The sequence below is a fragment of the Vidua chalybeata genome, chromosome 3 (genome assembly GCF_026979565.1).
Source record: "Vidua chalybeata isolate OUT-0048 chromosome 3, bVidCha1 merged haplotype, whole genome shotgun sequence".
NCBI classification, from domain to species: Eukaryota; Metazoa; Chordata; class Aves; order Passeriformes; family Viduidae; genus Vidua; species Vidua chalybeata.
Window position 1 is genome coordinate 27,649,159 of NC_071532.1, and position 288,358 is coordinate 27,937,516.

The 288,358-nt window shown below is 39.2% G+C and overlaps 1 protein-coding gene and 1 long non-coding RNA gene across 5 annotated transcripts; both read left to right on the forward strand.

Moving 5' to 3' along the window:
- The first annotated feature begins 19,120 nt into the window (after positions 1 to 19,120).
- Positions 19,121 to 45,798, forward strand: LOC128786059 (uncharacterized). The gene is made up of 3 exons (XR_008430166.1): positions 19,121 to 19,341; positions 26,478 to 26,610; positions 45,721 to 45,798. It is a non-coding gene; the product is annotated as an uncharacterized LOC128786059 (long non-coding RNA).
- Positions 45,799 to 78,456: 32,658 nt separating this feature from the next.
- On the forward strand, positions 78,457 to 224,802 carry EML4 (EMAP like 4). 4 transcript variants are annotated; one of them, XM_053938095.1, is made up of 24 exons: positions 78,457 to 78,686; positions 155,765 to 155,947; positions 166,322 to 166,451; positions 171,466 to 171,639; positions 173,749 to 173,868; positions 176,905 to 176,930; positions 177,373 to 177,405; positions 188,438 to 188,561; positions 193,323 to 193,472; positions 194,933 to 195,002; positions 196,248 to 196,358; positions 198,740 to 198,835; positions 201,023 to 201,157; positions 201,377 to 201,512; positions 203,290 to 203,441; positions 204,973 to 205,098; positions 205,218 to 205,349; positions 205,942 to 206,009; positions 209,875 to 209,963; positions 211,120 to 211,217; positions 215,226 to 215,313; positions 216,550 to 216,648; positions 221,371 to 221,501; positions 221,969 to 224,802. In XM_053938095.1, exons 1-24 carry the CDS (start codon positions 78,662 to 78,664, stop codon positions 222,431 to 222,433), a joined length of 2,961 nt encoding a protein of 986 aa, XP_053794070.1. In that variant the 5' UTR covers positions 78,457 to 78,661; the 3' UTR covers positions 222,434 to 224,802. The 4 variants fall into 4 exon arrangements, with proteins under 4 accessions (XP_053794070.1, XP_053794069.1, XP_053794072.1 ...); XM_053938094.1 differs by lacking the exon at positions 78,457 to 78,686 and adding an exon at positions 137,835 to 137,976; XM_053938097.1 differs by lacking the exons at positions 78,457 to 78,686; positions 171,466 to 171,639 and adding an exon at positions 137,836 to 137,976.
- Positions 224,803 to 288,358: the final 63,556 nt, after the last annotated feature.

Genomic DNA, 288,358 nt, shown 5'->3' on the forward strand with positions numbered 1-288,358 from the left:
TCAACACTTCACAAGAAAACAAGAAATTTCAGTGTTTATCCAAAGCAACTCATTTAACATCCCCTGAAGTCAAAGTCTCACACTTCAACTCAAAAGCCCATATACCCTAATTCGTATCTGCATCTCTAATTAGCAAAAAAAGCCCATTGAAAACTAAGTCTAAATAACACTTTGGAAAGGCAGGCACTAAAGTACATCTTTAAATGCTCCTTCAAATCATGGCTACGATAAGAAACCATAAGAATCACAGGAAACATAATAATATCTCTAAGTAAATATGATAATAACTCTAAAATAATATAATTTACAATTTTACAATTTGGAGAAATAGGGCACAATCATTTTAAGTGTTATATATTATCAAATCCAGAAAACTCTCTTCTCCCAGCAGTAGCCCAACAGTACAGTATATTTATAATGTCTGGTTTATAGATCTGATTCTGCAACAGAGCTACTGCACAGCTGCCCACATCACAGAGTGGTTACAAATGACCTTACCAAGCACAGCTCCCCTGTCAACTTGCCAGCACTTGCTGGATTTTTCTGTGGGCCCAAACCCATCCTGTCACTGTGATACTCCTCCCATTTACTTTAACAGTGTTGGAACACATCCAGGATCAGAGAAAAAGTTCAAGCAGAAGCAGGCCTTAAGTTTGCAATACATTTCATTAATATTTCCTTTGAAAAACAAACCCTCATGAAAATACAGAAAAAGTTCTTTTGATATGGTCTGAACGTCAATAGAATAACTTCATTGCTTCCTTTTGAAAATGTGGCTTGGTGAGCTTTTTTAGGCTGTACTTACTCAAACAGTCCAGGTAGAGGGGAGTGAGCAGTTTGTTATACTATTTTCCGGGGTTTACTTTCCTTCCCACTTTCCTTTTATTAATACTCACAGTTGTACCCATTACTCTGAAGCAGTTAAAAGTGGGTGCATCCCTCTGCTTCTTTTGGAAGTGAACTCAAGCCCTTGGAGCACAAACCAGCATAGACACTGAAAGCCCCAAGCACACAAAAAACCCCTGTTTCCTGATTGAGGGATAGTTGCTCACTTTGACAGTTGTAGAGGTCATTTTGGACACTTTGTATTTTCTCTTTGCATTTTGTACCACTTGTACAGAAGAGCATATGAGAAGCCACAGGTGTGGCGCAGTCCTTTTGCAGCCAAGCAACAGGGACCACTCAAAGGGATGTCTTCACCACACCTGACAGAAGAGGTCACATCCCCAAGGTGATGAATTCAAGGTCCCTTGTCACACTGTAGGCTCTTATGAGATTGAAAAGGCTCTTATGAGATTGAAAACCTGTTCCAAGAGGGCTCTTCCATAATTAAAATCTGCAAAACCAATACCACTGAGAGAGGCGGTAAATGACTCCTTTTTTGTCAGAAGAGCTGAGTGTAAAACAAAACACAGGTTTTTAGCAGCTAGAGCGACTGCTGCTGGTGTGTATAACCATGTGAAGGGCACCACACTGATTTGCAAGACCATCTTGAATTAATTTATACCTTAGGGCATTCATTGCTCATAGCACCTGTGATTACTTTGGAGGGGTAACCACACTATTCAAGTCACACACACTTAACTTGGAGCATTCAATTGACTGTTCTTCAGACCATGAAACTCCCTTGAGGATAGCCTGCATAAAAGACATCTGCTAGGAGGGCAATGGGAGGTATGAACCAGGCCAGAGTTCTTCTGTGCCAAGAACATCAGATGCCAAAATCATATTGCATTGTCTGAATAAACCGGGACCTAAATGATTGCACAAGATAATTTTCTCTAAATAAATCTCATCTTTCCCATTAACAAGTCAATGTAGGCTTTTGAATAACAAGTCTCTACATGCATTTACTGTTCTAAATTTGCTGCACTTCATTAAAAATGTTGAGGAAGCATAATCCTCTTTTTTCCTCTCCCAATTTTCTCTCCAGTTGCTGTCAATCCTTACAGATTCTTGGCAGCTGGCTCCTATCCATACAAGCACCAAGTACAGCTAAGCTAACTGAAAGGTTGCCTTAAAATGAGAGAACAGCGGAAATCATAGAAAAACCTATTTTGACTTTCTGTGTTTCAAAGAGCTTTGGCTTAGTTTGAAAGAGATGTAAATTCTTGGTTTATTTTAAAAGTAACAATGTTTTAATTTGTTTCTCTTCCAAGCATGTGGCCAAACAAATACCATTAGTAGCACCAGGATCCCCATGGCTGTTCCACAAACTGAGGCATACCTAGTACTCTCCTTCAGGAGTGGGATCTCATGACTTTTATACCATCTTCCTACGACTTTACTGCTATAGGTAGCAATGAGAAAAGTTAACCTGATCCAAGGATGGCTTTTGTGCAGTGTCCTTCTGAAAGCTGCCATTGCTGAAGGAAGCTGAGGATAGTCCTGGGGAAGAGAAGACCACTCTGGGCTCAAGTCAGCATGTCCAGACCTCCAGTTGCCCACCATTCCCTCATTTCCTCTCTGCCTCCAAGTGCCCAGGTGCTCTGCTGCTTCCCATCCTTGCTCTCAGCCTGGTGTGCTGCTTCTTGTTGTGTTGTGCTGCTGCAAAAGTCCAAGGGATCTTAAAGCCTGATATAAGTCAAACTTTGCTGCCTGTTTGATGGGCAGTTTGCCACATATCTTCAAAACATTTCCATCTGTCAGAGATCCAAATGTCATCAATTCTAGAAAAGTGTTGGTGTGTCTGTCCTCAGGCAGGCTGGTGAAAAGCATCTAATCAACATTAGTCTGCTTTCTTGCTGGTCTAGCAGCAGCCAGAGAAGGCTCTGCAGAAATTGATCACCAGGTGATCCTGTGCAACTTGAAGCAAATTTAGGTATTGCCTTTTGCTATGTGGAAAAACTGGAACATTCAACCTAATTAATCATTCAGGAAAAAAAAGTTCTAGTGCCAGAAAGTCTTCTGATGGAAAGCAAAGAATTCATACTGAATAAAATTGAGATGTTTCTAAGAAGAATGGAAACACAGTTTCAAACAGGACAAAAAATGTTTGGACAGGATGAGACCAGCTTGATATTTTTTTACTTGCCCTAGCAAATAATTCAGTGAAAACCACTGAGAGAACCCTTTAGATGTACGTGCAACTTTTATAACAATTGCCACATCAGGAAACAGTTTATTGGTGCAGAATATCACTGTGATAGAAAATAAACTCTGTTTTTCACTACTAACCAGTATAGGATTTTTAGATGTTTCATTTATTCAGTTATTCATTCTCCCTGAACAGTACCATTATGGTTAACCTTTTTACCCAATTTGTCTTTTTTCCTGTATTCCTGAATTCTCCTGTGTTGCAGAATAAGAGTTATCAACCAGATTTGGATACTGGTTGTTTATAGGATTGGGATAATTGTGGAAGAAAAAGTTCTTTAGTTAAAATGACAACATTTGAAGAAGGTCCTGGAGATACATGAGCTGCTGCTATTACTCTGGAGCAGTATGGACCTGTCCCTTCCCAGTCGTTTTCTTGCTGTTTTCAGTAAGGGTGCAACTTGGACACTGCTTGGCACATGTTATGGCAGCAGACCCCTGAGGAAGAGGATTGTTATGACATGTGACGGCAAGGATGTGCTTGCCGGATCCTGGTGGACATCTGCAGGCTGGAAAATGCCTTCGTCTTCAGCAAGCTGCTCTGATGCTACCTGGAACTGCAAAAGGAGAGATCCTGCCTCGCTCTCTTCTGTTAGAAAAAGTTCATACACAGAGATGGGAATTGGACTGTAACATTCAGAAATCCTTAAGAGTGGTTGATTCTTCATTTTCTCATCTAGTGCAATAATTATTCTTGAACATATAGACCAGCCCTACTGCAAATGTTAATTCTTAAAAAATGACCATTTTATTTCAGCTAATTCTTTGTATAGACAGCTTATTGTAATAATACCGGTGCTATTGTTTTAACTTGACTATGGCCACACACCCTGAACAAAACATTGTGGTACTGTTTTCATAAGCTCTCCTTTTCACAGCCAAAAACATTAGCCCTGGTTTGCACTCATAGCTATGTAGAGCAGAGAGAAGGAAAACCCTGCCAGGAATCTGCCTGTATTAGCTCCAAATTTATTTGTATGCCTTGTAAAGCTAAGGATCATTTGAAGACTATCTCCAAACTCTCAGGAGAGAGGAAAGTGCCTGGTGGCCTGAAAATATAGCCTCAGGAAAATGATAGGAATTTTTTGATGTACTTTGTAAACACACGTACATTGTGCTCAGTTTGCAAACACGCAACTCCATACTCTGTTTTTTTGAACCATGGTATTGGTTTATACTGGAATAAAGCTAAGCAAAATTTTCTATATGGGCTAAAGGTTCTCACAGAATCTGCTTTAAACCTCACAATACAATTCCAGTGTGTCTGGCAGAATGATAGGGGTCTTGTTGGCTGCAACACTGTGAGAATAAGAAAAAATTAATTCAGCACCATCCTGATGATGGCAAGGATAAATCTTTATAAAAACAACTGTAAGAGCCACTGGATAAAGTGTAACTGGCTGTAACCTCATCCAGAAGAATGTCACATTACTACAACCAGAAAATAAAGATAATTTTGTTTCCAGTTCTTCTGTGTGTCACAAAATTATTAAAGACATATTGCTTACATTGAAAGGACAATATCCCTAAAAAACTGAGAAAAAGTCAAGTCTTTTACAGCAGGGTATTTACCACTCACATCAGAATTGTTTCTACCTTCCAGTGGAAAGCTCTGGGGCAGAGATGTCCTTGCCAGGCAATCACAAAACAATTGCTTCAGGGACTAAATACTTCCATTAAAAACATTTCTTGTCCTACAGCAATCTTGTTGCTCATAAATGCCATGTACTGCCAACATAACTGGAACTAACATAAAAGGCACCTCTGTGTCTCAGGAGAGCTTTTTGGACAAAGTGCTGCATGTGTTCTGTGCCCAGTTTGGTCAATGAAGAATGGAAAAGCCTCATGGCTTGAAAATCTCAATGCTGAAGACTCTTTCTCTGGACAAACTGTGCTTTTTCTATTAGATTTCCACCACCCTGCCCCTGTACTGCCATGGCACCTCCTACATCAGGGGAAGTAATGTCACCAGGAACAAGCTCTCCTGGATAACAAGTGGAGGGATTTATTTCCTTCCTACTCTCTGCAGAGTTATATGACATTAACTGTATCAGAAAACTAAGCTTCTTGAAAAACCTGCACCAACTGCATAAGCAATGGCCTTCCTAAGCTGTTTTATGTTTCTCCTGTAGGAATATTACTATATTGCTATAGATGGAAGTCTCCAAACTCTGCATCTGCCATTTTGCTGTAAATAGGACACACTGATACTCCCAGTTAAGACAACTTCCTCTAATCTTAATGGATTTGTGAGTGCCAACATTCCTACTTCATTCATGCCCTCTTATCAGTTCATGTCATTGTGTTTTGCTCGGCACTTGAGAAGCTCTAAAGAGCAGATTCAGAGTCGACTCTTTTAACCTTGTGCACTTTCTTCCTCTCTGAACTGCCAAAATGGAGATCTGGAAAGTGAATTGATATTTCTGTGCATTTAAAACCAAAGCACACAGAGGAAACAATTTCTGGGGGATTGGTAATAGACAAAAAGTATCTGAAAGAATGCAGTGGAACCTCTCCTGTCTTAAATTTTTCCACTCGCCCAGTGTCCTTACCATAGATTACTTGATGGAACAAAGCTCAATCCTGCATACTAGATAACAAATCACTTGCAGATATCCTTTAGTTCATGCAGTGCTTCAACATCCACTGGACATCCCTCCCAGGAATATATTTAAGGACTGTTCGCCTCAAGTCCACACCATGTTCTCACCCTTTTGTCTTTCATCACTTTGTCTTCTCTTTAAAAAAAACTTCATGAATACTGTGAAGGATTTTCCAAATGTGTGTTTTCATTTCTCTCTCTCCCTTCCTCCAGAAGTTGTGCCTTTTGTCTTCAGAGAAGATTTAAATTGGAAGAAATGGTAGTTTTCCTGCCAAATTCTGCCAACAGCTTCAGAAGGGGGATTGGCCTCACTAGCATTGGAAATGGTGTGAGGATGAAGCAGAGCAGAGCAATGCTGTACGAAAGTCAAGGCTTCCTTGCTTTTCTGCCTTTTGCCACCATTGTCAGCAACTACACTGGGAGCACTGCAGCTCCAGGAAGAGAAATGGGGCATTTGCAGGGAGGGTTTCAACACCTCGTAGTGGTCTCTACTTTGTAGCTTGTTTCCTTATTTGTTCACCTCTCTACAATAGCAGATGATTGTAAATAGGCATCAAACCAGCTTCACCAGAGCTCACCCATCACCACCAGGTCACTGCTTATCTTTGTCCCTTGTCTCGAATTTGGCTGCTTGCTGCTGCCACTACTCCACCTGGTTGAGTCTGAGTGTTGCTGAAACCTCCTTAATGTCTGTTTGATTTCATATCTCTCACACTCTCAAAAACTGTCGCCTTGCTTATTTTATCTCCAGGTCTGATTTAGCTGATGCACCATTTGCTGTTCAGTAACTTCTGCAAGTGTCCTAGAGCAGAATGCATGTAGCTGGAACAAACTTGGAGGACAAAAAGATCAAAAATCTTTCATGGCTGCAATTTCAGCTTTTGCCAAAACTTGGGTGGTGAGCCGTGAAAAGGGGCTTTTCTTCCTAAGAAGATAGACCAGATGCAGACATCCTAGAAAGGAACTGCCTTCAATGAATTCAGGTTAATTGAGGGAAAGTGGAAGATAATTGCTGATGAACAGCTAAGGACAAAACCAGAAAAGAATTGATTTAAAGAGAATTTTTAAAATTACTTGATCATAAAGAAAAATACCATGAAAAATCTGTAATTTGCTGTTTTTCACTGATAGGCCACATGCCTATGAAACACATGAATTTCTGTTTTGGCCATCTTTATGAAACTCTCAGGCTTTTCAGATGGGTTCTTTCACCTGTAGAATCATTTCCAGGTCATTACAGGGTAAGGTGTGTGTGCTGTACAATGTGTTCTAAGAAATACTTGACAATTGCTTTGGCTTCATTTGCAAGACAAAAAAGGGTGCAAAAATCTTTGTTCACTGAAGTTAAAATCCAGAAAGCTACCGATCTCTTCATGCACAAAGAACCTTTGTGTGCTTTTACTCAAAATGACTTATTTCAGATAAAATGGAAGCATATGAGAAAGAGCAAACCTCAGAGGCCCCAAGAGGGAGTTCGTTTCACACATTTCTTTTGGAATAAGCTGTCTGAGCTCTTTGCACAGCACACCAAACAAGCTGACTCCATGTTTCATTAAAAGGGTCAATGTAGACAAAGCAAAAGCTGAGCAATGATGAACAAAGCCCCACTGTGTAAGGTATATCTTTCATACTAAAGGAGATAAGAGACATTTCCCCAAAGAGGTCACAGTCACAGAAGATGTATAGCTACAGAAGTCTCCTTGCAGCATAAAGCATCAGATGTTTTTCCAACAAAAATAAGCATTTTTTCTCAAAAACCATCTTGTCTACCCAGATGTGGTGTTTAAAAAAAAAAAGAAAAAAGGAATGTAATCCAGATCTTATGGAAGAAAATTCTCTACAGTGTTCATCGGGCAAAAAAAATTCCATTACAGCAGTTCTGGTATCTGTACATCATCTCTGGCATGTTCTCCTCCTCATTCTTTATGTTGATTCTGCAGTAATGCCCTTATTCTGTCATTTTGTACGATACGTTTTTCTTTTTACAGCTTTGAACAATGTGTTCTCATACAAAATGTTCTTATGGTTGTACTGCATAGGCTATGAAATATTAAGTATTCTCTTTTCAGATCAAGTGTTTGCATACTTGATTTATCAATCCTGATAAATAGATAGATAGATAGATAGATAGACAGATAGATAGATAGATAGATAGATAGAAACATGATCTTTAATAGCTATCACTAAAAAAGCAATTTTAAAATACTAGCTTCAAAGTGGAGAAATAAAAAACTAAGGCTTGGAGAGCAACATAATTTAATCTATGTTTTTTATTATTATTTTATTATCTTATGCTCTGGGACTGGAGGGACATATTTCAAGGGACTTCTCAGTATAGAAGCAGTAATTCAAAATGTCACCATAGAAAAGAATGCTGCAAAAATCACAGACATTTTATTTTCTGGATTAGAATTCAAAGGAAATATCTAGTATCTGTAGACTGCAGAGGCATTGGCTAAGGCTTGAGCTCTCTCAGGTAAAACAACTTGCTTAAAAAAAAAGTAATTGGCATGAATCTAAACTTTATAAAAATATCCATCCAGAATTTAATGCAAGAATTCCACATGAATTCAACTTCAGACAATGGAAAATTTTCTAAAAAGTCCAAGGTACCTGAAAATCAGTTCTATGTGCAACATGGCCTCAGCAATTCCAAAGTGGCCTATATTTCCATGGGGTTTTACATCCTGGAAAAGTCCAGAAAAGTTTTAGAAATTATGAGACATTCTTGACTCTATGTCTCAAGGACTGCACTGGCAGTGTTATTGAGCATTTTATTTAGTCTGTCTTAAGAAACCCCGGATGAAGCCTGCCCATTTATGTAGTGAAATACATAGGAAAACTCCTCAAGACAAAGCAAAAATATCTCATCTTGTTCAATAACTAGAAAGAATACAAAACTCAGAATATAACAGCCCATATGAAAATTTGCATATCACAATAAATAAACTAATGCTGCAATGGAATTTCTTCATTAAATTAAATTATATTAAATTTAAATTAATTTATCTAAATGGATAAAACCTGGAGGTGTTGGTACTCTCTTTGCTGAGTATGAAGGCTGGAAGCCTAATTTGATACTGTTGAGGTGGCTTTTAGGTCCCTCTCCAACATTTCAAAGCCTTGGTAGAGTAGTTTATTCAAGTCAGCTAAAAACCAGCACCCAAAGAAGCTGCCAATCATTACAAAAAATTCAAGCTGTGGTACAGCCAACTGCAAATGCTGGGTGCAGAGATTTCATGTGGACCATTAGCTAAAAAGTTTACAGTATTTCCATTAAGCCAGAAAAAAAAAAATATTAACTTTGATTTTCTGAAAATGTTTCTTGGAAAACTTGTTTTGAGTGTAGTTTTGAGATGACTAGACCATGGAAATTATTTTGAATGACAGCAGTACTATACTCACCAATATCATGATTGAAAAGCAGTCAGCAATTGCACTGGTCACAAGACAGCTCATTCTGGAAATACACCAAATCACAACCTGAACCTTATTCAATTTTGAAATGTAGAACATCAATTTGAAATTTTTGTACATCAGCAGATGTGATCAACCTCAGATGACTATTGACTGCAGAACCTCATGGAAAGCCTGTTCTGTGCTCTCAAACAGGAATACTTAAAAAAAAAAGAAGGTCAAAACATCTTCTCAGTTGGAGGTTTGGTTTTCCAATTTAAAAACTTTCCAGAGTAGTATTCCCAAGGCTAGCGCCAGCCATTCTGAATCACAGCCTCAAGCCTAAGGCTGTGTTAGGCTCTGGCTACAAAATGCCTTGGAAACTTCTCTTCAACATTGAGTAGACACAGTGCTGTGAAAGCCAGACCTCCTTCCCCCTCATAACCCCCTTTGCTGTCTCTTTCTGTCTCTGTTCATTAGAGATTGCATGTGTTTAACCATCTGATGAATCATACCTTTTATCCAGTATCAGATCTAGAGGTTACTGGGATCCTGCCTGCAACTAATGACTAAAAGGGTATTTTGTAAAACTGAAGAGGGCCTCATGTGGCAGAGTCACAGAGTCTGGAGCATTAGCAGGTACTGAGCACAAGGGCTATCTTTTGCTCTATAAAAGGTTCTGGCTCATGCATATGCACACCAATACTACAGATATTATTTTGTTTCTTCTCCCTTTTTTGGGGGGGAAACTCCTGTCACTTTACAGCCATGCAAGCTGCAACAAGGCTCTGCTCACATAATAATCCAGCTGCATCCCACTATGACAGTATTCCAAAAATCTAAGACCTCAAAACTTCAAGAGTCCTTGCCAGATTTTCCCTCACCCTTCCTGGGTTAGCACCGCAGCCAGTAAAAGCCACATTGAAATTACCTTTTAAACATGCCCTTAGGCAAAGAGCTAAAGCAAAGGTTTGGCAAAGATCATCCTGTTCTTAATGCTCTAATGCCATATTATTACTACTCACTGAAAAGCTTAATGCATTTAAACTCAGCTCTCATGCCAAAATACACTGACGCTATTTAAGAGTTTGCCATATAATTTGAACTGATTGCATATTTATTGTTGGAGCAGTCTCAGACCATAAAGCCTCCTGGTTTTCTCAGAAGCACTTATCCCTCTCAAGCTCTGATAGTCTCCTCCTACACAATTGTTCACAGCAGACTTCAGGGAATTCTTTTTTTTAATAGAAAATATTTCTATTTCTCCTGCCTTCCATTACTAAAGTTTTAAATCTGGGATTTAGGGATTTTCTGCTAAAAAAGTAACAACAATTTGCTGCAGCAAAAGATCTCAGATTCTCCTGTATCAACACACTTTACCCTGGCATACCCTGAGGAGAAAAAGTGCCTGAACAACTGCATTTTGGATGTGTCTATACATGCACTGAGAAAAGATGATCCCCTTTCCTTGTGGAAGCTGTTAAAACCAGTGTGAGCAGCAACAAATATGTTCTAGGTGAAATGAACAGGGCTAATGCCTTTATTAATGTTCAGCTCTTTATTAAAAAGATCAGCTGGGCAGGGGGCTCCACGCAGACCTTGCCCCCGCAGTTGTAGCTTTCCCAGGCAGCCAAAAGGAAGGAGGTGTGCAGAGTCTGTCACTGGAGTCCCGAGCAGCAGCTGTCCTTTTTTCTTTCCTTGTGGCACACCGGTGGCCCGAGGATAAGGAGGTGTGGCGTGCAGAGTCTATTGCTGAAGTCCAGAACAACACCTGTCCCCGCTCCTTCCATGGTGGCAGCACCAGGGTGCTCTATCGCCCTGCTTCTCAGAGCCTAATATAGTCTGTTCCTTCTTAGGTGACGGCGACGGTTAAAAGTCAATCAGGGGATGTGATTCCCTCTTCCTCAGCTAGGGCATTTGTCTAGACTCCTCTACTGTGTTCAGTTTTTGATTTTTATTCCTTTTTATCTCCTAAAAATACTCCCATGATCCTAAGGGGTTTTTATTTGCATGTTAGTCCCAGAATGGCAGCGTGGAGGAGTGGAAGACCGGTTATCTCCAGGTAGTTTAGAGAAAACAAACAGAGCAATTAGCTAATTAGCATTTCAATATCGGTACTGAGCTAGAGTTAGTAGTTTTTTGTGTTGCCATGGGAACTAGGAAGGCCCTGCCCGCGTCTCTGGGGAACACGTGGGCACATTACACTAGGGATACTTCTTTAATTCCTGATGCCATTTTAAATTTGAAGGGTAGATACTGAGAAACTGGGAAACTGTCAATGGCCAGTCATTCTTTCAAAAAGAAATCCACAACCCAGACATCTAAAATAGGAAGGTGCATACTCAAAAACATGCAACAGAAGTCTTGGTATCTGTGTGAATTTTTTTTTTACCCTATCAATTAAATTCCTCCTTGCCTGCATTTTGATACATGCTTTTAACTTCTGGCAAATTCACAGTTGGTAGCAGGGTGTATTCACAGAAAGATGCACTTCTTGCAGCAATTGTAATACATTAAATGCCAAAAAATACCAGCTATACCCTCAAATTACACTTGGGTAATTTATTCAGTGACAGGAGCTCCTACCAAACCATTCAGTTGATCCAGTCTCTCACAAAAGTGCTCCTCTCCCTTAGTTTTTCCTTTTACTTTCTGATATCCCTGCATATACTCGACAACATGCAGGAATTGCTAACTACTGGATGTCTTTTCCCCATCTGCTTTCAGGAAACGCTTCCTTTTACTAAATTATGAGCTCATCTTCTTGAAATACCCAAAAGTAACCTGACTTGAAATAACATCAAAACACACCAGAGCCTTTATCATGGAGATGAAGATAACTCTGCTATGGTACAGACAGAGCTGTTCAATACTATATCTTCTCTGCCTGCTCGGAAAAGCCCCCTTTGGAAGTGTGTTGAGGGAGAGAGAGATATGGGCTGGGCTGCAGTCAGCGAGAGCAGAGCAGGTCTCAAGTGTCCCCAGTGAGTTCCTGCAGAGGTAACTGGCAGCAGGGAGAAGTGCGCTTTGTTACACTACGGCTCTCCAGCTGGCCTCCATGCAGGAAGGCCAAAACAAGCATTTGACCCTCTGTGTGTTTAACAGGATCTGGGCCAGGAAAGGAAGAAAAGACCCCACACACAGTCCACAAATTTATCAAGTATCTTTCCAGAAGTTAGAAACAGTGAGTCTTTCTTGGGTGACAGCTGTGCCTATGTTGTAAATCATCTCTTCCACAGCTAAAGATGGTACAGAATTTGCATTTCTTTTTCTTTTTCCTTTCAGGCTTCTAGTTCTGTACCTTGCAAATGGCCAGTTCACAAGCAGCTGCGGAGTCACCAAATCAGGCCTTACTAACTGAGATGAATTTTCCATCAAGCATCATGTCCCTTTTGCAAAAGTAAGATTATGAAAAAGTTAAACACGGAGGCCTTTAATTTCTTAGGATATCCTACTGATGACAAACTAAAATACTTCTGCAGGCTAAACGGGAGGTACTTATTTGAAGAGGATAGTGCTACTGAGGACATGGGAGGCATGAAAAGAAACAAGACAGAAACCAAAACATACTGAATCATGCTGGTCAATTAAAGACTACAGCACTGTCACCCAAATGGAGTGCAGCAGGAATCCATGAAACTCTCAGCTTTCACCACATCCAAACAGGGGTATTTCACAATGAAGGCTTCTGTAGGCATCTGCAGTGAATCTGGAGCCACCCACATATCAAGTATTTTGTTTGTTTTAAACTGACATGCTCCTTTCCTGGACTGATAAATGAACAGGAGATGGAAGTGAAAGGGAATAAATAAATCTCACATATAGAAATAAATACATTTTCATCTTCATAACATCAGGAAAAGAGTTCTTGCCAAACTCCGAAAAGTGAGACAGCAACTGTGTGTTGTTTTATCATCTGAAGCTCATGGAGATGACTTTCATTGGAAAAATAAATCAATTTTGTCACAGAGTCTCTTTCAGCTTGATTTCTTGGCACTCTACCAGCCAATACAAATTCACTTAAAATATCAATGCTTGAAAGTCAGGGCCAAGAGCTACAAGAACAGCCAAGAGATAGTGTTTCTTTAACATCTGGAAGTAAAGAACTATACATTTTCTTAAATGGCTTTTATCAAACAGAACTGTGAAGAGGGACTTGTGTCCCTCTTTGCACCCAGACATCCCACTCTGCTGAATGCCTCTAGTATTGTTTTGCTTCTTCACATGCTGGGAATCTCAGCATCTCCACTGCCTGGAAGAAATTTTTGCTAACTCCTTAGTAAGTCAGCTTTGGTCATAGTGGAAAAATGTCATCCAAACAACAACAGCTCTCTGTGGATGAATCCTTACTCATCTCTCTGGATTTTACAGCAGAAGCTGCTGCTGCCTGGCCTGGCTAACTCAGCCTGGGTAAATGTTTTGCTGTGATCTCAAAAAATTCAGTAAGTTCCTTAAAAGAGAGAGAAAGTTACATTGAACAAGTATGTTAATACATCTGCTTTTAAATTGGCACAGTCTGAAGAAAAGACCTAGTCCATTTTCATGAGACTCTGATGATGACCTTATCATCATTACTAGTCCATTTTCTGCATTCAATATGATTAATAAATTCCTCCCTTAGTGATTACCAATTCAGATTCTATTTTTTAAGTTTCTTTTTCCTTTGACAGATTTGTCATGAAAAGCAAGTCATATCAACCTTTCCCTGAGGAGATTTTCATTCCTCTTTCTTTACCTCCAGACCATTCCATACAGTGTTTTGAGTTTCAGTGAATCATAAGAAAATGAAGGATGGGATCTGCCATCTGGAAATGATTATGAAAACCTATTGTACTGCATAAATATGCTTATTTTTTTCCTTGCTAATTCTAACACAAAGCAGTGATACTGAAACAGATGCCAGACTAAACAGTGGAGAAAACAATGCAAACATGAACTTTGCCACCAGCAACTTCAGTATTCAGCTTGATCATAAAGGAAAGCACAAGCTGGAGTGCATGAATATTCTGAAGTGGGTGAAATGGTCTTCTAGGGAAAGTAAAGTGAAGTTTAGGTAGGGTTTTTAGGTTTTTGGTTTTTTGTGTTTTTTTTTTTTTTTTTTTTTTTTGGTTTTTTTTTTTTTTTTGTTAACATCAGCAACATTTGATATCATTGGGAACTAGCTGGACTTAAGCTGCTGAAGTGCAAAATCACAGCAGAAAGGTTTAGTTTCCCAAAAAACTCTAGGAAAACATGCATCTCTAGCACAGAGGAAGTCAGAAGGAAATCAGCTACAAAGAATGTCTGCTCTATTTCCTCTGAGACAAAGGTATTTCTATCTCCAGAAAAGGCAAAACAATCACAGATTGCCTTGGGCCCCAGCTCTCTCAGCCAGCTCTTTTTTGGGTTTTGTAATATATTTGTTGTTGTTGCGAGTTGAGTGATCTGGCATTACAATCAGTCTCCTTTTAAAAGGATTTATTTGTTGTCCAAAAAATCACTGATTCTACATTTAGCTGGGAAATACAGCATTAGATTGCTTGACCTTATTGAATAATTCTTTTGTGTCCTACAAATTCAAATAACATTTTGCATATATTGTCTGGGTCATTTATTCTTGATTCAATCAAAACAAAGTCACCAAAATGGTCGACAGCCTTCTAAAGCCAATGACACAGCAGACCAAAGCACAGACCAGGGCTCACAGTGTTCAGTACAAAGAGGTACCCACCTGGAAGACTTTATAGTCATTGCATGCAAGTGGGAGTGCACAAAGAGGGGTGGGGAGAGAAAAGCTAAAGATCTGCTCTGGGTACAATCAGCTCACCAGGTAGGCATGTAAAAGCACAAGGCTTTTAAGTACTCCAATTTGACATCTGATTTTTGTTCACACTAGGTAAACCTTCACCTTGCTGTTTCTCTTACAGGTACAGAGGTGATATTACTGGTACAGAGGTGTAGGCACAGCTGGCAGGCAGAAGGTTGGATTTGCACTTCTAATTTTCCCTTCATCCTTTTTCCTCAGCCTCCCTCTCCATCTCCAGACTCCTGCCACTGTCCTTACCCTTCTCAGCCCTGTAACCCTATGGGACCTGATGATGCCCTAAAAGTGCGATGAGCCCTAGTAAAATAAGTTTACCATTATTTATTAACTGTGTCTGTGCTTCTAGCTGTGGCACACCTCATTTTTTACACTGGTAATACTTCCATCACAACACCTTTGTCACCTTAGTGACAAAGCAGGGCAAAAAGAGGAAGATCAAGCAATAAGCTCCTGTCCTGTTCCATATCTGATCCCCAGTGGCAGGATGCACTGTAAGCAGCAAACACAAGACCCTCTCCTACTCATCTATGCATGGCTGCTGCACAGAATCTCTTGTGCCTCTGTCCCATGGAAGAGCCCATATACACAAGGTCTTTAGATTTTGTCCATGGTTTTCACATAATCAGAAGGTGGACTTGCAATTCTATTCATTACATTTACTTTTATGGAGAGATTGAGGAGTATTAATGACTGGTAGGTATAGAGTACTGCAAGTGAGCTGACATAAGAGCAATCTACAGATTATATATTAGGGTATAGCCTATCTGGATATTCAAATATTGATGTTAATCACATGCACATTACAAATATCAGGTAGCTGCTGACCTTGTAAATCAGAAAAATTTTGCCACAGCTTATTTATCACTCAAAATCACTAAGATGTGATGTTATTCAATTTGATCTTCTATGTTTCACTGAAATGTGAGAATGAGACAATTCTCTGAAACAGTATAAAAAGTAGCACATATGAAAGCATTAAAAGACTATGAAAGTACAACTTTTCTGTCTTGCTCCACTGACTTTTATCAATGCAGCAGAGAGCATTTAAAGTTTGGAAATTCATATGAAAAGAGAGAACTCTGGTAAGCAGGCAAAACAGCTCAGGAAATTGGTTAGCTGGGAGTGGCCACACATTGAAATTGCACAAGCTGTATCCCAAAGTGTTTGTGTTAGCCATGGCCAAATGTGGCCTCAAGTCACTGGCCCAAACTGCCTGGAGGTCTGAGTGCTTGGCAGGGCACAGTTCAGGGTCAAACTCGTCCCCATGTGAGGTTTGAATTTTCCTGACTGATACAACAGAGTTGATTTGCCTGAGGGCAAGCTGAAACATGAGCCAATAAAAGGAAATGAGGATGGTGGGAGAGCCTGGACTCAAGCCATGAACTAACGTACAATTAGGCACAAATAGCATCACGTCGCAAAGCACTGCTGAAACCAACAAGTCAGCTCTGGCTGGAACCACCATCCAGTCCAGTGTTATCAGGCAGCTATCTGGGCAGGCATTTAACTGGAATCACATTATCATCTGATTTCTATGCTGCAGAAGGGAGGGGGTTGATTGCCCTTCTTTTGCAAATCTTCAGATATGACTAAGACCCAGATGCCCTTCTTTTGCAAATCTTCAGATATGACTAAGACCCAGAAATGCACAGATTCTCAAACGTCTCACCCTTAACATACTGACCCAAACCAGCAGGAAGAGCTTGGAGATAAATCACTCCACCTAGTCTGTCAAATACTCCCATGTGCTGCTTTCATTGATCTGATCAAAGAGAGGAGTTCAAGTGGGAATTTTCAACAGCAGAGTGCTCAAAATATATGTTTAGCAATTGCTACTTAGCCTCTTAGGATTTTCAGCAAAGTCCTGCAACAGGTCAACTGCCCAAACTTTTGCATAAATGCCTTTCTATTCCTGATGGCTTGTGGTTATGAATTCTGCTACCGGCATCCAGGTGCCTGAACCCCTATCTGGTTAATGTTTTGGAGCTAGGGAATATCTGGAGCTTCTACCTCAAAGGAATGAGCAAACTTTCAAACAAGAGCAAGCTAAGTATATGACCTTGAATAAGAAGGATGAATGGGCTTGAACAGACTTACAGCCAAGTAAGTGCCACAGCTGAATGGGAAACAGGTTGGTGAGGAGAAAGACCAACATAAACTGGACAACGTGTGAAACAAGAGGAACACATGTGGATGAGTAAGGAGGGCAAAACAGAAAGCACAACATAGAGAAGGAAATTAAATCTGGACCAGAGACGGTCAATATATTCCCAGAACACCACTGACAAGACAAAACCTAACCTCAGAAAGAGCAGGGAAAATCTGCAGGAAAAGGTTGTTTAGCAGGAGTGGGGTAAAACAAGCAAACAAGCAAATTAAAACTTTAAAGCTTGACACTGTTGAGCAGGACGGGAACAGAGAACTCTAGATCAGAAGGCTAAGAAAATGAACTCTCTCCTTATTTCAAATGTACCGCTCTATATATAGAGAACATTGAGAAGACTAATTTCATTGGTCTTAGACTAAAACATGTGTCACCATTGGTGTGCAGTGAATGACGCACAGTAGCAGAACATATCTATAAACAATGTGAATAACAAGATAGATTAGAGAATTATTTACATTCTTTCCCAACTGTTTCCCAGGCTCTTGCCTGGTTAGAAAACCTTTCTATTTCTCTCTGACTGAGCTGAGAATACCCACAAAAGCTTATACAGCAAATTGTAGTCTATGAACTGTAGGACAAACCTTGTATCTGAATGCTGCTAGCACTTGAACACTATCCCACAAAACCAAACAGAACAGCTCCCCTAGATCAGACAGCAATAGAAATCTCCTCCTGACACCGAAACCACAGTTTGTTGGTTCTGTTTAGTCCTAAAAAGCCCTTGCTGAGCATATCAAACATCTGCATTGAGCTATTTCAGGCAATGAAGCATAGTCCAAAGTCTGTGGTCCCTTAGGAACAACTCTTTGTCTGCAAGCTTCTCAATCAGACACCTGCAGGGCTCTCTGACGTAGCAGTCCAAGCCCAGGCAGGAAGCTTTTATCCTACATATTGGCTTTTAAACATGCAAGATTTATAATTCAAGGCCAAAAAACTACTACCAGCCTAGTCATAGCCAATTCTACAACAAAGCTCAGCATCTGGTAAACAAATTCCAGCTTCCTAATGGTATTTGATAATGCTAGTGGCACCACACATTCCTCTCTGTATACTCACTGCTTAGCGGAGTAATTTCAAAAGCATTCTGATAAATTGGAGAGGCTGCAAATGTGATTTGAGTGCTGGAGAAAGCACAAGTGGGACTTGGCAAATTCAATCTGTGCGTGTTATCAAAAAAGTAGAGGATGAGTTGACCGTCACATAAAAACTTTCAGAAAAGACAAAAACAGGGATACAAGGGCTCTTCACTTTGAGGACAGAATGATTGAGACCTGTGTGCAGCCACAGGAGCCAGACAAAAAATCAAATTATATTGCAGGAGCACATTTTAATTGTGACAGTGATAAACTACTGTGGTGAAACTTCAAAGGATGTGGTGAGTTCCCAAACTCTTGATACTTGTCATATGAAGGGTAGATGCTTTTCTGGGGAAGATTATTTCAGTAAGCAAATTAGAAGCGCAGTGCAGATCTCAGCCAAACTCTGCAGCCTTTGCTATGCAAAAAATGAGGCAAGATTGTCTGATGGTCCCTCAAAAATCTGTCTGCGGATTTATGCACCCCTTTGCTCAGTTCTGTGCGCGGACAGGAGGAGAACTCCAGCGCTGCTGCCAAGAGCCTCGGCCCCAAAACCCCACGGCTCTCACTCTGCACCCAGGGCAGTGTCGGCCACCCCAGCCCTGCCCGCAGCCCTTCCCGCGGCTCCGTGAGGACTCGTGGCTCCGTGAGGACGCACGGTCGCCCAGCCGATCTCCAGCCGCTAATCCTCTCCCCCGAGGGGGCTCACTGGGCGACATATGTGGCAAATACACACGTAAACGCCCCCACGCTGACCTCCAATACACGGGTGCAAACCCGTGGGGAGGTGGCTGCGAGCGCAGGTCCCCGGCTCTGTCCCGCTCTGTCAGAGGCGACTTCGCCCCTCAGCGCCCTCGGGGCAGCGGTGGGGCCGCGCGGCCGCCAGGGGGCAGCGCCGCGCCGCTCGCGCCGGGCCCGCGCCGCCTGAGGCGCCGAAAGCCGGGACTTTTCACCCAAAACAGAAGCAGCGCGGGGCCGCAGGACGCTGCGATGTGTCTCCGGTCACACCCCAGCCGTGGCATTTGGAAGGGATGCCATGGAGCTCAGGGAGCATTTGCCGTTGCCTTGTCTTTGCTCGCATAGGCGAGGAAAGTCTCCCCATGAGGGGAGCAGCTGTGACGCACGCCCGGATTTATGTTCGCAGGGAATATCCGTGGGGAAACACAAGTTGTAAATGTCTAATTCTTCGGCTTAGTAACGGGTATGTTTTCGGAATTTACTATCCTTGTAAACTTGGAGGATTTGGAGCTTTCGTAAAACAACTGTGCGGTGAGCCAGACCTGCTGTCTGTGTCACGCCGAATTTATGTGCTAAGCGTCATTTCTGACCCCATAAATGCCAGCTCCAAAGTGCTTGCAGAACTTGCTATACAACAGCGGTTTTGCTCTGCTCACTCTGAACCCAGAAAATGTGCAATTTTACTATAACATGAAATTTAGCCTTTATGTTTAGCACACGCTGATAATTGTGGCAGAAATACAGTGGCGATGGCAGAAATATCCATCAGCTTCCAAAGCACTCAGCGGATTTCCAGAATTTGTACTTGATACATGGCAACACTTTAAGGCACACTGGCATGACACAATAGGGGTGGAAACATCCTAATTGCTCAGGAGATGAAGTATGGCCTCTCTTTCCTCCCATGCTGTGACTTTTGTGTTTATTAAGAACAAACTACCAGGAAATTAATTTTAAATTTAAAATTATTATGCACTCAATGCCTATTGCATAAAAGCGCAATCATTAGGATTTCTCACTGTTCCCGGTTAGCCAAAGTGAGCTGCATTTGCCATTGTCACTTTTCCTGAGCAGTCCATATCCACACCTTCCTCCTGGCTCTTTTTCCTTCATTGATAAAAAGCAGCAGGAGAATTGACTCAATTATTTTATCTTAGGATTCCTTCTTCTTTTCAAATACATTTTTTTTTCACAAAATTTGGACCCAGATTTTGAGGGAATAAAGAACAAGAAGAGTTTTTGCTTCTTACTTCATTTTCTTGTATTATACCACTAAAGTTTAATATCTTTTCGTGTAAGTTTATAATCACCAAAATAGTTCCTTTTAATGAATATTTTCTGATAGATGACAAGATAAGTTCCCTATGCTTGAAAGGGAAATGACAACAAATAATTACTTTTAGAAGCTAAATCAACAGGAAAGAGCTATACTTCAACATCGTGTGTATATATTTTTTTAGATTTGTTGGTTATTGTTTCCTGTGACTGCAGTTTATCAGGAATGAAGGGCTACATGCAATCTTTTCTAAATGAGAGTCTTCATTAGCTTTTCTTGTATTGTTTGTAGAGCTAATGTCACAAATGAGCAAATCAAAAATCTCGCTCATTTCAAACAACCTGAAGGTTCCTTCAGCTATTGCTGCTACCTACTCAACTGCCCCTTTGATATTGAAACAGTTAAAAATGTCTGCAATCTCTTGACTGGGCCAACTTGCTCCCTAGTGCAATTCCACAGAGTATATCAGCGATGAATTTAGCACCATTTCGTCAGCATTATAAAAGCTGTATTCAGTCATTAGCCGGCTGATAAATTATTCAGGAGATTTTCTTCCATGTGGCTCATTAGGGATAAAGAAAATCCTTTTGCAATCAGTCATTGTCTCGTCTTTATTTTTGGTACAAGTCTAAGCACACGCACCACATTAGCAAGTGATTAATGTCACTGGCAGGCAGTGGCCAATGGGTTATGGCTCCCTGTGTCCATGAGGAGGTGCAGCTGGAGCCCGTCCCACATCCCGCTCCTAGCACAAGAAGCTTGGGGCTGGCAGTGGCAGCCTGGTGTGGGCTCCTGCTCCCAGGGAAGTTCCATCCCACATCAGCCGTGGGATAGCCCCACGATGCCCCGCTGCAAGTGCCTCTGGCTGCTCGCTCCTCACTGGTGTGCTCTGCAAAGCTGCCAAAGTGCTGATTAATGCTGCTCCTGATGGGGAGCTCTGGGGAACACACAGGTCTGCAGCAGCAAAACCTCACATGCCAAAAGAGATAACTTTCTGTAACTACTGACAGAGGCCAAGACTAAAGATGTGCAGTGAAAACAAAAGTGAAGCTTTTTTTTCCTATTACAGAATTTGGGAGGTAGACACTGAGCACAGCACACGCAGTTTTGTTAATGGTGAGGAGTATGTGTGTCATTACCACAGACAGGTGGGTTTGAGCTCAGGTGCCAAAGCTCCACATTGCTGATTCTCCTGCTTCCCAAGCCCTACAAATACCCATATTCTGTCAGCACCAGCTTCTGCTTGCAGTGTCCAACACAAACAGACATGACCTGAGCCCACAGCTCGTTGAAATATCCAAATGCTTTGCAGCTTTCACAGCTGGATGATTATGCCCATTTCCTTACTATTCATGATCTAATAATAGTCAGTGAACACAGGGAGAGAAGTGGAGACTGTTTTCCCCATTCCTCCCTCTCCAACCATCAGTTCTTGAAGGACTGCAACAACTAGCTAAATAGTGGGAAATCTCAGCTAAAATCTCTCTCCCACCAGCTCTTTAAGAACAGGACATCGAACGTCAATCTTGCCTCTCCTTGTCATCAACTGTGTGGTGAACTGGTGCTGAATTCTTTGCTGAATTGTTTTCATTTGTTTGTTTTGTTTGCTTGTAAATGTCTTTAAAATACAAACCAGAAAATGGGGAGGGATTGAGGTCTCCCAGCTGAATGTCCTGGATATGGGGTTATGTGCTCATTGCCTTTCAAAGTAAATAGTTAATTGTACTGAGGATCTACCATCAGGTACTACCATGAGTATCTGAGATCGGATAAGCAGCCAAGAGGGAGTGAATTTTTCATAATAGCCCAAGAGCAATGCAATTAAGGTGATTAAAGGCATTTTTCAATTTAATATTAAAAAAAACCCAGACAAACAGGATTATATTAACTGTATACACAGTTTTATTTGGATCATTTAAAACAGGCCTGCCACATAAATTAATGTTGAATTTGTAAAATAGAATAATACAATTTATCTTTTTCTGAGTTCTCTTGCTTCATGATGTATAAAAAGGAATGGAAAGTTTTCCATCTGCATATCAGGGATATCAAGAAACTTATCTGCAGAAAATGGAAAAAAATCAAAACTATTTCTGAGTTCAGAAGTGCAGAAACTTGTAGGTGAAACATTCACATCCACCTGATATTTCAGAATTGTTATACAATGTGGGGAGGAATTACAGAAGTTTCTAGCAGGCATAGAGGGAATTATGAACTGTACTAAAACTGTCTCCATAGAATGTCACTAGTTTTATCCCTATTTGAGTTGTGTAATTCTTTTCATATATTCACACCACAACATAAATGGCTGTCCCATTCTCTCTTCTAGGGAAAGAGCAAGCAAACCCAACAGTCAGGATATGTCTGTCATACCAGTTTGGGCTCATTGCACGAGGGCCCAAAAGATAATAATGCCCAGCTCTGCAGCATAATACTCACTGCTCTGTCATGAGGGTGAAATTAATTCACATTAGGAGATAGAGTTGCACACTCATAAAGCCAATAACCTTGCCAAAGCTTTGATGCATTATGTAAAAACTCAGTATCAGTTTTCACTCCCCTTCACTTCTGCCTCTCTTAAAAATTTCCCCACTCAGATCTGTTATTTCCAATCCAATCCAACACAAATTCTTTGCAATATAAGCACAGAGGTCCGTCCTTTCGAAAACCAGATGAAATTTAAATTAGCTTCATATATTTGCTTATTTAAAGCAGCATGACAGCAGGGATAACCGAGCTCCACCTTGATGGTATAATAAACTTGAACTCAGTGTTATGTGCAAGGGGATTGATTTATGCTGTTGACAGATTCTAGGCTCCAACAATGAATGTGTTAGAGGGGATGTAAATGCAAATGGCCACATGGTTTCCTGAAGACATGAGTGCTCCTCGTGGTCTTATACTAATCACTTCCACATTTAGCTCTTATTTTTGTCTCTATAAGCTCCCTGTTTTTCCCAGGAAGGTTATGACCATCTACACTGAATGCATTTATTCACCAAATCAAAGGTTTTGGAATAATAGGCATTGATTTTGAAAAAATTAAACACACACACAAACCAAACCCTTTCTGCCCCCCACTCCCCACAAAAAAGCAAAAAAAAAAAAAATTTCACTTTCAGAAGTATCCCTTGAAGGTACCTTTTAATATTTCTAATATTTGTTGGACCACAACCCTGACTACATAAAAACTGACATAGAGTAAAAATCAGTATAAGAAATGTCAACCTGCATTTCCTATGTTGATAGAGATAAATGTATACTCTTTTTTTCACCACCTCCAAAAACTTCAATCAGAAACACACATCTGTGATGACAGCCTTAATTTTTGCTAAAAGGTAGTGTTGGTTTTCCCTGGTTTTAGCAGCCTTTTTCATGCTCCCATTCTTGAAAGCGATGGAGCAGCCTTTAGTGCCTCCTCTCAGACTGCCTTTCAGTATATGAGTGTTTTGCTGGTGGCTTGCAATGAAACAGAAAGTCCCGGGGATGTTGTTACCTTTCCCCAGAATTTTTGCCTTGCTCAAATCAAAACATAAAATTTGAGCTATAGAAAACTACTAAAAGAAGTCGGAAAAGGAGAACTCCTGACATCTCAGCACTGTAACTGCCCATTGAAAAATTATTCCATTCTTATCAAGATAATGCACCTTTGGCCATGCTGCCAGCATGGTGGGAAACACTCTGCACCTCGAGCTCCTGAGCAGAGCCTCCACAGCCCTGTCCCAAAGCACTTCCCACCACAGCACCCAGCTCCTTCCCAAAGGCCATCTGCTGCCTGCAGGCATTGGCGTGCTTGGCCTTTTGAGGAAGGAAATGACCTTGCTTCAGAGGGGGCACAGTCGCAGCCAAAACCGCAGCTGCAGTTCTGCAGAGGAACCACTGAGACCTCAGCTGATTCTTACCTTTTATCTTCCTGATTCTTGCACTAAAGGAAACAGAAGCTACACAAATTTAGAGAGATATCTCAGCTGGTATGAAGTAATTCTTTGAGTTCAAGCCTCTCACACAGCTCCCAATGACCTAAAGAAAATTAAAAACACAAAGGGCTTGACCTTGTATGAAACCGGTATATTGCTTTGTGAGGAAAAGGAAGCAATGGAAGGACAGACAGAACTGACAGACAGAGCTGTCCATCCACCTCCACCCTGGCAGGCAGCAAGTACACACACCTGCTAGCTGATACCAGTCAGCAAGAGGTGCCCACAATTTCCAGCATAAAGTTATTTCCTTGGTTGTTTGTATACTGGCAACCTAATAGTTCAACCCATCCTCTTCCCCTGTACTCTGAAGGAAGCAAATGCAAGTGAAAGACTCAGTTTTTCTGTGGAATCAATGGTCAAATCACTCATGGTTTTCCATGCTCTGCTCAGTAGCAATTTGTCAAAGTATAAACATCCTGGGCTCTGTTTGCCCTTGATCTTGAAACTGTTGGCCTTATTTTCATTTTCAAAGGGATTTACTGCCAGAATTCCAGAAAATGGAGCCTTAGGCTAAAACCAAAAAGGTCACAATATTCACAATACCCTTGATAACACTGAGAGCACTGCATATCTTGCAATAGCCTGGCAGTCTCTGCTGAGCTATGGTGTAAAGACTCACAGAAGAAAAGATTTGGTTTAGCAACACCCAGATTACAAAAAAGCCAATCTTTCAAAGCAAAACAGGAAGCCACATCTGTGTGCTAGTTACCTGACTCATGGCAATGGAACCATTGGTAAAGTGCTGTTCAACATCCAGTTGGTGAAGGCCTTCTTACAAAAAAAAAAAAAAAAAACAAACAAACAAACAACCAAAAAAAAAAAAAAAAACCAAACCAAAACCAAGCAAAATAAAACAAAACAAAACAACAAAAAAAAAACTACCAAAAAAAAACCCAAAAAAAACCCCCCACCAAAACCAATGACCCATAAGATCACTGCTATGTTTTTTATTCTTTTTGCATTATGTCTTGTTTTTATTATTCAGGACAGATTTACTTTCAAAGACTTTTATATGCTATGGGGAAGTCTATTAAATCATTACTCTGCACTTCCTTGTTCTTACATTTAACCTTTTATAAACTTGAAATATCATGGTGTTCTCAAAGCAGGCTTTATCTCTGTTTTAGAGAAAAGTTAAAAAAGCAGGTCACTGCAGTCAAGGCCAGGAGTTAATGTCTGAGTCATGATTCTGACCGTGGACCTCAGCCTGTCATTCAACCATAGTCAGGGATGCTCCGTGGTGCACATCATGGCAGGGCAGCATTTTGAGCTTCAGCCTGAAGTTGCAGGGAAGGTACAGTTCTCTACACAATATGCAGAAAGGTTTTAGAAAACCAACAGTTAAAGTAAAGTCAAAGTTATAGCCAAAACAGAGAGCAAAACGGCAGTTTCATTATTCTCATCTGTTTCTAAAAAAAATATCAACCTGGTGCTGGTGTATAACACAAGTTTAATCACCTTAATAATGCCCAAAGAATGCATAGCTTGGCCAGGTTTAGAATTTAAGGGACTGTTGTTTGTGCAAGCTCTGCTCAGAAGTGTTTTGCTGTCAAAAGTTGGAAAACATCCCACAGACTGAAAGCTCAGACACTGTGTTCATTTGCCCAGAGCACAGTCTTGGATACTCTTTGTGTGTCCCACCTTTTTGAAGCAGCATATGCATCATTCTGCAAGGAAAGCAAAGAAGAGTCACAGAGGGCTCAGAGCTGGACAGTATCAGATGGGCAAGAAGTCAGCATCTGAACGATTGGATCACAGTCACTGTACTGGAGTAATTAGGTTGAAATAGCCAGTGGTGCTGCTGTCCTACTGGGAGTTCTTTATAACAGACAAGAGAGATGAATAAAATACTTTACTCTAGATTATTTTTGCTCTAGCATTGCCTATTGCAACAACCTGATCCACACTCAAAACTGCCTGCAGCTATTGTCAGTATTGCAGAGTATCTCAAAATAGTGAATGCTTTGTATTGAGAAATTTTGCATAGTTTAATAACTCTTTTGCTAGAAAAAAGATAAACCTCAATTCACCTGCATTCACCTTGAATCACAATCCTCTGAACTCTCTCTGAATTTTAGCATAATGGTGGGAGAGACCAAGATTCTCATCCTTAACTGTAGGTGGCATTCTTCATCTGTTCTTCTAAGTTATTACTGAAGGAATTTCAATATTGCTGAGACAAATGAGTTATTTTCATGTTCCCTTGATTAATGTTATCAGTCTTCTCCTATGTTTAATTAAATAGTACCTTTAATTGGAAGGAATGCAAGTTCATAAAATATAAAGTTACATAACTATGTTACTTGGAAAGATTAAAACAACTTTCTGCTGTTCTTGCCCTAGAAACTGAGGAAATGACATGTCTTTGAGTGATTTGGACTGTTTCCAGATAAATTCTTCCACCGTGTGCTATGAAGAAGAAAAAACTGTAAGAACTAAAGGCCTAGAGACCATTTTCAATTACCTTGCAGCAATAGTGAGTAAATCCAACCACATTTTGAATTTTCAGTGCTATCTCTAGAGAAATCTCAAATAATTTCCTTTAGTAGGTGGATTTTGGCTTGCCCAAAATTTCTCATGCGTACTTGGTTATCTGAGACAACTCTGCACTCTTCTAACAACTTTAGAAAGGTTACAAGGGAAAAAAAAAGAGAGAGAATTTTATTTTTCTTAAATTTAGTAAAAAAATGTAGCAAGCTTAAAAAAGAAAACTAACCATGTTTTGCTAGAACCAAACTGAACCACAAGGAAGCAAGTTATCTGTGAGTATCCCATGCAGCTCTGAGTACATTTTGGTCTCTAAGATTTTCCAGCCCTGATCCTTCTTCTGATGTAATTCCATCAGTGGTATCAGATTATGTACATCCTTCATGATGCAGGCAAACATCCACAGAGGAGTAGACTTAAGGACACAGGATTCATATGCTCTTGTGACCTGGGAGAGGAGACAGCTTCTAATCCTGGGAATAAATCTTCCAAATAGAAATGCAATTCAATTAAATTATTCATTTCCCTTCTCATCTTAATCAAAGATTAAGCTATGAGAAATACGCACTTGTGCCAGATAACTGAAAACAGATGGCTGAAATTTGTTTAGCTCACCAGAGAAATTGGTAGGTCAAAGACATCAAGTCCCTTATATAGTAGGCTTTCTTTTATATAAAAGAACTCAGTTTAGGGGTGACTCTTTTGATATTTACATTTTTATTTCTCTTGTGACGGCAAGGTGCAGTCAAAATTGTTAAATGATCTGTTATCCACATGGATGAGGGGGTTACAGGAAACATTTCACAGGGATGTATTAATTTTTTCACTTTTTTTTTGTGTGTGAATAGTGTTATCAAAATATTAATTTCAGCCTTCTTTATGACTGAGTCCAACCCAAGTATTTCAGTCTTATTGAAGGGGAAACAGTCAGATAAACCTAAGTAAAATATTCTGGAAAGTTTAATTTTTTTTATGGCAGTTTGGGGGCCAATTCAAACAAAATAAAACATTGAATTCAGCAACAGAATTAATATTAGTTTTGATCAGTTCTAAATATTATCACTTTCTACAGCACTGATCAACAAACTTGAAGGAATACGAATTCTTTGGCTCTTATGAAAGTTGAGCTGGATGATAGTGCTGTTAAAGGTCTTCTGTAAAAAATTAGTAATTGAAAGATAAAAATGATTTAGCAAAGCCCTCTCCAGGAGCTGTGCCTAGTATGTGACTTCACTTTACCTTGTATAGATTTTCTTAACACAGTGAAGGGACACTAAGTAAACTGTACTTATTTCTTTGCTCTGTCTCTCATTTTCACAGCTTGGGTCAATGTGCCTTCACTGATAAGGGACAATGAAGAAACTGGGATGAGTCTTGTCTCTCCCATTCATAGTCTTGCTGGGTTCAGCCTTAAGCTTATAGGAGCAGAAATACAGATCAGTCACCATAAGAAAACTGGGAAAAACCTGTATTATTCCTGAACATAACACTTAGATACACATTTTTCTTTATAACTAGAAAGGTAACACTGTTCTTGTTTATAGTTTATTATTATTAGACATGCACAGAATGCTGTATTAGAATTGAGGAAAAAGGCAGTAATTAATTGGTTTTTGTGTTGGTTCATCTGTTAAGTAACTTTATAAAAACTTAAGACATCTGTCCACTGGGGTCCAGCCTCAGTGGATGTCACATGAAGAACTGCATCCCCAGGCACCAGGTGAAGGCTGGACTGCAGCCTGTGGGAAATACTATGGGAGTGCGGTGTATGTGTAATGACTAAAGAAGGCAGGCTTAGATTTGCTGCTGATTATCACAAAAATGGCAAAATATTTCAGAGAGTTCACTAATATCAATAGGATTTTAGAATATTTAGCTCTGATTGGTGGATAGAAAATGCATTACTAAAGCTGGTTCTGTACTCTGGTAATCCATTACAGTGCAAAATCCTGACCATTTTCAAAGCTCCAAACTGCAACATGGTCCTTAAAGAAGTCAAATAAAAAATAGAATTATGCAGCTCAATCTGTCTAAGCTCATGGATGATTTAAATCTCAGTCTTTCTTACCTGGGTTTTGTAAAGTGTCATCAGAACAAATTCTTGAGTTAGGGGCTTTTCTTTTTCAAATTGGACCAATGTAAATGAGGTCTTTAGCCACATGGCTAATAAAGATGAACAGCCATATTCTGTGAGGAAACACACCACAGTTATATAAAGTCATCCTCTTGTGTGTTTTACAGTTCCCTGTATATTCTCAGATCTGGAAAATATGCTTCACAGTGACAGTTTAACTAGAGTACTGTGAGCTGAAGTATGTAACAGGTTTCTGGGCTTCATTTCAGAAAGAAAAAAACCCCAAGTTTGGTTTTTGTACACATAAGCCATTTTGGTATTGGCTCAATCTTGCAACTCAAGTCTGTTTCAGATACCTGCGGCTTTGCACAGATCTTTAGAGTAAAGCAGCATGTCAGTGACTCCCTCAGCAGCACACCACCATGCAGAGACAGCATATTTAAAATATGCATTCATAAAGTCACATTCTATAGTGCAATGTTTTTATCACTTCAGTGAAGATACACCTGATGTGGTACTCCAGATGAAGTCATCTACATTACAATTCTACTGCAAATCTGAGGTTAGCAGCATTGCAGCCACGTTGGCTGTCTGGGATCATAAGCATTAGTATCTTTAATTAATAGGCAACTTTGCAACTATTTGGAGTCTACTCTGATTTATTTAAAACAGTGCCAGTGTCTTTCCTGTGAACTATTACAAGGGCAAACATGAACAAGTCCAAGGCAAAATCCATTCTTACTGGGTATAGTTAAATCCCACCTCAGTCATATCCCTTGACTGTGGTGATAGATTCCCCAGGCTACTCACATTGTTGTAAAATCTCTCAATTTTGCCCTCAGTAGAATGGAGAAGAGATGGCCATGGATCCTCTACAACAGCCTGGGAACTGAGCCAACAGATCAGGGCAACACAGAACCTCATGCTGTGTGATGTGACATGTGATCCATCTGACTGTGGGAATTAGTTCAGAAATCCCTTTTTTCAAGTTTAGTAAAAGTATTTGGCTAAAGTAAAGATCACCATATAATCTGGAGACAAACAATCAAAGAAGTAATAGTCACCACATTGTGGATTTAATAATGCAAAGTTTCAGGTGACCCACCTGGATCATATCTTTGCAAATCTTGCAGTGATTTTTCTACGTCAAATCCATTCAGTGTTTTGAAACAGTGCCTTGGAAAAGAAAGTTCATGATTCTTATATCATGTGAACTCAGTGTAGGCATATTTTCTAATACCATAAGAACAGATAGTGCACTTTCCCACTCCCCTAGAAACTGAGTTAATGCAGAATGACTAATGTATCTGTTTGGACTGTCAAAATATTCATTGTAAACTTGATGCATAATTTAGCCTAAGTACATCACAGCAAAGGATACAGTCCAAGGAACACAATTTCTTTTCCCTTGATTAATAAAGGCTGAAATCAGGCTTAAGAGCATTCTGTGCTCTCTCAAGGTCAAGAAAAAGATGCAATACTTAAAAGTATTTCATTCTGAGGCATTAATCAGTACTTTAACTCACCCCACATTGCTCAATAATTTGCTTTAAAAACTTCCATGTGCTTCCATGTGCCTTCCAAGGGCTTCATCTACCCTTCCCCTCTCTCTGCCCAATGTATTGTTTCCCTATCAGGGTGGACAGTGCAGACCCCAGGGCTGCCCAGGTAGTCTTCGTGCCATGATCAGTGGTAGTTTGACAGAGCTCTTGGAACAAAGCATGCACTTCAGTCTTCTATAAAGTGTCTGCTTCATGGGAAATATTGTGCAGACCTCTGACAGAGACTACAGCAAACTCTCAAATTTATTTGCCTTTTATGTATGATTTCTTGAGTTTGGAAATTGCCACCAGATAATGCAAGCTGACTTTATAAGGGTGATATAAAACATAGGGAAAGGTCAGGTTTTGCAGGAACTGCAAGGTCAGGTTCTTTAGGAGCTATGTGCAGCATCAGCAAACGTTTTCCTTACAGCTTTCTTCCCAGCAATTTATTTCCAAAATAAACTGCAGTGATTGTGCCAGTACTAAAACAATCATTCCCCTGACTCACCAGTGCTAATAAACTTTCTGACACACAAAAAACAGGGGATGTTCAGACAACACCAGGTCTTCTTCTGTCATAACACTGGTGAATAACAGTAAAGAGAAAGAAAATATTTGTGAAGAAAAATTACCAAAGCAATGAGCACCACTTGAGACTAACCCAACTGACATGGGAAAAAAAAGTTGGATCAAGGAACAGTCCCCATGAATGGCTCATGGGGACACAGTGCTGAACCCAACAGCCCTGGCGAGAAGGTGAAAGCCCACTTGGCACCCTTGAAAACTTACCCCTGTGACACAGCTCAGTGGTGAACAGGAAACCTGCAAAATTCAGAATTTTTTACCTTCCTAATGCTGTTTTGGGTTATTAGCCACTTTACAGAAATGACAAATGTTCTGACAGTTATAACATGGTTCAACAAGATCTCCTGTATGTTTGTTTTCCACAGTATCTTATATAAAATTTATTAGTAAGTCTGAAGAACTTGGCTATAAATAATTTAAAATTGTTTGTTCAAATGACAACACACTGAAAGTATATTTTCTCTCCTGTGGAAAAAAAAATTCTTTGAGTGGTTTCTATAATATGCAGCACTGAATATCTTCATTAATGAAACCCCAAGGGATGTAGAATAGAGCCCATAACACAAGAAAAATTGGAAGGCCCAGAAGCCTGTTATTTTGCAATAATTACTATGAAATCACAAGCATTCATTGCAGCGTGTTCATTAGCAGCATTTCTATTTTATCATCACTGAAATACTCTAATATATGCTGGTCAGCTCAGAGATGTGAGCTTGATACAGGAGGGAACTGTACTTTTAAAGGGTGGGAGGTGCTCATAGATCTATCTCAGGAGTCAGTTTGAACATATCAGGCTAATATTGCTGTTTAGCTTGGACCCTAATGACAAACATGAATGTCAGCTTCAGGTTTGTCAACATCATAAAATCAAGTATTTCAAGTACTCCAAATGGCCTGTGTATTTCAGGTGCCTTCTGTTCATCAATAAAAGGATTAAAGAAGTTAAAAATTGAGTAGTTGTTTTCATTGCATTTATGAATTTGAAATACCAACTGACAACAGCTCCAGTATCTTTTTGCTGCTCCTTCAGGATGTATCAATCAGCCTAAAAGGAAATGATAACCACAGTTTTGTGGTTAGAATAACAAATAGCTGTAAATAAGAAATAGTAAGAAAAAGAAATGTGCATAAAAGCCCATTAATTTTACATTGTAACACTTCATTCTTATTTCCAATACCCCTCTATTCAATTCCATAGTTATCTAATTACGTACGATTAAATAAAAAGTAAACTAGAGGCAGATAGCTATTACTTGAACAAAAGATATAACTTTTTTTGGTGAAAAAATTATAAGGATTGACATCAGCAAAATACTATGACCAAGGTAAGAAGAGGAAACTAAAATGCTCCTCAAAAGTAAATGAAGCTTTAGTGAAAGTATGCAGTGGAAAAGAATATGGGAAAGAAAAGTTCAGGAAAAATGCAGTAAAGGGATATGGATAAAACAAATGGGAAAGAAAAAATAAACAAGGAAATTGCTGGTTAAAAAAAAAAAACAGAGCTTGAAATATCATATTCCCCCTTCATTGAAAACAAATCTACTGTCTATTTCTTTTATATGCAGAAGGGTAAACACTGGCTGAAACATGCTGGCTTCCAAAAGCATTGCCAACATAAATACTGCCAGGAAACACAAGCTGTCCCTTGCATTTGCCCTGCAGTCAATTCTGTTGTTCTGACTTCCACAGGCACAAAACTCTGTGCAGGTTGTTGGTTAATGCTACACCTGAACAACGGGCATTAACCCATACGCTGCTGGGGCAGGCTCGGGGTGTGTGCAGGGCTGCTCAGCATAGAGAGGAGTACGTGAGCTGTGAGGTCTCTGTGGTGCCCTGTGGGGCAGCAGCCACAAACCCACAGGCTCCTGCTTGTCTGCTCGTTAAGCTGTTCAAACAGGGTATCCTTCAAACTTGGAATTTCACCTCAGAAATGCAGAAAACCTACAACTGCATTATATTTTACACCAGTGTCTCCACAGCTAAGGAGAGTCTCTTGGCTGCACACTCAAGAGCTGGAAAATTCTCACAAATCTTCATTAGCTGCCTGCCTTGTTTCCCCAGAATCCATCCATCACATGTGTGATCACATCACGCGATGTGATCCATGATCACATACAAATTGTCTGTGATCAAGTTTCCCTACTGATAAGTGTGTGATAAAATACTAGAGTATGAGAACCACAGAAAAATTTGAGGACTTTAAACAGATCTTTCTCAGATCAGTTAGAAGTGAAAGGGTTGCCAGATGTGATGGACTACGTGGAAAACCTGCCCACTGGGGCACAGCTGCTAGCATCTGCTGAGGGTGGACATAGAATCATAGAACTGTTAAGGCTGGAAAAGATCATTGAGTCTAACCCTTAACCCAGCACTGCCAAGTCCATCATTAAACTATGTCCCTAGGTGCAACATCTACATGTCATTTAAATAACTCCAGGGATGGTTACTCATCTTCTGCCCTGGGTAGCCGTTTCCAATACCTCACTACCCTTTTGGTGAAGAATTTTTTCCCAATATCCAATCTAAACTTGCCCTAGTTCAACTTGAGTGTGTTTCCTCTTGTCCTGTTTCTTGTCACTTGGGAGTAGAAACCACATCAGCTTTTCTGAAGGCTTTTCTGGCTCTGTCAATATCCTTTTGCTTGGTGACTTCAGTTCCTTGCTAAGGGAGCAGGCAGGGTGGTGAACAAGCAGTTCTCATGGTTCAGAGATTCTGCATAGGGTCCACAATATATGTCTGGCATTCCACATCCCTGTTCTTCCTGGGGCTGGAATTGCTTGTTGCTGACATCAGTTTATTTGCCCTCACCTTGATATACCAGTGAAATCATGGCTTTGTAGCCAAAGAAGAACCAGCTTGAGATCAGGTCCTCAAGCAAACCTTCCTGAGGCTGGGATGTGCTCAGTGCCAGCAGTTTGTCTGTCTGCTCATGGACCCATGAGCCAGTTCATGCTTACCAGTACTATTGGGACAAAATTAGGCAAATACAAGGTTGTTTTAAGTTTAAACTACTACTGAGCCTGGATAAAAGCCACATTCCTTTTCCTTTTCTGAAGAATTGCTATGGGTCTTTTATACCCTTAAGACAATCAGAATTATAGTTATTTGTGGAGGAAAATAGGAAATGCTTTTATATCATGCTTCCATTCATTTAAAGAAAACTTTACATGTCATGGCTTTGACTTGAATATTCTTTCTTTGATGTAGGAAAGAAAGGTAACATCATACTTGAAATCTTTTCATGGATGAATGTAATATATACTGAATCTGTGTCAGAAGCAAACATTCCTATCCTTCTTTCTTGCCTCACCAATTAATTTTGCATGAAATGACAACATTTGCCTTATTAAAATTTCTGTGCTTGTGGAACAACTAAAAGTGTGAATGACTTTTACAACTGAAAGTGTGAGCTAAAAATGAACAAATCTTGACTTGATTGCTGTCTCCTGTATAATTGAAAAGGTAATGTATGAAGGTAGCCACTGAACCAAAAATATGCAATGATCCATGGAGCACTCAAAACTATTTCTCCCATAGTCTAGAATCTGGAAATTTGTCCAAACAAGGAAACACTTAGATACAGCACGCACACAGGTAGCAAGCAGAGTTGTGAAGAGCTGTTAAGGTTCACATAGTGCTCAGTATTTTCTTACTCAGGAAGCAATGTTCAGCCATCTCAGCTCTTGAAATGAGGTAGCAAATTTCTGTTGACAACTGTGAATGCACTTGCAACTCAGATTTCCCTGAACTCCAGGTCTTGACGCCACAAGACTGATTTCCTATGTCACCAGTACGTAAAGTCATTATTTGATGTTAAATGTAAAAAGGCAAAATGCAAAAAATGCAATTAAGTAGCATAAATGTATCAATAAAAACCAGAAGACCTATCTTGAGAGAGGACTGGCCAGCCTGTTACAAAGTAAAAATATTGACAGTGTTTCTCAGTGGTAGAATCACTTTATTTATTTTCTCATATCTCATATCTTGATAATGAACAACAGACTAAAAGGACAACATTTTTAAAACGATCCAATGCTAATGTTTTGAACATATTGAACTTCTGAATATTCAAATTAAAATGCATACATGCATTGCAAACATATATGTTTTAAGTGTAAAAATAGAGTGCAAAAATGATCCATGACACACTGTACAACCTTTTGGCAATTTTAAAAGGGAAATCAAGATCTCTGATGTTTTTCCATTTATTTGAAACTAAACAAACAAGACTTCAAGAAATTTTGTTCTGTTTACTGGTTTGCTATTGTTTTCTTTTATTACCTTTGTTTTCTTTCACTACATTCTCATTTAATTTGTTCATAGGTAAGCATTATACATTTATTTTATTTTTTTAAAAGTCAGTCAAGATCATAAAAAAATAAGATTAGTGGAAAAGAAATACAGGCTGTTTTAAGTCAGAAACTCAAGAAAGTTAGAGTAATGGTCCCCAGGTAGCAAATTCCAGATCTTTCTGCCTGCCCTCTGTGTTAGTTGCTACTTCTTTCTCCTTTCCAAGCAGTCTGACAACAGGAATTTACAACAGTGAAAATGCAAAGTAAATACTACTGAGAGTGCTTGACAAAAAAAAAAAAAACCAAGCTGTGTCTCAAATGGAAAGCTTAAAAAGTTATTTTTTAATGGCAGAGATTTTGCAAAAAAAAAAAAAGTTTGCTCTTATAAGCCAATGATTCAGTAGCATTTTTGAGATCAGGAAATCCTTTCTCTACAATGGATACTTTGTCACGCCAAAAGACGGATCTAAAATTGCATTGTGACTCATTCATAAGGTATTCCAACATTTTTATTTTCTTCAAATGTCTGGAGTTTGAATCATCCAAATCTCCATTAAAAACAACCAAAAAAAAAAAAAAAAAACAACCTCAAAAAACAGGCAGCAAGCAAGCACTCTCTCCTTTCAGCTGGGATGTTTTGAGCAGAGGCTATGCCTTCCTTCAGCCAGTGTGGCCATGTGTAGCTCCCAAAGTTTGGTAACAGCACTCAGTGGTGTTTGCAGTATCCTGGGGGCTCAGGGGCTGCTCACCAACTTGTCTCTACAGATTTTTACTTCTAATAGAGCTTTTCAAAGAACAAAAGTACTTTGGCTGGGGTAAGGTATGTGTACATCATTATGACTTTGTACAAGCTATGTACTGCTGAAATTAATCTGTTTAGACAAGTTCCTCATCTGATTCACAGCTTAAGTAACATACCCTGAAAAGATTTTAATGAGGTTTATTAATTTCCTGTTTTGGTTCTATTCAAGTATTGCTGATGTAAAATTTTTTAGATTAACACAGGAACAGCAAAGATCTTAATCACTAACATTCATGAAACTCTACAAATTGCTTTCAAAAGAGATTTTATTCTCTGGTATGCTATGTATTCATGAAAGCATCAATAATGAGTTCAAAGGGGGCTGAAAGAATAAATGCACAGATATTTTAAGTCAATGTTCACTTGTGAAATCTTAGTAGCAATCTGTGAGAATTTTTGGTTTTATTCCTGACAAAACCTACCATGGTTATTTTGTTCCTCCTTTTGGTTGTCTGTTGCTCTGTTCACTGCTGGGCACTTTTCATTTGTGCAAAATAGAAAATGGACCCATACATGGAGAAAGTTCATTTTGATATCTTCTACGTTTTTCTTCTATGTGGGAGCGATCAGGTCTTGATAATAAATTTAAGAATTACTGGATACAATTAATTTAAACTTTATGTGACAAGTACTACACAGTGTAAAGGATTAAAAATCTTGCTTTTTTAATCAAGTGCAAACCATACTACGCCATTTGTTAACCAAGAACAAGTGCATCACATCACATGAAACAACTACTCAGCTCACACAGTTTAAACCAAACCAGTATTGAAATGGTTGATAGAGTGACTAATGGCCAGGGTTAACCCGTGATCACAGATTCAGGATCAATATTCTTTTAATAAAACAGATACACCCCAGTATCAGGAATTTAGGAAATGTTAATAAACACCTGAATATTTCTAAACACATTTCTAGCACAGTTGTAGCTACTGCTGTTTCCATCCCAAGGTCCCACCACCAGACGCAAATCTTCATGCTTCTTAGATCATCCACCTCTCCAAAAACTTATTGTAACTACTCGTAATAAAGAACTGTGAAATATCCAGGTTTTTGCTTACCAGCCAAGCAAATTAACGAAGTTCTTACAATTTATCCACTTAGCTGTCACTGAAATGAAAGAAAACACCTCAAATTTAAGACACTGATCTTGCAGACTCCTACGAGCCCCTATAGGACTGCTTAATTTTACCCGCAAGGAGAAGTTCTATTTTGGCATGGACACACAGAGAATAATGAGAAAAAAGCAAACTTATGCATGTTTGCTAGATCAGTACTCCATGGCTTAAAAGTTGGTATATTGAAAGGTCTTCAACAATTTAATGTGTTGAATTACCTTGACTTTATTTTAATGACAGTTCAATTTTAGTCTTTTCATTGCAACAGCGATGCTACAAACAAGCAGCAGCTGCTTGCTACAAGCCTTAAAAAGTATTTAAAAGTATCTAGAATTACACCATGAGGTTTTATTGTTATTTTTCAAAAAATAGCATGAATATTTGATTAGTCCGTTCACAAATTTTAATTAATACACACTCAAAGTTCCCTCATTCATAATGAGAGAATCTAAGAAAAATCCAGGTGCTTGCACAGCTTGGGAGCTGGTATTTTCAAACTATTCAGAGGCACGAAAGAGCATACCTGTGATTCCAAGCCTTGGCTTTACAAGATTTTCAAGCCCTCAACCTTAGAAAGCCTTATGAATAAAAAGTGCAGGCTCTCCACACCCTCAATACCTGCTTCTGACTCTTGCAAACAGTCTAATGCTGTGAAAATTAGCATGCACAATTGTTGGTTAATTGAAGAGATATGCCATGGCCCCTATACCATGCACCTGTCTGCATTTCCACAAGTGTATCTGTCTGCAGCACAATTTTGGAAGTGTTAAATATCTAATCCCATATTTTGCAATCTAAAATTAGAAAGAGAGTTTTTTTTTTCCCCAATTATAATGGGCCTTAAAAAAATTTAATTTCTACAGAGCAGTTCTACTGCATTCACCATCACCTTGATCATTACAGAAAAACATTGTACTGTTTTCCACATCAGGCTATTTATCCAGCAAAATTACCTTTTCTCATTTAGAGATATATGTGCAATATACTATTTCCAGCCTTAGTTCACCTCTGTTTGGAGCTGGAACAAATCTGTGTAAGAATTGCCAACTGGAAAAGTACTGGTGGGGCAACAGATTTGCCGAGGGCTGGATTACACCACGCAACCATAAAAACCCCAGGAGCATGTTTCAGCCACTCTTTCCAGAATAATTTGTCCTTATCTACTGTAGCACATCAAATTAAATATAAAGCTAGTTCAGTGGCAGCCTTTACTGACTGTCACCAGCAGCAGCAAGTGACATTTTAAGGTAGATCATTGTAGGTAGACCTTTTAAGGTAGATGATTGTGGGCAAAACCTAATCTTAGTCTCTCTCTCTGGAATGCCATTGACTTCAGTGGACAGGGGTTGAAAGATGGTTAGATCTGAACTGCCTTTTTTGGGAAAATAATTACATTTCAGAATATTAAATGGCAACATAGGTTGACACTTTTGACAGGCAGCATTTTTACTTTCAAAGGAAAATTACAGCCAGTGAAAATCACTACTGCTTGCCACTAATTTGCAGAGAAACTGGCCATTTCCACAGTATTATGTATTCAGCTGCCATTAGTTTAGGCGGATGTTTTCCTTGTGGTGCTTTTGCAGTCCATAGTGTTATGAAAACTTGTGCAGTAGTGGATTGAAGCTTGACTCATTGAATTGAACTGGAAACCACAAACTTCCCTGGAACAGAATATCCATGAAAATATCAATCCGTCTTACACAGCTTATGAATGGTTGTCACCGCACAATAAAACTGCTTTGAATAAAACCCAATTAACTTCCAAACACTCAAGCTGAAACTAACCATGAGGTCTAACAATAGTAGAGCCAATAAATAGAACCTACTGGGAAAGAGCTTAGGCTATCACAGCAAGCCATGCCACGTATTTTCCTCTCTACAAGCCTTGTGGATCCATGAAAGAGAAACATAACGTGATTAATTCCCCTCTGCAGTCCACCAGTCTCTAGGTACCAGATTTTCTGTGCCTGTTGGTTGCTAGCACAGGCTAGCACAGAAGTCCAGATTATCTCAGCTGTAACAACAGAAAAAGAACAATCCCACTTGAGGAAGGAAAGCTACAGTCTCTGCTGTCTCTGCTCATCCTCCCCTTGCCCTACCAGCTTAGTCACGAAAAGTTGAGTACTACCAGATTATGCAATGCAGAGGAATAATTTTGCATTCAAAGCAAAATATGCAATGAAAATACCCACAAAAACTTCAAGACTAACAAAGAATCCAGGAGTATTACTGCTAAAATGCTCCTCCAAAGGGGGACACGTGGCATTCTGCTGTTCTAAAATTAATTATAGATAGTACGAAGACACCCGTGGTATTGATGAGGAAGCTAAGTAAGAAACTCACCCTTTGTGCTATAGGAAATATTTAGTGCAGCACATTTACTTTTACTCTTCTGCTCCTAACAAGAGTGGTCTCTGTCCTGGAAGAAGGCTCTGTCCTGGAAGAAGGCACTGTCAGTTTCTTTGGCCAAAAGAAAGATGGCAGAAATTTCCTTAAGTACTGCAGATGTCACTGTGACCCCCGTGGACCTACCAATCCTCCCAGTTATAGGGCTACCCAAAATAGGATTCCCTAGGGATGATGGGGTCAGTGTCCTTCCATATCCAGCACAAAGCATGCCTTCTGAGCTCTGATACCAGCATAGGAAACTGGCAAGAGGAGTCTTGGTCTAGAGAGAGTAAGACAAGCAGAGAACAATGAAAAATTACAAGCAATTACTCATAAAACTGTATTTAGTCATTTATGGAATGAGACGATCATGGAAAAGTTACCTTTTACTGTACTCTGGTCATGCTTTTTGACAGACTCTTATTTTAGAAGTCTTGTCAGACCATTTCAGAAGTAGACATGGCATGAAGAGCAGCTCTGGCTCTTACCATCCCCCATGACCTCTGCCTGTGTAATTCAGTGGTGTTAGAAAGGTCCAGAGGCTGCTGACATCTTTGTATTCTCCCCCTGCCCCCCCCCCCCAACAGCCAGGAGTGCTTTCTTTTAAGGAAAGCAAAAAATACTCAGATGAACATGCTAAAGCCAGGAGAGAGAAACATGGCAAGCCTCAGTTATTTTCCAGTTGACCACCGCTTGTTCCTGGGGACTTTGGGTCATCCCAAACCAACAGAGTTTCAAATGGAGTCATCTCATTTTCAGATACAGGGCAAAAGGTTAACAAGGCACATATGAAGAGTACCTATGGCAATTCTTCAGAAACAGCCTCAGTTAGAAAAAAACCCATATTTTTTCACTCATTCTTTCTTTGCACTTTACTGTGTGTGCTAAAAACCTCTGTACTGAGGGCAAACATGTAATGCAATGTTATTCTTCAGCTCTGTTTCCTCCATGAATCTCAAAGCACTGTAGAAAGGAAGGGAAGTATTGCTATTCCTATTTGAAGTGGATGGTTCCTATTTCACAGATGTAGTTACCACACCACAGGTTCCCCTCAGACAGCAGAAATGCTTCCTCAGTGCAGCTCTAAGCATCAAGAGAATCATCCCAGTGATGCATTTGGACCAAGACACACAAGAGAGATGAATATATGGCTTGAAGCATTTTATTTCAAAGTCTATATCTCTAGAGGACACGTGAAGAGAAGAACTTTCTCACAGTGTTCTTTGGGTTTTATTGTATATAATGACTTTTTTTCCCATTCTGTTTAACCAGCATATCTTCCTTACAACTGGAAATTGTTAGAAAACAGCAGGAAAGTGGGACTGGGAGAGCAGGGGAAAACCAGAATGTTCACACACTGCTTTAAACACTTTCCAGATTTGAGGTTTCAAGGTGGAGGGAGAAAGAGGAGGGGCCTGTTTTTAAAAAAAACGTGAATTCTAAAGTCAAAATCTTTATATTTTTAAATGACAAAATTCAGCGGCGTTAAGTCAAAGCAGATGTTTTCTTTCAGTTTTGCATTTTTAAAATGGACATAAGTTTGGATATTGTCATGTCATAACAAGAATTTCTGTTTAAAAAGTGCTATAAATAAATTAATTTTCCTTTTTCTGGAATCTTTTTGAAGGAGGTGTCCCAAGGGAGGTCTTAGCAGGAAAAAAAAAAGGGGCATTCTGATCTCCTCTACTTCCTAACCTGACTTTACTCTGCTATGAAAACAGCTCATCTCATAATCTTTATTATACTCTACTCAGTCAAAGATGACCTAAGAAGGTGATAGAATATTCCCTCTTGGAAAATAGATGATGATATAATGTATTATGGGCAATGCAGACAGTACCTTTTATCACTTGTGAATTATGGAGAAACTATAGGATATCGTATAAAGTAGGATATAAAACTGAAGAAGGGGAGAATACATTTTTTATTTTGCAAAGCAGAAATGTGTATTTCTTATAAATTTATAGGTCTGAGTTGATTTTATTTTTATTATTCTTCCTGATACAGTTGTCATAATGTTTAACAAACTTTTTATGTTCCATGCTTGACATTTTACATCTTAGTTACAATTTTTTGAAAGATGGTATTATACTCACTTGAAAGAATATAAGAGCAGGCCATGCAACCATACATATGCAAAGGCACATGCCTCTGTATTTTCATTTTTAATCAATTTAATACAGCATGCTGTAATACAAAGGGTGGAAAAGAATTATAAAAGCACATTTTCTTAACTGTGTGCTATATTGAAAATGATACTTTGTGAATTATATAGTTGCCATATTTGCATGGAAATGAAAAATCTTTTTTAAATTTTGAAACTAAGCACCTGGCTTCTGCAATCCTTTGAAAGGATTCCTGTGCCACCACAGTGATATTTATGCAAATATGCCCTCTGAGATGAGCCTGAAAGACTGGGGAGCAGTTAAAGGGATTTTTGTACAACGGATAAGAATAATCTGAGAGGAAGAAAAATGCAGTTTCAAACCACAGAGCTAATGGTGTGGATCCTGTGCAGAGAGAAGGAGCAGGGTGGGAGAGAAGAGAATGTGTCTCAGGATTCAAGCTAAGAAATACTAGAATTGCTTTGTGAAAGGCAGAAATAGCTCTTGTGTCTATTTTCGTCTTTTGCAAAGTAAGTGTAAATAGCACAGTAATGCCTAGAGGGGTCAGATTTTTTAAAACACAAAAGACATGGATAAGACAATTTGTGTGCAGAAAGGAGAAGTGTGCTATCTGTCATCCAACTCCCTTTGAGAATCATGAGGTGAGCAACCCATTTTAACTTTAAAAATCAACTCTCACCTCCATGGGCAGAATAATATGAGACAGTGGCATTTCCTCATTAACATGTTCTTCCATAAACCTTCAAGCCATGATCATGTCCAAGAGCCATTAGGCAGAGAGCAGAGTGCAGTAAGGGCACCACAGTACAGCAGGACATCAATACACTAGTAAGTCTGCACCCTTTATTATACAGTGCAAGAAAATACCTCCATCATATCGAGTTCCTGCAGAGCTGGGCTGAGCCTGTGATTTCACAGCAAGAAGAAAGTCTGCAGTTTTCTGAAAGAGTGATTTTTGCTCCTTGTGTCTGGACCTCAGTCCCACACTGTCTGCAAGGCTGAGGCAACCTCATATTCACCCATGAATTACCAAGAATCAAACTTCAGCTTCTGGTGGGGTTCATTTACCCATGACAGCGTTTCCTGGAGGTGATGAAGTGGCTCTGGAAGTGGCTGAGCTGCAAAACCCAACTCCTCCAAGGAGCCAGCACTCTCTTTGGTCCCAGATAATCAGGGACGTGTCACCCACGGTGGGGAGGAAGACATAGAATGTATGGCAACTCCCTGTGCTCCCGGTCATCTCCAGCCCAGTCAGTGTGGAAATCCACTACAGAACAATGTTATGTCTACAATTAAATGCTCTAGCATCACTGTCCCTGTGGGGACTCTTGATTCAGCTTGCTGCCTGTGGGGCAAATAAATCCCATTTTACATTGGCAGCATGCATTAATGTGGGCAAGGTGGCTTTTGGGCTGAGACAAAGCAATGCACTTTTTGTGCTTGGAAAAAGGTCAAGGCACAGCAGCAGCTCTGGCCCAAAAAGCTCTCTCCTCTTTCTATTGGGATATTTTCTGTTCTCATGCAATTTTTTCAAATTATTCCAAGCAGCAGCTAAATGAAGTTATAGAAGCGGTTAATATAATCTACATGGAAAGATACATTCTTGAAAGAGTTTTCAGTGTAAGCAGACAAGAAGGGTGAGACAGTGAGACCAAGGAGAGCACATACCTCATTCAGCAGGGACCTGGGGAGAGTGGTACAGCTTTCTGAAGCAGAATTGGAATGTCACTCATTTCCCTAAACCCATGTGTCACAGTCCACTCTTCAGTGGCTCAGGAGTGACTCTTCAATTCACAATTTAGTTGCCATTTTTCAACTTAATTTTTATTGTTTGGGTCAAATTTTCTTCTCCTTAAGTGTGTGTTAAGATAAGTATTTCTGATTCATTAAACACAGTATGTTCATATGTGCACAGTGTGCTTCAGGACTGAAGCCTTATTTACTAATATTTACAGAACACTATTTACTCGTCTCTTGACAATCACAAAATTGTTGTTACTCAGAATGTTCCCTTTTCCCTCAGAGTCATCATTCTGAGTTCTTTTGTTTCTTTCTCCCAGGCTTGTTTGCATTCCCTTTACTTTCCAAACCCATTCTATTTCCTCTCAGGTGATTTACAAAGAAAGTCAGTGACCTTCCACTGTTCAACTATTGTATAAACTGTCTTGACAGAATTGTGGGCCTTAAGGAAGGGGGTAGGCGGCTCCTTAGTCAAGGATGCAACTTCCCCAGAACTTTGGTTTGGGCTGTACATTGTTTGCAGAGCTAAATGACATCCTTGCTCACCATTAGCTGCCCAAAAATTAAGCTGGCTGTACGACTACATTCTTGTCAATCCCTTTGTTTTGACATTAACCTCCATTTTACTGTAACTGGTTGATTGAAATATTTCTTGTATCATTTCATCATTACTCAGAGCTGAACAAGTATGGCCAATGACTAATGGCACATTTGTTGTGGGTCATGGATACCTGGTGATCTGCATGGCTGCATTGATTTCCCAACATTTACATTTCCCACTACATTCAGAAAACATTGTGCAGAAAGGGACCTTTGTAATACAGATTGAAAAAAAAAACAACCTTCTCTGAGGTTTTTGAGCATGTTTGCTTGCAGTGTGTTTGCAAGTAATCATGTCTATTATTCCTGTGCTTGTGCAGAGCTGTGTCTTGGCATCTGCATGCAGACTATATATATATATATATACAGATCAGATTTAAAGGGGCTCAGGACTGGACTAATTGTTACTTCCTGGCCTTAATTTAGCAAAGAAATTTATTGGCACAAATAGTCGTGAATTAAAACAAGCCAGAAGTGGCTCTAATAGAAGTCTGTATTAAATTGGTGTAATGCAAAATCTCAGCAGAAGCCCAGTTCCCTGAGGTACAGACATCTGATCAAGGAATGTTGGAACACTTGCATCCAGTAAACACAAATTCAGCTTCACATGTTTGTATGACATTGAATAACTGCAGAGAATTGATATTTTGTAACACCACTCCCCATCCTAAAATTCCTTGTGCTCCTGCTACAACACTCTCCCTAGAGGGGTTTCCATCAGCCAACAGAAGAAAACCTCTTCCCCAAAACATCCCATGAGGAGAAGGGATGCTGCTGTCTCTGTTGCTGAGGTTGTCCAGAGAGGAACTGATGGATTGTAGCCCCAACAAAGAAGCTTCTCCCCATCCCTGCTGGGTGAGCAAACTCAGCCACTGTCTGCTCCACATCTGGTTGTCTGCTCCAGCTTTTGGCACTGAGTCTCCACGGATATTTGCAGTCTGTTGAGGGTGTGATGAACATGTCAATATGATGGTCACACATGTCAGTTTTCATTTCATGTAGCATTGCCAAAGTATGTTTTTATTTAAAGTAAGGCTCTTTTGAAATTCCCTTTCATTCTTCTGTTATGTCTCACAGATTATTGAAACTCATTTTGGGAAGGCTGAAGTGGCCTTAAGAGGTTAACCTCCATTTTTCATGGGCTGCTCAGGGAATTTGCTACTCTTCCTCATGCTGAATGCAACAATAGGCAGATAGAAATGGCTTTCAATGTTAAGCTTTGCACATGCAAAAAAAAAAAAAAATTCCAGCAATGTTCACATTTTGCAGTGTTTATATGTAACTGCAGAATAGGCTTTCTCCCTTTTGGAAGGGGCTGGATCTGAACAGCATAAGAGCTGTCCCACAACAGGGGAGTATGCTTTAAGTGAAGACAGTAAACAACGAGGAAGGAAAAAAGCACAAATGAGGACACCCAGGAAAGTTAATTCTTATTTTTCTTTAAAACGGATTGGTTAAACTAAATTAAAATGTCACATAGATGCTTTTTCTATTCTGAAGGGATTAAGTAAATTAAGCCACAAAGGTGTGCTTAACAGTGTTCACAGAACTGTTTAGAGTTTAATTCAATTTAATTAATCAATTTCAGAATTCACTCTTTAATTAAATTCAAGCTCACTTTTTAAATATATGATCTGTTGACAAGCCCTAAATGAATATCCCTTCTAACAAGGGTTTTTTTTTTTGCTACCTTGAGAATGGGAAAAATAATTCTAGAACCCTGGAGTTGCTTAAGGGGAAGGAACATTACAAGGCACTAGTACAAGAGAGTGCTTGGCTTTGCTTTAAATTACAAGCCTTTCTATGACTTTTCCTTTAATTTTTCAGCGAGGTCTGTTGGACAACTGGATGACTACAGCTTCTAGGAAAAAGAAAAATAAACGGAGTGACTAATGACTAGTTCATTTATGGTACAGTATGGTATTTATGCTTATGGTTTGAACCCCCAACGTGTGGTATATGCAGGATGCACAAACACATTTGTGCATAGCAACCTTCCAAACTTGTTAAAAGGGAGATGTTGAATTGAAATCTTCACTTTACTGAATTGCTATTTATTGTCTGAGAAAGTTTGGGCAGCTAAGATATGATTCCACAAGGGGTTATTAGACATTATCTTGACCCAATGCAGTACTTCAGCACCAAGCTTAAGAGCTCTGCTGCACCTTTAAGCCAGAGGGCTCTCCAGCACCTTGGTTATGACATCCCATGTGAAAGCTGCTGGGTGAGGAACAGGAAAGTAAAGACATTCCAGTCCTCTAAGAGTTAAAAGCACAGCTGCAGCATTCCAGTAACAACATCCTGGAAACATCAGCTCCCATAAGAACACATTGACCACAAAAGTCTGTCAAACTTAAACACAGCAAATTGATTACTGCTACTTTTTTAAAAAGCCCTGTCTAGTGACAACACATTTATGAAGCAGATTTGTAGCTGCAGTTATGGCACGTATCAAGTGAATTTCCTCTCTGCAAGGGAAGAAGGATAGCAGCAGACAGTGTCCTCCAAAGGTCTTGGCCAGCCTTTTCTTTCAAGTCAGGAAGGGCACCAGCAGCCAACACCTTCCACAGTTATCCCAGCTTCAGTTCACAATCACCCTGAACACCATCCAGCCAGTTTTCCAGCTGGTTTACCAACGTAGCAGTACTGTAACTGTGTCACATTCAACACCCAAGCATGAGCTAAGACAGTGAACAATGTGGAATGGCCCATTCAGCCAAACTGTACATGACACCTGATCCAGGCTAATAACAAAACATAAATGGGCAGATCAGAGCCCAATTTACTTTTAAGCATCAGACCACCAAATCCCATGATCTCAGACAATGCTGTAGCACTTGTAGCCTAATGAGAAACCGTTTTTATCTTCCAGGACTATTAATTGGGTTGGTTGTCCTCAGCAGGAGGTGACTTGTGTGCCAGTGCAGAGATGTACAGGAGAGAACTTTGTTGCTTTGACCTGCCTTGGTAGGAATCTATGAGATGGGAAGCTGCCTCTTTCTGGGTGGTATTGATTTCAGCATATCACCCTACTGATTCTCCCATGGCACCTTGACAAAAATCAGATTTATCCAGATTCTGTCTGGCATTAAGTACTTCAAAAACACATACATATGCCAAGACCAGCCTGAGAAAAACTGTGTGTGATCTGAAGAATACATGTATTTTTCCTACTTTTGAGATCGTTTATCTCAACACTTTTCTCTTATTTTTAATGATTACAGCATCACAAGGCCATGATATTAACTGAGCACAAAACGTGGCATTTAAAGAGCAGAATTATGCAGCAGTTGAGACAAGGTCTGTAAGCAGAATAAATAAATTTTATTAGTCTTGCTGCTGTTACAGGAAGAAACAAATAAACTCTGGCCTTGTGTGTACTGAACATTTTCTAAACATCTTTTGTTTACATTTCCTTCTCTACAAACCATGCCCTTCTTATATCTTATGTAACAGAAGTAGGTTAAACAAACAACAGGTAAAAATGAGAGGAAGAAGTTGGTTCCATCAAAAATAAAACATACATATACATATACACATAGTTATAGATATATAGATATAGATATGGATTACAGATATAGATATTTCTCAAGTGTTAAGTAAGAGCCTGGATTGAAGCATGGTCTGTTTACTCCACCTTAGGTCTTAACATTTGAAATATGGCCCAGTCTATATTTTTAACTTATCACTTTGATTCTTCTGAAAACAAAGTAGCCAAAAAGCTGCTTGCCAGCCCTTCTATTTGTGCCAGGCATGGAGAAAGCACATCCTTTTCTGCTAGTTCTATTTTTCTCCAACACATCTTATGCTACCCTTTAAATGCTGGTAGATCTAGTCTCCAAAGCACTATAACTGTAGAAAAACAGAATTGCAATCACAAATGTGAAATATTTAGGTTCTTGATTTGAAGCAATTTGTAAGCAAGAATGATTTCTCAAATTCTGTTTCTGAAATACATGCAGGTGGAGATGTAAAAGGAAAGAAACTATACGAAAACTCACTGGTGATGGAATCTCACATTATTTCTTTCAACTTTGGCCAAACCTTTGCTTCTCCTAATACTAAGGAAACTTGTAAGATGCAACAAAATAATAGCAAGGAAATTCTTGCCTTGCAATTGTTTGTTTAAAACCCAGTTCAGCCATAACCTGTGGTAGGTGAAGAAGGCACAAGAGCTGCCCTTTCAAGAGTAAGGCACTAAATTCAAATACAGTGATCACTGAACTGTAACTTACAGCTTGATCTGAAACTTTCCACAAGCAAAACCACAGCGGGTGAATCAGAGTTTCCGCCAGGGTACCAGCATTGCCACCCTGTTCAGGTAGGGAAATGTCTAAACCTGGCAGGGGGCCAGAGCCTCGCCCCTCGCTGGCACTGGGGACACTGACATGGAAAAGGTGCCCACCAGCATGGTTGGTGACCCAGATCCTGGTCCCTCTGCTCATAGGTGGTCAGGCTTTGGGACACCACCGAATGAAAGATGGAGCCATGAGAAATGGCTCCAGATTTTCTGGAGATAAGATTGAGGGCTGACTCAGGGGGAAACATGCACCTACTTATTCTTGCAGCACCCGGGATTTTCCCTGAAAACTCCTATTCAAAAATGCACGTGGAGCTCCACCAATTTACGGGTGAGGAATCAAGAAAAACAAGTGTCATCACACAGAACAAGAAACGAGATCTGCTTGCTGGGCTTTCTGTCTTTCATTTACACTTCAGTTTTTACTCAGTCAAGCTACTGTAGATGTCAAAGAAAATTTTGCCTGTGAATCATCTGGTGCTGCTCTGAAGTACCTTGAAACCAAACTACAATTTCTCACTGACATAATCTTAGTCTGAGGTTTATGGGGTTGTCCTGCTAATGGCCATTGCCACAAACAGAGCCTCTGTGATATGTATCCATTCGCCTCAGTAGACTTCTTCCCCAGATTTGTAATTGTCTAGAGTCAGCTTCCTTCCATGTGTACTATGGAAGCTTTACATCACTAAATAGCCATTAGTGATAAATACTGAAAATGTTCTAAAAACTTTTTTATTAATGATGCTGTTCTTTTACATCTTCATGTGCAGGGGCAAATTACTAGATCTCTTTTTTGGTGCCTGATTCTGCTCTTGTTTACATTACTATTAATTTTTAACAGCTCTATTTACTTTGTCTATCTGTATTAGTATTTTATTGCTCACAGTAGAAATTGGAAGCCTTTTTTTTGACAGCTGGTGAGCCAAATTGTACTTTGTTACATGACTATGCACCAAAAACAAACACTTGTACCAATTCCTTGCATTTAGCGGATTCTCTTGCAGAAGTCTCTTTCACAATTTTCATTAATTTCATTAATCATTTTCAGTGATTCCAAAGTCGTATTTCCCCTTGCGTGAGATAACAAATCTCATTTCTATCAACTTGAAAGAGCCTTTCCTTGAGAAGATAAAGCATCAGAGCCCTTGTACACATTTGCAAGCTAATAAAACTGCACTGTGACACTATGCTGGATGCTTCTGAAACTGAGTGAAAGAGCTGAGTGTGGCATCAAATATTTTCTGGATGCTTTTGAGGCTGTTTCATTACAAATTCAAATTTTGTATTGTGGAGGACTGACACAAATAGATATCTGAGTGATAGGTTTTGCATGTGTTGGCTGGCCTGGCTTTTTGACAAGGTACTGATTATTTTTTCCACAAACAGACAGAAACACTCAGAGTAGAACTCTGTGCAAGCCCCTGCTGTGAAGAAGGTGAATGCTCTGGATTTAGATTTAATCAGATTCTGGTGCATGCTCACTCATGTAGCAATTTGTCTTTTTGCATTAGGAATAAAATATACAGCATGTCAGTTTAAAACATGCATTTTCCCTTCTGCTTCTGTTACTCTTTCACTGGCAGGCTGAGAGGTCCATATTCTGAAATAAGAGTTAGGGTATGTTTTCTTTTGGCAGGTCAGATTTCAAAGCTTTTCTCCTAATCATGTGAGATCTGAGTTTAGCTAAGCCTCATTCTCTTGAAAATGGGGCTACAAAGGGGGCATAAGAAAAACAGAAATTGTCTTCCAGTAGAAAGGAGTCAAGTACCCAGAGAGGGCATGGTATCTATTGAAAAGAGTTTTCATGCTATCACATACTCAGAGCCTATTTTTATTTGCAAAAATGATTGGCAATGAGATGGGTTTTGTCTTTCACCTTCCTTTTACTTTGAGACATTTCTGTTAAACCCAAGAGAAGTCAAGTCAGAAAGATCACTTGCTGCTGATGTAGGGTTTGGCAGTGCCAAGATCCTTGGTATTCACAGCAAGTTTCATGGCTATCCCTCTTCTGGAAGGGATGAGAGTACCAAACAACAGGACAGCATGGGGAAAATATTCCAGCTTTTCTTTCCACACCCAGCTTCTGAGGGGATGTGCTCCATCCTCAGCCTATTCACTGACCCTTCATTGGGCACGAAAAGGCTGAAAGTTTGTGAAGCTGAATTTGTAGAAACATCACAGATACAGAAGAGATGAGGTGGAGGAGAAGACCACCCTCTGAGTAATTCATTGACTCAGTCTCCTGATAACACCCAGCAAATCCATTATGCAATGCAATCTCTCACCCTGCAATTCTTCACTCCTGTTCTTTTGTGCTGTGTCCCATCAGTGCTACGTGCTCCTGGTCCTGCAATTTGGAGTTGCCTTCCCCCACAGCCTATTGAACAGCTCCAGCCTGTTGAACAACTTAGAACTAACACCACTTCTAGCTGCACTGAAAGCTGCTAAATTAATTTTTCAAACATCTGCCAGAGCATAACCCCCAGAGCATGGGGTTACTTCCCACTTTTGTCAGCATTCAGCCTTCTGGTCATATTCTCAGCTGCTCAGTCTCCATCCTTCTCTACGCAAACCTGCTTTTCATTTCCTGCCACTCAAATCCAGTCTCTCCAACCCCCTTTCTGAAAAGGAAAAAAAGAAAATAAAGCTATCAGATATATCCTTTCACAAATTCACAAAGAATAAACTTATCTACCAAGTATCAGGCACCAAAACTACCCACATCTAAGACATGCTTTTACTTGCGCACTGAGCAGCAATGTATAATATCTCAGACAAATTCAGAAAGAAGGGAGTTTTTCGCAACATCTGCACTTCCAGCTTTATACTCATTCTTTCCTTTTTTATCCCTGCATGGAAATTAGTATATACAATTTTTATATATTTTTATTGAAATAATTTATAAAGATCTAGAAGTTTACCTATATCAAATAATGTGATTCTTCTTTGTTCTACGACCACATCTATACTTAAGCAGACAAAAAAAGGGAGAAAATTTCCTAACAGCCACAGGGAAATGAAGAAAAGGATTGCCTATTAAACAGCACCAGCGCTGAAAACCAGTGACCTGATATTCACCTGGCTGCGCCACTTGACCAAACATATTTGCTTGGGGCTGAAATGCAGCCTGCAGGGCATGGGGCAGCTTTTACAAAGCAAATGGCAATGAAAAAGGTAGCAAGGCATTAGTCAGTGTTAAGTTTCCCTCACAAACCCATGAGCCCATGTAAACCACTACTAAAAGCAAGAGAGAAGTCTCCTGTGGCAACAAGTTGCTTTAGTAATAGACACCCAAATAATACTCATTGCAAGAGTGTCTCTCAATAGCAGATGGGTATCACTGTGGCTATGAGGAAGGCAAGGCTTCTAGGGGAAAACAAATTTGCTAGACTACTTGGTGTACTTGGAAGAAGTGAATAAGCTTTGAGGAACACAAACTCTTCTTCAAGGCACAGTCTGCAGCCAATTTCAGCCTTTCTTATCCCAGCCACTCTTCACTCTTCAGGACAGGCTCCCAGCTGGGCTATTGCTACACCTGTGTCCCCAGCCTTCGGCTGCTGGAGCTGTGACCTTGCTGTAGCAGTAAGCAACCTGGAGGCTGCAGCAGGAGGGGAGAAGCCATGGAGATGGGCAATGCTGGAATGACAAGGGGCTTCCCTGGCTCAGGAGCCCACAGCAAAGCCACGTCTTGTGGCTCTTCCCTGCTGTTACCTTCAGGACTTTCTCTAGGGCTCCTGGGGGACAGCTGTGCACAGTGGTCCTGCACACTGGGGAGTTTCCTGTGTGCCTCCTTCGAAGCAGAGGCAGAGAAAGCTCCACCCTCTCCCCGGCTCCCAGGGAAGCGCACACCTGACACTGTCCTAGTCCTAAGGGGCTGTCCCCTCCTCAGCATGCCATAACTTTTACCAGGTTCAACTCCTTCAGGGCCCTGCAGGCAGCACTTCAAGTCCCCGTCACACATGTGAAGTGGGGAATTTTTCTGTACAGCTGCAGGGAAATCCCGCATCGCAGGAAAGCCAGGTGGGCTGTGCTGGCTTGAGCCGTGCCACAGCCGGGGTGAGGAAAAGAATAAAACTTCCTTGAGAATAAAACCCCCTTCCTTTACTGCAGTGGAAGAGCTCCTGTCACTGTAGCAATGCACACGCCTTGTTTTTCAGGAGAGACGAGAGGTGGAGGACTTGTTTGAGGATGGCTGTGGGTGACAGACAGCCCAGGGCAGCTGCCACAGTGCCAGAAGGACGAAGCCTCACTCCCAGCAGCTCCCAGGGAACAAAGCTGCTGCTTTCCCAGCGTGCTAGGGAGGAGGCCATGCTGGTGAGCTTTCACACCACTGTCTGTGGGAGATTTTCTCAATGGGGAGCTGGCAGCTGCTTCCAGCAGCCCATGCATTGCTGTGCCTATGCCTTTGACAGTCCTAACGTTCTCTTAAATGCCTCCTTGGCTGAAATGCCAGGCTTGTGTTGCAAGTACCTTCCAAAGCCTTTCAGGTGTTCTTTTTCCTGCGTGCTGAATCTGTGAAGTGAAGCCTGTCCCAGCTTGCACACATCCCTGTGCTTCCCATCCTGAGGTCTGGCCTTACAGATAAGTTACATAATGCATAATGTTATCAGAAACTCATGCAGCAATTTCCCCAACATCCCAGTTCTTGGCACACATCAAAATTTTGGCTTTCTTTTTATTAAGTATAGTTCTAGTCCATATGGAAGTAGGATTATTGGAAAAGAAGTGCTGTCAGTCCAGAAAATAAAGGGCAACCAAAACCAGAATCCGTAGTTATTATTATAAAAAATACACAGTGTCAGATGGTCTCAAGATTTCTAAAGGCTTGGGGTTGGCAATAAAAAAAAAACAACCTGCCTCTCATTCCTTGAGTCTGGAGAGAGATGTATTTGCACTGCCAAAGCACAGCAATAGAGATTTCATTCTCATCCTGTTATCATCCATCATCACTCTGCCAGGCACAGACACACACAATTTCAAGCAGTCTGGGCCACATCCTTATTTAGGAAATAGTCTCAGCTTCTTTGTACTTTTGCTTGGTGCCTGCTCATGCCATGCACATTAACATAACAGCTGACAGAATTAATCAGCAGTAATAAAAGCATTTGCATGACTTGACCTGTATAATCTATTTGAGGACATCTCTCTTTTGCCTGTTCTTTCACTCACCCTCTGTGTTTATGTCTAGTTCACTTATTCCTACCCATCATCTGCAGATCAATTTAAACATGCTGCAGCACTTGGGTGATTACTGAGCTGCACAGCAGAAGTTACTTTTGGCAGTGACTACACAAAGCAGGTCAAAGATAGCTGCAAAGCTGGTTTTAGGCAGCCTTTTTTTTTGTTTTTCTTTCTCTTAATGAAGACCTGTATTGGAAAAATGTCACCAAAAATGTCCTCCCCTACCCCCAAGAATCCAATTAAGTTAAAAAAAAATTAAGAGGCAAAGCAAAAAAAAAAAAAAAAAAAAAAAAAAAAACCAAACCAACAAAACAAAAAGCAACAAAAAAACCCAAAAAAACCCCAAAAAACCCAAAACCAACTCCACCCAAACTTCAAAATAAAGCAAACAATAATAATAATAAAAAAAAAAACTAAAGAAGGGAAGGAAAAACTACTTCTTGGAAATGAGTACAAGATTTATTATGCATGATGGGAGATATCTCTCCTGTGTCCTGTTATGTTATTGTTGTTAATGAAGTATATTTAATACAATCAAAGAACACAAAAGGGAAATGTTCTGACTAGGGCAATGAAATTTTTTACAGATCTGTGGGCCTTCCTTACAAGAAGAAATGAAAATGCCTGATTTTATTACATTTGCAATGAAGTAAATGATGAAGACACAAGTAATTCTGTAAAGGACCATTCAGGAAGAAGCAAGGCAACAATTACTGTTTCAGCTTTAATGCAGGTAGAAAGATGGATTTCTGCTTGGATTGGTTGGATTGAGGCTAGTCAAGCAACAGGAAATGCCTTCTCATGAAGCTACACATATGCATATTTTACCCTGGGAATACTGGTTCATGTTACTTCCTGAGGGCTTACCCCAGGAGACTTGTATTGGTGGGATCATCTGAGGGGAGGTACTGCATGGCATCTCAGCTGACAAGCTGTGAGAACAGACCTCCAGCACTGGAGGGTTCTGGCTCTTCCTGCTCCTCTGGGTGCAGGTGACATCCAGGATATGCCAGGAGAATCTGATATTGTAACTGACATGGAAAAGGATTCCTTTCTGCCCCTACCTTCTCATGCACATGGTGTGACTATCTAACCTTTCTCAGGAAAGTTAAAAGTACAGGCAGATGCAATTCCCTGTGCTACTTTTAAATTTGGAAGCACGCAAACACACATGCAAGTAAGGCATGGCCCAGGAGACCTAGGCTGCTGCCAGGGTAACACTGCATATTTGAGGGGGTTCCTTGATTAGGCAATTACATAACTGCTCCCCTGAAACAGCCTAATGATTATAAGATACATTCTCCACCTGAGTCAGAAATGTATTTCCCTTCCTTCTCTCCACATTGTTGTGTTGATAGATCATACTTGCAAAATTTTTGCCTATAAAAGTATTGCAGATGAAAGCTCCAGCTATCTGAGACTGACAGAGAAACTGAAGGGGTTTTGAACAAACATATTCAGAGAGCATCACTTGCTTCAGTTCAATGTGAAAAGTGCTGGGAGTCTCAATGATTTACATCTAGTACATGGAAGAGGATAAGCTAGTTTTTCATAGGGTGGAAGGCAGAAAACAGCCATCAAGCCATGATCATGAAAGGGAAAAGAAGCCTCCAGTAGCATCAGTAGCACAGAGTATGTAGAGAGAAGCCTTGCCACTTGTTTAAAAACAAGTGCAAGAAAAAAGGAAGTTTATCATAAAACTATGCATAAGAAATTCATCTTACAACACATTGTAAAACCTTGAAAAGAGGAGCAAAAAAAAATTAGGGCCAGCAGAGATAAGAACAGTGAGATTTTTAACAGACTAAGAGTAAAAGGACTAAGTTGCATGTGTTGTAACAAATGGTCATATCAGTGCATATGTTGAAACAAATGGGTCAGCTTTGAGAAGATGGCCAAGTTTTTGACAGTAATGAACAAGGGAGCATGTCTTGTATTAGTGGCAAAGTTTGGACAACTTCTGTTCAAGAATTTTACAAGAACTGGCTGAGAACTTTTCTGAACTCCCTCCTTGAGTCACTTTTGGTTCTGGGTTTTTCTTTTTCTTCAGCAGCTGTTGGAATGTAGGAGAAAACCTGGGAAGAAAGATAAAAATCTTTTGGGATTGTGACAACATTTAAAACAGGTAGGTAAGGTGAAAGTTATTACATGGGCGCTTGTCTCTTAATCTTAAAGAACATATCCATATATCTCTCACCAGACTTAAGAGAGTGTATCTGTATTGCACAGTGCAGCTCTTGGCTGAGATAATATCTTAGTTTCAGGAACAATATAGCTGTATCAGTGCAGCCACTGCCCTATTTTAATTAGCCTGGGCATACCACTGTGCTGATGCAGCTGAACTATTCCCAGTTCTGGAGCTGGTTCAGTTGGAGTTATGGTATTGTAGCATATTTTGGTATTGCACCATAAAGACAGAAAGGATAGAATCCATATGTCTGGCCATGCAGTGTAGTGCTCAGGGAAGGAGTCATACTTGCACCAGTGAAGAAAACTTCCAGTTAGAAAAACAGGCAACAACACAATATCCTATCTCACTATCCTTCCAGCAGGGTAATTTGTAATTGTTTTCAGCAATTGTGCCCTTGCAGTGTTACAAACAGTGATATATGAGCATTCATGTGAAATATAGTTCAGAATTTGCCACTATATCGTGTACTACTTTGCACAAGATTTCTTAGTGCAGATGAAGTCAACAAGGCAGTGCCAGCCTTAGTGATTTATGCACACAGAAGAAAAAAAAAGAAAAGAAAAATTGAGAGAAAACTCTTGATTAGAAAGGTAAAGAAAAAGAAGGGGTACATAAGAAATCACCACATAATCTGGTATATGGTCTGTTGAAAAATAGAGGATGAGATCTCTCATCTGTATATAATTTTGTTTTTTTTCTTTTCTGTAGCTGAGTCTCTGCTGTGTCTCTTGGAGTCTTATCATATTTCTTCCACAGTAACTGCCATGGAAGCTATTATCCTAATTGTGCAGATAATTTGTGCAACCCACAAGCTAATACTTGGACTGGGCTTTCCCCACTGCCAACTTTTCTTTTTCCCCCCAACAGATTTTCTTCCTTGTTTAGTGCCACACTGCTCATCTTTTCCTCCCTGCTGTGAAAGTATGTTTCTTTTCTGCTCTTTCTAAAGCTCCTTTTGCCTGAGAAGATCTGGGCTCCTGCAGAACCATCCACAGGCTGCTCATAAAGGGGAAAACTGGCAGGTTCTGCTGCCTGCCTGGGGCAGTACCCTTCCGAGTTACCCCAGCAAAGCCCTGCTGGCTGAGAAGCATCGCTGGTTATTCCCGTAGGAGTGGATATATGGCTTCTAGTCCTCAAAGCCATCACTTCCTGCTCTAGTGTGTGCTTGTGATGCCTGGTAGATCAGCTCACCATGCTGTGGCTCAGGCTTTGGCATCACTGGGGCAGCTCTGTCTGTGTTGTGCTCAGGTGTCAGCTGGCACAGGGGAACCCCCTGGCTCTGCATGTGGATGGTCCCTTCATTTCAAAGGGCCTCAGTGCCCTGACTTGAATTTATTTAATTGCTTTTGTCAATAAAATGACAAGCAGATAAAATTCATGGGAGCACAGACTAGAAGTAAGCCCACCTGGGCACAACAATTGATCCTCCCTTCAAAATAGAACAGAGATTACAGACTCACATAATCTCCTCAACATCCAAGAACTTTCACCCCTAGTTACAAAACAAACCTTCAACATCCCTGAATATGCACCTAAAATCTTAAGAACAAAGAAGTGGGAAGAAAGAATGAGAAAGAAAAAATATTGTCTGTATCTATGGTTCCTGCAATGAAAGGAGAAGAGGGAGGTAAAGTAGTAAAGGAAGCCCAAGACTATTTCATGGTGGCAGCAAGGCTCTCTTTCCCAAGCTAACACCCAATCTGCTTTACCACGAGATTAAGGAAGAAAGAAATACAATCTACATGATTAGTTCCAGAATTTGCAGAGAGATGCTTAGCTCTGCTCTCATAGAAATACTTTTGTGTCTTTGTGTATGCTTTTAGAAGTCTTTGGCAAGCTCCCATCCCTACAATATATTGACTGCACACATATGTGTCATATTAGAAACTTATATTGTCCTTTACCTTCCTTCATCACGTCAGCAGTATCAACTTCTGGAATTAATTTATTAATTTGATGTCCTCCTTCTCCATTCTTATTGTAATAAACCAATCCTTCTCAGCTATTTTTGTAATATTTTGGGTGTAATATTTCTAACTGTTACAATTTGAAAGTTTTGTGTTTTGTGTTGGGTTGTGTTTGTTTTGGGTTTTTTTTTAATTCTGGTTTTTAGAGTCCTGTAGGTTTCATTTGAAAATTAATTTGCCCTCAGGATTACAGAGAAAAGTGGGAGCAAAATTGAAAACTTCCAACAATCCAAAGCAAATGGAAAGAATTGCACAGCTAGTGTTTTTCTATCTTGTGATTTTTAGGCCTGCGTAATGATTTTTGGACTTTTGAATGCATAGGGCTGGTGTCTGAGCTTCAGTCCCTGTTGAGCTGAGGGAACATGCTCTTCACATGCTGAAATTCTGGCACTTCCTAGGGAAGAAACCTTTTCTCCAGAGGTAGCTCTGCCTGTAGTTCAGGATGCTGTCCATGTAAAGAAAGGAACAAATGCTGGGCAACAGAAGATCCAGCTGAAGGAAGAGAAGTGTTCTCTTTTCCCCAGTAATTGTAGTTGGATTTTTGTTTATCAATTTTCTGCCTGTGGTTTTTCGTGCCCTCAACCATTACCTTCCTGCCTTTGCACATACCAGACCTGAGTTTTCACTTATTACACAGGGATAGTCCATTTCTGCAATTTGGATTTTAACCTCACTGGATCAAAAAGGAATTTACTCCTGATTTAAATCTTTACCAAGTAGGAACGAATTTGGTTTATGACAGTCTATGTTTCTTCTGAGTTTTTTGGGTTTTTTTTGATGTGTAAGGTCTCGTTACAGCTCTGTAGGCAGAGCCCAGGGTCTGTCAGCACAAACTGCTGGTTTATCTGTCCTGTGGACACCCCTGCACTGCCAAGTCTCAGCTCTAAGCCAGTTCCCAATACACACACTGTACTATGCAGCCCAGTACATATGCACAGTTGAAATAAAGTAAGTCTTTTCATGCATTCTCTGCACGTATTGTGTATCTCTGTTTCATACAGCTCTGGTAGAAGTTATTCCAAAAATGAAGGTGCTAAAAATATCAAGACCTCAGAACTGAAATAGTAATCACATACTACAGCTTTTTTTTTCCCCACGAGGTATATGTCCTTCTTATCAAGAAATGTTAATAAGACTCTATACACACCCACATTGCAAACTAAACAGCATCACACTTCTTTTTCATAATATATTTTTTAACAGCATGTACACAGACATTTGGCTAATAATCACTGGAAGCCATGGCACAACACTACCCCAGTTCTAGCATTTAGAACCAAAAAGAGTCTTTCTTTCTCTCTTTACTTTCATAAATTAAATACACAATATGCCCCTTTTGGAAAGTGCACACCACATTTCCAACATTTAGTCATAATGAAAACCAGAAGGCCATAGTCTGGCTGGTCTGGACTGTGTGTGTACTGCAGAGAGGAGGAATAAGGTCCATTTCCTCTGTTTATGTGTCTCTTGCAAATGAAATGATGTCTCTGCAATATGGTGGGGTTGAGAGGCTGCAGGGTCCATGTCCTGAGATTCAGCCCTGCAAGCCTGGGACTGTGCAGGGTCTCTGCTCATGCTTCAGTTCTCATGGGCATCAGAGATAGGGGGAAGAAAAAACAGGGAAAAAAACACCCACTTTTGTATGAGAAAAATCAGATTCTAAAAGCTCTGGGTTGGAGAAGTAGGAAGTCTCTCTCTCATCTCACATATATGTGTGTGTCATGAGCCTCAGGAGCACATTTTGGCACCAGAGCCAAGTGCTCCAGAGGCAATGGATATGATGGAGACAGTGATGGCAGAGATCTGGGACAGCCTCAACACAGCTGAGCAGTGAGTGGGCAGAGAAGTTCTGGAGAGCCCTGGCACTGTAGGGACTGAGGCAGAGGGGAGTCATGGGACCGTGGGCTCCTCACCAACCTCCCAACACCCCAGGTGCCTGGGCACCCCCGATGCAGCAGCACTTCCATAGGCAGCTAGGGGAATGTGGGTGAACTGCCTACAGTACAACTCACCCATGAAACAACAAGGAAGTGGCCGTTATGGCCCACAGAAAATTGGAAAGGAATATAGCACACTCTTAGCTAATACACCTAAAAGTCTGCTGAAGGGATTGGAAGCAGCCAAATACTTTTCTCCCTCTGTAAATACATATGATTTCCCTCTGTGCACGACACTGCTGGATAAGAACAGCCACACACTGTACCAAGATGTACTTTCCAAACAGTAATCTAATTTGCCTCATTTATATTCACATGCCTTTTGGATCTTCTTTCTGAAAACATCCATCTAAAAAGTCTCTTTGAAACTGCTTGTCTTGAAAGAAAAATGTTGTAGAAATTAATAAAAGGGATGATGTGGGGGTTTGTAACTCAAGAATTGCAGAGAATAGGGGGTAAGTCCCAGACAGGGATTGCTGGGCCAGGAGCCAGATGCCAGGCTGGCATTGCTAAAATGATACCAGAAGCGTGTGCTCGGGTGTCCCTCTTTCACTTGGGGTCTGTCTGTGCAGAAATCCACCTCCTGCACCTGCAGGAGGTGATGACAGCATGACTGTGTGGAAGACTGACTGAACCAGAAATAAACTCTGCTGCCTCTCAGGGAGACCAAGATCCCTTTTTGGCTGCAAATAACACCGTTAAAGAACATGACTGACAAGGGAAGAATCTCATGGTGAGGGAAGGATTTGTTGCCTCCTCTGTGTAACAAATGGAAAATTATAAGAAGAAGAGAGCACTAAATTCTGTTTGCAATCTACTTGGAGACAAGGAAAGTCAAAGGTAATGGGCAGTTGACAAGCAAAGCACAGGAAAAAGAAAACACTTTGTTGTGCTAAACGCATTACACAGCTTTCCAAGGGCTCACAGGAGAGAACACTAAAAACTCCAAAGGATGCCAGCATGAAGTGAGCAGGACTGAAGTTTACTTTTTAGAAAGTTCCTCAAATTCAAACATTAGACTTTACAAAATAATGAAAGGACAATTAAAAGACCACTAAAAGAAAGGAATAATTCCAAGAATTTTATCCATTTAATCAGAAAACACAAATTAATGGTGTGACTGTTTCATCCAGATCTAAATTCCAGATCACATTGTTTAAATAATAACTGCGGTTACTGTGCTAGCATAGAAATAGTTCTTGCAAATTATGTTCTTCATAGATAAATAGAACAATCCATACATTCACAGTCTATGAGGGAAATGAGAATTACATTGTGAGAATAAACACATAGCTTTGGTTTGGCACTATGTGCTGCTGAAATACACTCAGGTTTGTGTGCACCAGAGGTGGATCCAGATTCCAGTAATTTTTAATGCTACTTGAAGCTAACTGGCAAGGAAGATCTGATGGTGTTGTTGCCATCTATTTGCCTATTTGGAGTAAGCACAAGGGATCTATTGTTCAGCCACACTTCCTGCTGTGGTTTAGGAATAAAGCTCAGGTTGCTGTCAGGGTGGCTTGCAGGGAATCCATTGACATGATTAAGACATTACAATGGCAAAAGAGGAAAAGAAATTTTTATCTAACCATTATCTCCACAGCTTTTTCTGCCAGGTAACATCTTTTTCTGCCAGGTAACATTTTGTGTATGCCAGGTAACATTATCTGTTTCTCCTTTTATAACTTCTTAATCACAGATTGACCTGCCTTAATGTGAGAATAAGGATAACATCTATATTTAGGATGATTTGGAAGTCATCATATTTAAAAAGAAAACTTTGGGAATGGGAACTTTAGGAAAATTTTAAATAGTTATTATATGGCCAAGCAAATACTTGTTAGTACATCTAGGCAGAAGACTGTGAAAAATGTTTATGGAGATTTCATACTTATAGTTTGGCTACAAAGGGAAGATATGTACAGTAATGGAGAATGTGAGCACCAATTATCCAGCACTAACTCTCTGCCCAGACATCCCTAATGCATAATGGATATGACATACCTTATTCCACTTTTTAAAGTAAAAGTGGTAGCTTTCCTCTGAATACATAAATTCAAGACTTTGCCCTCCATAACAGATGGAAGGGGGGCGGGGGGAAGAAGAGGCAATTTGCAGAGAAATGCCTGTTTCTAAACTGCTATCATACTCTTATCCTAGATGAAAGCATGTGGTCACAGAAGTCCTCTTGTCCTGAGAAGGGTTCAGCATGATGCAGTGAAGAGAAAGGACTAAGGTGAATGTGAATGTAGGTAATGTGAACTGGTGCTCTGGAACACAGAGCTCTAGGATATAAAAGGGGGTAATTTTTTCAGAGAATAGTAAAACTTCAGAACTCCTTAATTCAATGCAGAATTCAGCCAGCAATAGTTTTCAGTGATCGGATGTGTTTTCTTCATGTACATTCTGTTCTAATTCAACCCTATTCCAAATAAAAAATTGTCCCACTAAAACCAAACGCTATGTGGTTTAGAAATACATAAATTCCTCTTTTGAAAGAAGATTGAAAAACCTGATTTGACAGCCAACACAGCACAGTTCATGTGTGCTAGACACATCCTTGCTTCTTGTTTTTTTAGTTTATTGCAGAATATGCTTATCTCAAACAATTACTGATAAACAATATTAAGCCACATTTTAATTGTTTCAAGAAAGGCTGGAAAAACACATTCATGGGTGGAGGGTGTGGTACCAGATTTGGTGTCTTTGCTTTTTTTCCTCTTACTATGCAAAATTGTTCTTTTCAAAAGGTGATGAAGAGCCACATGTATTTATTCCAAAAAAGATCCAGACTCAAGAGCTACACTCCTGCAGGCAGCCAGTAGTCCTTTCTCACACCAGATGTCCATGTCTTCCCTGGGAGTCCCTCAGGCAAGGCCATGGATGGTGTCCATATCAATCACGGACAATTCTTCCTCATAAGGCAATGTTGGTAGGGTGCAACTGATAAATAACAGGTGGTCAGTGCAAAGGAATGCAGGCACATAACAAAGGCTGTATAGGGTTAAAACACTGGGATTTTGCCTGCAGCTGTCCACAGTAAATATGCATAAGTTCATTTTTTGCTTAGTTATGGATTCATCCACCTGTTTTCCTAAGAGTGCCAGACATTTTGAACTCTAATTATTACCAGGTCCTATCCAAAGTCCATTTCAGTTAACACAAAAGAAGTCATCAGTGATCTCGGGAAGCAGGGATCAAGCCATATGGAACAGTTTCACTACCATATTTATATTACAGACTCTCATTTTTGACCTTACATTTGGTCTGTCTGCAAAAGACTTAAAAATTCTGTGCTGTTCTTATTTCCAGGTAGTTTTTGAAAGAAATTTGTGCTCCTGTTAAATTATTCCAATAGATATTGCTGCACAAAGTCAGTGGAGGGTTCAGACCTGTGGCACCAGTGAGCAGAGATGGATGTTGCTCTGCTGATGACTCCCAGATCAATTCAGCCTCCACACCTCCCCAAGCCAACTTTAAGGGTCTCTCCAGAGCTGATTCAGCTGCAGCACAACATTGCCCAAAAAGCAGATGAAGTGTTGCTGCCACAGAAATGAGTGTACTTCCTTCTCCAGACCACCTTTCTGCTCCCCAGTAACACTCCTGATGCGTCTTGCTTCCTACCTGTTCTCTTTCACTATGATCTTACCAATTTATGTCCGACAATTTTGTCTCTATTGCCTTGGTTCCCAGGGAAGGCCATAGAGTATCCTGCAGGCCTTCATCAGTAAATCCACAGGTTTATATTTCACAGCTCTCAGAAATAGAACCTTATCAAGAAAATACCTGAATACTCCAGAAAACGTCACATCATGATTTAACAAACAAAAAACCACCAAACCATAAAACAGCAACAGTAAAGAAGTACCTAGAGAATTCCACGGGCAGAACTGAACAGCTCTGTAGATAATCAGATGTACAAGCTATCAAGCATTACCAGTTTCCAGTTAGTTTTGGGATCCATTTTATAAATCTAGAATTGCATCACATAATATACTATTATTTAATAATACATGTAATTATGTAAGCCATTATATTGTGCAACCTGGCCTTCTCTATTCTCTATTTTCCTTCTTAGTGAAGTAATCAGTGAAGCAATTTCTTGAGCATGGCTATTCTGAATCATTATGCTTTATTTTATAACAAAACCTCTAGTTAATCAACATCAGGTAAATCTTTTTTTATTACTGTTTATTACATTGAAGATGTTGGCTACTCCTGAAACTGAGGCAGTAGAAATGTGGTTTGCATGCTCACTGACACCTCTCTGCACAGTTAGGTTCTGGTGTGAGTCACTTGGGATGGAGATGTTTGTCAGCCAGGTTTTGGGAGGTTCATGGACATGATTAAGTGACGCTGTCCCAAGAGGATGGTGCACACAAAACAAAACAAAATCAGTCTTCCAGTCTTGGCAAGTTAATAGAGGAATGTGGATATTCTCAGTTCAGTCAAAGAAAGAACAGAGATAATTTTGTCCCAGGCGGAGCCTGGGAAACTTAGAGAAAAATTAAAACAATTATTATCTGTCTTTCTGTAACTGTTGTTTATATATATGATTCTCCAGATTGTGCTATTCATAGCTCACCAATAGCGTGAAAGGTTTTTACTTTGAGATCAATCAAGTCTCACCTTAGTGAGTCACATTATAAAAAGACTTTCATTAAAGTCTTCTAATTTGCCTTCTGAAGACTGGAGTATTTTCTTTCCATCCCTGACTCAACAGCATCAGAGGAAGAGCTGGCCTAGAGTTTGTTCTTTAATATATCATTAGTTGTTATTTAAATTTCTTCATTACTTCTTTATACTTACATTAGCAGACTAAGCTAAAATATAGTAGTTTTCCTTTCTTCAATATTTTAATAGTAGTTTTAATAGTAGTTTTATAGTAGTTTTCTTTTCTTCAATATTTTAATAGTAGTTTTAATAGTAGTTTTATAGTAGTTTTCCTTTCTTCAATATTTTAATTTACATTAGGTGTTAGTTAGACCTACTTATGTGACCCGTCAGTAACCGTCAATGGCTTGGAAATGAAAAAAACCAAAACCAAATCTCCAAACCAATAATCAGGAAGATTATTTCCACAAATCAATTTGCTTTTTAAAGGCTGGAACACAACCTTTGAAATATCTGCTCTTAAAAATACACTGGTGAGCCAAGATATATTTCTTTGCTGCTTACCACTTTTCATGCAGCACAGTCATGATTGTTTGAAGAAGAAGAGATGGAATCCCCTCACTGGATCTGGGTGTGGAGTAGGGCTGCTTGCTGAGGGTACCCCAGGAGAGGCTGAGGAGATCAGCTCTTGGTCCAGGTTGGTGTTCTAACTGATCCCTGCTCTCTCTTGGTAAGTGCTCTGCAACCAAATCTTGGATCAGGTCTATTGTCTTGACAGAGGTATTTTTTTAAATTAGAAAGTGTGCTAATTTCAGCATAAAAACACTGTGCAGCAGTTTTAGCTTCTGAAAGCTGCTGCTGTTCTGTGGATGTCTAATTATTTGCTCTTTTTTTTTCAGACATCAGCATTTTAGAAAACCCTAGTATATGTATACCCTAGTTAGAGATTTTTACTGGAATGTATCGTATTAAAAGACAATATAATAGAATATTAAATATGAAAACACTAGGCTCAACACATTGTATATGTATCAAATACTTATTCTTGCTATAAACTATTAATACTGTGAAATTGATTACTAAATTATAAGTATTTTCCAAAGTCCTGAAAATAAGACATCCAATTACAAGAGAATCTTATGTAACAGTTAAAACAATTTTCATATCTCCAGGTGTAAAGAAAGCTCAAAAATCTAAGCTGAATGCAAACTGAACAGACCAAAAAGGGAATAAAACACACATATTTGTGAAAGACTTCTGCAAGCTGATTTTCTTCTGTGAGTAGAAGCCTGGTAATAGTTGATGAGACACCTGATTAAAACTAATAACTGCTAGCAAGCAAAAACTGAAATAAATCTTTGCACAAGTATGGAAGCTTTTACTGAACCCAAATGCCTTTTATCTTTTTCTGGTATGGCTGAGAAATTTTAAGAGTCATATTTTCCTTTTAAACTAATACTCAAAAATAAAAATACAATAGGACTTAAGAATAGAATCTCCTGGGAGTTGAATAATGATTTCATTGGAGATTGCTGCAGCAAGTCAGGCTGTACTTAGTACTGCTGAGAATTAAAAAGTAATTAGCAAAAACCAGGCAGAGATGCTTAACTGGATGAACTGCATTTCATCTGCACAGCTCATATGTGATGCAAAAAGACTGCCAAGACAAGATGAAGACAGACTTAAGACTTTGTATTTTCCTTAGATATACAAATACAGGCACACAAGATTAAAGCTACATTTTTAATAAAGTCCTATAGCTATAGTACATGATGCAAAATTGCACTCGACTTTAGGAGCCTGGCCCACATCATAAACTTTATGGATGAGAAGTTAGTAATTGATTTGGCTCTGTATTGGAGACAAAGCCTTATTTCTCAGAAGCATCAGTATAAGCTGTAAAGGGACTTGTGGTTTATGGGAAAAACATGCATTGAAGAAGGATACTGATTTTACCATAAGTGATCTGCTTCAGGAAGAAAGTTCTGCAAAGAAATATCCCCTCAACTCAATAAAAATATGAAACATTTCTTCATAGTAAGCCTGAACTTTTTTAGTTGGGATTACTCCATGCAATAAATATGGAAAGAATCACCCTTAAAAACCAACTGGTCTTACTCAGCATCACTAATAATTTATTTTCAAATCTAAAAACATATACGCAAAGAGAGCTTAACTTAGCAAACAAATTTTGAATTTTGCAGCAAATGATTTTCCTTGCAGATGAGCATCCAGAATATTTTCAGTGTAAGTGAGTATCAATAAAAAAGACTTCAAGGGTACTAAGCTAGAATTTATCCTTGTTTTTTATAATATTTCAAAAGTAATGATCTTAAGAACCTGGAATAGAATAAACTACATAGTACTAACACTAGAAAAACCAGTTTTGTTTTATCTAGTTAATGGTAGTAATGTTGCTGCAAATGTGGATGCCAGTATTTTAATGATACATATCTTTGATATATATCAATAAATTATATTTACATTATAAATGTTATAATTTAATATTTATTTTAACAGTATCTTCAAAGAGCTTTAAATTATTTGAATAAAATGGGGTAAATCTAGTTAAACTGAAAAATCCTGACTATTTTAGTACTGTTCTGTGTTTGATATTTCTGTGTGTCCTGAGGTATTATGAAAAGATTTTAATATTCAGAATATGAAGAAGTAAATCATTAAATATAATTTTTCTAGCAGATGAATTCACTGTTCACTAGTGTTGATACTTCATTGTTTTGCATCTGGTGCAGTCATTTAGAGATGTGCAGAGTCAGTGCAAAACATTACAAAATTAGAATCAAATTTTTCCAAATCCCTATATGAAGGTGCTCAAAATGTAAGGCAGGAAACTGGAAAGTCACTTCCAATGTCTTGTGGATCCCCTTTGGATACTGGGCTAAGTTCTAGCTTTATTCAACTAAATTATTCAGAACTGATCCTTTTTATTGTTAATTCACAGTCGAGGATGAGATAGATGGACCTGAACTCAAGAGTTCAGCCATGTACAGCATGGTTTCTTTGAACAAAATGTAACCAGTGGTAAACAGGGGCAGACTCTCAATTATTCTCCGTGGGGGTTTTTTTAGGCATTTGATGGAATTCTTACAAAAAGAGTCGGCTCTGTGTGGTTTGCTGGACAGAATACGCACAAAAATATTTTCAAAATAAATGCAGCTGGTTCTAATCCTCTGATAATTCAATCTACATGAATTCCTAGCTTTAATATGAACCAAACCATCTGTAAAATGTTAGTTACATTAGAAGACACAAATCTAGTTTTTGACCAGATCAGAGCCAATCAATAAGTCTTTCTTTCTTTGATCTTTGTATTTTCTGGAATAATGGCAAGAAACCAAACTAAAGTCACCACAAAATCAATCCAAGCCTTAATACACTCTTAAAACTACTAGGAAAAATTTTTGATGAGGGGCTTCACTGCTGGTGGAGTTTCTCTCCTTGAGACATACATTCCAGTTGTGATTCAAATTTTTCTGCTGAAATGAGAGGATAAACTGTACTTACCATCATACAGCAAGAAGTAGGAATCCTAAAAAGGTAATTTTCTTTTAAAATATATATATGGCCCTCCTTGGCTTATTTCAGATGAAATCCAGACCAAGTTTGTTTAAATAACCAGTAAAGACAATACAGGAACTAAATGCAGGAAGAATGCTGAGAAAAAATAAAACGCAGCCAAGTACACCGGAAGAATTTTATTCATATTGTATATTCATGTTACAGTCAATAATAACATTCATGTGCTTGTTCCATACTATTACACTCATGCTATAATGTGGTTTGAGTGACATTTACAGATAACAATTTGTGTTTAAAAAGCCCAGGGTTGTTTTATTAAAAGACAATGAATTTGCATGAGAAGTGACATTCTTTTTGTTACAGTCCCTTTATCAACCACGTAGTCTTCCTCCATTTGTGAGACACGTATTATTTAGCAGGATTTTCAGTACTCCACATTTATATAAGAGAGACATAGTGGAGTAGGAAAGAGCATGAATCACTGCTGCTGGAGTAGGGCAGTATTTTTGATTTTTCTTGTTTCAATTGTCCATGCAAGGGAGGGATGAGCAAATTATGAAACCAGTGTCTGCCCTCCAACTCCTCTCTGGACCTTGAGGAAAGACAGTAACACTCAAAATGCTCTCATGTCATTTTTTTGGCTACATACAAAGATGATTCAAATGCAGCTCTTCACTTTCTGCTGAAAACAGCATATTTTCAGCAGAATTCCTCCTATGTACATAAACCCATGAGGCACAGAAGTCAAGAAAAAGATTACAAACTTGAATCCGTGTCTGTTAAAGAGAGGCTTGTCTATTCCTCTAGTTGTCAGGCATAATTAATAAGTTTTCCTCCACATTTTTTTCCTCCCTGTTCCTGCAATCCTGCATTTTTCTTGCCATCTTATTAATGCTTATTAACTTTACGATACAGTTTTTGCAGTCCTCAAAATCAATCACTTTTTTTAGTGACGTGGAACTAGCTAGAGTAATTTAATAGCTCTTCCAAACACCTGCCATCACAATCAAACTTCTACTGCTTTATTTACCTGAAACCTTTATAGTCTATGTAGTGGTATTTTCATTTGAACTAGTAACTAAGTTCTACTACTAGGTCTACTACTCTACTACTACTACCTGATGGTAGATTACTACTACCTGATGCTTTTTGCCTTTCCCACTTATCTGATACTTTTACAGTCTCCTCTTAAACCAGAGGACCGGATGCTCATCCCCTTCTTCCATGCTGGTAAAAGATTTTGGCAGATTCCACTGTTTCATCTACTCTGCTGGTGTGGTGTGCCATGGAAATGGTTTTTTCACATTTCTATGGTCAGCGCAGGTAACTGGTACTGCCTGCTCTGAAGGCTGCTGGAAGGCTGACATAGGTAGGGAGGGATGTGACAAAAAGAACATTCAGTTCCGATCTCCTGGGCTTCAGAACATAACCTGAAGTACAAAATACAGTAGCAATCATACTGAAATTAGAAAAATAAGAGAGACTAGTCAATTCCACCATTCCTATGCTGCCACCTGTCCTCTCCCAGCAAGATTCTGGTCTGACAGACTTTGTAGAAAGAACACTTAAAGGAGATTTTGATCTTCATAAATTGTAAGAACTGGAGCTGCTCACAATGGCTTTCCACATGAAGAAAATGCTGGTGACATCTCTAAATCCTTAGATTTGGCAGAGGAAAATAGTATGTATAGCCAATATAATCTGTTTGGTGCATCTTTTATTCAAAACCAAAATGTCATTCTGTGTCATGCATACTCCAACCAAAGCATGCAGAGACACAGAATGAGAGAGGAAACCCTTAAAAAGCTTACACAGTCACAGAGAGCACTGGAACTTTGAGATCACTATGAAGCTATTAGAAATTTTACTGCTTTAATTTGAAACAAAGAACCTTCAGAATATCACAGATGTGAAGTGGGACTGGAGTGACTGCAGTCAACCGGGCAGGGCCATCTGAGCCAAACAACCTCTTCTATCTCACAGTCAAAGGGAAGATTGTAGAAGGATTGGCAGAGTAGAGAGGAAAGATTGGCAGAGTAGAGAGGAAAAAAAAACATTTAAAAACATTTAGAAATGTCCCCTGAAAAGGACTGAGTTGCCTGTTCTGAAATGTGATAAAGGAGTGTACAGAGCATGAAACACCATTCATAATGTTACAGGGATGATTAACTTGAGACATTTTTTCCAAATTTGACCCTGTACTGTCCCTGTTTTCCTCAGCTATGAAGTCCTAAAGGAAACTTGCCCTTCATAGTTCAAGGTTTATTTCCTTAAAACATGTTATACCTCTGAAAATATGGAGATGTAGAACCCAGTGCCCACGCTTGAATTTGAACTACCTGTGGAAATCCTACCTCTACTGGCTGCTGTTCAAAGGATGAATTTATGAGCACTTGGATATTAAATGAAACTTCTGTATTCAATGCCTGTCTCACAACTTCAACAATATTAGTTTTTGAATGGCATTTTTCTTCCTCTTATGAGAAGCATTGCCTTTGCCTGTGACACCATTTCTGCATCACATGATGCTCAGGAAGCAATTTTCTCATATCTTGTCTCCAGCCTAAAATATGCTTTATTTTAAACAAAACAAAAAGACCAAGTTTTTCTGGGAACTCACCTTTGCCTCCAGCACCATTTCCCAAGCATTACAAACCACATAAAAGGACAAAGGATACTTCAGTGCCAGTCCAGAGAGACCTGAGCCAAGAAATACCTTTCCAGGAGGAAGATCACAGACATTGAGATCACATGCCTGAAAGAAGGTAGATTTTTTAACTTATGTTTTCAGGACCAATTTGATGAGATATTAGCCAAGAAAACATTCAAAGCCTACCCACCCAAGTGAACAGGGCAAACCTTAGATTTGGATGCAGAGTCTGTGTTGCTGCCATCTGCTGTTTTTACGTGAAATGGAAAATTTCAACTTTTTCCCCTACCATATTTTTTCTATTTTTAAATGCAGTCATACAAGGAAGATTAGAGGGAGAGCTTTCTTTTTCAGAATTCTTGATCTAAAAATGCTAATTTACTAATTTGACCTGAGAAATTTTCCTTTAATTTTGTTTTGCTGCCTATTTCAGGGCTGGGTTGGGGGGGGGGGTTTGTTCCAGGTGGGTTTGTGGGTTTTTTTGTGGTTTTTTTTTTTTTGTGTGTGTGTGGGTTTTTTTTTTTTTTTTTTTTTTTTTTGTTTGTTTGTTTGTTTGTCTGTTTGTTTTAACATGAATTCCCATTTGGGATAAAGGAAAAGGTTGTCCACTTCTACAGAAAAGCAAAGAAAGCAGATTAATGGGGGAAATAATGTATTCATTTGGGTGTATTATATACTTTCTATGAGTAAATTTTAATAGGATAACTTGCATAAATGGAATGTAAATTTGTCTACAGCACAGCATGGATTTGGTGCTTTAAAAGCCAAAGTTCAACTGCTGATTTCATTAATTAGGAACTATAATTAGTAAATGTAGGGTAGGTAAAGGAAACGAAAACAAATGTGCTTCATTAACTGTTCTTCAGGCACAGGTAAATATGAGGTCATTCACTGCAACTGTGCACTGCATGCCTGAGACAGCCTCATTAGGAATAAAGTAATCTACTGCCTTTGACTACAGAATAGCTAACTCTCCTGGTTACATTGCTTAGGGATCCATGATGAGGAATCACAGTGCAAGGCAGGTTTGAAGTTTCCTCTTTGAGCCTTTACAATTGTAACCCACAGAAAGATCAATTATCACTGCTCCTATTCCAGTATGAGCCTGAATGACCTCGGAGGTCTTCTCAAAGCAGGAGATATTAAGATGAATGATTTTGATGACCATTAGGAAACCAAGATTAGAATTATACTTTCTTGATTAATTGTGATGATAATAATATTATCAATTCACAAAGACACAATCAGTTGCCTCATTAGACTTTGCAAGTGATACATCATTTCTGTATGACCATCTGAATCCTGTGTGTCCCTGAGCCTGGCAGAAGCTCCTTCCAACAGCTCTATCTTCTCCTGGGGCAGTAAAATATATGTCTGATACTGCAGATAGGAAATCTGCCCTCAATCCAAGTTATCTATAGATAGCTATTATTTCAAAATTAATATTTTTTGAATGGCAATAGAGTTTCTTTCCACTTTATTTCAGTTTAGCCCATGCTGACCTGTTTTTGGTCTTCACTCTCCAGTCTATGTCTTACACTAACATAGTTGTCTTGTTGGTGCCCTCAGCCTGCAACAGAGGATGATCACTGTGCTGCTCACTGAATTAGGGTGCTAACATTATCCTTTCTAAAGGAAAGCATCACACACCTACCCTGCTGGCAGGAGAGAGGATGGCTGTCACAAATGGAAATGGGAAAGAATCCCAAGCTCCCAAAGGGGACAAGGCCAAATTTAAGAGATAAACCTATTGCTGAGTATGACATAGCTGAAAGACAATAAGAGATTCCTTAAACTGGGCAGAGCAACAGGACAAAAGAAAAACAAAACCTCCTAAACCATGTCTGTTCATTTTTTATTATGGGGTGGGCTGCAGCCTGCCAGCCTGTTTTAAAATCAACACTTCACAGCAAGAAACTACACAGCAATGTATCATTTCTCTGCAGGCACTTCCTTCCCCTGACAAATGGTTCAGGAACAGTAATAGCTTAACCAGAACTGCACTGAGGGGCGACCAGCACTGAGGGAGGAGGATCTATAGGAAATAAATCTGTATTTATTTACAGACACATACACAGGCACACAGCTTATTGTGCAGAGCAGCTTCTTATTGTGGAAAATGAGCTGCATAAAATGCAAAGCTACAGGAGATGTTTTAACACTCAGGGGAAAAAAATAAATTCCACATGTTACGCTAATTTATTCTGTTCCCAAGGGGGATCTCCATAAACTTCTCAGTCGAAAAATCAGCTCCTCTTCCAGCAGTTTTAAGGCTTACTAGTTAGCACTCCTGTTAACATCACTAACCTGCTAGCCTTACATTTTCCTAATTTTTCTGAGAAAGGAGAACAGAAAAGGGATTGTTTAAGAGCTCATCATAGCGCTCCTGAGTACAAGCTGAAGCACATTTTTTCCTGAGGCAGAGAATAAACTGCACCCTAATATAAATGGCTGATACAAAGCCAATACACCAATTTATACCTCAGCTAAATCCTTAACTTAGCACTTATGTAAGACATTAGACTTTTATAGCACTTGGACCAAGGTAGGAATTCATGAGGAGCTCACTAATTTGAGAAAACAACTTGAGTGTGCTTTTCAGTATGACAAACCAGACCACTTATCCAATTAGGGAGAGATGAAGGAAGATAAATTCTATTTTGCTAGCTTTCTGAAATGTTTTTCAGATTTTCTCATTTAATACAAGCTTGATACAAAGCTGCAGAATAGAATTTTTAAGCTGCTCTTTAGTGAAAATGCTAAGCCTTTCCCCTCATGAGTAAAAAAAAAGTATTGTGCAAGCCGGGTTTTAACTATCTCTGCTCAAATTCTGCCAATTTTTAAATGCTTAGGAATCACACTGAATCTGCTCATTCCCCACCAGGGCTGGTAAATGAATTAGCACAAGAGCTTTGCTATTTTTCTCTTACTCAGTAGTCACATTTGTAGGAGACTCTTATTTTTTAAACACATTAATGTCATGACGGGAAATTTAGAATAAGCTAACAGAGATTTGTAGGTTCTACACCTGAACCAAAATGTGCATTTAATGAGCACCCCAGGAAATGATGCAGTCCTCGCCAAAGTGTCATTAAAGGCTTGGAACTGAAATTTTGGGATAATCAACACAAAGAAGCAACCTGTAAGATGGATTTTTCAGGACATGGATGCTTAGCATATCCTCAAAATAAAGCCATCTCTATTGAGTCTCCATTATGGGGATTCTCACAAATCATTACTATCTTTCAAAATTTTTTGGCTTTTTTGACTGACAGTAAATTGTATTCGTGCTATTAAATGAAGACATCTCCAAACATTTGGAAACAACTTTGCACATTGTGATGAAAATCTATTTGCAATCAAATGAAAAACTAAATGTGCAGAAGTGAAGCAAAGATTCATATATAGCAGCAAAAGTCAACTTCTGTGAGACTTTATGTTAATCAGCAAAGAAGTATAGAAATAAGTGTATGAAATAAGACTATGATCCATCCTTCTACTACAAAAACAAAAGTCTACCTAAACAGAACTTAGGCACTGGAAAGCCTTTGGCAAACTCTTAATATTTTTGTTTTGGAGGACAATTTCTGTTCTTCCTTTTAGAGAATGGGGGAAGACCTGGAGAAGCTGTTCTTCTGCGGAAGCACACACACAGCAATATTGAAAAGACTTGGCTTCTTAAATGCATTCTACAGAAGCTGCTTGGTGTCTTTAACAAAACAGATGAGGATAGACACAGCAGTTAATTCATCCTCATTTTAAAAATCCTTGGTCATACTTTTGTTAAACACATAATTAGAAGGCTTAATGGAAGTTCTCTTCGTTCTCCTCAAGTTCCTGACAAGACTCTTCCAGCCCATTCAGCATTACAGGTGCTGATTCATACCCCTGGGTAATTTAGAAGGACTGAACCCTAAGCTGCTTCTTGGGGGAGGCAAAATCCCAGCCCAGAAAGAAAATCTCCAGAGATTCTGTGATGAAGGTAAGAAAAATAACCTCTATAAATCAGGAAGAAGTAATTTAATTTTCCTCTAGGTCAGGTATCAAATCTTTTCCCTTACATCAGTGACCCCTGGGTACTTGAGACTTGGGAGAATTAACAATATCCCATGTCTTACAGCAAGCCAACAAAGTTGTTCTCAAAGTTGATCTTCAAAACAAGGCATCCTAAAGAAACCACCTATGTGCAAAGAACAACATCTCAAATGAGCATGGGGAGAAATCATACACTGATTACACCACCAGCTGTGGGGCACAGCCCTTGAAGGAAATAGGCTGATTTTCCCCATTGTGGGGCACAGCTGGTTACAAATAGCATCACCTCTTTTCCTTTTCCTACGTCTGCAGGTAGAACAGGAGAGAGGAAGGATCAGATTTCTGGGGCTGGATCAGACTTCAGGCTTCCTGACTGCTGGTCGCCATCTGGGCTTTTGCTACTCACCCTGAAGAGGTGCACCAGAAAAAGTGCAGGAAGGAGAAGATGAGTCCTGTGGGAAGTACATGTCTCTTTTGAAACAGTAAGATGAAATGGCTCAGGTTCAGACTCTCAACTTCATGTCCAAGAATCTCAGCAATTTCATTTTCAGTTGTTAATAATTTTTAGGTTTTCTCAGTGGAAAAATGCTTCAATGTAATTTACATTCAAGACACCAAAAGGTTATAAACAATTCCCAGGCTGAAGGCTGCCAAACGATGTCAATTCAAAAAACCACCAAGACAAACATAGGTATTCTTGCAAGAAATACTGTTCACAAACCTGCAATCCAAGGAAAATGTGCCATAGAAATGAAACAATGGGGAAAAGCAGCCTATTTCCTTTAAGGTCTGTGTAAATATCTCTGGAATGTGTTTAGCCTCCACTGTGTATTTCAGGGTGACCTCCTTCTGGGGTTTGCATTTTCCATAACTTCTCTCTGGTAAGAGGGAGACTTGGTGTGTACATCCAAGTCCCCAGCTAGGGTCTGTCAGCCTTGCCTGCTGCAGTCAGCAACACCAAACTGATTTAGTGCAGCTGAGGCACTGGCTCATTGCTCACCAGCTATTCTGAGAAGCAGAGCTCAGGCTTTGCCTGTCCCAGCACTGGTCCAGCTGCCTCCTGAACAAGCAGGAGTCAAAGGGGTTGGGCTGCAATGCAGGGGGAGGGAGAGCAGCAGAAAAGAATTTCAATCTCCCAAACTGTGAATCTGTCAAACTGATGTAAAAGTCCTGCTCTGTGGTATCCCATTTATCTTTCTCTATTTGCTATCTATATGTGCAATAAAGCACTGGCTGTTTAGCTGACTAGAAAGCTGAGATGGGATATTCCAAGTTTCCTCCAATCTTGAATAGCATTATCTTTCCTTAGCATCAAAACATAAACTAGAGGGAGACAATAACTGAGCTTGTTAAAACTTTGTAACAACTCTCTGGGTCATGTTTTTGAATCACTATCAACAAAGAAACAGAAGTTAAACCCTTTAAAGCACTATACAATTCCCCCCTCCTCCAAGTCAAACATTAGTATTATACTGGAGGTAAGAAATCACCTTTTCCTTAGGGTTTGCACCTGGAACAGTCATACTGTTAATCAGTTTACAGCTATGTTAAATAATTTGCCAGTACCTGTCTGAAACAGACACAAATAAGATAATATTTTTTCTGTAATTCTAAATTCTTCCACTCATCAGGCAACTAAAATTGTTAAAGATTACATACACGTGGCCATATATGTATTTGTTACAGATTTTTTTTTGCTGAAGTTCTGCTGGTGTATTATCTATACTGCAATTACACGTTATGTACACCACAATCTATAAATAAATTAATGCTTCAGTCAAAACCCCACCTAAATTTACGTAGCATACAGAACTTGGCTTAGACTGAAGAGTTTAACATAAGAATTTAAAAGCTGGAGTTTGCCATAGTTGTTAAGTTCTGCATTGTGTTTGCTCTTCAGAAATTCCTATATCAAGTCACATAGAAGTAAACTTCCCTTCCAATATCTCAGTTTTGTTCAGTTCCTTAACTTGGCAGCTTTACTTTTAAAATACTGGAACCAAATCTTGGGCTTTCAATGGTACTCCAGTACCATACTCATGTTCAATATAAGATTATGGAGAACTGGTTTTCTTTGCAGCTCTTTAACCTTTTTGTATACTTCTATGCAAGCTCTGCACAAACCAGCTAACCAAAGGTATTAATTCATGCTCCTAACCAATTTCAGTAGGATTAAACATCTAGACAAGGATCTATGATGCCATCTTCACATCTGAACCTCAGTTTCTAGTCTACAAAATAGAGGCAACACTTACAAACGTAAGGATGTTTGCAATACCTCACTCATGGATGTATCTGAAGGGTGGTTTTGAAGAGCTGAGGAAGGCAGCTGGGCTTGCTTTTCGTTTGGTTGGGGTTTTTTGTTTAACAAAACAGCACATCTGATGCACACAAATCCCATCTGAAGAATTTGCATCAGGCTCTGTCTCCAGGAAAGGGACTTTTTTCCTGAAGAAAACTGTGCACAGGTTCTGAATTCCCAGGGCACTTTTCCTTTCCTAGCTTGAGGAGATTTCTCTGTGTTCTCCCAATGCTCTGAGCATCTTGGAAACCTACCCTGAGGCAAGCAATAAACGAGGGGTGGGGAAGATAGGACTGGAGCTGTAGCGCCTGGCTCTTGCATTTGTTTGTAAAATGAAGCATTTTAAAGGGAATTTTGACTGGACTATACTGACTGCAGAGCTCATTTCTCATAGCTAGAAGCGCATGAAAGTAGCCTATATAAAGCCATTCTACAACATACTCCAAGTGCAGGTAAAGGAGCTCTAACACCTGATAGTAATTAAGACCAGACCTTGGAGGCTAATGGTGGCTCATTTATAGCAGATCGAAAATAGGGCATCTTTTTTGACAAGACCACAGGATGTATGATGGTGGATTATTAATGTAGTTGGCTGGCAGCTGCACTCAAATTCATTGCTGTGGCAGCTGTTTAGTAAAATTTGCTGGAAAATCCAGTGGAGATTAGGTTTTGATGAAAAATTTCAAGGTGCTTTTCTCTAATGTGAGCAAGCACAAACCTCCTGGGTTTATTGAATATTGCAGATCAGTAAGATAATGATGCTTTTGCCTAAGTGGATGGAAGCTGCTGGGAAACACGGGCTGCTCCCAGCCGGTTTGTGCTGCTCTCCAACTCCGAGTTCTCCCCAGTCCTGTTCAACAACATCCACAGCCTGTCATTAGAGGGCCCAGCTGCAAATGCCAGGGCCATGCTTGTGAGGCAATTACCCACGGCACTGTGTAGTTGCGGCACTCGCCTAGAGCGCATTACAGGGAAATACTTATAGCAAAACAGGATGTTGCAATGGGTACGGAGCTTTTCCTGACCAAGGAGAAAGTGCGTCACGCAACTTGATGATGTTGCTTAACATACGAAATCGCCTTGGTTGGGCGATTAGATAGTATGCAGCATGGCTGACTTGAATTTCTGGTCCTGCTTTCTCCTTTCCCCCGACATCAAGCACATGGCTGGAAGCTACAGGAGACGGTCAGGAACCCGGCCGACTGGGAGCAGCGGGTGTGACTGCTTATGCAGTCCCAGCTATAAGAAATGCGAGGGTAAAGAAATGACAGTTCCTCTGGCTTCACTTCGGTGAGGAAAAACTTCCCCAACTAGCGTGAACGAACATTTTGAGACTCACCTAACCAGATCTGTTTTGACTGCTGGTATGATTACATTAAGTCGCCCAATTAAACCCACCCACAGCCAGTCCAATAGATAGCACAAGCTTTTGAAGGTAAACCAAGGTGCTGCTCCCGGCCGACCCACGCCGGAGACGGCGCGCTGGCCCCGGGGCGCTGCCGCTCCCCGGACACAGCCCAGCCCATCCCATCCCATCCCGTCCCGTCCCGTCCGCTCCGCGCAGCCCCGCGCCCGCAGCGCTCAGGGCAGCGGCCGCCTCTCGCGCGGGAGCCGCGGCCCGAGGCGCCAGGCGCTGCCCGCCCGCCCGCCGGGGCTGCGGGGCCGGCCCGCCCGCAGGGGAAGCGGCGGCTGCCAGGGCGGGCGGAGTCGGAAGCACGACAGCACGGGGCGCTGGGGCGGCGCTGGTGGCGGGGGCGGGAGCAGCTCAGCACTCGCTGCCGTGCTGGGGTCGCGGTGGAGGGACGGAGCCGGGCAGCGCCGGCCCCGCAGCAGCACCAGAAGCAGCAGCGGCAGGAGGAGGAGGAGCCGCCGGAGCCGCCTCCCGCCGCCGAACGCGGGGAGCCGCCGGAGCCGCTCCCTGGGCGGCTTGCGAGCGCCGGGCTGCGGCGCCGCCGCTGCCTGCCGCCGCTCCGCGGGTGAATGAACCTGTCCCGGCCGACCACGACGGTGGCTTCGCCTCGGGGTCCGGCACTAGTCTTCCTCCGCACAAGATGGACGGTTTCGCCGGGAGTTTGGGTGAGTCGCTGCGGGACGGGACGGGACGGGACGAGGTGCGGGCAGCCCGCCGTGCGGCGGGGCCCGGGGCGCGCACCTGCGGCCGGCGGGGATGCCGGAGCTGCGGGCTGGGACTGCCCGGGACCGGCCGGGCCGGTGCGTGCGAACACCGCCCGCGGCGGGAGGGGAAGGGATGCCAGCGCGAAATCTGGTCAGCTTCAAACCATCTGTTGCGAGAGCTCCTGCTGCACTTGCCTTCTTTGTTCTTCCTTCGTCGTGGGTTTGCGCTTCCCCAGAGCTAGTTGCTTAGCTTTGGGCTGATGGTTTGGCTTAGGTTGTTTGGTTTTTTTTTAAATGTTACTTTGTTTTTTGCCTCTCCCTTTTGCTCCGGGGTGGGAGGGACGCCGTCGGTCCGGGCGCAGCGGGCCCGGTGCCGCGCCGGGAGCCGCGGGCAGCGCTGCCCTGTCCCGGCTCGGAGCGGCTCCAAGGGGAGCGCAGCACCCCTGGAAACTTGGGGGCGCCGGCGGCATCCGCGGGAATGTTAACGGGGACGTCGGCGCCTTCCCAGTGTCCGAGCATTCGTCCGTGTACCCGAGGAACCCTCCTGGCTGCCTGGGCGGCGGGTTCCTCTGCCGGAGCCGTGGCGTGATCGAAAATATTTACAGCTTGCTCGTGTAAATGTTGCCAGAAAACTGATAGGCTGCGCTGCCTCCAGTTTTATGAAGGCTGCGGCAAATTCCCACAAGTTTCTTGAAACAAAAATACTGCACCAGCCTAGTTTTTGACTTTTTTTGGGGACAGATTGCATATGCCACCAGGTTGTGCTAATTACAAGTGTGAACTGAACATGCATTCGAATGTAAGAACTGTAAGCCGTGTAAGTTTCCATCCTGCAGATTATAAAACCATTGGCTTTGCAATGCTGCCTACCTGCTGCTCTTGCCGTATTCAGTGCCGCTGCATCTATTGCAGGCGTTTCGTAATCCAACTCACTCCATCTTTTGTAGAATAATAAATCTGTGCCTCTTAAAATAAGATTAATTTATTTTTACGTCACTCCTGTAAAATCGGTAGTAACAGTGAATAGTTCTCAATTTTCTGGAAAACTTGACTCATTTAAATACTTCTGAGTGTGATCCTAACCTTTCAGGTTTTTGAAATGTCAACTCCAGCATTTTGGGCATCTCTCCAAACCAAACTGGTGCACCATAATTAACAGTATGCTTTGGTAGTTTGGCTCTTTGCCAGGTATACTGTCCTTGCTCAAGTAACTGCCATGGCCATTTTAGATGTGGTGATCAGAAAGTGACACATGGAGGAATTGTACGGGTTCTGTTCCCAGTTTTCTGAGGGAAGATTGTGCCTGTGGGTGACATATGCAAATGTGCCATGGTTAATATTTATGAACCTCTTAACCCAGCAGAAGAACTGATCACCATATCAAAGCACACCAATATTGCTTTTAACTCATGCAGTATTGGTCCCGAGAGGTCGATATTTAGAAATAACTGGCTTTTGTTGGAAGTAGGAAAAACTCAATTACTACGAAATAATAAAGCTTTGCTTTCTTGTGTGAGGTTTGCAGTGAACAGTGGCATGGTATCGTCGGGTGGCCCAGCACCTTGTGCTGGAGCCATGATGGGCTCATTGGGACATCCCATGTGTCTTATTAAGGAAGGGCTCCATCTGGACCTTTAATTTGTTTTACTGTTTGTTCAGGAAGGTGCTGTGAATTTAATGAGGATTAAGCGCAGCTCAGCCTTTTAAAATGTGTATTATGATATTCACTGCTAGTTGGCCTTTGATTTTGCTTTTGTGGCAAGCACTAATGTGCAGAGGTTTTCTAGACTTGGGCTAAGGGGAGGGCATTCCCAGAATCTTTTGCTTTGAAGTATGAAACTTTACGTGACTTTTTTGTTTCCAGGTTTGAATCATGCTGCTTAGTCCTCTTCTGTATTTATAATCACTTGTTGGCTGTTCTAGCTGCTAATGAGCACATAGTGTTCACAAAGATGTGTGAATTGTTCTGAGACCTTTTTTTTTTTTAAACGTTTCTAATTAAAATCTAATGGCTTGAATTTAATTAGCTGTCCGCTAAATGTCTTTTAGGAAGGCCATAAATTAGTGTAATTTCGAATGAAATGTAAAAATTAATTAAAATTATTGTTGGCAAAACTGTGCTGTCTATGTATGTGCATGCTCAACCAGTCAAGCAAGCTTATTAGAGAGCAAGTTGTCCTTTTAATGCCTCTTGTCATTATCTGTAAGGCAAAATGTTATTACAGATCGTGCCCTCTAGCACAGGCAGAAATACCTTCTTGCATGTCTCTTGCAGTTGAAAGTACTTTACGCAGCTGTTTTCTTTTGGCTTCCACACTGAAATTTTTATGAGAATAAACAGATGAAAGAAACCATTTTATATGTAATTTAGAAAATTGTTATGGTTATTGGCTTAGTGAGTGCTAACTCTACTTAAGAGTATACAATCACTGTATACAATAAAAAAATCTATATGTTATGAGTTAACTTGCACAGTTGAAGTAAGTATTGATTATTTTGATAAAACACAAAGTTATTTCCCGTTTGCTGTGACTTCAGTTCCTTTAGAATATCACAGTGATTATTGAATCCCATGTATTATCTCAAGTAGGACAGTCGTATCTCACATTTGGCATTACCAACATGATGGTTGTCAGAGGTCTCAATGGATTCTGGCCATCTGCTTCTTCAGATGCATCCCTCGAAGTCAAAGAATGTGCTTCTGAATGGGAACAAGAAGTCTGTGAACTTGGACTGGGCGCCTGGGCTCTTGCCTCGTGCCCTGGCTGAGACAGAAGCACAGCATGGGCGTCTGGCTCTGATGCTGCCAAGTTCCCCTGCCTCTCAGGGTCCTCATCAAAACAGTTTGTATCAGGGCAGAGAGAGCACTGCTGATTCTGCCAAAGGAGTCAAGCAGAGAGTTCTAGCAAAAAGAAAAAAAAAAAGCCCATGTGGGAAGTAGTGCAGCTAAGGCTGTCAGTAAGTGTTGCCCTGCTTCATCCCTGGCTCCTGTTTGTTCTGCACTGTTGCACTGCATCTCTTCCACTCTCCTGCAGGAGCTTGCAAGCCCCCGGGTGAGCTGGCTCAAGCACGCCCATCAGAGGGCTGCAGGACTGCAGAAGACTGACAGTTTTGCCAATAATAATTTTGATTTTTTGGTATCATCAGGGCTTATATTACTTTACTGCCGTGCTGCTCGCACCGGCTGTTTTGGTGGGTTTCTGCCTGAATTGGCTTGTTAGGGAATGGGAGAAGCGTGGCAGGTGGTGGGAGGGAAGCAGTGGGAGCCTTCAGCTGAGGGTGGGTGGGACCAGGTGGCGCTGTGCGTATCTGTCAGCTCCCAGAGTGACTTTGCCGGGTCGTGTCTAAGGTGTGAAATCTGCTAGATTTAGACTCAGGAAGAGCCAGCTGTGACAGGCTGCCTGGGGCTGGTGAGGAGTGAGTGCTCTTTGCTGGACAATTTTCCATTGCTTTTAGCAGCTGCATTGTTTTCCCTTCTGAGAAAGCTTCTGCTAATTGAACTCTGTAACAATAACTCCTGGTAAACAAAGATGTGGAAACATTCATCATATTATATTTTAAAAATCACTACAGCCTTTTCCAAGTTTGTCACCAGTGTGTGATAATAATGTGGAAGAGGAGAGCATTTCAAAAGGACTCTCTCCATTATTGGGGTCTGTGGCAGAATAGTAACTCATAAAAAAATGGAGAAGTCTCAACTTCTCATTTCAAGCCACGGTTTTTGTGCAGCTGTGCAGGATGCCCTGAAGGTTAGAAGGAGTCTTTCTGAAGGATTCTCTATGGTTGAAAGTATTTTCACAGAGAAATTAAAATTGCTCTTATCTTGAAGTCTCAGGCAAGCTGAATAATTTAGGATTTTTTTTAAAGATTCTTTGAGCCTGTGCATTTTGTTTTCAGAGGAATAGAAAGTAAAGCAGAGCTGAAATTACTAAGTGGAGACCAATGCTTTGCTCTGCTGTTGTTGTTACTGCAGGAAGAAGGAGACGTAATAAAAAAGATTCTTTTTTTTATCATTTTGTGTAGTATCTACATTTTGTTCTGTCACTGTCTGTGTATTGCTACTAACTGCAGTTTATATGCTAACCACTCACTGGAGGGGTGACATGGAGGTAAGTTCATATAATTTTGCCCCATTTCTTTTCCTGGGTATCGTGTAGAAGCTGACTGTCTCAGGTAGGTTCTGAGGCAGCGTTATGAGCATGTGCTGCTCCTCAGCCCTGCAGGAACCAGCAGTGTCTGTTGAACCTGTGGCTTTGCTAAAACCCAGTGAGGCTTCTCCAAAGCCCCCAATCTGTGGGGGGAAGAGCTGCTACAGGGCTCAGGCAGAGAGGATCTTGTGGTCGCTAGTGCCGTGAGCCTGGAAAGCGTGTGTGCATGATGATTCATCCCTGGCTGGGCTCACTACCGAGAAAAATGAGTGTGTGGGGTATTTGTCATTTATTTGGGCTAGAATATTAAGTTTTATCGTTGCCCGTCTAGACTGCAGAAGTGGCCGTGGTGCTGCAGTGCAATTGCTCATAGCAACAGCGAGCTCAGCCTAATTCACAGGGCTCTCTGCTTGTGGGATTGCTGTGTGCTATTGTCACTGTGCTGGTCTTCTTAAAAATAAAAACTTTGGCAGGACATCATTCTGCCCTGCCTGAGAAGGATGGCTGTGGCTGGTGCCAGGAGAGATTAAACTCCAGCAGCAAGGAGGGAACAGGCTGTTTGCTTTAGAAACTTGGTGGCGGCAGCTCACCTTTTGCTAAAGAGTTCTTTAGTTCATGTGCAGTGAGGAGGAACTCTTTGCTCTGTAGCCAGCTGAAAAGCAGAGGAGTGTGTGTTTAAAACCAATTCTATTTTGCACAGAGTAATTGGCAATATTTGCTCTTATTGTGAGTAGTATCTCAAACACAGGAGTCTGTTAGAACTCCTTCTCTTAGAATTTCTTTCTCCTTTAGAAAAGCTTTTAATGCTTGAGATGCTTAGAATAATTTCTAGCCTTACAGTGTGTTTTTCATATTCTGTAACTGAATACTTTTGATATGGCGGTAGAGTTTTCTGACAGGATCATCTCTTGCCTAAAGAACCTACTCTGAAAGGATTTTTTTCCTTCTATGCTTTGTATCATGAAGTATGTAAGAGGGAAAAATTGGTCAAGAGCAGTGTTCTTAGAAGTCCTTTGAAGCAGCATTTTGTTTTGTAAACATTATTATTATTATTATTGATTGTGATGTTAGTAAGTACAGGGTGATCTGCATGTCACTCCTTGCTCTTCAGAGCTGCTTCCCTTCTTGGTGTGGCTTGTATCAATTACTGAGGTTTATTTTTCCTGTCTCTCTTTAGGTCTTTGCTATACCTAATCCTTAATGAATGTGATCGTAAAGCCAAGAATGTTGTTTCAGTTTTACCCACGCATAATGTAATGGGAAGAGTGTTAGAGGATAATTAATTTTATAGCACATGGCATGTATGATGACAGTGCTCTTTGCTCTTGCTGTTGTTGAGCATTTCTAGTAGAGACATTCTTATGTTTAGGAGGTGAAAATCACCTGATAAACAACTTTTCATAAGTTTCACTAACTTCCTTTTCAGGAAATCTTTCTGCAGTTACTTATGAGCTCAGGTGGAACCACTGCTCACCTCCACTTTTCCTCTCTGTGAACAAGTGAGCACCAGGAGTTTAAAGAGGAATTACTTACCTCTTTTCTTCATCTGCTTGTTTAAATTGATGCAGAATTCTAGTTTCCTGGACTTTTCTTTAATTGAATGCTGAAGGATGGGTAACTGGACACCACATGGTGATGTGCAATTTTTTTCTGAAAGCTTGAGTGCTCTTCAGGAAGTACACATACGGGCATTCAGCTTGCAAAAGCTTGTTTCCATGGAGCAACTTGGAGTCTGAACTGATCATTGAGTCAATGAAAGTGGATGGGTGGTGCTGATGAAAGGGTGGGATGTGGAGAGCAACACCATCACCATTAAAAACCTGAGTTTATTGCTAAATCTTGGAACATACAAAAAGCTTTTTCTCTTCTCATTTTGCCTTTTCTTTCCTTCGTCCTTCCTGCTCCCTTTCTTATTTTTGTTTGGCTTTTTTTGCTCCATGATGCAAGTATTCATGTTACAAACCATCAGTGAGTGCTACAATAGTCTTAAGCTTTCTGCCCTAAGTCTTGTTACTGGGTTGAATGAGCTAGGGTTTTTTAATCAGTTTTTTGATTGTTTTGCCTCTCAGTGGGTTGCCTCTTTTGCTTGTCCTCAATAGTTTCAGCCTAACTTGTTTACTAAATATAGCTGTGTCTTGTTGTTCTTCAACTGCTGGTTTCTTGATCCCTTTCCTGACTCTTTAATGGCTGCACTGCTCTGCTTTGCATGACAGTGCTGTTGACAGGGAAGGACAGCTACCTTTTACCAAGTGTTTGGAGAATCCACCTTCTTTCTTTGGTTGGTGGTGTTCACTGCTTTTCTGCCCCATCTAGTGATGTGGCATGCATGCTCCTGTAGCTTCTTAAGCAAGATATTTTTGAGTGCAAATCTGTCTTGTTGTAGAAGTAGACTTACTTTTTTGTATCTAATACCTCTTCTTTCTGGAGCTGCTTGTACTTGTGAGTGACTCTTATGCATAATAAAAATGCAGTGTGAGGGGCAAGAGCAGGAACAACAGCTATGCACTGTAAATGGATGTGATATATTTTGTACAATTACATAGAATTTTCTATTAATTAAATTGAAGAAAAATACTCACTGTTGTCTGTCACCTGGTTCTCTCATTTTGCTGAAGCTCCACTCATAGCTGTAAAGGCAGTGTTCCAGCCTGGAATTGGTTCCCATTTCTCTGGCCGGTTTTGAGCCTAAAAAATACAGCAGGGGGAGGCTGAAACCAGACTGGTTTTTGTTTGATTGTATTTTGGATTTGTGTAAACAGTCTTAATGCATCAAGCTAAATTGGCAGGCTGTCATAATCCTCTGGGAAAACTGGGAGTTTGAAACCCAGTGGATAAATGAAAAAAAATGTTTCTAAGCCCCAGATTTGGCTCCCTAAAGGGATGTTGTAAATTAGTTAGATCTAGAAATGTGGTTTAGTTAAAGTAAATGAAAAAGCGTTTTCATGAGAACCTTATAATTTTAAAGACAAAAGAGTTGGGTTTCTCTATTCTGAGTTGAGACACAAAAGCAAGAAAATGGCTGTTGACAAGAAATTTATATTTGCTGTCCAAACAAAAAGGTAATGATTTCACCACTTTTTATGGTTTTTAATGAAATGATGACATAAGGATACTAGAAATTGTTTTAAAATGCTCAAATTAGTCAGTGGCTGAGGTAAGCAAGCCTGCACATTCATAACTAATTTAACAATCCCAAATATACATAAGATGAATGGTGGAACTCCTAGTTTCCTTCCAGTTTGCTATATGTTACTTGTTTTTCTCTTTTAAGAACAAAAGAAAAATGTTGGTTTTACATCAAAGTTCTGATGAGCTTTTGCCCATCACTGTAGAAAAGAGCAGCAGTAGGGTGGGCTCGAGTTTGTTTCTGTCCCCCTTTTTCTTGGTCACAAGCAGACCATGCCATTTCCTTAAGGTGTTTCCTGCTCAGTGTGCATTATATGGATCTTTTAGAACCCAAGATTTGCATTACAACTGGTAGGGTTTGGGAGTTGTTTGGATGCAATTTTATTGAATGGAATTTCAGAAGAGCCTTTCTAAAAATATGCTTTTCTGTGTTTCCAAAGAGAGGTGTGGATAGGAGGAACCTTCAGAGGTAAGAAACAGAAATTAAACTCTTTCAGCTGCAACATTCAGAGTCATGGCAATACTCATGTCTGCGTAGTATCACTTAGCTTCTTTAAACAAGAGCTCTAACAAGGGGGTAATTACAACTTTGTTTAACTATGAAATTCTGCATTGAACTGCTATCCCTTCCTCTCCCAGAGTGTGCTGTGCAAATGCCATCAGAGAGACCTGGCAGGAAACCAGTGGTTTGTGGGGCTGTGGTGCTTGCTTTCTGAATTCTAAACACATCCATTAAAACCATGAGGCAAGAGGGACAATAACAGGCAGTACAAACTCCATTTTTTTAAATGATTTTAATTTATTTTTTATGTTCTTTCATAGGATAAATATGAAGCACCACTGAATCCATCCGCATGTCTATTTTCGAAGCATTTAATGATGGCATTTTTCCATTAAAATTATATGACATATTGAAGAAAGATGACATGTTGGCAGTGCTGTTCTCCAAATCTGGATTTTTTTCTGTATTTCCCATAATCTGTGACTATAGTATTTTCTGAAAGATGCTTGGAGGGATGAAGTTTTGGTTATAAACAAAGAGTTGGGTGATTTTCAAAGGAGCTTTAAAAATAGAAATTGCTTCTCTTCCTCTTAAGCATAGAGAAAAGTGGGTCTTAGGCATAGTTGTAGAAAACAGTAAACAATTCAGATTCTTGTAAAACACTTTTTTTCCCCCTGAACACTTTATTTGGCTTATTAGTGGTTCATTAGAAATTATATTCCAGCATGGCACTATTCCTGTGCTGTTTGCTAGAATAACTAATTGGAATTGTTGGTACAAACTATAAATAGGAAGAAACAATTGCTGACCCCCAAGTGCTGTAGAGCTTTGGGTGGCATTTCCAAAGTCTATCCAGCATATTAGGCAGTAATGGTGTTACAAACTGATATACATTTTTAGGATTCAATTGGAAAATTATCAAAGTGTGGTGATAATTTCTGTGTGAGATTAACATCACACCTCAAGCTTTTGCCTGCTAGCTGGTTTAGGTGCAAAGAAAACAGATAGAAGTTGGCAGTCTTCAAATTTGTAAACTCTGAAGTTTAGAACCACCCAGCCAAGAACTGAAAACAATCCCACTTTATTCATGATGTGGACAAATACAGACTTGAAGTTAGTGTTTAATCACAGAATGGTTTGGCTTGGAAGGGACCTTAAAGATAATCTAGTTCCAACCCCCTGCTGTGGGCAGGGACACCTTCCATTTGACCAGGTTGGTCCAAGCCTCATCTAAAGACAAATTTGATTCTGAAATAGACTTCCATTTTTCATTTTCAGATGTTAATAGTTGTTAGTTATTTAAACTCTGGTGGGATTCAAGCTGTGAGCATCAGGTTGGTGGATGTTACCAATCTTTGATCTTAGTGTACTGCAGAATGGTTTATTACGGGTTACATGCCATGGTGGGCATTAACAAATGCAGGAAATATTTGGAGGAATCTTATATTGCTTTTTCATTGGGGTATTTTGTCAGTGAGCTGGTGTGGTATTGTGTGGGACTCTAATCTGGCATCCTACTTACTGAACTGGAGATAGAAGACCAGTTTTTCTTTATATCAAGTCATATGAGTTTTGGACAGATATTTGGTCATTCATTTTGTGTGTGTCTGCCAGGCTTGTGGCTCTGCTGCAGGAATGTTTGCATGTGTGTATAGTATTCTACTTGTAGAGAAATATGAAGTTAGGAGAGCATTTTATTTGACTTTTAGTAGTCAAATGTCGAAGTCATCCTCCACCTCAGAAACAAAGATTGTAAGCTGTTTACTAATGGATTAAGGGATTTGAAGCATTGTTAGAGTGGAGGTTTTATCTTGTTTCCCTCTCTGCCTGTCAGTTCAGTTACTGCCTAGCTAAATAATACAGGTTTTTGTGTAGAGATTCTTGCTAATGTGCTTTTAATTATCTGCATTTACTTAATTATTATTTTCAGTAGAAATTTCAATTTCCTGCTCCTATAGCTACAGTAGCTTTACCAGCAAAAGGGCTCTAATTTGGCTGCTGGTTTTTTGTGAATGAATGGCAACATTACTGTTTGTTTTCTATAGATAACAAAGGGGTGTTTTTTTTCCAAAGCTATAGGTAAAATGACAGGGAATTGCAGGAAAGTGAAAGAAAATTGACAAGAAAGCCTGCATAGAGTGTTTGCAGCCTAAATTGTATTTGTCAATTCATGCAGATTTGTGTTTGATAAGATCGCTTGCGTCTGCCTTTCAGCCTTTAATTGAAGTTAATTTAAACAGATAAAATTTTAATAGTCTTTATTTTAGTTTCCAGAACTAATTGGGACATTTCCAGACTCTGGTGTCTGCATATGTATATATATAGTAACACGCCCACTGACATCTCCTTACCCTCTCCCCTAGTTTTATTTAAAGGATTCAAAGTCTGGCCAGCTTTTCGGTGAAGGAACTTTTCACAATGTCAAATCCAAACCTGTCCTGATGCAATTTCCTGTGTTGTATCACTTGTTTTGTGGGAGACTGACCCCCACCTTGTATATAACATATCTCTTATGCCCTATCTGGACTTATTTTTTGTGTGTGTGATTAATGCACCTTTTGGTTTCCTGTCAGTATTATTGGATTTTGATTATCTTAGGCATTGCAGTATGTATTTTGGTTTTGAAAACCTTTAGGCTAACTTTGAAGTAGCTTTTTTTTTTTGCTCTTTGCCATGTTGCTTTTTACAGAATCTTTTGCATACAGCGTATGGGTTAAAACTCAAAATACCTTCAAAGTTAAACTAATTAGCAGGGAAATCTTTACTAGAAAAAAGTGACTTGCCTAAGATGAACAAGAAGCTGCATTTTGGCAAACAGCTCTTCCGTTCTATCATATGATCTTTGGGTATGTATTTTTAGAAGAAAAATGGGTAGGGTTGATGTCATCTAAGAGTTGCCACGTTGGCTCTTAACTTCATCAGCTTAACTACTCTGGGATGTTACCAACCCTTTTGTTGCAGTACTGGCGTAACAGCCTCGGGTACTAGCTCCTGCCTTTGATCTGCGTCTTTCTTTATTGAGGGGTGCAGAAACAGCCATTTCATAGTGATTTTCATCTGCCTCATCAGCTTTAATGTGTGTGTGTGCTAACATCCCCCTTCTCTGTCGTGCACAGTTCATGTTGTGTCCTATGTTCTCCTCCAAGCTGCACAAACAGGAGCTCCTTGAGCAGCTCCTTGAGCCAGCCATGTGCTGCCCATGGGCACTGTCACGCTGGGGAGCAGAGCCAGATCCCCACTGGGATTTGGGGTAACCTCTTTGGTTACCCCATGGCGTAGCCCATGGCAAGACCGTTGAGATGGAAACCATCTCTGCTTCTCTTTGCTGATTCCCCTGTAGATGTGGTCCTAAGTGATGCATAGGGAAGCTGTGTGGTGTGACAGCAGAGACTTCCATGTGGCTCTACAAAATAGGGGTAATGCTAATAATTACATATCACATACAGTTTTGATTTTCTGTGAGCAAGCAGTTTTGTAAAAGGGAAAGGAAACTGTCTGCCCCTGAAAGGAAGGCCTCTAATAAGAGACTTCAGGAGCCACCCTGGTGAACTCCGTGGGAGGTTTCATGGGGATGCTGACAAGCTGCAGCGGCTGGAGGGATGCTCTGCAAAGCAGCTTGTGTTTCTTCCTGTTGTGTTAGCCTGCTGTGACGTGTGCTCCTCATGATGAGTACCTAGATGGTCCAGTGCTTTGTAGAACCACCCATCCCCTCTCCATTACCTCTGTTGTGATTGTTTGGGGGGTTTTTAAACTTTTATTCCATGTGGAATATGATTTTGTGTTTTTCACTGAATGCCATTTAACTTCAACTTTTTGCTGGAAGGCTTGTGTACTATATGCTTGCCATGTTCACCATGCTTGCCATGGGCTACTTTTATGTCACATCACCCTTTTTCTAACCTGTGCTCCCCTGAGATGCTGACTTCTAGTGGTTTCAGCATTATAGAAGCAATTTTCTGTCTCTTGGAAACAGGTGTTAAAATAGGTTTTACCTCTTGTACTATGTGAACCATTTGTATTCGTGACATGGAAAACTCAATCACATTGGTGCTCTGATAACTTGATGTCTTTCTGGGCCGCTTCCAGGGATCTTGGAGCAGGAGGGTGCTGCTGCTTGTTGCACTAAACTAGCTGTTCAGTCCAACAAGATTCTGCTCCTTGGTTCTCTTCTTCAAGAACCATCCCTCTTATTTAGTAAGATAATGGCTGCCATATGGTTTTCTTCATTACCCTCTTCTCTTCTAATTTTTCATGTGTGCTTATGTACTAAAAGCTTCAGGGGACCATCATCCATGCTAGTAAAACACTGAAGGTAGGTAGAAACTACCTAGTGCGTTTAGAAACTTGTTAGAGCTACACTTTTTCAACGTACAGCAAATAATCATAAAGGCATTTTTATTAATTTTTTATACTCTGAGGTACATTCCACTTATTAGTTAATCATTATTGGTTTGATTGTTTTGTTTGACGTAACCCATTTTTCCAAGGACTTTTACTGTAGCAAGTATACATGTACAATGTGAAACTTAGAAGGAAGTGCCACATCAGATCACTGGAGATTCTCTGCTGCTTTTACAGTTAATTTTTATGTTTTGTGGTGTTAATGATTTCTTGCTGTGCACACTGTTTCACATGCAGAGTGTATTTTGTATCTGCTTTATTACTGAGAGTATTTTTTTGAACCCACATGGCATCAGTGTAATTTATAGGAAACTTATCTTTGGTTTTGTAATTGAATACACAGAGTTGTATTTAGGTGCTTTCTAGTGCTGCCTCTTTTATCGCTCTTAACAAGTGACTTGTAGCAGTCATGTAGAGTAGTTATAATTACCAAGAGGTACTGCAGCTCTTCTGTTATATATTGTGATTTTTTTTTTTGCCATATGTGGTGTTCTGCTCTCATTTTGCATTTCACTTTTCTACTCCCTTGTGAGTAAGCTGCGTATCGAGCAGTTCGTCTACTTTCTACCTACCATAAAACCCTGTCAGTTTTAGTTTTGAGGCAGTAATTTGTAGTCCTTTAGTAGATCAGTGTTCCTGTTGGTATAAAAACATTTCTAAAGGTATCAGCAAGAGCAAACCAGATGGAGTCAAGCTCTGGTGGTGTTCTCATTGCAGTCCCTGCTTGGAGGATGGACAATGCACTGCTGCCTGTGGGATTGTGCTTTGCTGTGTGTAAGATCATCAGCATGGTACCTTGCCTTGCTGGGGGAAGAGCTGGACCCATCCCATGGCTCAAATCACGTGGTGACGGAGCTGAGTTGGAGGACTGCAGGGGGCTGGTAAGAGACAGCTGTGGCAGTAGAGGACAGCAAGCTTCTGAGTGTGACTCTTCTATCTTGAGAAGCAAAGAATTTTGTCCTTTTTTTTTTAAGCTTGCTTTTATAACCCCTTTTCATATGAATACTGAGCACTGGCTGTATTTGAGGAAGTGTGAAGGGTGAGGAAAACAAAAGGTGAGCACTTGAAGCCCAAGTGATTTCTTGTATAAAATGTTTAGGATTAACTGTGTGCCCATCAACAGGATAATGAGTGTGTTTCTGCAGAAAATCAACTAATTCCTGATCTGAGTTTCCAGACTAGATGGTTTATCTCATGGTAATAGTTTTCTCACATGTCCAGGGTGACCGCAGTAACTCTATTCATGTAGTCATGTTGGAGAAACTCTTGAGTTTGGGTTGCTGAGTGTTGTAGGCTCAGCTTTGCTCTCCCCAAGGCGCCCAGGGGCAGGGGGCTGCAGCAGTGCGATGCCTGCCTTTGACTTTGGTGAGTCACTGTTGGTGGCTGTGTGGCAGGTTACTGGCAGGATCGATTTGTCGCTGTATCTCTGGAGGACGGAAGATGTGGGGAAGTGAGTGGGCAGATAGTGGTCTGAAAACTTGGTTTGGAAACTGTAAAGATAACACTGTGTAAAGAAATTAAAGAAGGTGCCTGGTGGTGTGTGCTGACCACGGCCAGCCTGTGGTCTGGTTTCCCTTTGCAAAGACCTGTCTGACCCCGTTGTGGAGCTCCTGGCTGCCAGCATGGTGGGTTGAGGTGGTTCACTGCACAGCCCAGAGGTGAAAATATCTCCTTGAAGTGTGGCTGCAGGACAGATGCTGTGAGGGAGGAAGAACAGCTCGGTGTGCTAGTAGAGCAGTGGGAGAGACTGTTGGATGCTGTTGAACATCCCAGTATTCTCCAAATCTCAGCCAATTTCTTCTCCCTCTGCTGCTTTCACTCTGCTTCTTCCTGTCCTTCTCCTGCCATTCTCAAAAACAGTGTGAAAAGAGAGAAAGGATTTTCTTTTTCAAAGCCTTCTGGGAAAGCCTGATGTTACACATCCACCTATGTCATTGTGTCTTCTTAAAAATTAAATGTAAATGAACATAGTATTGTTTTCTTAAGCAAACCAGCCCCAAACTTGATCTAATTATCCCATTTAATTGTCATTGTTTGTCTTGCTGTCCTTATTAAAGCAGTTATGCATATGTTCCAGATGAGAAAATGTGTTTTAATTTCATTTCACTGTTGCTGTATGCTAAATGAAAAAAAATAAGCCAACCTAATTCCTTTGGAATGTATATTTTATGGAAAACATATATTCCCTTAGAATGTAGATTTTATGGAAATATCTGAAATTAAGGAGTCAATAATTTTAACCTAATACTTCATTTATAAGACTTGATTTTGAGCTTCATATTCTAAAGCTAGTGTGTTGTAGAGCAGGTAATCATAGGAAAGGCAAATAAGTATCAGATTACAAAACTTTTCTACATTAAAAATATGACCATATGTGCCTCTGAATAGTTCCAGATGGAAGGCTGGGTTTAGAATTTGCTTTATATTACATTTCTTCAGAATTCTTTGCTTCTTTTTTTTTTTCTCTTGTTATGGTTGCGAATCCAGAGATATATTACAAGCAGAAAAAATAAAGAGTGCAAAATAATAGTTTATGCCAGCAGACTTTTAGGTTGGACATTATGAAAAAATTCTTCACAGAAGGGGTTGTAAAGCATTGGAATAGGTTGCCCAGGGGAGTGGTAGAGTCACCTTCCCTGGAAGTGTTCAAAAAACAGTATGGCACTTGAGGACATGGTTTAGTGGTGAACATGGTGGTGAGTTGATGGTCAGACTTGATGAGCTTAAAGGTCATTTCCAACCCTAAGGATTCTATTTCATTTGCTAGCGTGTAAATCCCATTCCCCAACTTGAGCTAACAGGGGCGTCAGGTTTGGATTGGTCATACAGACTTTTTCTTATGTTATTATGTAGTCCCTAAGTGATCCTATTCTAGAGTACAATTCTTTTTTTAATATGTATTTTAAGAAGCATATTCAGATGCTTATTGAGGGAGTTCCCAGAGTGAATGTGAAACCTTTCAAATAAAAAGGGAAGAACTTGAGAAAGTTACAAACCTCTGAAAACATGCAAAAATATTATAATAAAAGTGGTTTTGCTCTTGGCTCTGTTTGCTGACAGTAGTTTGCGGCATGGAATTCCTTTTGAAAGACACATACTCTTGAAGCTTGTCAATTTACTCTGTTTCATGACACTTTTAACAGTGTTACAAAAAGAACCTTAGACATAAGCTTGGTTCATTTTGTCAAAGGCAGTGGTTAAATATTTTGTCTCAGTAACTGCAGTTGCATTTTCATGGCAAAGTGAGAAAAATGTAATTTTGGGTTATAGTTAATGAAGTTGTAATTGTTTTTATGTGGGAGGTCACCTGGGGCTCCTTTCAGGAGTGGGTTGTAGTAATCCTCTTACCCTCCTGCCCTGGGCAACTTGATCATTCTTGATCCTCACGTGGAACACCTGAATCACAATTCTGGTCCTTATTAGTCCTGGCTTGTTTACTCTTTATGATAGAGCACTATCAAGTTCATTCAGGATGATCATTTCAATTCTAACTATTTGTGTCTATATATAGCAGTTTCCTTGCATATTTTTATTTACTAATTTCTCACACAATTTAAACAGTATTTCATAAGTCTCTATTGTAGGAAATAGTAACCATACCTATGTCAATAGATTCTTTATGTTTAATTTCACTCAAAACACCATGTGGGGTCCATGTGCAATGTGCTAATAACACAGATTATGAGCTTGGCATAAAAAGTGCCTGTTCCAAGTTGCTTTTTCATCTATATCCTCCTTGTTTTTATTTGTTTATTTCCCCACAATCAAATTTCAGGGCTTTAAAATAGGCTATGTACTGTTCCAGGCTGTTCTTCTGCCATATTTATTTAATGGCAGAGGAAAGTATAGGGTTTAGTTTTGGCCATGACAATCACAAAGTCAGAATATCTGGAAAACTTATTTCCATATCTGGAAACTTTATCCTTATTTTACTATTTCTTGGGGCTAAATATTGATTAAATTACTAATTATTCAGGAGTCATGTGAAATACAAAATGCTTCAGAGCCTTGTGGTTTTAAGCCTTTAGAAGCTTGCCTCAATGCCTTTCAATGGACCATATAATTAAAGAGGTGTTCTTCATGTGCTTTGCTGAGGTATTAACTGCTTGTGCCTACAAAATGGGGATTTTCTTTTTGTCATGCAGGCAAAGTGAGTTCTGTGGTATGTGCTTTTTACAATAAGTGCAAATGTGTGTATTTTTTTAAAAAATCAGATCAATTTCAATGATGTTTCAAGTATGTGCAGCTTAAGAGAAATCATCTTGATTTCTCAAAAAGAATCATCTTTGTTGAAAAGTGCAATTTGAGTAAAATAGTTTCTGGAGTACAGAACCTCCTGTACAATGCTATTTCTGAAATACTGCTAGGAAAGAGGCCAGGATTAGAAGGGGAGCAAAATTTAGCAATATGGAGGACTGGGATTGCTAATGGTAAGCTTTTTCTCATGCTTCTGTACAGTTTTTATGGTCTTTTAGAGAGGGATATTGTGACATTTCTCCTAGGTTCAAGTACTTCTGTGGTCATCTTTTCTGTGGTTTAGACTTCTTTTGGTTCAAATTCTATACTTGTAAATGATTTTATCACTTTTCTATGAAACCTTTGCCCTGGTCCTTTAGCATTTTAGATTAAAACTGTCTTTTGCAGCTAGAAACTCCCATTAACTGGCTTGTTTCTCACACAGAGTAAGTTTAAATGTATTCACAAGCCCTTGTGTATAAAGAGGAGGTTGTTTCCTTGCAGTTGCTTTAAGAAAACAGGGGAGTGAAGGAGCTTTTGCAATATCAGGCTTGTTTGCTCAGTTGCTGTTATAACAACCCCCTCAGAATTGCTACTTTGTAAATGACACCCTACCTACTATTAGTTATTCTTAATTCTAAAATTAATTCTATTTGGTGAGCATTTAACCGGGAAGACCTACCTTGACATGTAAGGCCAATTAGCTTACATGTTGTGGTTTCTTTGCATGCATTTTTTTATTTTTTAAAGAGCTGATGTAGCAGCAATAAGGCACCAGCTGACATTTCTTAATGTTTGTGATGATTCCTCTGCATTAGTGTTTCGGGAAGACACTGTCACCATACCCTCCAGCAGCTCCCTCTTCTCTGGGGACTCCTTTTCCTGGTATTTCCTATGGTCCCTGTGAGGTTCAGCCATTCAGAATTTGATTTGTTTTACCAGGTGACCAGTGAAAAACCCATGAGAAAAACTATTGGAAGGTGGCAAAACTTGCCTACCTGTGCCTTTGCAAAGGATGGAAGGCTGGGGTGGGGGGTGTGTGTGATATCTTGGAGTTAATTACAACAGAAATTGTATTTTGGAGCAGAAGTGTGTAGCTCACTCAATTACATCAGCACTGATTTTCTGTGTGGAGCATGAGGAAGGTGGTGTGGGGTGGGTGCATAATCAGCTTAAAACATGGCTGAATTGGTTATTCAGTCTTCCAGCAGGAATTGCCTTTGAGTAGAAATCAGGAATGAAGAGCACAGGCTCACCTGGAAGTGATTTGCTGCAAGTATGAAGATGTAAGATTTGAAAAAAGGAGAGGGATGCTGTAAGTGGGAGGTGTGCTTGCCTCCTCCAGCATGTCCTTTCACACAAGCTGGTGGTGTTTCCTCAGGTGAAATGTGGGCTGGCACAAAACAAGAGACAGCATTATATCTTGAAATAAACACTTAAATGTTTAATTAAAAGCAGATATGTGGGGGAGAGGATGCCTTAGGAGCACAGGCAATTGCAATAACCAAAATGTGTTGAAAGAGAAGGTGATGCATTGCATAAAAATCTAGAGGATTGTTGAGTGCTAAAGCTCAGTGCTACAGTTAAGTTATTCATAGAGAAGTTCCTCAGCATTACTCAAAAAACCATGTTATGGCTTTTGGCATGGATATCTTTATAAATGGATACATTCTGTATGCGTATATTTGAAGTCTTTAGTGTGAGTGAAGAAGAAAATGGTAGGTGAATGTTCTTGGTTCTGCAAAACATTGATGCTCTCTAATAAAACCACTAACTAAGGGTTGTAACTCTTTAAAAATTCTCTGTACAGGTGTTCTCTGGTTAAAATGCTTAAATAGAAATGTTTCAGGTTTCTGTTTCTGTGACTGGATAGGTAATGGTTTCTCCAGATCTTTTTGGTGGTTTAATCTGCTTTCTTTAATTGTCTAAATAAGCAAATATCAAGTGACATACAGATGGCTGTGGGTCAAGAAAGTGCAACTGTTTTGAAAAAAATTGTTTTCTTGTTATTTTTAGTAGACATGTCCAAACTTCTTATTTGTATAACCTTCCTAATTTAATGAACTCTAGTACCGATATTAGATGCAACTGCATGCTTTGCTCAAATGTCTCAATGGTTATTCAGTTTTTCTCTATTTTATAAATGAATTAGACAGATGTATCTATTTAAATCCTGTATTTCTGATGCTACACTATCTTGAGACATGGAGTCTCATTCTCTTGGACTGCATTTTTGTAAGTGACACTTGACAAGCCAGCAGACAGGAATTTAGAAACTGATAAGTGTTGGCATCTTTAGTTACTGATCGCATTCTGCCACACATGCCCTCACAATGGGTTTTTAGGTTTTTGTTTCCTCCTGTTGCATCTGTTCCTGCAGGGCTTATTCTTTGCTTGTTGGCTGATTTGCACACACATGTTACTTGAGTTATTTTTGTGTTGTATTTCTTCGCAATCAGGGAGCTAACAAAAACTGTTGCAGTGAATGTATATTTGCACGTAGCTTCAGCTATCAGTATAGGTTGCTTTGCTTTGCAAACTTAATGTTTGGGCCAGCAAAACAAGGAATCTTCTACTGAAATAGTTCCCCCTTCTTTTCCATTCTCTGTAGGTTTTTTTTTTCTTTCTTTTCCTTCTTTTCACATGTATAATTGCCTAAATTGTACTCAGTTCAACAACTACTTGTACAGCTTGTGCAGAAACTCTTACAATACAGGCTGTTTTCCTGTATAAATGTCAGAGATGCATTCTTAGTAATGGTTGAGTGCCTGCAGGATGTCTCAACCTCTATTTTTTTTCAATTATATATTTTAATTATATATTAGTGCATAAATTCTCCAGTATTTTAACTTCTGAAGTTATTTTCACCCAAGTCCATTCACCTCCGTCTTCATGATTTGCTTCTGGGCTTGTTTCAAAATGCCCACAACTTTAATCAACACGGAGAAAATTAATGTTTTTGGAGGTGTAGTGCTGGGTGGTCCTGTTTTTCTTTTTGTCTCCCTTCATTCTTCCCCACAGGCCATCAGTGAAAATTAAATTCTTCAAAATAGTAGTTTTTCAAATGAAAATAGACTTTTCAGTGGGTAGATTAGAAATGTTTTTGTGACTACAGGAAGAAGGAAGATCAGTGTGTGTGTGTAAGAGACAGCTTATTACTGGCTTTTATCTTCTTGTTGGGTTCTACTGGCACCTACGCTTTTCATCACTGTAGGTTCCTCTTGTTCACCTAAATTATGGCCAGGTTCCACCCATCACAGAAAATTTCAGTTAGACTTCTAAAGCTAATTTGAAGTTTAGACACACAGACACACAGTATCTTTATTTTTTATAATATATTTTTAAAATATATTTAGTGTATAATTTTAATATATTTAGTATAGAATTTTTAATATATTTAATATATCATTTATATATCATTTTAATATATTTAAAATATATTAAAATAATATATATTATATTTTTATAAATATTATCTTTATTATCTTAGCAAAAAAGTAATTTTTTCTTCTGTATGCTATGTGTGCAGAGTACACTGGTTTCACATTCTTCAGAGAGGAGGCAATTTCTGTCAGCTTCTGGCTTAAATGATCAGATATTGAAACAAGTAATCCCTTGCCATGTTCTTAATAGACTCTCTGTCAGGAGGACTGTCCATCAACGTAAATCAGTTATCACATCAGACTCTACTGAAGTTTTTTCAACGTATGCAACCAAAGCACAGCAGGCCAGATCCCCTCTCCTTGATGGGGTTCTGTTGATCAACATCAGCTGAATTTCTGACCTAACATGTGCAGTGGTCTCAATTCCCAAACACAGCCCTCCTGGCTCCGTGAGATGCCAGTGCCACATTTATATTGGATGAAAGTTTGTTGTATCAGCTGTGTTACAGAAAATCTGTTTTCCCCAGGCTGTTTGTTACAGACTGCTCATTGTGACTTTGGCTGGCTATCAGATGCTTCTATTTAAATAAACAAATTTCTTCTCCTAGTTTTTCTTTGAATTGTGACTCCAGAAAAGGTCCTAGTGGCAGTAAAACAGCAACCATAATATCTAAAAATTTCCTTACCTTTTGTCCCAGATGTTTTTTCCCCTTCATGCCAGATGAGTGCCAAAAGCATGTGTGCTACGTGTGTTGTTGCTCAAAGGTGAGCCACAGAAAGGTATGATCTGCTATATTTAAGGTAGAAGTCCTTACATACAGATATGTCAAAGCAACTGTGTCTTTGCATTTCTGGATTTTTTTTCCTTTTTTTCCCTGTTTTCCCATGAGCTTTGACGCAGCATTTTGGAGCATCTGCTGACAAGAGCATGTTAAAAGAGAGTAGAGTAGTATCTTCTATTCTTGCATTTTGGCTGGCAGTGTGTTTTGGCTTGCTGGTATATTACATTTGTAATCTTATACCATGCATGCTGTCCTAGAATAGATCATAGAATCACTGAAAAATGTAGGTTGGAACCACTGGAGGTCATCTGGTCCAACACCCTCCAGCTCCAGCAGTGATGGCTTCAAAAACAGATAGTTACTCAGGGTCTTGCTCCAGTTGAGTTTTGAATATCTAGGAAAAAAAAAAAAGTTACAACTCTAGGTACAAAGGAAAAAAAATGGGTTGAGGATATTTAAAAGCTAAAACAGGTGGCTGAGTTGCCCCTTCCTTTTGCACCTCTGAAGAGAGTGATTCACTTTTTTCTGTAGTCTGCACTCCCCCAGGTAGTGAGGAATTGAATTGGCGCCTACTTTGACTTTTCTCACACTATCTGGTCTTGAATGATGTGCTGCAGCCTCCTTGCCACTGACTCTCTCCAGCTGGCCCATCTCCTCTGTACTGGAAGACACCAAAGTGGATGTGTGTCCAGCTGCCACCCAGATGGGAATAATAATTTTCTGCCAATGTGTTGCCTGCAGTTCTGCTCAGACAGCCCAGTGTGTGGGCAGCCTTGGCTGCTGCAAGGGTCCCTTGCTGACCCCTCCCAGTTCCTTCTCCTGGATCTTCAGCTTCTTTGTGCTGGTCATCCCAGCCTGAATGGCTATGTGGGATTTTCCTGCACTGCTGCAAGACTGTGTTTGTCTTGCTGAGACTTCTGTCAGGCCAGTTTTCTAGTTTGTCTTCATGCTGGGCAGCAGTAGCCCTACACCCCACCATTTCAGTCCTCCCCATGGTTGATATCATGGATTCACAAAATTGTTCAGTTTGGAAAAGACCTCCGAGATCAAGTCCAGTCATTGATCCAGCACTGCCATGTCCATTAGTGCTGCATCTGTGTGGCATTTAAAATATCTTCAGGGGTGGTGACTCAACCCAGAAGTAATTTATGTAATGTGACCTGAATTTTCCCCTTAAACTGCATTAGGAGCGGGGTATTGATTACTCTTAAATAGGATGAGGGTGTTTCCATCCCATTGACCAGTTGAAGCAGGATTGACCTAGGTACTGACCCATGAGGGGGCACCATTGAGATCAGCCACCAGTAGGACCATTAGACCACAACCCCTGCATTTGAAGCCTGATGACCCAGCCAGTTTTTTATCCCATGCCTAAAAATAATCACATACCTTCTTCTCCCACCCAATCCCTACATTTGAGCAATGCAGATTTAATAAACAGGTGAGTGGAATGGAAATTGTTAATACTGTAAACTTCTAAAAGTGCATCATTTCATTTAAGAAGGAATTGGCAATTGTTGCAGAAAGCCAACAGTCCAGCAGGGGAATCTTTTCGTTTGTTTTTTTTCAACCAGTATAGATTTGTGAAAGTGCCACATTCAAAGTGATTTGAGCTGAAAAGAAACTAAAGGGAGAATTGCAATTGGCTTAATTTTTTCAGCACTAATTTACATTGTTTATTGCACTGAGTGTGTGTGGAGGCTGTTTATAGGAAAAGCAGCTGAGTTAGAGAGGTTTTAGGGAGAATGCATGGCAGTAAAACTGCAAAGTATCACAAGGGTTCAGCGTATTGGAACTATTTTTAGATCATTTGTGCTTTATAGTCTCTGAAATTTTAAAACTGTTAAATGTACAACTTTTTTGTGTCTTTTTTAGTTTTCTTTATGTTTTGTGAGACTCTTTTCTGGATGTGATGGCAAAGTACTGTTTGTTATTTAGAATTCATTTTGTAAACTGTTCTTGTTCTGAAAAGGAGCTTGTGTTTGGCTTGGATAAGCACAACCATCCTGAAACACTTGGGCTCATCTGAGCCTCGAGGTGCAGCTCGGGGCAGGGCTTGGCAGAGACAGGGGCCCTGTTTTATAGGGCAGTGAGACAACTTGAGTGAGTGTTGGGAAGTCACAGCTGAACGCCATGGAGTGATAAACTTGCTGGGGAGAAAATGGGGATGGGAACAAGGGATGTCTGTGAGCTTTGTGGAGAATTTTCCCACCGTGTCAGCATGAGGAATGGAGTTGCAAAAAGAGGAGATTGCTGTGTGGGCAGAGGCAGGGCTTCCAGTTTTGCAGAGCAAATTAAGGCAGGAATAATTCAGTCAAACACTCCTGTCATAAAGGGGGATTAGTATGATAGCCCTGTGTTGTGGTGATTGCACAGATTTTATACCTCTTTTCCTGCTCTTCCTCCCTGACACTTCCCTCTCCATCCCCTTCCCCTTGTCAAGCTCACCCAGCACCCACCACAATCTGCTGCATTGACAGACGTGTTCAAGCAGTATATTGTATTTAAAATATATGTCCATAGCTCTGCATTAGTGCATTAATTTTGCTCATCTCACTCCATTATTACTTATGTGTTCTTTCCATTTCTTGTTTGTTTTGAACTTGAGAAGGTTTGTACAACCAAAAGTGCGTTTGCTTGCCTTTTAATTAAGCCAAGCAGCTTTGATTGTCAAAAAATACAGAAGTATGTTGACTTTGCTAGAGGACGAGTGTTTGGTAGATTTCTTAAATTTCACAAAATCTATGAAAAGGAAACTGTCTTCTGTGAGGCACCTTAATGAATGAATCTACATTTTCAGTATGCCATAAGTGACTTGTATTAACAAATGCAGTGGTCAGAATGTCACCTGCAAAAGAATATGGTGGTGGCAGAGATCAGAACTAGTGTGCTGAAAATGAGCAGAAAATTGTTCTTGAAAATTTGCATGTGCTTGTTTTTGTCCTAAGTGTTGATACATTGTTTTTGAAGGTTATATAAAAAATAGCCTTTTTTAAAAATTGTGTAAGCAAAAGAAAAACCTAAGAATTATTGGAATTAATGTGAAAAAAATGTATGATTTTATACAGCTGTGCATGGTACTAGAGACGTTGACTTCTCAAATGTAAAGGAATACATAAAGGAATAAATACAAATGGAGGTGCATTGCCCTTTTATCTTTAAACACTTGAGTTTGCTGGAAGCATAGAAAATAATGATCAGTTGCTCAAGGTGCTGGATGTATAGATTGTTGCCAGCAGGAATGCTTACAATAAAAAGAATCCTTCAGTTTTGAGTAGAATTCATACCTATGTTCACCATAACTTGAGGAGTAGTCACTCTTCTGAAAACAATCTACTGTCAAATACAGGGAAAAAGTTGAAATCTAGTTTAACCTAAAGGAAGATGTTTATCTTATTTTAATTTTTTTTCATTGTTGACAGTGGCAAGTGGGTGTTTTTTTTTTTTTTTTTTTTTTTTTGGGTGTTTGCTTTACTTTGTTTTGGCTTTTTTTATTCTTTGTTCTGTTTATTTTTGGCTTTTGGTGCTTTTTGGGAGGGCTTTTTTTCCCCCCTCTTGTTGCCTGAAACTCACCTTGCAGTAGTTGAATATGGAATTGAGCAGCAAGCTGTACCTGCTGGAAGGGGCTACTAGTTCACCTTAAACTGCTTCAGTGAGAGAGGACTTTGGTGTTGGGGAAAATTGGGGCAGGGTTTTGAGAGGGAAAAGCTCATGTGCACTTGGGAATTTCCCCTTCTGGTGCTGCAGGGAAGAATCATGTATTCTGTTTTCACTGTATACAATCACTGGAGATCTTGGTCTTCGTGGTGACCTAATCAAGATCATGTGCAATCTTAGAATTTCTGACACAAGTCAGTAACTTGTGGAGATGAATACTAACTTTTAGGCAGTTCTGATGTTCATCTATGCGCCTTAGATTTGCAGTTATAAAAGGGTTTCTTGGTCTGTCAGTCTGATTGAAATTCAACCATTGAATTAATTTTGGAGAATATAATTTCTTTTCTGATAATTGCTAGTGATGTGGTCATTACTGTGCAGCTGCATCACTTTGAGGAAAAGTTGTATTGAGATTTTGGTTAATTTGCCTTTTGTGCTGTTAGAAATAAGCACAAAAAACTTGTGATAAAAATCTCATCTTGGTCTGTGAGTTTGTTCGATGGAGTTAGTGGAGTTGAGTAGAGACAAAGCATTTCAGCTTCAGTCCCCGAGATTTATCCAAGTGACATTGCAGTCACTTTCACGACAAAGCGAAAGAGAAATACAGAAGTACCCACTCCTTTCTTCAGTGCTTTTTACCCTTGTAGATTTAAAGTGCTCACTGAAGTTTGAGCAGCTCTATGTGTGGCTATCTATAAATGAAGTTCAGACTGCAAGTAATATTTTGTAGCATCAGAAATGAAGAGCTGAAAATCTCCTCCTGTGATGCACTGGCATTTTCTCCACCATCATCTCTTGCTTTATTCCATCCCTCTGCTCCCCTGGCTTAGCTGCTGCATTTTTTTTTTTTTTTTACCCAGGTACAGGCAGGTACTTTAAACAAGCAGCTGGCAGGGACTAGCAGCTTTTTCCTCTTTGTTGGCGGGATTTGGTGAGGTCATGCAAGCACTTGCTCCAGGAGCTGGGAAATTGCGTTGCAGTCTGTTCCAGTTAGGTTTTTGTGAGTAATTGCAGGCTTCCCTTATCTCTATTGTCTTAAGGGTTTCTATTGTTAATTGATTCGGTTGCATGAAGCTGTGACAGATGTGATAAGCCACACCATTTTTACTTCCAGTTAAATATTTATAAAATGTGAATTTCACTGTATGTGGCTCGAAAGTCAGATGGAGAGCCTCTGAGTGTATTTGTTTAATTGTCTGTAGCCAAGTACAATTAGCATGTACTGTACGAGCAGTGTAATTATCTTGTCTAGTAAGCATGCAGAATTCTTCCTTACTAGAAGATTATTTTATTATTCCCTTAGTGTAGCATGGGGCAGCAGCTGGATCCCCATGCTAAAAATAAGAAAGGAAGATGTGCATTTTGTGTATTGCATCAGCTTTCAGCAAGCTTGAAATAATGTATTGTGCAAGAGCATGACCTTCAGCTGATTCCCCAAAGACTATTGACAAGTTTAACTTCTGTGAGCCACACACACACACCCCTCCTGCCATGTATGAACACAGAAATAATATCATTCAGCTTATAAAATAACTCATCAATTATTATGCATTGGTGTAAATTCAGGAGGAATTTGGCTCATTTGCATGGAAGGGAAGAGGTAGCATTAGCTTTAACTAAAATATAGTACTCTGAATTTGATTGATTTGGCATGAGTGCTGGTCTAATTAAGTGCTTTCTGGAGAGGTTGTTTTTGTCCATCTACATTCTTGGGTTTCTTTGTTTCCCAGGGAAAGGAATTGGAGAATTAATGTGTCATGTGAAACACTTTTTTTTTTTTGAATGGATGTGCATTTTTTGTTGTTGATGCCTTTTTTTGTTGTTGTTGTTTACTTGGATTTTTTTTACAAGTGAAATCAATTATAGGTGTCTTGAAAAGTGAAAGCTTATTTTATTGGTTACTTTGGAAATTATGCAGTCTTATTACCTGTTTACTAGGCAGGACAAAAAAAAATGGAATTTGATGCACAGTGGGGAAGAGATCACTGTGACACTGAAGTTTGCTGTTCAGGGAAGAGAGACTTTGTAAAAAAGGTGTTATTATAACTTACCCAAATTGAACAGGTGATTGCACTTGTTGATGTTTGAATCAATGCTGACGTACAGCTTCTAATATTTTTTATATTGGCAGTGGATGAGAATGAGCCCATTTCATGGAGAGACTCACTGAAATATTTTTCATTTTAACTTACTGCAACAGTTCTAATCCAAAATCATAAGTCTCTTTAATTCTGTATACTAGAGACAATCTCTCAATTGCAACTCTTGGAGAACCAGCAATAAATGCATCCCAAATACCAGTTACGCATTACTGCTTGTACTTGCTCATAAGTTGACTAAACAACTGTAGTAATGTGTGTAATATCTTGTACAACAGAGGTGTATTTCTAGCATAGAGGTGCTTAGAAATAACTATGCATTCTTCTTTTCTCTTTTGCTGTAGAATAATATTTTTGTTCTCTGCTTTGGTGAGTTGTGTGTTGCCTCCATATATTTAATACTTAAAGAGAGAGCATGAATGGTTGTTCCAGTAGGCTAAGTAGCTATTGAACTAAATATTTAAAGCTTATTTTGGAGGTGTGAGATGAAAGTATATGTTTTTTTTTTTTTTTAAGTGTAAATTAAAAGTAATGGCATCATTAAGAAGAGAAAGCAATGAAAATGTCATTCATATCTGTTAAGATAGTCACAAGTTTGCTTGGGCTGTTTCTATGCATGTGTTTCCTTTGAGGCATTCATCCCCAGGGTTGATGTGGAACATCACTGCTCATTCCAGTGCTTCTCTCATTTCTTCTAAAACAGGTGGCAACTGGCTCTAAACCATATCTTTTAAGTCTCAGTGTCCTTTTGTCTGTCTGGTACTTACTGCTGTGATCTTCATCTGGCATTTCTTGGGACGACAGAAGTGGATTTAGAAATGTGTAGAAATATCTGAACTCTGACTTTAGTGACCCAGCTGTTGGAAATGCACTGCAAACATGAGTTGCAGAGTAGGATTACTTCTAAAAGCATCAGTTGATAGCAGTGGTAGGTAGTGGACTGTGGAATATGTGTGCTTGAATAAACAGGATTACATTTAACTTGGAAGAAAAAAAAGAAGCAGCAGAATGAAATGTTTTAAAGTATGATTCTAATGCTACAGAAGAGGCACAGTTGCAGGTGGTTTATTCTGCCTTGGAACTGGGGAATAGGCAGCCATGAAACATGCAGTCTTCACCCTCTAAAATGTTAAAGAAACTAATTCTGAATAAGGTTGATTTTTTTTTTTTTGTGTGTGTGTGGTATTTTTCCATTTGTTTGTTTTGGGGGTTTTTCTTTGTTTGTTTTAAAGGAAGATGTGTGTATGCTTTCAAAACTTGCATAGAGAACTGACATTTATGTCTGAGCATTTGTAAAAGTCTGGCACATCTGCCAAAGTGATTTGAGACAATGAATTGAGGGTATTTGGCAGTAATTGTTTTCCTTACTTTAATCAAAACTTCAACTTGAGTGTAGTCCACAGAATAAATTCAAAATTGCAAAATAGGATTTTGTCTCTAAATAATTAAAGGTGTCCATGTGCACAAGAGCCTGAGATTACCATTACTACTCTGTTAAACTGTATTAAAACTAAATCCATATATAAATGTCCAGAGCACAAATGATACTGCATCTAATTGGCTTTTGATATTCTCATGAACTTTACTAATCTACAGTTAATCAAATGTTGAGTCATAATTATTTAATTTTTTTTGTAGTTTGATTTTTATATCAAATTATATTACAGGGGGCTTAATCACAAGCCTGTTGCTCCTTGCCTATTTTTTTTAATGTGTAGTGCAGGGTCTTTTAAAAATAAATAAGTAACTTTAATCTACAAAATGAATGTTCCCAGCCTTAACTAGTTACTGAAACATAGAACTATCAGAGGTATAGTTAGAGCTGTGTATCTTAGAGTTTGGGGTTCTTTTTGGTTTTTTTGGGGTTTGTTTATTTTTGTTTATGGATATGCCATTTTCCTCATAACTTAATTCTGGTTAGCCATAGAATTTTAGAGTTCTTAATTTGGTATGACACTTTTCCTTTTTTGTGTTCTGCTACTCTGTGTTTCTTACCACACTGAATATGAAGGAGCAGTATTTTTTGCCAGTGTAAGAACTGTTTTATAGAATCCTGCATTAAAAAGTATTCAGGGAGTTTCAGCAATATGTACTTATCTGGAAAGATGAGCTAAACTGCACAACCTGCTTTAACAGGTTCCTGCAGTTTTGAATGCCTGCCTTTCATATGCAGTAATACAGAGGCAGCTGATCGAGGTTGGCCAAGTTCTGCTACTTCAGTTGTAATTACCTAAAGTTAGACATGCCAGCTGGGATGAGAAAAAAATTAAGTAGGTCTTCCTCTTCTATCTTCTGTCCCTTATTTAAAGTAAAAGCAGATTACCTCTGAGTCAAAAATGTTTTTAAAATCTTTGTGAGAGGAAACTAAGCCATGATGTTTGTGTTTTTTACACATGAGATGTTTTTCTAGATATTTTCCCAAATATAAGCTAAAGGAGTACTGCTGAAGAGATCACCCTGAGCTAATAACTCTGCCCAAACAAGCCCAGAGAATTTGTAGAGGAAGGAGCCTAATTCATACTTGCCTACCCCTTCAGACAGGCGTGTGCCATCAACACTTTGACTTGGGGAAGCAAAGAACCTTGAATAATTAAATTTAGGTCATAAAAGTTTAAGTAACATCCGGTCTCAGAAAGGATACATATGTCTGGAGGGGGTACAAAAAAAAAAAAAAAAAAAAAAAAAAAAAAAAAGACAAAAGGAAGCAGGAAGAGAGAGAAGTACACCCAGGTTGAGTCAACAGAGGCCCTTTGGAAAAGGGGAAATCAACCCAAAGGAAACCAATACAGAAAGCCATAAAATACATCAGGCAAATATATGGAAGGAAAGCAGAAGGGTGAGAAGTGTGTGAAGCAGATGGTCTACTTTGTAACGTGTCACTTTACAAAAAGAGGAAGTGAAATAGTTCCTTCTCCAATAGATAGTTAAAGGAAAAAAATATGTGGGGCTTTGGAGATAAGTACTCTAATTCTGTGGAGGTGTCTTGTTTTGCTTGTTAGGTGATGTGGTGGTTTTTCTGTCAGTGAGAGTCAATCACTGTCACATTTTAGGATGTTGAATAAAATGATGTTCCAGCTGATGCATTGAAACACAGTGAACTGTCATGACCAGTTGGGTATGCCAAAGAATTCCGGAGAAGTCAGGGATGATGAGGTTGTTCTGTTCCAAATGTGCATTTTGCTGTCAGTGTGAGCATGGTGAAAGGACAAAAAGGATAAGAAAAGTTAATTAATTGGCTAAAACTAGACAAGTTTGAGACAGTACAGACTAACCTGATGAGGCAGTATGACTGAGCAATGAGGAGACCAAGAGGGACAGCATGTTGGGCTAGGAGGATTTACTGTACTAGAGGCTTAGTTACTGTCTTAGCTTATTTAGCAAGGGGGCAGGAGAAACACGAGTTTACAGATAAGAGGACCTTCATGTAGATTTGAAATCCAGAATTGGGCAGCCAAATTTTAAGTACATGGAAGAAATTAGAATACTTTATCTTAGTGCTTGTCTCCAAGGTAACAAAAAAAAAGGGGGTGGGGGAAATGTATGAGACAATGGAAAGGTAGAACATCTCCTGTGAACAATGAACACTTAGCGAAGGAAATCCAAGGAAAAGGAAATACTCCCACCCACTCTTTTTTCCTTATCCTTGTTCTCAGAGAATCAGTGTTTACATTGAATAACACATCTCTTTCAGAGGCCACTGAAGCTGAGAACTCTTCTGAGAATTCAGATTATTTTGACATTTGTATGAGTGGCAAGTAGAGGAGGTGTTACAGTAAACAACATTTTGTTTTTAGCAAAGTATAGAATTATCTTGGTTTTGGGCATTGGCCAATTTCAGAGGTGTGGTTTTTAGTTTTTGTGGTTTTTACCCCTCACCCCCTTCCAGTATAAAGTATGTCTGAATGTGTTACCAACATCAATGGAGAAGCAAATGCTTTCCCCTTTTCTGATACTTTCTGTAGGATAGATTCACCAGTACTCTCACCAGATTGAATTTTTTTTCTGAAGTATAGCCCTACTACTGGACAACTTCTGACTTAAGTGTCAGTCAGGGGTGAGCATTCATAAATGAGCATTCATTTACTTCGTTTTAAAGAAAGAAACAAAAAAACAACCAACCTTCCCCCCTGTAACAAACAGACAAACTAAACCCCCAAATCAAATGCTTTAGTTTTTGTTTTGTTTGACTTGTGCTTGGGAAAGTCATTAGGAACTGTTTGTCTTATGAACATATGAGTATTTCTCTCTAGTGTTTAAGAAGCTGCTGTGAGGCTGTAGCATCAATGGAGATGATGAGGCTGTTATCTCTGTGAATATAAACAGAATTAAAAAAGAACTGCTCTGGGTGGAAACTGAACTCCCTTAGTAGTTCAAGTGCTTCCATGCACTGGTGGCTGTTGGAGCCACAATGCCTTCATCTGCCCAATTCCACCTTCTTCGCAGCCACCACTGTCACCAGGGAAGAGACTTTTGAGGAGTTGATATCTGCCCTGTAGCACAAGAATTTCCATCTCAAATATGCAAATAAAAATCTGAGGGCTGAGCACAGACTGGTGTAAGAGAGTCAGTCCAGAAGCTGTCAAATAAAACTGTTGATTTACTTCTTTTTTTACTGAAGAGAAATGCAAGTCAGTTAAAATCAGGTTGGGCATGTTGGATGTCCTTGTCACTCCTCGAGATTTCCATCTGATCTAGTGCAGATGGTGGCTGGTGGTCATGTCTCCCTCCTGTGGCACAGGGAGCTCCATAATTCATGCTTATGAAAGAAACCTTTCTTTAAAGTTTTTGATGGTCAGGTTAAAACCTATTGGTAAGCATCAAATGCAATGAAATACTTTTTCAGAGGGGCCTTAAACTTTATAATGCACTTAACAAGTATTCTTCTCTCATTCATTCACTGTGTGTTACCAAGCACATCTGCAAAGCAGTTCATATGCCATTTATAGTGGATTAGTTATGTTTTTTTACCTAGAGGGGTATGTGTAAACTCTTGATGTGTGAATTGCTTCTGCAGATGTGTTCAAGTAGAAACTCCACACTTCAAAGTCTGAATGTTACGGATGTAAGGTACCTGGGGCAAGATGAGGCCCCGTGTCAAAGTGTTATCTCCAATACATGTTTCTGAGGCTTGCGAAAGGAAGGTGCTTTAGCTTGGACTTTCCTGCTTGGGGGAAGAAAGCTGTCTTTTATTACTGTTTGTACTGAATTACAGGAGTTAATCATTGTTCACGTGTGTGTGCGCATTGAGAGAGAACGTGTTCACCCAAGGCAGTAAATCCAGCAGTTCGAGATGTTTTCTTCTGCTCAGTGCACTCAGTGCAGTATTCAATAATGATTTTCCCGTGTTAGGTGCTTTGAAAGCATTTTAAAATACAGTAATCACGGGTGAACAGTGTTTTGCAAAAAATGCTCTTGAAATGTTTGGGTAATTGGTGTATAGTCTATACATCAGCACAGTAAAGCTGATGTATGGTTGTACATTCTGAAATACAATTACATCTATCAAAGCATTAGACATGACAACTCCTACATTAGTCAAAGGCAAAATACCCCCAGGAATCACATAATTTTCTTCATTTTCACTTAGTCTTCGGTTGGCAGTATTCAGTCTGTTTTAAGAGAAGGATGCAAAGGCAGCTGAGTTAAAAGGAGGTGCTGTTTTTAACCATTATGTGGTAAAGCCCATAGTAATAGTTTCCACACATCTGTTGACCTTCAGTATGAGAACATGCTGTTGTCTGTTTAGTCCAGTGTCTTTTATCTAACTTCAGGCATCAGCAACCTATTTCGACCAGGGTGTAAAACCTCTCTGCCAGACAAATGTGGGATCATCTTCCTCCTCATTCTCAATGAAGCTGTTTTATCATCCTAAAGAAGGGTGCTTTGTATCTCTTCTAAAGCTTATGTTTATTTTCTTTATATTCTTTGCGTGCCATGTCTGTTTTTAAAAACAGCTTTTCTTTGAGTTTTTATTTTGTGTTATTTTTATTTTTTAAAAGTGTCTTTTTTTGTTAATGGCAATCTGAATGCACTTATTGCCCTCCTGAAAAGAATAAGTGACATTTTTAGGGCTGGGTGAAGCCTTTGACATTATATTCTTTAAAAGTAAATGTTTTTATTAACATGAATACAACAATACTTATAATTAAAGTGCTGTTGTGTTTTTAAGAATATTGATATAGCTTATATAGCCTTAAGTTAACAAATACAAAAACACTTCTTTTGCAATAGAGTTCTGAAGAAAACCAAGTCCCTGTTTAATATTTTTCTCTTCTTAAAATGGTTTTGAAGGCAACATTTTCTTCTACTGAAGTCGTTAAAACAAGACAATTTTATTTTGCCAAAGTAATAAAATCTAATTTTGGTTGTAATGATTGTTAAAAATTAGGTGTAGTAGAGGAGAGCATGAACCTATGAAATATTAATTGCTTTTTTTTAAGGGTATTTTTGTTCAAGTTTATTTGTGGTCAGTTGGAAGGAAGTAAGCACTTTGTTTCCTGCTAAGTGTGGAAGGTTTTAAATATATATTGCTTGGTGCTAACTTTTTAAAGCATTACTTATGACTGACACATCCTGGTGTAGTTTACTCTTCCCGCTAGTGACCTTGAAAGCATGTCTGTGCAATAATTGCTTATTGCTGGAACAAAAGATAGTTCTGTCTTTGATTTGTTTGAATTCAGGAAGCCGTGTTTGCCAAAGTAAAATCTTGGTGACGCAACTATGTAAGGTTTCAGCAGCCACACCTCTGCTAAGCCCTTTCAAGTTTTCAGTTTTAACCTTTGTTCATAGCCATATTCCTTTTCCAGCAAAACATCTGAGGTGGTTTGCTTTCTTCCTCTTGCACTGGAGTTGTGCTAAAGAAATGCCAAATTAGAAGGAAAAGCAGGAGCAAGTACTGTTGAGGTTTCCAGCCCTTCTGCGCTAAGGCAACTGGATGGTACCAGAATAAATGGATTCTCTTCCTGATCATTGTGGTAAGGTTGGCACACAATAGTCTCAAGTGTTGGATGGTATAGATGATGTGGGGTTTTACAGAATAGGATTTTATGATGAGCTAGCTATACTTGATATCTGAAAAGCAATGCAGAACACCATCGCTGAGCTCCAGCTGCCTTCCCTTGAGAAGGGATAGTGGAACCAGTTAAATAGGTACTTCTTCACTGCTGTAATGTAGTTTTCAGCGTGGCTCTGAGGTATTGCATTAACATTTGTCTTTGATATTGGTGTTTAATGCAAGAATACATTTCTAATGAGCCAAGCTGCTGAAAGTGCTCCCTCTAGGACTGTGTGAATGTAGTTTTCACTGCTTTATGATGAGGATTTGCCTTTCTGTAATTATGGATTTGTAAGAACCCCTTCAAAATTAATAGGTTTTGGACAGCAATTGCAGTTTTGAAGTGTATATTGCTGTTAATGTGCCGAGTTGGTCCCTGTGCTGTACCGGCTGCGTATCCTGACCTCTGCTCAGGACTGTGTCTCTGGCGAGTGCAACTTCTCACCATCATCAAACTGCAAGCAAGCATTTAATTACAAATTAGCTGTTTTAACTGCTTTGGGGGAAACAAAACCCCCAGAGTGTTTTGAAATTAAATCCTGAAGGATCAGCATTTCAAAAGCAGATCTGTCCATTTCTGCCTGTAGCCATCCATATTTATGCACATGCATACACACGTGGCTTTTAATTATCAAAAAACCAAAGCCTCATATTGAGATTTCTGAAATTTGACCCTTGGATGCAAATCCTAATTTTTGTCAAGCTCCAAAGTGCTTTAAGCATCATGTTTGAATGTTTTCCGAGTGTAGAGGGCTGAAATCAAGAGTCATGGTCTTGGAGAGCATTCAGAGCTTTGTTAATACTGCTCTCCAGTCAGATGAGATGCCAGGGGTCAAATCTTTGTTTACAGCAGAAGTAAATGAAGCAGTCATTTTACAAATGACTTGTGAAGAAATGATAGTAGTGGCGTGTGGAGCCTCTCCAGTCCGTTTGTTGCTGCATTTAGCTGTGTCTCATCTTTGTCCTGCCTCATTTACTGCCAAATTATGGGACAACTCCCAAAGACCCTCACTGAAAGCAGTTTATAATCTTCTACCATGTTGAGTACAATACCACATTCATCATCACAGCTCACTGTTTATGAGTAAAAATGGGCATGCAAAACTCATCATTTACAAAAATAGACTTATTTTCCTCCCTTTTAACTTGCTAATACTGTTGTGTTTCTTGCTCTTCTGTGCCTGCTTTCTGACAGGACTTTCAGAGCTAATCAGCACCACTCCTTTCCTAAGTTTCTTGGAGGTGCTGGTGAAGGATTCAGGCATATTCTGTACCTTGAGAGACTAAACTGTACTTTCCACTAGGCACAGACTAGGAAAATGAACTTGCAAGTCCAGTTTTTTTTCATGGGCAGCACTTTCCAACCAATGCAGTGGTCACCAAATATCAAAACACTTTTTTTAAAATTAAAGATTCTAATATGGCTACTAAAGTATTTAGTGTGGTTTTTCATTAGGAAAAAAATACATTTCCTCATTGAATACATTTTCAGCCATTAATATATGCAGACTTGCCTGCTGCAATACAAATAAACATTATCTATGTTCAGTGTGGTTTGACTAGGAGACTGAGTATCTGCAGAGAGAATAGCTTCAGCATTACTTGAAGTAAAGTTATGATAGACACAAGATACCTCAGAGACTCAGATGCTCAAGAGCAGTTTCTCCTTAATGATATAAGAAAACTCTGTGTGCTTCGGAAGAAGTTGGGGAATATAATTCCATCAAGAATTGGGGTAGTTGTTCAATTGTTTGACATGTATTGAAAGTTTCCTAGAACAAATATTTTTCTTGTCTCTGTAATACACAGGCTTCAAATTGAAATGGATTTTAAAAAGCTTGCTGGAGAAGGTAAGAGGTATACAACAGCTGTTATAAGTGAAAAAGGTCTTTCAGCTTCCAGGATTGACTAACTGTTGCCTTCCCCTTGGGCCACAAAGCAAGTGCTGAATGCTAAAGTAATGTGAAAATAGGATGGTAAAAGACTTGGAAAAAACATGAAATAATCTAATTTAAGAACGTTTTAATTGAGGCTTGGTTTTCTGGCTGCATTTAGATATAAATGATACCCATTCATTTGGTGTGTGATAACCTCTGAGAAAGGGCTGGGGCGTGCAGTGAGATTTTTGTGCTTTGTTAGGAAATATGTAAAATTAAGAGTGTTGATAATTGAGTACTTAAAGTTATTCTATGCAGAGATGAACCTTTTACTTGAAGACAGATTTACGTGATATTCACAGCTCATAAATCATTCTTGCATTGCCTCCCTGCTAGACTATTGGCAGTAGAAGGCATTTCTCAAAATATGCCTGTTTTCAATTAGCTCAAGGAAAATTCTCTAGTTACGGAAAGAACATCCATCCCTATTACCTGCTCCAGGAATTAACACCCAAATACATTTGCATGAAGATTACAAAGCTTAGTGTGTGTAAGTAATGATTAGGGCTGATTTTTAAATAGTGGAGGATAGGCAGATTTAACCCAACAGCCTTTGAAATGTTTCTAATCCTGAGATTCAGAGTTGTGATGAGTTGTGGAACAGCTCCTCAGAAATGGAGAAATGCAGTCCAAAGCATTTTGGGCATGGAAGGCAGGAGGATTTGAGAGAGCCAGAGTGGTGTGAGCTGGAGCTGGTCAGGCTCTGGTTCAGGGGGGCAGTGGAAAGGCAGGATGCTGCTTCGCTCCTCCTCAGTTGCTCTGAGTTGCTCTGCTCTCCTGGGCAATTGTGCTAATTGTTGTTTTTCCTCTTCAGCAGCAGTTTTCTGTACATCTGTGTACAACCTTCCCGTTTTATCTCTGGGTGAGGCAATTGAGAGCTTCCTAGTTCTGTTTTATTACATCTTCTCTGAACAGCCTTCAGATGTCCTTGCCTTTTGCTTGCAATTTGCCCACTTCATTGTGCTTCGGTTAAAAAAGGTGCTCGTGTCCATGCAATTACAGATCCCTGCAAAACACAGTTTGTTCTGTGCTCTCAGGATATTTCTTGCATGGTGAGTTCCACATCTCCTACATCGACTTTGTTCTCTTAACTGAAAAAATGGCAAGGGATGCTGCCAACTTTCACAAAAAGCTTATTTTCTTCCAAGGAGAATTGAAATAGTTCTAGTCTATGTCTTTTTCTATTGAAAACCAGATTTGTGAGAACTGGCATAGTTGGAATGAACAATGTCCCATTAATGTGGTCGATCCAAAATCCCTTTTTGAAGGCAAAATGGGTGATCTTGATTTGTGTGAGGTTGCCAAAGTAAATGTCACTTGAAGTCATTGGCTTGCACTTGGCTGGAACAATATACCTGGCTTTTAAATAAAGCTTTTTTTTTTGCTGCCTGATCATGGATGAAGAGCTAATTTTGTTCTGTTTTGCTGCTAGTGAGTGGATTTCTAAGGTACTGAGTTAATTAGAACAACTCTTCTCTGTTTTCCCAGGGAAAGAAGCGTTTACTTCAGCATGTACATTTCAATGTGTAAAATGACAGACAGTGTTTCTAGGAGCATCTTGTCAGCTCCTTTGGTGGGGAGGGCAGGTTTCTTGAGAGCATGTGTGTATATACATTTGGAGAATATGCATGAACATATGTCTGCTGCTTCTACAAAGTGAACATTTCCATAAATTAATATTGTTATGAATGTCTAGATTAAAATGATGCTGGTGTGTATTTGGGCTGATAGGGCAATGCTAGGCATCTAATAATTTAAGTAGTCACCTTTTCATTGTGGTCAAAATAAGTGGGTTGTTTTACAGTGTGTGCGCAAGGAGAAGAATGTACTCTGTGGCATTGAGACTGTGATTGATACAGTGTTCTGCTACTTGTTGTGATGCACTGGGGCTTGGTGCTCAGGCACACAAAGGACAAGGCTAAGGAAATGCTTTATATATACTCCAGATTAGGAATTCTTGACATTTTTGTTAATAGTATGTAAGTCTGTGTTTACGGGACTTGAAAAGCACTTTAGAGCTCTTCCCACTTTATGACCATGTCAGTACAAACCTAGCTTTTATTAAAAACTTAGTGGACAGTTCTGAAGTGGCTGGAGTTTGTCACGTCCAGAAGTGCTCAACAGGGAGGTCTCTTCTGCTCAATTTACCTGTTCAGGGATCTTTGTCTGCTGGCATTCCATGTGTCAAGATGCAAAATGTTCTTGAGTAAAATTAAAAAAGAAACTGACTATGGGTTGAATTCAATATTTGGAGGAACAGCATCTTTATCATATTTTTCAGCTGGAAGGTGAGGGAGGATAGCCTTGGCCATGCTAAGCTGACCTGTGTGATGAGTCAAGGGGTAGAAAGAACCATTTTGTCCCCACTTTGTGAAATTTTTTTATATACTATATCTGTGGTCTCAGGCACAGATATAAGGAAACTAATGCCCAGTTTTTATGAATTCATGTAGTAGATGCCTATCTCTTTACTATAGGGCTTCTGGAAAATGTAATTTCTCCTTTACTTGCATAATAAATTTTTAAAAATTTGGGAAGAGATAATTTATTACTTAACTAGAAGTTCTGTGCTTTATTAAGAATAATATGCTTGCCTTTTACAAATGCTTTTATGCTCTTGACTGTTGCATCCCATGATGTAACCTTTCAGTCAGAAATCTTCAACTTCGAAAAACCCACAAGGTGAGGCAGGAATAGGAAGAGAGTATTTTAAAGTGAGACCATACTTTTTTCTTTATAATAGTACTTAAAAAATATATAATACACATAAATATGTGCATATAATATATATATATAGATAGATACATGTAAGTGTATATATTTATTTAAAAAGATAAATATTTATATACGTGACTTTTTTGCCAGCTTACTTCAGTAACAATTAAGAATGTTTTTTGTCTATGTTAAACCATTTTTGTAAAATATGAAGAAAAGCAGCATTAGGGTTGCCTCTAGCTTGGAGGAAGCCATGGTAGGGAGCAGAGGTGCTGTGTCTGAGCAGTCCACAGGGAAGAAGGAAACACCACCATCAAACACAAGGATTCACCAGGTTGTTGTAGTGCCAGCGGTCAAATCTGCTTCAATTTTAATAATAGTGTTTGTGCTGAGGCTAAAAAATGAGGTCCTGTTCCTTTTGCAGTTTTATCCTTGATTTCTAGGGAGGAGAATGGGAGAACTGCTAGAATAATTATGTCTTAGTATATTATTGCTGTCAGAAATATTTTCTAGAAGGATTTTTCTGAGGGATTGCTGTGTTATCACCAAAGCCCTAAATGGAAGTTGCTTAGAATGAGGGTTAAACTGAAATGCTACACAGGGTCATGAAAGATAGGCAAAGCTAGCATAATGCTTTGGGTTGCTGTTCAGACACAGATGATGCTCTTGAAAAAGCTCCTTTTTCTGTGCCTTTCAGGGAATGATTTTTTTAATTTAAACATCCTGTCTCTTCAGGTTGTTTGGATAGCACTTGCACAAGCTTGAGGAGGAGAGAATGATGCTTTGTGCATGAAGAAACACTCTGTTTAACATAGTCAAAGACTGGTATGTGCCAAATACAGAAAAGCAAGAAAACTGTTCTCAATTATTGAGGGCTTATGTATTTAAGAAGGGGAAAGGTGAACAAAAGGAAAGAAAAAAACCTTGTGGTTTTTTTTTTTTTTCCCAGTCCTGACTGATCTAATCTGTCTTGCATATGTAATTTGTGAAAAGGAAATAATCCTAATGGGCTGTTGGGTCATTGGTTTATGGGCCTGGCTCCAGGAAACCTCGGAGGGAGTAATTTAGTTAAAACGATGACACTAATGAGGCTGAGAGGATGCACTAATAGGATGTTGACTCTTGTCAATACTGTCTCCCAAGTCCACGAAGTGGGAGCTTCCTGGTGTTACTTGTCTTTCCTTGGTGGCACATGAGAGCCTGGCTGAGCTTTCTTTTTGTCTGGGCTGGCTGTGTTTGCCAGGAGCCAAGGACCTGTGCATCCCCCAGGGCTCAGGCTGGAAGGCAGAGGGTCCCCACTGAGGTTTCTGGATTTGATGTGGTGCTTTTTGAAACTCAGTTTCCTTAATTCTGTCTGCCAAATCCATCAGTTGAAGGATGCTCCATTATGTTGGTGGAAGAAATGGAGGGAATGCTGGCTTAGATTCAGTTTTAGATGTCACCATACTTGAACAGTAGTGGTAATAAATCCCATATTTAGCCCCTTGCATCTAAAGAAAACAATTTATATATTGGTTTTCTGTGAAAGCTTTCAGAGTATCAAGTGAATTTCTCTTCCTACTGCTATGTGAAACTAACAGCTTTGTTCAGGATGAATTTTTTTGGGAGCAAGGGGGCTCGGGTTTGTGTAATTATCACATTTGCTTTTGCCTACATACAGAATTAACCTATCTTAGTATATTTTTAAAGCTGGTTTATAGCAGATAGAACATACTGACATGCTGTCCAAAATAATCAGTTATTCCTTTGAAGAAAGAAAATAAAGTGGGAGGACAAAGTTCTTGTTAGCAGGTCTAACTGCTTTCTTATAAGGCAGAGAAAGCTGGTTAGAGAAAAATACTACTCTGAAGAGTTTTGATTAGGTTGTATATTGTCCTTATTTATGCCTTTCCTAATAAAAACACAGCAACACAGCACCCCTGCTCTGCAAGTAAAGTTCTCTGAAACGTTTCTAGTGCTTCTATTAAAAGGCAAGGAAAAAAGAAAAACTAATTCCTGCCGTCAGAAACTCTTGAGGTGTTTTTAAGCTGTGTGTCCTACACAGATACTTTTCTTTGTGTGAATGTTTACTTTATCAGGTTTTGAACAGTAGAAATGTGAACTGCAAACAGCAACACTTGAACATAAACTGAAATATTAGAGGATATTAACTCTAGCACTGTACTTTCAAATTCTTATATGCACATGATATCTTTTCCTATATATCAGTCTTGCCAGAGCTTTTTGGTGAGGTTTAAACCACATCATTCATACACAGGGAAAAATAAGAAAATCTAAAAAAAACCAAAACAAAACAAACAAAAAAAAAAAAACCAAAACCAAAAACAAACCCCAAAACAAACAAACAAAAAAAAAAAAAGAAGGCTTAATATAACTTTTGCCCTTTCAGTTTGGTTTTTGTTTTTTTTTTTGGGGTTTTTTTTTTTTGGGTTTTTTTGGGTTTTTTTTTTTTAATTGGTCGTGGACCTGCCATATAGCAGGGATATAAAAGTCATAGCCAGTTGTTCAAATCAAGAGCCCTTTCCTACTTTCATAGCTCATCTTGCTGGTATAGGTTTGGGAGTAGGCTGCTGCTTTTTCAATGGGGCATGTTTGCCAGTCGGAGAAGGGAACTTTTTTCAAAGGCAATTACTCCAAAATGTTATAGGTTATGGCAAGCTGAACCTGTCTTTAAAAAAAAGCCAAGAAAGGCTGCAGAAAGGGGGGTGGGGCAAAGATGGCTGGTTTGCCAGAATAGTGTCATGCTTTCAAGTAAAGGGAGAGACTTGAGGTATGACACATGCAAAGTCATATGTAATTTTGCTACAAACAAATTATTTTGGGCATGCATGTGATTGCTGTTGGAGTATCAGAGATATCCTATTTAGGTTTTAATGCCTGTTTTACCCAGAATATTAAAACAAGTAACAGCATATATTCATATCCTAACAATTTAATGATTAAAAATAAATTTTAAATGGTCCTGCATTCTGTATTACACCCAGTGCAGGTAGTCCTGTGTATTGGATGCCATGAAAACTTGGGAAGAGAACAAAAGGCATCATGAGGCATTTCTAATCAAAGAAATACAAAAGATATGTACATTTTGTTATTCCAGGAGAGTAAGCAAACCAAAGGTTGTTGCCTGTAAAATGAGATTGAAGTTCACTTTCCAACATTAGAGTTTGTGTCTGTGAACTCTTAGATTGTGTGAGCCTGTTTTTCAGTGGAGTAAGCTGGAGAGAATTTCAGTTTAATTTTGAAAATTTATTTGAGTTTTCTTTTAGCACTGAGATTTTTAGCAGTGGGGAACTTCTTGTCAAAATGCTTAGTGCATACCTTGTAATGGAAATTGTGGGAGAATGTGAATAGAACAGAAATAGACCCAGCGTTTATCTGATAGTTCAACACAAAGTAAATATTGAGATTTGTTTCTTCTCTTGTAATGGACTATTAAAGTACAGCTGACTTGGGAATGGAGGGCTGAAGGGGACAATTTCCCCAAACAGTCGTGTAAAAAAGAAAAATTTACATCTAGATGGGCCTGTTGCTCCCATTCCTCATGTGTTCTAACACATCTAAAACCTTTATAAAATGACCAAGTGTGAATAAAGCATAGTGTGCCCTAGGGAGGCAGCAGAAAGGTTCAGAGACATTTTTTCTACTCCTCTGTTATAGCAGGAAATGTATTAATTGTAAATACCTGGCTGAGTGGAGGAACACACCATACCTGAGCTGCAAAAGTCCCACCCAGGAAAAATTCACTCAAGCAATAGTGAATATATAAATGAGGTGCTGTGCAGACCCTGCTGAAGTTTGTTTTCAAGTTTATTGAAATACAGCTTGCCAGCCCAAATGGAGTAATACCTCAAGCTTTGGGGCAGTGGTAGTCCTTCTACCAACCTGTATTTCCCCCTCACCACCATCCTTTTCCTGAGATCCATCCTGCCTTACAAAAACATACCTACAGAGCTCTGTTGCTTTCAGCTCTTAATTGCTAAGCTAGAGGATCCCAAGTGCTTTAGCTTCCCTTATAAAACAGATTTTTTTTTTTCTGTGCTCTGTTTTCTAAGTTGTCTTGTCTGCACCCGTTTCAGGTAAATTGGTTTCGGGAAAGGCAGGTGGTTTGGTTTTGTTTTGCTTTTGATTTGGTAGCCACAACTATATGTATAAAACTACAAGTAGTGGTTTGCCAATACATTATATAATTGATCATTCTGGTTTACTGTTGAAAATAGGCATTTATTGTGTGTGTGTAGAAGTACTGCAAAGCATCAGTCTCAAACAGCAGTTGATGCTGTCATGGCTCCCTTCTCCTCTTCATCTCCTGTTCCTGGATCACTGCAGAAGTTATTATTCAGAGTTGCCTTTCACTTCATGTGTTTAAATTTTGTTGCACTAGTGTTGTTCCAGCTAGCCCAAAGGACTGTCCAGCTTCTGAGAGATGCCTTTCGGAACAGCTAATTCTCCAAACTTTGGTCTTCCAGAAGTCATTATTGTATACCTGCTTTTTTTTATGGCTATTTATGTAACTTATACATAGCCCTGATGTCACAAATCCTAAGGAACACTCATCTTCTCTTTGTTTGGATGTCTTATCTCCCTGTTGCCTGTCTTTTTAAATCAGTGCTTCATTCATCTTTAAAATGTTGTATGTCTATACCTTAAATACTGCTGTTTATCACATCAGTTCTTGCTTTACTTCTGGATTAAGTTCACTGCTGTAAGCTCTTTGGTTCCTTTTTTGAGGAATAAATTACTCAGGTAAACTGAAATTTGCCTTGTCTTCATTTCACTGCTCAGTTGCATTTCTCTGATTTCTTTTGTTCAGATCTTGTCTTATCAAGGTCATGCTTTTGCACTTGTATCATCAAGGTTGATCTTCCTTCTCTCACAAATGACTTCCTTTCCCCCTCCCTCTTGTGGTGATTCTTGGCATATCTGTCAGTGTCGTGAGTGATAATTATTTCACTATTGTGTAACGGAGATTATCCAGATCCCCTTATTTCTTTATTTTTTGTCTCCACATTGTATGTGGCAATAACCATTACCATCTCCTCATTTTCAGTGGGTCATTTTGTTGTCTTTATAGAAATGGGAGGCAAAACATTTTCTTTGTTGTTTGTTCCAGGTCGGTTTTTTTCCCTAAATGATCTCTTACACCTCAATGTGTAGTAGCTGTCTTTCTCCCCCTCCTTTGAAGCTGCAGTGCATAGGAATGCGATGCCCCAGGATTTCTTCTGGATGGTTCAGCTCAAGTAGGCTCCCAGTTGGTTTTACTCTACTGTTGGCACCCTGTAACCTCTAAAACATGCTTTTCTTTCTTAAGCTTTTGTTTAGTTACAGAAAGAAAAAGGTTTCCTGCTTATTTTTAGCATCAGGGGTCAGGTTTTTATTCATCCAGGTAGTCTGGGTTTCTCAACACATTTGTTCCTTAGCTTGGAAAAGAAACTGAATGCTTTCTGCCAGACTGTTTGACTTTGTCTCTGGGAAGTGGTCAGGAATGGTCAGGATTAGGTTGTGATTGCTTGAGCTGCCGGTCATCTCTTCTGTCCAACAGCAGGAGATGACTGGGACAGCATCCCTATTGACCTGTAGCTGATCATGACCACTGACCCAAGGAATCCTTCAGCTCTTATGTCTGTGCCACTGCTATCCTTCATGTTTTGTTTGGGTTTTTCAAAAAATAAAACATGTCAGTTTCTCAGGAGTTCACCCTTCCCTTTACATTTTATGAGAGAGAAATCTATGGACCACAGGTGAAAATCTCTGTAGGATCTCAGCTGACAGTATTTCTCTTCCTTTCTTTCTTTCTTTTCCCCCATCTACTACTCTACCTAGCAATTTTGGCCTTTGTGTGTGAGTATTGGCCACCTCTCAAAGGTTATGTTTCTCTTAGCCTACTTCTTGTGTTTCATAATGGGGCAGAGACTTGTTTTCTTGCAAGGCTAATGCTTTTCCTTTTGAGTCTCTGAATTGTCAGCTGTGGTAGGACACTGGTGCTGGCATGTGGAAAACAATGCATCATGCAAGAGAAATGTGTGGCCAAATTATTTGTATGTGCGTGTTTACGAAAAACAACCTTTTCTGCAGGAGACTGTCACTTTAGGACTGAAGACTGCGTGGGAGAGCTGAAATTGCTGGAAACATGTTTATAGGGGAAATTCTGGCAGGTTTTTAACTGCCATATGAGGAATGTGGCTCTCTAAAAACAAGAAGTTGTATGATTTTTTTCCCGGATGTGATCCCTTTACCTTTAATTGCAATTTTAGGATATGAGAAGGTTTAGGAATGGAAAGACTGATATAAAGTGTCTGATGACACCAATTATTGACTCAGGTTGTTTTCTAATTCCATGTACACAGTAATGCATCTGCTTCAAGATGTTTGTGCTGTATAGGCAAGTGTTCATGGTTCCTCCCTGTGAAAGTTAATGGTGATGTGAAACTGTGTAAGCTGTGGATGGTTCCTCCCTCTATAAGAGTGATGATAGATGTTAATGGTGACATGAAACCGTGTAAGCTTTGAATGGTTAAATTTTAATTGTATGTCTGGATGTATGTATATTGTTGTACTGTTGAGATTGCTCCTTTCATTTAATTGCCCAGGCCCTCTTCCAAGCTTGCTGGGTTTTTGTGGCTTTGTTCTGTGTGTTTGCTTTCTTTTTCCCCTTTCCTCTTGCTTTTTTCCCTACTTTTTTCCTTTTTTCTTCCTCCTCTAATTTTTGTTTGTTTGATTGGGTTTTGTTTATTTGTTTGTTTTTTTAGCTTTACTTAGGCTCTAGAAGGGAAAGACATCATCAGGTCTGCTGGTTATGGGTGTGTAGGCAAGGGTATGCAGAGGGTGGAGGATTTTTGGTTTTGTTTGTTTGGTTGGTTTATTTGTTTGCTTGCTTTTATTTTGGTGAGTTAATGGTGAGGAGAAATGGGCAGACAGAAAGCATTAGCAAGTAGTGATGGCAGGGGTTGAATACATTTGAAATAACTGGTTGTGATTTATGTTGTTTAGTTTTCAATGAGAAGGAAGAGGAAGTGGGACACATCCTGTCTAAAAACTTCTTTTAATGCTCCACGATATATCTTTGCAGCTTGTGCAGTAAGACTGTTCAGATTCTTTTCTATGTGAAAAATGTTCAGTACTGTCAGCTGTTGAGATTTCTGCCTAATGTTGTCTGTAGATTTTAGTATTCAAGTAGCCCCAGGTATATTGTTGCTGCTGCTTCCTTAACAGGTGAGCATGTTTTTAATGTAATCTCCCTATGTTGGAGAAGGAATCTCAAAAGCTTTGAACCCCAAAGCAACTCATTAATAAATATAATTTTGTCGTCTCACTTGACACAATAATTCCTTTCCTTTATGGTCACTGAATAGGTGTGGCCCAGGTTGTAACTCAGTTGAATTTTGCAGTAATCACCTCCTATCTTGGTGCTGCTTTGTCCTTTATGACCCTCAGTGAGCTGCTCTGAGGGGCCAGGTCAGTGCCTGGCTCTGTGCGTCATGGGTGCAGGTTTGCGTAGAGATAAGTCAAGCTTCAAGGTTGCTTTTTGGTCCTCTGTGCAGGTGGGATTTTGTTTGCTCATCTCACTAAGGAGCCTGCTCAACCCCACAAGCAGATTGTTTTTAGGATGAATTCATGTTGAGATCTAGGGAGTTTTGTAATCAGATCCTGTTTTGTCAAGAAAGGGAGCCTTTAGCCTTTATTTGGTGAAGTGCAAATCTTGTTGAGTTCTATTATTTGCCACTTGACAAAAGAAGGATTACTTGCCAGATCTTCTAACTCTGTTTTTTAGACTAAGGAAGAAAGAAAAACAAAAAATAAGGATTTGAAATAAATGGTTTTAATTTTTGCTGTTCCAGGGGTAGGTTTCACTTTTGTCAAGGTCCTTTTGGAGAGTGAAATGAAGTGTAAATTTTAAATCTGTTTTTTTCAGCCTTTTGATGTACAGGTGGGACTAGAATTATGTATTTTGCGAAAAATCCTGGACTAAGATGATTTGTTTCTAGGCAGAAATACTAGGAGAAATTTACTAGATTAAAAAGTAAAGAAATGTTCCTTCATGTAAGCAGCTCTTTTAGCATAGTAAAAGCCTGAAAACAGTTCCTGTCATCAAAAATTAATGGTTTAAATAGGCAAGAAAAGCAAAAACAGGATGAAAGGAAATAAAGGTATTTTGTTGGCCATCTGTTCTCCCCTCTTTGCTAACATCCCCTAAATTTTATTTCCTGCCTGGTCCTTAGTGTCAAACATGCCAATATGGCACCTTCTCTATTTCCAGACCTGTGGAATTAGCACCTTTGTGCATATTGTCAAAGAGGAGTAAACAATTTTAATGTCATTTTTTAAATTCCTGGAAGAATTTGGAAATAGACCCTTTGTGCAAGGAATTTGTGGCTTTTCCTTCCATGGTTCCCCCAGGAGGTTGTCCTTGCTTTGGAGACACCATGGGGCTGGTGTGTTGTTCATGTCTGGCACAGAGCTGGAAGCAGCTTGTCTTGTTTTGCAGGAAAATCAAGGCCAAGGGTGCCTTGGGGGGCCTTGGTCAGTGTGAGCTTTGGGAAATTAAATACTGGCTGAAGTAAGGAAATCCATCCCATCACTAGGAGGGTTTGCAGGGTGGTTTGTCTTCATGTGGTGTGTATTGGATTTCACTTTGTGTGTCTGGAGTCCTATTGTGGACTCTAATTTGTTCAGCATGGCTAATAAATTGCTACCTTGCTGGATTTTCCAGTGGATTGGAAAATTGACTCTTATTTTGGAAAAAAAAAAAAAAAAAAAAACAAAAGAGTTTATTTTTTATTTGCTTTACTTCTTTGTTTTCAATATCTACAAGGGAGTTACAAAAATGTAATGGGCACAAAGCTTCAGCTTACATCTAGAAGAATGAATAGAAGCAAAAAATACGCAGTCTTGTCTGGCTTAAACTGGAACTTTAGGAATTTTGCATTGATAATTCAGACATGTGGATTTACTGTCATTGTGCAGCTCCTCCTAAATTTGCTGGGAATAATCCAGCAATGTCAGCAATGCCTAGAGCAAGATATGTGGTCATTTTTTTATGAACCTAAAATTGTGCTAATATTTGTGAAGGCTGGAAAGGCAAACTCATAATTCTTTTTTATTGCTTATGTGTTTTGAAGTGACTTTGGTACTGCACATGCCCATGTATATCACTGCAGGTTATTTTTCAGAATGGCACATGCTTCAGTCCTTTCTGATACAGCCACTTGCAATTCAGACAGGTTAAACAGAAAACAGTTTTAAAGGCTTTCTGCTTAATGCTCCAGTGCAATTAAATCCTGGCTTTGTTTGTAGAAGATAGGATCAGCATGCATTGGAACAATTGATATGGCCCATAAAAATAAGAGGCTTTTGTTCATTTTTGTCATGAATTCTCAAGTAAGCCAAAGTGAAGTGAACATCACTAAGAGATGCATATCCAGGAATTGAACCTCCTGGTAGAGGAGGCTTTGTACAGCTCCAGATGTGTTGGTGGTCAAAATAATTGCCTTTTTCCCAGTAAGCTGGGTTCTGAGGTTGTCTTCAGAACACAGTCTAAACAAAGATAGTTAATTTAACCTGGCACTGTCTGGTTGTCCTGTTCAAACTGCTACCTAGTGGCTCTGCACAGAAGGGCCACCTCACCCACCTAGGGGAGGCTTTGCTCTGCTTCAGCTACACCAAATATTGAAATATATTTTTGCAGCTGTAGAATAAACTCCCACAACCACCTCTCAATAAGAGGCTGGGACTCCTCCCCTACTCCTTCTCTTTTAACAACAGATCATTTCAAAAGCAAATCTAATACTGTACTCTAAAGCAGGGTTTTTTTCTGTAATTCAATTAAGTTAGCATACTACTGGATTTGTCATCTTTATGAATTTATTATACTTTTCTTTTTCTCCTAGAAAAACAGTATGGGAAATCAAAGTACTTGAATAATTTGCAAAAGCAATTTTTTAAGCTGATGGAGTAACAATATTAATAACCATTCTTTTTACAAAAGTGACTCTGATACTCAAGTCACTGGGAAGCTGATGCCTTATATAAAGCAGTGAAAGCATCATTTAATATTTAATATAGCCCAAGTTGTCCAAATGCTAATAGGGTGTGTTTTTGATAAAACGTTGTTTCTCTAAATACTTTTGTAGCTACGAGGATACCTACTGTAATCACTTGTTGAAATTTGCCATGTTATGTTAAATTGTATCAGAGCATAAAGTATAATAGTCTGGAGGTGAGTCCTGGTTCCCTTTTCAGTCAGCTGGAGCTTCTGCCAGGTTTTTAGCCTGTCCCTCACCTCACTTACAAGTGTTCAGACTGTGCCCCCCTTCCTCCCAGTGCACAGCTGCCATCCAGGCTCCTCCCTGCTAAATTGTGCAGTAGGATCTAAAACTTTCTTACCAAATCAAATCTTCCAACAGTGAATCCAGTTTAAACTGCTAATTTGCTAATGATCTAAACGAAACTCCTGACTCAGAGGTTTGTGCCAAGTACATGCTATTTCCACACTTAATCCTTTTAGTGGAGAGTGGTACCTTGCAAGCAGTTATCTGCAAGTGTTTTCTGGACTGTTTTCAGGAACAGTCGGCTCCATTCCCACAGCCTCTGCCTGACTCCATCGTGTCTGCAGGAGAGTGGACCTGTGCTGTAAAGCCACTCTGCTGTCCCCACCTGCATCAAGGTGCTCTACACCACATATGTGTGCATGGGGTACAGGCAGCCCAAGGTATTGCTTTGAATTGTGTTCTTGTAGGCTGGAGGGCTTCATGGAAATAAACAGCTCTTTAACATTTAAACATTATGGCGACTATAGATTAATGCTATTTTTATTTTTAAAAAAGTAATTTCTTTAAGTAGACTAAGTGCTCATCATACATTGATGTTTACATGTGATGTCCTTGCTCAATGGTCTCAGATGTAGCATAATTGCAGACCACTTAGTGTGGCTCTTGAGGTGGGTGATTAAGGTTGGATTACAAACTCAGCTTACTGTTTGCTGTACATTCCTTCCAATGATCCTTCCTATCTTGCGTAAGAATAGCAATTGGTTTATAAATGAGAAAAGGAAGGAGACAATGCAAATAAGCCATGTTCTCTCATGTCCTTTTTAATGCCATAGATCTGATTTCATCAGTGAAAACAGTAAGATGCTTCCTCCAAATTATGGTTAATTTAATTCTCCTCTTTCCACTTCTCCCCATGTCCCTCCAATGCACATATCCTCTATGGGCTTTGAGGATGCTGCAAGAATAAACTTGATTTCATCTGATTGCAGGTATGCTTGAAAACCTGTAATTTGCCTTAATGGAAGGTAGTGCTGACCTCTTGATAGCAATGAAGCAGATAAAATCATTTGCCTGATTGCCCATCAAATGAGTTACTCATTAAATCAAGTAATTCTCCTCTGTTGAGACAAAATGAGTGATTTGAATTCTGTCAAGAGCTTAGCAAAGAAAAACACTGAGTTATAAATCTTCTGTTAAGAAAAATCTTGAAAGATATGAAGTATAGTCATTTGCAGTCCTCAACTGCTCTCTCTTAACTTTGTTTTAAAGGAGCTGGAAGGAGCTTCCTCCTTGTGAGCCACCTTGCAGGGTGACAGACCTTCAACAAGGTGGTTTTGAGGGTTAGTTCTGAAATACAAATGTGTCTATGCAAGTTTGTTATGTCTGTGCTATATAAGTGTAGGAAAGCTGCAAAAGTGACTTGCAACAATTCATTAATTCCTATAGTTGCTGTAGTAAAATTTTATGCTTTATTTTCATAGGATGTGGCAGAATATTGACCAGTTTGACAGAATAGTGAAAAACTGTGTGTTTGATGGGGAAGAGCATACTTCAAATCTGTTACATTGCCAGTGGGATGCATCCTCAAATGATGCCTAAAGAAACATGCAACACTTAGTGAAAACTTCAGGAATGAGGACTAGAGTTTTCTCAATATTTAAGCCCATCTTCTTATCACTGTCTAATACCATTCCTTTTGTTCTGATGTCCTTCAGTATAATTTGGTAGTGCATGCTTTCCTGTAGAAGCCTTCATTTGTGTAGGAAAAACCCTCAGAAACAAACAACCCAAAAAATCAGCACATATTCATGCTGTAGGTACAGGCTGTGGAGAAATAGAATAAAATGTCCAGCATTGCAGGTTTGTTACTTTCAAGCAGATTTTTCTGTGGGCTGTGTTAAGATACTAAGTCACTAGCAGTTAGTTGAAGGAAATAGCTGAGTCTTCCTGTTTATAGAGGTAGCAGGCAAAAACATTGCTACTAAATAAAAGTTACACTGAAATTGTAACATTGTCTGTTGCTCAGCGTCCTATAAGCTTCTGTGGTGATTACAGATCTGCTGATAAATTGTTACTGTTTGTCTTCTTATCTTGTTTTGACTAAAACTTCTTGAACATTCTACAAATTCTTTTGGCCTGAGGACAGAAGAAAAGAGGAATGTGCATTTTTTTGGGAACTTGTATATTGGACTGAATCATTCAATGGTTAGATGTAACCTCTAGTGTGTATGATTTGAAAAAAAAATCTGTTAACTAATTTAGATCATTTTACTAAAGTTTGGACATATTTTATATCTCAAGACTGTCTTGAGGTCAGGTGTCGCTTACTTTAAAAATTTGGAATACTGGAGAGCATCATAGACTGTAAATGTAATGATGCTTTATTATGTCCATAATTTAAAATCTGTTTAACCATGTGCATTTAAGAGTTCTGTAATTCTCCATTTGGTTTTGTGGAGTGCTTTAAACGTGGTGCAAGCTGATATGAAAGTACTTGTAGTCCATTTTGTAGCTTATGTTTCAAATGGAAATTGTATGTTCAGAACTTGGTGTTAAAAAAGAAACACACACAATCCCAGAAACTTGGATTAAAAGAAGCTATGTGTGAAGGTGTTTGTCAGGTTTCTGCCTAAAAATCTTGTGCTCGTTACTCCCCTATGAGGAAAGGCTAGGTGATTTGGGATTGTTCAGCATGGAAATGAGAAGTTTTTGGGGTGACATAATTGTAATCTTCCAGTAACCGAAGGGAGCCTACAGGAACAATGGAGAGGGACTTTTTTACAAGAGCCAATAGTGACAGGACAAGGGGGAATGGATTCAAATTGAGAGTATAGATTCAGTATTTGGAAGAAATATTTTGCTGTGAGAGTGGTGAGGCACTTGCACAGGTTGCCCAGAGAAGCTGTGGATGTCCCATCCCTAGAAGTGTCCAAGGCCAGGTTGGATGGAGCTCTGGGGAACCTGGTCTAGTGGAAGGTGTCCCTGCCCATGGTAGGGGGTGGAACTAAATGGCTTTGAAGTGCCTTCCAACCCAGACCATTCTGTGATTCATTGTATAAACCTGCATATTAGCAGCTAGTTAGATGAATACTGTGAACTTCAAACTCTTGCATATTAAAAAAAGCAAATGCTTCTGTAGTCTGTACTAAAAAAAAGTGCACAAAAATATTTTTTTATTATTTTAGTCTACTTTGTATGCAAATATATAGTTTATTCCTTATCCTAAGATGCTGGGAGCTTAGAGCAGTCAGTACTGTTGTGTCTTTTGCTAGCAAAGTTGCTTTTAGTTGTAACCCTGTGATTCCTAGTATTCTATTCACTTAGCTCATGAACTTCATCCATTTCAAGGAATAGATGAGTAAACCCTTATTTTGAGGCTATAAAACTTGTGATTTCAGTGTGTTCTAGATTGTTCTCTTGTTTTTCAGCTCTTATTACATGATGGTAACTAGGCAGATCTGGAGTACTGGAGTTTCCTGTGGTGAAGTAAGGACATAGTGAGCTTGATCATATGTTGGGGTTGGTGGTTCCACAGTGTGTAGAAATGCCTCTTAGGTAATATGATATCATCAAACTCCTGCTGCTTCTGACCTTTAGTCAGTCTCTGAATCTTTGGTAAGCTGGATTCTTGAAAAATACAACTGCATTTCTTAAAGCCATCAAGGACCTTCTCCATTTTTTTGTTGTGTGATGGTTTTCCCCTGTAGAATGGTGTGTCCTCGTCTTGACACAGCTGTTTAGTCGGTCAGATCCCTTAGACCTCTACTGCACATCACAGTTCCCTCTCTCTCTTTCTCCTTCTTTGAAATTAGCCTGTTTGCTCCTTGCTTTGACCTTTAGCTGTCATAACAAGATTGGTGATCCAGAGGAAGAAATTATTTTTTCTGACCTATTGAATGTTTATTTCCTGGGAATAGCAACACACTTCTGTAGTCAAGAGTTGACCTTGGTCTCAACTCCTGTGAAAGAGCTACCAGTTAAAATGGTGGGGTGCCATTACTCTTGTCTCTTACTGTCCTTTGGTTACTCTCCAGAGAGAGAGAGGCTGGCAAAGGTGTCAGTTGTGCCAGGTTTTTTGTAATACTACTATTCCTACAGGAAGGAAGAATGTCCATATGTTAATGTCCATAGTGTTACTCAGCCTTTCAAGTAAACATGACTTTTAGTCTGGCAGATTTTATTTTTAACTTAGTTAAAAGGTCTCTTTTGATTTCTGTGTGTGGATCAATGTGATTCCTTCTAAAGACAATTTTTTAACAAGCAGTTTGTGGAAATAGCATGGCTTGTTCTTCGCATTTTATATTCACCAAGTTTTAGGATACTGAGAACACTACTGAAAAAGCAAGAGAAGTAAACAGGAATTTCCACACTTGCCTTTTTGAAAAAACACAAATGTATATCTTGTGTGTTTTTCCAACAGCATAGGTCGTAAACCCTGCCTCTGGGGATTTCACAATAGTTCAATCCTACATTTGTAAATAAAACATGATGTTTATTAGTGTGACCCATTTTCCTTAAGAGTACAAAAATCTTGTTGTCAACTAAATTTAAAGGAATGACATGGATATAAAGCTGTTCCTACAGATTCCCTTTAAACCACTTTGTTTGGTAGTCTGTGCCATCAGAAGGGTAATTAATTTATGGGCAGTACAGCTGCTGTATATAATATGTCAAAACTGTGTGGCTGTAAATGATCTTTTGATAAGGTCAGACTCTGAAGCGGAATAATACCTTAAGGTCTGACACCTACATCATATTTGCATGTACTAGGTAACATTTAAATAAGAGATGCTGTGAGATCACAAATGGAGATGATCACCCCACCCCTCAGGTGGAAGATTTGGGTTATGCTGGCTGTGCAGAAATCTGGAAGCCAAAAGCTGTTCCTATCAGTGTAGATGAAGCCAGACTGGCACCTGTGAGGTTTGTCCCTCATCTACATGGCTTGCCATATGTCTGAGCTGCCCTTTGGGATGGGGTGGGGTGATGGCAGTGCAGTCACATGTCACCCCAGTGCACAGCTGAGCTGGTCATCCACAGTGCAAGCCCTCTGTCCATCCCTTAATCAGAACTGGTTTTGTGGGAAGGATTGTGGTTTTTGGTCGGGTTTTTTTTCATAAAGGCTTTTCTACCTTCTCAGCACTTCAGAATGGGTAGTAAATGAGAAACTTGTTGGTGTCTGTCATAAATAGTGTGCTCTTTCAAATTCTCTTGGTTTTTTAACTCCTTGTTTATTTTTTACTACTTTTAACAGCAGTAAAAATAGTCACAATTGCAGCAACATGTTAATGGAAACAGCCAGCATCTGGAGATGTTTTTACCTGCAAGAATGACATTTAATCATTTTCTGAAAGGATATGCAACTCTTAAGCAGTGTTGTATTTCTAGAATTAGATATTTTATTTTTTAAGTGCTTTATTGGACAACAGTTCATAGATAGTCTCTGCACTGCTGTTTCCTCAATTCTGCATGGCAGAAGCAATATTTGTCTTTCTGTTGGCATAAGCTAAATAATTAGATAGCAGTCATTTCACCATAGCTCGTCCATAACCATAGCTTTGATGTAACTAAGACCACCAGTTAGTTGTTATTATTAATAAAACTTTTGCTGATCACTTTCAGAGAATGGAAATGAGTCATATAAAACAACCTTGTTCAATTTACCTGTACTTTAAAAAATACCACTTATGCAAATCTTCTGTGTTTGAAGCTCAGCTCTTGATTGGAGATGAAACTGTGATTACCTCCACAAAGATACAGGCTGTATCTAACAAGGATGCTACTCTTCAGACTCTTTGTTTCCTCATGGACACGTTTGTACATTTTCATGGGCCTTCATACCTAGGTTATGTGGTCCAAACTGTGGTCTGGAACTTATGCCCAACACGAATTTTCAGGAGAAAAAACCTTTTTGTGCCTGTGTTTTAGGTTTAACACTTTTTCATCTTGTCTACTGGATAGGCAGGAAGGCAGCTGCAAGCAGTCTGCTGTGCAAGTGCTCCAGGCAGGCAGCGGAAGGCATGCTACAGCTGTGGTTTGGTGTTAAGCTCAGGGAAATACCAGCCTTACACATTGCCACCCTTCCTACACTCCACATCAGCCTGCCACCACCTCCGTTGTGTTGGTACAGCTGCTGCAGTGGCAAACCCCCTGACAAAAATAGGCATTCCTGTGGTTATTCTTAAAACAGGCATTTGCATTTGGAGGGCTCTGTGTTGTCTGCAGGTTTTCTTTTTCGAAACAGGCAATGTGTTTTTGGACAACAAATATAAAATAAATTTTCCCATTAAGATCACTTTCTTAGGCTGGTTGATCTAGGTTTAGTATGGTTTCGTTTCAAGCTGAATATGGTTTAGTTGAGGACAGCCTCAGGACAAATTTTATGATCCAGTGTGCACCTCTTGTTCCTTGTGTTTTGTGCATGCTCATTTGAGAAAAATGCCATAGGATGAAGGAGCTCAGTTTAATCTAGTAAGGGGTGATACAGGAAGGGCCTCAGGCACTGCCGTGTGCTCTCTGCGGCATGCTGCCCTTGCACTGCTTGCCTGGGGACTTCACTCTCTTCTGTATCAGTTTTTATTTTGCTCGGTTTTCTGGCAATGAAGTGTGATTTACAAATGTAGCTGTTTCACAATCTCCTTAAGTCATCCACGGGCAGAGCTGCTGTTGACAGACACTATTCCCACCACTCTTTCCAGAGGGTGCTGCCACCTCCCTGCTGCTGCAGCATGGCTCATTGTGCCATACACCATATGACTGGCCTGGTGAGTTTCCCTGTTTTGATATTAATGAGTTAAGTTTCATGCTGTTCAGTCTCCTGGTGTGCTTCCTTGTGCAGCCCCATGAGCTGTGTTGGCAGGAGCAGGATGAGAATGGGAAGGATGCAGGAGAAGGGCAGGGATACTTATTTTAGCAGTAATGCTGCTGTATGCCAACTCTAAGTGACCTTAATCCTAGTTAAAGGTCCTGCTTTTCATCACTCTTGGAATTGATGCTTCAGGGAATGGAACCTTATTAGGGTTTATTACAGTGCCTGGAGTGAAGAAGAGCGAGCAGAAGCTGCCACATCCCACAGGTGTTAGTGGGAGCACTGGGTCCTGCTAGATCATCCTTGTCCTTTTTAGCTTACTAACCAGGCTCTGAAAACCTCACAAGTACTGCTGGAAACAGACTTGATGCAATGGGCATCCTTAACCAAAGTGTGTTTAATTACTTTGTCTCACTTATGAGATGGTTTTGGTCTGTTGTGCTTGCTAGCTGATAGCAGATATAACATGAATTTAAAAGCAAACTGAAAGAAACTTTTTCCTCCTAAAGATAAAGCAATAGAAGGCTTTAGGAATTGGGTGGTTATTAAAGAAATTACTTTTGTTCTCTCTTTTCTGTGGGGTAAAGCTAATGAAGGCAGCTGCTGAAGGGTGATACTATTTGGCAATGAGGTTAATTGCCAACTGAAACAATTGCTGCAGTTTCTTTTCAGAAAGAAGAAAGCAAAATAATTGAAGGCTCATTTTGCTATATATGAGGGAACAAAATTAACTAGTGCTGCCCTCTTGCAGTTGAACAGCAAGACAAGCATTAAACTAGTGTCACTACAGTTACCACTTTGTGATGTTTAGGTACAATTACAGGTTTTATGGATAAAAGATAACCAGGGAGAGTTTCCAGTAATTTTCTGGATTTGCCAAGGAAGCCCAATAGATAATCTTCCTCTCTCCTTTTTTTTTTTTTTTTTTTTTTTCTTTTTTTTCAGTACTAAAATATCCTGAGTGCAAGAGTCTGTTCTGCAGCTGAGGACATGGTGACTTTGGTGGGGACACCTCTGATTTACTCAGTTAGTTCTGGGTGACTGGAAGGTAATTTTTGAGAAGGGACCCACAGGGACCTGCTTTGTCCTTCTCTTCACATGCAAGTGGTGACTCTGAAGAGTTCATGCCTTCCTATGGCTGTGTTCAAAAAGAGGAGCCATTTGCTCCCGTCTCTGAAGAAAAGGCACATTGGAGTGTTTTTTGACTCCTGAAAATCTGAAGTATGTCTAAAATCATTCCTTTTTTACTGGTGCTGCTGCAGTCTGAGACGTTCACTGTTCTAAACAACACCAGATGTGTGGTGTTCCTAAATATATGTATGTTGGGGATAAACAAGCAATGAACTAATCTGTACTTGTACAGTGTACAGAGCTCCATTCCTGGTCTTTAACAGGCTTTTTTTTGTTGTTGTTGTTAGATTGAACAGTGTTAGTTTTTTTCATAGTGTAGCAATGCACTTTGCACTGCTAATAATCTGAGAGGTTTTCCCTAAGGAAATACATTGTGTATGTGTTTTATTTTGGTATATGCCATATTTTAAGTATTTTTTTCATTATTTGTGCCTATATAAAATACTTAAAAAAGCACTTCCTCATCACCCACCATTCATATTAAGTAACAGCAGGGAAGAGGGACCTGACACGGTGCTTAGGCTTGAAAAGTGTAGAGATAGATAGCTGTTGAAGATAGGTGGCTTAGAAGGACAGGTATGATAGAAGGGCCAGAGACAGAAGAGTGAAAAATCCTAATGAGAAGGTAAGGTGGTTGTCATGAGAAATTTAAAGGTAATTTGAGGAATTTTGATCAAGTCTTCAGCTGAGCAGGGAGCAAGAGATGGGTGGGTTGAGAGTCCTTCTGCCATTTTCAGGGTGTGCTGTATACACTAGGCCTTCTGAAATCTTATTTCAAAAACTATACTTCCAAGGATCATGCTGATGGTACTCTGACATTTGCTTTGGTTCCTTCTGTCTCATCCTGTATGCTTTTTTTTTGATGGAGCAGACACTAAGCTCTGTTTAAGATACTCAGATATAGCAGTGTTTCATATTCATTTTACACTAAGAGAGCCTAACCTTTTTAATATGATCTGATTTACCTACTTCAAAATTGATATATTCTGGAAGAAATTTATTGATGTGAACTACAGTGGATGCTTTTTGCCAGTGGCATGTAATGTGTCATTGTTCAGAGCACTAATAGCCACTTAAGATTGCAAATCAAGCCTTTTTCTGCTCTTGGCACTGATCTAACTAGTACATACAATGTCTGTTTGGCCTCATGGGGCATTCTGCCTGTCATTTCTTCCAAGGATTCATAGTTGTATTGGGAAGTATGTTGAATTTGAAAGGTGACCAAAGTGTGTGTGTTAAATTAGTCTGTCTGCCCAACCCACCCAAGATAAGACTCAGTGTTTCATCTTGCAATTAAGATTGTTTAATGACTTGATGCAACATAGGGGTTGGGACAAGTTGGGAACATGGGTTCTTGGTCAACCCCAGTGCCACAGCTGTGTGTTGAGGCCCATGGCTTCATTAGGGTCCTTTATTGTGTGCCCTTGCCTTTTACGCTTTATCATCTTCCACCAGGCAGTTTCCTAGTCCTATCCTCTTTTATTAATCACAGTAGTTGTCTGGCTGACTTCATGCTGCAGAGCTGTGTTCAGCTGACTGCCATCTCTTTTTTTAGATCACTGCAGAGGTCGATTCCTCCAGTAGATCAGGAGCTGTTGGAAAAGAAATATACTACTGTAGTTATGTAGATTGTTAATCCTGGGGAAAACACACAAAACCAATTGTGTGCTGTCTTAATTATATGTCTTCTTATGAACCTGTTAGCCTTATCATCAACTGTTTCTAATGGTGGAAAAAAAGTGCTGCCCCTCCTTGTTTTTTGAATGGAGACACAGGCTTCCCCTCCCCCCTCCCCCTTTTTTTTTTTTTACTATCCCACTCTTTTCTGGAAATCTAAACTTTAATCCAGAGTTATTTAATATGCTTGCAAATCTCGAAAATAATAAACTATTTCAAGTATGATAGAAGAGTCAAAATACATGCAGTACAATATTCACAAATAGTTTTGTTTTGACATTTATCTTGCTGTAGTTGTCCTGCCAATTGGCTTCAGGCACGGCTACCAAAAGAATGAACACATGTTGCATTCATTAGTTCTCATCTGGCTGTGCTTCGTCTTGCAAGACAGACAAAATCATGATCACATTAAATAGATTGTAATGCATTTGTAATACGAGTTCCCTTCTGCTGAACAGAATGATAGCTTTGCAAAGCTGCTGCTTTTAAGCCATGATATTTTGCTTAGTTTTCATATAATGGATATGAGTATATTGCCAGTGATGTCATTGCTTTTTCGTCTCGAAACGATGTCATGTGAAAAATATTCCAGTATAATACTGGAGCGAACTGCTGCCCCCTTCTTCCCCGCCGTGTGAACTCCCGTGTCACTGCTCCTGTCACTCCTCGTGTCGCGCTGTGGCTGACGATAGATAGATGTGTGCCGTTTCTGACAGACAGACATGCTTTGAAGCACTAATGGTTTATCTGCATCTGCCGAGGGTATTGTCATTAGTCAGTGCTGGTGGTTCTTTATGCCCCGAGGGCGGACAGACGGATGCCTGTGTCCGTGCGGCGCTGTGCCCCCGGCCGTGAGCACCGTGCGGCGCGGTGGCACCGGGGCGGGGAGGTCGGTGTCCGACTGCTGCGGTGCCCGGTGGGGAGGGTGCAGGACCCTGCCCGTGTGCGAGCAGCTGCTGCTTTCCCGTTCGGAGGCAGCCCGGCGGGCTCCTCTTCCCGGCCGAGCAGGCCCCGGGGGGCCGCGGCCCCCGGCCGGAGCCGCCGCGAGCGCGTGGCCGCCGCCTGCGGGCGGCCCCTCCCCGGGCCCCGGCCCGGCCCGCCCCCGGCCTCCCGCGCTGGCTCCGGGGCAGGGGGACGGGCGGCGGGACCAGCAGGGCTCGGTGGCCCGGGACCGTGTGCTGGGTACCCGCCAGCCGGGCCGGGGCTCGGAAGCTCTCGCTGAGGCGCGGCGGGGCCGGCTCGGCGCCGCTGGCGGCCGCGGGGATGGAGGAAGGCTTGTCCTGCCTGGCCGCAGCCTGCGACCCCTCGGCGCTCGCCACCTTCTGCACGGGTAAAGTACCACGCCGGGAGGGCTTGCTCAGGGTGATCCCCAGCGCGCTCCGCTCCGCATTTCCCATCCCTGCAGGGCAGAAAGGGAAGCCTGTCAGCGCCGGGGTAGGCTCTGCCCTGCGAGGTGTGAGAGTGGCTCCGCGGCCCCGTCAGCAGCCCGCAAGGTGTGCTTGCCCAGGGGCTGGAGGGGCTCGCTGCCGTGCGCCATCCGCACCGCGAGAAATTGACAAAAGAACGACTAGTAAATAAAATCGGAAAGTGTGTGGATAGCAGAGGAGGCGACAGGGCGATAAAGATGACGCTAACGCTGGCTGGACAGGAGGCTCGGAGCAGCGTGGGGCTGAGGCTGGGACAGGGAAGAGTTTGGTGCGAGGGACCTTTTGCAGCCCTCGTGGAAGGGCGGCTCTGGCGTGTCCAGCCTTTCCTTTGGACCTCTCGGCTTGACGCTCTCCGAGGGAAGAGCCGGAGGAAGCCCCGGCGGGACTCGCGGGGCCTCAGGCAGGCGGCAGTAAAGGCTCGCTCAGCGTGGGGAGAGCAGAACGGCGCCTGCTGCTGCTTTCTCTGCCTGGGGAACCTGTCTTTGCCCTTCAGAACTAAGGGGTTTTTTCCATTCTCCCTTTATTTTTACCAGTGTCATAGTAAAAATGAAATATTTCAGTGCATATTTTCTTTCTTTAAACAGCTGGCCTCAAAACAGCCTCTCTTGAGTGCGAATTAGGTAACTAATTGTAGCGTTCTGACCGTAGCTACCAAAACTATATGGACTTAAAAAGACCAACCAAATAACCCTAACCAAGAAATCCTATGAGAGATAAAGCATGTTCCTCTTGTACACCGAGTGGAGGTGTTTTACTACGAATGAAACAGATATCAGCGAGTGCCCGTTCTTTGTTTGCTGATTCGTGCCGTGCAATTTGGATACAAACGCAGCATCTTGCATGTGAAACGTGCGGCCGAAAATATGGTGGTCTACAGAAAAGTTTTCTTTAAACAAAAAAAAAGCAAGCATTTAATGCGTAGATTTCTATGGGCATTTAGTGGAAGAAAAGAATGACCTTGCTATAGTGTACTTTGTTAACGTGAGCAATGTGCACTGTACTTCATCTGCTTCAGAATTCAAAGCATTTGGTTTAGAATTCAAGATGTTGCAACCCTCAAGAAAGAGGGGAGGGTAAATTGGAAATGTTAGCATCTTTAGTGCTTTATCTGATTTTTTTGCAGGCTTGCAAGGATTTTTACTGTACAGAAGAAAAGCTAATGTTTAGCTGTTTGTCTTCAGAACAAAGTTCAAAAGAACAGCATTTTTAATGGCTATAGCTTGGAGCTTTGTTACCAATATGTAGAGGTTTATGTGACCAACATTTCCACTGACTTTAATGGCTTTTAACAGGAGTTTCTGTGATTGTCTGTACAAAATGTGTCTCAAACTTTAGCTTGAGGCTTATCTTGAAGTTCCAAAGGGAGTGGGACATAATGGACTTACCTTTGAGATTTGTATAGAAATATAAGAAAATAAGACGCAAGAAATACATTCTTTTCTGAATGCATATGTTCTATTTTAACTTTCTTCTGTGTCTTAGGAAATTATTTTTTCTAAAATCTTGATAAAAGACTGATCATTTTGCTGTATAAAAGTTGGCATTTTTAATTAAAAGAAAACATGGCTTTGACTATTCGTAGCGGGGTAGTGTGTTTTGTTGATTTAAGACTTGATTCCTACTTGTACGGTTAAACCTAATACACCTTTATATCAGGTTTTCCAATGACTGTGTGTTGGCTTGGGTGTAAAGTTAGAGTGGTAAGAAACTGGTATGATGGAGAATCAACAAGTGCTTTGTTCCTGTGAAATTTCTAACTTCAGCCTTGAGGGCTTTTAGCAACTTTGCACTAGTAACAAGTATGGAAATGCCTGAGATTAAGTTATAGAAAGTATCTTTTTTTTCTTCTTTTTGTTGGGCTATACATGCTCATTCTTGCTTTATTTAATGGAGCTTTAGGCTTTATACTAACAGTAGGGTATTTCTGGTGAGGGTTTTGGGTATAGCTTTTTTTTAATAAGCATCCTATAGTGATATACTTTGCCATAGGAACTTTTCTGCCTTTAATCGTGATTTGTTTTGTGCACAAGCGTCATTGTACATACCTCTAATTGCCCATTTCTTGCCAAAGCTAAAAATTAATTCCTAATTCAGCATTAAACAACTAGCATTTCCTTTTAACATATGGGGTACAAGTGCTGTTAGGCAGCTTGTCTGGTGTCAGTAGGAAAGACTTTTTTTTTTTTCCTTTTTCTAATTAGCCTTTTATAATTAAAGCTAAGGCAAAGACATGTCCCTTAGGAAGAGCATAGCTGTCAAATTGGATATAGGCTGGAATTTATCTCAGACAATACAGATCAGGATAGAAATTTTCAGTTTGACCAAGGAAAATATTTACCTGCAAACAAATATTCAGTTGGCATGCTTCTAGATTAAATATTCACCTCCAGTGACACTTGGCATTGAAATTGGTATTTATAAATGGACAAAAAAACAAACTCCAACATCCTAGTATTTTTAAGCTTGATTGCTTTCAGACTCTTGATTTGTATGCATTTGTCTTTAATGTTAAAACTTGTAGAGAGTTTGCTTAGGGTTTTTTCACAGTGGGGTTTGGCCAGTTTCTGGAGACATTGATGGCAATGGTGGGGTTCTGTCAGTGGCTCTGCGGAGTTTCTCTGGGGGTGACACTGAGTCTGCCTTGGGCTTGGTGCCTCTGGCAAGGGGTTGTCACTGTGTTGTGGAGGACACCTCGACTGGCAGTGGCATTGCCACCTGTCTCGCTGGCAGGCAGTGAGAGTGGCTGGCACATACTGCTGTTCCTGCTGCCTTGCTTCCCTGCACAGGTGCTGGTGCAAAAGTATTTAATTTGAATTAGTATCTGACATAAGGGACTGTGCTGTAGGTATTTGGGTGTTACATGAGCCTTTTTCTTTCTAGTGCATGCAGTGCTATGCGTACACAACACAAAATTTCATATACTAGAGATATATAATAGAGGTTGGGAGCGGTTTTCATCTCACGCTATTTAGAAGCCCAGTACCGTGTCTCCATACAGGTCTCTTTTCTTTCTCTTCATAGTTACCTTTTAAAACTGTAGTATCATTTTTGGGTAACATTTTTTCTGTTTTGCCAGTTAAGATCTCTAGCTGGCTCCCAGCAGTTCTAGGAACATGTATTATCAGAAGGGGGTTGAGAGGATAATAGTGACTTGTGCAGCGTAATGGTTAGCCTTTTTAGCAGTTGCAGAATGTAATTCCAAATTGAAGTAACTGCAAGCCACACTTGGAAGTTGCTGAAGTATCGAAATTGGTGAAATGTCAGAGGTGGAGTTGACGCAGCAAACTTGTCATTAAAGGTCAGCTGGAAAGGTTCAGACAACAAACACTTTCTCAGTACCAAGTCTTTGCTCTCAAATTTTGAGTAATGCCCCGATTAAAAAAGTATCTTTATGAACCCTATGTCACATCCCTGCTTGACACAGAGAAGTAAGTTCAGCAGGAAAGAGGTAGCATTGGAAACTTCCCTCTTGCAGCAGGCTTTTTCAGCCTGCTCCTTCTGCATGGAGCCAGAGCAGCTTTGAGAGCAGAATTTGCAAAGAAATACAGGACAAGTGCTGGACATGCAGCTCCTGCCCTGTGAGCAGGGAAGAAGGAATAACCAGACATCACAGCTGTTAGTTACAGCATAGTGTGTTGAGAAGATGCCCTTGTGCATCATAAAAAGAGGATTTAGACATGTCTTCTTGCTTTGCTCTCCTCTTCCAGCATCTTTTTTGTTCTTTGTATGTTCTAAAAATGGATGAATTTGTTGGGGTTTGCCCTTGTTTGTCTGTGAAGGTCTTCAGAAGAATTTAAAACCATGGTAATAGCCGCAGTCTAATTTGTGATACCTGTGAAATGCATCAAAGGGAGTGTTCACTTCCCTGAGAACCTGGTTTGAGTTGACCCTTTGGGTTTTTGCAGGATTTGACTTATTTGGTAAATAAATGCCACAGTGTCTTGAGCATTAAGGTATTTTTTGAGATTGCTTTTCTTGGATGATAGAGGTGAAAAAATCAGAGCTGCAAGTGTCACCCTGAGCATTTTGCACTGATGGTGTGCAGTTTCTGTACTGGGGTTATGTTGTGTGTGTGGTGGCAGGGTAGCTCCAAGAGCTGTTGGGCAGGGGTATGGCCAGAGCTGGTCAGTCAGTTGATCCAACTGAAAACTAACTGGGAGTGGAAAAAGTTTTCTATCAGGTAGCCACCAAAAATTATGTCCTGCAGCAGATACTGGGGCAGAAAAAGCAGCCCGATCCTTCAAGGAAAATCACCCCTTTTAGCAGCAGCCCACAGTTTGACTGGCTTAAGAACAAATGAAACCATGCCCAAGACAGTACTACAGACTGAATCAATACTAAAATTAGAACTATCTGTTGTTTTGATTTTTGATTTGATCTTAATGTAAAGAAGCAAACTCAGTGTCTCCCAGTGTTTCTGCTTGCTTTCAGCTTCAGAGTCTTAAAAGATTATTTATGAACAACATTGAACTGAAGAAAACATCTAATAGCTTTCACTGAAGAAATTTTCTAATAGCCCATCTTCACAATATTCTATGTATTTTTGCAGTCAAGGAGACCTCTAGGCATGTAATGAAAATTAAAAAAAACCTGACAAACTTTTTTTCTTTAAAGGATGCAGTTCAAACTTTTAAAAGTATCACTCTGTATGTATTATAAATAATTCTATTTTGTTAGAATTTTTTTCAGTGTGGGGCAGAGCTGTGCTCCTAGCCCTGCTGTGGCAGGGTCACTTGTCCTTTCCACTTTTCTGGGAAGTCTTCCCCAGCTCCCCCAGATATACATGTTGCGTGTCACAGGGTGCTCTGGCATGAGAACTTTGTACTGTGCAACTGTGCAGGTTGCAAGAATGGTCACACCTAGTTAGAGTGTGGGCTTGCACGGGAGTTGCAGAGGGCTAACTGAAGGCGGAAACTTGGAGCATGTTGACACAGTAAGTTAGTAAATGTGGATTAGTAGGTTAATCAAGCTGGCATTTAGTCTTGAGTAAGAGCAGTGTGCTTGTGCAGTTACAGCATGGAAGCTGTGAGGCTGTTAACTCTCTCTTGGGTTCACTCCCTACTGATTTATGTGACCATACTCCATGTTGCAGCCCAAAAACCATATTTTGTTAAAATTTAAAGTTGTCAAACAAGATTATTGGAAAGGTTAGAAGATGCTGAAAAGTTATAAAGTAATTTTATTCCTGTTTATGTATTCTGTTGTGGTGGGAGAAATACTTTTTCATGCATGAAGGATCCTGTTATTTTGGTTGGCAGTATTAATGTGGAAATAGTATCCTCCTGGATGGTTCTTTTATATGTATAAATAGCTGAATTAGCATAGCTAATGCTTAGTGGAATATGTGGAATTAATCAGTCCTAAAACATAAGCATTTAGTGGAATAAACTAGATAATTCAGTGGTTTAAGATAATAGCTGCTTTCAGAGTAACTATTATCTTTTTGGCTTTAGATTGTTCCCTCCACAGTTATCAAACAAATACAGATCTCCAGGGTTTAAAAAAGAGAATGAAACTGAATTGCAAACACTGGAGACCTATAATATGTAGCTTTTTCTAGAGTACTTTTCACTTTATGAGTTGGAGTGTATTAGTAAAAAAATCTGTAAACTTTATTTCTGTGGGTTCAGGCAGGCCTAATCTAGCATTGCTGTTCCTGATCTGTTATGAAAGGCTGGAAATGTTACCCAGTGATAACCAGAGAACAGCTCTGACATAGGTCTGCAAGGGACCGACAGCTGATTAGCAGTGGTGGGTTGAATGGCAGTTCAGAGGCTCTCTGGTTGCATTGGTGCTCATGTACTTTTGCAGAAAAACTTTCCTACTTTTTTTTTTTTTTTTAATTGAGTCCTTTAGCAAATAAAACTTTCTCTTTCTGCGGTGGCTTTGATTGTTATCAGTTCTTGACTGACTAATGCCTTAATTTTGATAAAGAAGGCAGTAAATGGGAAAAAACACAACTAACTTGTAATTTGTGACACAGCTGTTACTTAGACTCAACTATATTCAAGTTTTGTTTTTCTGTTAAGTATTTGTAGCACTTGCAGTATTTGTAATACTGGGCATATCCATGATCAGTCACTATTGCTCTTTGCAAGGCTATGGTTTTTTTTAACCTGAAAATTGTTACTTTGTAGCAAATAGTAGGAAAAAAAGAAACCTGGCGATTTTTTATGCTTCAGAGACTGTCTGTAGGAAGATCAGTAATCTGTTTATGATACAAAATGTGATATATTTAAGCAACTTTGATAGATATATCCCTTTTGAGTGTACAAAATTTGGCAAGCATTCCATACAGAAGTGTGCTTCCCTACAGGATCCTTTGAGAAGAAAGGAAAAAGTATCCTTACAGAAAGGCATTTTTCCCATGTAAGCAAATTCCATGCACATATGCATGTGATTTATCAACAGTGACTGTGATAGTTCAATTTTGTGTAGGACTTCTACATAAAATATCTTCAAGGTGAAATTTTAGAAGGTCTTAGCCTGCCTATGCCAACCAAAGTGTTCTGTTCAGTGATTGATTTTTCTCTGGGAAGTTGTAGCATCATGTAACACTGTTTCTGAGTGTGTTTGCTTTGCTTCAGTTCTGAAATCTGCTTTGTGGTTTGGCCTAAATAAAGGTGAGACTTAATTCCTCCCTTTTCTGGGGAGTTTTCCATGTTAGGTGTAATAGTGCCAGGATTAGCAACTGAAATTATGTTTGAAACTGGTTTCAGTTTTATGTATTCATTTCTGCAGAAGCGGTCTAACTGCAGCTTTCAAATAAAATAGATGTGCAGTCACACATAGAGATGTCTGTCATGCTGTTCAAGAGTTCTTCCTTGTCACGTATTAAATTGGTTTCATTTCATAATTACATAATGTGTTTATAGAGCATTTGTGGGAACTTGTTGATAGTGTCCTCGCTAAGGAGAGTGCAGCAACACCTGGTGACGTGTCTGCAGTCTGTATTGTTTAAAATACTATCTTTGCAAAATAACAAATGTAAATATTGATGTTTCTACAGCTCTTGAGAAGCAGTGTGTTGCAGGACAGTCAGTGTCCTGTCAGGCAGCAGCAGCTGCAGCAGCAGGAAAGGTGTGAGCAGTGATTTCCACCCACACCTTGTTTACAGCTGTTACTTCACCAGGGCTGTTTAATTGCTAATGTAACAAAACAAAAAATCTTAACTAACGAACCAGTCAGTTTAATTGTATTTATACTCAGTCTCCCTTTTTAAGAGCGGCTGTTGACTTTCACCAGCATAGATACTTCTTATTGTATTTTCTCTGACACACAATGTGCAGATATTCCATTTATTTCTCACTAGTTCCTCCTGTGTAGTAACCGAATTGGAGACTGTGACTAATGTGTGATGAGTAGTTGTAGATACCACCTTCCAGGCTGGCTGTGTGGGAGCCATGTGCTTTATCCTTGAAATCAAGCAGATGGCTTAGCTGTGTCTATAGTATGACTGGTCTTCATGGACATGGGTTAGTTCTTTTCTATGCAAAAAAACCCCAACCCAGCCAAACTGCTGTGGATTTGGTTCCACCTGGAGCAAACACAAGCTGTTTTAAAGATGTTCCTCTAATACCAAAGCTGCAAGCAGTTGCAGAAGCTATGGAAGCTTCTTGGTGGAGGAAACAAAAGCAGGATTTTGCTGCTGTTGCAAGTGTTGAGTTGGATCAAGTTTGTGATTAGAGAGCTTTAGTCTTGCATTCCCAAGAAAGAGTGGATTTAAAAAAACATCAAAACCAAACCTTGTGTCTGTTCTTGCTTACAAGACAGAGGAGAGGTAGAATGGCTGTGAGATGGTATCCCCTGCAGCAGGGAGGGTAACATTTGTATCGCAGAGCTGGGTTAAGGGATGCAGGAGATGCTGCCCAGGGGGATGGATAAAGCATGACGACCTTGCAAGCGCAACCGGCTGCTCTGGCCCTGCTGCAGCAGAATGAATACTCCCACCTGGAGTACTGGAATGAATACTCCCACCAGAAGGCTTGTCTCTCAGAGGCTGTTTTTTCAAGGGAGGGAGTGGATTGTCACCCCTAGGTTTTGGATAAAAAAATACAAAGAGGGACAGAAACTCCTCAAGGTCGCTTTATTTTGTCAGAGTGAAGTTCACAGTTGGTGTTTTACTGAATGGGCTCTGGTATGGGGAGGTAATAAAGCAGCAGCCACATAGGGATGTGAGTAAGTGGAAGGAATTCCTATACCTGAAATACCAGAAAATTAAGATAAGGCAGTGAGTTGGTGAGTCTATTTCAAAACAGGTTTTCCCTTTATCTGAAATTGCTGTGTCCTGTGACTTGGCATGATAAGAGCCATGAAATAGTGCTGTGTACACCAGCATTGGTGCCTCCCCCTGCTCTGGGGTAGGCACGTTTCTGCTGAGCACAAAAATGCTCAGATCCTGCTCTTTCCAGCAGTGCTGAAAGGGAAGGCTTTCTCTGCAGGGTAGATGACTGTTTTGGGAGAAGGAGGTCTGTATTTCTTTGGGAAAGGAAATTAATACTACAGGCCAGGTTTCTGTTTTTCTTGATGGAGTTTTGCATAGTGGCACTTACGATAGATTGGCTTAGAATAGCACAGAATGAGATCAAAGAAACGGTTTGTACAGTGGTATTTTTGATGTTACAAATTAGATATTTATGAGTCCTGGGGGAAAGAAATGCACAGCATGATGAAGCAGCCAGTACAAAAAATTTCAGAAACATTCCAGTACTTTTATTTACAGGGATAATGTCTAACTTGATTTCTAGATAACAGAAACTAGAGATTATTAATTTGTGTGCCAGGAGCTGAGATGAGTAGAATTTTGTAAGAAAACATGGCATGGTACAAAATAAAATGTGTCCATAAAAGAAGAGGCTATTTTGCATTGCTTGATGTTATCTCACTTAATGATATTGGTGCTTTTCTGTTTTGCTGCTGAAATGGTACTCTAGAATTGATGAGAATATAGCAATCTTAGAGTAGAAACTTCTTTCCTCTAGGGTAAAAACGTACTTGTTAAAAGCATATCGCAGATGAAAACCCAGTTGAGTTAGTTGCCTAAATAAGCAATAAATATTTAAAATATTGGAAGATTGCCATAAGTGTCAGATTGAAAGTATGTTGGTACTACTGAATTCAGATACTTTGCAGCAGAGGAGATGCGCTGCCAGTAATGGGGAATGTTGGACTTGACCTGTGTTGTTGCAATCTAAAGATTAAATGTTTTGCAAACTTGGATTTATTCACGTGTTACTAGAAAAGTTTGTTTTGGAAATAGAGCTTGGATAATCAGAGGTAAGCTGTATGAATTGGGGCTTAAATTCTGAAAAAGAAAAGTTTCTAAATATATGGACACTTTGAGCATGAATTAGCATCATCACTCTGACAAGAGCAGTTAAAAAATAAGCGGCACTGGGTGGAGGGAGGGGTGCAGAGAGAGATGGAGAATCTGAGATTACTCTTTTTTTTTCTTCTTCCCCCCCACCCTTTTCCATTTACAGGCCTCCACACCAACTTCCTTGCCTGCCACATAACTGCTGGTACCTGTCTGTGCAAATGAGTTTGCAGAGTATTCCAGGAAAAACATTGTTTCACATGGTCCCATATTTCTCTGTGAACTCTGTGTGTTTGCTGGGCTTTGTGATGTTTTGGATAGCAGTAGTTTTGTCTGAGCCTGACTGGTTATCATCATTCATTGTGTTGGGCAGATTAGTGACAATTAATGCTGCCATCTTTTTGTAGATATGTGCATTAAAGACATAAGGTTAAAGAAGAGTGTTCCAAGTGGGAAGTCAGATGGAATTTAAAAGCTAGAATTAGAGTTGTCCTTCAAGACTGTATTGAAATCATATAGGTAGTAAGATGCATGGAGGAAGTCATAGTCTCTTCCAAGTCAGAACTCTGAAAAGGTGATTCTTCCTATAAAAGCGGATGGTTGGTATTTTGAGTTAACTTTATTTTCTTTGTGTCTCTCTCTCTTATTTTTATGGGAAGGCTCTTAATCTTGCTTATTGAGAAATTGCATGCATTTAAACGCTGACCTTGCTGCAGCACTCAGGGTAGCACTTAGGGTACAGCCCACAAGTGTTAATTAACCTTTAGGCAGTGCAGGATGATGAATTTCATTTCATTTAACAGATAAAGAGTGGTGTTAAAAAGAGATTAAGGTCAAAAGCATCTGCTAATTACCTAATTTTCTAATTAAGTAGTTGCCTAAATTGAAATTAGAAAGGCTTGATTGTCAAAGTGCATAGGAAGGAATGACCTGTACATGTCAAAGCCTGATTGCTCCTGTCAGGTTTACCTGTGAGAGCTGAAGTCTGGTATTTTGGGTTAGGCACAACATGTAGGCTTCTCTGCAATGAGGCTTTGGGAGTGCAGGAGAGATGCTTTCCTGTTCTTGGTGTCCTGCTGTGGCCACCCTGGAGCCCCAGGCAGTGGCTGACGTTGTCTCTATCCTACAGAGCTAAAGCCTGTTGAGTTTCTCCATAGGGTGGCTTGGATGCCATCTGCTTTTGGTGCAGGGAGGTGAGTGGTGGCTGAGCCTTCAGTGAAGAGGAAGACTTTCAGAATGTGGTCCCTCTTCAGCATATGAAAAGTTGTTTTCTTAGAAAATTGTAGCTAGGTGAGTTTGGGCATTAGGGAGCATGGGAATTAACCTACATCATTTCATGCTCACTTAATTTGTCACTTTTAGCATGGAAGTTTTCTAAAACTTCTTGCACAATATGAAATATTTCCAGTGAAGGAATACTAATCTATGTTTGCTGAAGTGTTAATGCATGTGTAACTTACAGCAGGGCAGTTTATTCTGTGTGAATTTCCAAACCTCTGTTAGAAAAGATGCCCCCTGCCCCTCTCCTTGCTGTGACATGAAAATGGGGTGGCACCAAATATTGATAAGAGCTTGGAGTGGATGGGATAGCTGCTGAGCCATTTATATGGGGGATCCCAAGTGGGTGCCACCATGGATTCTGTCTATGGGGTGTAGAGGTCACTGATTTGTAGCAGAAACAATATTTTGGAAGGGGAAGGGCTTGTCTTGTGGATTGAAGGCCAAGCACTGAAGAGCAATATCAAGAGCCAAGCAATGTTAGGGGAAGAAAAGTACTTAAAAACCACAAGGCTTTTTAAGCAGTGGGTGGGGAAAAACCCATGAATGGTCTTACTCTTGAGATGCATCTCAGTGGAGGTGGAGCTGATAGGAAGTATGCAGTTGGGGAAGGCTATGAGGCAGTGTCTGCATAATTATCTGCCTCTTCAAGTAATCAAATGGTTACCTGTGTCAAATATGAGAAATGTCTGTAAGTGTTTGTTCTGTTTTTGCAGTCTGCCTATCAAAGCTAGTATCAGCAAGTATGAAATATGAAATTTTTGTGCCCAGTAAGTTATATAGTTACAGGAAATTTATGCAAGCAGAACACTCATGTTGATCAAATACGGTACGGGTGGGGCTGTGCCCTGTGAATCTCATGCTGATGTATTTCTAGATTATCTGTATTAAAACGGAGTGTTTGCAGCAGCAGATACACAAGCTTATTACAAAAATATTTATATTTTCTGTAATTTGTGATTATTATTGGACTATTTTTTGTCAGGATGTTTTTATGCCATCTTTCTATCTTTCTCCTTCCTTTGCTTTTTCATGTCAGGAAAATAAAAATATACTAAAGCCTATGTGCACAAATCTATCATATACAAGTATAGCTACTAATTGTTAGTTGTGAAGTGGTAAATCGTCTTACATGTCAGAATAACTCTTTCAAATAAAGTTGCTTGAAAACATGGATCATGTCCTTTAAAATGTAGTGATGCAGGCTCATGGACATGAACATGCTTCAAAGTGACCATAAAGCAGTCCACGGTATTGAAAGCCGGTAGCAACTGTTGCACTGCAGAATATTCATGGGCTTCAACAAAATCATCTCATGGATCATCTACAGAAAAATAAAATACTGCTTGCTGTGGACTTGTGATCAAAATGGTTTGTGGAATGGCTAGTGTACAGTAATATATCATTTTTTAATTTATTAGATTTAATTTATTATACTTGTAGGGGGTAAAATTAGATGAGTGTATGAAACATTAAAAAGCTCATGAGCTGTGCAAGGAAGACAGTCTGGTTGACATGATGGTCCTCATGCAGCATCAGTCCTGAGCAGAGTGGAGTGTGACAACGTGTTCTTCCTGAAAACCTGAAGAAATGTCTTTGAAGGAGACAAATTTCAGGTTTAGCTCGTGTTGGAAATGTTAATATACGGCACTGTCTACAGTCAGTGACTTACCTGTACCTATCTCAGTACATCTGTATTGTTATTCTGAAAAGAAAATAAAGAATTTACACTTTTGTTACCAGTATCAAGTGTGAGATCAAGCAGTGCATTTGTTTTAATTTGGTGTAGGAAAACTGGAAGAGTAGAGAAAAGAATGAAAAACTAGCAAAGGAAGCCAAAGATGTGTGAGGAAATTGAGGAAGTTAAAGGCCAGAGTCTTGTGCTTGCAGGAAGGGAGAGCTGGGGAGAACTTCCCACTCCACTTCCATGCCATAAGCTCTAGGTACTAGGATAAGGCAGTATCATTTAGGTTGTGGGGGAGCTCTTTGAATCCTCTGTGTTCATGTTGTGTGCTTTAATTCCCATTCTTGGATTATTTCCATGACTCACATCCTTTACAAAACTGAGATAATTTGTGCATGTGCTGGCATTTGGAGGAGATACTGTGAGCAAAAGTATGGAGCCTTAATTCTACTTTTCTTTTTATTGTTGTTGAAAATTATGAATTACAGATTCTGAACATAATTCTTGAACTTGGCACCTTTTATTAGCTACTCTTAAGACAGATGATCTGCAGAAAACTGCAAAGAGTTTTCTTCCTCATAATGTGTAGGAAAAATAAATTTGTCTGGTATCTCTCTGGAAATACAAGCCTCATCCAGAGTCAAATTTTTCAGTGCTTTTAGAACAAAAATTGGAAGTTATACAAATACATACTTTCCCTCACACGTGAGCAGATCATGGTCCTCGTGAGAAAAGGCTCCTTGGGGACAGGTATCTCCTGAAATTGTCAGCCAGATCTTTATACCAGTCCCAGTAATTTCTGTTCCTTCTCCCTAATAAAGGACTCTTACCACTCTGGGCAAAATATAGAAGATTCCGTGGGTGTCTTAACAGCCAGGCATTTAAAATTACCTGTGGTTTATATGGCTTTATTGGATAAAACATAAGATTTTCCACCCCATGGTTTAAATTTCCATGGGCTGGAATTTATAGAATTTGTTTTTCTGAAATGCTGCTTACATCTGAAATGAATTCCTTACTTAGATTTAGTCAAAGCTGGGAGGAATTGACTCTGAGTGATGGTAATGGATGCTCTGGATTTGTTGAGAGGGCCCAGAATAGACAGTTCAGTAGTAAGATTTTTTTTTTTTTTCCCAATGTAGTTAGTTCAACATTCTCCTAGGCAGCGAGTGATGAAGGGTGATGCTTTTCAAATGCTGAAACCATCACATGCCTGCTAGTTGAAATTTGAGGAGTGATACGTGGCTTGGAAGGTTTGTTAAGTACCATCGCTATGTCCTGGATACTCGTTTTGGAGCTCCTGGCCCAGGTCTAAGGGGCAGTTTGAATTGCTGCTTTGTTTGATCTGCTAGGAGTGGTTTGATGCCTGTGTCTGTGAGGAGTCCCACACAGAGTAACCTGTCTGTTGGGTGGTGTTCATTGACTATGAGAAATGAACCCTCGTTTTTAGAGTTGTCCTTGTGTCTCATAAGTATCGAATAGAAGCATCCCATGTATATCCCTTCTTACTCCAAAAGTAAGGGAAGAATTGATGTTTTCCTGGTTAAAATTAAAAAATCAAACCAATGAACTATGAAAAATAACAGAACATTTTGTCTTGAAAGTTGTTGTACTGTATAGTTAAACCTAGAATGTTTTTGCTGTCATTTGAGTGCCAGTACTCTTACCTTAAAGCAGTTTTTAAGACTGAAATACCTTAGATTCACATCTCTGTGGATGTCTCCTCACTACTACCAGCGAGCACTGTAGATGATGCTTTTTTTCCACACTGGATCTTGTTCCCAGTGTGTCCCTTAAAGGCATAAGTCATCAAGAGCTTAGAAAACAAGACCAGCACATCCGAAATGGTGATGTTTGGTTATAATAACCAGGTAACTAAAAAGCTATTTTTTAAATGAATTGAATGAATCAATAGTTGACTCCACTTACAAATTACTTGCTCTATTTGCCTAACTGGTTTCCCTTTTTAAATAAATTTCCCTCTGGTTTAATAAAAGAAGAGCAGCTTATGGAAAGCCTGGATAGATGCATGTCTACGTCAGCACAAGGGGGAGGACAGATGTTTAGGAGTGGGAGAAGATGAAGGGAGGAGATGAAATTTTGTTTCCCATTGACTGATTGTTCTTGCATAGAGCTGTTCCTCTCTGAGGGAGGAGGGCATGTCCTTGAAGGAAGGGGTTTTTTTGCTTGAACTTCTTTTGAAGTAGTTTTTTAGATTATAAAATATGTTTTAAATGAAAGAAGAAATCTGGAAGAGATTTTGAAAACTTCTGTGAAGAAAGGTGTAATTGTGCAGATTTGTCAGAATGATCTCATGGATTCCAGCTTTGTTTACTTTTAGGGCATCGTCTTTTAAGATAATCCCTGATGAGTTACTTTTCAAGACACTGCCAGGAAGGGCATGTTGGAATTAAGTTGAATATTTGCTGTAATGGATGAGATATTTGGGTTGGGAATTAGTAGTTTTAATTCCGTAATAGTTGCCAGGGTAGTATATGGTTGTCATCACTTGAAACAGATGCTGCTTCTGTAGAATGATAAAGAACAATGAAATGTCTTCCAAGTGTGCTACTGTATTCTTTGATCGACCAAATTAGTCTTGATTTCCTGGTGATATCCTTTCAATGTCTCCCGTGCCCTCTCTGCAATGCAAAGCAGCTGCTGGTGGTTTGGAACCTCCCACTGTACAACAGGGCACATTGCTTTGCCTGGTTTGGAATCAGCTGAGTGGCTCAACCTTCTTGGCTTTCTCCTCATGCCCCATTTCCATAGCTGTGCCCTCTGACAAGCTGTTGGGTTGAAGCTGAGTTTGAGGGTCCTTCTGCCTCTCTGTGCTGTGCCAAGGCTTGAGCTTCCTCAGTACAGCTCACCGAGGAGAACATTGGTCAACTCCTCTGCCATCTCATCAGATGTGTTGAGCAGGTCAAAGCATTGCAGCTCACCCTCACAGGGCAGGAAAATTGGCTCTCTTGTTCTTCAGAATTCTAATTAGTGACATAACTGCATTTGGGAGTTGCAGCAGCCAGATAATGCACCCCAGTTTTGGGGTGCGGGGTTCAACAGCAACAGTCTGGTCAATGCTAGTAGCTCATGGGAAATGAAGATGTCCAGAGATGTGCAGAGCATTTGCTTCTGTGCTCATCAGAGAGACCGATCACCAGTGGAGCTTTTCTTGGTTGGGTAATTACTCTTGTTTGGACTCTACACAGGGAGCACAGTAATATTTGGCTTCTAAAATGATGATTTGACATAGCTATTTATTTCTTTTAAAAGTGTTTTATAGTGATCTGCTGTATATTTATGTAGCCTGGGAACATATCCATAATTTATCCATTATAATGGATAATATCTACTAATGGAAGACTTTGACCAACAAAAAAAGCAAAAAAACTAAGTTGGGGGGAGTTTCCCCCTCATTTTTTCCCCTCCTCTTTTTTTAAGGAAATGTCAAACTGCTTTTTTCTGTTTGAACTGCTACTCAGTGTAAGAGAAGTTAAAAAGTTTATAATATTTTGAAAATAATTGTTCTCTGTAGTGTTCATTCTGTCTGGTCTACTGCAGCTAATACTTGCAGGATAGTGAAAATATGAATTATATAGTATTTTAAGTCCATTTGCTTTCCTGAAGTAAAAGCTTAGGTGTGTATGCATGTAGGAACTTCTCCCAGCTCCTTGAAACAGATGGAGGCTTATGTTTTGAGCATGAAGATTTTAATAAAAGAATCTTACACAGTCCTTCCCAACCTGGGGTAGGTGTCACAGGTGTGGGTTTGTAAAGTCCTGCTGAGAGAGCATTAGATGTGCTGTGGAGTTATTAAAATCAATTTTCTGCATATATGGAGGTACAGTTATGGATGGTGGTATTAAAGATATTTTTGTTGAGTCCTAATCTGTTGTCTCTGGGTCTCCATTTGATTATGTACCATATTAATTGATTAATTCCCCTGCAGTTCTTTTCATCAGCCAGAATGAATATAGTACTAACCATGAAGTGTACACTTCTGCTTTTGCATTAACCAAATTGTGATCTAAAACATTATGCAAAACTGTCATTTAGGGGCTGGTTTTTTATTGTAACCTTAAATGTTCCTTTCAGTTCAATAATAATTTTGGATACATTTCATTACTAAAGGATTTTTAGGTGTCTTTTTTTCTAATTATTGCTCTGTATTTCTTTTGTTTATATGTATTTTGAAAGTGCCCCTATGCAAGTATTTCAAAGGTTAAGGCTTTTTTTTAGGGCAAATCAAAGTATTAGGATTGTGGCTTATATTAAATTTTTTCTCTTTGATATGTCTTCCTAAGATTAGTGAAAACTAAAGTTTAGATTGAATAGATTCATAGTAATATACCAGCTATTTGCCTTTACTTTCAGATCTGCTGTATTTATTTTGTAAAATATGAACTTAAGTGAACTATATAATAGAGGTGAACTTTTGTAAAGCTATATTAGAAGTTCCTTACTGAGTTTTTAGGAAGCCTTAAACAGGATGGTAAGGAATTCAGTACCTTGTGATTGAGTAACATTTTCTTTTACAGATTTTTTTTTAAGTGATTGGCCTGTGATATATTAGAACAGCCAAATACAAAAATCTGTTATGTGTTATTTTGGCTTGGCAGAAATAATGCAAAGAACTGTCAAAGGCAAAGAGTAAGCAGAAGCTGTAATTTCCTTTTTACCACTGAAGAATAGATTTGGCTGGGTTAGGCCTTCAATGCTAATCTATCTCTGTGTGGCCAAACAGATTTTTGGAACCTCTTTGTAGTGCATTTATTTTCTCTTCACTTCAGGCCAAATGTTATAAGGTTGTATGTTTTTTGGCACATTCAGGGTGGTGATGTGAAAAAAGTTAAAGAGAAGGAATTCAAATTAAGAACGCTGATCTAGACCATTTAAATTGAGATTGCCACTTGATGCAGTTAGGTCATTGTTAACAGTACTTCTATGTTCAACTGTGGACTTTTTTTTAACTTTGAAACTTGCTTTAATATTAAGAGTCATAGTTAAAATTCTTGAACAGTTCCACAAGAATATATTGTAGAATTTTACCAGACTTTTATACCTTTTTGGTTAATTTAGTTGGGTGTTTAAAGAAAGTTAATTTCAGTCTTCCTTCTACTTGTAAGCATGTTTTTTACAGGAAGCACATTCTTTCTTTTGATTTTAGTAGGTCCACACTCTTTAAGCCTTCTGTCTTAGCTAATGATTAGTAATGATTTCTGTCTTGAAGTATTAATTTGATATATGCTGTAATATCCATTCCTTATTTGCCTGAACTTGTTTGTTAGAATGTCTTCAGTATTTCAAAATGATGGGACACACGTACTTGTGCTGTACATGCCTCTTTCTGTGGCTTTTAATTCAAAACAAAGCATTTCAGTGCCTCTTTCTGCTCTGCTTTTCCCCTGTACAGATGACAGCATCTCGGCTGCCAGCACTTCCGATGTCCAGGACCGTCTTTCAGCCCTGGAGCTGAGAGTGCAGCAACAAGAAGATGAAATCACTGTGCTAAAAGCAGCCTTGGCTGATGTGCTAAGGCGTCTCGCTATCTCTGAAGACCATGTAGCTTCTGTGAGAAAATCAGCGCCAAGTAAAGGTAAGCCCAAATTTGGTAAACTCTTCCTAGAGTCAGGCTGTGTTATCATGTCAGAATGTTCTCCATTGGTCACTTGTTTTTTCCCTTTTCTGTCTCATTTGGAAAGACTGATCTATTTTGAGCTGGAGGGGTTAGGTTTATAGTAGTGGTTTAAATATATATGGCCAAGATGTATCTGAAATATGCTTATTAATTCTGTTTGCTAACATTTTTTAGTTCTTGATACCCCTGAAAATTTTCCTTATTTCTTGCTAAAAGGTTTTAATTTCAATGGTGGAATGTTAACCTGCCACTGGAGGTTCTGGGGCATATGGACAGTTTTGAGTCTCAGCTTTGACTTTGCCTGGAAATTAGTCAACTAAAAGGGTGTATTAGAGATTATGTTTTCTCTTGCTCCTAAATTATAACCAAAATAAAAACCAAAATACATTGCCACCAAAGAAGAAGGCTTTCTGAATGTAGTTAATTTTTGTCCCAATACAGAGATAACTTAATAGATCTCATGCAAGAAATGACCATGTAGCAGCAATATCTCTTTTGGTTAGTCACTAGAAACTTTTATATTCTAGCACTAGTAGGATTGTTTAAAACTAAAGGAACTAGATACTTTTTGCACTAATTTTTATATGCTTCTCCTCCTTCCCTACCCCCTCAATCCCCCATGGACATTTCATTTTGTGTTCTGGAGAAGTATTTGAATTGAGTTTTGAACTTACTCCAACTTAAAGTTGTGTATTTGAAGAGAATTATGGCTGTGCATGTTTCTGGCATATATCAGGTCTCTGATTATATAAAAGATTAGGTCATATTTCAAATTAATCACAGTTTTAAGTCACTGTAATTGCATGTAACCACATCAAACCATGCAGCATAGAGATATCTGGGCTCAATCCCTGTGTGAGTGTTGCAGTGCACCTATTACACCAGTGCCACTATAACACTGAACTGATACAATGTAGCCTATGCTTGTTGGGGTGACTGCTTTATATAGGCTGAAAATGCTGAAAGTTTGAATTATTTTAGATGTGACAGAGGGATCAAATTCCTTAATTAAGTGTTTTTGCAGTCTTTCTGCCAGATGGAAGGAAGTCATGATGCTAATTGACTTGGGCTCTGAATCCTGCCATTCTCTCTTGCTTGCTAAATGGTAGACTGTTGTCATCTCTGCTTATAAATGCAGCTTTTATCTACCCAATTTACATGTCTGGTCTCATCAAGATTGAAGCTTCTATTTCCAACTCTTTTAGCAGATATTTTTACTAAATCCCTCTGCTGTCTGCTATCCATTATGAGAAAAAGAAAATATCCAAGTGAAAAACTGTGGGCAGAACGTGTGCACCATAGTACCTTATTCTTGCTATTTAAATGCAGAGGGGCTGGGATGTGCACAAACATGGCTAAAAACCTTTGGCTTGGAGCTGTCTAACACCTAGCAAACTTTGTGTACAGGCAGGGCAATCTTCTCGTGTTCTGCAAAATGCCTTGGGACTGTCTCATTTTTGGGAGTCTTGGGACCATACTGAATTCTCTAGATCCATTTTTTCAGTGAGAAATAAACTAAGCATTTGGGGGAGGCAGAACAGAGGAAGGGTGGAATGTCTTATTTGGTCATATTATATCTCTACAAATGAGTGGCAACAGCACAGAACTGTGAAGAAAGAGATGGGAACAGGGGCAGATATGTCCATATGTGATCTAATTCACTGAACTTAAATGAATTATGGATAATTGACACTGTATTTCATTGGTGATGGTTGTGTTCAGTTACACAATACCTCCAGATAACACATTAACTTCACTGTTAATCATGAAATCAGCTGTATATAGAATTCACAGAAGAAAATGCTTACATACAGAGACTGGAATTTCAAGAGACTAAAATTAGACTTGAAGCATAAACTTGGGATTAAAACAAGTTAATACATTGCTTTTTGCAACACCCTAGGTTCTACTTTTTATGTCTGTATTTTAAATTCTTTCAATGGCCAAAAAACTCTTGAAATGTTTTAACAGAGATAAATGCATCATTTCTTTGTTTTGTGATCCTGTCAAGAATCTGGATTTCTGCATTACAATAATTGCACTTTCATGTACAATGTTATAGTTAAATTTTCTTTAAAAAAATGCTGAGGCTTTCAGTCCCAGAAGTATTTTTTTCTGCAGCAGCCCTTAAATACATACTGACATAAATAATGAGTAAAGAGAAGAGATGTGTATATATCCTTCTGAATAGATGGGGAGAGATGTGTTTAATCTAAAGTATGGCAACACAGTGAGATAAATACTTTTAAAACAAACTGAACATAACAAGAGTAATAGTACCAGAAAACGCCATCCTGAGTCTTTCCATCAAACAAAGGAGTTTTAATACAAGGTGATTACTAACTTAGTTTGAAGGGTGGCTCTTCTACTTATTGCTGAAATGAGTTTTCTAAAACCTCTCAATTTTTTTTCTTGTTGCCACCTCAGCAGTGTCTTTGAGGATACATTTTTCATAGGCTGAAAATAAGTATTGTGAGCAGACAGTGAATCACACTGAAAGGGACAATTCCATCCTGATCATTTTTCACTTATTTTTCTTATTCTGAAGTTGATGGCTCGATAGTGGTCTCTTCATCCTTTGTCTAGTTTGTCTGCATGGCACATCTGGGGATCTAATTCTGTTCTTAATTTCCTTTATTCTAGATTGACAGATTGAAACAGTAGCTGAAGATAAAGTTTTTGCATTATCCTTTAAATCTTTATTTTTCTTTCCCCCCCTACATTTCTGTCACATGCTTATTTTGAGCTTAGTCCAGTGTCCAGGGAAAAAATTCACATGGTCAGGGTGGATTTTTATTTCTAGCTCATGGGCTCTCTCTCAGGAGACTGGTACCTAGGGTCTCAGAAGCAAATGGCTCTTCATTCAGGGATTTGTGAACTGCAGAAGATAAGATAAAGGGCACGATTTTTTAGGCACCTTAGTGTCTCCTAGTTAAGCATGTAGTGGAGATACTGTATAAGAAAAATGCCTCTAGTAGGGATTGCAGCAGAATTAGCACTTGTCTGTATTTCACAGTGAAAAGCAGGCTGGGAGTGTTTGTACATAACTTCCCAATACAAAGTTATTCTAAATTGAGCGAATATTTTCAATATAAAAAGATTGTGATAGCGCTTCTCCATCTCTGCACACAGCTAAGAATAACTACACGAAGGAGAAATTACCAGGTCCAAAGACAGTGTTGAGGGTTAGAAATGGGAAAAGGTTTGGTAAGAAATCCTGTCCCCAGCAGCTATAGGGCTTGTAGGGATCATAGTGTGGGGGTGAGTTTTTGGGTTTCATTTCTTTTCTTTCTCTCTTTTCTTTTTAAATAGATGGCTTGGTAAGAAGAATTTCTTTGGTGGGAAATTATCTGCATTTGGCAGCTCTGCACTCTGTTGCCACATGCCTCTGCTGTTGATGCATGATTGATGCTGTTAACATTCACAAAAAGTGCCAAAAACAAAGATTACCTGGACACTGAAGAAAAAGAAAGCATGAAGCAGTCTGGCACTTGTGGCTGCCAGCAAGATAGATTGGCTCACAGCTGGTGCCTGGTAAACCTATTAAAATCTTCCAGGGTGTCAAAATGTGTGTAACAGGAGAATTCATCCCTCAGGCTCTGGGTGTGCAGACAAGTTTGTGGCATACTATGGCACTAGTGAAATATCTCAGATTAATCATTTCACTAGAGTATGAGCTTGTGCCTGAAAAAGTACATCTGATGTCTGCCTGTAGAGAAACAAAGAGTTCGTGTCCTTTTTCTGGACTCAGAAATAATGAAGAGACTTGACATAGGTTAAATCTTTGGAGGAATATTTCCTATTGCTTGGACAGGAATTGGTATTAAATAACTCATATGCAAATTCAACTCACAAAGTGAAATTGGAATAATGGATGGCAGTTTGCAAAGGGAGTTTCCCATGAGAGTGAAGAGTGACAAACTGAGAGGCATTTTATTTTACTTAAAGCAGTGATCTTGGGGACCTGGAAAAGCAGGTATGTACTGGAAATGCAGTTGGTAAGGATTTTTTTACTTAATTTTTTCTTTGTGAAGTGAGCTTTTATAAGAGGAGCCCATTGAGTTTTCCTTCTTTTCCTGCTCCTTTCTCTTGTATGAAATACTGTGTCTTATCAAATTCCATCTCATTGCACTCATGTAAGCAAAGTATTTCGGATGTAATTTTTACCTTATCTCAACGGTGGTTTCATTTCACTAACATTAAGCAATTTAGTTTTATGTTAACAAAATTGACTTCGGGTGTTCAGCAAGCTTCAGTAATGAAAGCATAAGGCAGGTTTGAGTTTTGGTTTTTTTTAGTCTTTACACTATTCAATAAGCAGAGTTGTTCTAATAACTGAGTACGTGCTTATGTTGTCTAATCAGCAAATGTTAAAGAAACAGAAAATAGTAGTGGAAATAGGAAAATGCTTATGGTAGTGGTAGGATATAGGTTCTTATTCACAGTATTAAAACTAACCTGGCAAGCTTGTATGTGGGTCATTTTACTCATGGGAAAAGTCCTGTTGAAGTTTGCAGTCTGCATGCTCACATAACAAATAATGATTCTCTTGAGGTCTTAATGCATTTCCCAGGTATTGGTTTTAGTGCCATCTGTTCTTTTTGCATTTCTTACAATTTTTTTCCTATCTTCTGCTCTGACTTACTAAATATTTTATTTTCTTCTGTTACACTTACTGTTCTGATGTTCTTAATATATTTTTCTTTATTTAAAGAATTTGGATCTAGAGGGCATTAATGAAGTAAGGGCCACTAACCAGTTAAACCAAGTTTAGGATGGAGAAGTGAAGGACAAAGTTCAGAGGTTTTTTTGTAAGTTCTGTAACCTAATAATCTTGTTCATTGTAGAGGAATATTTTTGGTTGTGGTGATAAGTATCCTTATTCTTTTTCCATATCCTTCTTGCAGTTTTGGGTATGTTTTGTGCATCTGTGTACTTCTTTTAGAACAGTGTAAGTAAATCTCCTTGAGTGGTACTCTGCTGTTCTCCATAATGCTTCTCAAACTAAGAATTGTAATGTTGGAAGAGTTCAGTGTTGCTACTAACTTTTTCAAATGAAAACTTATTTATAACACTTGAGTAGATATTTCATCACTTGTTTGCCAGAGAATATCAAATGGTTTCAAATTACTATAATTAAAATTTTATTTCCTCTGCTTAGAATTGGCCCATTTGACAGTTTGTTGAGCATGTAGATGGTGCCTCTGGGAAAGTATAACAAAATAAGATAGAAGGGAGAAGGAAAAGGGCTGTGTGATTTGAATAAGCAATTGGCCAAACAAGTCTTTCAGTTTCCTGTAGCATGTTTTAAAATGCCTGCCCAAAGGACAGAGACGTGGCTCCTCTAACACCTGAAAAATCAGTTTTGTATCCCTGTGAGGGTCATTTAAAGTTATAAATATATGGCTTAAGTCACTGTTTATAAAAATCTAAAAATAAATATTTAATTACTCTCAACATCTAAGTTAGTTTATCTACCTTATCTTAGCTTATCTATCTTTATCTATCCAGGAGAGATGCCCTTGGAGCTCAAGTTGTTTATGCATTAGCTATACACTCTCAAACTGTTGCTTATAAACATACCTCTATTTGGATAGTTCTCTTCCTTTTAATAGTAAATGACAAATAATGTATGTTTAATAGCTGTCTGTTGAAATCTGTGAAATTTGGCTTCCATTAAAAAATATAAAAAGAATGTTTATTTTTTCAGCTGTAATTCAGTTGTAATTACTATAATAAAGTTTGTTGAAACTTAGTTGTCTTACAATTTGGTTATTAAACAAGAAGCATCATAACATACAGGTAGTGATCGGAACTATTTATCCTGATTTGTTTTGTTCATTATTTGAGACCTGGTGTCTCACCCTGACCTGTCTTCATGTGATAGAAGAAGAGAACACTTTTTCAACCTAAGAAGTTTTAATCAAAATTTGACTCTTAGTATGTAAGTGAAGTAGTTGAATAAAACAGAATGCTGAAGAAAATATTTCCCTACCCTTCAGAATGCAGTACTCTCTTCGAAGAGAGTTTTAGGGCTCCCAGGCAGTTTCTTTGCCAGCATCTTCCATGGACTGAGAGACTTGACATCCTTTGAAAGCCTGGAAGCAGAGCCATGACTAGAATTAGCTGCTTTTATAAAATTCTTTGTGACACCTTGAACTAAGTCTGAGATTTGTCATTATTTCGATTGATTTTTGATGTTGTTCTATTAGGAAGGAAGTGCAGATAAAATCTTATATTCTGCTGTACTTATAACTATTTCTGTCTGTTTTTCCACAGCTCACTCTGTGGGCTCTCTGGAGATTTACACACACTGTACACTTGTTTAGTAAGAGTACTAAATTGGTTTTCTATCCTACCAGGCAGAAAGCCCCATGGCATGTAATAGATTTGTAATCTAGAAGTTTTTGTCGTGTTTTGCTGAAAACCAAGTAGTTTAAGATTGTTGAAGGATTTGATATTGTATGCCTTAATGGGGAAAAAAAAAAGAAAAATCTTCCTTCAAAAAATATTTTTTTTATAAGGTGTCATTTCTTGAGCTTTTTCTTTTACATCCACTTGAATTAAGTGCCCAGAGAAGTAACTTTAATGTAGCTGCAGCTACTTTAAATTGAAATTACCTGAAAAAGAGAAACAAGTGTTTGGTTTTTCCTTGTAAGAAAGGCAGTTTACCTGTCAGAATATTAGCAAATAGATAGTGAGGATATTGTTTCAGCAAATATATTTGATAACAGAATAAACTACGTTTTAATGTAAAATACTCAAAGTTAAGTGTTTGGAAGAAAAGTGGATTACTAATTGATTCTCAGCTCCAGCACCTTGTAAGTATGTTTGGAGGGAAAAGCTATCATGTTATCACAGGACACACATTTTCAAACTTACCACTCTCTCTAACAGCTTGGCTTCTTTTTTTCCCAGTTAGCTAATCAAGGCTGATAAAGAATTGGAAATAGATTTTTGGTTTATTGTGGTCTGGTTTTTCTAACCCTACTTATCTTTCATTCACACATTTGTATACTTGACAGATGTTAATAAAATGTTTCTTTTGAACTCTACAGATACTATTCTATGAAAATTATCAGAACAGAGATGAATCCGTTTTATAAAAGACATTTTTACCACTTTGATCCCTGACAATTCGGCTTTAATCCTGGTCACCATACACTGCCTTTCATTCTACTTTCACTTTATGTCTGGCTTTTTTGTTCCAAACTAGCAGATAAAGCTAAGTGCTATTCAGTCTGAAAAATTTCAGACTGCTTATGCTAGCAGGTGGTGAATGATATGATATTGGCAGAGGTGTGCAGGCCAGTGCTGGGAGAGCTCAATTGTTTCAGTGTATTGATCTGGAATTTGTGTTCTCCCGTGCCACTTCATTATTTCCAGGTCTCTGAAGTAAAAGCACTTGATTACTGTGAAGGATTATCTCTGCAGTGGAGAAGGTTAGAGTGTTGTTAATTTTTGAAATCTTTTGACTGCAGAGATGACCTGGTTAAAAGTCTTTAAGAGAGATGTGTGGTTTGGACTGGTGGGTCCACTTCCTTGGACCTCTGACCCAGCTGGGAAGATCTTTGTGTGTCTCTGTCAGTAGCCAGGTCTCACTGCCTGGGATGTGCACAGGGCTTAAAACTCGCCTTTCCTTTTCATGATTTAAAATATAAATGCATTTAATTTACTTATTATTGCAGATGATTAATTGAATTTCTTTCATCCCTTTAAAAGTAGGTATTCCAAAGTCACTTTTGACTGTCTAATTAACATGCAGTATACAGAGAATTTGGAAGAGGTTTTGTTTCTTAAGGGTGTTGAGTGAAGGGTTTGGGGATTTTTGTTTGTTGGGGAGTTTTTTGCTGCTTTTTTTGCTTTTTTATATTTTATTGCACATTGAGTGTGTCACGCTGACCAAGATTTTGTCTGGATTGTAAGAAAGCCTGATATATTTTTGACACTTGAAAAAAATTGTCACTGCAGTTTTTAATCTGGGTTATGTTTAATTATTAGTAATTTCACAAAAGTAGTTTTTACTTCAATTCAAAAATCTTAATCTCGAATGTGATTTTGCGTGTCACTTGTTGACATTTGGAAGTACTTTGCCAATCTACCATCAATGCCCACCTTACTGGAAAACAATTCCAAAGCTGCTCTCTGGATCCCTTTTTAAATTGTTATTGTGTTCATGATTGAACACAATGGAACAGTGCATATTCCTGTCATGAGTATACACTGATAGAGTATACTGAGTTTTTATTTGTAATCAGTTTTGTCCCTGAACATAAGCAGGAAGTAACACTTTCCATACCTAGTAGGGGGAATTATTCTAGATGTAGCCAATAAAAGAAATAGCAGTGTGCTCCTTGCACTCTAAGAGTGTGTTCCCCATCTTAGTAAGTTCCTGTGCCCTGTCTGTAGCACTGTTGTCCTTTACACATCCCACTGAGTGCTTACCCACCGTGCTGGGAATTACTGCTGATTCCCCTGATTCATGTTTCTGGAAAGCCATGCTAGAGCTGGTTGGAGAGACATGAATCTATTACAGTGAACAGACAGAGATGTTAAGGTCATATAAAGTTCAAGAGTGAATCATAGGCCTTGATATTATGCATCTCCACAAAGAAGATGACTTACTTTGTCACTGAAGCTAATTTATAGGCTTCTACAGTAAATGTGCTGTCTAAGCTCATGTGCTTTTGTTCTTGCATCTGAGTTACGTGGGGTAAAAAAATATCTTGAGCTTCAGAGGTTTTGTGCAGTATATTAAAACAAATTCTAAAACAAATTTTATATTCCAAATGTTTATGTTGCAAAGAAAACAGTCTCTGAAAAGTACCGCTTGGAAGGAATCATACCAAATTGATTTATACAGAATTTAGGAAGAACAATGATCTTTGAAATGTTTCTGGATTTTAAGTGTGTCTTTACTTCAGACTTCCTTTATTCTCATTTCTGCCTGGGATATTCCACATGATCCTTTTGGCTTTCCTGATCTGAATTTCAGATGTGATCACATGCTGCTTGGTGCATTTGAAGCATTGTTTGGTTTGTGTAGGCCAGCCCATTTCTGCATTCATCCAAAGAGTTCTGACATCTAATAATCCCTTGATGGGTATCTCTTGTATATAATGTAGTAGTTTAAAATAAGAATCAATTTGCCTCTCAACCTGCTTGAAAGAGCTGTGCTGTGACACATGGCTGGTAGTGTTCAAATGAGGCATCTGTGTGAGTTTGTCCTCTGTACACAGAACTGTCGATTCTCCCCAGCTGCTGTTTTACTCCTCGCTTTTATCTTGAATGTCTGGCCTCATGCCTTATCTATCTCACATTATTTGAAGCCTGCCACGAACACAGACCTGTTATTTTTCTGTCAGTCATGTCCTCTGTGTATGTTGCTGGAGTCAGAGTGACAGCCCTATGAGAGGCAATAGAAATTTGCTGTCTGTTAAGTGGGCATGTGACACAGAGGGCCTCAAAAATGAGCACTGATTTTTGGATGCTTAATGTGAGATTATCCCAGAGATCTTTCTTAGGGGATGTTATACTTTAGAAGGGAAAAGTACTAGTCTAGCACTTTAAAGGAGGAAGGGGCAAAATTCTCCTCCAAGTAATACCTTGGAAATAAAACAGGCACACAAAAAGAGAGATGCAGTTAGTGGGAAAGGATGAAACATCAGGTTTGAGTAAAATGCCTTGTATTTCACTGGCATTCTGTGGAAGAGTCAGGTCTGGGAGCTAATTGCCAGGCTAGTGTTCAGCTCTGAAAATAGAAGAGCCTTTGATCCCCCTTGTCTTCCTTGCAATCCCCTCCCACATTCAGTGCATAGTTTTAAACTTCTGCAATGAGTGAAGTGGGCATCTGACAGACAACAGCCTTCTTCGCATATAGACTCTTGATTTGTCCCTGGAGAGAGTCTATAATATCCACTGGATGTGGCAGATGTTCTACACAGTGAGCAGTATCAGAAACTTAATAGCTATACCATAGGGCATATACTGAAAGGTATTTTGAGATGGAAGGGGCAGCTGAAATGAAACTGAAAATCTTGATTTTTTTTTTTTTAATCTTTAGAATCACAGCCCTTAAATAACTTAATAATTCTTTCATGCCATCATATCACTAGAGGAACTGGCCTCTATCACAGCATATTCTTGACTGCCTTAGTGTCCCAGGTTTCCCGGTTCTAAGGTTTCATGAATATATGTCACTGGATGTTTGTCCTGAATGCTCATGCTGCTGCTGTGTAATACCAGGTCCACAACTGAGAGCTTTTTGTTGTTCATGTGGACCTTTGGATATAGCTATAAAGCCTAACATTCTTTAATATTGCTTTTTTCTAGGTCAGCCAAGCCTCCGAGAAGCTATCTCGATGTCATGTATAACTAACGGGAGTACAGGAAGCAGGAAAACGAGCCACAGTTCACCCATTTCTATTGCCAGAAAAGAAACACTTTCATCTGCTGCAAAAAGGTACCCAAATTGTTATTAAAATTCAGATTTTTATCTATTAAAAATCCCAAAACAAAACAGAGCAAGGGTTTGATTTTTGTCTCTGCACAACACTCAGCAGAGCTGCCTGAAGTCCAGTAAGACACAAATAAACTTTGGAGATTTACCATGTTGTTGGGCTGTGTACAGAAGAGTTCTAAAAAGAATTAAAAAATGGAGAGTATTTCTGTGGTGTGTAGTGTCCAAAATGAATTCTCACTAAGGGAATAGGAAAATGTATTTCCAGTACAAATGGAAATTTTTTCCTTCTGGTATTCACATGTGCTTTTTTTTGTTGTTTTTTTTTGTCCACCCTCCTTCCTTCCCTCAAGGAAATTAAAGGGCAAAACTGACTTCATTGTCTGGAGTGTAAATAGTAGGCAATAGCAAAATAACTATGAGACAATAGTAAATTGTGTAGGATAAATTTTACATTTTTGGGTAGAAAATCTAACCTAAAGTATGACTACTTAGTCCTAATGAAAAATATCTGTATCAGATCTCAAATATGAAGAAATTACATTGCTTGAGTAATTTGGAAGTTAAATGAGCTAGGAACTAAATAGTAGTGATTTTCCTCCATGTGATACTTTCAGCTTCATACAGTAAACAAAGTATTTGCTTATACTGTTTTTTTCCATGGGTCTGTTAGACAGTGAGTGCATGGCTCTTTCAGCAGTAGGTTTTGTACCTATTCTTGTTTGTTGTGAAGAACAAGCTGCCAGATACAGCCACGGGGCAGAGAATACTCTAATGTGTAACTGTGGTAAGTTATGTGAACAAATTCTTGGCCTCTGTAGAGTACTCTGGTAGCCACTCTGGTGGTTTATCTTCTAGTGTGGATGTAAATATTGTGCTGTACAGCAAGACAGGGAAATTATATACTTCAGGGAATAAAAATGCTGAAAGCAAATATAAACTCTACGAGAACAAACCAGAAGAAGCTTTAGTGCCCTTTGGAATTTGGAAAGCAAGGGTAGTGCCCCACTCTTTGCTCTTCTCCACTGTGTAGCACTGCACATCTTTCTTTCTATTGAATTCTTACATTTACTTTTCAACAATAAATCAGACAGTGATCAGTGCATGCCTCTATCTGCTAGTGTGACAGGCACAGGGACAAAAGACATTCCTGCAGGAAGGTATTTCTTAGTTAGCACTTTTCCATTAATCTTAGCCCTGTGGCTCTTGGCACTTTGATGAGAGCCAGTGCGGTTCCCGTGGTGTTCAGCTTGCATTTGTGCTGAATCACCTGCTTGATTCATTGGCTGCTCAACACTTGACTACATAAGAAGAGCAGAGTGGAGTGGCCGGCATCCCTTTCATCTGAGTTAAGGTCTTTAAAAGGAGACCTGGATAGACCAAAAGAGAAAACCTTCATATGCAGAGGGCAGCTCTCCCTGGGCCCCTGAATAACTATCCAGGGGAGGTGTTGGTGGTTCCCGTGCAGCTGAAGACATGACTCCTTTCATCAAGACATGTTTTAGAAAGACCGAGGAAGGTTCTGTTTCCAGGAGTTCCTTTCACTGTCATATCTTTATTACTTAAATTTGTTTTCGTATTTAGAAGAAACAAATTCTATAAAATTACCAGCTCAAGAAAGAGGAAAGGAAAGGCAAGTCAATAGTAGTCCCATCTGCTTCCAAAGGCAGAATAACCATGTTTATTTCCAACATTTGTTGTGTTGAAAAAGAGAGAGGCCAAAGTAGACTGGAATGTTTCACCCCACCTTATCCAGGCCTTTCTTCAGGCTGAAGCTTGAACTAGTGCAGCAGGTGGACAAGGTTATCTGTTGATAGAGAAGTAACCTTTAGGTTCCAAACAGATTCCAGAAGCCTGCCTAGGGCTTCTCATGTTCTAAGTGCATGCAGCCATACATCTAGCCAAAATAAGAGAAGGCCTACTTGTGTCTAAACTGGATTCTCAACTGGTATTGAATTTTTTCTATGAATGAGTAGTTTAATTTCCTGGTCTGTTTAATCTTGTCCTATGAACCTGAACATTGAGACCATGGATATAATCATCTACCTCAGTAACACCACAGCAGCAGGATGTCTCATTTCAGCAATGGCATGCTAGAATACCAGCAACCACTAAAATCAGAGCCCAGGAATGTTCCCTGAACGGCAGGTAGATGATGTCCCGTTAACAGAGGTGAAGTCATGGACGTGTTGAGAAAATTTCAACCCTGTAGTTTGGACTGGAAACAGGTTTATACTTTGTACAAACAAAAACCAGCCAAACAATGACTGTCAGAGACCTGTTTGATTATTTTCCTTAAGACTAAACATTCTTCTGAAAACAGCATCTGATAACAATAGTCTTGATGTTTCAGAGTGACCACCATCCACAGTAGATGCCAGTGTGTTGTGGTCCAAAGGATGAAACGCTGTACTAAGTGAAATCAGAGAAGCTGCAAAATTAAGACAGATAGTAATAGCTCTCAACTACTCACTTGTAGACTGAAGAAATGCCTCATCAGATTGGGTTTTGGAAAGAATTTTTGGATGCATTAAATGACTGCTTCCCAGAACAGCTAGTCTTTAGAAACCCACAGAAAAAGATGCTGGTTTTGGTTTGATTTCAGCAGTTACACAAGACCTACTAGAAGAGATATTAGTGGGAGAGCCACTCTGTACTAGCCAGTCATAATATAATTAAGCTGAAGATTTTAGCTGAAGTGAGCAAACCAAATAAATCCAGAGCAAAGATATTCAGTACTCAGACTGCCACATGTCTACATTATTTCCTTCCAAATTAAAATGCCAGTCAAAAAAGAAGCCTTCTTGCAACCTGGTGGTAGATAAAAGCACTTTGTTGGAATCCAAGTGTACCTTGTGCTACAATCCAGGGTGAAACCAGAGTGGTCCAGTGATTCTCATGGCCCAACAAAAAAGTTAAGGAGTGAACCTCATGGCAAAGAAATTAAATGGATAATGTACAGTGACAAGCTCAGTGAAGACATTCCCATGCCGAATCTGTGGTTTCTAGGAGACGGATCAGATGATTTTGGGTAGGAACACAGAAAATATGAGACTGAACTGATAAATTAGATGATATGCTGCTCTCAGCAGGTGGCATTCACCTGAGCCTGCTGGGGGAGTGCAGAGGTGAATTGCAGAATTGCTGATGTGTCAGTGTTCAATAGGAGATTACAAAAAGTGGTATGTACCTGTCATAATAGGAATAGAGAGAACTTCTGTTTTCTTCAGTGCAAAGAGATTTTGAGAATTTATATTGCATTTCTTGCAACAGAATGCAGAAAGATTAAGTGTAGTGTGCTTTGCATCCAGCAATACAAGCGAAGTATTCTAATTAAAAATAATAATAAATTTCTATGCTACCAGTTAATTAAGGATTTTTGACTATAAATTATTAATCAAAACCCCACAGTTCTCCAAGCTTTGTTCTCTGTGATCACATATATGCCCTCAAGGAATGTGAAAGCTCTTTGTTTTGTTTTCATCTGGTTTTTTTTGAAAAGAAAATGTCACTCTGATGGATTATATTGACATTTTAAACTAGATAGCATGTTTTAGATTAGAAATCCTGAGTGATCCTTACAGATTTGCCTGGGTTTCATATTCATGTTTTGACCTGTTTTTCAATGTGTCTCTTCTCTGAAAACAGTTTGAAAAGTTGAACTCCTGTAAGCCTTGGGGGCTTTGTCTCAGTGGTAGATGATAAAATTTAACTGAAATAACAAAAGAATCAAACAAAATCTTCTTAAGAATGATATGTTAAAATTGGGTGTTCATTTTTTATTACTTTATTTTGAATGTTGTTTTACTGTTTTCTTTGTGTTTTGGGAAAAGGTAAATGGAAATACAAATAATTATGGTAATGCAAGAATTCAAGGTGGGGGGAAATTGTTGTGAGGGAAAAAAAATTGGATTCTCATGTTCAGAGATATACTTTTTCTTTTCTACTTTGCAGGTTACTTTGACCCTAAGAGAAAAAATCTTTCTATTACATTTTTAGCTGTTGTTTGTATCTTGCTTTATTTCTTCACTGAGAAATCTATATTGTAAAACTTAATTTTTTTATCTTAAAAAAAAGAAATTGGCCATGCACTCAAGAGTACTCTTCTCTTTCAGGTCCTGGTATTGTTTGTGTGATTCAGTATATTACAAAGTATGTAACTTCCTAGAAGAGCTTTTTAATTAATCTTTCTGTTTACCTAGCAAACCTTTGGTTTGTTTCTTAATAGATTTAAGGTTGGTAATGACATGTATTTAAATCTGTTCCAAATATTAAACTAATAAATACAGCACTATGAAAATAAAGATGTGTTCTTGGCTGTCATGGCTCAAGGCATTAAAGAAGTGGTGAGACAATCTGATATTAGTCAACTACAGATCAAAACAGCCGTGAGTTTTCAGGGATGATTTCCTTTGAATTCTGGTGCAGCCAAGGAGAGCCCAGGGACCAGCACCAGCATTCCAGGGCTTTGGTGGCAGCTCAAAGACAGTAGCATGCATGTCCACAAACACAGTTTCATGGTGGGCTTACACTAATGAGAGACAGCACAAGTCACAGTCCCGCCTTGACTTGCACTGAACCTTGGCTGGCAGCATGACAAGGTGGTCAGTGAGCTCTGAAGCAGAGGATGGTTTCTTCCTGAGGGACAGCAGATTTGTGGAGCATCATTTTGTGTCAGCTTTGAATGCTGTAGGAGAACCTGTGAATGAAGGACACACTCAAATCAAAGTTGTATTAATTTTAAAATCATAGTTAAAGTAGTACAGCTGAAATATGTAAATAATCTTCCATGTCTCCCTGACTGTTTTTTATTGTTGGAACTAGTGGATAAACCTTATTTCAGCAAAATGCAAACATGAAGAGGTTGAGTAAATAATCAAAGTGTACTTTTGGTGGTTGTTTATAGTAAGTTGTTAAATGCCTCTCCCATCTTTTCACAGAGGATATTTTCTCCCACCTTGCTAATTTATATGCTTGTTCTCTTTTTTCCCTCCCTATGTTACACTTTATTTTACAGCGGTACAGAAAAAAAGAAGGAAAAACCTCCAGGACAAAAAGAAAAAAAAGAGGACTCTCATTCTAATGATCAAAGTGCACAAACTCAAGCATCACCTTCTCCCCAGCCCTCCTCACAGACTCTCCAAACACACAGGCAAACTCCAGAAAGCAAGAGTTCTGCTCCAGCTAAAAGGTTTTCCCAGTACCACAGTACAGAACTAGAAATGACTGTAATGATTCTGAGTTCATATTTGACAACAAGTCATGTGAAATAGTTCTAATCTCATGATCAAGCTAAGGTTGGATACTTTTTCTGCTAGAGAAGATGCATTCAAAATGCATTGCAGCAGAACAAATACATAAAAATGCATGCTTTTCTTTGAATATATTTTTGAGATTACAGAGTTCTTTTGTTCTCAGATTAAAATCCTAATACAGTAGATTACCTCTAATCAGCCATGATTATAAAATATTTAATTATCACTCTAACTTGATTTTTTTCAAATACACTTCATTGGTTTTGTCTGACATAGCTGAATTATGGAATGTATTTTCCACATGGCCATTATTATGTCTCATATGAGTATTTTTTAAGTACTAGTATCATTGCAACCCTTGGTTCAGAAATTTTTGCTCTCAAATTATTCTGTAAAGTGACTGCAGTTTTGTTTTCATTGGTATTTTTTTATTTCATGGCCCTTCCCTTTTAAATTCCTGCTAGGTTGCAGGATGGCTTACTTTGATTTTTTACATGAGTGAATTTCTGGTTTTATACCCAGATCATAGAACTACTTGACTTAAGTAAATGCAGACATTTATTTAGGATTGCCTCTTAATTTCCCACTCATTTTTGTGGGAATTAGTCACAGGGGGGGAAAAATGGTACATTTTAGAGATACTAGATTGCATTTTGAAGTCAAGAAAATGGCTTTTAAGATTTGGATGGTAGCTTCTGAACTTGGCATGGTTTTTTTTTTTTTAATTAATTGTCACCTTACCGTTTTGGAAGGTGTACTTTTTTTTTTTTTTTTTTTTTTTTTTTTTTACTCTCTGGCATGTAGAGACTGAAACAAAATGTAAATTAAATTCATTACTCTGAAATTTACCCGTTTGGTTCACAAGATTGTTGTCTTGCATCGCTTGAATTCACAGCTCTTGTAAATATTTAAACTTCCACTTGACTGGTGCATGTTATAACACTCCATAAAGGCTCTGTCTCCATGTCTTGCACAAACCTGTAAGTTGTCTGAAGCTGAACTTGCAGCCTGTTGTTCTCTTGCTTGGTATCTCCCTTGTAAAAATGTCTGAAGTCTTGCTTACTAATCTTTTGCAGTGTGAGGAAAAATAAACGCCTTTTTCAGTCTCCTTAGGGTTTAACTTGATTTGATTAACTTGTTTGTCACAGGACCTTTGAGCCTCTTGAGGTGCTGTAGAAGGAGCTTGCCATCTCTAAGGTTGCATTTCAGGATTTAACTCCTGCAAAAAGCATTTCTGACAGGATGAAGTGTGATACTGTTAGCAGGACATGTGCAAACTCTAAATGAGCTGATGAAGGATAATTTGGTCTAGGTAACGTTTTGAACATGTATTCTCTGATTAAGGCCCATGTGAAATTATTGCACTAGTGACTGCAAAATTTGCAAGTTCCCATTAGTGTAAATTGGCTGCAATAAGATTGCTGAAAAATTACGTCAGAATTCATGGATTTAATTGTCTGGAGTATCACGCCAAACCTTGCTTGTCTTACTCATGCGAGAAGTTTGCATATATTTGTTTCAAAAAGATCAAAGCCATTAATGTGATTTAGTATGTGCGAACTGCAAAGCTTCTATACGAAACTTTAATCTGATAGAACTGTTCTGCCTCAAAAATCAATGTGCTAAAGCTGATGAACAGTTAATCAGGGAAAAAAAATTACATTGTTATCTACTTAATTGATTTATTAAAATATAGTTTATTCTTTAAGGCATATATACTTAGCCTCATTTTTTCCACTACTGTAATTTGTTAGTGATGTAGTAATGAAGTATAGAGTTATTTTGTTCAAGTCTTTATGTAAGAGCATTTGGAAATGGAAAAGAATAGATAAAACATGTGGCAATTGTCTTGCTCAATTGTTTTCATTCATCCAGTTAGAACTTTTTGACTAATCTTTTTTCCCTGTTTCATGCTGCAGCTTGAAGGAAGATCTAGCTCTGCTTTTGTCTCCTGCTGCTTGATCTGTCCATTTGCATACGAGTTCCAGTTGTTACATTATTACATTATTATCTTGTAATTGTAAAACTTTTTTTGTTTCTTCTAGCATAAAGAAATCCTTGACTGTTGAAAAAGCTTGGGAGAGTTCAGATGACAGTCGTAACAAGCTGATGAGAGTAGCATCAACATCTAAGTTAATATCAAAAGTGGCAAAGAATGCAGACAAGTATGTATTGGTTTGGTACATAAAAGCAAGAGAACTTGAGAGTCAAAATATTATGAAATCACATAATTCTAGTGAACTTACTGGTGTATATGCTAGGACCTTTTGCATCTTTGTTTTTACTATGAGTACTTACATAACCTGCCAGCTTGGTGCTCCTGGTGCCCATGGAATTTTAAGATTATTACAAAGTAATCCTTGTGTAAATAAGTTTTAATATTGCCCATTTGGATTAGCAGAATTATGACATTTTATGGCTTAATGCCAGTGATGTGAAACTTCCAGCTTTTTTTTTTTCCTAATTAAAGCTGATTTGAAAATGCAAGTGTATTTCCTTGGAGTCAATTTCTGGAATTCACATAGGATATGTTTCCAAATTAGACTGTAGTAGTAGCAATATACTTTTATGATTTCAGATAGGTCCCTCAATGTAACTGTTTAGCAGGTTCCTGGTTGCACATTCTAGATGACAGGCAGGGATCTTTTTTTCAGTGTCACTTTCAGCAGGTGATGTGCTGTAGCCAGCCATTCCGTTCATGGCCTTCCTCAGCAGCAGGTTTTCTTGGTTTGTGGCCTCCAGTCAGTGCCTCTGGGGGTGAATAGCACAGAGTAGTTACTCCTGCTCCTTTCAGCACAGGGGCAAGAGTTTGTTTTTTGCTGTAACCCCACACTGTTGACCCCTATTGTGACCCACTCATGTCCTCAGTACTCTCTGCCAGTTGGGTTTCCCAGTTTGTATTCACACACTTGATTTATCTTTTTTGACTGATCCTTCTCCTTTTTGCCTATATCCCCCCCAGTGTGCTGGCAGATTGTTCCAGCTAGGTATTGTCTGTAGATTCCTAGATCTGCGCATTCATCTTCATTCTAATAGCCCTTAACTGGTCCAAGGCAGAACTACCCAAAAACCCATCCCATTCTGAAATAAAGCACTTCAGACCTTTCAGGGTAATTGCCAGTTTTTTATGATTATGTCTGTAGTGCTCTCCTTAGCTTGCATGTAAGACTGTCAAATACCTAGACAAGAGTGGTGCAAGTGCATTCCTTCTTCCCTGGGAATGAGAAGAACAAAGACAAACTAATCTTGGGTGTGGATAGCGGCACATTTACTAAAAGCTTTATGCTTAGCCTGAAGAGTTCTGCAGAGCAGTGGAGTGCTATGTGTGAGGGGATTATGTGTTACATATTTTGCAAGTATTTCCTTTCCTTTTATAATTGGTTTTCACTGTTGGAATTTAAAAACCCTTTGGCAATTTAGATTATAGCATGGCATTGCTGGATAATATTTTGGAATGACAAAACCCTCTGCCTTGATTTTTTTTTTGCTGGGGTTTTTGCTATGCTGCTAAAATACCTTTCACAGTAATACATATTTCAAATTAGCTAAAAGTGAAAAAGAGATTTTACTTTTGTTGATACTTTATATGTTGGTTGAGACATGGTGAAAATAGAGGTATTTTATTTCATTTTTCTGTGATTCTGCTTATTTCTGAGAGATCTCAAATGTTGCCCTCCTATAGTCTCTAATGTAGAATAAAAGGTATCTAACAAAAGCATGGAGAAGAAAAGATTAGTTTTAATTATTGGTAGAGAAGGCTGTCTGTTCATAACTTGAACATCTACAATTCATGTTCATAAACATGAATTGTAGATTATCACCTGCTTGAATAGTGGATGTTATATTGTTGTGTCCCTTGTTCTTAAGATGAGATTTGTAACAGATGCACTGTTTGCATACAAGGACACACATTAAAAATAATTTCTTACTCTCATTGTGTGCCATGTTTCCATAAGAACTGGTTGGTATTGTGCAAAGACGTATTGTTGTATTTAATTTATTGTTCCCAATTAGAAACGTTGGCTTCATCTGCTTGAAGCTACGGAGGTCTTGTGCAAGGGAATAGAATTCAGCCCCTAATGTGGGCCCCAGGACAGAAATGTTTTACATATGCTTTGCACTATCAGCCCAGGATATGAACTTTGTTTACGCAGCTCAGTCTGTAAGTCAGTGCTGGGCTGTAAATCTGTCTGATAAGGTTGTAAGAAGTAAGAGGGTTCCCACAGCAGCCCATCATTCAGTAGTTTTCAGGCAACGCTGGGAATCCACTTTAAATTTTTCGTTTGGCAGTGTGGTAATGGATGATTCTACCAACAGCCAGAGATTACTTTCCTCATGCATATGCTTGACCCTTTGTCACTGTTACAAAAATTTGACCTCCATCCAGCTAAAAATACTGGATGCCACTCATACCTTTCTGCTGAATTTCAAATTAATTCAGGAGGGTGTTTTATGCAATACATTCTCTTATCAAGGAGTGTTGTTCTATTAAGAAGTAGGTCTGATTCTGGAAGTTAGTATTTCTTCCCTTCCACAAAAAAAAAAAAAAAAAAAAAAAAAAAAAAAAAAAAAAAAAAATCACTGAGTTTTATGAGTAACTCATTTCTGGCTCTGGTAAGGAGAGATGTCTCAGCTACCCTCTGTTGAAGACTTCATGTTGTACATCCAGTAATGCTGCAGGGATCTGGTTTAAGTGAAACTGCAACTTGCTTACATTTAATCCATGTCTCCAATAGAGTTAATTCCTAGAAAAATTTGTGCTGTTGTGTGCTGACAGCTTATTTTGACAGGTGTTAAATGCTTTGCATGCAGGACTGAGGATGTTTGCCAGCTTAAAACATTTGGTTAGTACAAGTTCTCACTCTCAAAATGGAATTTTCTGTGCACAAGGAACATGCCCTCTATAATTTATTTTTAAAAGCTTTTTTTATTTTGTGATTTTCAAGAGTAATTCTTAGAAGCCCTTACGATAGGCCCAAAGAATAAGTTACTTGAAAGGTACAGTGAGCTGCATAGAATAACATATGAATACAAATACCCTACAATGATCAATATTAGCTATTGAGCATCATATCCTACAGTTACACTGTACACAGAATCTTATGAGGTTGCCAAATGCAGTAATGGGTAAAAATTGATGGTATTGCCTTGATAAGCATTTTGCATATTATTAATGATAATATTTTTAATTTTTCCTACAGGCACAAAGATGTCATTGTCAGCCAAGGTAAATAAAAACATTTATTTTTAAATACTGGATGAAGTTGAAAGTATTTGCTTTTGACTAAATAGTATTTCCTGTAAATGTATACATTGGGACATATGCTTATGACACAGGGGTTTAGAAGTAAAATGACATTAATCAACTCCAAGAATTCATTTGGCAAAAAGTTACTCCAGTCATGTATATGAATCTTTAAAATTATGGAGAAATACCTCATCAGATTGGATCTTTAGTTTTTGGTAGATGGGTGGTGGGAGGATTTGATTTATTTTTTGTGAAATAAACCCTTTTCTAAAAAATTATTTTCTCCATGTATATGTGCATAGAGAGAGGTTATAAAAACAAAAATCTAAAATTTTGACCTATGTGCCAGTCTTCATCCAAGCACATGTGAGTGAGACTTTAGAAATAGTTTTAAGATATTTTATTTCTGTCCCATAACTAGCAAAAATGTCAACTCGTGAAAAAAACAGCCAAGGTAAGAATTAAGCTATGCCCTTTGGTCGCTTTCTTCTAATTTAGCACTCTCACAAATCTTTTATTTGGCTTTTCACCATCAAAGAACATCAGTCTCTTAATCATTCTCTTAATATTTTAACTCTCTTCTCATGGAAATTTATATGCATATGCACATTGCAATCTGTATGGGGACTATTTGGGAATATGTTTTTGGCACACATAATTTCATCGGAGAGGAATATGTGTTCAAATGGAAGTCTTGCATTGTTGCCTAAGACCATCAGAGTATTAAGAATTGCCAACTAAAAGATTTGTTTTATCTCAGCTTTCTGTCTTGCCAATATAAATGCTAATTAGACAAGAACAGAGACTGAAGGTTTTAATAGTCTCCTGAAATGAAAAATTAGTCTCTTTTGAAGTGTATGTCTTTGCACCAATGCATCTTGCATTCTGTGGCTACCTGCTGCTGCTGGCTTGTTCAGTCAGGAAAAGGAGCCATCTCTCTGAACATCGTGGGATGTGACAACAAAAGAAGTCCACTTCTGGTGTTGCAAAACTACTCTGCTTTGAATGTCCTGCAAACTGTACTGAAGCATGCAGTTTCAAAACTAAAGCATGTAACCCAAGTGCATGCTGTACACAACAGATCTATGTACAGGAGTTTTGTCTCATGCTTTTTTTCTGCTAATTAAAAAAATCTATAGTCTTCAGATTCTGTGCTGTCAGCAAGTTTACATTATTCACACTTTGATTTCTTTTGGTCTCCTTCAAAAAAAAAAAAAAAGTCCTCCAATTTTTTGAAAGTTAATATGTGAATTGCTGGAATGAAAGCAAAAATCAGCTTGGATCCAGTGCTTTATCTTTTTCTAGTTCACAGAGAAATTACAAGTATAAAAATATTCTGAATTGATGCTTGCCAAAAGTATCTTCAGAGACAAGATGTGTGAAAGAGAATGAATAAGTATCAAGAACAAAGAAAAAATGTTTTATTATGCCATGGTGCTTAACACCAGCTGTGGAACAGTACATATGTGCAACACTGGCTACTCTAAAAGGAAGGCTAATCAGTAGTGGCCAGACCAGCTGCAATTTAGCTTTGCAAGTTTTTGAATAAAACTATTATATTAAAAATAACATTCCTAGTAAAACCAGCTTTTCACAAAACCAAGTTATATATAGCTAAAATACCTTCAGTACTAATTATTTTCTTATAATGTGCTTCTAGAACTCCGATTGTTCTGCCCAAAATGGACCATCCTGAAGTTCTCTCATTCATAGTAGCTGTAACTTCAGTGGACTTGATATGTTCCCTATCTTCTGTGTTACTGTGCAGAGGATGTGATGCATGGGCCCATTCCAAGTGTGTCATGCCATAGTCTGTCCTGACCCTAACTGGAATCAAAGAGAAATATGATGCAGATAACAGGGCCCCACATATATGGGAGGTGGAGGGAAAGTCTTGTCACAGAAAATGCATTAGCTCCATTTTAAACACATGGAGTGGCAAAATGTAATTCTGTCTCTAACATAGATACAGATACAATTAGAAGATTCAAAGTTGTTTGTTTTTTTTTTTGTTGGTTTTTTTTTTTTAAATATGGACAATTGAATGTATTTTTGACAGGTTTTAGAGTATGTCTGTATGTGTGAGACTGTTAGCTTTTATGTTGTGTTTGCTGCCACAGAAGAAAGCCTGTGTAGGTTGCTGTTGCTGCTGTTGTTGCAGCAGGTTTGCCCATCCTTCCCAGTATAAGCTTAGTAATACTTGGTCACTTTTCCATCAGGACAGATGACTTTAGCCTGTTTTCTACTTGACAGTTGCCACATAAGTAAAAGAATGTTCAAATGTTCAGTTGGCACCTTGACCAAACTAGTCAGGAAGCTGAAGCGTTGCACAGACAGCATCATGTTTCTGAGGTAAATTCCATGGACTTGGACAGTGTTGTCTTGGATAGGGTGGGATAAAGAGTTGCCCTTGCTCATAGTGTTCATACAGAAACTTCCTGTTCTGGAAGGCAAGGGCACAAAAAGTTACAGCTGCTTTAATGCTGCTTTGTGGCTTGCCAGCCTTTGCCTCTAGGGGTGAGCAGTCTCTAGCACAGTCTTAATTAAGTTACAGGAGCTCCCCTGAGCTGTTCATTTCATTGAGCTGTGTGTAAAACACTGCGTATGCTCCCAGCACTCATCTCCCTTAAGGATTGCATCCATGTGCTTCCTAGACCTAGAAATTCTGTGAAGGAGGCTCTTGGGAAGACTGCTGGTGTGCAAACTGTCAAGCTTCAAAGCAAATCTACAGTAAAAATACATCAGTGTTTTTATACACACATAAGTTTGGAATCATTGTGAAATTGCAGATTTTCATAGCAGAAGGTGTTTGCATAGTGTAATGGGATGGAAGATGGCAATTTTTTGTTGCTTTGAACATCCTGGAATCACTTTGTTTCCTTTTTTGATTTAGCTAATAAAAAAACAGCTTTGAAATGTTGGTATGGTATAGTACCACAAAATACAGATGAATACATTTTTGCATGCTTAGCTCTTGGAATGTAATTTTTCTAGCAGCAGAAGATACTGCAATTACGTCTGTCTTCTGATACTCTGTGTAGATTCATTGTGGTTTCTGTTGGTGCCGGTATTAGCTATTAAAGTGAAAGACTTGAGGAGCAAGTAGGAGTTGTAGATGAGCTTCAGCAGTGAAAGGCATTAGCTGTGGTGTCGGAATTGGCTTTGGCTTGGTGTGGAGTCCCCCAGAGAGTGTTGCATGTAAATGTCAGCAGCATGGGGAACCACAGCCTGCAGCTGCCTTGTGGGCAGCCACTTGGTTTTCTTTGGTTTATCTCTGTGCCAAAGCCACAAGTGTTGCAGTGTTATCTCATACCTTCTCAGTACCCAGTTTTGTTCCCTCAGTGCCTTTATCTCTCCTGCTTGGGTTGAATTGCATATACTTCAAGTAAGGTTAGTCCTGAGCTTTATGCTTCTGGTTATGTGCTACAGCAGAGGTCATAGGGTCAGTTTGTTTGTTTGTCCTTGTAAACCACCAGCCTTTTTACAGTAAAATCCAGTACTAAAATTCTGTGAAAATCCAATAAAGCTATGGGTGAAATGAGCAGGTGCTTACTACAGCCTTAAAAAGACCCTAACTAAAGTTACTCTTTTAAATTCTTTACCAGCAGGTGTTTATAATTCCCTATTAAAGCCATCTTGCTTCTCACTTCAGCAGAAACATTTTTTAAAGTATTACTCATAAGGCACTCATATTTTTATACCCAGAAGTTAAAGACCTGGCTTATTTTGAGATAAAAGGTAATTTATTTCCCCAAAATTGTGTGTTTAGGTTTGGTTTTCAGTGATAGCAGCTCCATATATGAATCACTTGTTCACTTATTATAAAGTAATAAGAGACACTTAAACTTTTTGAATGGCAATAAAAACCATATGTGAAAGAATTAATGAAAAACATGCACTGCATTCCTAAGTTTTTTGGTTGTTTTTTTTTTTAAATTGTGCTTTTTTAGTTTCCAGTACTTTTTCTTCTGTTAGTTTTGTTACTGTGTTATAGTTTTAGCTTCACAGACAGAGCAATTGTGGAGCACACAATGGAAAAAATGTACCCTGCAGACAATGTGTGCTGTCTGCAGAGAGTGCAAAATTCAGTGGCTACCTCAGACTGCTTTCTCATCAGACAGTGATTTTGTATCAGACGGTTGCTGAAGGTGCTCCTGTACTTGAGAGCAAGTGGAGACCCCTATGTATCATTATTGGGCTTCTCGCTCTTGTTCAGGCACAGTGCATATTATTAAAAACAATCAATACTGTCGCAAAACCAATTTGTGTACTTGGGAGTTTTTATCACTGATTCTTGGTGAAGTCAGGATTCTATAATTTAAGCAGGAAACACTTAGATAGAGTCTTATTGAGCTTGTTTTTGTCCAGTATTCCTTGTTCAGTCTTTTTCTTTTTTTTTTATAAAAAGCTAGTGTTTAATATTAAATTTTGATTATTTCAGTGCTAATGGTAACTGTTGTTAATACCTAGATTCATTATGTCACCCAATAAATGAAAAAGCAAAGTTCACTTATCAGATTATGTCAAATTAATAACCCAAGATCTCTTAAGAAATTTCAAAGCAAAGCTGTAAAATCATTCCAAATCAGGGCAAGTCTCTCATCTCATCTATTGTATTTGACTGCTTGGCTGGCATTGCACCAGGGCTCTGTAACAACAGTGCATGTCTGTCTGTCAAGTTCAGCAGGCATTGGCACATAATAGCTTGGGGTGAGAGATGGCAGACCTGCAGGCACATGTTAATTCCAGTGTAAGGTTGAATGTAACGGTCTGGGCTTGGTGGCTGAATTTGGTTATTTGTCTCTGTGCTGTTAGCACTGGTTTAAATTAGAAACAGGCTTCCAAGCTCTTGTCCCTCAGGTTAGTGGCCCTGCAGAGTTCTTGGACACAGGCCTGAAAGCAGGAGGCTTGTGGGAAAGAAGCTATTTGTAGTTCCAAAAAGCATAGCTTCACTGGTCAAGCAACTAGAAGGTGAAGACAGATTAATAAATGTACCCTGGATGTGGTAGTTTATTGTATATTATTAGAGTATTCTGCATGGCCAAGCTAGCTGGAGTCTTTTGTAAATCACTTTAGGGTGCTGCTACACACAAATAGAACTGACCTGGGGTTTTAATGCACCAGCCCATGTTGAGCTTTCAAACTGGATGGGGTGGGACCTACTGAAAAATATGTAGTAATAATTTGCAAAATTACTGTAATAATTCCTTTAGAACTAAACTTGTGTGTGTATATATATAATCTGCTGTTTGCTCATTAGACATCCCATTATGTACACACTTACTAGCTGAAGAGCAGTTAATTACAGCACAGACTTGTGGGGCTACCTTAGTGTCTTGTCTAATGAGGAATAGTGTAATATAAAATACATTCTCTAATATTGTGTCCAGTCTTGTTGAAGATATCATTAATTGAGAGCGAAAGTTTGTCACATGCCTCTGCAAAACTACTTGCTGATTTCTTTTTGCAGCATGTTTTTTGGAAAACAGGAGGATTTTGTAGTGTCGCTGTCTTCAGATTTCTGAAGTGTCTGAATAGTAGCTTTCATGTCTTCTGAATTGCTTTTTGCCCTAGATACGTCTGAGTTAATCTACAAAGACTTCTTTGATCTTTTTTTTTTCTCCTCCTTTCCTATTATTTTTATTATTTTCCTTTGCAAGCCTTTCATATTCCCCTAAGAATATGATTCAGGGAAAGTAGTAAATTTCTTAAGTGCCATTGCATGAGTCTTTCTGTTCTGGCTTCATGGAAGCACTAATTTCAGCCTTTCAGATGGTCTGTATTGCAGTATCTTTGCTCTCTGTTATCACTTGAAGGGTTTTTCATTGGCCTTACCTTCCATCTTGCTTTCCCTGATTTGCTGGGTTTAAACTTTCTTCCAAAGGTGAATTAATAGAAATTGTCGGAAGTTTAATTTTAATGTTATTGAGCTGCTTTTTCTTATTTCTTCAACTTTTTTTTATAAGGCCTGATTGAGAGCTTATTCACGCTAGTGGGAATCTGCTCTTGGTACAAGGAGACTTTGCAGAAAACTTTCAGTCAGTTCACTATTATTTTGCAGATTTTATTTGCCCGTAGTTTTAGTCAGTCCTGGATTGCCATGCCTTATCAACGGGTTCCTTGCATGCAAGGTAACTATGCTGGATTACAGTGACTGTCAGAGAAGATGCACTCATTTCCTTGCAGGTCAGGCAGGCTTCTGGTGCTCCCTCTCACTAGCAGCACCTTGTTTCACCAACATATTTATTCCTTTCTTCTCTGTCAGGCTGTAAAGTTTCAAAGAACTTGCTGTAGGTACTTTAATTGCTAACATCTGCTTCCAGCCTGCTGGGATCTATTTGGCTTAGTGTTTGCACTAATGAACTTAACACAGGAAAGTAGAAACACTGAAATTTCACTTGAGACACAAAGCTGAGAGGCCAGACTGATAGAGTTGGAAGCTGAGATTTTAATACCGTAAGACCTAGATGTTCCTGAGGCTCGAGTAGTATAAAAAAAATTAAATTATTCATGCAGGAGTTGCTGACAGTGTTCTAGCTATAAACATCTGCTTGCCAGAATTAAATAGTAGGGGAAAGGGCTATAACATGCCACTTAATTGTATGAAGATTGAACCACTCACTTATTTTGCTAATACATATGCAGTCCCAGGATGTATTAGAAGTAATTCTAATGGAGATAGAGACCTTGTGGAAAGTGTTAATGCATCAAAACCCTTTTAGGTTCTCCTCTGTAATACTGCATGCACCCATAACCATAAAGCGTAAGTTTTGTTGTGCTGTAGAGACAGGCTAAACCCTTATTATACAAAAAGAGAGTTAAATAGCTGGATGTTTTTATTTTTTCAGAATATGAAGTCTTGGAGGATTGCTGTTTTCATGCTCACCCAATTCACTTTCTGACAGGAGATGGGCAGACTTGTGCTGAAGCAGCCATGCTGTCACAGACACATAGAAAGAAAACAACCTGGCCTTGTGTTATTGTCACCTGGAAGTTGAGAAGTTCCCAGCTAGTAGTAGGAGGAAGCTTTTGGATGCTGTTCTGAAATCAGCACTGTGTTTGTGTCTTTCTCAGTGACAGCCAAGGCTTTTGCTCTCCGAAGCAGGTGCAACAGTACTCTGCACAGTAAAAAACATCAATGCAAGCAGAGAGAGTGCACTGGAGGGGGGGGGCATTTTTGATATCTGTCAGGCTGGACTAGGCTGAGCCGAGCCAAGACATGATGTTCCTCCAGCTCATTACATTAATTTGCATTAATTTGCAAAGCCACATGACTGAACAGTGTTCAAGGCTACCTTTAGATGTGCCTTCACCATATCCTGACTTCTCTCTTGGTGTCTCTCCTTCTGAGCAGTGTTTTGTGTCACTTCAGCTGACTGGGGCCACATTTTAGTCAAATTAAGTGCTTCTGTGTCTTTGGGGCTGAGTTAATAATTTCCCCAAACCTCTGAGGAACCCACAGAGAGCCAAGACCTGCTTGGAGTCTGCTTAGGTCCAGCACACCCAGAGGGCTGCTAGTGGGGCTAATAAGCCTGAGCCAGTCCTGGGAGTATAAATCAGGAGCGCTGATCTTGTGTTCTGTGGCACTTGCGTAAAGAGATTGTTGAGGCTCCAGAGGTGAAATATTGTGGAGCCAAACAGAGTTTGGTAAGGGCTGTGAATTTGAGCTCAAAGCTGCACAAAAAGCAGCTACAGCTGTTCCCCCTGAAGAGCTGGCCCCTGGAGCCAGGGTGCTGCAGCCGCTTGGTGCTACCTTTTGTAGCAATTCTGGCCCTGAGCTGTTATTTATTGCATGCTGTGGATAATCCACAGCACCTGGGTGTGCTACCTGCAAGGCCTCAACTGTGCTTTTCGGTTGGTTTGATCCATATTTGAAAGGATTTATAAGATGCCTGCAATTGCAGACATAGCAAGTGCCAAGGATTCTTCATGATATGCCCTCCTGGCCCTTTCCACACACATTCCCCAGCCTCACCTTCTAGCCTCACCTTCCCCAGATGCTTCTGCTCAGTGGATACTGGGATCTGAACATCTCTTTATATGGAACAAAATATTTCTACGTGCATACCTAGTGTTTTTAAGCTGGTAGATACCAGAATTGTCTAGGAGTTTTTGTTGGTTGGAATTTAGTGAGCTTTTCACCCACTCTCTTTAGAAGTTTTGACTTTTTGTCCCTTGTCATCCCTTACATACATATCTGTCATAATATGACCAAGGCTCTTTTTTCCCAAAAGAAGGAAATAAAAGTCTAGACATGCTGCATTGTATTGGAAAATTCTGAGGCTGCAGGAAAGGATTGTAGTCTAATGCTCTTGATCATTCAGTTGAACAAGTATAGTATGAAAGTGTTAAATCACTGATTTTCTTAACTTGCAAATACAAGAATTTGGCCTCAGGCAATTAACTGCTGCTTGAGAATGGTGTTGATATGCTGTCATCCCCTCTAGTATTTCAAAAGATTTTTACATTAATATTATATCTGCCCTACAGGTTATTCTAACAAAAGGAAATTTACAGTCTCAGACAAAAAAAAATCTTTCAATGGGTTGTCTCTTTTTCTAATCCTTCTGCCTCTTGACAAAGAGGCTTAGTCAAGTTTTACCTAGCCTGTGTCTTTCTAACAAGTGTTTTAAATATGTATTTTCAAAGGTAATCTTGAGTAAATACAGCTAGTTAATAAAGTTAAAAAAAATGTTCTTTCTTTAATGGGAAACTTCAGAGAGCTAATTTGTATCTGAATGCCCTCTAGATATTCTTTTCCCTGAGCTCCAGGAGAGCCTCTTCTGCCAGAGGCTTGACTGAATTCCTCTTGGACTCTTCATGCCTGTCATCTGCAGAGTCCAACAGGTGCAACTGCCTCCATCCATAAAAATTTCAATTGCAGGTTGTCTCCTCTGTTCTAAACAACAGTGAGAAATTTGATCCTAAATTTGTGATGTCATTTTGCACTGATCTTGTGGAACCAGAAGTGTCAAGCTCAGTGTTAAATCAAGAATTTGTAGATTAACAATGAGCGGTCTTTTGTAAATACCCTCAGGCTTTAATTTATAAGACTGTCGGTGCCAGATTTTAATAGAAAGGTCATTGTTAATACATTACTCGTATGTTTGGCCAGAGTTATTTTATCTCTGAATATACATACTATAAAAATATATTGGTGGATAAATGAGACATGGTACTAGTTTGGAATAATTATCTAAACATTTATTTCAAACTAGTGACAGCTCAAATCTTTAGCTTTTCTTAGCAATGCAATTAAGCAATGCACATGTGATAAAATAACTGTTGGGTCTAATTTAGCTACCAGGGAGTGATTTTCTTTGTTCCTTTTTATTTTATTTGAGACAGGTTTTCTACTGTTCTCAGTGGAGAGACTCATGGGGTTCTTGTTCAAAGGATCCATGTTTTTTCTTGGAAAGAAGCAAGACAACTGTTTTTCATCTTTTTAATATTTGCTCCTTTTGTACTGGACTTCTATGGCTCAACTTTCATTGTATTAATATGCTAAATAATAAGAAACCTTTATATATGTGTTAGTTTTAAATTGTTCAATTATTACGGATATTGACCTGGTTTCTTTTGCCTTTTTGGATCCGAGTTTGACTTGAGCTGTTAAGCTATGATTCTGTGGAAATAAGTCTGAGTTTCTCATAATTTCAATTTCAGATGTTTTAGGGAATGCCAAACATAGATTGCACAATCATGCAGTCTGAGTATTAATCTTATGCTTAATTGGAGAAATATTTCCAAGCATTCCTTGAGGATTGTAGGGAAGTCTGTTTCATGTTTCTTAAAGAAGTACTAAAGTAATTGTTTAAAAGTCTTAATTTTAGATCTTAATGTTTGCTGCGTCAAATGTGATTAGAGATTTCTTAATATCATATTGTTAATTTACAGCTGTTCTTCTACTCAACTCCACTTCTACTCAACTATTCAAATTTTGATTTGAACTCCGAGTTCAGACCAAATTTTTGGTTGAATTGTGTCTGCTACAATTTTCAAACCCCCACTCATAAAAAAGTGTCAGTGTTCCAAATTCACAGCAGAATATTATATTACTTTGGTTAAGATATATGCTATAAATGGATATTAATTACTAATGAAGTTGAAGAGCAATAAAAAGTTACTACTTCATTGATGGAAAGTTAGAGGAATATTTGGCTCTTTGTCATCAGTTCTTTTTGAAATGGAACTGTAATTTTCCCTGGTGGTAGGCAAGCTCATATTCCTTGAAAAGGAACTCCTAAAGGCTTGTGAAGTGCTCGGAGTCCCACAGAGATGATATACACGTGTCTTGTCACAGCTGTAGGCAGTATTAGCTGGAGTCATTCTGAGCTATTGCTTTTTTCCATTCTTCAGGATACAATGCATAATAAGACAAGTTGCTGTGTTCATTTGTGATGATATATAATTCTTGATTATATTAATCTGCAAAGCTCTTGACACTTTTTCCTGTGGTGTCCTCGTGCCTTAGCTTGGCTGCTAGGATTTGGAAAGGTGGGCGGCTGGGTGGGGAAAGAACCAATTGGAGAGTTGGCCTGGGAGGGTTGTGGTTAATGGGTCATACTGTACCTGGTGGCCAGTAGGTGACACATGGAGTCTGCAGGATTCTGGTCTAGCACTGCCCTGCTCATAATCTCTAGCAATGGCCTGAGGTAGGTGACATAAGGCACTCTCAGGTTTGCAGTGACAGCAGACTGGGGGCCCAGTGGCTGTGCTGGGGAGAAGGGCTTGTGGGAGCCTCATTAATTAAGCAGAGACAAATACCAAGTCCTGCAACCATGGAAAAGAAGCGTCTCTGGCAAAAACACAGTGTAGGAACAGAGGGGCTGCAGGAAGCAAGCTCTATGGAAAAGGCCCCCGAGGTGCTGTCAGGTGCTAGGAGAGGCTGTGCCATCTCCATCCTAGGAGTTTTTCAAATTTGGATTAGGCAAAAGCCTGAGGAACATAATCTGGCCTCATGGCCAGGCAGAGGTTCATGCCTCTCAAGAATTTCATTCTTGTTGACCCAAAGATGTCCAATTCCTGGGGTTCGAAATGAGCCGCAGGAAGGAGCTGTGTCCAAACACGCCATCCTTCCAGAGGATCTGAAAAAGACTTCAGAACCTTTGGAGGGATGTTCTTTGGAATCAGGCAGAGGTTGGACTTAAGACACCTCCTCAGGTCCTTTTCAACCTGAAACACCTCATTCTGTAATGCTATGACTAATTATTTATTCAGTTTCAGATTTGAATTTGAATTTTGCCTTTACAACTTAACTTGCATGTCTAAAATGCTACATGCTCAGTCTGCTCTATCACAAATTCAACTAACGCTTGTTCTGTGTGCATTTAATGTTCCATTAAAAAAAAAAATCTGGGCCTTTACCAAGCTCACATTTCAAAAATAATTGTTATATAACCAGTGTGATTCGCATCTCTGTGCTTGTTACTGGTTTCTTTTGTGTAAACTTGCCACATGATTAATGTGTCTTTTTGTTTCAACAGAGGGAGAATATATCAAGATGTTCATGCGAGGCCGACCAATCACAATGTTCATTCCTTCTGATGTAGAAAACTATGATGATATTAGGACAGAGCTGCCTCCTGAAAAGTTAAAACTGGAGTGGGTGTATCCTTAATACCAATAACTACTCACTGTTCCCTTTTTGTCTTGTCTTGCATTTTTCCCTTTTGGAATCCAGTCTTGTCTTTTCTCTGTTAAGAGGTAAAAATTAAAAGGTGAAAGAAAATGTTCAAATTAATATAACAATGGAAATGGTTTGTAACTCCTGTATAGTACAACTTTAAATGGAAGACTACATAGGTACAGAAATACTGTACTTTTTCTTTGTTTGTTTTGCTGTTGACACTAATTATAATTTATTAACTGATTTATATTTAGTGCAAAAGAAAGCATCTTTGGAAAGTTACAGAATTTGAAAAATGTCCTCCTTTACCTCCCACTATATTAATGTAGGCTTTGCTTCATGAATAGTTTGTTTTCAGCTATGGAAGATGTTGAGTTTGTGTCCTTTCGTATGAAGTGAGGATTGGAGAAGCAGCCACCCTTTGCATTGCTCCTGTATTTCAGCTCCAAAATGAAACAGTTAATTTCTTGGAACCTAGTTTGTATTAAATGCACTAAATTCTGAAGAACTGAGTAGGTGTGTCGCTGATGAAAATTCTCCAAGTTTACTAGATCAGCCATTAAGTTCATTTTAAGAGATGTGCTTTTGCACATGTTTGGGTTTTCCTGTCTCCCTCCCATCTCTGCAGATTTTCCCAGTAAGCTGTGATTGTGTAAGTAACTTTCTTCGTACTTCAGTAAAATAAAATGTCAAGTCAGCTCTTGAGTTGTTGTAGTAATCTGAAGTTTGATACTCTGACGTTGCTGAAAGCAGGAAGATTTTTTTTAGCAATGTTGATGATACGCTGCCATATGTCAGGAAGAAAGTTTCGGATTAAAGTCCGACTGGAAGGAAAACAGAGTTTTTATACATGCTTTGTAAAACTGTGATACCCAATTTTCCAACCATCACAGCTCTTGGTTGCTGATGCTGGTACTCATGACTGTGGAGTGAATTGAGTCAGTCAGTGATCTGGCTGAAATGTAACCTCTTTTTGTGAAGTTAATTTTCAAGCAGGACCAATATGTTAGTTTGTTTTGCCTCACAAACATGCAAGGACTGGAACTGGCATAGTGGAGGAACATCAGCTCGACTTTTCCAGCATCAGTGAGCTGTTTGGACTGATGAAAACTGATCATGAAATCACACCCTCAGTTAAGTAGGTGCAAATCCCAGTGTGGACACATTTAATGTCCAAGAACCTTAAGTTCAGGTTAAACCAGTCGGCTGCTGAGGTCTAATGAAAGTTAAATAAATCTAGTTGAAAGAAACTGTCCATATGTTTTGGAATCTGTCAAGGGAAACATCATCCCAAATCAGACCACTATATTTTTGAGTGCAGGGTATCTTTTAGATGGAAAGGTGAAGAAAATGAGGAAAAGGCAGTAAAATTTATGAGGACTAAATATTGGTCTCTATGAATTTGTTCAGTTTGGAAAATGCAGCAGCAGCAGACGTTCTGCTTTATGCTTAGGTTTAGCAAGGGGAACAAATCTGCAAGGCAGCTGTGTCTTGCAAATATGATGGCAAACTGAACCCTGTACACCTTATTAAAAGGTCATGGGGACAATGATTTACTGAGTATTTTACTAATGTCAGTATTTTACTGATGTCACCTGAAAGCTCTACTGAGTGTTGAATAGTTCCATTCATAGGTTTTGTTTTGAATTCTTCTAATTCTCCTGCCTTCTGGATGATTTTTTAAATTGGGTTTTCCTTTGTTATTACTCTTTTGGAACATGCTGGTCAACTATGACCAACTGCAAGGAAACAACAGGCAGATTATTGGGGTGGGTTTTTTTGGTTTATTGGTTCATTTGGGAGGTGACAGGGATCTCCTTTTTAGATGTTTCCTTTCGATTTATTCAGCTCCTGATACTCTGTACTGTAGATTCAAATAGGGAAACTTTGCTTTTGTCTACCTTGCAGATGATTGTCATTTGAAGAAATGCCAAAGCTGCTTGACAAGGTAAAGCCTTGGGGGAGTCTGAGCTTTTGACTGTGTCTGGTTCCTGAGTGATGTCATTTAAGCTGAATAATTTAGTTTGAGTATCCCTGCTTTGTACTGCAATCTTCGCTACTGCACTTTAAAACTGGTTAAAGCATATCTGACATTCCTAGTAATAGCAAAATTGGCTTATTTAGTAGCTTCAGAGGTCACAGTCAGTGCAGCTTTTGACAGTGACTTTGTAGATTCTTTCTCCCAGTGTATAGGAGCTCAGTTTCAGGAGGGTATTTCAGACTCCATTTTATGAGATTATTTTTAGCAGTAGTGCTCTTCTTTCTAAGAATAATTGAAGACAGTGGTAAATATACTGCTGAAATCTGGTATATGATAGATCACTTTTCATGGAGGGTAGTAGCTATTTTTAGCCAGTTAAAACAAACAAACAAGCAAAAAGCCCCCAAAACTTAAACATATTGAATGTTGTGACAAAACAGTCCTTGTAATTGGTAAGAAATAATCACAATATCAAGGCAACTATCTCTCAATTTCCCAGGTTTAATAGTCAGTTTCACTGAAATATTAACATTGAAATTCAGTGGAAATCAAGCGTCAAAGTTGTGTCACCCCTTCTTCTGAAGAGACACAGTCAATTATTGCATTAACTGTGTTGCACTGTATGTGCTGCTTTGTTCTGCATGTGTGGAGCAGGAAAGAAATGCTGTGGAACAACAGCCCCTCTTTTTTTCACTCAAGATAATCTGGGATGGAGAATGAAGAAAGCAAAAAAAATTGTTCCACAAAACAGGTGGTTCCTTTTACGTTTTTGTAAAAAATGTGCTTATAGAAAATGCAGTCACTCTTTGGTACTTTATTTTGTAGGAGGCATAAAAGAAAGGATGGTACTGAGAAAATGTAATTTTTTTTTTTTTCTCACAGCTCACGAATGTCAGAGCTCAGCAGTGGGTGCCAAAGTATTTAGCTCTAGCTTGGCTAAGCATGGAGGACTTCTGCTTTAGCAAGACATGTTTGTGTAAATCGTTAATACTCTTCTAGGATGATTGTTCAAAGATGTCAATCTTACTAAATCCTTATCAATACATTCCCTATTGTGTACAGCAGATGAGCAAAATCTGCCTCTCTCCTCTGAGAAGGTATTTAAAATAGCTTTCTTAATGCTTTAGGATAGAAAAAATATTTTCATTGGTTTGTAGCCCATTGCTTTTGAAAGTTCAGTTGTTTGGTTTGTTATTTTTTTATAAAAGGCCATTCTGGGGGTTTCTTTTAGTTCCATGAGTGTTTAAAAGAAGAAAATCGAGTGGGGAAGTAAATAGTAATGGAGGAGAAGCAGAGGCATCCTTTTTTTCTGCCCTCAGCATTGTGTTGTACCAGCATTGCTCTGGATATTGTTGGTTTAGCAAGCCAGTGAATAATCTCTGCTTCAGAGAGCAGACCTTTGTGTTCTTCCCTGCTAAAGGGAAGGGAGCAAGATATGGATCTGTTTTGTTTTCCACACTCCAAAGGGATTTAGTTAACAGCTGAATGCAGTGTCTCTCTTTGAACTATTGTTTAGCTACAGCATGTGTTTAGTTTTGCAAGTGTTCCTCTGGTCTGGTGGCACTGCAGAAGAAGAAGGATAGTGGGGTAGTGTAGTGGGGTGTTTTTGGGGGTCCTGTGCTATTTTTGATAGAAAGGTGGCCCTTTTTCATGGAGAATAGAGATTAGGAGATACCAGTTTAGATAGTCCCAAACCTGAACTACTGCACCTGCCTTCATTTATGAGAAAGGGCCATCTTCATCTATCCAGCTTTCTCCACATGGGCCTTTCACTTCCTTTTATTTACCTTATTAACCAGAATCTGAAGCTGGAATCCTTTAGCTGAAGTTGCTTAATGTGTTTCCCATCTTTTTCTTGCTGTTGCAGGTGTATTACTTGGCAGTGAAGTGGAAAGCTTTCTAAAGTGCATGACATAACAGGAAAATAATATTTTTGGGGCTACACAGTTAGATGTTAAAGTCTGAGTTATGATGTTAATTGTTCCTGGTGACCCAGGGAACTGAAATATAGGCAGGCAGCCACATTAATAGTCTAGAGGAGGAGAACTGCACCTGTTCCATAGAAATAACGAGTTGTAATAACATTTGATCAGTGCCAACCAAAGCTCGTCCACAGTGTGTAAAACTTCTGAATGTCATTAGGATCTGTGCATATTCCTACAGAAAACATGCCTTTTACATATTTTGGGTAGATTTGGATAGAATATTTTTCACTGTGTAAATTCCTTTTAAGTTTGGTTTGTTTAAAGAATACTCTTAAAACAGTGTAAAGAAATATTTCTTGAACTTGGCAGCTGCTGTGCAGAAGCTTGCTTTTTTTTATAGGGCATTAGGAATTGTTTTAAAAGGCCAAATGAAAGCAACACTCTGCTGCCCAACCTGCTGATACACGGCTCTGCTGCTGTAAAAAAAATGTTAAATTAGAATAGCGAGTCCTGCTGTTACCTAATGAAATTTCACATGAAAAATTTGACAATACTGCCTTTGCTTTACTTCTACCGTATTTTATTTTTAACATCAGTCATCATCATTTCTTGAGGAATTTGTGTTCATGAAGTGCAGATGTATGGGGTTTTTTTAAATTTCTTTTTAAATTGTATTAGTGAAATCATGCTGTAGTTCCAGAGGGAAAACTTAAAGAGCATTTGCTGATATGAGAGGCCCCCCAGGAATTCTTTAAGGGAACAAAATAAAAAAAAGTTGGTTGGGTTTTTTCTGGTTTTCAGTGATTATGAAATCCTTGACTGAAAAAAAAATACAGATATGGGTATCGTGGAAGAGACTGTCGAGCCAATGTTTACCTCCTTCCTACTGGAGAAATTGTCTATTTCATAGCCTCAGTGGTGGTACTATTTAACTATGAGGAGAGAACCCAGCGGCACTACTTGGGTCACACAGACTGTGTTAAATGGTTAGTATGCAACATTTGCATGTAAGTGTGTGGGTAATAATGCAGAAATATTTCTTTTCCTCTCCTGCTATATGTACAAAGTAATTAATGTCAACATAGTTGTAGTTATTTCCTGTTTTACCAACCACAGTAGATTTCACTGTAGTAAACACAGCACAAACAAATGATGTCGGAGCAGTCCATGCTAGCTTAGGATGTCTGGTTTAAATGTAAAACAAGGGAATAGGTATACAATCTAAGAGTGCCAGATTGAAGAAAGGATCTTTGCATAAATTATTCCAAATAGTTGTCCCAGAAATTAAAAATTGTTTTTAGCCTGACTATAAATCAGTTGTTTACAGGCAGTATGGCAAAAGTGCAATCTTAAAGGAGAACTAGAAAACCGTGTCAAAAAATGAGCAGTCATACTCTCATTTTGTAAAAGATGCACGATCCAAGTATAAAGAGAGTCAGGAAACTCAGAAAGATGTTTGCAAAAAAAAAAAAAAAAAAAAAAAACTAGAGAAGGAAAATTGAAGCCATTGTCATTGTGTCAGGCAGTTACAGAATTTGCTAGGTCAGTGTGAAGAGTAGTGCACAAAATGTAATGGTGAACATAAACTCTCTACTGTACAGTACCTGACTGGAGAAAATTTGACATCTAAAGCTCTTTTCTCCTGTCTGTGTAATTGCTTCCTGTGGGAGGAATGCTGCCAGTTTGTGTTCTTCACTTTCATTCAGAAAATTGAACTGAACTGTAAATTTTTTTGGTGTCTGTCATTATGATCTCTTCAGGTTTGCCCTGGCCCCCTTTATTCTTTCAATGGCTTTCTTCACTGTTGCAGTTTTACAGAGAAAGCAATTAAGAATATAGATTAAAACATCCCAAGAACTGAGAGGATGTATTCTCTAAAATCTGTTTTTCCACATGAGCTTCAAAGCAAAATGTGATGAGCAAGGGCACATTTTACTTCCACTAGTCGTGCACCACACTTCATTAGTACAATTACATCAGTAACTCATTTCAAGTGGTGGTAATCCCTGACTCCTGGGTGCACAGGCAAGCCCTCAGCCAACTTTTCTGCCTTTTTTCCCTTGGGTTCGTGACATCTCTAGGTTTAGGCATAAAATACACCATAGTGTTTATAAATATGGCACATAACTATGTGTAGGATGTTCATTATGGGACAATGTAGATTTTGTTACAGTGGACTCCCAGTGCAGTGCAAACCTGAGATGTGTCAGGGCACATGTGGAGATGACTCTACTAGCACTCCTGGTCATGTGTCAGCAAGCAGTCAATACAGTGCGGAATGAAATATCTGATGAGAAACGTTCAAGTTGTCTCCTTAGAAGTGGGATTTAGGATCATAAGTGTCTTCATGGGCTTTTGTTGAGAAAAAAATTAAAAAATTACAAAACACCTCTCAATTTTGAAGACGTATGACAGCAAAAGCAAGTCATATTTCTGTCTGTCTTAGTCTTGCAGTTCATCCAGACAAAATTAGAATTGCAACAGGACAGTTAGCTGGAGTGGATAAAGATGGAAGGGTAAGTAATAGAGCTGTTGAGCAGTAGTATCTTGTTTTGAAAATCAGGAAAAAGTGTTTTGGGGTTTTTTAATCATCACCTTCTGTCTGCAGTTTATATTAAGCACTGCATTACTGAGATATTTTGAGTTTCTCAGGTAACAGCCTGTATCTCTAGCAAAAGACAGTAACAATGAAACACTCAACCATACATTAAAAAGAGCAGAAGCTCATAAAGTCCCATATCTGCAAGCAAACATGAAGCTTGTACTTGATTTATAAGGCCACATCATTTCTGTTGTATTTCTCTTCTCCCAAGGGAGAGCAAATCCCCAGTTCTATGGGTCAGTATAATCGTAAGGCTTCATGGAAGAGGAAATCAGCTTTGAGAATTCATGGAAAGTATGCCAAACTTTCCTATAAACTTGCTCATTTGAGAGCAAGTATATTTAAGTGCTGCTCTACACCTCTTAGCATAATTCTGTCAGAATTTGAATAATTGGATTATTTTCATGAAGTTATAGACAGAGAGGGGGAAGAAAGACAGATGCTATAAAGTGTAGAAGCCTGTTTAATATAACTTTTCAGATATTCAACTTAATTTTTTATATTTTGTAAGAAGTTTATATGGGGGGGGGTTTATGCATTATTTCCACTGAGCATTTTCTGAATCTTGTTAGAGCTGGTTGGTTTGTTGTATCATCAGTGCAAAGATTTGTCACTTTCAGTGGTGAATACTGTCCTCAAGCCAAGTTAATTTGTGATTGTTTCTAAGCTAGTGTGGGATAGTAGTTGTATGAATTATAACCATGGACATTTTCATTGAGTGGTTGGTGGTGGTGAAGAGGCTCAGTGCACCAGGGTTTGTTTCTTTTCTTTTTTTCCTAATTTATATATATCAGCCCAGACTTGATCATTAGTTTCAGTTGTTGCATAATAGTGCTAGTCTGAGGTCTGAAATGCAAGATGACTCTTCCATTATTTGTTCATGTCCTTGAATTGGTTAAAGTATTTTCACAACTACCAAATGCCACTTTGCTGCCTCAATGGCACTGCTGCCACGTTGGTAGCCCAGACATAAGGAACACCATTGCCTTGACTCTCCCCTTTAGACTTTGAGGATGGTGCCCAGCAACATCACCAGCACAAGTCACCCTGCATTTACTCTGCATTAGCAATTCAGGCAGCAGCTGCCTCTCAGAGCGCGGCGCCGGCCCGTGGTGCTTTGCCTGCTGTGACCCGTTTGTGCCATTGCTTTTCCACGCAGCCCCTGCAGCCCCATGTTAGAGTGTGGGACTCGGTGAGCCTAACGACGCTGCAGGTGATCGGCCTCGGCACCTTTGAGCGCGGAGTGGGCTGCTTGGATTTTTCCAAAGCGGTAAGATGGGCACGGTGCCTTGGCGTGTTCCACGGGACGTGGCCAATCCTATGGAAATGGGAAGAAAATCTCAGAAGATTCTCCATGTGGTTATCTAACTGATATCTTTCGGTATTAAGAGTGTGTCACTAAAGTTTCTGTATACTTTATAAAAGCAGCTGACAGCTGGGGAAGCAGGAAATGGCACATGTAAAATTGTGGTACCAAACCAGCACGGTAAATAAATAGCAGGCAAAAAAAAGGTAACTAGAAATTGAAGTCTACACTGGGTTTGGTGGTTTGCTTTTATTTGTGAGGAGCTTGGTTCTTTTTGTTTTGATGTTAAAAACATATTTGTTAGTGAGGTTTGTGAAGACAAATTTTAGTGAGTTCTCATAGGAGGGTTTTTGCTTTCAGAGCTGGAGTAGGTTTTTGTCCACCAACAGGAAATTTAAAAAAAAAGAAACCTCACATTATCTTGTACTATTTTTTCCTGAGGAATAGCTTGTTCACTTTTTGCCTCTTCTTTTACATAGAAAATAAATAGGGGTCTTTGTTACTGGACCCATAGAATTTATCAGGAAAAATTGATAGCACATGTAGATGCACTACTTGGCATTCAGAAAGTTCTCATTTTAAACTTGGAAATGGGTTGGGGTTTTGATTTTTTTTTTTTAATATGGGCATATTTTAGTCTTTAAGCTGCCACTGCATTTTTGCCAAAAGACTGAGACATATCAGACCTCCTGAAAACCCAGGCTGGATTCTTGCATTCCACCAAGAAGAATTAATATATGTAAAAAAACAGAAAATGCAGAAAAACAATGTCCGCAGTATTTTGCTAATAGAGGAATAGATTTACAGGACAGCTGAGATGGGAAGGGATGTCTGGATATCACCTCATGCACTGTCCTGCTTACAGCAGGTTCTGTCAGAGCAAGCTGCTCAGGCTGTGGTCCAGCTGGCTTCTGGGAATCTCTAAGAATGGAAACTCAGCAGTGTCTCTGGGTGACCTGTTGAAAAGAAATTCCTGCACTCTCTTGCTGCAGTTTCACTTAGCAATTGGAAGAAAGAAAGCAATTGAAAGAAATTTTATAGCATTGAAATGTTGCTATGTTAGATATAGTACGTTTTGTGTTTCAGTAAATAATGTGAAAGGAGTACTGGCATTCCTGTCACTTCAACATATCTATGAAATTTACATACTTGGAGATCTTTTTCAGTGTGAATAAGAATGCATCCCATCATTTTAAAAGCAAAACCAAAAAACCCAGGGAATTTTTGAGGACTGGATTTTAGTTTTTATTGATTCTGCTTTGCAGCTGAAACTGAATTCGATTCCTTATTACAGTCTCACATGATTGCTCGCTAGACTGAAACAGTTTATGTGCAATAGTTAGAACTGTGTTTTTACCACAGAATTTATTAACCAAGAGCTGTGTACATAGCCAATGCTGTCTTCATGGTTTCTTCCCACCTAATAATTCGCACGTATATTTGCATATTACCAGTCAGAATAGTGCTTGGGAACTTTAGCCACATCTATTTTCACAATTTGTTAGAGAATGAAGTGCGAGAATCAACTTTATGATAATTAAAGTCTCCTCTAAATCTTTCTACAAATGTCCTTGGAACAGGTGGTTTGTGCAAGTATGCATTGCTGGGAATAAGTATGGTTTCGTTTTAAGATTTTTTTCACTGTTCCTTTAATTGCATGTAGCCATATATTTAACATTTTTTTGTAAAATTGTTCAAAATAAGTGGTCATTTAATGCTGTAGGTGCTGCTCTACCTCCTCTATAAGCACTGTTTTGTTCAGAAAGTGTTACCTTGGCTGCAGTTTTACCAACTACATGATGGAACTGCTGGTACTTTATGACCCATAAGGAAAAAACAATGCTTACAGAATCTAATAATGTAGTTGTGTGTACATGATGGTGGCATTTAGGAAAAAACCACAAGTGGAGCTGTGTGTCTGTCCTCTGAGACCTGAGGAAAAACGAAATATTTGTAAGAATATCAAAAGAAATCTCTTTGCTGTCAGCATGAAATTGAAAACAAAGAGAAAAAAAAAAAAACACAAACAAAAAAACTAGCATAAAAGCAAACAAAACCAGAGTAAAGACTTGGTAAGATACTTCTAAAGCTTTCCTAGAATGTTATTTGAAACATGATGCTTTTTTATGAGACTATACAAAAATCTATCTCTTGTCTTTAAGAAAGAAAAAAGGGAAAATTCCCTATATATATATTGAGGTTGTAATTACTTTTAAAGTACTTGGTTGATTTATATTTGTGCCTCCATGGATTTTTTAAAATACCTCTGTCTGCCCTGTTCCTAAAATGGGTATGAGAGTACTTTGTCAGTACTTTTTTTTTTTTTTTTCCTTTTTTTCCTTTAGGATTCTGGTACTCATTTGTGTGTAATTGATGACTCTAACGAGCATATGCTTACTGTGTGGGATTGGCAGAGGAAATCAAAAATAGCAGAGATAAAGGTAATTTTTGCACATGAACATTCTGAAATACAAGTGGTTTTATTCCCATAAATACAAGTTTGTGAGACACACTTTTGATCTTACTTTGGAAGCTGCAACTGTGTAATACTGCTGGCTTATTTAAGGGTTCTACAGAAATGTATTGTTAACTTGTTTACTGGAAGCGGTTTGAATATTGAAGGGTTTGGAATTGCATTTTACTCATCCTTAAAAGGCAATGCAAATAAAGCAATTGTCTAATGGTTTCTTAATTAAAAAAAAATCTTGGAAACTTTAGGAAACTAAAAGTGATGATTCAGTCTGTAGTTGTTTAAAAAAATAAAATACTTTTAAACATTCCATATTTCAATTTTGTCTGAATCATATTCTGATTATTGATTCTCAGTATGTGTCTCTTCTCATTTGAAGTCCTAAGTACTTTTGTGGATTGCAGTCATGTCTGCTTTTCTGTTTCTTTTTGAAACTTTACAAATTTCAGAGCAGTAAGATATTTTTCAGAGGTGTTGCACTCAGTGCTCATGTAAAGCTGATTTCACTGGGAACACCCAATCCTTTGTGTTATCCAGTATCAAGCAAGCAAATATTTCATGCATGTGGAACTGAATATTTGTCTATTTTTATAAATCATGCTCCACAAGCATATATGTCTATATCATTAAGAACTTGCCATTTCAGGTAACAAAATCATGTTGCTTTGACCTGTTTTCTCTAGATTATGTTGACCAATACTAACTGTATTCAACAAGTTTTAATTTAATTCTATAACAGTATTTTCATTTCCTTTTTGATATTTTATGTGAAACTATTTGGCATATGCCTTGTATTTCCTGTTCACTGACATTATGTTTTGACTGTTTTTGTACTCAGGGGAGTTCCTTGGTGTATCAGAATTGGCTAAAAATTATTTGGCAGGGACAGCTTGCCCTTCAGAACTTACTCACATCTAGGACTTGGTCTTACAGTATCTTAAGCACCTTCCATGGTAGATGGTGTGATCAGAGTTGCATCCCTTGTGCTGGGATTCAAAACAAAAGCTGTTTCTTAACTGAACTCCATTAAGGTCTTCAGTCCTTAAATTCCAAATTATTTTTTTGACATAGCAGATTTGCTCGTGTGAAAACTCTCTGAGAAACATAATTCAATAAATATGGCCATGAACAAAAATTTTAAAAAAGAAGATTGTTTTTTAAAGTAAGCTGAAAGTTGTGATGTAGGAAAAGTTGCTGTCAAAGATGTGGTTTAACAGCACTCTTATGTATAGATCACAGAACAGCTAGGGTTGGAAGGCACCAGTGGAGATCATCTGTCCAACCCCCAAGCCAAAGCAGGTTCACCTAGAACAGGTTTTACAGGATCATGGCCAGGGGGGTGTTCAGTACCTCCAGAGAAGGAGACTCCACAACCTCTCTGGCCGCCTGTTTTGAAATCCTGCAGAAATAAATGCATTTACTTTCTTGTTTTGTAGTCACTGCCTGCAGGAGATTGGAACTGTCTTAAAAGACAGTTTGGTTGAGTATACATTACAAGTTAAGTAAATTACCACTCAGTTTGTTATGTTTATAAAAATCTGTTGGTAAAGGATGAAATACTTTAAGATGTTATTAATTCAGTAAAAGTACATGCAGCCAGTAAAAATACAAAGGTGAGACTCTATTTCAAAGCTTTGAGTTATGCAGGCTTCTCTTTTTCTTCTTTGTTAGGAGGAAAGGAAAGCAAAGAACCCAAAAGAATTTTTACAGAATTTCAAAAAGAGAATGATGGATATAATCCTACAATATTATCGTTGTCTTACATGACTCTGTCACAGCTTTTTTATCCAGAATAGCAGTCTGTGTAAAAAGCAGGGTTTTCAATTCAAAAAAGTGTCTTTTATACAATATTCATTTTCTTTGGCAGAAGTCTTAGCTATTTGAGAGAGCAGAAGCTTTTTGTGATTCAAAAGGGAGTGCAAAACCCTAACTTGTGTACTAAAGTTTAATAAAGATCTATTATGTATGTGAAAATATATAAAATTTTATGTGCAATCATTCAGATAGCTGACTTAGCACAGAACTCTTTAAAAAACTTCCAAGCATATGATTAGCTACCTAGTTTTAAATATGTCAGTTCTAAAACTTGGGGGTTTACCTGTGTTTCTAGTAGTTAATGTCCTATCTGAATAAATATTTTTTTCTGTTATTATTTCAGACTACAAATGAAGTTGTTCTTGCTGTAGAATTCCATCCCACTGATGCAAATACCATAATAACATGTGGCAAATCTCATATATTTTTCTGGACCTGGAGCGGCAATTCATTATCAAGGAAGCAAGGGATATTTGGGGTAATAATATCTTGATATCAGGACAGTTTTAAATCAGTGGAAATCACATTTTCTGTAAATTTGCTTCATTGTTACCATGTACTGTCTGATCAGAGAGGTAAACATACAAAAAAAGGCTAAATTCTGCTTATGTATATGCAGGGTGTAAGAGTGTTGTAGATGCATTATTCTAATGATGTAACAAGTAATTATCCCTTCCTCTTGCTTATTTTGTTTCAGAAATATGAGAAACCCAAATTTGTTCAGTGTTTGGCGTTCTTGGGAAATGGTGATGTGCTCACTGGAGACTCAGGTGGGATAATACTTATATGGGGCAAAACTACTGTAGAAGCTACTCCAGGAAAAGGAGCTAAAGGTAGGACATGTTCAGGGTTAATCACAGTTTTTACATAGTCTGTAGAAGACAAATGTAAAGGATGGCATTAGGGAAGGAATAGAGAAATAGGCCTGACGCAGAGCATACCCTTCCTGTCAGTAACAGCTGGTACTAAAGTCCTGCAAGTCCTGTGAACTTGCTGACTTAAGAGCAGTCTGGAATTTCTCTATAATTAATGAGACTGTGCATTAAATGAATGAAAACTACTTTATCTGAATGTTTTGCATTAAAAAAAAAATGTGGTTAATCAGCTTTCCTTTGATCTGGTGATTTGAAAAAGGCTGGAGGATCAGTTTCAGGATTCTGCAGGCTGCCTTTGCCTCTTAAGGCTTACGTTGCACCATGCTTAGTCTCAGAGGAATTCCATTAAGTGGTGGAGCTGACATTAATAGGACTTGTATGTGGAGTACAATTACCATGCTTAGTTGTAGCAGTTACATCAATAACAGTTTCTGGTTTAGCAGACCCTCAAGTCTTGATATACTTAAAAAAAAAAACCCTTTGAAATTTGAAATTGAACTAACTCTGTAGAACAAAGCTTTTGTAAAAAAGAAAGGAAAATTATTTGTTACTCAACATATGCAGACCTGGCACAGTTGAGCCCTCATAAATTCAATGATAATTCATTTTATTTGGCAGCTATTTCAAACACTCTGGTTTAAATTGGTATGCCAGGAAAACATTCATGTAAAAAGTACATTTTTAACAGTTAGTCTGATTTTGTAGGTAAATCTTTTTCTCATCTTTCAAGCTAACTGCAATGGAAAAGTAATTCAACATACTATCTGATATTAAATTTTTAATTTCATGTGCAAAAATAACCTTTTTCCAGTATATTTTATTAGCAAATAAAATATTTATTTACATTGGCTTAACTAAAGGTAGAGATTTTAGTTGGCTTATCACATTAGATTGGTCACAGGACTTGATCTCATACTCTCTTTCACAGTGAGAGCACACTGATTTGCACTGACTTGAGCCATAGGCAGAGTCAGCAAAGTTCAGCTCATAGGTGGGTGCTGTTCCACTTTTTGTGATTGCTATTTGAAAATATGCAGCACCAGAATCTTGCTTTGTTTGGATTTTTTAAATTACTTTCCAACAGTAGTTCTTTTGATGTGAACCCAATGAGGATGCAAAAGGCCTCTTTTTCTACCCTTGTTTAATTTTCTCATCTTCTTCATTCTTCCAAGTATTTTCCTTTGAGTAGACTGCTGTCTTGATAGATGCCAAATGCTGGTTGTACTATTTTTATGTGTGGCAGCATCCAGTTTTAGATATTAGGTTCATACATCCTGGAAACGTTGCTATAAATAATTGGCCTTTTATTCCCAAAAGACTGTAGACAACAAATCTTCTGGTTTCTTTTAATAAAGTAGCTTTACTTCTTTTCTAACAATGACTTGCTAAATATTTTTTTACTCTAAAAGACAGTTTCTCTTGTATCTGCAAAAACTATGTTCCTTTGGAAAGCAGGGAAATGAAAGCATTCTATCAATTGTAGGTTTTGGTTTTTGCCTTCACATTTTGTAGGGCAATCAATCTAAAAAACTTTTTCTTCAGAAAGGCAGGTCCTTTGTTTTATCTTTTTATCCTGTAAGAAAACACTACCACCTTGTGTTTGCAATACTGACAGCCCAAATGTAATTATTATTATATACTTCCTTTATTCTTCTGCCTAAAGGCAAAGCTTCTCATAAACCACAGGTAAAAAAATGAGTAGTGTTCTTTCTTATTTTCTTTTTTGTGCTTATAGGAGTATATCAGATAAGCAAACAAATCAAAGCTCATGATGGCAGTGTGTTCACACTCTGTCAAATGAGGAATGGAATGCTGCTAACTGGAGGTGGGAAAGACCGAAAGATCATCCTGTGGGATCATGATTTGAATCCTGAAAGGGAAATTGAGGTAAGAAAGCAAGAGTGACAAGGAAATTGCCTTGAACAAGGTATTGGCTAGTAAGATAGAGCCTTCCCAACCCTGGGCAGGGGAAGTTAGGATGAAGGAATACCTTCTGGTTGCTGTTTTTTAAGTGGATTACAATGTTTTATTATAAAAGTGTTTAAATTTTAGCCTATAAATGAGCCTATATGAGGCTTCAGTTCTCCTGTGTTTAAATTGAACAGAGAAGTTAAGGGTTTTCTTTCTTCAAAACACTTCCTTAGTTGTTTGGGGTTTTTTTAGTTCATCCTTTGTTTGAGGATATTCTTTAGTATTGCCTGTGTTTTTAGAAGTTTGCCTCTCTGGAGAAAGACAATGTCACCAGCATTTGAGGGGTTTAGTAGAATGTTTGACATAAGGTAAACAAGGGGTATAATACATATGGGAATTCTGTAATAATTAATTATTAATAAGCTATGACGAGGAACTTCTTATATATTTTCCTAAACCAGGGGTTCAGTGAATATGTCTGTTCTTTGTGATTTAGCAATATGGCAGTGCTAGGTCAATTGGGATGAATTGGAAGAGGTCATGTATTTTGGATTTTAAAAACTTGGGTTTTCCCTTACCTTGAAATAACGTGTTCTCCTTAAACAGTTCTTTAAACACTGGTTTACTCCACTTATCTATTGTCCATTTATAGCAGCAATTTTTTCTAAACACTTATGTAAGTTCAGTCTAGAATTTGTTACTGCCTTGAATCTAATACTGACATTTAGAAAACATGGCAGAGAAGGTAACCACTGACTATCATATACAATTCTTAGGCTTAACTAACACACTCTATTCATATCAGTGTCTGTTTTCCTTTTGTTAATGATGTTATGTTAAAGCTAATTTTTACATTACCAAAGTCCTGACAGATTGATTTTTCTATCTTATGTTATGCTATCACTTAATATTAGTGTATTTTCTCAAATAAAATAATTTAGAAAACAAACAGTTGCACACTGTAAAAAAAAAAAAAAGCAGTGTATTAGAATTCAAGCCTGCAATAAGCAAAGTCATTGTAATTCAGAATCATTGCTAACATAAGGCATATGAACATTTAGGCTCATCAGGAAACGTTAAGAAAATCAGGAAGCATCTACTGTGTGGTACAAATTTTTCTTGGTTTTCAAAACGTGTTTTGGAAAGTAAATAGTAACTGTGTATTATTCCTTTCCTTATAAGATGAGTTGTAAGGCTGTGGGAGTGCATTTGTTGAGTGAATTTCATGCTTAAAAGCTATGTAATTTAATTTGTATTTTTTTTCTATTGAAGTTATTAAAATGATATAATTGTGATTGTCTTGGAATAAGATCTTGTATGCCTGTACTGAACAAATAGATGCGGGAGGTTACAGGTCAAGCCCTGATCGAGGTTACAATAATTGGATTGTTCCTTTTTAAAGGGAGAACTCCGGTTCTGATACTGTCACTGTGCTCTATTTGTGGCCTCCAAAATGAGGCACCTATCAAGATGCCTGATGTGATTTGACAGATGTTCCTTTTCCCAGGTTCCTGACCAGTATGGAACAATCAGAGCAGTAGCAGAAGGAAAAGCTGATCAGTTTTTAGTGGGTACTTCGCGAAACTTTGTTTTGAGGGGAACATTTAACGATGGTTTCGTAGTAGAGGTACAGGTGAGCATAATTTGTTTTTTTGAAGTATAACCCAAATATATAAAGGTTTTCTCTGCTGGTGTGTAATTTTAAGAATTTTAATTTTATTAATTGTTAAATCATGTGTGGTTTCTTTCTAGGGTCATACAGACGAACTCTGGGGACTGGCATCTCATCCTTTCAAAGACTTATTTTTAACATGTGCCCAAGATAGGCAAGTTTGTATGTGGAACTCTGTGGACCACACACTGGAATGGACCAGACTGCTAGATGTATGTCAACCCTTTAAATTAAATATAAAGCTAGAAAATAGGTCAAAGCATTTAATTTCTGAAACATTCTTGTTCCACCTGATTGCAAGCAAAAATCCTGCAGTTATGCTTTTAAAAACAGCTATCTGAAGCTTTGATAAACTTAGCAAGGTTCATCAGACATTGTGTAATGGTTACCAGTGCTTGATGTTATTTTCACAAGCCAAATTGAATAAGTCTTAGTCCTTTATTCTTGTTACAGTTGGTTTTTTTTTTGCCTGTTATTCAAACAATCTGAAGAGGGTATTATGAGGGTTTGGCTTTAGATGTCCTTTCCTTACAGTCGTTAATTTCGTAGCTTGGCTAGTTCTCTGCTAATATCCAAGCAAAATTATTTTTTACACAGAAATGTCGACCTTTTACTCACAAGGTGTTCTTGCAGTGTATGTCACTGATACTCTGGCAGAAGAGCTGGGGGTTAACATGCTGCTAAGCGATGGGTTTTTCCTGTGTCTGCTCAGCTCAGACTTTTAGGATAGCTTTGGTCTAAGGAGAGGTCTTGGGCCCTCAGGATGCAGACGGGGCAGTAACGTGTCTGTGCCTCCCCATACAGGAGCCCGGGCACTGTGCAGATTTCCATCCCAGCGGAGCAGTGGTCGCCATAGGAACCCACTCGGGCAGGTAAACACCTTCCAGCTGAGCTGTGATGACAGAAAGCCTAAAGGAGACATTTCATACAGTGCACCTTATAATTGGAGTTCATTTGCTTTTTATTCTTTTTGTTTGAGGTTATGGAGCCTAAAAAGCATGGCAGGAGGGGGCAGAGCATCTTATATGTGTTAGACAAAGACAGAAGAATTGTTTGGTTGTTGTTAGGCTGGTTTGGTTTTTTTAGGATTAAATGTTAAATGAAAGCTCAGATCTTGATTTATTATTCTTTTAAAACTAATTTTTGGCAGGGGTTTCCATGAGTACTCCTCACTGTCTGTTCCAAGTATCATATATTTCAATGTTATGTGCATGTTACCTTCCTTTTTAAGACAGATAGAATACAGATCAAACATACTTGCAGCCTTTTAAACTGAGGTGGATAGGCAAGTGAACAGACTGATATTTTGATTTTTGTGTAAGACAGAGTTCGGCATAGCACACTGCTGCACTGAAGTGATACTGAACCGTTCCTATTCTTCCTGAAGTCATTGTGCCTTTGCAAGCTGTCAAAGCACAAATGGAGTCTTTTTAACTTGTGCTTCTTACAGTGGGAGATGGCATCTTCTCCCAGGAAGGGAGTATCAATGTTCCAATTAAAAGAAAAAACAGGTTGTTCATAGCATTAGAAGTTGAGAGGGGCACATATTAAATCTACTAGCATTTTTGTTCTGTTTTTCAGTTATACCTCGTGGTTGATGACGTGATGATAAAATAATGCCTGGTGCATGTAAGAAAATTGCGAATATTTTTATGTGTTTAATTTGCCAACTAGAAATTTTTTTTTACCTAACCTCATGTCTAAAAACCATTTGAAGTTTGGTTTTCGGAAACTGCTGAGCATATGCAACACCCTTAAAATTTCCTGGAAAAATGAAATGCTAAATATTTTTAGCGAGTTTCCTCCAAGGTGAAGATGCAGTGTGCACTAAATTCATTAGGCATACTATCAGGCTACAAAACCAAGTTTACCTTCTAGTAAAAGCCTTGCTGAGCTCTTTTATATTTGATTACCATGTTGAACCTTTCCACCTTAAAATTATAAACATTAAATTGAATGAAGGTTTCTCTCTTCATTAAACACAGCAGAATATACAGGCCTAAGAGTACTTTAAACAGATTAAAAGGGAAAGAATGGCAGGCTATGTTACTTCAGAGTTTTTAGATGTTTTTGAACTTATGTTAAAGCACAGTCAAGGCACGTTGCATGACCAAAGCATTCAGTCTGTTGCTTGCTTTTGGTTGACTTTTTTTTTTTTCCCCTCTCCTGGAGCATTTAGTGTTATGTTTTAAGTTTGGCACATTCAGTTTAAATTCTTATTTTTAATTTACTTGAGGCAATGAGTTTATACTGTGTTCAAGAAGTTGATGATGATGGCCTTGGGGTTTTTTGGGGTTTTTTTTACCCTCAGTAAAAAGAATTTTTAAGCAGTTATATTTTCACCATTATATTTTAGTGTGTTCTGAAATTGTATAGTTCAATGATGGGTTTGAGATATACAAATGAAACTGAGTTGAAATGAGACCTGGTAAGTGTATAAGTGGATGAGAAATAAATGGAGTTGAGTCAAGATAAACAAAACAGTTTTAAAATTACTGCCTATGCAGCAGCATCATGCAGTTCTTTCTGTGCCAGAAAATCTGGTCCAAGGGAGTTATTTCCCAAGGAATGAGGGCTGTATCATATATCTCGATTAACATAAGAAAAAATAATCTCAAACCCATAACAAATATTTTAATAATGTGATTCAAAGCCTAAAAATCTTAAAGCAAATATTAAATGAGACTAATCTGTTTAGAACTCAGTAAACCCAAACCTTGCGTGTGTCTGTTCTAGTGCTGCTCAGCTTTCAGCACAGAGGTGAGTAAGACAGGGACAAGGAATGGAGCACTAAGAAAGCTGGGTTTGTTGGTTAATGTTGAGACATCAAAAGAAAACTGAATTTTGTCCCTTTTTTCCCATTCTTGTCTGATTTTTTATTGTGGTGTGTGTCTTTTATCAGGCCAAACATCATGCTTTTGGTGGGTTTTTCACATATCACTTCCCATGATAAATATTTAAGTATCATTTCCCCTTTTGGGCTGCCTACAAAGGGTCTACTGCAGGTTTTGCTACCACTTCCTTAAATACCTGCTGTGGATCTGATCATCAGTTGTTTGGCAGTACTAATTCTTTGTATGGATCCTGCTGCTTGCTGAAAAGGCACAGCTGGAAAACTAAAAAAGTTTTTTTTGAGGCAATTTTCAGATCCTTTTGCCATGCTTCCAGTGGTACTATTTGCAGGGAATTAGATCTTTCTGTGACTAATCATGTAGAATATCTTGAATACTAAGCATAGGAGTAATTAAAGGCACTGTGGAAAAAAAGACTAACAAGATTCTAGCAAAAGTGTTAATATTGGTAAGAAAACTGAAGGCTGAAGGGCAAGGTTAGTGTAAGGCAGAGCCACAAGGAAATAAATCAGGCAATAGAGCTACACATTACCTGTTTTCCACTGGTTCTGTCTGTCTTGCACACAGGTTATTCAGCAGTCCATGCCATGTGGGGTAGGGGGTTTTCTATGTGTATTTTGTTTAATTTCTTTCATGTGGCATTCTAACCACAAGCTGGTTTAAGCCATTGGGACCAGACTGCTTTCCAGATGCCTAGCTGTTGGACACTGGTTGAGCACGAGCTGGAATCTCATCTCCACCCATAGAAAGCAATGTGTGATGTTGTACCTGGAGTTCATTTTACAGCTTTGTTGTGGAATAAATGGTCCTAGGTTTAGCAATGTTCCACTGAGTTCGCTGCAAGACAGAGGGTGGAATTCCCTTGCTCATTTCCGCAGTGTTTGAACTTGCCATTAGGGATAAAAACCTGCCTGTGGCATTTGTTCATGGCTGTGAGAGCTGAAGTTTGGAGCAAAGTTAAATTCTGAGTACAGCTCCAATGTATTAAGCCATATTGACACCTTCTGTTTTCATGATCTGTGTGTAGGAATACATATTTTTTTAAATGGTCGTTGTCTCTGTGTTGCTAATGTTCAGTATATTTAGGAGTTGGGTGGGCATCAGACCCGTTGAAAAATGCTTAGTTTCTGCCCATCTTGCACATCTTGCTCTCAGTGGCCATTTTGGTCTGTGTGCCAGTGAGTTTTTGTAAGCATCTCACAAGTGTCTCATAAATAATAAACTGCAGGTTAAAAGTCATTGTTAAAGAATAAAAAATGTAATTAATTACCTTAGCTATAAATCATCCAAGCAAGAAATATAAAATAAAATGCTAGGTTATGAACCGTCAAATTCTAGTGAATGGTTGGTTATTCCTTCTTACTTTAATAAAATTATTCATAGAGTTGAAAAGGATTGAGAGAAGAATACCAAGCTAGAATAGAATTTGTGTTTACAATGAGTACAGAAATGTTTTCCACTTACATCTACTACTTCTATTTTTTTTAACTTTGCTTTATAAAAATTGAAAGATCAGGTTTTTAAATCAAAACTTATCTTCAAAATAGGAAAGTAGAATGAAATTCAGCTTAAGGCTTAATGATGATAAGATGCAGTCATATTATCTGTTTGGTGGTATGTTTAATGTCCAGTAGATGTTTTGGTGATTATTACCATGTTCAGGGAAGGGGAACAAATTGAATAGTATTTAGAATCTTTCATGTATTGTTCACTGAAACTTGTCTTGCTTTGTGAACCAGAAAAGTGTTCCATTAAAAACAGATGTTCTCTATGCTGCCCTTGAGGGGCTAGCATAAGATGATGAAGGCAGAGCAGTGGTTATGGCTCTTTTACTTGTTTTTTTGTTTAGTGAAAGTGATACTTACTGGAATTCTCCTCTCTCTAGGTGGTTTGTTTTGGATGCAGAAACGAGGGATCTGGTTTCAATACACACTGATGGCAACGAACAGCTTTCAGTAATGCGCTACTCAGTAGGTAGGCAGACTTGTACAGTCAGAATAATTTTGATAAACCAGTTGGGTGTCTGTTGAATAGTGTTAAACTAGTCCCCAGGCATTAGAAAATGCCCAGCTTTGAAAAAATGGTTTCAAATGCTTCGTGTGTAACTGAGGATTTGCTTACGGATTTGTGTGTACTAAATCCTGGAATTTTGGAACGGCAAGCATCACCATCATCTTTCTCAGCCTTTTCTTCATATTGAACTCTGCTGTCATAATAAGTGCTAGATTTGGTCCCCCAAAAAAAGTTCTCAAATAGTTGGCAGGTTAACAGAACAGTCCATAAAAAGCTTAATATTCTAGTGATTTTTAATATCCTTCTTAATTTTCAAGTTCATTAATGCAAACCCATAAAACTAAGCTCGTGTCTGTCTGGAAGTCAGAGCTGTTTGTGAAGTGTTTGCTCTGGGATTACACAGAGTCCAAACCAGTGTTGAGTCTCCTCTTCAGACATGATATGACAAATAGTCAGAGGCTGACTCCTCTCTGTTAAAACAGGATGGAAGAATACACTTGTAAATCTTTTTCTTGTTTGCTTTTGGCTCACATGCCATGTCAGCAAGCAAAATGTTCCTCTGATGCTGCCGCATGTGCCAAGCACAGCAATTTATTTTAAATTGCTGCTGTTCATTGACTCTCAGAGGTGTTTGATTGTGATTTGTGGCAGTTCTTGTCTACATATATATTTTTTTAAAGGGAGACAAGATAGAATAGAAAAATGCTTATAATGTTTGAAAATTCCACATCTTTGTATGTTTAGTGTTGATTTATTTGCAGTCCTCACCTCCAAAGTTAAGCTGTCCGTAGACTAAATACTCTTCTGCATTTTTATGATGCATAAAATTCAAGTCTGCCTGCTGTCAACAGCTTTCAGAAATCCGATGCAGTCTGAGGGTTCATATCCTGTCCATTAAACGCTTACTCTAAAAAAAAGCAGAAGAACTTGTCCAAAAAACATACACACAAAGTAAACAGATACAGCTGAAAAGAAACATAATGTAAACTGATATGAATTCTTCAGTACAATTCATAAGTAGTTTAACCGAGACTATAGTCTTAGCAATAAACCTGAAATAATTAAAATTCACAAAACAAACATTCTGTTTATTTATATCAAATATTCTGTGTTGTAGATGGCACCTTACTTGCAGTTGGATCCCATGACAACTTTATTTACCTCTACGTAGTAACAGAAAATGGAAGAAAGTATAGCAGATATGGAAAATGCACTGTAAGTTTTGGAGCATGTATAGTCATTTACATGATTATTACGTCTTGTACATGCATTTTGATGTTATACATACATTTAGATGTTAAGCAGTGAAACTGTTTCTGGATTGATGTTTCTCCCTTTTGGTTATATGTTTTATAGGGTTTTTTCAGCATTTGATTGGTTTTAAACTTCAGTCTCTCATGGCTACTGCATCTCTTAGTGTGCAGTGATCACTTTGGCATCAGATATGACTAATTTATCAGATTATTGCCTTCTTTTTCTGAAATGGGAAATTAGCAGTAGAGATGGAGAAATGCCTTGTACCTATATGCTGAAACTTATTCAAGGAAAATATTACATTTTTTGGTGGGGATATTTTCCTTCTACTGGTAAAGTACTTCTTGAACTAACATAATAGTGGTGTAATTCCATTAGAATGTGTAGTCTTGGAGGCTGCAAATATACATTGTTTTCAGTTGTAATTGTTACTGCTTGCTACAAAATTTGAACTTAGGGATGTGGCCCTGGGTAAATAGATCTAAGTGTAGCATGGGTAGTGGAGTTTGTTATTATTGTTACATTGGACGAGGTTGTCCCAGTGCTAAAAAGACAGACTATTCTTCTGTAAGTGTTTAGTTATCTAACATTCTGGCCTTAAGCTATCTTTTAAGATTAGTGAAAATATTTACATTAAGGACAAGTGAAACTTAATGAGATCTTCAAATTATGTCATAAGAATAGTTTCACCTTTGAAATGTGACACACACTACAGCATTTGGGTCAGAGCAGCCTGTGTGCAGCTGTTGTGGGGTGCACAGGGCTGCAAGGGCAGGCAGCAGTCCTGGGTTTGCCCCATCCCTGCAGAGCCCACAGGGAGCTCAGACCAGGGCCCCAGTGGAGCTGGTGGGGATGGCAGTGGACATCTGCCCCTTAGTACAGCATCTCACCTCAACACTTATTTTTTAACCATAGAATATAAAATCACTCAGAGATGGCTAAGCCTAACATACATAATATTTAGTTTGCTATGTATTTCAAGGTCTCTGTGAGCTCTTTGAAGATATTTAAGATCATTTATTTCTATTGTATTATGTGTGTGGAGAGAGCGTATTGCAATTTAAACCAACATCTGGATGTCCTTCTATCCCACTGTCTTGGCAGGAAAGAGGTTTGTAAAAATTGGTGTGGGAGAATTGAGCATTGTTATACCCAGGCAGAAGTGTCAAGGCTTCAAAGCAGATTTCTGTTATCCTTTTCCTTTCAGTGTGAGTGACTGCGTGTAGAATACAAAATCAGCAGCATAGTTTGTGTCGGGGCTGAGCTCCCTGACCCTCCCAGCCGGTGCAGAAGGCAGCGATGTGGAGCTGCCTGGAGCTCACTGCGAAGCTGCAGATCCAATTTCACTTGCCCTGTGCTCCCTGCCAGCAGCCTGGCAGGCCCATACCAGCTTGATGCTAAGCAGGGAGGCACCCAGGCATGCTCAGGACCCGGAGCACTCTCCTGGCACTGCATCCTTCTGGCATTCTGTCATTCAGTAGCCTCACGGGTGACCTCCAAATAGTATGACTCAGTCCTCCTGGTAGTCAACTTCTGGTTGTTTCTTCCAGCTTGAATACATTATTTGAATTCTTTCAGAAGGATTTTATCTACTGAACCAGCATTAGCTGGTGCATAAGGGCTGTATGCCTGCTGTTAGGTTTAAATCCCCTCTCAGTCACAGCCAGGCATTCTGCTGCTGCTAGAGAGGCAAGTCTGTGACCTGTGGGCCTGTTTCCATAGCAAGGGATAGTTGGCTGTGATCAGAACTTCAGATGAGCCAAAACAACCATTTTGACTAGTGCAGCTGTTTTTTGCAGGCTCCAGCTATGCAGTCAGCAGTGTGAAGGTGTGAGCTGGGACTGAACTTGCAGCGTGTCAGCAGTTCCCGGGTAGCTGCTGCTGCCTCCGTTTGCCTTACATCAGAGACACTTTAGCAAAAGAGGAGCAAGTGCTGGGCATTTACTCAGAGGGGTGTGGGGTGAAAGCCATGCAGACAGCCACTCTGAAGTATTTGGTACACTGGGTTTAACCTGAAGCGATTAGTGTGCCTGTCCTAGAGGCTGTGGGCATTTTGAACCTTGCATCACTGAAGTCTGAAACAGATGAACACTGCCAATGGAGGAAGGAGTTTCCATTTAGTCGGATAGTTTTTGTAGCTGGTAATAATATGAACCTTTATTGTATATAAAGGTACAGAAAAGGAGGGAGTAAAATGTTGCCTTTTTGGTGGGCAGATACCAAAGAAAGATTTTAATAGAAAACGGGATCCTCCTATTGCAGATATGATAACAATGTTGTGTTCCAGTTCATCATTTGGTGATCACTTGCCTGAAGGGATTTTGCAGCCTGGAGCCCCCTGGCCAATTGCTTTGTTCCCTCCCCCCACCACCCCCAGGAATTTTAACAGCTGGCAAATGTCTGTCAGGATTTAGTAAATGACTGACCAATTCTTTTCCATGTTGGAGTTAGATTGCAAATTGGAAGACTTGGAAAATAAGGGAGGGAGAAAAAAATCCTAGCCAATTGTGCACTTTCTTTTTTTCATACTAGGTTTGCATGTCAGTATCATATGTCTCACCCATGACTGCAAAGCAGTTATGTCAATACACAGTTCCTCTGCTTGAGGCAGAGACTACTGCATAAGTAAACAAATCATAAAGGCCAGCTTTTCTCCTAATTGATTTTGCAGTCTCTCAGAGGACTGGAAACAGGGAGATGGGACACGGGTGTATTTCTACATGTAATTCTGGAAGCAATCAGAATCTCTTAGAGTTCTCTGTGGAAGAAGCTGGCATGGTGGGTGGCACAGCAGCCAGTGCAGAGCTTCTGAATGGCCCTGGTGTGGCTGCTGCAGGCTGTGCCAAGAGACCCTTTGGGGGGGCTTAGGGACATCTTGTTCATAATGCCCACCGAGGGAGGGACATGGATTGACATCTGTCAGTCAAGAATGTGGCAGTTTGTTTCCTGACAGAATGGCTATGAAAGGGAGAAAATAGATGGTCTTACAAGGGGAAAAGGAGCAGAAAGAAGAAATGGAAGGGTGTAAGAAGAGTGACATGGATGTCACTTTTATTAATTTGCTACCCATGCTTCCTACCTTATTTAAATTTGTGGCTTCTCTGGAGCTTTTCATAGCTTTATTATTACTGTTATTATTACTCTTAGTTCCCTCAAAATAAGTTTGTGCATAGAAAAAATACTCTGTCCAGCTGCATTTGTCTTCTTGCTCAAAACCAAAGCCAGGTGTTTAACCCTCAGTGTGCTCTTAATGGTAATAACTAGACCAAAAGGTTTTGATTCCTAATAAAGCTGACCCACTGCCTGTAGGGCAGATGCCTTTCAAAGCTGGTACTAACATGGTGCAGTGCAAAAAGCACAGCAGAGCCTTTCAAAAAGCTTAGAAGCATATTCTTGTAACACCAGTCCATGCTCTTGTACTTCTGCATGGTGGTTTTTAACCAAGGTATCCTAAGTTTTTAGGATGAGCAAGGGTTATTTGCATGAGTGTGCATTTAATGGAAGTTATTTTAAATGGATAGAGAAATAAAAAAATCCTGTCATTTTTTTGTTAGGCTCTAAAACTGTGCAAGTTACTTGTTTTTCACAGTTAGTAGCAATGCGTATGTTCCTAATTCCAGTACAAATTTGGGTTCATCTACATTTTAGCATCATGCCTTCTAGGAGTAAATCTTTCTGGAGTCCAAGAGGGCCAGGCTTTACAAGGGAGAGTGGGAGAGGCATGATGCCCAGCCTGCATTTGTTTAGCTGTTAGCCAGTGTGGCAGTGGGACTGAGGAACCTTTAAAGGCGCACAAGTGAATTGCAGCAGACCTGGGCCACGTGGGAAGGTGTTTTTTGGGTTTTGTTTTGTTTTGTTTGTTTGTTTGTTTTTTTTTCCTGCTAGCTCTCCCATCTGTGGGTGCAACTTCTGCTTCACTTTCAATTAAAATCAAGTGTTTCACACTGATGTTACTTCATTCTTCTTCAGGGACATTCCAGCTATATTACACACCTTGACTGGTCCCCGGACAATAAGTATATAATGTCAAACTCAGGAGACTATGAAATACTATACTGTAAGTATGAAATTAAATACACTGGAAACAGAAATATGTATTAGCTGTCAGAGTATTTAGAAAAGTGTGTTTGATCAGGACAGTACAAAACACTTACTGACAAAGGGACTGATTTGAACTTGTGTAACCTGATACCTTGATGTTATTCAGAGCCGTGTGTTACCCAGTGGCAATGCCAAATATAGCTTACTTCTTTACAAGGTCATAAATCAGTTTAACAGTGTAGAATTTACAGAACAAGTGGCTCTACAACTTGATGTTGGCCAAAAGTTCTGTAGATTGAAAATAATATATACAGTTGTTTAATTAGTGTCAACAATACCAGTTATTTTGGGGGAATAAAATAAGTGGGCCTGTGCCACAGTTCTCTCCTGGGATTTCTTGTTTGAAACATTATCTTGGCTGGTGGTGGTGAAATCTAAGAAAAGCAGTAATGCTACTTTAATGAATTGGTGGTAATAATGTTTATGTATTTGTCTTTTTTTAATATGTGAAAACATTAATAGAACACATAGTGGTTATGCCAGAAGTTCAACATCAGTAGTGCATATTAGACTTTCTTGAAATTGATTTTTTTTAATCTTGTCTTCCTATGGCTTTAACTGGATCCAAGAGGATTGTATTTTTTTCCCTTTACAGGCAAGAATAGCCAACAGGTTTAAATATCTGTCACCTTAACATATTTTTTCTGCCTGTCACAGCTTATGTTTCAAATCTAGATAGTGCAGTCTATCAAAAGGTAGTGTTGGTGCTTATAATTTCATGTACTGTGACCCATTATTACCGGCTTGGTGTATTTCAAGACAATCTTTCCTTTTCTAGTTAAAAGTTGTAATGCAGTCTAAGGCTTCTCTGGCAGTACTTTTAAAAGCACAGCTTCCTGAATGATTTACTGAATTCTAGCACATCAGTGGAGCTGGTAGGAAGAAGAAATTATTATATAACAGACTACATTAAAGCATTTTGTAGTTAGTAGCAGGGTACTCAAGTTGCAGGGAAGTGGTTTTGAGGTTATGCTATCAGAAGAGGGAAATGAGAAGTAAATGTGACTCATAAAAACCAAGTAAAGCTTCAACTATCTGGAATTTGATAAAGGTGCTGGTCTGTCTTTGCCTCTACAATTTATTTCCAGGTTGGATTTAAGGTGCATTTATTTACTGCATTAGCATCTCTTCAAAGAGCACCTATGGAAATAAAATTTTGCATTGCATAACTCATCATTCACTTTTTTCACAGGGGACATTCCAAGTGGCTGTAAGCTAATCAGGAATCGTTCTGACTGTAAGGATATAGATTGGACAACGTACACTTGTGTGCTAGGCTTCCAAGTGTTTGGTAAGCACTGTTTAACTTGCTTTTAAGCTACTAACCCTGTGCTTTTGTGGTTTTGTTTGCTTCAATTTGTCATTAAAAGTACACTGTTAATAATTATTAAAGGATGGCCATGCGATCACAGACCAAAGTGACTGACCACAGTATTTGTCTGTGCTAAAGTGCACCAAGTGTTCTGTAGACAATGTACAATTGATTTCTATTTAGTTCTTGAAGTTAGGGGGTTGACTCTCCCACTATAATTTTAGGCTACCAATTATGGAGGCACTGAAGCAACATGTTTATATTTTAAAGTGCTCATATGGCACATGTGCATTCTCCTTTGTTTACCTGGTTTTGGGACAGGAGCAAGAGTGTTACAAGTGTAGGTTATAGTTCATAAATTGAAATTATGACAGCATTTTGATACCTGTAGTCAAAGGTGAGTAATATACTCTGTTCGTAAAGAATAAAAATGCTTTAAAGCATAAATAGATTTCTATCTAGTAATTTATTTTTAAAATATACAAAACAATTTTAAAAAGCTGACAGATCTGCTTTTAATAGTACCATTTTAGACTGGCAAAATAGTTCAAATTGCTTTTGCTGTAGGCAGGTCTGTTGGCCATAAATGAGGAGCCCCTCTGTGAGGGGTATAAAAGTAAGGCTCAGCCTCCCAGTGAAGTTCTGGGACCAGGGTTGGAAACATCTCTCTTCTGCCACTGAGATCAGGCACCTGCCTCTGTTCTAGTCAAAATACCAAAAGCAAATAAATCAGCAAATTCTTTAGAGGTGAGGATTAGATCTACAAATCTTCTCTTCACAGCTACTAGAAGGTCAACTTTGAATACCAGCTTACATGCAGGATAGAAGAAAATCAGAGAAGTGTGAGTCCTTTCTGTAGCTTCTGACAGCTTTTGTGCATTTAAGGGCTGTCATGTGCTTAATGAGCAAGTAGCCTCAAAGGATTGAGGTTGGTGTGGCATATTGGTTGGGTGGAGGGCATTTGGTGCTTAATAACCAGGCATGATTTCCTTTTTGGATACCAAAGATCTGAGACAATAGGAAAAAAAAAAAGGATCAGAGAAGGAAGCTGACTAATTGATAGACTGCATGAATATTTCTGAGTTCTTTGGAGCTTGGTAGGTAGCAGAAAAAAAAGGAGCTTGCTCTTTCTGGAGCTAAATATTGTTGCTTATTGCTAGTTTGATAAAAATACTGGCTTCCATGAGGCTGAGAACTGTGAACCAGACTGTGTATTTGCAGGTGTCTTTATTCAGTCTATCTGGGTGAAGTAGAAGCATCTCTTCTCAGTGATCTTACCACTCTGTACAACTTGCTGAAAGATAGTTGTAATCAGGTGAGGGTTGGTCTCTTTGTCCAAGCAGCAACTGACAGAACAAGAGGACACAGTCTTAAGCTGCATTAAGGGAGGTATAGGTTGGATATTAGAAAAAAGTTTTTCATGGAAAGAGTGATAAAGTTCTGGAATGGCCTGCCTGGGGAGGTGGTGGAGTCACCATCCCTAGATGTGTTTAAAAAAAGACTGGATGTGGCACTTGGTGCCATGATTTAGTTGAGGTGTTAGGGCATGGGTTGGACTCGATGATCTTGAAGGTCTCTTCCGACCTAGTCATTCTGTGAATTTCCTGCATCTCAGGATGCTTACATGATCAGAGCATCTCCTGATACTCTGATCATGTAAGCCTAGGCTAACAAGGAATTGGACCACAGCAATCATTTCCTCACTCGCTTTGCTCCTGTGACTGCAGTAATAGTGCAGCACAAAAGCCTTTTCTAAAATGGAGTATCAGAAGATTCAGGAAAGGCCACAGAAAGTGAAAAGTAAAACGCTGATGCTAATATGATGTCTTTCACCAGGAACAAGGAAAACACTTTGTAAGGACTGCATTTTCCTTATGGAATAGGCTTGGAGCTGAAACATTCAACATTTTTTACAGAGTACTTACATCTACCAGAAACATGGAGGTAGCAGACTATGTTACTACTGAACTTTTGCCACTACATTTGGTAGTAGAGCAGACAGAATTAGGGCAGCAGCTCTCTGGAGTGAATCCCAGGGCTTTCCCAGAAGTGTCCTTTACTCCTAACCTAAGGAGGTGAGATGTGAGAGTGCAGAAAGAGTTTGGTTTCACATCTAGATCACTGGCTTTGTCTTTTTAACAGCTGTTAGATAGAAGCTGTTATTACTGACTGGGGCCAGCCTGGACATGAGCAGCTCCCATAACCACTGTTTTGAGAGACCATTTTACTTATTGCTTTTGGAAGTGGTTAAGTCTCCTGATTCTGTCTACATTTTCTTTTGGATGAATACAAACTTCAACTTCTGAATTAAGATTAATTAGTTTCAACTATTCTCAAAATCTTCAGTGTGCCAGAGAACCTGGGCATGAAATAGATAAAGCAGATAATGTGATGGTATTCCAGGGCAGAACAGAATATATTTAAACTTCCTAGCCAAGATGCATCACGCCCTAATTTTATACTGTCTGCTAGTCTGACACCCTTTGCAGGATCTTAAAGTTATGGTTTGACCTCAGACAAAGGCAAGTATTTTCCCATTAAATCAGACAGTGCAGCTAAGCCAATCTATCAGATATTTGCTAATCTGGCAAGGGATCAGCTGGCTCAGGGATCCAGGCAAGCCAGGGGCTGCTCACTGATGTTCAGGAGAGAGGGTTAAGTTTGTGGGATTTGGGCTTTTGAGGGTATGTGTTTTACAATTCAGCTCTGTGGGTAGTGTGCCATAGGATCAGGCATCCCACTGTTGTCAGCAGGAGGGGGAGGATGGAAATGTGTGGTTTGGATGAGAACAGCATCACTCCTTTTGGCAGTTGCTATTACTATTGGCTCAGCAGTGTCATCACTCTGCACCCCGAACGCTTGAAGTCAGTCTGGGGTTTGCTGCACATTTCCCACAGTTTTGCCTGAACAGATTCTTTTGAGAGGCTTACTGCTGGTTAGCAGAATTTGTTAAAATTGAAGTGCCGCTGTTGTGCCTTATAATATAAAGTCCTATTACTTTGGGGGTTTTGTTATTTTTACAGTTATTAAGAATTTTTGCAGTTATCTTAATAATTCAAGACTCAGTCATATAAATGTCTTGGATTTTTTCATGTTTGTCTGATGCATTGAAAGCAAATCCTGCTGTCTTATCACAAAGGGTTGCCTTACCTTTGGAGCAGCTAAAGGACTTGGTGAACATAAAAGATGTTTAATAAAAGCTTCAATCTTGAATATTAGTCCTTTTAATCTTAAATTAATAAGAAGAGGAAATTAAAAAGAAGAGGAAATTGCATAGTTCTTTGTCAAAGCCTGTCTAAGGTGGTAGCTGAAACTTCAGGCATTTATTACTCCCACATGATAACAGTATTTCATATATAAAATGAATGAGGAAAGGTAAAATTCATTCAGGTTGAATTACTTGAAAATTCTTAAATAGTATATCTTTTTCTCACTTTTATTTCATTGATGTGAGAGCACTAAAATGTTTCTGAAGACTTTCCTAAGCACTTCATGTCTTTATTAGTAAATTACCTACAATGTAGCTTATTGGCATTGTAACAAGTTTAACAAACTGCCTTTGTTATTCTTCAAAGAAAATAAAGTTCTTACTCCACCCACTGAAGAATGGGAAAAAACAGCTTTAAAGTTAAACACTCTTTGCCATTTTGCTTAAAAACAAGAAGATATGGCAATTCTGAATTGGCTTTTTCTACTGTATAAAACAGTAGACAGCACATGGTTTTTATTTTATTGAAGTCAGCAACTGTAAGGGAGGAAGAAGATATTTTCATATCTGATAATCAACAGCCCTCTTGGTGAATTTGACACAGAGTTTTTCGGGATGGGGGTGAAAATTCCACCTAGCTCCTAGACCTAATCAGGAATCTGAATCTGATTTTAAAAACATGGTACCTTTGGCATATCTTACAATCCCTTGCTTACCTGTTGCTCAGCTTTCCATGCCAATGTGAATTGTCTGTTTTATTATGGGAATCTCTTAATGTCTTGATGTTTTGTTAAAAGAATTTTGTTTAGAGTCTCCCCCATCCCAAATTTAATCAGTGGTTTTCATCTAGGAAATGTTGTTATTCTTTTGTCTAGACATATCTGTGTCATTCTTTTGACTTAAAATGATATTGAATTGTACTTAAGCACTTGACAGCACTTACATCTATGAAACTTGCACATGCTGGGTTTCTGTGCAGAGTATCATCAATCAGTTGTCTTCTTTGAATTACACAAATACTAAGATTTGAAGTACAAGAAGTCAAACAAATGAAACCAGGGAAGAAGCCAGTAGGACCACAATGTACAGTACCTGAGTTTGCCTTGTGCTTCAGCATCACTGTTGCCTTTAAAATGTCTGTGCATGAATGACAGTATTAAGAGTTACCAGTTTAGCAGCAAACTTAATCTAAAGATAAGGTTTAAACAAGACTGAGGTTTTGAACCTCAGGAAACAAATGTTAAGCCCAAGATGTTATCCTGGCTGAAACTGAGGGGTTTGGGAGAACAGGGTGGGGGGAGCAGCATTAGCCTAGCAAAATATTGATGGCATTTAATGCAATGCACATTCCATTATCCAGCTGAATTTCTGTCTTACCTTTTGTTCATCTTGCCTTTTCTCACAGCTTTATAGATTTTATTTTTGTTCATGAATTGTCTGTTGATTTGTCACCAAAACCACCATTGCTGAATATCTGCTGTACTCTTTCCTAGGAGTTTGGCCCGAAGGATCGGATGGGACAGACATAAATGCCCTTGTCAGATCCCATAACCGAAAAGTGATAGCAGTGGCTGATGATTTTTGTAAGGTCCATCTCTTTCAGTATCCCTGTTCCAAGCCAAAGGTAAGTCTAGACCAGTCTAGTCCATGTGCTTGTTTACATTGCCTGAAGCTTTCCTTGCTTCCAGCATAGTTGTTTTGGAGCCTGACAGGCAAATACTACCAAGAACCCCCCATTAATTTTACATAGCAAATAAAAAGTGTAAAACAATATAAATATAATATAAAACAATATACCCGAAAGAGAACTGTCAATAGTTATCCTTAAATTCTGGTGACAAGGCTTGATGCTTTGTGTTTGCTGGCCTTAATGTGAGGTCCATTACTTTTTCTATAAAGATCTAAATCTGTTCTAAGTTGCAAAGAAGAGAGGAAGTATTGTGGGAAATCTAATATAAATATAATTCCTTATTCTTTTGTGAACTAAGACCTCTCTTGAAGGGCTAAGCAAAAATATTAGTGGTTTTAAATTTCCGTATCATATGCTCTTCCAGTCAACATGTGATTTATCTTTCTGCTTGTTTTCAATAGGCCCCAAGTCACAAATACAGTGCTCACAGTAGTCATGTGACAAATGTCAGCTTCACCCATTGCGATGGTCACTTGATTTCAACTGGAGGGAAGGACATGAGTATTATTCAGTGGAAACTCGTGGAGAAGGTAACTCTGCCACCAAATGACATTGTCCTGGATATCAGTGCCACCAAAGTGCCCATCCCTGCCAGTGAAAACGCTGTGCAGTCTCCTGCACATCTCCCACAGCATTTTAATGAAATAAACCAAAATGAAAGCGTAACTGGCAGCTCTCCGGCTTCCTTGGAGAGCAACTTGGAGCAGTCTGCAGAGCACAGCGAGGAGCACAGTGAGGAGCAAAGCGAGGGGAGCAGCCTGGATCCCGCTGAGCCGAGCTACGAGGAGCCCTCCAACGAGCTGAGCGAGGAGCACAGCGAGTCCACGGTCACGGAGGAGCAGCAGGATAACTCACCGGTGTCTTAATGCTCCCAGCTCAGGTGGTTGTTGTTTTCCCGTGGTGTGCGTGCTTTCATTACAAGGGTGAGGGTTCAAATAGGGAAGAGTAGCTGAGATTCATGACCACTCCAGATTTTGAGTTTCAGTGAGATTTTTAGTCTGAGCTTCAGTTCAATGTGTGGAACCAATCCAAGGGCCTGGCTTGATGGTCTGTAGCAAGATCTGGTCGCAGTTAGTAGTGGACATTACTATAGATCCATTTCAGTTCTGAAATTGCTGTCAGGAAGTGGCATGAAATACATACTGGAAAAAAGGTTAGCTCTGAGAATTAGCTGAAGTAGACCACCTTATCTATGTGGAAGTGCTTTCTAGAAGAACTGACCTAATGGGAAGCGCTGAGCTGTTCCAGCTGGGAAGCACTGTGCTGCTTTTTCCAGGTGCAAGACAAACAGAATGAAAAAACCAACCAGAAAGCTCTTTGTAGTGCTGTTTTCCTTTATTTTTCCTTGAGAAAAATAGAGGAAAAATAATGTAACAATGCCACATGTATGGCAATGCCTTCTTGATCTAACACATATGCAATTTTCTAACACTACTAATTCCTCGTGGAATCTGGATGTGTTCAAAGTTGGTCTGCCCTGGGTGCTGCTAGTTCTAAGGCAAATCCTGTTGAGGAATGGTGTCGACTGTTCCATTTTCACAGACTCTTAACTAGCAGACTAACCAAATACTGGCATGTTTTACTTTTCATGACCTGAAAGTTGACTTAAACTATAGGATATAATTGTCTCTTCAAAGAATTGCTTGCCTAGAGTTGGAAACTTGAGAGAATCTTTTACAGTGACTTTGATGTGAACAGCAGAAGAAGCATGACAAGAACACAGAAGTCAGATGGGCTCCAGAGTTAAACTTTAAGCCTTCAAGCAGAACTTGCTCCATCCCTAGTATGAAAAATATAAATACAGTTAACTTAAATTATTAAATTGGTGCTTAGAATTAGTAAGTTGATATTTTTTTCTTCTGAATTTTTAGAGGTAATTCTTAAAAATCATTAAACTGCAATCTCTACTTTCTGTTTTTTTTTCCCTTGGCTCCTTTAGCAGTTGTGATATAAGCATACAGTAATTTAGATGATGATGTGATTTTTTTTTTGTTTTGTTTTCCCTAGACTTGCTGATCTATTGTTCTTGTGATTTTATTTCCACCCCACCCCTCCCCAGGTTGCTCTAAGCCATGCAGCTCTCATGTGGCTATACCTGGCCAGTTACGGGATATCTTGGCATTTGTTATGCATTTGGAAAGTACATTTTTTTACAAAGTTTGTCAGATAGCTGCATTTTTTTTCTTAAGTGCATACATTTCCTACTTTAAAAAAGATATAGATTTACTGGCAGATATCCATTTCCTATGTACTTGTTTATATTTTGATTACATAGAATTTTCTTTTTTAACTTGCTGCATTGTGCTGGTATTTTAGTTCTTAGTTAGAATATCATGTTTAGAAACTTTGGATGAGTTCATAAGTCTTAATTGTGCAAACGTTTACGTGATTGTGCCATTCCAAAGTGCATCAAAACTGTCATTCCCTTACTAGTATCTTCTCAGGAGAAATGCTACAGATCAGGTATTTAGTCATCATTTGGAAAGATAAAAACAAATGGACTCCCAAAGGACATTTAGAACATTTATATATAAAATATATAAATATATATATACACACATATATATATATAGAAAAAAAAATATCCTCTTGTTTACAACAGTTCCAGAGAACCTCAAAGTAGTTCCCTTCAGCTGGAGGGAGATACAGATTCCAAGCAACCCATCTGTTTAAACTGTGCTCTGTACATAGTTTTACTGGAGAGCTCTAGTATGCCTGACTTGCAAATTTGCCAAATAGCAGCAGTGGAAGATAAAGTTCATCAGCTCATCAAAGTTCTTGGTTACAAGTGAGGAATATGCTGTAGGTTTAGAAAATAATCTTAGTAAAGGAGAAGGGATAGTAGAGCTAATGAGGCACAGAGAGCTCTCTGTCATTTTTATGAACTCCACATAAGCAACACATTTCTCTTTGGAACATCTGTCACCTGGGGTTGCCATGTAAGAGAGTTAGGAGTTGTGATATTCTTGTGTAGTTCAGAAGACTCTACTAATATGCAAAAAGCCTTACAGCTTTCAATTGCTGGCAACTACTGTTTAACAAATAATTAAATCTGTGATAATGGATGGAAATGGGATTATGTAACTGTAGATGTTTTAGAAAAATAATTGTGAATGAATTATGATTAAGAGTGTTTCATGTGAAGATGTTTGAGCCATTTCTATCTATCATGCATTCCTGTCTTGAGGCAGAAAACTTTGAAGATTAAAAAAAATAAAATAATCAAAATAAAATATTGCAGTGTCTTTCTCCATATCTGTTCTGGTTCCTTCTGTACATAAAGTGGGTGCTGTCATCATAGTTGCAGTGTCAGGGTCTGTGATTTTGAAAGAACTCTCTCAACATATGCTTTTTTTTGAAACCTCCCAAGCTGTCTAAAAATAAGCTAACTCAGCATCATGTATACAATTGTCAGATCTAAATATTGCTCTTGTTTATGTCTCAAAAGTTCTATGACATTTCCCTTTTTCACGAACAGCTGGCATTATCGTTCTGTAGCTAATTGATAAGTGACAGAGTGTTATAAACAGGTTTTTGTCCTGCTACAAAGTGCAGTCCATCTTCCAGGGTTCAGAAGATTTCTTCTCAAAGTCATGAGAGAAGTGCAAACTTATTTTGGCTAAAATGTATTAAATACCAGAATGTTTCCCCGTTCCTCATAGTCTCTGTCCAGCTGCAGGTGCAGAAGGTCACAATATGCTGAATATATTCCTTGTGTGAGATTCCGTCTTTTCAAAAGCTTTGAATCATTTGCATTTCTTGCATCTGCTTTCTGTCCTTCACAAAGGGGAGGATGAGGTACAGAAGGAAGAAACCTGCAAGATAGACAAATACCTCATGTTTATCCTCACTTAAAGGAAAAGCAAACAAAAACCATCATTACCACCTCGAGTGGAACTGGAAACCTCAACTCTTCTTTTCCACCAAATTGTCAGGAGAATGCTTACACCAGGAGAATGTTCTACTGTGAGGAACAAAGCAGATGTCTCAAGGTCATGCTCTGCTGTTCCCAGCACACCTGCAGCTGTGCAGTGCTGTGCTTTTCTATGCTCTGTTCCCTTTCTCTCCAGCTTGAGGCTTTTGCTACCTCTTTTCCTGGGATTCTCAGTAAGGCAGGAGTCTTCCTGAAGACCAGGTATGGTCTTCCTGAATGCCCACTCTCATCACCTGGGACAGCAGCAGCTGCTGTCAGTTCAGGAAGCTGCAGTGATGGTATTTGTTCTGTGGAGATGAAGTTCAGGGTGGAAGCACCACTGAAGGCATAAAACTACATGATGGAAAACTTAAAGGCCATATTAAAATGTATGTATGGTTTCATAGTAAAACACTGGAAAGTTAAGGAGTGCCTTGCTTATGGATTCCTGCAGTCTGCATCTATATGGATGAATCAGATAAAATGATACTGGGTTTTGTGAATATAACCACAAATCCATATGGGATTTTTTTTTCCCATGGAAGTTTCAGGATAGGTGAGGAACAGGCTGGGGATGTGGATGGGTAGTAATTAATGATGAGTTTCTTTGGTTTGATCTTGCTGGAATTCTTATATATATATATATATGTTATATATATTTGTTATATAAATAACAAGTACTAGTTTTTGCATATGATGCACATCAAGATCTAGCTTCTTACTTTTTAAAATCGTCCCTAGAAAGCAATGATTCTGGTTTTGTTTATGAAAATGAGCAAAAATTATATTTTGATTGTAAAATTAATTAGTCTGCACTGAATAATATGCTGTATTTTCTACTTTGTGCTTCACTGCATAAGATGTGAATGTTTCCTTCAGTTCAGTTGCAGTATTTCAGTTGAATCAGGATGAAGTAAGTAGAATGTCCTTGTGAAATTTAGGCTTGGCCAAACCAACCAACCAAAAAATTCTCATTTCCACAGCCTCATGCTAATAAAATGTGGGCTCTTGGCAGTGGAAGGGTTACTATTACGTGAGATGGATTTTACTTGAGAGATGTTTGTGCTGCATGTTTGCTTTCCTCTTGAACAAGTCCAAGCCCATTGCCTAATCTTTATTTCTGACAGATGTTTTATGTACTAATACTTTAATCAACTGAGAATGAAAAACTGCTTAGAGTAGGATTATACCCTTTAGAACCGTGGCCAGTGTACACATTTTAATGTATTTAATATGCATGGAGTGGCTTTGTGTGCAGATACACGTATGCAAACATCAAATGGATAATGGATATGGGTGCTCTAGGCCTTTTTTTTTTTTTCCCTGGCTTGGAAGGGAGATGTGGATGATTCACAGTTAATTAAGAAGGTTTAGGAGCACAGAAGCCTTCCCAACAGAACGGTGAGGCAAGAGGATTGAGAGAGGAGAGGCAGTGGTGGAACTGGTTTTTACCAGAGGTGTTTCCTACTCTGGTTCCCCACCACACACCCCAAATTTTCCTCTTCTAGTTTTTGTCTGTGTGCTAAAGTCTATAAAAACTTTTCCCTTCTGTTGGATGTACTGGTTGGTTAAAAGGTGGGTTTGAGAAAGGAAGTTTATGGAGATTTTGGCTGGGTTTTACTTTTAACAATGATTCTAGTAAACAGCTTTCTTCCAAAAAGTTCTTCTAGGGAACCAAAATCTAGAAACAGCCTACATCTTTAAGGGATATGTATGTCCTCGTGATTTTTACAGCCCAGTATCCTTTTCAGAAGGGGACCTCTGGACACTTCCCAGCTCTCACCAACCAAGTGATCTCCAGCAGGGCTGTGCCTTGTCAGCAGCCTCTACTGTGTAGCTCTGTGTGGGTCACATTATTTTTGCTCTCAGGTAACCACCACACTTGTTGGTTCCTCGTAAAAAAACCCAACTTTCTCTTAAGTTCCTGGAGGCTGTCTGAATCATAGCCAGTTACCTGGCTGAAGTCCCGGCTTTATCTTTTGATAAGTGCTTTTAGGTTCCTGTTTCTAGAACATGCTTTTGTCTGGTGACCCAAGTGCTCCAGAGTGCTCTTGGTCTGCTCTGTTCCCTCTGTGGATGTTCCAGCAGTGCCATGTTTCTGTTGTGCATTGCTTGTGTTGCCAGTTGACCTTGCTCTGAATCCTCTGTCACACAACACAAGGCTCCTCACCCTGCCTACATCACTGCCCTCCCAGGCTGCAAGCAAGAGGTGACTTTTGCTTTGAGTGCTGTTTAAGAGTTCTTTCAGCTTCCTTTAGATACACTCTCGTCAATCCACTCAGCATCTGTGTGTGTGTCCCATTTTTATCCCCTTCCACAGCTCTGTAAGTGATCAGTCCTTGCACTGACAATGTCTTTTTTCCTTTTAAAGTCTATTCATACCCTGCTATGCACCTATAGCTGCATACAGGAAAATCACAGAAGGAGAAGGTCATAAGCTGTGTGCATCAGACAACGGATACAGCTTCAAATGCTATCCAAGATGTAAGTATAAAAATCCCTGGAATTTTGTACTGTGACAATGAGTGTCTCTGGTGTTGGGAGGACACTGGCAATGGAACTGGGAACTTATAAAACTATGTATTTCCTGAGTAAAAGGAGCTTGGATAAACCTCAGTGTTGTTGCTTCATCATGGAGGCCTGGAGGCTCACCTCATAGTTCAGGAAAACAAGCCAAAAAAACCCAGAAACAAACAAAATTATAACCAAAGCTTTTGGCTTTAGCAGAGCGGGCAAAAAGTTTTCCATCTGACAGCAAAAGCAGAGGGAGCAAACAGAGCTGTGAAGTGTGTTCACAGAGCAGCCCACTAACTGTATGCCAAAGCTGCTCTTGCTACATTTCCTCTGGTCCAGAGGAAGAGCAGCATCCCTTTATTGGTGGGCACTCTCTCTCCTGCTACCCTGGGCAGAATTTCTGTGGAAAAACTTGTTTTCAGCATTGTGTTGATTAGAATTTTTACTTGAAGAACCAGACAACACAGAATTGAGAGCAGAGGGAGAGTCAACATCTTGTCCAGACACAGGTGTCCTCCATTGCTAATGCTAAACAGAGATTTTTCATTGCTATCTAATGTGAAATGGCTGTTGTATAGACAGGGCTTCTGAAAGGATCCCATTTGCCCCAAGTTTGGCAAAGGGAAAATGAAATGTCCATTGAGCATGGAAAGCTGGGTTTCTTATGTCAAAGGTTGTAATGCATTTTTAGATTGATTCACAAATCAGGAGATCTGCAGTTCCATGGGTTTTCTGCCAGCTGGGAGGAAACAGATGTGGAGCATTTTAAACTTTTAAAAAAGCATACCTATGAGGGATTTTTCACGACAGATGTCCATTCCACCCTTTGCCAGGGCCATATGGATCTGCTTACATTATATTTTGTGGGGGTGTTCATAGAAATTCTGCTTCTGTTGGAGTATTTTGTATTAGAATCAGTAAGTCTCTAAAACAAAAACCCACAAACTGCTTGAACAGCTATCTTCCAAATTGCTCTCTCAGTGGCCTTCCTAGGATTGTACCTCTGAAACATCTTTCCCTGAGTAGACCTCTTGCTCTGATAGATTTTCATTCCATTATACATAATGTTTCAGAATGTTTTTTCTCCCTTAAGAATAGGACAACCTTCCAGGTTATTTCCAACAATTAAATCAGAGTCGTTCTCCCTAACAGCAAAGAGGGGAACAACTTCAGCTTGCCTAGGACTCGTGTCTTCAGAAACTTTTGACCAAGGCTTCAGCTGTCCAGGTGATGTTTCTCTGTACTGGTGCTGCACTTGGAGTCTCCATGGGCTGGCTGTGTCCATGGGCTCATCTGTACCCCCTTTGGGAGTGACAGGTGGCTGTGCAGACTCTTCCACCCACCACTCCATGGAATGCTGACGAGGTCACAGTGTTTTGGTGAGCCTTGCCAAATGGTACATCACCATTGCCAACCCAGGTGGTGTTCCTGCAGCAGTTTCACTTCCTTGGATGGCTTTCTCCTGGAGTATTTGCAGTTTAGCCACAGCATGCAGGCTATTGCAATCCATAAATTTCTCAGAAAGGGAAAGGAGAGGATTTGTATGCAGCCTTCTCATTTACTGCTTTGATTTTATTTTTTTCCTTCATTCTTCCACGGATTTAAATCTGTTTGACTGGAAATGAGTGAAGGAACAGATCGACACAAAGACTGATGCAGATTTGACTGGAAAGTTTGTTCTTAAGTTCCCCCCATCACTTTGGAGCCTGACCAACATTAGAGATTTTAATGTCACACATAGCGTGATAGAAATTCTGGCTTAGCTGTGCTGTAAGAAAAGATCAAGTGGAATGATGGCCTATGTCCCATTTTTGGGTCCTGAATTATTGCCAATTATAATATCTCCTGCTGCAAGCGCTGTCTCCCCAGAATCGCCCTGTGGGAACTGATCATAACTCTGCAGCAACAAGCAGAAAGAGGGTTTGTGCACAGGGGGAAGGGCTGCAGATGGGGAGAGCTGCCATAAATGGCTTAGCTGACAGTCCAGCTTTTTGCTGAATTGAAAACTTGTCTCACTGGAAATCATGGGAATTGGCTTATGAGTTTCAGGCTGGATGCATCTGCATGGGGCTGTGTGTGCAAAGAGCTTGGCCTGGGGGTGCTGTGCTCTGTGCGCATGGTCTTGCTGCACATCTGATGTGCCACGTTGCTGTAAAATATGTAAAACTGAATGGAATGTATGTGGAACAGAGGGAATGAGTATCATGTGTGCAAAGTAATAAGCAAGGTTTTGATCAGCCCAACATGCGACCCTTTTGTCACCCTTATCCTGATTTGTTTGTTTTGCCTTCTTCCTTCACATTTTCAAAGGCCCTTCGTGAGGTTTGTTCCTGGTAGTTCTCAAGGAGTTTCTGCTCAGAGTGATTTTCAGGGCAGAGCCTCATTTAAACAGCAGTAAAACACTCCATTGTTTTGTCTTGTGATCCAGAATCCGTCCAGTTACAGGTGATGGAGCAGGAGATGAAACGTTGCAGGAGTGAGACTCCACAGTTACTGGGTATGGTTGTGAGAAGAAGCCCATCAAAATAGTGATGCCAACTAAAAGCCCAGTGCAGTACAGGCACACCCTTTCTGCTGCAGGTATTGAGGTGTGATGATTAGACTTGTTCCCCTTAAGTACTTGCTTTGGCTGAGCAATGCTGATGCTTGTTTCTCTTTGATTCACGTGCACCAACCACTGCCCATGTATATATGTATATATGTATATATATATATATATGTATATATATATATATATGTGTGTATGTATGTATGTATATATTATTACAGTTCTTGATCCCTGAGCTGTAGTGTGCATGGCAAGTTGCAGCTTTTTGTTAACATTCATTTGGAAAAAGAGCCTCCCCTTCTTATCATGAATATGGAAATTTCACACCAGGCAAATTCTAATCTAGCATTAAAAAATAGTCATGGCACAAACCTAAGTTTGGAGTTGAAAGGTTACTCTGAGAGTTGATTACGGGAAGGAGATAGGACTGACACAAAGAAAGAGGGGAATGCACCACTGGTTTTCTTCATCATAACAGACAAGTGGTTTCCAAACACTCCATGGAGTTAAGTTGGTTCAACAGTGAATATGTTCTAGGAAATAATTTTATGTTCCTTGAGTAATTTGAAAACTGAAAGGAGGGAGAAAGCTGTAAAAGGGGTGGGATTTGCACGGATGTGCCATCCTACTCCTCTTGGCAAAGGAATGTGCTCACCAGTACACTGCATTGCAGGCTAGATGGTGGGTTTGTGATTCTCATTCTCTAAACTACAAAACTCTAAACTTCAGAAGTTTTTTTCCTAGAAGAGAAGAGGCAATAGAAAGAATGCAGGGCAATGTTTTGTCAAAACCTGTTACAGAGGCAGACTTTCCTAAAGGATTTTCCTTATCTCTATCCAGGAATATATTATATTAAGAAAAAGCTTGTAGGGTCAGTCTGTGGATACAAGCCCTCTGTTCCTCAGAAATTATACTCTCACCCTTCCCTGCACCCTGTGGGAGGCTTGAATTTCATTATTTTCCTTTTCTATCCAAAGTTCCAAATATCTTCCCTCCCTCATGTATTCTGTGGCTCTGCAATAGCACTTTCCCTAACATACAGAAACTAACAATGGTTAATTTGACCACTGCCCTTAAAGGGAACACATATTCAAGCTTTTCAACTTGTTCATCCAGTGTTCCCCTGAACATTCCATCTGTGATACAGGCTATGCAGGTTGCCTTCACCCATGAGATCCCGGACAGTCTGTGTGGTAGCAGTGGCCAGTCCTGTTTTTCCAGCTGTGTTACAGTGTCCCTAACTTATCTCTGACCACCAACTTGGTACAAATTGGAGCTGAGTTAATGACTGGCTGTGCTGCTGTCTTACCAGGAAGTGAAAATCTCCCTGGGTGGAAAGATGCTCACACCTCCCAACTTAGACCTGGGAAGCACCTGTACCAACTGCTGTCAGGAGGATATGCAATAAGACTATTTTCTACCTCGTGTTGGAGCTAATGGATAGCTTGGAAAATGTTACAGCTTTGCAGAAATTTATACAAAGACATTTCAAAATGTTTTTAAATTAGATTTTCCCCATTCTTGGTGAAATACTTGGATTAATTTACATTGCCTTTGTTACACCTGTGATCACCTAAGTTGGCTCTGTAGGCTTGTACTAACACTGAAACCAAGCAGTGCTGCACAGTTATGTTTTAACTTGGGAAACATTTTCCAAAAATATATTGTGTTCTGCATGTATTTTTTGTATTTTTTATTTCTCATTCACTTGCAGAACATCTGCTATTTTAACTTGCTGCAGGTAGAAACTGATTATATAATCTCTCTGCCAAAACTTTGATGCCGTGGTGAATGGTATCAGTTATCAAGATCTCTACTTTGGACAGTGGCCAAAAAGGTGTTTCTTTTTCACCAACTAAACAGTGACTGTGTGCAAATAGTATTTTGCCTTTCAAGAACATTTAGAGATGGGGTTTTGGCAATGCTGTTTGTGGGTGGTGGTGGTGCCTTGGGTTTTTGTTATTGGACTTTTTCTAAATTAGCAAGTTGTATTTTGATGTAGCTGGTCTCTCAGGTTTTAGCTGCTCGTTTCCTGGGAAGGAATGCCATGGGTATCCTGCTCGCACTGGCGATGTTTTGTTGCCAGTTGGCTTCTGAGCAAACATGTCTCTCCAGCTCAATCTCTGCATTGCAACAAGCTCTGCCAAGAAACTGCAAAGGACAAGAGAAATTTAAGAAAATACCTTCAGCAATGTATTAAATCCTAGAACTATGGAATAATTTAGGTTGGAGAAGACATCTAAGATTATTGAGTCCAACCATTAACCCAGCACTGCAAGTCCACCACTAAACCATGTTCCCGAGTGCCTCATCTAGATGTCTTTTAAATACCTCTAGGGATGGTGATTCCACCACCTCTCTGGGCAGCCTGTTCCAATGTCTGACCATTCTCTTAACGAAGGAATTCTTCCCAATATCCAATTTAAACCTTCCCTGACACAACTCAAGGCCTTCTCGTGTCCTGTCACTGGTTGCCTGGGAGAAGAGTCCAAACCTCATCTCACTGCAACCTCCTTTTGGGCAGTAGAGAGTAATTATAGAGAATGATAAGGTCCTCACTGAGCTTTCTTTTCTGCAGGGCCAGCAGCTCCAGGGCCTCTTCCTTGCAGGCAATGCAAACCTGATATACTGGTGAGATGTAGGTGTGGGATCCTCAGGTCGTGCTTCTCATTGCCAAAGCTGGCTTCTGTGTGTGCAGTGTGAGCCCTTCCACAGTGAGCAGCTGCTCCCAGCCACCGCCAGGGAGGCTGAACTCTGCCTTGGAACTTAAATTCAGCTGCTCAGACTGATCCTCCACCATATGGGACAAAATGTTTGTGTCGCTTTGGAATTTTCTTTATGCAATATGCTTCTGCTGAACAAGTTTCCTCCATTCAGCTTTTCCACTGAAGGAAGAAGGCTAGACATTATAATTTCAGTGAGATGTGCATGTGTCTGTGTGTGGCTGTGGCTGTGGCTGTCCAACTAGGCTGGTACTGCTGGCTGTGCAGGGGTGTCCCAGGAGGGAGGATCATGCTGGTGCCAAGCTGTAGGGCACAGGAGAGGGTGTGTATGGGCTCTGTTGGCTGACAACCCATTTCCTATCAAATGCAAAATCCATACACAGACCTTCCACATGCCTCCTTGCCAGGGCAAGCTGTAGATACCTGCTGAACATAGATTGTTTTCTTCTTAATGTGCTGCACCTATAAATTTTTTAGCTAAGGCTAAAGGAGGGAGGCTTGTATCCATTCCTTTGCTGAACTCTTCTGATGGGCAGAAAAGCCATTTTAACAGACAGCTTTTGCTCTGCTTCTCCTCAGCTGGGAAAGACAGACTTGTTAGTGAATTAACTGGTTTATTTTTCTGTAGGGACTGTGGTTATATGAGGTAGTAATGACTAATAAGCTTCTTGTCAAAGAGAACAGACCTGAAAAACGGTAATTTTATGGAAACAAAGGTTTATGAAGGGGTTGGTCTGCATGGACATGTGCAATCAGAACTGCCATCCTAAAACTGCTGCTTGGTGAGTGAGGAGTCCTGCACAGAGCAGAGCCAGGACCATCCTAGCCCTGTTTGGCAGCTGCCATCTGGGCTGGTGGGGCTTTTCCTTGCTGTACCCTCAGAGGTGATCCTCCTGTGACAATGGATTTTAGTGAGAGCCACGTGGCTCACCCTGAGCTCTGCCACACTGCAGTCAATGTTGAAACATTTAGACACCAGGGATATGACTCAGATGCCTGTGCTAGATAAGCAAAAATAAAATAAGAACAAAAAGGAAACCCTCCGGAAGGAGGGGAGGGCCTGCACGCATGTTTAATTGAACAGAAGTCAGGCATTTTAAAGTCTTTCTGAGAAAAACAAGCCTAAGCCTTCAGCTAAAATGCTCTACAGCCATTCTCTGAGCCATTTGGACAGCCATTCCCTCCCCTCCAGCTGATATAACAAATGGAACCAGTTTCCACCCCCATCCCTCTTTTATCTGTTTCCTTTCAGTAAAGTCTGAAGAAAGTATTTCCGCTCCCTCACCCTCCCTAAACCAGGAGGCTGCCTGATATCCCCTTGATCCATGGGAAGTGGGATGAAAACTGCAGTGGGAAGGTTTGTTCCACTACAGATGTGCACAGCTCCTTCACCCCCAAAGCACAGGCTGCCAGAAGGTGACAGCTCTGTATGTGCCTGCAGCTGCCTCAAAAAAAGGTCTGAAACACATATATGTTGTGGGAGAGAAGCATGGGGGTTTTAAGCACAAATTTATGAAAATATGAGAGCTTAAGAAGAATTGGGTCACATCTGACTGCTACCATCTGGCCCACTTCACTCCAAGATTACCCAGGAATGTATTTCACATGTGCCTTTGGAACAAGATTGTGAGCTGCCAAAAAGAAAATATTTTACAGCTGAGCATTGCGTTTCGCTCGGAGCAGTTCAAATGTAACATCCCAAGGAGGAGGATTCCATCAGCGGGTATCAGGCAGGAAATTTGGGCCCAGTCCCTTTGTTTTGTCTGTGCAGTTCTGTAATATGGGGCTCCTTGTTGTTTGCTGGATTGATTTTAAAGGTCCTTGGTTAGAACAGAAGATTCCTAATGTGGCTTCTTAAACCAGAGCCCTGGGTAGCCAACTGAGCTTGTGTTAAGCCAGAGTCACAGCTCAAACAAGGTATCTGACCTTGTGCAAATGGCACCTCAGGAGCACCCCTGGGGAGTGGTGTGCCTGGGGGGAGGCAGCTTGGATGGAGGCTGGAGATGCCAGAGTGTTGTTCCCCATGGGAAGCTTCCCTCAGTGGGGAAAAAGGGCTTCACCCATGTGTGTTTCCCTGTGTGTAGCATGAGGGCATCTCCCTTCTATACAGCAGGTATGCTGCCTTGCCAGACGAAATATATATATAGGTAAATGCTATTTGATGTGTTTTGAATCATATAAAAATAGGTTTTGTGGTGATCTTTGTGCATACTTGCAAAGATGCACACATTTCTCTGTGGCGCACCAGCACATGGCACAGAATCTTACACGGTGAAAGAGCATGCGACACCTGTTGCACTTGGGCTGATGTGGTTCATTCTCAGTAAAACAGGGAATGTGAGAACAGCAGCACTTTGCTTTGCCTCTGTCTGGGCACCCTGTAAGAGGAAAGGGAGCTTTTTGAGTATTACTCTAATGAGGATGGAGTTAATCCTCTCTCTGCCTCCAGCAAGGTTTGCAGGACTGGAGAGCTGAACCAGCTGTGGAGGTTTCATTTCTTGCAGCGTGCTGGAGATTATGGACTGCTGAGGTTAGTGACAGATACAGGCTCTCTATGGGATGCTGGCATAATCCTGGATGCTGTGGGGAATGCATCCTTGCCTTTTTATATATATATACTTTTAATCATTATAATCATTAGCCACAGTTAATTTTTTGTCTTAATTATTGTTTTAGGTTTTGAGAGAGGGGACTTCTGATTTTTAAGATGTAAAAGGTAGGACACTTCCATTTATTCATGGGGGAGAAGCTCTGTCACACAGACTGAAGTATGAAAGAGTGTGCAAGTGCACAACAATTTTGCTGGCTGGGGGCACCTGTCCTGAGCTTTGTGCGGTGGGAAAGTGTGCAGTGGGACCAGCTTCAAACATCAAAAGTGTGCTTATGAGCAAGTCTTCCCAAGGCCACTGGCCTCAAGGCATCCCCACACCCTGCTAATGTTCTGCTGGGCTTGCACCAAGTTCTTCCACAGGTTAAAAATGGGCATTGCCTCAGCACAGTGGCACTTCTCTCATCTTTTGAGGGTTTTGGGTCAGAGCAGATGGCTTCTGGTTGCCACAAACGGAAAGTAGTTCAGTTTGTTCCTACAGTTCCTTTCAGTAGACAAAAGGTTCAAATTGCTACACTCTTGGGTTTCATTCTTCTCAAACTTAACTGCTTTTAACAAAAAAAAACAAAACAAACAAACAAACCAAAAAACCCAAAAGCCCCTCATCAAATCGTGTTCTGCAAGGGTGTGTTTTTCATATTTAGAAATATTTTGTAAGCAGCCATGAGGTCTTTGTCCTGTAAAACAAGAGAATTTGATAACTTTTATGCCACAGTCCATGCTTGTAAATTATGACGGGCTCCAAAGGCCAACAGTGACTGCGGTGTTTTGTGACTTTGCTGGAGTCAGAAAGCACTGAACAGGATGAGACAAGAACTGGAATAGTAATTCAGAATAATTCATTGAATTATTTCTTGCTCCATTCTGCCCATTTCTATTAGCCTAAATATAGGCTGTGGTTTTGGTAATAAATGTCAGTTAATCTCAACTTTTTCTCAAACACACCCAAGGAAGAAGACAGAACTGAGCAGCAAATAGACTTTACCTCAGACTGTGTTTTCCTGGGAATATCTGTGCTCCACCCCAAGTCTGTCTGAGCCAGTTGTTCATTTGTTCATTACCACATGTAGCACTCACCAGAGAAGGGACTGAAATTTCTGTACCCTGGGTATCGTTTTCTGGGAAATGTCATTGTACAAAACACCTGTTGTTGGGTGTGTTAGGAAATTAAAAAAAAAAAAAAAACCCACGTAATTTTTCCTTTGTTGGTCTCAGAGAAGAAAATCTACATCATAAGAACATCATCCTAGCCAGGGAAATGCTTTCTCTAGCTTAACAGTAGGAAATGCTTAATCTCTGTTGGAGTTATCAGGGAATTTCTTCCTGCTCCCACACTCTGCCAGCCTAATAGGTCCCTTTGGAACACCAGTAAATGCATTTAAAGAGTGAAAACCTTTGTCTCCCTCATCTCTGTTCATGTCCTTTGCCATTTTGAGAACTCACAGGCAGAGTTCTCACCTCATATCTCTTCAGGGTGTGGTGGGATATATAAATATTTTGGTTGGTGTTTGCTGTGGTCAGTAAATGCCTTTCATCTGTAATACAGAAAATATTCCTGGCTTGTGTGATGTGCTCACTTCAGCTAGGGGGTTTAGATTGTCTCTTGGTGGGACAAAAAGTAAATCAATTGAGGGCACATGTAACTGAGAAAATGCACTCACCTAGAACTGCAGAGAGTTGCTAGTGGCAGAGCCATGTCAACTTTACAAAGAACATAATTAGTACAGACTCTTTTATAATTCATTATAATCTAATAGAGGGTTTCTTACACTGCCAGTACAACTGAAGAATTAATTTCCAGTTGATATTTTCTTATAGATGAGAGCACGCCTTTTGAAATCAAACCTGCTTAGCACTAGGTGGCACTCTGCTATAATCTAAATTAGTTTGCTTTAGTTTTGAAGTTTGGTAAACATTTTAGCAATGACAACAACAAAAAGAGACTAATTCATCAGCAAGTTGCCAGGATAGGCACCCATGTTATGAAATGAGGGGAATTTAAACTAGACTGTAAAGCCTCTCTAATGTCCCAGAGAGGGCAGGGTGGAAATGAGAGCCATACACTTCTTCTAACAGTACCAGTCATTGCACTTGCTGTTGAGTAACCAATATGGTTTTGTGGGTTAATAACATGGTGCCCTCTGAGGAAGTGATATGGAGATGCATAATTCATGGACTTGTCAGTAGAGAATAGAGTGGGGATTGTGGAACACCTCTAAAAGAGCAGCTGTTCTGCCCTACTTGTTCTTGGTACATTTTTTATCATGGAGACTAGGAGAGCAAAAGCTGCACTCTTCATAGTTTTCACTGGTTTGCATTGATAAGGTATTTTAATTTATTTTAATGGACTGAATTCAGGGGTGTGTGAAGTTTTAATAGACAGGTGGTTTCTGGGTCCAAAATTGCCTGACTGGGTGTAAGACCAACTCTTTATCCAAGGGGAAGATAGGGTTCTGGAGCTGGGTAATGATGTGGGCGTGTTTGCAGAGTGAATCCTTAGGGGAGGAAATGGAATTGAGGGGTGTAGGGCTGGAACCCAGTTTCTAGCAGTAAAGAATAACCCAGAAACCTTGGGGTTGCACTGCAGTTCATCCAAGCTGTATACTGGATGAATATGTATATTTGTATGTGTAATTATTGAATTTGTATATTGCATGAATTTGTATACATATGTATATTTATATGATGATTTTTCCTCATCCAGAAGAAATTGACAGTCTTAGAAAAACTCCAGCTGTCAATGCTGTTAAGAAAAATATATGACTTGGAAAATGACTGTCAACCACTGACATGCCAGTGCTGTTTCTGGGCAGCTTCTGAGGAAAGGTGACCTATGGTTCAGGACACAAACCCAGCCCTGGGATTGCTGCTCTGGCAATGGAAGTCTGACAATCCAGACTTCCTGTGTGACCATGAATGCAATGGACGGATTCAGTCAAAGGCTCATCTGCTACAGCCTCCTTCATCCTCCAGCTGGCAGAGCTGGGGACCTGAGACTCTGCAACATGTGCATGATGAGAATTAAACATCTCTGCTGCTGACCAGAGAAGAGAGAGAGCTGTTGGTAAAGCTGAGGTGTGGGGGGGAATTCTGTGTGCTCAGCAGAGCTTAAAAGCATGTCTGAGGCTGCTGCAGGCACCTGTCCCCTTGGGGGCCAGAGACTGAGGACGTGCCAGCAGGGAGGCAGCTGAAGGCATTTTCTGAGAAAGCTGACCTGAGCTCAGTGTTATCCTAGAAAATAAGGCCGGCAGAGGAGGAGAAGGGCACAGGTTTTTCTGAACTTATTTAAGTATTAGACCTCTTTACCTGGGTATCTTGGGGACCCTAGGCTGTCCTTCTTCCTTGCAATGGGGGGGTGCATGTGGGGACTTGCTGTTTGCCAGGAGAGAGCTCCAGGGCACCTGCAGCACCTGGCTGGAGGAGTTGCAGGGCTTCCACCTCCTGCAAGATAGCAGTTCAAGATAGCAGGAAAAGGGAGGGAGCCTGGCCCAGCTCTGCGCTTTGGGTGTATACTTGGCAGAGAGGAGTGGGCTTCAGTTGCCTCCAAGTGCCAGGCTTTGTCAAAACGTCAGCTGTGTTTCATATCAAGTGTGTGTGCCTCTGTGTGTGTGTCTGTGTCTCTTGCTGGCAAACTGACTTTTTAATGCTAGTCTGTGACCCTTGTGGTTTGGATTCTGCCCTAATATTAAAGGCTCACTCCCCAAATACCTTTTCTTGTTCTCTGTGTAGACCAGTTCTTATCACCCCAAGTGACTGGTGCCATTTTCCTTGGCTATCTGAGCACATCATCTGTTTAACAGTTTTCTTCCGTCAAAGAAAAACAATCCAGTAAACTGTCGATTTACTGGATTGTTTTCTTTTTCCCTGAATTTTAGCCCAGCCCTTGTTTTGTCCTGTAAGGCAGCTCTGATATTTTGGAATGCCTTTATTATTTGTTCCCCTTCAAGTGTTTGCAAATAATTAACTCATGTTTTTGTTCCACAGCACATCTTTGGTTGTTTTAATGGCAAAAAAGGGACATATTTTGTAGATTTCTTCTTTTCTAAGGGATAAGAAACATCAAGACTTCTGTGTTTCTATCCGGAGGCATGTGTGCAAAGAAAGATCAAGCCAAATGAGAGCAAATGGCTATCCATACACACTTGTGTACAGGCTGAGGGTTTTTCCCTAGTCTTTTTGGGAACTATTGCTTCCCTCCCTGTAAAGACTGCATGATGAAATTTTCCATGTAAATTCAAATCCTTCTGAGGTGCTTCATGATGAAATGTGCCCTATTGAACTGTTTTTGTGGAGGAATACAACTGCAGTTGGTGGTTTCAAATCAGTCCAACATGTGGTGGAGCACTGGTAAAACACACTAGGCAGCCTGTCTTCCAGTGTATATTTCTGCTGGCAGACACCCTAGATCTCCTTGGCCAAGCATTCGGTGCTGGGATAAAATCTAGATTCCCAGCAAATTCTCAATTAAGTGCAAGATGTTTCTTGAGCACGGAGCCAGAGATCAAACTGAAATAAGGCTCACTCTGAGAAATATTTTGAAAACTGTTTGAATAACCTAGTGTATACAAATATTTTAGGTCAACTATCATATTCTCTCAAGACTTGTAGGCGTTTCTGTATGGGTGCCAGCAGCACTGCATCTCTAAAGAATGGAACCAATGTTGAATTCTTACTTCCACTACTGTGTCAGTGAATCCACCCACGGCTTGATAATGTCAGTGCAATGTGATGGAAAGTTTTAATTATTGTTTGGCCCTTGTTTTGTTTTAGTGATATTTTTGCGTCAGCTTTGTGAGGAATAGGAGAGGAAAAGGAGAGGGTAGTAACCAGGGGTAGGAAAGTAATCTATCCAACTCTTTGAAGAAAAACACACCTTGTCTCAGTTTGCAAAGTCGTGCTGGGAGGCAGATTTTCATTTTTTCACATTTAAAACTTTGGCCTTAAAATAGAGGATAAACAAGCCTAGACAATTTCTTCTCCTTCATTTCTGAATCTGAATAGTGCACACCCACTCAATGCCTTCCTAGAGCCACTGACACCTTTGAAAAATCTGTCAATGGCAGCAAATCTGAGTTTGTCTTGTACCAAGAGATGAGCCCAGACCCACAGACTGTCCCTCTAAGCAGCTGCCAGCTTGGTTCCATTCGTGGTGCAGACAGAGCTTGAGCCTGTGTCTCGCTTCATCACAGAAACCACCGCGCAGGCTGCTGACCAGCTATGTTTAAGTATTTTGGCAGAATCCTGTTCAACACTGGAAGGAATGCTTTTAATAGTCTGCATTTCTCCTGGAGGCCTGCATTAGGGATGTAGTTGCCTCCCACACATGCACAAGTATGATTGGAAAGTGTGATATGCCATGGATGTGCATTGTGGCTAGGGGATGTCAGCAAGACAGATTTAAAATACTGCTGGAGGAATGACAGAAAAAGTATGCAGACCTTTCAAGACCAGAGGCCAGATTCAGATTTTTCATATATGAAAGCAGCAGCAACTTCGCTGAAGGCAGTAGTGTTACTGTTCTCTAATGCATGTGAAAAGATTGTGCATTATTCATTTTCTGAACCAAAGCACATCCGTGCTTTTATGTCACTTTGATATTTGGTACATGGAGCTGTGAACCTCCTAAGGAGGCACTTGCCAGCTGCTGTTAGCTTTACGCAGGAGAATTCATCTTATCCAGAATTCTTGCGGCAGCTGGTGACAAATGCATTGTTGCTCTGCAGTCTGTGGTGTTGGAAAAGGGAGGAGTCTTCCATACACCTCCAGTCAGGCTTTTGGGGTGGTTGAAAAGATACCTGGTCGCCTTCAGAGTTCTTTGCATGTACAAAGCCTCAGATGTTTGTAAATACTGTAATGGGGCTGTGTTGGCATGTAGGATGGATGAAAGGGTTGTCAGCCACAAGTATTCACAGCTTAAACATTAGTCTCTTCTCTCCCTGCCTCCCTTCCCAACTACACTGAGAAGAATTTATTTTTATATTAAATACTTTGGCTTTTTCTTATTTTTTAAAATTTTTCTGGCTCACAAAATGAAATTATGCTCTTGGATTGCACAATAATGGCTACTAGGATTCAAAACTTCTTTTGAAGGACAAACAAAATGTAACCTAGAGATAAAAAAAAGGGAATGTTTCCAAAAGCTGCTGATTCCCGAAGGGGTTTGACGAAAATACCAACAAAGGTAACACCAATATCCAGAGGCTATTGATAGGACTTCAAGAAGAGATAAAAATAAAGGATCTCCTTATTTTTATATTTTTTTAAATTATTGTGCAGAAGCTAAAGCATGAGCAAAATTAGCAGAGAATCAATTTCTCAAGAGCAGAAATAGAAGTTTCCTGGAAAACAGTGATAGAGCAAAAACTCCTGGAAAAGGGAATGTGTAAACTGTGATCATGTGCATCAGAATTTTGCTGAGCGGAGGAAAGCGTATTCTACCTGGTGTGTAACTAGTGCATCACTTCATGATATCTCTTTTTTCTCTGAAGGATTAGAGAATGCATGAGTCTGCTTGAATTAGGCGATATAGAACCAATCATACTCTGCAAATGGGAACTTTTATAGCAACTTAAAATTTTGTGGCACTTAAATATTTTTCTAACACCTCCATAAATAATTAACAAATCGTACCTGGTCAGTGCTGTGGATGTGACTTCTCTTTTTGATATGCAATTTCCCTATTAGTTGCTGTGGGGAATATGAGTTGTGGTTGTCTTGACAAACCTGAGTGTTTTCAGACTGCTGACAAGCCTTAGAGTTGTCTGTATTGGCTATATGCTGATTGTTTTTTGGCAAAACAATTGTTGAGGATTGTTTGTGTGAACCTGTAGGCAGGTAATTTCATCCTTAGGAGCCTTGGTAGGGAATTCTGCAGCACACCCATGCCTTTGACAGTAACTTCATGAGGACATGAGTTAGAAAGGATTTCCTGGGATGAAGTTGTACACCTACAGAGGCTGACAGACCCACCTCTTCTAGCAGCAGTCGTGGGGCTGGCTGGGACAACAGCAGATGTGGATGGGCAAAGGAGGTTTATTTTCAGAGAGGGGTATTTGTAGCTGGGATGTTGCACATGAAAAAACAGTCAAGAGAAGGTGAATTAGGAATAAAAAGGTGTCTGTGAAGAGACAACACAAGGTAGAATACATCTTCACTTCTCACCTTATTCCTTTTCACATTGATTTGGATGAGCTAATTATTCCTCTAATGCTGGTGTTAATAAAAAATGCTCTGCATAGAGAGATCTGTTTGGCAAAACAGTGCTGGGGAGTCTGATGTCTGCAGCAAATGCTGAGGGGAAATTTATTTTTGAATAGCTCTGATCTGATCCTGTTGACTTGCTGCCCACTAGCACAATGTGTGCACCCCTGGAGCACATCGCCCTGTTGAATTTAACGCATTAGGAATTAATTGTGCCCTCTGGGTCAGGAGCACAATCCTGACAAAAATCTCTTGGTTGATCCCACTCACTTCATTTTTGGTTTGTATCCCAGAAATGTCTCCAATGAGCGAAGGGTCACTCCAGATCACACAATTACTTTGGGAAGCATGGCCAAGCACCTCTGCTGTCTGCAGCTTGATTGTACAGAAGTAAGGGATTTCTCCAAGTAGGATTCCATCCCAGGCAATCCAAAGCAGGACCTTCTGGGTCTCGGCTGCTTGGTTTTAAGTATCAAATCAGCACAAAGGGAATCAGAAAGGAAGATCGGAATAAATCTGCTTGATGTTTGCTATTTACTGCTCAAGCCTTCCTCTCAAAGCCTGGAGGCTGGAGAGAGAAGGCTCACCTGCTGGCAGCATGTTAGACCCTATATTTTAATATTGAAAACTCCCATGCATGATCTTAAAAATCTGCTTTTTTTCATATCATTAAAAAATCTCTGTGTTCACTTCATCACAGCATGGTTCCCTGTATTAATAAGTCCTAAAACTGCCTTCCCTATTGTCTGAATTTCCATTTTCAGCTTACATTTTTTCTATTCCTGCGGGAGGCTCCCCACTTTCATTTCCATGCAGTGTTGAAACTGGGAATCCCATTAGCATTGTTCATATGACCTACAGAAAGTGAGTAAATGTTTCATAGCCATGTATCTTGGCTGCTCTCCAGAGCCTGTAATTAACTCCACATATATTCCTCTATCTATCATGGACCTTTAGATCGGACCTAATAGAAACAGTGAGAGCTGAAATAGAAAGCAAAGCTTTATGGGAAAAAAAAAATCAAAGAAAGTGCTTTGCTTACTGATAAGTCTTTAAGTGTTTACTGTGTACTCTCTCCTTTAAACAGGATTTACTCCTAGGAAAGCACTACAAGTATAAAGCAGCCCTTTGAAAGGATCATTTGACTTTCAGTGTGCAAGAGATGCTTGGGCATCCTTTAATTTTTTAAGCATGATGTGAACACGTCACCTGTGAGTGGGTTGAATGAATCTTTATGTGGGTAACAAAACTTTTTTAATTTAATAAGTCATTTAACTATCTTGTCATCCTGGTTAACTAGAACAGTTTTCAAAAGTAGCTGCTTTTTAAGTAATATACTTGTCTTTCTTCCTTTTGCTTTCTATCATATATACTTCTGAAAAATATTAATTGACTCTGTATTTAATTATCTTACGAATTACATCAAGTTTTTGACAGGACTGTAATAATTCTAGACCTAGTGAGGAAAAAATGGTAGCATTCATAAAAGTAAGATACAGATACAACATGGATTCTTTGCTGGGATTTCATTTAATTCTCAGCCTATACTGAGGTTCATGTCATGTCTTTGCTATGTAAATCTGGAGTAATACCACTGGAGCAAGTGCACCAAACAGAGGTGGAAGTTGAATTTGGCCTTTGTTTTTTTAAGTACAATATTAGAATTTCAGATCTTTAATGCATTTGGTTTTCTGTTAGCTCAGTGTATCTTCCATGCTAATTATGTATATTTATACTTTATTAGCATAATTGTTCAGAAACAAAGGCTCTCTTATGATTTTTAGGCTCTGGCTGTTGAGATGCTTAAGACACTGATTGCAAAGAAATGTTAGTGGCTCATCCACCCTTGGTATTATATTCCAGGTGATGGCTTTTATGTATGTCATTCACCTGGAACAGATGTTTTCCCTCTCGCTTTAACTGTTCCCCAAAAATATCTGAAAGGAATTTGAAAATACAATTAATATGCACGTCTATCTAATTAATTTAAATAAATTAACATTAAAATTGATTCTGGATTTATTTTGACACTTTCTGCTACAGCCAAAAATAATCTCGATGTAGGACTGCATTTTGTCAGATGCCTCAGTAAACAGCAGAGACTTTTGTTCAAAAGAGGAATCTTTATTACGAGATGGTAATTCAGTCCTAGAGCTCTGCTTTTTGTGACCAGTGTGAACCCTTGGATTTTGGTCTGCTGCGAAAATGATAGAGGAGAGCAATACCTTGGAACAGGATGACAGTCAGCTGAATCTACTGAGATTTTGGGAAAGGAGCAATGCAGATCAATGGTTGTTTTACAGTAAAGACTACTTTAAAAATCTGCACTGAGCACTAGTTAGTCCAGCAATTCCTAGGCTAGAGGTATTTATAATATGCTGGAAATATGTATTGCAGGGTGTTGGAGGCTCAGGTAAGGAGAATTGTCTGAGCTTAAGGGATTTCGTATGCAGGGTGTCAGATTGCTGAGCAGAATGAGGAAAGGGGATGGTATTAAGGCATTTGAGGAGGATGCGCTTTCTTTAAGGGGCACTTTCTCCTGGTAGGAAGTTTAGTTAGGTGCAGACATTATTTCCTAGCTTCCCTAGCTTGCTTTCCTTTGTTGCAAGGAGTGAATTAATTAAAAAATAAAATCCATCTTCTATAAGGTGCCTTTCAGCAGCTGCTGCTTCCATCTGCAGCAAGTTTGTCAGCTCTTTTAGAGACCATGGACCAACTGAGATGCCAGTGTAGGTTTGGAAGTTTGCATGTTTGCAGTGGCAAGTTTGGAGAGCATCTCCTGTGAGCTATGTCAGATGCCAGCTCCAGTCCTTTCCAGCCCAAGCTACACAAATATATTTTAAGGATTGGCCATAATCCCATAATTAAATAGCTAGCTGTGTTGGACTTTCCGGACTATAGTTGTATTTGAGACAGAACATAAGTTTTCCCTGGTTTTTAGGACTGACAAAGTTGGAAATGTCATGTCAGGGTGCAAACCAAGTAAAATACAGATATAAGGGCTTTTGTCAGGGACATTTCAAACTCAGTCACAAGATGAAAATGGAGTCTGACCACTAATATATTGTCTAGTCATAATGTGAAAAAAATTAGGAGAGGCTGAAGGGGTTGAGAATAGAATTAGCTATACTTGCTTATATGATGTTTTCATCTTCTCCAGACTGCTTTCTGAGGCAGAAGATCCACCCTCCAGACCATGGTATTCCAGTCTAAGAAGAGGGCTGGCAAAGAGGGTTTATGGTGGGCCTGTGGCTCCAGGAGATGCCAGCAACCCAGAGAAGCAGCTGCTCCCAGCAATGCAGCAGGTCAGCTGGGAGCTTTGCCACCAAGGAAGGGGTGACTCCAAGTTCTCTGCTGGGAGTCCTGGCTCTCTCCCTCTATTGGATTTGCTTTTGGGCATAAAACACTCAACCGTGAGATAAGTTGGATTGGAAGTTCCCTCATTGTATGTTCTAATGAAGGCTGTAAAAACAGCAATTAATACAGGACATTTTTAAAGGAGGTACAAAAATATGTTAATTTTCCCTTTTCTCCCCCAGAATATCAGATGTTAATCTTGTTCCTCCTACAGGCTAATAATACGAAATGCTTCAAACAACAAAGCTAGAGATGAACCAGAATATTAAAGAAAATGTACTCTGATATAGTCATAAACTTTTACTAAGTAAAATTGAGTCAGCTGTGTTTTCTCTTTTGATCTAAAGCCTGAGCTTAGTTAAAATGGATAGCATGACACTTGTACCTCACTACCACAAAGTCAAAATAAACATACCAAATACTTGTAATTTTTTTAATGAAATGATGAAATGAAAAGTTCATTTTGCTGTCTTACAAAGGTTTTGTTCAGCATACCAGTGAAAAATATTATTTATATTTGGGTGTGAGCATAATTTTTGAGGGTAGTTTATCACACTCCTATAAGCAGCAAACTATTGGTACGCTTTTGGGAGTCTGCAAAAACAAACTTATAAATGAGAATGAGTCATGATGTACTTGCTGGTTTACTTTCTTTTCTGAATGATTTAACGCTAATTTTTTATGTGACTTGGCAGGTTATTGCTTTAAGTGATAAAACCCTTTGAGCTGAGTAGGTGTGAGGGCAGGAGTGGGATGAGCACATGGGATGTCAGTGCTGCTCCTTCCCCCACGCAGGGAGATGCCCTGGTCAGGGTATGATGTGGCAGTGTCCTCATTCTGGCAAGGAAGCTATATTAATGTAATTGATTATGAACTTACTGCAGCGATCTCGCAGAAAAAGACACTGCATGATGGAGGTAGACATCAAAATTACCTCTTTTCAATCTGGCAAAACCTTTCTCTTCTGAGGCGAAGACGTTGCTTGAGAAAGGCAGCCCTTTTTTGTTGTTTAATAAATGTTGATGAGATGCCTGTGTTCTGTTTGTAAATGTAAAAATAAGGAAAAAAAGATCCAATATTTTTTCCCTTTGTGAAAACATTTGAAAATTAATATTTGAATAGCTCATTTGAGAACTGACATTTGGCCATGATTACAGCTTTCATTGGGAAGGACTTTGGAGAGTTTCAGTGGAAATTGGTTTTGATTTGGCCAACTTTCTGAGCCTTTGAAAAATATAAAATGGATAATGCCCAGTATGTTTTTTCCACTAGGCTTGTATAGATGTATTCATCACGCATTCCAGTGTGGATAACTAGCAGTGTTATGAAATAGGAAATGAAAATCCACAGAAACCCACAGCTCTGGGTTTCTGGTAATTCATCTGTTCCATGAGATGTGTACTACAGATTGCTTTGGTGAGGCACCTGGGAGCTGTTGGTGGACAGACCTTCCTGAGCTCTGGAGATGTGCAGGATCACAAGGAAGAGAAGGTTGTGTGGTGGAGCTTTAAGGGGACAGCACTATGTTGTTTAGAGGCTCCACTCTCTGTAGTAAATATTGGACATGCAGTTCTTAAAACCTCTTAAAGCCAAATTGTGTGTGGTGACCATAACTTTGAATGTTTTTAATATATATGTTACATTCAGCTGCTTGACTGTACCTTTTTATGAAAAAACAAGATGTGGTAGCATGTGATTGTTACAGCCACTCTCTTTTTCTGCTCTGTGCTCAGTTGTGCTGTGCTTCATGTCCCAGTGCAAATGCCATTTTGGTAACCTGTGCCTGTGTTTCTCCACCTGTATTACTTGAATTATTTCCTAATATTCAATTTGCTACCTGTCTGACAAGTTCTTGTTCTTACAAAGAGCAAAGCACTTACATCTCTTTTCATAACAGCCTTCTAAATGACAACTAATGACAAATGTCATTATTGCCTCTGCCTTGACTTCTATCAGCTGGTCATGCTGCTCTTCTAATTTCTTGTATTTTACCACAATGTTTCTTGGCTGTCTGCAATCAGGTCGGGTGATCAGGTCAGTAGGAAAAACCTGTCCGAAGAAATTTGGCAAGTAATCGCCATGTGGGCACGCTCACACAATAAGCATTAAGGCTGGAATGAATCTACACACCTATTTTTCCCATTTTTTTATTCAGGTTGTAGAAAATGGCCAGAGCAAGGTAGGTGGAAGACACATCCTCTGTCTCCTTCTCAAGCACAGCAGTGGTTGGTGAAGAATTCAAGAGTGTAACAGTAAGCTTGAACCTGACTCAGCAGCCCAGTGGCTTTTGCTTAGGAGCAGCAAACCATGGATTCCCATCCGTGTAGCACTGCGTCCGTGCCTCCTTATGGAAAACGCAGGTGAGTTCCAGGAGTGGAAATCAGAGCTGGACACGCTGCCATGTGCAACCTCAGCAGCTGACAAGCAGGTGCTTTTCTGCAAGCCACAGCCTCCAGAAGTTTATTGAAATAATCTACTGGCACACCCAGCTGACACAAATCCTGGGGCTGCAGGGAGGAACTGGAGACTAAGTTAAGGAGAGGGTAATTGTTTACTAGTTTTACATCTAGCGTGACATTTCTTGAGTGGTTACAAGGCCAAAAGTTGATGGGAAGCAGGAGGAATCTCTTTTCCCCTCCTCAGATGGGAGGAGATTGTGTAGAAGAACCCATGCTAAGGATGTGCTCCCAATGGGCTGTGGTCTTTATTGGGAACAGCGTTAATAGCCCTGGGAGTCAACATTTCAACTTTTTCAATAAATGCCTCTCCCCTCTTTATGAAGAGATAGAACTTCACAAAATCTATTTTTATTTAAGACCTTCCAGTAAATTATGAATATAAAAGTTTTTATTCATATTTTTAAGCGTATCAAGAGGAGAATGTTCTCTGAAATATTTGGCAGACTTTCCACACTTCTTTCCGCAAAGAAATTGTTCTCCATTAAACATCCCCAAAGACTTCAGTTGCTCTCACACAACAGTATAGAGCTTTTCACATGTCAGGGGATAAATTTATTTTTTGAATTAATGAATGTAATTTCATTGAGTTTAATATTTTAGCCAGGTTTTATTATAGGGAAGTCTCTAATTTACGTTCAGCTCAGGTGAAAAGCGCCTTACATTTGTCCTCATAATAATGGTTGATTGGAGGCCTCATTACAAAGCAGTGGTGTGATGGTTCTATTTTATTCTGAATAGGAGCAATGACAAAAAACACTGCTGTGTGTGACACTTTCTTGTCATTTTTTTCTGCTCTCTCATCTGAGGCAAACTGAATTGCAAGGAGTAACTTTCTTTATTTCTGAGGTTGTCTTTCGGGCCCAGTTTGAGGGACGTGCATCAAATCTGGGACACCCCTAAACAAAACTTGCATTTCTGATGTCTGCTAGGTACCTCTGCTCTTTAGCTTTTAAACTTTTGATTTTCTTGAGCCTAAACCTCACTGCTAGGTAGAGCACTAACCTTAGCAAATATTGTTATTTTTGTGAATTTGAATAAGTCATTGCTCCTCTTTGCCATAAAAATTATCAAGGAAATAAAATGTATCCAAAGTGTATAATTGTCTTTATAGCTGTAACATGTCAGCAATATCCTTATCTAACTAACTTTTCAAAAGAAGCACTGAGTATATTTTCTGTCTTTCTCTAGAGATACAGATTTTGGGTTTCTAAGTATTATTTATGTCAGCTGTAGGAGTTAGAGTAACTACAACTGGGATATTTGGTATTTGAAGTATGAATCATTAACAATTGACTGACAAAAGCTGCTTTGTTTGGCTGTGTAAATAGAGTAACAGGACTATTCTGAAGAGACAGCAAACACCACAGACACAGAAAAGGGTTGAAAATTGTCCCACTGATGAACAAAAAGACATTGAATAGTGCTCAGGTGCTCACAGCACCCATGCGTGCACACCAAAGACTGATTAAATTTTATAACTGTGCAGAGCATAAAAGTTAAAACCCAGTATCTCTTCTGGACCTGAAACAATCCCAAAACAACCATGGCTTCTACTGGGATCTAAAGCATTCTGCTGGGGTATTCTAAGAGCATAAGGTGCCTTTAGGCCAAACTGAATCTGAAAATCAAAACTCTTGAGGCCCTTGTTGCTCTTTTGCAACTTATCTTAGATTAAAGCACTGTTATATAATCAAGGATTAAAGGCATTAAGCCATCTAAAAGAAGCATAAGGATGTAATTTTATTGAAGTTACCAGATGATAGATCTGAAAGCATTTTTTGATTGCTTAATTAGAACATATTCTTTCTTTGGTTTGGCCTGACTAACCTGGTGATTTAAAAAGAAATTATTAAACTATGAGGGATTCTCTTCCTCCTGTGGAGATTTGGCCTTTGAGAACGTGTCACATGCTGACCATCTTTCTGATCTACTTAAGCTTCAATCAGGTTTAAGTGTAGGCAGCTCTCTAAACTGCAGTGGCATGCATGCCTCATTGATCACATGAGAATTGTAGCTAGGGCTTAGCCTAGCCAGTTATAATCCTAATGACTAAATGTAACCAACAAACTTGGGTAGTTTCTTGTTCTGTATCAGTAAGCTGCCAGTAATTTGCATAATTCTAAACTCCCTTAGTGTTAAACATAATACTTTGAAATACTTAAATTTAATATTTAGTGTATACCTTTAAAATTAAACTCTACATTAAAGTTGTATTTAACAATTATTAGCATTGGTATTAAAAGAAAAATACATTCACAAAACAGACCTATTTTTTTTTTTTTTTAAATAGCCTACATAATATACCCTAAGTGTTAGACTGAAATACAGAATTCATTTGGCTGGAGAGATTTTGTGGCATGAACTATGGTTATCTAAAGTACAGATTTGGCAGAAAGTGTCTCAATAAGAGCTGAAACAGCTAATCATGGTTTCAGAGAGAGGCACACAGGACACTCTGAGCCAGAGAAGACCTTCTCTTGCTTTCCACAGTGGGAATGAAATAATTCCAGATCATGAACCAAGCTGTCAGAAACAGTTTGTGCTGTAAGGAGGTGCGTGGCACTGACAGGGAGCACAAATCTCTGGTGGAACTCAGGAAAATGTGAAAAAGGGCATTCAGATATTACATTCAGGGTCAAATGCTGGGCTTAGCCTCCCACAGGTACATAATGCAAAACACAGCCCATGTGTTTTATATCCTAATTTCTGGCCGTATTCAAAGCTGGAAGAGTTCCTAGACCAATTTAGGCAGCTCACAGAGTTCTAAATTTTAGAACCTCCCCAGGTTTGTCCTTTGCCTTCATTTTAATCATTGGGCTCATTTGTCTCTGTGTTTTGTAAGAACAGGGCGCAGCCAGCACCCCTGGGGTCACCAGCCCTGGACAAGGACGACCAGGGTGTGGTGAAGCCTTTGTCTGAGCTGATAACTCTTGTTTTCAAGTGGCATTCAGAAATTGAGTAAAATTTAGACTATTTCTGGAGTGTAATCTAAGTGATCACAGACAGGCAATTTCTCCCTTATTCTCCCAGCAATTGCATTTTATTATTTTGGGGCTGTATTTTCCAGGATTCTCAATAAAAGGGAATATTTACTTACGTTAGTGCTCTCAAAGCCAATTTGGATGGCAACTACCTTGCTTGTTGCTTGCTACACCCACAGAGAGAGGAGGTGCTGTTCCTGATGTGTGGAGCTAAGGATCCAAAGTGTCAACATAAAATTCGCTATTCTCAATAAACACTGTGATGTGCTTTTGTGCAAGCAGAATTGCAAAGTCTTGATTTCCACGTGTTTTCCGATCTTTGCTCCAGGAGTGCACTTAAACCAAGACCTGACTCCCAGAGATATGGAGTCTGAAGGAGCACTGAAGAAATGTAATTATTTTTCTGCAGGTGCTCTGCAAACACTGGTGAAGTCACAGGTCAAAAAGACCTAATTTGTAAAGAATTAACTGTTAAGACTTGCCTTCTCAGCATATGACTCAAAGTAGTTTGACTGGGCAAATCAAATTTTCTAGGGATCTGCAGATAAAGTAGCTGAGTATTGAGCTGGTAGCAAATAGAAATTAATTTTGATGGTGCCTGGCCACCGAATCACATGAGACTTGTAAAGACAGCTGCTGGCAAAGGATGAGAAAGATGTTTAAATTTTTATTATTGTGGATTTTCTGAAAGACATTTTATTGAGGGGGAGAAGGGAAAACCACCAACAAACCACCCCCACTGTGCTGTTCCTTTTGGGTGCATTACACTGATGACTGGAGTCTGTGTTCTGCTGGTAAAACCAATTTCCAACCCTGCAGCGTGACCATATCAGTATTTTCCTGTTCCTCTTCTCCTGCCTCCATCAAGATCCAAGCATTCCTAACTTTCTTCCAGTTCCTCACCAGTTTTTCCTTTAGCCATCATACACTGGTGCTTCTTGATCTACTCTTCTCTCGGACAGCCTCATTTTTTTCTTGTGTCTTCTCTGATCTGTGGTTCTGGCTCAACTTCCTCTTCATTCACAACTGTTCTTAGTGAACCACCCTCTCCTTTTACTTGCCAGCTGTAGACTAAATAGTTTTTTTTCAAAAGACATGTATTATATAAATGCTTATGCATAATTTTTGCTGTTGAATAATCCTGGTATTCCATATTTTTCTCTAGTTTGCCATCTGGTCCTTGAAGTCATGCTGCTGTAGTCCTTTGCTGATTATGCCTTACAAAGTTGACCCTGCAAGTTGAATTCATCTTGTCTAACCTAAGCAGAAAGCATTGTTTTCAGAAGTATTCTGATTTAGAATCCTGGGGTAAATACTCATTGTGGGAGTGTTTTCTAACTTTTTTGTCAGCAGCCCGGGCAATAATCCCATAGGATAAGAGGTCACTCTGCCATCAGCCCAGCTGTCATCCTTTGCTCTCAAGCTTACTGGTAAAATGCTGTTTTGCCATGAAACATACTAAACAAATATTTAAATTAACTTATCTTACACAGTCATATGACTTCAAATTCATTGGGATCTATTAAGAGACACTTATGGTTATTAAAAAACCAGAAAACAGCTTGTATTTGTTAAGTGTTTAATTCTGTGAATATCAAGTACAAGAGAGTGGGTGGCATTAGTCCCCTGCTCCAACAAAGAAAGAGAGAGGAAAACACAGAGACTGATATCATTGTTCAACCTGTGCTTTAAGTAATGTCACATTTGTGGTCAAGAGATAAGGAGTGACTTGTCTGAGGTACCCTCAGGGAGGTGATAAGTAAATTACTGGAACAAATGGAAGGAGGATTATGAGGCTGTGAGGGAATAAAATTAAGATTGGTAACATATGGAGTCTTGCAGCTATTTCTCCCGTTTCTTAAAGATTAATTTTTGCTGGTGATATTTTTTAGAGTGATTTAATAATGAACAGAAGGTTGTGGCTTAAAATGCTGGCAAAGGGCAGATTTTAGCAAATGGCTGCAACATGGAGATCATAAGAGATGAGGATTGTAATGGCAAATTTTTACTAAAGAAATTTTCCTGAAAACTGATGAGTGGTAAATGTATTTCTGGCTCAAAATGTAAACAATCAGTGAAAAAGAGGAGATACACACCATGACATGGTTGATTATGGTCAAGCGCTTTTATTTATTTTAAAACTGTGGATATAGGTTCTTGTACTTGTCTCCATGAGATGCTTACAAGAAGGTTTGTGAAGTGTGTGATCTCTGTGTAGCAGGAGATGGTGAACAAAGGACTCCCTGAAAGACAGTGATGTTGCTCAGAAGGGCAGATGATTACAGAAACTTTATAATATAGCCACATGATATTGAACTGAGCTCAAACAGGCTTCAGACTTTATATGAACCACTTGGGTCAACTTCATTTGTCTACATATTATTCATATGACTTTTGTTTTTCTTAAGGGTCAAAATACATTGTGTTTATTATGTTTTGTCTTCTTTGTGCATGTGGGAGCAATAGAGGGTAGGTGATCTTTGCTTCCAGTGGCAGACACTCCTGGCATCCCTGGTAGGTTGTGGGAGTGAACAAATCAATCAGAAGAGTGAAGAGTTTAAAGTTTCAGGAAAGAGGGTGTTGGAAGATCTCGTTAATGGCTTGCTTGAAAATTTTCATGTTCAGTATGGACTGAACTCCCTCCTCTCATAATTTAAACTCTCAATATCTGCAGAACGGAGCTTCTGTGCCAATATCAGCTGAATGAAAGGGCAGAAAAATTAAAGGCTGATGGACCCAATTTAATTCTTTTGCTGGATTGACAATGCCAGAATCTGTCACTTTAAGAAATTTATTGTAATCCTATTCCTCTGTTTTGTAAAGCATGCTTATATAAAACCCCACTCACAGCAATTAATCAAATGCCTTTGTGGACAGATAAATAAAGAAGAAGCAACAGGAATATTTTAAAAGCAGTCATTAGCGTGTACCTCACATCAAATAAAAAAGTACTGCAATTAATCATAAGGACATAATTTTCCTTAACCCCATTTCAGATTGCTGTTTAAAGTGCAATTTATGCCACACACCCACCCATGTCTATTTTAATCAAACATTTTGTGCTGATGCGTGGATTAAAGTAATATAAGAACAGAGAGCTGAGATATGTGATAGAACAAATAAAAGGTTGTTATGCTCCTCGTCCCAGAACCTCAATGTACCAGGTAAAAGAGAAAAAGAAAAAAAAAGAAGGCAACTTTTTAATCAAATAAAAAGACTTATGGATGTTCCAAATCAGTCTGACAAAAGGTCAAAGTAACATAATGTCTTTTCCATTAACCATTTCGTGTCACAAGAACATCTACAAAACAGTGGAGAACTTTCATGAATCTCATGCAAAGAGAAAGTGTCCTAATCACTGCTCATCTCTTGTAAACATTGTAGATAAGGAAGAAGTAATTTCATTCAAATATAAATAGATTTTTTTAACTGACAGGCTCTTCTTGTATAAACAAGACAGGGTCATTTGTGTCACTTATAAATGGCATGGATCTCTTGCTGCTCTTGGTGCAGATCTACTTACTGTGTGTTGCATGGATTTGGCTGCCTCTCTTCGCTTTGAACTGATTTTGATTGAAAAGGGGAAATTATCCAGATGAGCCATAGTAAAGTTGCAGAGAGAGTGTCTTGGCATCAAAAATTCAGCAAGCATTGCTGTGAGTTGTTTCATTATGGCACTTTCCCTCTGACTGTCCCTTGTGCTTGAATTCCTTCTCAGTGAAATGTCACCCATGTGTACCTGCTGAAACTCCAAACTGTGCATCCACTGAACTTCTGTTAATGACCAAATATTAGTGTAAATTATTCTTGCTTTTGCCAAGAGTCTAACAAACCTTTCTGTCTAAATCAACAGGAACCATTCGTTAGTTCAGCCTATGACATTTTCCCCCACAATGCAACATACAGGGCAATTGTTGCCAATATCAGTATTGACCCTGCAATATGGAGATGTAGCTCAGTCCCCTCACTTGCTCTTTGTCCTTTTGGAAAATATTTGTTACACTCCTCTACGAAGTTCTTTTCTGATCCACTTCATTCTATCTCAGATATATGACTATTAAGATTGCTGCTTTTAATATACTGGTACATATATTCAAACTTAGTCTAAAGTAAGTTTGTCTCAAGTAAGTAAGTAAGTCTCAAGTCAAAGATTGACGAGAATCAATGCAGAAATGCTCAAAATACTTGTTCTAGTGAAAGCATCAATGTGAATAACCTTCTGAATGAAAGACAAGGGGAAAAAAAGTGAGCTTTCCACTTGAACAGAATTTACGTTTAAAACTCTGTGCTTCTGAATGAATAATTAATCTGTTTCAGGTTTCCTTCAATTACTCAAGCTCTGGAGTAGATGTGTCCTGCAAAGGTCCATCTAATCCAGTAGTCTTTGATGCAAATGGCAACTAATACTTAAGGAAAGACATAAGAAAAAGGGAGGCAGAGAGACATAAGCATACCAAGCCTTCAGCCTTGAAAATCTGGCTGGTAACTTCCAGAAATTATAGCACACAAGGATTTCATGTTCATTTTAGTGGCCAGTAGATGTACCAAAGCTGGAAGTTTTCATAATTTGGTTGTTTGTTTTTGGTTTTGGTTTTTTTTTTTTTTTTTTTTTAATGAGAAACAACATTTTCAGTATTACCAAAATAAAACAGCAAAGGGTTGGCATATCTATTCCAAACAATTCTGATGTTCAGATGCAGTCAGGATTTGCCCTTATAATGGTAGGAAAAGGCACCGGAGCCCCTATAAGATTATTGTTAATTATTATTAATATGGACTGAATCTACTTTGAAACCAAATTGTATGTAAATCAGAAACCTGAGACTGTGATCCAAATTTACTAAATGTAAATAATCTTCTGTTGGTATGCCTGATTTAGAGTGTGAAAAATGTTGTTTGATTAGTCTCTTGCTGCCTCTGTATCCATTTTTTTTCCCTTGTGTCATTTAATTTATTACAAGCATTCTGAAGAGGAAGGAATTACCACAGTGCAGCTGTTATTTGCTCAGTCTGGAGAGAAATGGTCACAGTCAATGATTCTACTTTGCAAGCTCTGGGATGAAGTGTGGCTATTTGAACTGTCATGTTCACTCATAAAATATCCAATTTAACTGGACTCAAAGCTTCCAGTGGCACTTTGACTGCTGCCTTCCTTGAGCTGTCTGGGATGGGATGTTACCATTATCAATCAGTGGCTGGGTGTGGGGAGAGATCTGATGAGCAGATCTGGCCTCAGCTGCCTGCACTGTGCAGTTTGCTGCAGGCGCTGAGCTGGAGTTTCACTGGGCTCTAGTGATTCAGGTAATTCAATTTTGCCTGGAAGCTGACTGCACCCAGGCTTGGTTACGAGCAGGTGGCTGCCACTTACTCCTAGCAGGTTATATCATGCTACTGGCATGGAGAAAATACTATGTAATTACCAGAGAAAAGATTGATCCCTTAACTGGGTTTAGAGAAATCCACGCTTCCTTGAAACTTGTGTACACAGACATAAATACATCTATATTGTGTTGTTAAAATCCCTCTGGCAAAGTTTCTGCCTGTAAGCCCTGCTAATCAAGTCTTGCTTACTTCAAAAGATATATTCTAGTTCCTACACTGTCTCCATTGGTGAACAGTTTCCATGATGTAAGACCCTGCCATGGGCTGTGAGAGCACAGCTCACCAGGGAGAGCTGGCGACCAGGGGCTGTGGAGGGTGGTCTTGCCTCCTTACTGTGCTACAGGAAGCCACAGACTGTGTTTGCAAAGATGTTTGGGACAGTGAAATGAGTGATGGAATAAGCAAAATGAGACTGTAATCAACAGCCATTGGCCAGCAATGGACAAGGAAAACCTGGAAAAAGAAAACTGGTAAGAAAAAACTGGATGGCCACCAGAAAATTTTACTTGGAAACTCTGACTTGTAAGGAAAGCAAAATAAATGGAGAGATCTAAAACAGTGCTGCTGGAAGCTCTGATATCTCCTCTTTTTCAGGCTTTTTTAAAAAATGTCAGAACTCTTTTCAGGGCTACAGGAGATTTGTGCTCCCTCCTCAAACCCGTCCTAGAAGACTTGACCCCGGATATGTGTGCACACATGTATACACACACAGAGGCATGTTCCTACTCCCTAAAGTGAGAATTCAAACAAAACTCTTACTTTCCTTGGATCCCTGACAGCCACCCTATCTTTGTGTTTCTTACAGAATTTTCTCTTCTTAGATGTTTTGGTTTAAGCTGGAGCAAGTTGGAGTTGCAGAGGTTTTTAGTTATGTTTTTGCAAAATTCCATTGGCTCCTTTATATTACAGATGTTAGAAAGAACAGAAATGAAAACTTGTAGCAGATATAGCAAGACATCTTGATTAGCAGAACATTTTTCCATAAACAGACATATATTTTACAACATTTGAAACCCATCTAATTACCCCAGAACAGCAGAATGAGTTCAGGATGTTGGGAGGATCTGGAAGGCTGCTGTTTTACAGTAAATGGCTTTAATCATCCTGATAACAGCTGTGCTTTATACATAGAAAGTCCTGTTTCCCTTTTTTCCCCTCCATCAACATGTTCCATATCAGCTTTCTCTCTGAGCTTAAGCCACAAAGGATGTGGACAGTCATGTTATATCCCATTTGCTCTGTCTGCTGATTAAACAGGAAAAATAGGTTAATGTCATGTTACCCTTTAAAAAATCATTGCTCTTACAAGTGCATTTTTTGTGTTTTAAAGACATTTACCCTTTGAAAGAGAGAGGTTACAAGAGCATAAAATCAACGTAAAGAGCAGTTAGAATTATACATAGCCCACATTTTTTGTCTTTAAATCAAAAAATGCCTTCATATTGTATTGTACCTTGCATTTTCACACAGCCATAGCTGGATGCTTTGGAACAGATCATCTTTCATTGTCTCAGATGTGGATTTGGCAGGGAGCTTCTGTGCTGATTTGAATTCTGCGAAGTCTGAACTCTGCATGGTTTACTTCTGTCAGAAGGAAGAAGTTCACAGATAGCCTTAATTGTGATAAACAATTTTCCATAGCTATTGAAAGTCAATTGGACAAACACTGAATACTTTTTGTTTACTTAATAGTAATGACTCACAAAAGTCACTCACAAAAATTATGTGAATTTCATAACCTTTCATTTTGTTGGAATCTTGTCACCAGCCCACATTTATGCAAAACTTAAAATACTTTCTGAACACAGTTATGCCTTACAGTGGAAAAGCACATCTGCCTTGGGCTTTAAACCCCTTCATGCTGATTATCTCATGCACCCCAATAGGTGAGGGGCTGGGGACCCCAGGGGGTCTGCAGGGAGCTGAGCCTCTGCTTTGGCTCAGGTTCTGCTGCTCAGCATGTGCTGAGTTCAAGGGAGGCTGAAAGTAATGTGAGAGGAAGAATTCTTGCACAAAAAGCTCACATCCAGCTAGGTGCTGGATGAGCTATAACTTCATCCATGTACTTCCTTAATAAAGAATGCTCTTGTGACACCATTTTCTCTCGTTGCTTACTTGCTATTTTCATTATCCCAGCTGCAAGGTTTGAAATGCACACAGGTAAGTCTGAAGGCAAATACCCACAGACAGTCAGAAGGCACAGCTTAACAGATTGCTTTGTCTTCATAAGCTACTACTGTAAATAAATGTGCATGCTGGAATTGACTAATTGCTTCCTTTTCAGTGCAAGAACAATTAGCCATTGATGATTTTTTTTTTTTTTTTGGCAAGTTCCATGTCATTTTACATCTTACAACTTTTCCTAATGGAGAAGGGAGGTTTACCACTCTTATGAATCACTTCACTTGGTACTTAAGAGCAAACAGGCTGTGGGAGATGGAGGGTGTCAGGAGGATCCAGGAGCAGTTGGGGACACCTTTCTGGTGCAGAGCCCCAAGGACTTGCTGCTGGGTAGGCAGGCAGAGAGAGAAAGGGCTGCTTCCTCTGCCTGTGTTTGAGCTTTGCAGAGCTGTTTAACAAAAAAAGTAGAGAAAAGGTCCTAACAGTGAATGTCTGGTTAACATTTCAATTTTCAGGTGCTCTTTTTCTCTGTAGATCAAGGTTGAAATAAACAGACCTGTCTGGAGAGTACCCAGCTGTTCCCCAGGACCTCAAGTATGTTTTTTCCCAGTTGTCTCCATAGAAGCAAAACAGGCAAGAAATTAGATGTGGTCGAAATCCAGCTGGTTGGCCAGCCATAACTGATACCAAATAGCCTGCATATTTTATTTCCTAATGATGTGTATGTGACAAAAAACTGCTCTTTGCAGGTGCTTAATTTATTGAGTTTTTTTCAGCCATTGTTACAAGTAGTGCGATAGTTACATCTTGGGATGTTATAGATGGAATTTCCCATTTAGCCATCAAGAGTGTACCTATGGCCTAAATCTCTCTTGAGGAAGGATGATTTTAGTGTGCTTGTAAAAGATGTCCAAAAACCACAGCTGTTTGCTTCCAGCAACGAAGTTACAACTATCGGGAAACAATGCCCAGTGTGAACAAATGCTAAATAATCCTCGTGTTAATTCACTACTGTGTGAAGCTCAGTAGAACTGGATAGGACATGATAAGGTGCCATGACTGATATCTTGAAATTGTCCTCTTGAAGTGGATTCTAGCTTAGGTTATGAGTTACTTGCTTTATAAAGAGGTACAGGATGCCACACAGATTTTGTCACAGGGGTCTCCCAGAGGGTGTATAGAACATCCTCCAAAGTTTTGGTACTGACCAAAAGTCTTCATGAAGTCTTCAAAAATTAGCAATACAGAGGGTTAGTAGTAAACCAGTTTACTGTTAGACCTTTTACAGTTTGTTACTCTTGTTATTTTTACTTTTCCCAAGTATCTAAGAGGTTCTCTGGGCCCCAAAGCCCAAGGACATGGAGACAAAGAAACTGCTATTGGTTGTGCTTCACAATACAGCCTGAGCCAGAGAGCTGGGGCTGTTTCTGAGCCTCTCAGGTGGGAACATGCCTGGTACTGCTGGGATTTTAAGCAATAAAGATGCTTCAACTACAGCACCTTTCATGCATCCTATATACATTTAAGGAAAAATAGTGGAATGAAAAGAAAAGGGAGAGAATTTCCTCTTGAGATAAATGTCTCTGCACAGTCTCCCACCCACATCGCAGCCACAGGCAGCTACAGCCAGCCCTGTCTATAGCAGTCTTAAAATGTGTGTCCAAACACAGCTGTGAATAATGTTTTAAGATATGCACAGGAAGACCAGCTATTCTGTGTTGTGTGACTGGAAGACTATGAAAGGTTCTGGGATGCCTCAGTAAATCCAGAAGGAATGGTTTCAGTACTGTGGAACATTAAAAGTTCCCGATATTTTAATATTTATATAAGGCAATGACAAAAAATATCACTCAGACTAGGCAATCTTAATGGAAATATTTAGTCTTCTATCATGTGGGAAACAGAATGCAGTTCTTAAATTCTCTTCTGCAAATTCAGAGTCAAAGGGTAATGATTCTCCACATGGGCTAAAATTGATATATTATACACATTTGCTGAGGATAATGATTAGGAATTAGAAGATCTCAAAAGGCTCCTGAACTCCTGAACATTTTACTATGTCAGTGATACTGCTTTAACAGAGATAATTTATTAAGTAAAACAATACTGTCCCTAAAATGGACATTCTTCATTTTTTCCAATGCTTTGGACTTTCTCTTGCTTTAGACATATCAGCCTAAATTCATCCTTGCCATAAATTCACTGGTGTGACTGGAGCAGAGTGAAGGATGTACACATGTGCCAGTTTGCAGCTGTAGCACGTTGTGAAACTCTTGGTGGTGAGCAGAACTGTCTGGATTGAGCAATCTCTGGTGGTTTTCTGCAGTCTCATCCTGTTTAAACTGAAAGCAGACAGTGATGAGCAAGAAACCTCCTTTTTGGATGTTTGTTGCAAAAAAAAAAAAAATATCCCACCCCACAAGTATAAGGTTGAATTAGATATTCTAAAATTACATGTTAAGTAATTTTCAGATTAGCAACAAGTATATGGTAACTTCCATATTAAATATAAAGATGGGAAGACATCCTGCAAGACCTTAATAAACTGGAAAAGGTGTTCCTACATGTAATTCTTATCACTCTCCTGCTGCCTATTACCTATTTTTGCTGCTCTGTAGCTTAGGTGGGTTGTTTTCCCCACTTGGGAGCACAGCAGCCCAATTTTTGTCATAAATCCTCCCTGTATCCAGCAGGAATGGTTCTCTTCAAAACACATGTACCACTGGCCTTGGGGGAGAAGAAATGACTAAATGACACAGAAAATCTGCACTTTACCTGAGGTGGAAGGGAAACAGGTGCTCCATGGCTGCTAGAAGGGGCCATGGGGGAGGATTGTGTGCTAATGGGTTTGGGGATGTCAAATCTCCAGGTGGTGACTGTGACAGGTGAGAGGAGATAATTCAGCAGCCCTGCCTTGCAGTGAGCCCTGGCTTTTCTCACCCTGCTGAGTCACACAGAATAACTCATTACCCAGCACTGCTCAGGGACTGTCATAAACAAGCCATGGGCTGGAATTTTTTCATCCTTCTCTCTACCTAGGAGACTGTGTTTTGAGTATAATGAAAGTTTTGCATTACACGTTTTTTCTTAGGGCAACAGGTCAAGAAATAGGATTTTAATATGAATTTGTCTGTTCATGAAATATCAATATCACTTAAGGGAAAATCCATATGTCATTACACAGGAGACTTTTTCACCTAAGGTTTGATTTGGTCACTGAAAATATTTTAAGCCAAATTTTATTTTCTATTGCTTCACTTACTTGTCTTTCCAGAGCAAGGATGTGTCTAGACAATGCAGGAGATTATTTCATATCATTAGAAATATGATATGAAAAAAAAAATTAAGAAACTCCCAAAAAACCATAGATGAGCATGTGGATATGATGATGATCATTCAAACAGAAAAAAAGAGCGCATACTCTTGCCCACTGACATTTCAAGACATTTGGTGCATTTTGCTGCAATGATAGAGACATCTGGGTCACATATTTTTTAGTGACTGAATTGTGGTCTTAAGTCCCTTATACTTGGAGGAGCAGTTTTTCCCAGATAAAGCAGGGAGATATCACTCAGTGATACCCTGGCTCAGTGATGAACAGCATTGAGAATTGCCCTGTTGTGATGCCACCCTGCTGTCCATAGGGATATTTCCAAACCTGCAAATGAGGAGCACCTGGGGAAATACTTTAACTATATAGTAGCATTTCATGCATCAGAAACTGTGAATTTTTTACCTCTTTCACCCTCCCCTGAATTCCTGAGAGATGAGTATTGGGAAGTATGGAAAACTAAGATGAGAATACTTGAATTTAACTGTGTGCTGAATTCTCATTCCAAAATACCTCAATGATCACTGGGAGATAGACAGAAACTATCCCACCTGGTCTTGGGGAGAAGAGCAATATTCTTTGTGCTGTGCCAAGGGTAAACTATGGTGTTTCCAAGGGGCTAAGAGACAGTCCTAAGTGTTGTTCACTAGAAAGGGGAAATTTTCCCCTCCCCACTAACTGCGGAGTTCTCAACCTCAAAATTTCCTTGAATCACACTGAAAATGAAAGTCTAAAGCTTTTTCTCTTAAAATTTAATCTTAATTTAAGAGAAGAGTTAAGCTCTTGATTTTTCAAAAGGATCTCAGTTTGGCTCTCAGAATTTATTATTGCTCTTTCATCTGCACACAATTATGTCTAGAAATGCATATAATTTCTTTCATTGGTTGAAGGCTAAGTATGCATTTGTTGGCACAACCAAATAATTATCTATCCAAGTAATATAAAACAATTGTAAAGATATTTGCAGCTCCCTTCACTTTATTCACAATTACCATAAAACTAAGGGAATGTGAGGAATGAGGTCTGGATTCGTCTTTGAACAAAGCAGACTTCTAGAAAATAGACTTCAATTACATTCCTCCTCTTGTTGGAAAGGTTATACATCAGGGAAAGTCTTCTGAGTCTTTTTTGTGGCAGAAATGTAGCCACCATATAAAACCTGTAATAAGAATTGTCAAATATAACAATTTTATGATGTCTGTTCATCATCTGGGCAGTGAAGATATTCTTAATGAATGCATTGATCTGACAGATGAGGGCCAAGGAAGAAGCAGCACAAAAGCAGTACTACAGCTTCAAGGAAAAGCACAGAGGTGAATACTTGAAAGTCAGAGGCACAAAGTTTTCCAGCTGCTTTGCCATTGCTGGTGGTAAGAGGCTGAAGGTGGATGATAGGTGTGAATTCAGCCAGGGGGATGGGGCAGGGCTGAGACCTCAGCTCCTATTGCCCAGAGAGACCAAGGAGAGGGGTCTGAAGCACAGGTTATCAGATACCTTGGGGGGTGTGTAAATCAAGACACATGCTGTTGAAGTTTGGGTCTTTGGATTTGTTTTAAAAACAGTGAGATTACAACAGACTCCTGTAGACTCTCTATTTATATCACACTGAATAAAATGGCAAGGATTTTGGAAAAGCACTCTCTCTGCAAGCTGAAATATAGCTGTAGTCTCTGTGTGAGTGGCTAAGAGAATCTCACAGTGTCAATAAATGATAGACAGCTTGCTTTTTTTTTTTTTTTTTCTTTAAAGCAAGCTTTCCAGGGGCTTAGAGACACTTATTAAAATAGGCAGGACCTGACTACTGCATGCTCCCACTGACATCAGTGCAAACCTGCCAAAGTTACTCTCCAGTATGATTAGATCCTTTGGGCTGCATCTCCAGTTGTTTACACAGGTGTAAATTAAGTGTGAATCCATTGCGGCCAGCACAGACATTAATCATCATGTCAGCCTGTGAGAGCTGCCTTCAACCTTGCATTGAACTCCCTAAGGTCCCTCCCTCCCTACACTGTGATAGATGTGCCAAAGCAAGAGTGGTGTGGTAATGCCCATCTCACACCACCATGCCCCTTCCCAGGCATTGTCTGGGAGCTGCTGCCTCCAGCACCAGTGCTTTAGGTAACTGCTCCATGGTTTGTTCTGACTGTGAGGTGCAGCATATTCATTGTCACTTGTGTGGTTGGGCTCAAAATCTGTCTGCCACAGCTCTTTGCTAATGCATGACACATTTCTTTCTCTCTCTCCGACAGAATTCTTGTTTCAGATTTGGTAATACCAGCACTTGAGGATCTGTGGTTCAGCTCAGAGCACGAAGCAGCATCTCCTGGGGACAAGTTAATTCAGCAACAGCTCTGAGGCAGTACTGGCCCTGGAAGGAAGCAATGCATCAGCTCCCTGAAAAGAAACCTTTATGTCTGCTATGAGTCTAGATTTACATTGTAAAAGAGACTACTCGCTACTGCAGTAAAGTATATGTAGGAAAATATTATGGATCCACAGGAAGATGGTCGGGGTTATAAGAAGAATTTATTATTGTGGCAGTCTGGTTCTTTTCTTTTTCACTGAATTGTAAAACTGAGTTTCATGTTGAGATAGATTCAGTTAGTTGACTTGTTCTTAACTTTTTGTTATTGACATTAGTAATACAGATTATAAAATATGGCTGCAAGATTTTGTTGATCTTTTAATTTACAACAGACAGAACTAGAAGTTCATACTGAAAAGTTGACTCTCAGTGTTTGTAAACACACACACAAACAAAAAGAATTTATTTGCACTTAACTAGGTCTTCAGAGAATAGATGCATTCTGTGTGTGTTTTCTTTTTATGCTGGGTTCTGCAAGGCTGCCTAAACAAAGTAAAATAAATACCTTTATTTTAAAAAAAGAGATTTCACTCTTCATAACTGATGACTCCATAGTTTTGGAATATTCACGATAAATGTCACTTTATTATTATTATGTTTGGTGCTTTTAGGAAAGTAAAGAAGGGCAAGGACGAAAGCCTTAGGCTTTGCCTGGAGCAGAGCACGACTTGCTCTCTGTGAGCTGGAGCAGTTTGCAGCTGTGCTGTGGGGAGGAGGAATGTCGGTGCCACGTAACCCTCGTAATGCAGGAGTGCTCTCAGGATGCTGTGAGTGAGCCTGAGGCACTGACACTGTCCTCATGCACTGCCCAGGTGTGTTCTGAAACCTCCCAGCAGGTCACATCACAGGAATGGGCCATGTCCATTCCTGTTTCCCATTTTCATATAAATATTGAAGTTACACTGAATAAACAAAGGTGTGTCTTTTGACCTGTGCTCTCCACAAATCAGATGTTTCATAGTTTTAGTCATGGAATACTCTGTTTTGGAAAGATTCTGTTTCACACCAACAGAACTTTCTCAACTCAAAAGTTCTGGATTAAAGAAAGCATTTGGGAACAGAAAATGAATCATGTCAGTGGCACTATGAATGTATGTTTTTACATTCATAATTTAAGGCTCTTCACACATTTTCTTTGGAAAGCTCAAGTTTCTATTTTGAGGATTGAATTTGTATTTTAATGATTGAGAAAGTGTGAAAGCAGTATGAAAATAAGTTGTTAAGTTTTGGGGGGAACTTTAATTCAGAACAGTCTAGCAATAAAAAATTGCTTTCAAGAGGCTACATCTTTGCAAAATTTGAAGGGAAAAAGGACTGGATTATAATCTACATAAACATAGATGTTATAAAACTGTAGAGTGCCTACCTTTGTCCTCAGAAAAGTGACATGAATGAAGTTTTAGTATTTTCTGCATCTATTTCACAATTAATATAAAAATATAGAATGTACACTTACATATAAGTAGTATAAATTTCTTAGTAAAAATAAGGGAAAAAAAATAATCTGAGTGACCAAATGTCTGCTAAAGGAAGTTGGAATGAAAACCTGACCTTGATTTCTAACTGCCCAGGCACTGGCAGTTTAGGATTTAGGAATTTGTGGTGATTTTTTACCCTCTGAACTTGGATTACTGGAAGAATCTCTTCTCTGTTTTTCTTTTTCCATCATGAATGTGTTAAAGGAGCATTACCCAAATGGTTTTGCCCAAAATATGATGAGACTGAGAGATGAATGTGGGCATTACTATCTCCAAGCATTCACTTGGTCCAGAAGTTACAAAGACTTAAGTGCATCTACAGGAGTAAAACCAATGTTTAAGCAAGAATCTGTGGTGTGGTTTATCCAAGGGATCCACATAGAAAAAACACAAATGCAATTCACAGACGAAACTACTATGAGAAATGGTGGCAGCATTGCAACATTAATGTTTTAATTTTGAATGCAAATGAAATTGCAGATATTTTTCTTCTGATTTTTACAATAAAATTCTTTCATATAGAATACAGTGTTAAATACAAGACTTGGTCATCTGGTTGTTCAGTGACATCTGAATAATACTGGGTTTACAAGAAGTCTGTGGTTTTAAATTAGATTTGCCAAGTGTTACATTAAACAACCAGATATGCACAAGTCAAAGCTGTTGAAAGCCTGGATCATAGGGAGATAGAACTCAATGGACCTTACTGCCAGCAAATAACCTGACTTGTTTCTGCCATCAGCATGGAGTTCCTGAGATATCTGGTGGCACATTTTAGGTAACAATGCCAACTTAAAATAAAAAATAACACTGAATGTCCTGTGATTTGCAATCAGGAAAGACCACAGTATCACCAGCAATTTTTCAAAGGTAGACAGAGCCTATTTCATGCTAACCATTTTATATGGGTTATAACTCTGAGGTATAACAGCACTTTGCCTGTTACCAAACTTTAAACAAAATAGGAGAAGTGTCCATTTTTAAAAATCTTTGCTCAACTTAAAAGTTCTACCAATAACTATCCTCTTATGGTAGAAAAAGAATTATTAATATGTCTTGCTGGAAATCCTGGTGTGCCTTTTAAATGTTTGCTTTGAATGGCCAACATGCTCTTCTTTTGAATCCTTCTGCTTTTCTAGGTAGCAAAATGCAATATTAGTTCAATCAGCCCAAAGGCAGAGCAGACCTGTGTTGCTAGGTTTCCCAGCACAGTTAATATCAAGCAGCACTCTTGTGGTTTTAAATCTGAATTAAATTTGCAGAAATCAGGGGAAAACTGGGGCCTGAGTTAGGGTTACATATTATGCCTTGAGGTGCAGCTCTTTGTTTTCCTCAGGACTGTGAGACTTAAGACCAACCTGTGTGTTGGTTTTGACCAACTCTAAACAGATTAATTCCACTGGACAACTCAGGGGAGCTTGGCAAGATAATGCCAGTGAGATCTTGGATCCCTCTGGAAGATAGCAGGAATTTTGCCATCAATATTATCTGAGACAGATTTTTTCCTTTTGCTTCTCATCCCTGCTGGAGTCTGCTTAATCCCCTCTTGGGCTGGTGAGATGGAGCAGCACTGAAGAAGGTGTGGTGATGTAAAGCATCAGGAATAAGTTATAAAAAGTGGTGTCCAAAAGGCTAGATAAATATTACTTTACCCTATGTCCAACTGCAGAAGGAAGAAGGACTGATACATGTAGCTCTCCTTCCCAGCAGAGAGAGAAATACTTCTTAGATTCTTATAATCTCCAAGCAAAGTTTCTCAAAAATCCCCTTTTTGTTGTGGAAGGACTTAAAAGTAGAGTAGAGTTTGTTTCTTTAAAAAATCGGGGGGGGGGGGCAAAAGCACAACTGCTTAACATAAGAAATCACCTGTTTATCATATAAATCATATGAAAAAAAAATCTATTTGTTAATTTGCATGAACCAAGATTTACATATGGCAGGATAAAATAAATTCAGAATACAGAAAATATTCCAGAATTGAATGTACTACAAATTGCTGTGTCTGACTAAATTGTCCTTCCTGGATTTATGTTGCAAATGAGAGTTTCAGCAAGCACAAATTTGTCATAAATAATCCTTAATAAAGGTGATATTTCAGTGAGGAGACCTGGAAAACCTGTTTCATTTGCCATTGTCATTTCCAGGATCATGTTCAGTCCATATTTCCTACAACTCTGCTCTGTCACTCCTTATTTAGGACTGATTTTCAATTTCCCTATTTTTTCAACTGAATTGAGCTATGTCTATCAGGGAAGCAAATCTTAAAACTAAATCCAGAATTATTAGTAATAGGACATTTATAGAGGAGGTCATTTCCTGTCCCTTATTTATAGGTCTATAAATAATAGCTAATGTAAAGATGGGTGTTTTGCTCTAATAAAAGAGCAGCAAATCAGGAGGAGAAAATGGTGTGTGGTAGGATAATGTGTTTTATATTGACTGCAAAAATCTGTCTTCCGCCCTGAAAACCCAACTGTTTTGCTAAAGTGCCAAAGTAAACGTTATACACCATCAAACTAAAGTTTTTAAAATATGTTTTACATGAGCATCTAATTATTGGTTGCATTTTCATTCCCTAGGTATGCTTAAATATTTGCAGACTGCACTGGGCTTAGTCCATATGTCCCCTCCCACCATCCAGTGTGTCAGCTTACATCCAGACATTGGTTTTGATGGCTATAGTTGTTGAGTCTCACCTCGTGTCAGTGATGTTGTCTTCCACACTGCTGTTTTAGGTGTGAATATTGCTGATGATTTTTTCCTGATCATGGTGACATTTGGTATGTGATCAGTGAAAATGTATGCCCCCAAGCACATGATGAACAATAAAGCAAATGTTCTTATATCATCTAGAGTCCTTATACAAACTAAAATTTTTTTACATAAAAGAGCATCTCTGTCTCCTTCTGTCTCAGATTTATTGATTTCAAAGGGTCATATTGTAATTCAATGGAGGCTGAATTAATTGCAAAGTGTTTCTCAACTGCATAGTACAGAAATTGGTCACCACTGACTTTCTAACTGGAATTCTGCCCGAGTAGATTCATATCCCATAGTCCAGACTGAAATAACTACAAGATTGTTTGTATTTTTGAGATGAAGCTCCATAAGGTCCACTTACATAGTTCCTGTCGCATGGACTGACTTCCTGGCAGGTTAGGAGGAGTCATTACAGACTGGTAACTTGTGGCCTGTGGAGGAAGGACTGGAGTTCAGTTCCTTTTCCAATGAATGCTTAACAAAACACCTAAGGAGGTGCTGGAGTCATGTCAGGGATACAGGTTCCTGCTGAAGGAAAATTTTCTCACTTTTTAATCATGCCCAAGATCATGCTCTGTCAAAAGGCATATTTAAATAGTCTGTTGAAGCTGAACTGTTTCCAAAGCCACTAATAAATGTAGTAAAGCAGTTACGGGTGTGGCTCAGCACAGGCATGCTGGGGCTGATACTTGAGGTGGTAAATCAAGAGGGAGAAAAAGGAGATAGCAAGGATGAAGGAACAGAAATGGAGAGGCAAGCAGATGTAGAAGCTGGCAGTGAAGCCAGCCTATAAAAACAGACTACTCTGCTCCTCTTCCTTGCAGGGCCCAAGCCAGCAGATGTGCTTCGAGAATTCCCATCAGATCAGGTTTCACAAACGAGCCAGAGCAGTAAGAAGTTCATAGTTCCCAGCAGGGTTTAAGATCAAGGTGGAAGCTGTGCTGCTCTGGCTTGTCAGCTTGTGGATGCCCAGAAGCAAATCCTTTCCTTTCCCTTCCTCTCCAGAGCTTTGCTCTTCAAGTGCCACAGGAAGAGGAACATGGGGCTTGAGGAATGAAATTTTACTCTTTGATTCTTGGCTCAGCAGTTAGCCTAATTATTATTGTAAATGTGGCAGACAAGTTTCTTTCTAATATGTTCCCTCTCTTTTGAACTATCCATATAGATTGTAAAAAAAAATCTGTACCGGTCTAAGATGCCAAAGTTCAGTTTTAAAATTAAAAAGCCTAGAATGCAGAAAGGCCTTGCTGTGCTGTCAAGTATAACCTCACCTCCTAAGCATTTGAAAGCCTGAAGGGTTTGGAGAGAAAATGAAGGAGGGATCTAAATTTCATGGATATGTATTTTTTTCCCTGATCTCTTTATTTATTTTGGTAAGAAGTATACAGAAAAAAGGACAACTATGTTGAAATTAATCATGTGGAACTGATTTCTGCAGGAGAAGCCATGAGATAGCTGGGGAAACTCAAGAAAAGTCCAGGTCCTGCTGCTGTGATGTGCTGACGTACAGGAACCTGCATGACAAGAAATGATATGGGCTGTGGGATGTACAGGATTGAGTTGTGTTGTTACACTGGCAAATTAAACACCAACTGGAAGACAAAATCAAGGCCTCATGCAGTGAATAACACAAGTGGAGAGGTGAGGTGCAGCTGTAAGGTGGTGTTCCAGCACCACCAAGAAATGTGAGTGGTACCCACCACCTTCAATCCTTTCTGGAAAAACAACTGGCAGCTTCTGGGTGAGGAAGCTGCTAATATTTAAACATTTATACTGTATTTTTGTACTGTGGGAATGGCCAGACAGAAAAATTCCAAGAAAATTAGCGTTTGGTAGGTATAAGATAAATAGGCATGGGTAGTGGGTACAGCAGAAATATGTGGACTGTGCTTTCAGCAAGCCAAGCACTGAATCTTTGGGAAGATTTCCTCCCAGACTTAAGATGCTGTTGTGAAAAATATACAGCAATGTAATCCATGACGCATGAGATTGAACTTTGAGAGTGACATCTTCCAAGATAAATTTTTACCAGTAAGGTCTGTTCCAGCAATCCTGGAACATTTAGCTGTTAAGTACTGTCTTTTTTTTCTTCATAGGGGTATAATTTGCATTTTGATTGAACTAGCCAAATATTTTGTCAAACAAAATAATTTCTTAGTAAAGATAATTATGCTTCTAGTCTAGGTGACTTTTTCCTTGATAAAAAAATCCTGATTACCTTTTCTATTAAAAAAAAGTTGATTAATGTAGTTGAATGAGTTATTGAAGAAGAGATAACTGAATAAATCATACTTAATGTAACAGCAGATTACTGGGAGCTTATAGATTAGTATCAGAATTTCCCTTCCCGATATAGGCTAATATAAATACATTTAATTGAGAGGGACCATGTCCATTTTTTTTCTGGCCTTACTCATGAATTAACTCTTGTAAAAACTCCTGGCATATAACAGACACAGGGTAATGCTTTGAATAAAACCGAGTGTTTTTCAGCTGGTCTGTGTTTTTCACTTCTTGCTTTTAACAGAGCCTGGAAATCTGTTCTGTTTGAAATTATAGATTTTAATTGTCACACACTAAAAAGAAGTCTTGTATTTATTCAAGGCAAATTTGGAAATATTCAGACCTTGTGGCTGATAAATCAGTTTTGAGTTACTCTTTAGCTACCCAGTTGCTTTAATAACTGTCCTGTGGGTGTGTTGCTTGAGGTCTGAGATAGATCATGCAGCAGCTGCCTGATGCACATTCTCGTGTTTGTACTTGGAGAGAAAAGAAAGTCAATTCTGTTCTTCCTTTTCTTTTCTAGACCTTGCTATCACACAACCTGCACAATATCTATAACTGGGACACAAGCAGAGGATGAAAAAAGCGAGCAGGTGCCAGGTGACAATGTTTTTCCACTCCCTGGGAGTGTCTGATTCTTCTTGAGGAAGAGACTGTCTGAATCCATTGGATTCCTGCACAGCTCAGCCTATGATAGACACAAAATGCAGTCTCACAGCCCTTGAAATGTTGTGAGCCCCTCATGTACAGTGAAACAATTCCAGACATATATGTGACATGGGAAGAGCCAGGTGCCAAAAATTTCTCTTTTGCCATAAAGGGTAAAAATATTCATTCTAAAAGGCAAAATACAAATATATATATATATATATATATATATATATATATATATAATATATATATTTATGTGTGTGTGTGTGTTTATATATGTTTTTATTCTGCCATACTTCAGAATCTTTTAAGCACCTTGGTGTTTTTTTTAAGAATCCCCTTCTCTATTTCAAAGGCTGCTAAAAAAAAAAAAAAAAACCAAATTTATTTTTTATGCATGTGAATGTAACAGCAGGTATGTAAATCCAGAGTTGTAATGGACATTTAATATGACCCAGTTCAGCAGATGGTGACCAGCAGAAAGTTCCATCCAGCTGGTCTGGGACACATTGGTGGCTCCCATGTTTCTCATGAGCTTGTGGATAAGATGAAAGGGAAGACAAGACACCATCTACCAAGCAGAGACTGAGTGGTGATGATACTGTACAGAGAAAACAGGAGTACAAAAAAGTGGGTGATGTTCAAAAGAAGTTTTGCAATGAGCAGTCCAGGAGGTAAACTCAATTTTAACTGGTTTTAACTCAGTTTTAGCTGGTTTGGTTGAACAGGGCTACATCCCATCCAAGAGACTCCATGGGGCCCTCTTTCTGTCTTTTATCTCCCTATCCCCTGAGAACACCTAAGGTCATGAAATATCTCCCACTTGGGTGATGAAATAGTTGAGCAGTTGGAGGCAGTGTGATGGTTTGCAGTGAGAAACCTGTAAGAGGGATAGCCAGAAGGGCTCAGGCCAGGAATTTGTCTGGTTTAACACTTCACTTGTCATCAGAGCTAGCTTTGAGCACGTGAGGAAGGTCCAACACGTACAGCAGAAAATTGAAGGAGGGCAATGAATCTAGCAATCCTTGTGGTTGTAATGGACCCCATCATAGCAGACAGTGTCTATTTAGTCCTCATTATCATTTATTATACCTTTCATATTATATGAAATATGTATGATATTTAATATAATTCATAATGTCATTTTATCATTATAACCCTTGATATTTTTCTTATCAGTTTAATGTTCAATTCTCTTTGAACTTAGAAATTCTGAGATGATAAGGTTTATAATTTAACCATGTGCAAAGTGTACATGCTTTAATGGGGAAGGATGGGAGGTACCCCTTTTACTGGTTTTTAAATTTGTAAATTCTCATTTTCATGGAATTTAGAATTTCTGTTATTCTGATGTTATCCCTGCTTTAATTTCCATCTAATGGTTACAAACGCAGAGCAAATGCAGAGTACACAAATGAAAGAACACACTCTATTTGTACATCACCATTTAAAAGGTGATTTCTGAGGCAAGAGTTTATTGATCAAAGACCTTTTGTGAACCTCATTTGAAAGGTTAAAAGAAAAAAATCCCTATTTTTTCTCCCAAAACCTTCTTTATATTTAGGTCCAGAGTAGTGTAATACTTTCTGTCTGTAGAAAATAACAGAGTTCACATTTCTAAACCTGAATGGTTCTAAAAAGAACATGACACATTTTCATTTTTTTTTTAAATGTAGTTAATCTCAATCTTAAAATTGCCTATACTCTGTTGAACAGCTTTCAAGACTGATATATAAGCATAAGAAAGGATGGTCTCTAGGGAGCTAATCTTGCAGCAAGTAAGGCTTTGGGTTTTCAGACAAATAGGATTGGAGACCAGGTTTTCTATCAAGAGTGATTAAACTGTCTATATAAAGCTCAGATTAGGAATTTAAAAAAAGCTGTACGTGAAAAGGCTTTAGTGGAAAACTAAAGTCTCACAAATCTCCTCTTTCATTAAAAGCAGTGCTACTCATTTCAGTGAAGAATCCTCTCCTCTCCTCTCCTCTCCTCTCCTCTCCTCTCCTCTCCTCTCCTCTCCTCTCCTCTCCTCTCCTCTCCTCTCCTCTCCTCTCCTCTCCTCTCCTCTCCTCTCCTCTCTCCTCTCCTCTCCTCTCCTCTCCTCTCCTCTCCTCTCCTCTCCTCTCCTCTCCTCTCCTCTCCTCTCCTCTCCTCTCCTCTCCTCTCCTCTCCTCTCCTCTCCTCTCCTCTCCTCTCTCCTCTCCTCTCCTCTCCTCTCCTCTCCTCTCCTCTCCTCTCCTCTCCTCTCCTCTCCTCTCCTCTCCTCTCCTCTCCTCTCCTCTCCTCTCCTCTCCTCTCCTCTCCTCTCCTCTCCTCTCTCCTCTCCTCTCCTCCTCTCCATTGTTATCCAGGAGTGAAAGAGAATAAAAATGTACTTTTAAATCTTGAGCAAACCCAGATTATGACATTAATGACCCAGTGGAAAATTCTGAGGATATCTTGCTTAAGTCAAGTCAAACAGCTTGAAATCTAACCTCTCATAAAGAGTGGAAGAACTATCATGAGAACAGGGCAAAAAGACAAAAAAAAAGTTGAGATAAAACCCTGTGGCAAGTCTAATTTTGGGAAAGTTCTAAATCAGAACTAAAAAGGTAGAGTAATTAAATGATTATTCATCCTCATAGTCTTTCTCTATTTTGTGAAAAACAATTGGTGTGAAATTGTATTGTATGAAACAGTACTCCAGTCAGGACTCAAGCAGCACTTTCCTGCCTCTCTCTGAATTGTTAAATGCTTTACTGAAAATGGGGGTGTTCTAGTTTTTACAGTTTCACCCTATTGCCAATGGGAAGAGTGGCCAGTATTTAAAAAATGAAGAAATTATCAGAAATGTGATCATAACTCCAGGACTGGAGTATAAAATCTCAACAAAACAAAGACATTTTATTCTCCTTATATTATCACATATCAACCAAAACAACTTTATAGACGCCACTTACAAAATACATGTAATCAAAAAGGTTAGAAAAAAATATGTGGAGAAGATTAAGTAATATAGTGTATCCCATCCAGCTTCAATGTAGAAACTATCTTTGTTTTCCACCCTTCATGTATGTATTTCTAAAGCCTGGTAAAATCAATCAGTGTTTTTGTACCATGTTCCTACCCATGGCAATTTTGATATTGCTTTTGCATTAAGCAAGGAAATGTTTAAATGCATTAGTGGGAATGCAAGTTTTGATGTCAGGATGGTGAGGCTGACTTGGACTAATGAGAATCAGAGAGGGACTTCCCAGTAAACAAAAGCCATAGGAGGAGAAGAGACTCTGGCTCATTTTAGAATGGAAGATGTTTGAGAGGCATTTGGAGAGTGTTAGGATGGGGAATAGTTCAGAGTACTCCCTAGAAAGGTAAGCCCAGACCAAGAAATACAGCTGAACTGAAAGCTGTTATGTATTTTTAATGATACTGGAGGAATCCACGTGTATGAAGTCAAAATATCTCCTTATTTGTAAGTCAAATGCTTACATGCTGCAGACTTGTCCCTTATTCCTAGATGTTTCCAGTACACAGAGTGCTCACATTTCCTCTAATCCCATCACACAGCAATGCAAGGCTGTTTCTCCAAGTTTCAGAAAGATGGCAAATAATAGAAAAAGTCTGGCTGAGGTGAGCAGATAGCAAGCCCAAAATTTTCAGGTGCTGCTGCCTTACAAATTAATATCTTCTCCAGCAGGGATTTTTGATTGATTGAGGTGTCTTTACAAGAATGAGTTTTGGCTTACTTTATATTTAATATATTTAATAATCAGAGCCCTCCAGATGCTAGTGTGTTCTCCTCATTCAAAAATATCAACAACCATATGCTACAGAACCAAAGGCTTAATTGCAAAGATGTATCTGGAATTCAACAGAGCCAGGGGAGAGGAAAGGGAATTTCATTAGTAATCAGCCAAACAAACACAGGCATGATGAATAAGTAATGAAGAAATATGCTCAGCATTCTCTCTATTGATCAAGTTTTCAATATGTTCAGGTCCTACATATAGGGGAATGAAATTGGTGTCTGATATACATGTATGCGTTCAGCCCTTATTTCTTTAAATACCAGCCAGGAATTCTTGCAGGAGAGATGAAATTAGGGAAGAAAATAAAATATGAAAAAAATCACATATCACTACAGTTGGGTGATGCCTCAACACTGATTTTGGGAGGAACCAACATCTGTCCAAGAATGGAATTGCAGTGGACCAGGTGGCATCTGTGGATGGAAAAAACTTATGTATAAAGATGAAAATGTATGAGGCTGTTGTAAGAATTTGTGGTTATTTATAATGATCAAGTGGTTTTGATCAATGCAGAGAAAGTAGCATTGTCTGTCCCCTGTTGCAGAGCATTGTTTCCCAGGGTCTGTGTTGTTGGTGCATTTCATACATTGCCACTTTAAAATTACCTGGTTTAAATCAAACCAGGTAATCTGAATCTGCAGCAGCTTTCCTCCTGCTATTCTAGTAATGTATTTGGGTACACATTGAGAGGAAAAGTTACATGTATCCAGACTTGTTTATTATTTTATACAGGCAAACATATAATACAAATAAAATAAATTTTTAGCACCCCAAAATCCCATAATCATCATACTATCCAATGACAAAAAAATTTTCCAAGGTTTGCCTTATTTCCACTAGAGGTCAGTCAACAGATGGTAAATTTTCATGTTGCAGAAATCATGTATATTAACAGCTTTACCCACATAACTTCTGCAAACCTGCTGAACAAGACAATTATTATGAAAAAATTATGCAAGAATAATGTTTTTAAGTATATGACAAATTCACCATTCAGGTGGGTATTTAAAAGATATGTAAATATGGCACTTAGGGACATAGTTTAGTGGTGGACTTAGTGGTGCTGAGTTAACTCTTGGACTTGGTGAAGTTAAATATCTTTTCTGACCTGAATGTTACCATGATTCTACAAGTGTTATCAAACAGAAAACGTGCATGAAGAATTACTTTTCCACAGTTGCAGCACAATCTGGATAGAAAGACTGCATTATTGTGGAGTGTTTTGTAAATTACAGAAACTTATTGGAAATCTCTGAAAGCCTTTTACTAAGCTGAAAATGCAGTAAAACTCTGTTTAAAAAAAAAAAACAATCTATCTTAACGTAAATCTTGAAAGTCTCAAATGGCTTTAGCATGGCTCTCTGGTGTTAAGATTATTTGTCATTTCAAAAAAAGTTTGCCCCAGCTACATTTACCACGCCCTTATTTGCTACGTCCAAATGTGGGGTGCTCTCCATGCTGGTTGTTGTTTAAAAAATATGGCTGTTAAGTTGCTTTATCATGATTTTATTTATTACCTTTTCTGCAAGCAGCATATTCACTCCTTGTATTTTTTTTTTTTTTTTGGATATTGAATTACCTTATTTTTAATATAATAGCACAATTTATTGATTTATCTTGTCTCAGGACCTCAATAATGAGGTCCTTGCCCTCAGAAGCTCTTTTTTGGCTCTAGGATGCAGGTAGTGGGTTTTCAATCTAGAAAGCAATTTTATTGCACAAACTCTTAGAAACCATTAAGTGGAACATTATCTATGCTGATTGCTATGTTTTATTCTCAGTGAGTATTTACCTAATATTTGAATTTAAATGCTTCCATTATACTTGCAAAGATCTCTCATCTTCCACCAAGTGTCACCAATTCCTATGATTTTAATCATGCTCAAATGCATCTTTTTTTGGCCACACTTCTGCTGCAACTCCATCAAGGCTGAGAAAAGAAATTTCACCTAAGGTTTCAGCACAACACTGTTCACTTGTGGATCAAGAACATCAAAAAGTGAGTAGCAGTAATCAATATATTGTGGTATTACATATATATCTATATGCCTTCATATCTTTGCTTGTCACTGAAATAGAGATGTAAGCCCTACCTGGCATTACTCAGATATAACACTAAAATATTTAACCATCCAGCTTCATCCAGGAAAACTGAACTGCTCAGATTATAATTCAGGAATCATTGTCTGCCCACTGCTTCAAATCATGTGATGTATGGCTACAAAAAATTTTTACATTCTTACAGAACTTTAAAATAGTTTAATGAAACAAAATTTATATGCAGTCCCTGATAGCCCCAAATTGAAGGTCACTGACTTCTTAACCAAGATTTGTGGAGTAGGAGTACCATTAGTACTGAAATCGTCCCATTGTAATTTGACATGACAGCTAAGTACAGGACAAAAAAGCTCATTTCCTTCAAGTCCCTGGAGGAGGATTTTCAAAACTTCCTGTTATTCCAAACACTACCTATTTTATTTGGCCTCTCAGTACTAAGCTGAAATGTCATACACAGTTCTGAGTGCAGGTCAGAGGAGTTTTGAATTCAGCAGCAGCATTTTCAAAACGAGTTATGTCTTTTGCCCCATTAACTACACTTTTTCTGATACATGACATTTGAAAATTTATTTCTGGCTGTTTCAGCAAGGGAAGGATGATCTAGGAGTGCCCTTGAGTACCTTTAAAATACATTTCTTTAAATGTCTCACTGCTAGTATGTTATAAAAGAAATGTTCTTTGAGAGAAACTAGTTAAGTTGGGATCTGATATCTCAAAACTGTGGGGTTTATTTGTTCTTGGCATTTCAGTCCTTAAAATTTTCTTCTTCAGTCTGAATCAAGGTGACATCTTGATGGCATCTTGGTGAAAATGACAAAGTAAATATAACCATATTCTTGTTCATTTACAGTACCTAAGGATTTGGCAGTCATATTACTTTCTTTCTTTTTATATGTCCTGCAGCAGAAGATGACATTCATGAACCTGGGAAATTGTGGCTTTGCCACAACCCTTTTATGTTTTTACTGTGACAGATAGCTTTCCCTGAGAGGGAGCATGAGGGGTGGTGGGAGGACAGCAGAGCTGCACAAAGTGATGAACACACACAGAGAGCTGGTAAAAGAAGCCCATTTTGCTTGCATGTCAAAAGAGGTGGGATGTGCCCTAGGGAAGCAGATTTTTGGATGAAAGTTGCTGAACTTTTCCTCTGATGCTCAGAAGTGAGCACTTTGCATAATGGCTACTCTGGGAAATTCACCCTGGGGCTCTTTAGACAGCTGCTGACTGCAACAAATGGAGAGGGATTTTTTTTTCCCTTGCCATGTGAGGCAAGTTTTCACTAAATCGGGCTTTTCTGAAGATGCCCAACACACTTTGCTCATCTTTTGGATGGATTTCCTGAGGAGGAACGGGTCATGGCCTCCCTCATGTCCCTGCTAGGTGCACTCACAGTCTCCTTGCAGTGGTAGGGAGTAGCAGCTGCCTCGGCACTGCTGAAGAGCACAGTGCCACAGCTGAGGGGTGTTGGCTCATTATCCCACTCCACACTAATACCTGGGATGTGCCCTCCCTCTCAAGGGGAGTGTCTTGGTTGTTCCTATCAGACTGCACCAGCAAAGTGAGCTTCTGCAAAGACCTCATGTTTTTTGTTCACTGTAAACATTTCCTGACAGCTAGTTAAGGTGCCCTTATACTGGCACCAGTAATCACCAGTAGCACTGATTCCAGGCCCAGTTCCAATGCTCTCAGCGGGGCTCTGCCCATTTAACCAGTCTGTGAACTCATTATCTCCATGCAAATCCTGCAAGCAGGTAAGCTCCAGAAGGGTTAAATGTTTGTAGGAATAATACCTTGCTGTGAATCTTGAATGAGCAAGCCCACTTTGGGTTTATAACTCCTGAGAAGTTGTGACTGTCTCTCTCTCTCAGCATGAATAACCCTTGAAGGCTCTTAAGGTACTGATGAAAAAAATGTTATGGAGATTTCAGACTTAAACTCACATAGTTCCTATGATATAAGAGCAATTTTATCATTTTATACCAGGCCTGCTTCAGTCTTTACCATCTGTAGTTCTGGTCCAGCAAAAGCCAATAAATAAAATTCTTTACCCTTGTTCATTTATACAACTGATGTTTAGACCCAAACTGGCCATTTATGTGCTTTTATTTGAGGACATAATAAAAATCACCTTGGGCACATAGAGGACCGATATGTGTATGTACATATATGTGTCTATATGTCTAGGGAGATGCTATAGCTTCCTTTGCTTTGTTACATACATTTTGGATTGGATTAAATAGAGAGATGACTACAGAAGGATAAAAAATAATTTAAAAGAGAAGTGAGGATTCATAAGGAAAATCATTAAATTATTTTGGAATGGATTTTAAGACTAGGAAGTGCATGCTTTTAGCATGCTAGTTTTACTCTTAAGTTCAACATTCTCTACTGAGCCCCGAAGGATGGTTGGAGACAGTACTGAGTAAGTCCAGCTGTTAGAATGCCAGGTAAAGCAAGGCTCTGGATACCATTTGTCATTGCATATCTCAGAAAAAGTTGATATCAAGAAAACACTTTGACAACAGTATGTACAAGGGTGCAGTACGAATAAAAGAATACTTTAAAAGCTGATACAAGAAGACAGCTGCAAAATGCCATATTAAAAATCCACAGAGAAACAGAGAGATGAAAACAGACAGGACATATGATACCTTGCTCTTGGCTGGGAATCCAAACCTCGTCTGCTCAGCCATAATCAACATCAGTCTGATCTGGTCTTGACTCCCCATGCACCCATAAGACAGAAATTAAGAAGTGCTGAGACTCTGGATAGCTAGAGCTGCTCACATGTGTTTGGGGAAAAAAAAAACAGAAGAGATAACATGATGTTGTGAAATGTTGTTTGCTTTATGATCAATGTATCATATTTTCTCCTGCCAAATCAATGGCAATGTTAGAATGCTAAAAAAACCCCACAAAACCCAAACTGAGGTCCAAGGATTTTGTCTCCCTTAGTCCTCCTGCGTAACCAGGGAGCTGGAAGATAATATATAACTAACAGCCCACTCTCACAGTGAAGTTAACTCAGCAAGTAGAATAGTCATTGTGTGTCAGCTGAGCTGTGGCAATTGTTAATTCATGTGCTTGACATGTAAAATACCAAGTAATGTTATTTAACTCTCTTTCATTTCATCCAATTACTCCCAGTGTGCAGCGGGTTAGGAGTGCACATCAGGAGGGTTTCACTGCTCTAAATTTAGATCTCTCTGTCAGAGAGCTCTAGGTTGTCTAAGTTCACACTAAAGTCAGTGGAAAGAAGCAGGTGCATCTGCAGTGCCCTTGGTCTGCTCTTGGGGTAGCTGTTCAAATCTCTGTGTGTGAGTCCTGCTGCACTGACACTAAACAGCATCTACATGACTTGCTCAGGTGTTACTCTCTGGGGTTGAGTGACAATAATGTTTGGAGAGCTACCACATCTCAGTTGATGGGTGATCATCAATTTGAGCAAGAAGATACACCAACTTATCTGGTATAATCTTTCACTGATCATAGCAAAGAGAAATTCAGATTTTATTGAATATCAGTAAGAAAAATCTTAACCTAGATATTTTCAGGTTTAAGGTAGGGTTTTTCTAGTTTCTTAAAAATTCAACTATACAGGCAGGTCACAGAGAAACTGATCAAAGCTTACCTGCCATATTAACTAGAGCTCTTTGCTTTTAGGTACATAGCAATTGCTCCCTTCTAATTTCGTTACTTCTAATCCTGCAGATACTGGATGGTTTTTTTTCATTTTGCAGTACAAATGGACTGCCACAGCAATCCAGTGAGAATGTGAATTTGAGCAGCACTAAAGGAAAAGTACAGCTCCTCATCGGGTATGATGACTCAATATTTTCAACAATTTACTGTCAGAGAAGCATTTACTGTGGTTTTACTTCAGTCTTCCTGAAAGCATGTAAGCTTTCGTCCTCTCATGTGGTTTGGCAATTTTGTTCTTGCAGTAAACTTGAAAAATGACGAGATTTGGTTTTATTGTCCTATCCTAATCACTTTTGCCCAAGAATGATTCCTACAGGATATGAAGAACCCCTTCACCAACACCACATCTCCTCTTCTTTGGGGGTTGGGAGTTGGTGGGGAACTTTGGAAGAAAGATCTTCCCTGAGCTCTATTTCATGGGTATTTAAAAAGGTATCTGAGTGTATTGACAATAAAATCTAGGGCAACCTGCAGGTTGCTCTGGGTTATATGTGATGAGCTGAGTGCTCTTAGATGGACCAGCTAAATCTGCCTTCAGTAATGTCATTCCACTTACCTAATCTAGCTCAGTCTCTACCTCATTGCCTTTTGGTGATTCACATCAGTATTACAAATAATTTTTACTGCAAAGTGGGTGAAGCAGCAGCCACTTTGTTCCTGTCCCCTGTTAGGCTTTCTAGTCCAGTCATAGATCTTACCTTGTGCTGGCAAGAGATGGAGTAATAAAAAAAAAAACATGATATGCTCAAGGAATCCTTTTTTCCACATGTATCTGTCTTGCTATGTAGCTGCTGAAGCACTCGCTCCAATTCAGCAGAAAAGAGGCAGGAGGGGGAGAGAGCTGCTGAACATTTGGGTGCAGCCTCAGGACAAAGATGACAAAATGGTTTTTGTTTTCTCCTCTAGCAATCAAAAAAACACTGGTGTTGGGGGGAGAGCAAGTAATCCTTATTCCTAATAAAAATTAAGTTTAAATTCAGGACTGTGATGCTGACAAATTACAACAGGTTTAATGAAAAAAGACTGCAGGAAAACACAATATTTGGCTTTCTTTCTAAAACTCTGCATTCTCTCTCAGCACAATGCTTTTAGGGCTTGTCTTTTACAACCTTTGCACTACTGCCTTCATTTATGCTATCTATTAGCTAATTAATCATAAGAAAGCTAAATCTTAGGTCAGTCCCATGTAGACTCAGATTGAATCAGAGAAACCCTGGTGACTGTCTTGCAGCACAATTTCCCCAGATACCTGTCATGCCTCTGGAGAGCTTGGTTGCACTTTGGCCTTGAAGCAGAACCATGAATGATCCCAGTTTAGTTTCCTCCTCTCAGGATATGCTGTGGCTTTTCTAGCAGCCTCCTGTTGTGTACAGCCAGACAAAATAACCCTGTTCTGAAGGGTATAAGATTGCAGTCATGGACTTCAGCAGTGTCAAAATCTGGCTATATATTAGTCCCAGACTAGGCAGTCTTGTGAAATTATATGACACATCCCCTGTATCCCAACTGTGTTTTGTAAATTATGAGTAAATACAGTTCAGGTCTTTGGGAAGAGTTCATCAAATTCCAAAACATTAGTAGTACTTGATTTACTTGTGAAGCTTACAGGGAATACACTGGGGTGTGTTCAGAAGGATTAGCACTCAAGATTTCACTGCCTGCTTCTGTAGGCACAGAGAAAAAAAAACAGTAATTTCACTAGATTTTAGAGTGAGTTGCTCAGGGCTTAGTCTGTGTTCCTTCACCCTCTCTACATGTCTGCAGTGAGGTCAGGCAAACATGCTGACATTTGCTGTTCTTTTCTTTATTTTATTCTTTTCTTGCAGAGAAATTCCCCCTCTCCTCTGTGCTATGGCAGATGGTGGGATGATGGTCTGATCCTTGGTGGGTACCAATTGCTTTGCAAGTATTGATGTGTCCTGTCATTTGAACAAGCATGCGCCCTCATGCTTGTTCAAATGTTATTCTCTCTTGTTTTCTTGTTTTATACATTCCATTATGCTGCTTTTCAATGCAAAAGAGTACAACTTCTTTTGTGGAATATAGCATAAAATGTGCCGGCTTTGCCTGGCTGACTTCTTCCTCTGAACTGAAGGTTTGAGGAGTAAACATCTTATGACAGCTTTGCAGCTCTTCCTTCTTCTGAGACATGGGGTTTTTCTGCTTTTCCACTTAGAGTAAAAAGGAGTAATAATTTCTTAATTAGTTTCATCATTTAACATGAGACATTCACTGATTATAAATGTTAAAGAGCTTGTTTGTATTCCTGTGTCCCGTAGTGGAAATCTTGTATTTTGGAGTATTTACCAGCCATGTTGGTTTTTTACAGTTTCATTACAGAAATACAGGGTACTTTCATGGTAGAAAAAATGGAGAGCAAGGAGAAGGTATTCAATACGAGGTTGCTTCCTGTTTTTTCAGTTGTTGCTTTCTTACACAAATAATTCTTCCAGTATTGGGCTCTAGCCTAAATTGATTTTTAGAGAGATTTGTTAGCATTACACTTTGGCTCTGCCAATAAGACTTTTGGAAAGTGTAGGTTGTGAGTGTAAGAAATGTCTAAAGTGGCTGTGGTAAGCCTATTTCCATGCTGTCTGAGAGGGTGTTATGTGAGATGCTGGCCTCAAATATTTGTGCTTGCACAGATGATTGACTTTAAACCCCAGCACCTGTGATCTCTGCAGTGTTCAACCTATTTGTGCAGCTGTTCCTGTGAGACAGTTACATGCAGTAATTGATTAGTTCAGCGGTCCTGCTACAGCACTGTGGTGTTATGAAAGCTGGTGAATTAAATAAGATTTCAGCAGCATACTTTCCCTCATTCTGCCTGACACTTCTCACTTACTAGTATTTTGCTGTAGGAGCCCTACTTTTCCAAAATGGTTAGAACACCTAAAAATAGTGATTTTAAGAGGTAAAAGCATCTGTTTTCATCACTTCCTTTACTGAAGTCAAACACTCTTTCTATTTCATTTGATGAAGAACTGATGCAGATAATACTCTTAAAAGAGGACTAGGAGGCAGAGAGCATGGAGTAAATTGAGTGCGGACAAGCAACCAAGATACCTTGTCTGTATTCCTTGTCTGAAGGGGAAACCTAATGTTTGAAATTAAAAAGATGATGATAGAGTTTAACTGTACTCACAGACTTAATACAATGTTATTATTTCCGAAGTACTGCTACAGTTCAAAATAGAAGGTCTTAATTAATCTTTTCCCATGTTGCATAACTGTAAGAGAACAGCCCTTTAATTCACCCACATATAGAATAAGAACAATCTCTCCTACAATCTCTCCTCTCTCCAGGTTTAGAACAACATTGTCACATAGTCTGTTGAGATTAAAAGGGAAAATAATGCAGTCCATTCCCATTCTGCTGTGCACAGTTAAGTTTATTTTTCAGATTAATATTTTTCTAGGAGTACCTCAGCAAGTGATAATTAAGCTGTGTAAAAAGCACCATATGAATTACAGATTCTATGCATATAACGAATTGTATTTACTATGCTTCTGTGAACCTAACACACACTGTGAGATGGATTTTATATTGGATCCTGCTTGATAGTTCAAGTTCTCCAGAGTAAGAGTTGATTTAGAACTAAAACAGTTTTACAACTGATAAGTCCCACGGGTTCTGACAGGGTGCACTTTACAAATATAAGCAGAAATGACCCCTATTCTTTCAAAATGTTTCTACCCATCTACTTTTGATGTTTTTAATATATGTTTGGTTTTTTTATCAGTGGCAACAGTTAATTGCAGATACAAATCTTATATTTTGTGTAACTCATTGAGTCATAGTCCTGCAAAACACTGGATGTTAGGTGTGCAGTCCAGATGACAGTTCTGAACCCAAATGTTTTGTTACATCAGTTATTTATAAAGTCAGAGTCTTCATAATTTGTATTTGTGATAAAGACACATGCCTAGATAAGAGATTAGCCAAATGGTGTTTAGGAGAATCTTGATTGAAATTAATAAAATTTCATGTGTAGGTGTAGATGCAAAACAAGGTCAGTGGAGTGAGAGACTGAGGTTGTTTTGTAAATCTGGGTTTAGGTACTGAAAGACTAAAACTCAAGTGTTCACAATTTAAATGTGAAAAGGGGGGAAAAAAACATCACAAGCACATATCACTGTGAAATAATAATTAAAAATTAGTATAAGAGAAAGAAAGAAAAAGTGTAATTGCTTTAGATTTTTTAAGCTTTTTCACTTTACTGAATGGAGAAAAGACATATATGTTGCCAAAATCTAGCATGTAGTGATATAACTGTGGCAGCAGTGTGATGACAGCATTCTCCTGTCATGTGTGAGATATGAAACAAAACCTGTCAAGGTGTGAGGAAACATCTAAAACTTACCCAAGCTCTGTCATAATCATGGATCATAGCCTTTTTCCAGTCATGCTGTTGTAAATCAACACAATGCATTCTGGCATGATTTACAGCTATTCTGGGTTTATTAATGGGTGTAGTGGGTTTACAAAAATGATTGTTTGCTTTAGGAATAGGCTGGTGTTAAGCTGCATGCTCTTATGTAGGTCTCTTCAAAGTGACAAAAGGTAGTCCAGGAAGGCATGGAAGATGAGACCTAATTAAGTTTTTTCATTCACTCTTGTCTTTCAGTAAAGCAAAAATAGCTCATCAGGAGCCTAAGACTTGACTTGCATGGTTGAGAAATTCCTGTTAGTTTGCTACATGTATTCTTGCTGATGTAAACCATGCAAAATCCCTTAAAGCAAAATAAGAATGGGATATTTTAAAACCCAACAAAGAGAAGTAAATTTCAACAACATGTTTAATTTAAGTTGCTTTTGATACTAGAAGAAAATATCTATTGTTCTTTGTCTTATGACCAGTCCTGAACTTTTAAAGATAATTCATTAAGCTTTTGAATATCAGTGTTACAAAAAAGCAATTCTTGCTCTCTTTTTTTCTGTGTTAGATTACGCTTTGGTCCCATTGCAACTGTTTTCTCTATTTTAGGATTATAAAGTTATAAAGAGGAACTGTACCCACCCCTTATTTATTTATTTTAAGTGAAAAGTAGTATTCTCATAAAATTTTATGGATGATGACCTTAGGTCTTCAAGTCCAGGAATACATTGAAGGTCCTCATAAAGTTCTGAGCTGACAGGAGTTATGACAGCTATCTGGGACTGCCTTTGAAAACAGCATGTGAAAATCTATAAGAAAAATATAGATGTATTGAAAACTGTGAGGAGAAAGCCCTCAAAACATGAAACACAGAGTCTGACAAACAGAGATGGAATATATTTTTTTGCACTTTTGCCTTCTTGCTCTGAGGTCACATTGAAGTGTTTAGCAAATATTTACTGGACATGTTATTGAAAACCTCCAGCTTAATTTTCATAATTTTCATAGGCATCCGTGTAGAACTTTGCTGTCCTTGTGACTAAGTAGGAAGTTGCTTAAAACGCCAGTCTAGCCTCTAAGTTTTCCCTGCTGTGAAACAAACCAATTATGCTTTGTTTCCCTCTTTATAACCTTGGAGAATAGTTAACCTCTATACCTCTTTTGAACAATTTTGGGATTCATGAGAACTGCTGTGACTACTAACCACCTTTCCACCCTTTATGTACTTAAAAATTGATCATTTAACATTTGCTCTGGCATCTTCCAGGATGCAAAGCAAGCTGATATATGATTCCCTGGGCTCTTTCTATGTTAAGGAAAGCACAGTGCTCGCCTTTCATCAGCTCTCTGTGACTTCTCAAGGATAATGATTCAGAGATTTCTTTGCCTTTAGGGTACATTTGAGCATGCCCCATTGGCTTTAATAGAGTCAAATTATCCATTCTCTGCTGTGCCCTTTAACTGCTCTGCCCTGCTCTGTACCTACCTGCTAATATTAAATGTGTTAAGTGGCCTGCTCTTTTGTATTAGCTGCACAAAATTGGTGACAATTCAGCCTTGTCTTTGCCCTCCCTTAAGGTGCTCACTCCCTGCTCCCTCAGACTGCTGAAGGGATTCCTCTCTCTGCAGCATTCCATGGCTTCTGCTGTCCTGTCCCACACCTGTGCAGGAGTGCCACCCCCTCACATCCTCACCCACCAGGATTCCCTGCCCTGGCATTGAGTCCTGTTACTCACAAAGTGTTTCATCCAAAGTGAAACATTCTGCCTTGAGGATCTCAGGCATTTTCTGCCTATTTGTCAGCACTGAATGAAGAAATGCCCACCTAATTGTTTCTTCAAATATATAAACAAAGTAGTAAATCTGAGGACTTCTGTGAATTCTGTGAATCTGCGCCCTGTTGTGTTACATTTCCTGCGGCTCTCAAGTCAGCCATAGCCTTTATTACCAAGTTTGTTAAGGAAACCTGTCCTTGATTGCTCTATTTTCTGTCAGAAAGGTCACAACAAATTTTGAAAATGTAAAATTAGATTTAGGTCCTCTCAGGTTCAACATTTTGAATAGACTGTCTTGAAGTTAATATAAAGGCTAATGCAGGATTATTATCCTAGAAGAGAAATTAAATTCTTAAACAAGTTGTCTTCAAAAGGCAAAGCTTTCAGAAAGATATTGCAAAACAGAGATTATTTG

Excerpts from the sequence above, each read along its gene's own strand:
- EML4 (XM_053938094.1), top strand. The coding sequence starts at position 137,910 with ATGGAGGAAGGCTTGTCCTGCCTGGCCGCAGCCTGCGACCCCTCGGCG. Across the intron at positions 201,513-203,289 it reads TCCAGGAAAAGGAGCTAAAG|GAGTATATCAGATAAGCAAA; the intron begins GTAGGACATGTT and ends TTGTGCTTATAG. Across the intron at positions 205,099-205,217 it reads GTTTCGTAGTAGAGGTACAG|GGTCATACAGACGAACTCTG; the intron begins GTGAGCATAATT and ends GTTTCTTTCTAG.